Below are 246,986 nucleotides of genomic sequence, written 5' to 3' on the forward strand. Positions count from 1 at the left end.
TCTCCCTCAGCAGAACAGCTGTAAGCACATGACTATCTTTAAAGCTGAGCCAACATCCTTGACAAAGTATTTATATCAAACAGCAGATCAAAAGCGATCCCTCTAGTACGTACATGCCACACTATAAGCGAAGGCCTTATGAAAGTTAGATTAAGTGCACTTGATAATTTTGAAACGCATGCATAGAGTAGTCCTGTTAGTGGCACTTGCACACAATGGAGAGAATATGAAGCTATTATACTCATCAGCAGATTTGCAGAGTTCTCTAGGTTATCAAATAAGATGATTTCTACCAGATTTGGGGTGTCAGAGCTCTTCGCTGAAAGTGATTGATGAGTGCTCAGTAATTGTCCAATGTGAGGAGATGTCAGAAAGAGACGGCGTGTCACCTCGCAGTGAGAGTAAAAGAACCGGCAAATGGAAGTGATTACATCTAATATTCTCCATCTGGGAGTGATTGCCTCAGAAGACGATTTTCAAAGAGGAGCATGGCGGGGGGAGAAAGAAAGAGGCAATAGTAATTTGCACAGGATTTACAAATCTGAATCAAATTTGGGGAATGTTTGTGCACATCTTGTTCTATTCCCTCAAGACTATCACTCATGAAACGCATGCACACATGCATAAACAGCTCCACACAAACATCTCGCGCTGTGTCCTCTCGCACAGATGCATTCACGACTGGGAGATAGCTTGTTACACGAAGTCTAACAATCCCCGAGAATAAAGCTGTAACGCCGACTGCTGCACGTTGGATTTGAAGGCTCGCACATCAGTACTCCATATATCTCGCTGTGTGTCTGTGAGCAATCACAAACCACCCAAGAAATGGTTGCCAGTGTCAGAGCTCAGCTGAAGCCAGGTCAGAAGTGATCAAAGAGTGCTGAGGAGAGAGCAACAGAGAGAGAGAGAGGGGTGGGAAGGGGGGGGTTATCTGGTCCCAATTACATTCAATCATGGGAAATTGGCAAAGTGTAAAGCAAGAGGGAGCTTCATGATCAGAGCAGGAGGCCAGATGAGCCGAGGTGGTCCGCCGACATTTCTGACTTCACAGAGAAGAATTGCGATGAGTTTTTATGTGGAGAATTTCTCAATCTCACTTTATTGTAGGTCGACTTTGCTGTTATTTTATGTTATTTCTAATTTAGACTGTAAATAAATGGCAGGAACTTAAGTAAAACATTGTTTTGACCATGTCAAAGCTGACATTAATTAAACAGATCACATCAACTGCATGTGTGCTATTAAACCAGATGAACAGAAGCTACATAATAACTATAATAATAAAAGTGCACTTGAGGGGATGGCATGATGCATGCTTGGTTTGGTCTCTGTTCTGCTAATGAACTGCTCTGTTACATGACATTAAAACACACGTCTATGAATGTTAATGTGCTTAATGTGGCATCAATGAGCTAAAAAGGGGGATTAAAAGATGTTAAGGATGAAGAAGAAGAAGAAGAAGAATTAACCGCTGATAATGTGTGACTGTGTAATGATAAGCGAGTGAAACCTTAAAAGATGATCAAGTTCAAACAAAAGCCTCCTCTTTGTATACAAAGGGACTGAATAGACCACATTTCCCCACCTAATGCGTGCTGATAAAGCCAGAGGAGATAACCAAACGCACATAACAAAAGGGATTTCTCCCCCCGAAGACTTCACTCTGATTTGGAAAGTAGTTCCTTCTCCCCTCTGATTGGCCGGGAGTGCTCACTAAAGAATGCCAACAAAAAAAGTGACCCTCCAGTGAGCACCTCCCCCCCTCAAAACCCCTCCATCTCCCACCTCACCTCCCCCGCCTCCCATGCCCTGTGTGCCTCACCCATCCCCCCCTTCTCTTCTAGTCCTCTACCATCTCGCTCCCCCCCCCCCCCTCTCTCTCTCTCATTCTCTCCCAGTTGCCTCACGGCTTGCTGTGACCCATCTTGCACCTCCCGAAGCCCACAACAGACGCTTGGTGTGTGAAGAAGGTCAGGAGTTCAGGCTTGGCTGAGGCTCCATCCCTCCCTCTGCACAGAGGAGGCCTGCCCTGCGGGTTTATAATTATCTGCCGTTGGCATTCAGCACAGGTTCAAGCACAGTGCAAGCGCTGGCACCAGCGTGGGGGGATGCGCTTGGCTACACACTTGGTGATTAGTTGTCCCTAATTGTCAGTTCCTTGTTCCTTTTTACCTTTCTCTCCCTCTCTCTCTGTCTCTCCCCCTCAGCCGTTAGAACATCTTTACATAAAACTCCCCTCTTACTTTCTTGTCCCAAAGCTGCACTTGGCTGATGCTTCTTTTTCGGTGTCATTATTCTTTCAATCAGTCTCGCTACACTTAGAAATTCCTCTCACAAGAAACAAAAGTCTCCTTTCTGGCATCCTTGTCACCGACTCATGTATCGAGTAGCTCTCATCCCAGTGTTGTGCTATCGAAGTGATGCGGCCGTGCAGGGCCTGTCGATCAGCGTGCGGCGAAACGCTCTCCCTTTCACTGACAGACACATTTGAATTCAAAGACATGGAAATCTTACATTCTCTGCACAGCACTCTTTACATATGTGAATGAAAAGTGCTGTTTTACATCCCACTGCTTTTTAGGACACATTCAAATGTGTACGTGAATAATTCAAGGTTACTCACATAGCGGGATAGCTGCCTGATGACACACTGGAGAATAGAGCTTTCTAAACTTCACTCATGGCCGAAGCAAGAAGAAGAATGCCATAAAAATCTTTCCCAGATAGGAGCTAAAGTCGTACAGCTCCTCCACAGATGGTCAGCATTGGCCACACTCACTGACATGGGAAAACCAGGTGGCCTTGAAGCTGTCATAGTCTTGTTTAAATGTGTTTATAACCTTTAAAATAAGTATTCTTCAGACTCAAATCATGATTATGTTTGCTTTTGACCTGTCATTTAATCAGCAGTCTTAATTGGTAAATGTTGAAATCACTTCACATCTTCCTCTCCCAAATGTTGTACATGTATACACACTTGATCTTGTGATTCACTGCAGATTTTCTCTTCAGCTTTGTGGAGCATCTGAGTCACTTCCATTCAAAGGTGAATGTGTGCTTTCCATCAGGCATTTCTATTGGCACTGACAGGCAGTGTGATAAATGACGTTGGATAAATCCATTCCTCAATGCCTTCAGAGATGTCTCCGCGCCATTAGTCACTCACACTAGAGATCTCTGCAAGAGTCCATCATTGCTGCTCTGAGAAACACATCTGCAGACCTTGAGACAGACCCTGGAATGGGCTGACAACTGAACCAATACTGTCGGGGGCTGCCGGGGGAAAAGAAAGAGAGGAACAGCAGTCAGGCAGATGTGGGGCCTGGATAGCTGCCAAGCAGCGCCCCGTCATGCTACAGCAAACGCTTCATCTCAATACGAGGGAGAAAAAGAGAGAGAGAGAATCGGGAGGAGAGGAAGAGAGATGTGGAAAACAGCAGGGTGTAGGAGGAGGAAAAGAAGGACATGGATAGATTTTGCACAAAGCCTCCGAAACTATTCCTCCATGTGAGAACATCTTCCAAAACTCTCATTTATACCACAACTGCACACTCACAGGTCAATCAGCGGTGCCAGCTGATGTTAAAGGAGAAAAACAAATTGAATTTGAAATCATTTACTGTGGAAAGACCTTGCTGAATGCAGCACCTTGAGAGGCCTATTATTCTTTGACATTTTAGTGGAAAGTAGAACTAGTCCTTTGAGTCTTCCATAAAAATCTATATTTAACACATGCACAGATGGTTGGAATAAAAACCCACATTTGCCTCTCTTCCCCTCTGTTCTCGGTGCGAGGAAGAGGTTGAGATTTTTGCCAATTTCCAAGAGCGATGTGAGATGAGACATGGACTTTTGACAGGTGTTTGTTTGAATATCAAACAGAGCCGTGGAGGCCTGCAGATGGCAGGCAGATTGCATTCCAGACAGAGGCTTCAGTCTGGGGCTGGAGCAGTGGGGGCAGAGCCTATCTTTGCTCTTCGATGGTTCTCCAGAGGAATAGATGTACAAACCCTCTTGTCTGCATGACTATCATCATCATCATCATCATCATCATGGCCTTCACCACTGGAACAGACATCTGCAGACAGTCTGTCCACTCTGCAACAGCTCAGTACTTTGTTTTTCCATGAGCTGTGTGCACACATGGGCTCAGTGTCATGAACAAAGACTGTTTGGTGTTTGATGTTTGCTGGTGTTTATTTGGCAGTATCTATGACACTGAGGTTTTAACACTAGAATTTCTATTTCTGGAAAAAATGATTGAGAAGAAACGCGCTGTGTTATCATCTAACATCTTTGTTTTAGTTGTTCTGAGAGAGGTTTTGTTTAGGCTTGTTGCAGAGATAAAAATAACTCGGGTGAAATGTTGCACTTCACTGTGATGTGTTACTTAGCCCTAGCGCTGAGCTGTGACATGCGGCTTGAGACAATGCTTAGTGTTTGACTATATAAAGTTTAGGGCACAGCAGTAAGCAGTTTACTGTATTTAAGAGAAAGCACAGGTCCAGAGTAAAATTATAACCCCAGACTGTCGGTTGTAATCATTCAGCACTGTTTACAGACTGACTTCCTGGTTCACCTTTGACCGTCCTTTGCTTTGTATCTACACATTTTAATGTGCAATAACAAATTATTACTGACATTTTGGATGTTATCAATTTCAGTTGTACTGAATAATGTTTTTCATTCAATCTGGCTTGTTTGGATGTGGACACTCGTGAATCCTGCACACAGGTTTTGATAGACTGTTTTCTAACAAGTGAGACTCTGAAGACTGATGTTGCAACTTGAACCTGAAGACACTCTTCTTACTTACCTGTCCGTGACATGACTTAAATATATTAATCTGAGCAGATGGTAAAGGCCTTATATTGACTTTTTCGTAGATGCAACTGTGCAAACAAAACTCTAAGAAAGCAAAGACCAGACTGCATATATACATGTAGGACATAGATACTTTCAAATTAATATAGAAAAGAAAATAGAAAAAGTTGATGTGCTGTGGGGTTAAAGCAGAGACAGTTCAGGTTGTCAGTTATAGCCTCTCTTCTTTGCTTCCTCCTCCACTGAATTACTTTTATGTATTTGAGTGGATGAAAGGCCGCACACAGGCTTCTTCAGACTGGCTTTAAAGGACATGGTCACTGTCAACGGGGACAGTCAACAGAGCTCCTGCCCATGCATCCACTACAGCAACTGTTCGGGGCTCATTACACAGCGTCTTCAGAGAACAACCAGTTGAATGTGTTTGTTCTATTCTACAGACTCATGCAGGCAGTTTCTCTATGTCCAGGAACATCTTAGGACCTGAACCAGCAAGAATAAATCAAGGTGAAGGTCAAAATTCCTGCGTGTTATATTTTTTTCTATTATTATTATTATTTTATTTATTTTATATAATTTATATATTATATTTTTTGTCGAATTGAGAGATTTCTTTAAAAGCAATTCAAGACCATCTGCACTTTAAAGAAAAAACTCACTCACAATGTGTACCAGATGTGCTTTTAAGCTCCACAGCCAAGTCTCCATCAGCAGCCTGCACTCTTCTTCCCCTGAGGGTGGCAGCTCGGCAGCATGCATAATGCCTGAGCTGTTTCATGCAACAGGTAGCCTCAATTTCCACATTCACCCCCATAGCTTTGTAGAAAAAAAAAGCGTTCTGCAGATCCCTCACTGTGAACAAACCCAAAGAGGCGAAGAAGACAGCTCCATTGTGACCATCCCCATGTTGCTTTCTACTGTAATAATGACCTGTGGATGAATGAAAAAGACTCCTGACCCAGCCCCCATCTTCCCCTGACCCCAACCCACACTGAGGTAAAGACGTGGGGTTATTTTCTTAACCCTGATACAAGACAAGAACTCCCAGAGAAAGCATCCGGAGCCAAATTTGTCTTTTAATTCTAAAAACATTGCCAGGGAGGCGGATATGCTGGCTAGAACGGTTAACTCCCTTCTTTTCAGCAAGGGTTGATCATTCAGGGGTCAGCAAAACGGAGGGCTTAGTGACATTTTATAGGGGGGGGGGCTTCACTCTTTGAGTCAGACAACTTCAATCAAGTTTGCTGAGAATTGTTCCTCCAATAAACATGGAAAGTTTTCATTGTACTTTCACTGTGAGAGAAACCACATGACATGGGTAATTGTGAAAAGCCAATAAAAAAGCCCACATGCTAATACTGGCCTGACATTATGACAACTCAATGTGACCACATACCCGAAACGGACTGAAACAAGCGACTCCTGCCTCGATGAGACTACCATTTTAAATAAAAAAACACTCAAGTTTAACATTTTGTGCCAACAAGCAGGCAGCAGTTCAGCCTCACCCTGTCTGTGGTTGGTTACATCTACTAATCTACAAATAAAAAAAAAGTTTAAGGTGAGGAAAACCCCTCAGACGAACACAAACTCTGAACAAAGGAGGGATGGAGGAATCTGTGCTGAAAGAATGTGGCTCCTCTTTCAACTGTTGGTATGCTCGTGGCACCTCCTGTCAAGAGAAGAAAAATCCCAGGAAGAAACAAACTGAAGAAATGCAAAACAATGCTAACCTCCTGCTGCCTGCCGATTGACAGGCTGCGTTTTCTCTTGTTTCCAAATCGCTGGAGGCACCGAAAGAGCAAGTTTAGACCTCTGGGTTCATTCACACCACGACAAAACAATTTAAAACTATGATCCTTAAGATTTTAACAAAATAAATCCCCATGATATTTATAGCTCTTATAGCATTTCGCTCCTTTAATTGACCATACACATATCTCTGTGTGTCCATCATTCCCACAGTGGATTCAAATAGACTTTACTCTTGTGGGGGAGCCACAGGAAACAATACATTTATCTAATCCAGTGTGACTGTATTTAATTTTATCTCGCTGATAACACTCTCTCTGTTTACTGTTCACTCTCTTCCAGCCACATTAAGATGTTCACATTGATCTGTAGCTGTTTCACACTGTAACACAACCCCACCTCCTCGACAGCTTCCATGTGCTCTGCTGTTGCTTGTTGTGTGGAGCCTTTTAAAGCATGTGCAAATCCAGATTTCAATTCATTTTTATTCATCAGACTGATGGGAGTGACTCACAAAAGCCTCCCGTTCGGCTTGTTTGTTCTTCTCCTCTTGTTTTGCTTTCCCCTCCTCAGGCTGCAAGCTTTTAGTTAGAGTTTTGCTTTGACAGGTGAAGATCAACCAGAGTGAGAGTGAGCTATTGGCATCCGTGTGAGAGGGGAGAGGTGGCCATGGGATCAACAGCAGCAGAGTTAATCTATACCTGTGCAATACCACACCCGCTCGGTGCAGAGTTCAGAGCATGTCTTCCTGAAAACACACAGCAGCACTATTTCAGATTTAATTCTAAACAACACAAGAAGAATCACTTATGCACCCGCAGTGTGCTGATTCCTCTCTCCTGTCAATAAGAAATGATGATTGTCATAAAAAGAAATCTCTGTTACGATATAACTTTTCCATTTCAAATGTACCGTTACAACAAAACAACTATCCTGTGTCCTGCATCCTTTTTTTCTGATGAATGGTCAAAGAGGAACACTTGAGCCTTAGCGATTTCCGCTGCAGACACTTAAAACAACGAACCAGCGGTTGGAACGATTAAACAGCAATCACATTTGTAATTATGATAATGTCAATTGAGCTTGTCAAGGATGAATAATTTCAGGGGAGACAGTAAAATATACCTAACAAGGCTTTTCTCAGCGGTAAACACGGGGCTTTTAAAACTGTAATTAGCCCTTTAATGTCTAACACATGGCTTACAAACCATCCATGGGCCCAACTTCCCTTCTCTCAACCACTTTCCCCTTCTCTCTGTAGGACGCACTTTTCACATAGCTGGAAATCTAACCACACAAATAGGAAGCTCTCCCAGTGGGGTGGGGGCGAGGCACAGGCAGACGTAATTCAGCAATTGTGGGACAAATTGTCATCTTCCTGTGCCTGAAATAGACACACGGGAGATGCAAAATAACATTTTGCTAGGCAATCTTTCGGCTGCATGCATTGAATTGAATGCAAAAATGTGTTTTTTTATTTTACTAGCAAAGCATATGTACAATCTGTATGCTCCCTGCATGTCATTTAAAAAGCCCCAAACCAAGAAAAAACAAGTTCCCAAACTAACAAATGCAGCACCGAGCTCCCGAACCACCAGTGCACCCCAGCTCTTTGTCTTTCTCACGGGAGCCCCCTATGCATCCTCTCTTTACACCCACCCAAAGTGTTCAAGAATTCCCCTTTCTAGAGACAGATGCAGATAATTGGTCACAGATTTTTGTTGGCTGGACACAAAGGGACCTCCTATTCACTCCTGTGCATGTGTCTGTTTCCCATTCTCCCATCTCTGCTCCCCTCTAGTTGCATCCCCTCCAACGGTTGTCCAACCAACATCGGTCCAGAGCTAAGTTGCACCCCATCTCCAAAACACAGCCTCTTTTCACTGCCATAGTAAAAATACAGAGACACATGACTCACTCATGACCCTGACCCAAAGCCTGACCCAGCCTACTTACGCCCTGAGGCCTTAGTTACAACTAACAGGCCTTTAAATCTGTAACCAGTTGCTTTAGATAAAAGTTGTTCCACTAATTATTAGGGTGATTAAGGCACCTGTAGTTAGCTGCGTAGGTCAGTGTTTTCATTGTGTCTATACAAGATACCACCCTGTTACATAATGATGCTTCCCTCTTGCTGTCTCAATACTGACACTAAAGGTAAGCAAAATTCAAAACACTTTATTAATCCCAGAAGGAAATTGTTTTGCTCTGTAAAGAGAACCACAACCAGACAGGAGCTACACCAGCACAAATACAGAATAACAACAGCACAGAAACCTCAGTGTGTGTACAGAATATGTAAGATGGATGAAAATAGGTCAATAATTATAGTCCAGGATGGAATGACAACAGATACATGACAAGGAAGCATCATGAGTCAAAAAACATTGAACACGTTGAAGGATCTGAACCTCCTCAGAAAGTACACCCCCTTCTTAGTCTTTTTGAACAGTGCTGCTGAGTCCATCACCAGCCCGTTTTACTGATGGTGAGTTGAAGATTTAAAGATACAGATCTTTTGTTTTGATCAGTTTTTAATGAATAAAGCATTATACATTTAATAACATTTATTATACAGAGGCCAGTGGTGGTTGGAGTCGGTATCTTGTTTTATAAACTGACCATATGATAGGCTGTTATGTGAGAGATTGCCCCAAACCCCTCCACTTTGAGCGGAGGGTAACTTTCGTTTGACTTTAAGATCACAGTCACTACCAAACAACAGAGCAACAATATTACATTTTGGTGCCACAGACAGTAGAAATGTGTGGGCAACAGAAGAAAGTAGAGCGACACGCTTCACCTTCAGCTTCCTGTAAATTTCCCCCTTCTACCTAAAGTAATGGATTGCATCTGCAGAGTTGGTGTTGAGCCAAATACTAGGAAAACTAAAACAGACACGAGGAAAAGGAAAAAGGGTGGCACAAATAAGAAACTATAGCGAAAGAAGGCAAAAAGAGAAAAGAAGACAAAGAAACAGCGAGAGTGGAGGTTGGTGGGGAAAAAGGAGGTGATTACAATTCCAGTCACAACTAACACAGCAGTTTGTGCAGTGATCCTAGATTTCTTGAGCAACCGAGCAAAGCTGTTCCCAAGGGGCTCATGGGAAGGCATAGGTCAACCGCCCCTTTCCTGACTCACCACATGTTAAAGGAATTCAGCGGTGCATTGTGGGATATGACACCGGTAACCCCCCCAGGTTTCTAAATTACTAACACATACATTCTCAAACCTGTCTGCCATTCCAGCCTTGGAAAAATGACACATGTAAAACGAGAATGCGTAGCCTGTCATTAAGATCGAAGACACGTGCAGATTAAAAAACAATATGCTAAGTAAATTTTGCCTTTTCAGTATAAAATAAAACTATCACCTTTATTTATATTCTTTTTATCTTAAACTGTCGGATTAGTCATGATGACCTCGCCTCAGGATCACATTTTAGGTCTTTAACAATTGTTTATCACGGTGCTCTTGTTCTTATCTGTTGACCAAATGGAGACACTGCAACAAAACCCAAAGATAAGGCTGACAAACTCAATTGTTCCTTTGGAGACAAATGTTTGTGATTCAGTTTAACATTCAGTTGCAGGATTAACCCTATTTGTGACATTACTTTCTCTTTCTTTTCTTGTTGTTCTCATGAAACTAATTACAGGTGAATAGTGATCGTATCTGAATTTTATGTGTTTTATTCTGAAATTGAATTAGACAGAAAATTAATAGGAGGCCAGCTACTAGACTTTCCGATCACATGAAATAGTTACGGTAACTAGCTTTGTTAGTCATATCAGCACTATGTGATGTTAAAAGATGGAGCTGATGGACATCTGTCAGCCAGCCGCCACAAAGCAAGCGGAATAAGAAACAAATTGGCAAGACTGGCATAAACAGAGGGAAATGTGGGATTAGAGAAAGAGAATAAACAGTACTCTGATTACTTAGAAGTGAATTTCTTTTGCATTAGACGACAAAAAAAAAAAAAGAAAAACAGTGGATTGTGTGCCTGACCATCTCTGACACTCACAGCCTGAGCCCAAAGGGACTATTTGGAGCCACAACAGGCCTGAGGGAGGACACAGGTGGTGTCCAGCAGCTGCTATGGGTCTTATACACAAACACACGCCATCTACACCAATACACACTCTCTGGACATTCCCGGTCACACACATGCAGCATGCCGACATAAGCGTGTCAAAGGAAAACTCATAGAACCACAGGCATGTAAATGCATGGTGCAGCATGGCCCCAAGTATAAAAGACTTAAACTATAAGATAACAAGACATGTTTGTACATATATACATACAGACAAACACAGGCACACCCAAGCTCCTGCACAAATATAATCCAGTGCTAAGCCCAACGAGGCATACTGTACACACAGCAGGCTATTTGTTCAAATGTTCAACCCACATTTATCCTGCACTTATTTCAAAGTAACACAACAGTATAAACATGCAAACACCACACAACAGTCAGACTGACCACAAGTGCTGCACACACACACTTGAACATAAAAAAGAAAAGAAAGTACAGTACAGTATATGCTCATGCGGACCCATTCTCACACCCACACAGATTCCTGTAAGGAAACTCCAATGCTGCTGTCCATCTTTCAGTTGTAACAGTAGAGACACACCCGGAGGAGGGAAAGCTATTTACTATTTTTTGAGTCTAGAATTGACTCAATTTCTTGGTTATGATAGTCTGCACCACAGCAGCTTAGATTCAGTTCTGAAAAGGTCAAGCCTACATATGGATACGTGCATCATATGCATATACTTATATACGTCTACATTGGTGTAACACCTGTATACCAACAATATATTGCAAATGAAACTTTGTTGAAACATGAAGTGGTTGAGTAGGCATTTCTTTTTTCATAAGCACGAGCCTTATTTCCCTCTGTTATGTAAGCCAGAACAACAAACTCTAATAAAGATGGTAAACACTGACTAACTTTCCAAGCAAGACCACTCATTTTGTAAGTGACACAAACAACAACAGCTATTTATCCTGGGCTCTAGAGCAATGAGGCAACAAATTAAAACAGGCATTAGTGGTGAATTTGAGCTCCCCTGCAGAATAACAAGACCCATGACTGACAGAAACGCCAAAACTAGAAAGAAATCTTCAAAAAAAGCAAAGTTAAATGCAGAAAAACGAATCGGACTACTTCCACCTGATGCTTGGATGCTTTATGCTTCTATGTCAGATCTACACGTATGTACAGTGTAGGCACGGTGGACCAAACCAAATGCCCATATGCAACACCCTAGAGGCAACAGCTTGATGTGCACCTCCACAGAAATGTACCACGCGTCTCAGTGACGCCGACCAAATCAACTGTGTTTGGTCCTGGGGTTTGGGTTTGATGGCATTATCATGGTCATCTAGTGGTCCAGCCTGATGATTGTTATTTAATGTGTACTTGCAACTTTGTGAACATCACCCTCAGTTAGAAATGCAGTGACAAGTTTGATTAGGCCATGTCTCTTACCTCTGCCAGAAAATGACTGCTTACATGCATACTTGCCATGTGAGGGCACAAAAGTCATTTCTCTATACTGTCCAGATGACCTCAAGAGGGGCCAAGACAACAGAGCACGTTCATAAGGTCCTCTTCATAGGTGAGGGCCAGGGAGTGTGTTGTTTGTGCAGGTTGTGTGGATACAGATGGAGGGAGTCGAGGGGAGGGAGATGCAGATGTGTATTTCTTTGTACCAGCATCACTCAACATTAACAGTCGACCAGCCATTCTTTGTTTCCCACTCTTTAGGGCATGTGACGATTTTTACGAGTGCACTACTTGTTTATTATTAAACTCATATAATATTGCTAACAATGGGGAGTGTGAAAAAGTATTTAAAAATGTTGCAGCAGAGTCAGCAAGACAGGTTTTTTTTTTTTTTCTTTGCCATGCATTATCTTTTCAAAATGTTAGGCCTACAATACCCATGATGCAACTCAACCTCCAACATTTCAGTCAAAGATCTGGGTGTGTTGTACTAGCAGCAGCAATTGGGAGCCACACAGAGCAATGAGTGCAGGTTACCTCTGATCTGGTAAGCTCATTTCTTTCCAACTCCATACCCACAGTTTTGTTTTAATTCATTTTCAAACTTGTGGTCTTCAGCCCCAACCAACGCTCCCTCCAATGACATCACCTGACACTCCACACAGCTCCCTCCACAAAATGCTTCATTCAGCCTTTTTCACATAAGCTCTCTGCAAGCAAGGTTTCACTGCAAAATTTGGTGGAGTTCCTCTTAAAGGGCGTGCATATTGAAAATATACATTACATGTGGCAAAGAGGTAAAGTGAGAGAAGTTGGTTCAAACTGTTTTTCTAACCTTGAGAGTGAAACTGTAATTTACGACGTGTCTAGAGAGAGATTAACAACCTTTTCTCTATTCATCTCTACTTTTGCTTTGGTTGTGATGCCCAAAGTGAGTTAGGATGATGGATTTGGGGTGTGTGAATGTTGTCAGGGATTTCGACTCAACAAGCGAAGTGTAAATAAATGCATCACACATTTGGATCAGTAGATTCAGTAATGCTGATGCATGAAAGTTAGGTGGGTGGTTATTTGTCAATACTACAGGCCTTGTCTTGCCCAGTGTGCTCAGACGTTACACTGTATATCTCTCATCACATGACTGTGCTGGAGGCAAAGAGTGGAGCAAGCATTTGTGGGAGCCTGTTTGAAATTCTGCGCGCTCCTCTAATGTTTGTATTTGTCTTTCAGGAGGCATGGGGTGAAGAGGATAAAGGAGGGAGAGGGAGGGAGGAGGGGGGGATGCTAAAATCTGACAAATTGCTGAAAATTGCCTTCACACAGTCATTCCTGTTTGGACACACTTGGCACATCTGGTTGTGATCTGGCAACAAAAGCGCCGTGGCAGAGGGCTCAGCTCTCAGGCTGGTGCCTCACAGTATCCCGTCCCCCTCTCCTGCTCTCTCCTGGTTCAGTCTGCAAACATACTGATGTTCATCCCCCCCCCCACTTCTTCTCTGTATGCCACAAGGAGCTATTGGTGTTGTGTAGTGATGCTTGGCATTTGTCCCACCAGAGCATTCCTGTGCTCCTCTCCAACTTTAAGGAGATCAGCTGGTTCTAATTGACTTGTCTGCAAAGAAGAATGCAGGACGGTGACTCTGCAAGCAACGCATATATTCAAAGGGGAAAGCTGCTCACAATCTGGCAACTTTAGGCACACAGCTAATAAAAACATAGCAGAGGTGCACACACACACACACACACACACACACACACACACGCACATAGTAGTTCAAAAGTTGAGCATCACAATGAGCATTTGTCAGTACGTGACTCTGATCACAGTGTGTGGTGCAGCAGCATCGTGCGTCTTATAAATCCTCCCTGGTTGTTTTACTGTAGTCTTCGCTAATTTCTCTGTTCTGGCCAACATCTGCCGGGACAGCTGGGTGTTTTCCATGTGTACAGCAAGTAGACATACGATGTTTAAGCTGCTCCATCCACATATTGCTTTGAAAGAAAGATGTTGAGCATGGCTTTAAAAGAAAAACAAAGGGCTTTGGGATTTGACTCATTTTTAAGTTTTACATCATGAAGCTACAAAGTTTACGCAGTTTTCCCTCACGTTTAAGAAATACGCTTCGATTAAGAAAGTTATTGTTACATATATTTTTTTAAGTAACACATGTGTGCACTGCATCGTGAAGTAGAGGAGAGGTCACGGCTAAGTATTTGCAGTATTGTCAGTCCTGCAGCTATGTAACTGGGAGAGAGAAACTAAGTGCACAGCTGCAGACTGAGGCCTCAGCTTCTCAAATTGCTTCTGCCTCAGTTTCCTGCCCTCTTTACCGTCCAAGCCAAACCAGGCCCTTATTAGACCCACCCCCACCTTAATAATCCATGATGTCATCTCAACATCACTTTTTTGTTTTTCTTTTCTTTTTTTTTTCCATCTGTACCACTGGTGCCACCCCCATTGTTTGTTAAATATTAACAGGTGTTGGAGCAGAACTGAATTGGTTTGACTAAGGTTCTTCTGTTCCTGTCGTCCTATCTGTCCATCTACTGCCATCAGCATGTCTGCTTCATACATGACCTTCGCTGGTTTGTTTGTCCATATGTATTTGTGTGTCTTTCTTCCCCCTCCCTTTCCTCTACGCCCCCCCTTTCAGTGGAGGGAGTCTGTGAAATGATCAGTCAGTCTTTGATGCCGCTGGCCCCTGCTTTGGCTTTCCGCAGCACATGAGCCCAGGCAATTACAAAAAAGCTTCTAGCTGACTGCTATTACTCTGTAATGCTCCTGTCTGGAGTAGGAGAAAGAGGAGGAGGATGAGGAGAAGAAAGACAGAGAGGAAGAGGAGAAAGAGCTTGAGCAATGTTTGATTTGCTATAGAGCTGAATGCTACAGTAAAGGCCCATGAATATTCAAAATAAGATTATTCCCCCTGGCTCCAACACAGTTACTGGCAACTTTTTCACTCAGCTGCTCGACCCAGGCTGTGAAAAGAAAGAATAATGTCCTCTGTGAACGTATGGTTGCTGCAGCACACATGTGGCAGACAGGAAGTGCTCAGCTATGGGGGAAAGGGGGTTCAGGAAAGATCATGGTCCTTCATCCTCAGCAATCATTAGACGAAACTCAGGAGGAAGTCAGAAATCACCATCCAATAAAGTCTTTACTCCCCCTCTCCCCCAAATGTAGGATGAGTGCTTTTTAAAAATCTTCATTGTGTGTGTGTGTGTAAACGATGAGCCCACAGCTGGTTAAAGCTCGCTATTCAACATACATAATAGTCTGTGTGTGCACCAGCAATTATAAATAAATCATGTGAATCATCTCTTTGGTTAAGACAATTATGCTATGCACTGACAAAGTGATGGCATCTGCCAAAAATAATGCACAAAGAGACAGGAGGAGCACGGGGAAAACAAACTTCACTTTTAAATAGCATTTTGTGTTATGGAAGGTGGAGAGAACCTACTATATATCACTTCTTTAAGGGTGGTTAGGCTGCACATCCAGCTACTTTAGCCAGTTTGATAGATGACGTTTTCCTGCAAACTCAAATAAATTTGGAATCCTTGGTTGGATAATAATCTTGGCACATTTCTCTTAAAGATGTGGAAACTTAAATCTGATGTCAGTCTGCTTTCACAACTCAGAATTAGTTGCAGCTCTACGAGTTGGCAGCACCAAGAATGTTTGTGTGGAGAGCAGGGAAATAGTTGCTTGTTCAGCATTTTACATTGAACCACTGCAGAAGAGAAAAAAAAAGAATAAAAGCTCTGTAGGTACTCGCAATGTTATACAGAATATAAGTTCTGTTTGCCACGTCATTCGTTTTTAATGATATGTTTGTCTTCACAATGACTTTTAATCATTGGATTACAATTACTGCAAGAAAGCTACCTTTCTTATTTAATACAGTACATTTAAGTGATGAGTGTCCACTTACTCAAGTTAAAAATGAAAACACAGCATCTTTCACAGATGGTGAATCTAAATATATTATATTTCACAAATGACGATGTGGCAAATGCCAAAATGCACGGCCAACAGCTTAATCCCATCACATTTTCCAAATCGATTCCAAAAGTGCGCACACATTTGAAACAATAGAAAATCTGTTCTAAAGACTGCAGATCATCCAGAAACACTCCACCCAACCAGGCTCTGTCACACTCCAGCTCACACCTGCTGTGTGCCGTGAGAGGAGGGAACAACTGGAGACATGGACAGTGTGCGTGTGTGTGTGTGAGTGTTGTGTGTGTTTGGAAGAGAGAGGCACATGCAAGCTCTTGAATGGATGCACGTATGTGTTTTCATTTGCACGACTGCATAAGAATGCGCCAGTGCTTGTGGCACAAGGCACGGCCTCCACTCGATGAATGCCAGTGTGACGCCAGTCAGACTTTGTGTGGCCGCATACCTCCACTGAAGAAGATATGGAAAAAATCTGTGGACCAGTAAGTCTTGGAGATTACATGGCTCCTCTCGGCTCTGGCCTCAATAAGGCCTCAAATCCAATTGTGCCATGTCACTGCAATTTGTGGCTTTTGTCTTTAGAAAAAAGTGAATCTCCATACCACTGCATCGTAGTTTGTGATATTACTGATGGGGCATGTCTGTGTGTGTGTGTGTGTGTGTGTGTGTGTGATCTGTTGTTTACATGCATGCGCAAAAAAGAGACGGGAGGCATGAGAGACGGGATTATATGTAGAAATAGCGATGGATCAACTGAAACACACCATTGACTTGATTTTTTAATTGCCTCTCGGCTGCAATGAATGGCCCGACGCAGCTGTCTGCGCGAACAGCTGCTTGCCTAAAAAGATTGGACTGAACAAACTATGGGAGGGAGGAAAGAACAATGTGGGATGAATCATATGCACCCTATGAGGTATTTTTGCCATTTCACAACTCTGAAAAATGCGTGCAGGATTAAGAATCACTTTTATTGGAAATTCACATCTGTTCCAAGGCACATTTCCCAGGGAGCTTGCAAAGATGCATTTTCTATGCTGTCTGGGAAGGGCAGAACCAGTATGGTGTATTATTGCAGAAAGTAAACTAAAGCAGGCAAACATTTTTTTTTTCTTTTAGCTTTGTTAATGTGGAATTTGTGAGTTTACAAGTTGCTGTTTACAACTGGGGAGAACCAGGGGGTCTGAAATATTTGATGGAGCAGTCTGTATGGATTTCCTGCAGAATATTTGTCAGACTTGAATTAAGTACTGTTGTTTTGCTCTCTCCCTCTCCCTCTCCTTCAGCCTGAGGCCTCGTGGCTGACTTCTCCGTGTCTATAAATCACCAGGAACTCATGCTTATATCCCGGAGCGAGCTCACTGAGTCAGTCTGGCAAGGTTAATCACATTCACATCTCCCCGGCCTGTTGGCAGCAACCAGCTGATAACCAAACGCACATTATGGGGCATGATCTCTCTTGTTTGCGAATTCTGCTCATATCATGCTCAGTTGCGATGCCACATGAAAGAGTTGCATGTAGGTAAAATTTGAGGCTTTACAGTGTTTTGGTGACTGTTACCAAGCTTAAAGAGTGGTGTCAACAAAAACAAAGTCAAAACACACGAATAATCACTCCAGAAGGGGAGATACTGCAGGGGTGGGGCTCGGGTAGAGGACGAGGATCAGCGACAACAAACCAGACAGATACAACCTTGTTCTTGCTGCACACATGCACAGCTTACGCTGGGGCCCCTGGTCGGCTGCATTCAGATCCTCCTGTCTTTGTGTGTGACGGACTTTTTAGAGAACATGGGAAGCTGTCCAAGTGTGACACATGGTTGCAATGTGCATGAATACGAGTAGTATAAGTGTAATATAAATGTGGGTGTATGCACAAGTGTGCATGTTTCTGAATACCCATGAATGTGATTGTGCCTCAGTCTTTTTTCCACTCAATGCTTTTGCTTTTTTTTTTCCCCTCTCTCTCTCTTTTCTAAGAAGTGCCCTACCCAGATATGTAGGAATTAGGCCACATCGCTCACTACCATCCCGCTCTAATCAAAGTGCCGATTCTTGAAACAGACAGCTGTTGTCATGTGCCTTGATTCCAATGGCTATCTGTCCCTGTAGCTGCCCAAGTTCTTAGTCGGCCAGCTGAAGTTGCAAGGGGAACGAGGCTTCATTGCATCTGCCCATTCAAAGTCCAGTTAGACTAGTGCTCCAATTCAATATCCAGCATATACCACAAACACCCCGATCCAAGGTAAGGTTTTTATTTTTCTCCTCCCTGGCATAACCCGTACTCACATTCATACCTGCCTGAAGATGCTAATCAAGCTTTTAAAGGACTGGTGTTTTCCTTCTGCAACATATGCCATCACAGTTCTTGTTTAATTCAAAATACATTAAAACTAACATGTAACATCGTGCCAAAAGCAATCAAATGCAAACACAGAAAGTCATTTTCTAATATATTATTGGGGTTTTTAATAGTGTGATAAGAGTGAACCCAGATAACCGTATAAGGAATGGATCTTCTGTGGACTTAAAGTAAATGTGAGAAACATCTGCTGGAAAGGAAAGGGGGGAAAACAGCCCTATCAGTTTTCCAGCAGTTCATGTGAACTTTTCCACACCTAACAGTTCTGTGCTGAAGCAGAAAGTCGCTCAAACTTCAAGGCTAGTATTCACCTTTGTCTTGTTGTTGCACATTTTGCTGCTTTAAACAAGCTCAAGCTGGAGAAAATATCATTTAGATATCTCTATCTAAACATATTGTAGATGAGAGTGGCTAAAATTATACTCTCATGAGTTATTGCCCATCCATCTATTCCTGGTGCAGGGCAGTTGTTTGGTTGATCCAGGCCCGAAACAATACCAACAGTTGCGAACTAACTGAAGGACGCGCTTTATCACAAATGCATCTACAGATTAAGCCTCAAGCCGTCAGGTGTAAAGGGCAAACAGGTGAGAGCGCATGGTGGGCAAAACATGTTTTAAAATACCCCACGAGGTTTTAGAAGCAAAGCCCCACATTATTTCCATTACCAATAATAAAGTTTTTCTGTAAACAGCTGTTCATATCTATGGTACAGTTAATACAGTACAGTTAATACTTTCCCCTGAAATATTAACTGTACAGATGAGATATGAATGTCAGTGAAAAGTGTTTTGGCATGCTATCATGTGTCTCATGATAGCATGAGACACACTGAGCACCCAGAAGTCATTCAGTACTGTGGCTGCAAATATGACCATCATCAAAAACAATAAAACATCCTATTTACAATGTTACAATTAGCATTTAGCAAGGCTTATTTTAATAAACTACAGTTTTCTCTTGCTTTGTCCAGTGCAGTCTGGACACACAGACCTGTGCACGAAACTGAAAGCTAAAGAAATGTTGAATATTAAATATTGATGTGGTGGGTTCAGAGGCGTGCGAGCAATTCACATTCTGGGAGAAAGGAGAGTTGTCGTGGCCATCGCGAAGCAATTTGTTCCCCGTTTCGATAATGCATCACGGCTCGAGTGACTAGAAGTGGGGGAGTGTCGTCATCAAAAGAGAAAGATGAGGCATGGTCAAACAAGGTTACGTATTGGAATAAGCTTCACAGGCTGCTCAGTGAAGCTGTACATTGAGGTGTTTTTTTTTTCTTTTTGATTTATTGGTGCCAAAAAAAAAAAAACTTCGCCAGTGAAGAAAAAAAAAAGTAGAAAAATAATAAAGAATTCAAGAATGAGGAGGTTTAACCCTCAAAACACACACAAACACATAGGCAGGGCTTAGGTCAGAGGTCAAATGGCCCTGAACTCTCTCCCTTTAGGGTTGAAGACATCAGAGGTCTCTGTGTGTGCTGCTCTCCATTTATTTTACCCATCATCCCTCATCAAGCTGGGATGACCCCACGACCCCGGAGCTAGGGTTACCTGTTAGTTGACTGTCTATTCACAAGGATGGGGCTTGACTGGCTGTGTCAACATTTGTTCTGTGCGAAAGGAGGGAGGAGGAGGAGCCCAGCTTGGTTCTGTGCAGTGACGACGAAAAGCATCAAACTGAAAAGTTGCAGCAAGTTAGTCATAAAAAATAACTTTTATATGAACATACAAATATTTTTTTGAATCCTTCCTTTGTTGCGTAGACCTTGGTTAGTGCGGTGTCGTGACTAGCACATTCTCCACTCAGATGACATCCATGTGTGATAATTGCTGTTTACTCCGAGACAAAAGATCCAAAGGAACACAGCAAACAGATGCTCGCATGGTTACCTACTGAGGGGTGCCTTCAAAAACACTCCAGAAGCCCCCCCTCCGTGCGCTGTCAGTTATCAATCAGGGCGCCGTAAGTGGGATCATTGAGTGGAGATGCTATCAGCGCTGCACTGTATACACTCACACCACAGTCTCCCTTATCTCTGCTGAGATAACAGATCCCCTCTAACAGGGAGAGGCTTGAAGCAGACACACTCGCTCTCCGCATCTCTCACTCTCCGTCTCAGCTGTGCTATAGGCCACTTCATTTCAGACAGGGGCCCTCAGAAGAAAAAAAAGAAACAGCCAATTTGCTCTGGTTCCTGTTTAAAATTCAATAAGTGTGTCTCTTATATTGCAACCGTGTGGTGCTGCAGAGGGCGCATGCTACTTCTGATTCCAATCTCTGATGGTATCAACATCTAGCAGAAACACGATCCATGTCTCAGTTGACAAATTTAGATGGGCATGAAATTAAGCAAAAATCAGAAGCGTGAAACATCGACAATTTCCTGCAACTGTACTTTTTATTATTTAGTAAATTTTTTTAGTAAGTTGTTTAAGATTGACAGCGTCCGAGAACAGATAGCTTTTAAGTGGATTCGTAGGTGAAGAAACATACAGACACATCATTTCTGTGAATCGGATTAGATTTCATTACAATTTTCATGTATGTACAAATGTATAATGTGGCAGTGTAATGAGTGCAGTTATTTTTCCTTGGTTTGAGGACAGCGAGTTGAGGTGATGGTCCTGAATCGGTTCTCTTTTCAGGCTTCCACCAGACCACAGCACGTTGGGCCTAATAACAATAACAAGCATCCCAGTGTGGAGCTGGTCCCACAGTGTGAGGACCTTAATGAGGAACATGTGGAGCTGCCCAGACACACAGTCAGAGGAAACCCAATCCCTCACTCCCTCTTTCTCTCCCCTTTCCTCCTCCCTTCCCCCATTTCTCCAATTCTTTCTTTCTCACTCTCTTTCACTTCACTCTAGATTTTCTGTAGTTTGAAGTCTGAAGTTTTTCGAATCTCTCACTGCTGTTCCATGTTTTTCTGGCACAGATTTTTAAAGTTGATCCAAAACCCTTTGCTCTTCTTTGTGACGCTTGCAGAAACAGGCTCTTTATTTGCTTCTTTTGTACGGTAACAAATGACCCAGTGTCAGCCGGAGAAATACACCACAATACATTATTTTACCTGATATACGCCCTAGTCATCCACCCGCTCCTTCATTCTCTCCAGCTTGTTGGTAGTGGATACATATTTGCTGGGTCATGCAATGCAATCCGCTCATAAGGACATGTGGGAAGAAAGAGGTCTTTCTCCACCCATCAAGCCTGACAGGCAGCCTCAGAGTTTCTTTCATGTGCTGAATTCATCCTCACCATCCACCTGGATCAATTAACTGTTTGCTTCACTGGTCATCAGTCCTGCAGTGTGGAACCACAGGTTATGCAGTGGGAAGCAGCTTTATCAACTATGGCTCTGCTTTTCTTTAATGTAACATGCATTATGCAGATTTTCTGTTACTAAAACTAAGCTTTTTCTAATCTCCAGCTGTTTCAAGTGTAATTATGTGTTTTCATCCTCAGGAAATGGTGTCATTTGGTCCTGAAGACAAACACTGTAACAGGTGAGACGTGTCTGGCAGGATTTCATTTCAGTGTGTTTTACAGTACATCCACATCATCAGCCGATCTCCCTCCTACGCTGCGTTCCTGCCCTTTCTCCAAGCTGTCGAAGGAAATACCAAGTGTAACCTGTTTGGCGGGGAATTAAAATGTGACCATAAAGCACAGCCATAAAACAGATCAACCAACCAAGCCTCCAAAATTAGCTGAACAAACAGAGTAAGGTAGAGCCCTCTGGGGGGATAAACCTGGCACACTGGATCCAGTGTGACAGAGGCCCTTCTGGCAGCTCAGAACAATCCGCACGTTCCACTTGGGTTGAGCTGTCTTCGTTTCCCCCTTCACTATATATATCAGCCCCGCATCAACACGGGCCTGTGAAGACCTTTCACAAGACTGACAGGCCACCTGAATCACACAATTGTGTGGCCGGAGGAGCCTGCATGTGTATAGAAAAATCAGTGATCCAATAACTGCCTGGGTTCACTTCTCCCTCATAAAGTCAGGAGGGAGGCGCAGAGGGAGACCCACAGCTACAACCCAAATGTTCCAGCTGCACCTAAACAAAGCTTTAACTTTTAATCCGATTCTAGAAAACACACAAACTTTAACTGTCGATTTTCTCAACATCAATATTTTATTCAGTAATTGGTCGGCGCATTAAAATTCTTTATTTGCATGGCACAGAAACCACAGAGTGTGTGTCGGGCGAAGGCTGAAAGCTGGTGAGCCTGTGTGTGCCTTGCAGATGGTCCGGCCTCACAGCAGCTGTGCAAATGAAAGACAGAGTGTCGTTGACGGAGCGAGAGAGTTGGAAAGTTGGCCACAAAAGGAAAAGAGTAACATACAAGTTGCTAACTGAAAATGTAATGGAAAAATTTATAGCACACAAAGTTTTGCTTGGAGAAAATAATCGAGTCAGAGTATTTTCTCTGCACTTTTGTGACAAAAATAGACAATGGCCAAGTTTTTAGCAGGTAAAAGTCAGCTGGTAAAGACGACTTAAAGGGGATCTGTCAGCTCCGCATACAATTATTCGCCAGAGAAAAACACACATTACATTAATTAGATAGCTCCAATTACTCTTAAGTCTCAGTCCTTGCATATCAGTCATCATAATATCATGATCACGCCAGGTCTAACCTCAAAATAAGACTTCCAAGTTAACATATTCACTAGATAAACAAAGCCAGGCATTATCTGTTCGTTTGCACTGACAATTGTCAATCAAAGCCTGTTATTTTAGCTCTAAGTCTGGAGTGAGAAAACAACAGGTGAGAAAATCCTGCTTAATGCAGAACACACACACACACACACACACACACACACACACACACACACTCAAACATTTGTCCTCAGGAGGAGGAGGAGGAGGAGGAGGAGGAGGAAGGGGGCGTCAAACGGGACAGATGCCCTGAATGCTTTGTAGTGCAAAGAGTTTCAACTTTTCTCCTCCTCTTCTGCATGAGAAAGCTTTTGTTTAGGATGTGTCACTTGTGCATATATTGAATAATGAACAGCTCTACACCATGGGCATGAGTTGTAAACACTCAGATAACACACAGGCTGTGTAACCCTCAGCCCATAACACTGTTATCCTCTTCAGCTACAGTCTATAACTCCTAATCGCCTCACCTTTTTTCATTTATTTTAATTTTATATTGTCCTCGTCCCCAGTAATTGCCACAACATGTAAATATCAAGCGGTTAGTGAATAATTAGTCTTTCATTGGCCAGCAATCACCTCTGGGCCCCGTCTGCGCGTTAGACCCCTCCCTCGTAGAGCCGCCCTGAAGACGCCCCCCCCCCCCCCTTTTTTTTGAATGACAGCGCTTTGGGAAGAAGACGAATATTTGTGTGATTTCCCCGCAGCGTCGATGAGAAGCAGCCGAGGATCTCCCACCTAACTGGATGGATTGGTATGGGGAGAAGCGGACCTCAAATCACGGCTAAGCGGCGGCTCTGGGACTGTGCGACGTTGACCATGGTGCTGCTTTCGCTGCTCTTTCGACCAGGTGAGCGCTGTTTTCCAGCCCCCGTGTGCCGCACACGGGGGATGTTTGGGGGTGGGAGGGTGGACGTGAGAGTAGAAAAGTGAACTTTTCCCTAATGCTGTGTGGCTGAAGTTAAACTATTTCACCTTCACGTCTCCTCGATGACGGTTTCAGGGTGTTTTCGAGTGGTTGTTGTTAAAGTAGTCCGTCCACTGCGGGGACAAAGCGCCGTCCTGGTGCAGCCTGCACTAGCCGAGCAGCACGGCACCGACCTGCTTTTTTTTAATAAAAACACATTTTTTAAACACTTTGCTGGCACAAATAAAGCAACGAAAGCGCAGCCATTACCACCAGGCTCCGGTCGGTCATCCCGTCGTGAGCGGACATGCGTGTTGCTGCCGCTAAGTTTGTACAGAGTGAAGTTACGAGTTAGCATAGCTCGTTAGCTGCTTGCGTCCGGAGCAAAAATAAAAGCACGGAGCTCCTATTTAAGGCAGAAAACCACTCTAACAGGAGCCCGACGTGTTTCTTTTAATGCTCCTTCAATGATTTAAACCTCTAAAGCCAAGTTGAAGAGTTAAAGTGATGGTTGAATGTGCGCGGAGCACGGTCATGCTTCGTTTATTAACTTTGTTAGCTAGCAGGCATGGGGGGGGGTCCAGCTCTCTGGCCTCTGAACGTGTTGGTCGCTCACAAACAAACACGTTTTATTTGGATTATTAAGTTGGATTAATTTCATGTTTTCTTGTTGTCAGTTCCCAAAGGGCTTCTCGGGTTTGCGTTGATGTTAAAGTTGACAAACTTAACCCAGAGTTTGACTGTTTGTAATAAAGAAACAGTGAGGAAGTGGATTATTATGACTGTGTTCATGAATAATGTGCAGATAACTATAGTATAGTGTTATTTTCTGCTGTATTTGTTTATAGTTAACTTTTTATGTTTGCTAAAGTATAGAAAAATCACAAGCGAAAAAAATCCTCAGGTATTTGCAAGTTCAAAAATACAACAATAAAAAAACATATTTTTAATGACACTATAAACACTCATATCTTGATATAATAATTAAATCCTGATTAAATACTCTAACAACACTATACTACTGGATGTATGCCCTGTAATACTGCCAAAGATCCCTGGAGCAGGTTCCTCTTTATTGATTTGGGAGCCTGTGCAAGCTTGTTGTAACCAGGTTTTGATCTTTAAATTATTAAAAGGCAGAGTCAGGACTGGGATATGCAGATATCATATGATATGTAAGCTATAGCTTTAGTAGTTCGCCAAGCCAGACCTGTGCTAAAACCTTTTCTTTGTGGCACTTTGATTTAATTTATGATATCATAATGTAATGAGTATAAATTACCTAAAAGTTTATCAGACACCTGAAGCCATGTACAGATAGTTGTTAGTTGTAGTTGTAGTTTTTATTTGACTTTTTTTGTGCAAATTTTGAAATCAAAGTCCAGTAATTACCAATCTGAACCAGATTTATTAGCTTAAGTAGTCCTAATCATGATAATACTACACAAGACATCTAGAAAGGTCAGTCAAAATATTAAGTATTTAACACTCGTAGAGCTGCATAAAGATTAAGTTGACATGATTAGAAAATCCTGCCTCACACCTACACGTACTAATCCACAACACACTTCTACTACATATTAATACAAAAAAACAGTTTGGTCGGTTTGCTTTTTCTCTTTTCTCTACTGGCTTTTCCTCTTTTTGTGTGTTCCCCTCGTGGTTCTCACACTTGTTGGTAGCCTACTAAGTGCCAGAGCATGAAGACCCTTTAGGGAGATGCATGGTTGTTGATGCCTACGCAGGCAGTGATTGTCAAAAAGTGTCAATCACAGCTGACTTGGGGTGACCCCGCAGTGATACAGGGGAGGCTGTTGGAATTCAGAGGAGGGATGCAGAATGCCTCTAACTTGACCTCTCGCACTCCATCTCGGTTGTTTATCAAGACTCGTATTGAAGTGCAGTGACTGTGAGATGCATTAATCATCTGCCATGGCCCCCTCAGCGCATCAGATGCATGTGAAAAGGGAAGAAATGGTGCAAAATAATTCATGTGCACTTGGTGTGAAATCTCCATGCTTATCTTGTCGCCTGTGTCCAGGCTGTTGGGAGATTAAACTGAGTTTTTTGGAGTAAACAGAAGATTATTCTGTTGCAATACAAGAGCAGTCTGTTGCAACGGATCCCAGGCTTGCAGTAAAAGTGATGTATGTGTTGTGGATTAATGTAGAGCTGCTGTTTGTTGGAAATGTTACTGGAATCTGTCCTAGTCAGCACACAAGCTACCTATCGTGATCAATGTCAACATTTTTGTTACTCACTTAAGTAGCTCTTTATTTTTCCTGAGGATAATAATAACTTAAGTCATAATTGAAACCCTGAATTAAGGTGATACTACACAAATATAACAATGGTTTTAGACATCCTCCTGTTTCTAGTTCGGACCCAGAATTACTGAACAAATGTTTGGGGATCTTCCTCTTGTGATCCCCTCGAAGTTTGTTGCCCCCGTACACCCACCTCTGCCATGCCATGTAGTGCACCTTAATGCACTTCAATTACCTCGGCACAAGCCAAACCACATTCAACACCATGAGGCAAACGAACACAGGTTGGTTTCCTCCTACGGTGAGGCTACACGCTATTTCTGTGAGGGCTAGTTAGGGGAAATAAGTTTTGACTGACTCTGGAGCACAGTGTGGGATCATGGCCTCGTGAGCTCATGCATTTGAGTTTTAATGGCTCTCCTGATTGAGCTAAACCTGATAGTGGAAAAGTTCTGACCGAACTGCCTCGTGCACTGGGCTGAGGTAATGTATCCATAAATGTCAGATGGATTTTAATGGCAGAAGTAAATAGCAGCAGTTTTTGTTCAGTAGATCTACTCAGTATCGTTTCTGCAGGGAGGAAGTAACGGTGACATACTGCAGTTCCAAATGTTGATGCTCACTGTTTTTGTTTTTCAGCTCACTGCCAGCAGTGTCGAATCCAGCGCTGCAATGCAGAGTATGTGGCTTCTACCTCACCCTCCAGCGGTCTGCAGGATGATGTGGCTCCGGATGTGGACTACTGCATAGCACTCCGGGCATATGCCCTGTGCACCCGGCGGCAGGCGCGCAGTTGTAGGGGTGATCTGGTCTACCACTCAGCCGTCTTCCGCATTAAGGAGTTATTCTCTCAGCATAACTGCTCCAGCGATGGGCCAACCTCCTCCGCCAAGGTCCCCAGCACGTCTCGGCCGGCAGTGTCAGAGCTGTGTGACTACGAGAACCGGGTACTTGTATCTGGCTCAGCCGGCCAGCAGAAGAAATACGCCCACTGTGGATTATTCGGAGACCCTCACCTACGGACTTTCCGAGATGAGTTTCAGACCTGCAAGGTGGAAGGGGCGTGGCCTCTTATTGATAATCGCTTCCTGTCGGTGCAGGTGACGAATGTTCCTGTTGTCCTCGGCTCCAGCGCCACAGCAACCAGCAAGGTAGGATGAGTTCACTTTTTGTCCTAACTTCTATATTTTTTAATATTGTTTGGTATGAATGCATTTTGAGTCCTGAATAGGATCAATTACTGAGGACTTTAATTAAAAAAAGCCAAGGATTAAAAACAATTGTGACATAAATAAACAAGAGGCATCACAGACACTAGACTGGAAAACCCCTGGTTTTGTAGGTGTAGTGCAATGACCTTCATATCTAACTTGGTCCAAGTTACTTCCTGCTTATATATTAAGAAAAGAAACATACTACTCTTCTTTTACTAACACCGTGTCCATTTTAGTAATGAACACTCACATTATATAAAGTATAAATGTAATGGCCAACATGGATAGGCTGTTTTTGAGTATTCCCATAAAGTATCAAACATGTGAAGTTAATAGTCGTTCCACGGTGCCTCTCAAGCCTCCAGCATTCCTCTTGTCTTGGAGCTCCTTCAGATCTGTGAGGGGAAAAAAGAGGAGGGGAGTCCTTCACTGGTGTTGAATCACAGACATGCTTGAGCGCTCTACCTTTAACACATGGGTGGTCATATGGTAGTGATTAACGCTCACTCAAACATTTTCCTCCACAGCCACGATGTGGAATGTTTTTTCACCCCTCTGGTCAAATAATTAACTGGGCGCTTTTTGTGTAAATATGGAATAATGTGGAAAAATAAAGAAATAATTATTATAATTGGACAGCAGCATAGGTTGTTTTTGATTCTGTTAATTAAATAGGCTGCCCTTTCATGATCTTAATTTTCTTTATGGTTGAGGCCTTGAAATCTATTAAATCTATATCTTGGCTCTGAAAGATTCAGCTGTATAAAGCACTCACCATGCACACACTGTGCGTGTTAATTAGCTGCTTTCTAATGTTTATTTTATGCTCAAAGAGAAAAGAATTCCTGTTTCCCCACTGTCGAGTAAGTTATCGAGTTTCCCTGTTCGCTGTACCACTACCAAACCCATTTTTTAGTCACCTGTTTGAAAACAAGGTAAAACAATAATCCATTGCACCTATTGCATCAGGGATTTCTGCACCAACATTTAAAAGCCTTTGCAGCGCGTCCTGCCTGTTGAACCTAATGTAAACCTGTAGCGTGGCTACAGCGAGGTGTGTGCCAGCACCTGCATGCCCCAGTCATGCTTTTGGAGTTGCCAGACTTAAGACAGGAAATCATCCATCAAATACAGTATCCCCGTAAGTGTAAACATAACCATAGCCACCGCTTTGTCAAGAATTTTTCAAAGCTCAGCTGGAATACAAATCACAGTCAGTCACTGAGCAAACACTAGCTGTGCCAGCATAGAAGTGATGGAAGATACTTGGAGAACGGAGGCCGTTATGAAACTGTGTTGTTTGAGCCAACAACTAGTGACAACTCGGGGAGTTATTGCCATTATTTTAGTGTTAGTAGTAATTTGTTATGTGTGTGTAAGAAAGGAGAGGGAATAGTTAAGCCCATGGAAGTTTAGGTCCAGCTGTTGTTTATCACTTTGGTTGATTACCAACCAATGGACCAATATCAACAATCTTGTAAATATTAGGAGGTAATTACAAATTAATCTGCATTATAGATTACATCAAGAGATAATCACTGTGAGGGCACAAGATTGAAGGCCCACAAGGACCATGAACATGCTGCATAACTATTTAAATGTGTGATTTCCTGCTGCCACCTTGTGGCTCTAATTGGCGCTGCCGTAATTCAGAATTCACATGGGTCTCTTTTCCAACCTATTGCATTTACAAATACTTCCCTTAGCTCATTTACCAGTTGCTTTATGTATGGACCAATATTGAAACTGTAACATTAAAACATTATTAACCTTTGTCTTTTGACTGTTGCAGATTACAGTGATCTTCAAGTCCTACCATGGCTGTACAGATCAAAAAGTGTACCAAGCCACTACTGAGGATCTGCCATCAGCTTTTCAGGATGGGACTCGCAGCGGCGGCGAGAGCGGCAGCCTGACCATCGTAGAGCGAGGTGGTTCTGGAGTGGGCCGGCAGGTGAAGATACAGGCCCGCTACATCGGCACTTCCATCATCGTCCGGCGTGTGGGCAGCTACCTAACCTTTGCTATCCGCATGCCAGAGGATACCCTGGACTTTTCGGAGGACAATGGTGGCCTGCAGCTCTGTCTGCATGGCTGCCCGCGCAACGAGCTCATCAAAGAGCACACGCTGAGCCGTCAGAGCCAGCAACCCCGCCTGCAGGGCACCAACACAGAGCTGGGTCCTCTCAGGCCCCCTCACCAGGTCTACACAGTGGAGAGGGCCACGGCGAAGTGTAGAGAAACTCTGCAGGTGGAGGATGTGTACTTTCAGTCCTGCGTGTTTGACTTGCTGACCACAGGAGATCCCGAGTTCTCCATGGCAGCCTTCGGCGCTCTGGAGGATTTAAAGGCACTGCCACCCAGTAAACTGAAGCAGAACTCCCCGAGGACTCCTCGCCCTCATAATCGAGGGATGTCACACACATCGGTTGCAGCAACAGCCAGCAACTCTCTACTCTCACTCCTTCTTCTCACTCTGCTGCTTTTGTAGAAATGAACTGAATAAATATAAATGTTTTTTTTTTCAAACAAGAAACATGGAGACAAACAGAACATGGAAGCATCACCAGCTTGAGGAAAGAGTGCTTCAGCTCAGCTACATTTCTATTTGTTTAATTTTTGCTTTTAATCCATGGATGTTGTGAACTTTTTTGCCATTGTCATGTGAAGGATTTCACACAGTGCATTTATTGCAGATTCATCATATTGGGTCAAAAAGAAAACATGCTCAGTATTAACTGGGATACACCAGTCTCTTTCAAATGATCAAACTCAGCTGTAGCTAAACACTCATTTTGTAAATATTTTTTTACCGAAAGGAAGCACAACCCTCAAACACTCCACCACTCATGGAGCTGCACATGTATGTAAGCAGCTCCATCGCACACTAACACACGTTTTAATGCAGAGCCACGTGGCTTCTTGACTCTGTTTAATCCAACAATATCATTAGCACTTACAGGCAGTACCAGCATGTTTTGTGTGTTCAGATGTTTTTTTCTTTGTTTATTGCAACAGGTAACAGAAGTTATTTTTAGAAGTCAAAACGCTAAATACGCAGGATCCAACAACTGTATGTAAAAAAACTACCTACCAGTCAGAAACGGTGTCAGTTGTTCTCATTCTTCTGTGAAACACTCCCTCTTCAAGCTGTTTGGCTTCCAGTTTTAAAGGTAAAAAAAAAAACATAAATCTTTATATAATAATATATTAAAAGAGTGTATATATGTGTTATATTGTGTACATTTGCCTGTGTATAGATGTTTTAACTATAATATGTTTTACAATTGTTGTGTTTAGTTGGTTCTTTTGAGTCATTGTAAGAAAAGTAACCTAATATGTGTTGTGTTGCATTTGTAATTTTCTGTATTAAAGTGTTGGACACTCCACAGTAAGGTCTGTTTTTCTGTCTTCTAAAGGTTTTTAAACATTAGTAGGAAAAGCAGTGAATAAAAAAAACTCAATTCCCAAACCAAGCCTTTTCTAACCATGTGCCTGCATTACCGGTTCTGTCCTCATGGGGTCCTCAGTCCATTAGGTCTGACAGCTCATAATATAAAAGACAGTTTTGACAAGCTGGCTGTGTAGCTGTAGGGATCCACAGTATGTTCTCAGTCCCCTGTGTAAATGTTACCTCTGAGTGCTGAGCTGGCTGCTGGCTTTGCTTTTGTCTGCCACAGCTCTGCATGGCTCCAAATAGGATTTAGTCTGCGGTTAACACCAGGTTAGAGTCAACAACAATAACGCCCGGTGCTGATGTTCGCAGTATATATGAACAACGAGTCCCGTGATTAGAGGAGAAGGCTGCGATTCAGAATTCAGCTTGAGTGACAGCGTGTTTTGTCACATGCGCAGTCATCGTTAATCTGTCCATGTCCCATTCCTTCAAATGAAGACAAGACTTCAGTGAGCTGCCAGCTTTGGGGGACGACTCATGAAACGTGTCGCCATTTTCACCCCTCTACACATTAAGCACATTCCAGATGGCCCGCCTTGAGTAAAGTCATCATTCTTAATATTAGGAGGACAGTAGAGAAGCAGAGAAGGAGGCGGGGGGGCGATAAGAGTCCTGTCATGGGAAGGCAGACAGTGAGGGAAAGTACTATGTGCTACAATTATGATGTATTTTATATGCATCTTTACATTTTATGGTACTTTATACTTTGACTCCACTATGTTTTAGAGGCAAACACAGTTTTTACTCCACTACATAATTCCTCTCAGACGTGGTGGTTCCAGTGGTTCTCCTCCTTCCAGAGGCCTCTGTCATTTTCAAGGCTCAGAAAGACAACATGATCAAATTTCTTCTTGCTTCTTATTATTTTAATGATGTTGTACGTTACGGCATTTTACTAAAGAGCCACTTACAGCGCATTTCACTGTCCTTGTTTTTGCTTCCCTGTGAGTAAAGGATGTGAATAATTGCTCTACCATGGAGCTCATCTTAACATCTTTCATTAAATTCATGAATATTGTTCATCTCCGCAGCTGAGTTGTAAACTGAGATGATGAGATGCGTTCCTCATTTTGCTTTGGGGGTTTTTAAACAAATCTAAAAAAGCTCCGGGCCTCGTCTTGATTCACTTTATCTGTTGAGATGCAGCCATCTGACAGCGCTGTCAGGCACTGCCAGCCTTATATAATAACCCCGTGTGAGAGCGCCCTCTCAGTCTGTTGAAAAGTGGTGAGGCTTTCTGACAACCTCTGAACATTTTAAAATGTGGAAACCCTTCTTAAAAATGGAGACTGGCATTGAAAATCTCTATTAAAAAAAAAAGAAGAAAGATTAGAAATGAAGAACATGTAAAAATAAAAAAGCAGAAGATGCGTATCATGACAGAGGATGCAGCATGGGTGCGCAGGAAATTGCTCACGCCTGTATAGATTGCTCGTCCACCCTCTTTGAGCTATCCTGTCTTGACTTTCCCCCGTAAACAAGGACAATTACCAAGCTAATGAGTTGAGAAAAAAACTGCTTGAGTGATTGATACTCTCAATGGGGAAATTAATTTGATATTAATAGAGCACTTGGCAAGATAAATAGATAGTGGTGTGTGAGTCCTCTCCTTGATTGATAATGGATAGATTGATGGCTGTCTTAATGCAAGATGTTCCTTAGACTTAAGTGAGATGGCCTTGATGAGGAGACACTTTTGTATTACAAGATGATCAACTGTTGAAAGCCGCTTACATTTACTTTAACACTGATACCGTACCTCAAGCTCCACAGGAGATACCACTGATACATATTACATGATGCTAACATTAATAAAAGATCATGTAGATGATTAATATGGTTTCTAGCATGTAGAAGACAAATTAGTTGCATTTTAGCTGTTTAGACAGTTAGTCTCCAGTAACTGATGCTAAATGATGTATAAGATGCTGGTCAGCTGTAGCCACCATCTCAATCAGATGCTTTTATGAGGTCGTGTTTGCTTTTAGTCTCACAAATGTCTCGTGAAATGATCACCTTGCATCATTCGAGCAGCTCCCCCCTCCTCAACCCTCTCTGGTTGAAGTATTTTGCTTAATGATGCACCCAGAGTCCGATTGTTGCACCAAGTAGAAGTTGTCCAACGCGCACATGCGTTGCACCCTGTTGCATGGGTCAGTACTGCAGAACAAGGAGCCAAAAAGTTACTCATTTCTCAGGGAGTTTGCATGTGTGCCGCTTTCAGACGTCTCTGGTGGCAACGATTATTCAGCTTTCTCTTACCTCGGGCTCTCTCATACCTGACCAGCTCAATCTTTCAGTGTCTCCTCAATAATCAGAGTGACAGCGAGCAACTAGACATATCTCACCCACTGGCTCACTGCAGAATGGGTATTGACCTACATATCAAATCATACGCTCCTGGCTCGTGTGATAGAGATGGGGGTAGGTGGAATAAGGCTGTGTGATTGACAGTCCTACTTTAGTAAACATGTTGCATCCCCTGGGTTTGTGGCTTTTCATATGTATTTATAGTTAAACGTACGAGGGGGGAAAAAAAAAAAGTCCTGCTAGCTTGGAGTTTCTGCCATTTCAGCAGTGTTTTTCTCTGCTACTGTAACAGTAGAGAACAGCTGAGAACATCTGGTTGTCTGAGTGTGTATTTTTATTAACGAGCCGGTGTCACCAAACTTTTAACAAATGGCCCCTCGGCACCCTGACGCCCCGAAAAACCCAGCTCGGAAATTAAGCATCTGCATCATAAATCTTGGAAAGTTACAATAATTTGCAATTCACTCCCTCATCAAAGGCAATATTACCCTAATTTATTATCTCCCTGCACGAGGGGTGCGCAAAGGCCGTGGAGATAAGAGTTTATCAGGAGGGGGATTGATTTTCATTAACTGATTGTAATAAAGATGAACTGCCTGCCGTGCACACTGACCAAGAGCCACACTTTATTGTAATTGGGACAATTTATTTCATGAGCCAATGGCTCTACTTTTTTTTGCCCCTACTATTCTCTCTTTTTTCTTCATATCTGTTTCTGCTCTTCAACACGCTGTGTCTCAGCTGCACTGCTCCTGTTGCTACAGCAACTCTTGATGTATGAAGATGGTGATTACAAGGTGGATGTGGAGAGGCAAGTCAGCTGTCAACAGATGCTGCATCAGAGTTAGCTTCCGAGATCAAAGCGACACAATAAGCTTGAGTGATATTCGGTGTCTTCCTTATATCAATTTACAGCTTCCCGCTTGTCAAGATTCTAATGTCTATTTGTTCTCCCGTCTTTTCTCTCGCAGCCTCTTGATGACACTTCCCGACTGAGAATGTCTGAAGTTTACAGGCAGTGGTTTGTTTTTGTATTTTGTTCCCATCTTATATATTATGTCCTGACACATATTTCAGTTGTCTCCCTGCAGCAGAGCAGCATCAGGTGACCTGCTAACAGTAAAGCAACAAGCCTTCAGTTTCCACAATGACAGATAATCTAAATTACCATACACGCTGCGATGCTGAGCCTCCATATGGGGATGAAATGGGCACATTTCAGCTTTCAGCACATTATGATGAAGTCAACTCCTGCCTGCGGTAAGAGCAACAGAAACTCCCATAGTCAGTTGCCAGAAATACAAGAGACAACATTATTTAAAAAGCTGTGGATATGTAGCAGTAACCATGACACCATCATCACAGTTTGATCCCACAACGTGGGTAAGGTGTCAGTAGCAGACTCCGAGGTGGTGAGCCGTCGAAGGTTTCAACCTCGGCATCGCGCAAGTAGTCAAGGTGCTCCGGAAGTGAAGGGGGAGCATCTCCCCCCTTCTCGTGGCTTCATCGTTCAGCGTGCCATTAAATATAACTTTGAGAAACAGAAGCATCCATTTTGAATTTTTATTGTAAAATTGGAAAAAAAGGAGAGAAAGAGAGAAAAGCCCCAATAAGCATTTCTTTTTGATACATATCTTTATCTTACCATAACCATCAAGAAAAATAAATAAATAAAACCAATTAATAAGTCATTAAATAAATAAATAAATAAATAAATCATGAAATAAATAAATAAATAAACATCAAGTTACATACTTGACCCGATAATTAATTATAAAATTATTAGATCATCAATCAATAATATGAAGTAATCTAAGCAGCAAGTATTAAGAAATTTCAACAGGGGAAAAATGTTTGGTTTCTCAGGCTAATACAGAACACGTAGTTTTTTTTTTGTTTTTTTTTTAGTGTTTTTTATATATAAAAAGATACTGCTTTCCCTGTCAGTTAATCCATGCTGTACTGACACCGCCACAAAAAGAGGTGGCGCTCTCCTTTAAAAAAGAAAAACAGAAAGCAACCTAATACAACCTGTAAACAGCCTCCTCTCCTCCAGGTTTAAAGAATAGTACCACGGTTCCTCTTTTTGCGCCCTGCATGTCAGTAAAGTCTACTTCACAGACTCCATACTGCTGTTTTATATGTTTTTGTATGCATTTTGTGCTGAGAAACCAGAAAGTTAACATTTTCATAAAGCGAAAACCCTTCCCCTCCCCTCCCCCCCTCCCTCCCCCATTTCAAACCCTATCCTATATGTACCCAAAGGAAGGTCCTGTGCTGATTTTCAATAATATACAGATTTCATATTTATAATAAGCTACTATCCTTAGCATTCAAACCATAGTTAAAGAATCATATTGTTAATACGAGTAGTACCATAATCATAATCTTTGACCCTCCCAGCCCCCATTGAGCATGCTCAGAAAGCGAACGGGCACCATGGTAGGATGACGTGTACATGGAAATAAAAAAAAAAAATAGAAATGAAAACAATGCAAGTGGGGAAAAAAAACACACAGATAAACTTTAGCTCGACCACATGCAGGTTCCTTCTAACACTACTAGAATGATTCATTCCTCTTTTTGTGTCTTTGCAGCCAGTTGTGCTAATTCAAACGTGTTAAGCAGCTCATTTAATTTCTTCCCCCTTTTTTTCTGAATCACAGAGCAGATATGTATACACGGGCATATGCTCACCATTCACAACTGCAAACTCAATCAGGTTGGGAACTGTCTCCATCCACAAACCTTCACTGTTTTAATTGCATTCAATCAAATTTATTTTTTTTTCCCCTTCTTGGCAGAATGAAATTAACTCATCCAATTTCAGCCACAGCTGGCATCTTTAATTTGCATTACCCAAGCTGTTGTGAAGGCCAAATTTAATTTGATTTTAATAATTTAAAAAACTCTCCTGCAGAAATCCCATAAGAAAAGATTTTTGAGTGGGTTTATAGGGCTCAGTATGGCCTGAGGAAAAGGAGGGTGTAGATCACAGCTTCCTAAAGCTGCTGGGTCCTGACAGGAGAGAGGAAACTAACAGTAACTCACCAGGGGGAGAAAAACTGTCTTCTCTCAAATATATATGAAATCTAACCTTTTCACTACAAAACCACTGTATATCATCACGGCCTGAGCTGACACTCCTCCTACACTGTTACGCTATATCACAAAGTCAAGTATTTCATTCTGCTAATGAACATCTCAAGAAAAGTAGCACGATTAAAACATAGCAACATTTCGAGGAATCTGGCACACTTTTAAAGTCCGACAAGGAGACAGTGGATATGATTGCATAATTTGGCAATTGATTGATTAGAAAAGGCATTAAGAACTTTCTTTTTCAAAGTATTGCCTGCAACGTAATGCAGTGAATAAGGGTAAAATGTGTTAGATCTCCTAATAAATTATACCCTCTTTCTAATAATACTGGTACAGTGAACCAATAATCACACAAGTACAAGGATGTGTCAGCCTAAGCAGAAATAAAAGAAGAGGTACAGTCGCCAGGACCTGGACAGCCAATGTACTAGATTACAGAGGTGTGGTAGTGGTAGTGGTTTCTCTACTTGTGTGGATGGGGCCATAAACTCGACTGAAGCAGCCACGTGTCTAATGTTTAGAGCACTGAAGTCTCAGAGTCCTGTGGGGACGAGCTGCTTCAGAGAGCAAAGCGAGTGCGTGGATGACATGTTGGAAAACCTTTCAAATTAAAAGACAAGTGAGCAATTGTTAAGCGAACAAATGGGAGACTGAAAGGTGACTCAATAAAAAAGCAAAACGATTGGAGAAAGACAGATTTCATCTCCGGTGTCTCTTCGCGGAAGCATCCCAGCAGTTAATTAATCACACGTGATATGGCGTGATGTGTCGTGACCACACTGCACAGGACCCACGCGTGGCCTCCGCTAATGGTACGCTGTCGTCTTGTTGAAGCAGCAGCAGCTGTAGCAGCTACACTTACAGGCCTGCTGCTGTCTAATTGATGGATCATTTTGCTCTTAATTTGACCTCCTAAGGCTGGTAATGCCAGGCTGTTCCTCACTGTGTACAAGCTCTTACTGTGCTATTATACCCTTTGGAGGAAAAAAAAAAAGACACATACTCACAGCTGCTCTTCACTGAAGAACTCATACAATCTACTCTAAAGACTATATACAGATGCTGTCGTAGCCATGTAACCTCTAAACTTTTTTTTTTTTTTGCATTACGTAGATTTGAGTGACTTCAACGTGTCTCACAGGAGACGCTGCCTCTGTCAGATTCAGGGTTCATTTTAAAACTACAGTGACAGAGGGGGAGGATGAAGGACTCTCATCCAGCCACTGACAGAAAAATAAACTCTGTCACTCAGTCAATTCATTGAAAATGCCAATGTCTAATTGATTGTGCATCTCTTGCCCTGCGGCGTCTCTCCCCATCTGATCAATATTATCATTATTCTAATTATGCTGTGGGTTAGCTCTCGGGCCCCCCGTGAACTGATGGTCCCTATTAAGAGAGTGATATGCTGGCACTTGGAGGTGAGAAGGGAGAGCGGGGGGGGGGAGGAGCAAGGAGAGGGGAAGCAGCTCTCACCTGCTGGGAGCAGCTGGGGGGGAGCACGGCAACAGGAGAGGGCACGACCCGACAGAGGGGCCGTTATGACACGGCAATGGATATTTTTACAACTGCCGTCGGGTTCATTTGTATGTTTTATTTAGCAGTTACAGCTGCTGTGCTGTTTTGCTGCTGCGTGTCCAGTCCGGTCAGACCGGCACTTTTACCACAGTGGTTTATGGTCAGATTATCTATAATATCAAGGCTTTAACACTGACGTGGAATGATTCCTGCTTGAGTGACGTAACTGCAATGTGCTGACAAGAACAGCAGACAGCATTACATGGCTTAATAGGCTGTATAGTAGATCTGCAGTGTTTGCTTTAAGTTTAAGGGGTTGTTACTGTGTCACTTTTGGCACTACAGGACTGTTTATTCTTCTTCGGACACAATAACACCGACAGGTCACACCTCTGAGATGAAATACCGTGATGCAAATGAAGCAATGATTTAAAAAAAAAAAACATAGCTGAACATGCCCAAAACATTTTCCAACCCACATATTCTACGCCACTAAAATAGTATAACTTTATTTTTTTAATACATTTTTTTCTGTTTTAATATTCTCAAACCCAGTAGCTATAAATGTAAAAGAAAGAAAAAAACAAACCCCATTATCTCTTTTTTTTTTCAACCTGAAGCTAGTATTTCTTCTTAAGTTTAACTTGTAATATTATTAGTAGTAGTTTGTAGTATTAGTATCATCAATACTATATATTACTGTTCAGAGCAATAAAAATGTTTGGTCCTTTGGTCCCTTAGGGGTGAAAGATTTGCAGTTCTACTGTTGCTAATGGAAACCTCAGTGACCTCCAAGAGTCATAGTTCTGCGCTTGCTGAGAGACGGTGAGAGAGTAAGAGAAAGAGGGGAAAGAGAAAGAAAGTCTGTCAGTGGACGTACAGCTTCTTTTTTTCCACTGTTTTTCTTGATCTTCAAGTTTTAACCCTCATTTGTCCAGTACAGTAAAAGCCACAAGCGCCTCTTTCTTTATATATATGTGTATATAATATGTATATAGAAATCTATTTGTTGTTGCTGCTTTTTTGTTTGTTAGTTTGTTGCTTAATTAACAATTCAAGTCTCAACAAGAATAAAAGTTCTGTTGTTCAGTCTCATCACATCTTTTTTCTTTTTTTTCCAGTTTTTTTTTTCTTCTCGTCGTCTTCTTGCACTGTGCCATCTGTTACTGTTAAGTCCCCCGGTGAAGTGCCCCCTCCTGCTTTTCTCGCGTCTTTTCGTGTTTCTGCCGCAACCTATATCTTCATAAGTAAATGCTGATATGTCTTCAAAACTTCCGTATGTGTTGATTTTTTTAAAAACATATTTTGCTTTCAAAGAAAAAAAGTTAGAACTCCTCCGAGATATCTTCACGTGTCCTCTAAAACCTGGAGAAAAAAAAGAAGAAGAAGAAGAAGAAAAAGGCAATTTCAGATCTCACTGCTCATTAAACTGTCATTTCAAAGATCCATTTCTTTAAACTTTGGATGGTTCAATATGGCTCTATTATATCAGTGTAATGGTGTGGAGAGAGCTAACCCACACTGGCGAACCAATCAATCTTTGTCAATCACGATGATGACATTTCCCGTAATTAATACGCCTACTGCGGTGCATACGAATTCAACTCTTCCACATATCTGCTGATTCTAAAACTCCTGGACAACCTTAAAAGTTTTACATTCACTGAACGTAGTACATTTCATTTGCATCTGTCAAGAAGATAAGAAAAACATAAGCTCCTTAATTCCATCCCGAGAAGTAGCTTGTGCAAAGTGTGGTCATCGATGTGTTAGGGGAAAAAAAAAAAAAGAAAGAAGAACTGACAGTCTTTAAACCAAAGTTAAATCTTCAGCTTCAACAGAAACAATGTTTGGGATCAAGATTTTGAACCGCTGACAGTCCTCTGACATTGAAGGCTCACCTGTGCTGCTGCAATGAATACTGAAGGTAGGCTGTGTCAGTAAGGGCGGCTGGCGTCTTTCGGTCTCTTTAGCTGGACTTTCAACCTCTTCATCCCAATCTGAAAGCCGTTCATGGCTTGTATAGCTGCCTGTGCACTAGCAGGGTTGTCAAAGCTCACAAAACCTGTGAAAGAGAGCAAATTTATTAACATTGCATTACTATTATTTATATTTTATAACACATAGACATGATTTTAAGTCAATATTTGATATATTTATTGCCAGTGACTCAGATGGCTGTGTGGATAAAGGTGATGCTTAATGTTAATATTTCTACTTCCTGAAGGAGTCTAGATGGCGTCGTTGAGGCAGTTACCGCTTTTAAGGTGCTTAACAAATGCTCATTGTCTGATACAGTATGTTATTAAGTTGTTTTCTTAACACAAACAAAAGAACTGATTTCATTTTTTATTCTTATTTAGTCTAATTTTTAATACTTTTCAACTAACGTGTTAGAGCTGAATCGTGACCAGCTGTTTCTTGCCACACAATATCTCACCAAGTAAACACTAAAGTAGAAGCAGTCAAAATAACAACAGACTTTAAATGCAACAAGTGTGGGGGTGTTACTGTCAAAGGTACCATTGTCTATATGTTGTATCCTGTACTGGAAGTGAAATAAAATGTCTTTATATAAAGAAAGCCCAAAATCCAGCAATGGGGACACGTCAATGCAGAAAGTAGTTACAAGAGCAAACAGAGTTCATCTTGAGGAGACAAGTCTGCCACAGACACGAAAAAAAAAAAAAAAACCCTCAGTGAATTTCCTCCAAGATGCGCCCCCTCCTCAGTCCTATGCTGAACATCCTGTTTCCATCATGTGTGAAAATAAAGCCTTGAGAATCCAGTGACCAGAAACTGCAGTGAAATGTGCCTTCACCTGATGCCCTCCCCTGTGTCTGCGTTGTCATTAGGAACAGTCGATGACCCAAGAAAAACAGCAGGAACTTCTCTGCGTCTACAGCCACCAGGGACAGATGTCTGCCTGGACTGCTTGGCTCTGGTTCGGCCCATTAGGGCGAAGGCTGGGCAGCGAGGGGGGCTGGGGGGGGGGGGGGGGGGGGGGGCTGAATGGAAGTCTGACACAGGGAAAGGAGGTGACCTCCTAACCTACCATTGGGTTAACACATTCAGGCTAGGGAGCGGGGACGAGATGGAGAGGGGATGCGAGCTTAAAGCTCTAAGCCCTCTGCTCAATCCTGTCACACATTACAAGCGTGCTCCGTCTCCTTTTGTCTTCTCCCTGTCTTTTTGCACACCATCAGTCTGAGTTTATCCCCTCTTTCTCCGTTCTAGATTAATTACACCTGTGTGCTCCCTCCTTCCCCAGGCCTAACATTATGTTGCAAATGCATAGTGTATAAGTCAATACTGCAAATAGCTCTTCGTTCATGAATTTATATGTTATTAAGTCCCTCCAGGGAGACACGACTGGCAATCAATTTTGACCAGGGAGCTGTGGTTCCCTGAAGTGAAAACAAATCCAGCTGATCCATAATTGTCCTTTGCCTTCCTTCCACCCCAACCATCCCTGCCTGCCCTCCTCAAAGTTCTCATAAGCCCTGGGGCTTGTTTATGTGTGTTGGCTGATGGAGCTAAATGGGACAGGAGGCATGGAGGTGCGTGAATCAGCCTCAGCTGCGAGGGTATCGACAGATATTGGGGTTACGGGACGGTGATGTAGATGCTGATACAGCATTTCAAGGTTTCCAGGTCACACGGCTGCCAAACAGAAACAAGGACATGGACTCTGATCGACTGCATCATGACTAGTTTAGCTGTAATGTGCTCAGCGCTATTTTTTTTTTTTCCCATGATGCTGAAGTCAAAACACAGCAGTCATCAAGATGCAAATTCAGGTCAGTCAGACAGAGGTAAGCGCATTCAACCCTCTGTGCATGTGTGCTATCAAAATGTCAGAGGCATCTATAGTATTTGAGGAAAAAAGAATATTTTTACAGATACAGTGTCTATTGTTTAGTGAACAGTGTGAGAATATAAAAAAACCCTTACATTTTAGCAAAAGCCTTCACTATGAATCTTCACGCCTGAGCTGTGAGTTTTTACACAAACACAACACCCACGAATGTCACAAATATTCTGAAAAAAAAAAAACTATAAGAGAACCCGTTTTGTTTGAACAAAACAGTGTGAAAGCATTAATTATGCATTTACTTTTACTTTTACAGTTTTGGTTTAAATAGGAAATCCTAATTTTACCTCTTAATACCCCTCTGGTTTATTACACATAAAAATCCATACCTGACATAATTTCATCTTTTAAGTAGAATCACACTGTGAGGAAACACAAAACCTTCAAATCTTCTTCTAAGGAGAAGTCAGTAAAAGGAAATGCACATTGTGCTGCGTCCTTGATCGTCTAACTGGGTGAATTAGCCGTGTGCGCGTGACGATGAGCAACTCACCGAAGCACTTGCTCTGGTTGGTTGCCCGGTCCATGAAGACCTTAGAGGAGATGACGGTACCAAAAGGCAGAAACATCTGCATGAGTTCGTTGTCTCCAAACTCCTGTGGCAGGTGGTAGATGAACAGGTTACAACCTTCTGGACCTGCATACAGACACACACAGAGAGAGAGAGAGTTAGAGTGGGGGGGCGTTCGGGGATAAGGGATTGAGAGAGAAACAGTTCTCAGTCTTTTTTTTTTTTTTTTTTTCATCTCCCATCTGACTAAATCAAGATAAGTGGAAATAGATTTCCAGGACGTCTGTGACATTATCAGTGATAAAACATTACTGTTCTTAAACACACAAGAACAGATTAAAACCGCTTCTGCTTTGATTTGCTGATAGTGTATGGATATCGAGAAATTGCTTTTTACATTTAACAAAGTTTTCAGATTAAAACGGAGATAGCGGGAACTAAATCTGGATGATTGCATTCCCTAATGCAAATATTTGCAGTGCGATCCATGTGCTGCAAAAGAAATCAAACTTCTTAAAAAAAAAAAAAAATAAAGTAATTCTCTCCCTGTTCTCCTCCAACTCCAAGGAAATAAGTTTGTGTTTTGCTGGCTGTCATAAAATAATCATTTAAAGACATAACCAATAGATACAATAGATAGTTATATTGTGGTTGATTAGAATATAATACTGATATAATAATAATATCTTCAATTAAACAGGGGCAATTGTCTTGCAACCCATCTTGCATTGGCGCTAGAGCTTATTGTATAAGCTCTAATTATTATTATATATACGTTTTTAATAACCACCATAAACTGTATAATCCAGTTATATAAACATCCTCAGGCTTTATATCTATCTATTACCTGAGATGAGATGTGAACAGCATTCAGTAACATTGTTCTCTCAGCCGTTCCACTTTATTTATCTATTACAGAGAACGAGATGTGTATAGTGTTAAAGTAATATTCCTATCTCGCCCTCGCATTCTTCCTATATGTACGACACAGAATGAGGTGTGTCTACAGTTTAAAAGCAATATTGGCTCCTCACGCTCATCTTCCTTATATATCCATTACACAGGATGAGATGTTTGAAGTGTAAAAGTAATAATGTTCTCTCACCCTCACCTTCTCTCTGCTGCTGCTGCTGGATGACCTGGGGTGGTTGGGGCAGTGTCTGGCCAATGGGAGTCAGCGTGGTGGCTGGGTAGATTGCTGCAGAGAGGCAGGGAGAGAGAGGGAGAGGGGGGTGGATGAAGAGGAGAAATGTGTGGGGATCCCACACAGAATGGTGTCAAGGATGCTTAAGGTCGATCACACAAGTCTAACGCCTAATCAAAGCCTCTCTGATGTTATTTTCTAAAGCACTGTCCTAAATTATCTGAATAAATACATACATAAGTCAGCGTGCAGTCATTATATACTTGTTGTTATGAGTTTAGCATTCAGCTTACTGTAAAACTAAATACAGCATAGTAAACAAAGGAATGTCGGGTCTTACCCGTGTATTGCTGTACCCCAGTGAAGGCTTGCTGGAGGGTATCGGCAGCGGTGGGGCTCTGGGTGGAGTAAGGCGGCAGGCCGTTGGTGTACACCGTCTCCACAGCGGGATGTCCGTTGGGCTGATGAGGAATGCCAGTGAATCCGTTGACGATGGGCGTGACGATGCTGGGGACCGCAGAGGTCGTGATGTTGGCTGGTGGAGAACTGAGGCCTGCTGAGAAAAAGGTTTCACTGTTACTGGATCACGAGGACCCCGCAAATATAGCTTCACATGCTGCTGATCCAAACAAAACAGCTGCAATGTATTAGGACATAAACAAGTGTACACATCCGTTTTTTTTTTTTTTTTCTCCTGTTGTTCACAGAGAGTAAACACTGGCACACACCCTTGTATAAGCAGAGACACACAAACAGAAAAGAAAGTTCATGACCAGAAGCTACACTGCATCTCCTCTCTAATGCAAGGACACGGGTGCGACGTGAGTCTGCCACATATCCGCCATTTGTCGTGACACATCCTGCAGGATAGCTCGGGAGTCAACCTGTGAAAAATGAGCCTGTCTCTAGTGTTTGCGCGATATCCTGCTGGCTCCTACTGCTCAAGATGATGAAACCACTATGCAACTTCTGAGACAGAGAGAGAGAGAGAGAAGAGGAAAAAAAAAAAAAAGGAAAAGATGTGGTCTAGATAGAGGGAGATTGCAGGGGGAGATTTGCTTGAACGAGCAGGTAGTAAAAACACAAAGATGCCTCTTACTTTTATACATCATAAAAAAAGACAAAATAACAACAGTTGGCAGTTTGACAAATGGGTGGGTCATAACATATATGGTGCACGCCTGAAAGGCAGCTGCACGAAGGTTCACGAGCGGAATAGAAATTGGATGCTCCTTGTCCTCTCTCATTCAATGCATTTTAAAAGAACCCTCCTTTGGAAAGTGTTTCCAATTATGCCGGGAACGTCAAAGTACCCATTCTGAGCAGAATCTCACTGTGTGATGGTCTCTCTAAAAGAGCTGCTCCGTGGCAAAGCATCCAAGCTTGTTGAAGTACAGCTCCCCTGAGGACCACCTCTCAATCTGGAAGCCCTCAACCTGATTGGACAGAAAGCCCAGGTTGTCACGGAAACAGTCCCGTATGCCATATCCCCACAATCTGGTGCCTCTGTAAAGAACCCCTAGTGAGAGGTGGTCCGGATAGGGTAAACAATCCAGTGTACAAATGACATGCACTGAGATTTATGCTAATGAATTGGTACATGTGCTTTAAATCACATGCTGAAACCTCCCACCACCGAGTAATATCATCTACATATCCATATGAAATTGCTTATTCCTAATTCTATACCTTCTGTCCTCTCCTCTCCTTTTCCCTTTCCGTCTTCCGCTCCCTGCCTCAGCATTTAAGTCATGAGGAGGCTGACAGTAAGGCAGGCAACTGCGGTGACCAGGGGAATTGCTTGGGTCCGGCGAGAGCTGTTGTGTCTTTTGTGCTGGTTTCCTTTTTTTTTTTTTTTTTTCGAAGCCTCCCCACGATTGCTTGTTTCCTGCGGAGCTGTGATGAATTAGACTGCAGCTTCAGCCCATTCTCCTACCAGGACCCAAGAGACTGCTGCTCCTATTCTGAGGACTAGAGACAGCTAGTCTGCACAGGCCACACGCACTCTACTGTACCACCAGATAATGCACCCTCTCCATCATCAGGCAAATTCATTTTCCAAGGCATAGCAGTGCTGTTGGAGCACGCATCTATGTATGTGTGGCACTTGTAGTGATAGTAGGAGTAGTAGTGCTACGTAGCAGTAGGTGGTTGGGTGGACCCTTTACTTTCAATTCCCTAAGTTTCATGTGTCATAAAGGAGAGCCCATGACACATGTAACAGACTGGGGTCACCACATCCAGCTAGGTTATCATGTTGGAAGTGTCAGAGCAGGAAATGATAATAAAAATCAGAAGTGTAATAAAGATAGCAATGATGTTGTAGTGAGATGACATTTAACACAGTGTAACTAAACTAAACTACAGTAGTTGTGTATGTATAGGGTCATAAAATAGGGCTATAAGAGGTTACAGTAAAGAAAAGGCAATAAGCAACGCCATGTCCAGTAAATCTATGATTACAATGAAGAATACCGTTTGTGTAACACAGTCATCACCTTCATCCTCCCTCACTGTCACAATGTCCCAACATCCAGCATGAGTAAGCCATGAATATGTCCTCTGTTGAAATGGCAAAAATATTTCCTACTACCCTGAACTAGAAAATAACAAGGCATTCTCATTTGATACCTCAGTGGATAACTACTTCATGCATTGTGGGGAATTGTATTCATAGCCTGTTTACAATGCACACAGAGTGCAGCTATACATACGGCTGTCAGTGTGTGTTCTGCGCGTATTGGTCTGTAATAATGACGTGTTGTTCCCTGCATGGGAAATGCTACAGGACTGCAGATTATATTGTATATTCTACACATTGAGCTCTTAACTATCACTTCTCCGCTTTTATTGCTGAAAGAAAGGAGCCTGAACTGATAAACATTATGTATATGTGTATGTCACATATATTTACAGTATATTATGGAAGCAGTTACATTCATATTTTGCAGGCTGCCTCTTAGAGGGGAAAACTGTTGATTTGCACTTTGCGATGATTGCCTCACGAAAGAAGTCTTCACATGCGACAGAAGTATTTATTATGCTAATTATACATTCAAATCAGCGAGGACTGGTATACCCATACTGGAGAGTGCAGTCATTACCAGCACAAGGGCTGTCATTCGCTGAAGCAAGTAATAAGCACTCAAAACAGATGCTTTCATCTAACTGATTTAAAATGTGATGCATTTAGACTCGGAGAAAATGTCTGTCTGGTTCTTAAAGTGTGAATAATAAATCTGAATAAGGGAAGGGCAGCGTTTTCAAAAGCCAGTCGGAGTACAAAGAAAGACCGTGTTACTTTAGATACTATCCCTTAGATACCAATATATATTTGTGAAGCAAATAAAATGTGACATAAACTAAAAGCCGTCCCAGAATAATTTGCATCATTGTTGCTCATTTTAAGACACTTTTTATTTTAGGTACATATTTAAATGCACAACGTATTTTTGTCAATACATTTGTCTGACAGCGTCCAGCTATTTTAGTGTTAAACTCTAAATAATAATAAGATGCGTCATTATACGTAGATTGTTTCTCGTGTGGTTTAATGTAAATGTAAAAAGAAATAAATGTGCACTTTTCCAAGCAGAGATAGAGTTTATGTAGGCAGGGAGGACAATATATACCTGATGCACATCTATAACAAAAGTGAGATGGATATTGTCAGTTTGTGCTCATAGTTAGAAACATCATTAGATTCTGATTAGAGTGAATAAATAATGGAAAATAATTCATTTTTTACCCTTAACCTCCAGTATTTTATAGAGATATATCTAGTAGCTCCTGAAAACAGTGTGTTGCATTAAGTAGGACACATCTGTTATTTCAATATGTCAGATGTACAGTATATTTAATTATACATACAGTAATTAAAGTAGGTAAACAGATTAACACACAGGGAAAAGTAAAAAAAAAATATGGATTTATCTTTAAAATCCAAAGTTAGTCATGTATTTAGTAAAAACATCAACAACAACAAAACAAACTCAAATCTGGAACTGAACTTCCATAATCAGGATTCTGAGATTAATTACCTCAGTTATTAATTATCTAATTATCATCACCACTATTGTAGTTCAGGAAATAGAAGCTTAATGAACACAAAGGAGTCACAGCTTAGAAAGTACAGGTTGCACTGTTTTGGAGTGAGCTCCAGGTCTAGTTCTTACCCTTGTCTTCTAGACAACACTGAAGACAACTCTTAAAAAAGGACGCAGTGGCCCAGGACACTGCTTGTTTTTCCTGCTACTACGGCCTTGACCACTTGCTCGTCCACAAGCAAACTAAATCACACTTTGTGTGTCAACAAGACTCGAACAAAAGCTTCCTCTAAACCTCACCTCAATGCGAATAGGCCTCTGCTTGTAATACACTGGATGATGTCAGTTCAGACAATGAATATGAGTCTATAATATAGTAAATCATTTAATGTGATATTACCAATAATCATGACGATTCTGTGGTTTCCTGTCAGCTGATGTTAATCAATGATGTGAGAACTCCATTAAACCTCTTTGCTAAATATGGCCAGTTTCCACACTGCTAAGCCTTTAGTACTGTCTGCTGCACTCCCGAGGGTGAGGTACATACGACGCACTGACCATACCAATGCGCCTGACTTTTCAGATCCCAGCAGACCAGCTGCTCTGCTGCTCGTGCAGAGCTCGGTGGTGCCCACACACACACACCGAACTTGGTCCATGCGAGGGCTGTGAAAGTCTTTGCACACTCCAGGAATAAGGACAACTATTGCTGTCACAGAACGGCTCATGTTCACTCCTGGGAGTGGGTACCATTCTGATGCAATAGACCTGGTATAAAGTGAAAGTGGGGAAATGTGCATCTAAGGGACAATGGCCTTTGTGTGTCGGATGTCTATGCTGACAAAATGACTGCAAAATGAATCTTGGAGGTAGTAAACAGTCAAAAGCAACTACAGTGAACATATTTTTACATTTGGGGATGGACTACGGGCTAAAGGTGACACCATCGGTTATGACACACATTCTCATTTCCCCAGCTGTTTCATCTGGCTCTGACAAGATGAAACAGATGTCAGGCGTCACTCTCGTGGCCAATCTTCTCCGTCACTCTCAGCAGCTAGGTCACCACCACTTAGCGCTGCTGTGTTGATATTTTCTTTAGGATACAGCGAGGCTAATGGCTGACCTCTGTTAGCTGTAGAATTACCCAACACATACTAAACACCTGTGTAACATGTAGGATGCACCGCTGAAGACAGGTGCACATGTTGAGAAGGATCACTCAGTCAAACAGCTCATTAGTGTCACGGTGTTGTTCTGCATCAAAGGTGGAACCGTTCTCGAATCCGGGCGGGGATGTTGTGGCGCGTCGATCCCGTCTGAGAGTGGGTTTTCTCTGACTGTGGAGCATCTGCAGTATATTTTGTGTGATATGCACTTGTGCATGTACATCTTCAGCGCAGAGCAGCACCATGCAACAGAACATTAGAGTGACTTTGATTACACACTTCTCACATCCTGACAAAGCATCCTTGACACTGCGTGTTCCTTACCACATATACCCAGCGGGATCCTCATCCCTCTCCGCTTCGCTCTCTCTCGTCCCTCACCCACTTTACCGCCTTCCCTCTCTCTCTCACTCTCTCTCTCTCTCTTTTCCTGTTACTCTGGCGCTTCCTCCCTCTCCCTTGTTTTGTTTAACTTTTATTTCTTCTGCAGCGCTGAGGGAGCAGCACCTGGTGAACATTATTTTCAAAAAGCATCATCATGCATCATTGTAAGGATACATGCTCTAATCAGCTGAACCATCTGGCAAACGGCTTATGCACCATCAAGCTTAAATGCTTTGCATCTGTTGATCAAATGGATGTCTCATTGTTTTCAGAGTAACACCCTTAACCTCTGTGCCTCTTTGTGCCTCGGCTGCCTGTCACAAACAAGATTTTTTTTATGCTGCAGAGGTTATAGTGATCGTTTAAATGAAAGATTAACATCACACATTTACCTTGATCTGAAATATTTTTCTCATCTATTAAACTATCTGAGCCTCATGTTAATGCAGAGCAGTATCCACAATTCAAAAGAGTTGTAACTATTAATGGGCATGGAATAGCATTTAGGAGGGGAATGTGACATTAACCTCTTTACCTTTTATGCATTTGTACATTTTTTACAGCTTCCAAAAGTCAGAATACAGAGCTTTCTGTTGAGCTCTAATTTACTTGATTAGACAACTCGATGCATAAATGAAACCTCTGTCGAAGCAGAGCAGCACTCTGCTCCCAGACCCTAAAAACAGATTCTGATATTACAATGAATTATTCCGCTGACTTGTGGTAGACATCCTACAGTCTCTCAGTAGTGTCAGAGTCTCTTGGCCTACTTATACAGACAGCCTTGCCAGTAATGTTATGTATTCCTTCAATGAAGTCTAAATAAGTCATAGCCACAAGTGTGAGAAAGAAGAGAAAATGGCTGTGTATACCAAAGCAGCAAGCTAGACTTTCCACTGCTGCAGCTGCTGGCAGGCACACTTAAAATAATGAATGAAACAAAGGAGAAATACACTCGCCGGCCACTTTATTAGGTATGTCTGTACAATCTAATGCAATACAGCAATGATTCTACTTTCACAAGGCTATATTTTCTCTCTCTCTTCTCTTTTAGAAACGGTCATAAAGGTGATAATGCTACTGGATGCTTATTATTGAGCTCCTAGCGGGTGGTGGAGTGCAGCATACTGAGAGGTGTATTTCAGAGGTCACAATATATTGGTCACACCATTTACATAAACGCGTGCCAAAACATTAGAAACACCACTTAATATGATGCACTTGACTAAAATATATCCTATAGAGTACATGACAGTCCTTGAAAATTCACAAAACCAATGTTTTCAATAGTTAATTCAATAATATACATTGAGTCATAAAAGGTAATGATTCGACTGCAGCTTATTGAGTGGCATGTCCAAAAGGAAATACATAATAGGCAGCACTTCACACACATCAGACTGACAGACTCACACAGACTCTCTTCCCTTCCATTTTCTTTTCATCTGCGAATCACAAGCATAACACGTCTTTTTCTTCGCCGAGACCGTGCTGTTGGCTCCTTTTGTTCCCAATTAATATTAACTTCTGTTACCGTCCTAATACATACATGGTTTTGTTGAGCTTTTCCAGAATATCGCTGCGAACAAAACTCTGCAATATTTTGTTACCGGTACGGAACAGATTTGGGCTTTCCAGGGACTACGGTGAAAAAGACATACGCAAAGAGCAACAAACAATGCGATCAGACTGGAGGATAAAGCGTCCTCATGCAAACACACACATCCTCACTCACACACACACACACACTTGCAATACAGTTGCACTATCTTTCATCAGCACTATTGTGTTGCATGCTGAACACAAAGATCTGAATTGCCATACTGTCAGTGCTTTACCCGTCAAAATAAGAGGCTTCTCAGCAAGACTGAGCTCCACTTTTAATCACTGTCTCTGATTGATTATGCCCGCCCAAAACTGCACACTTTGCACTGAAAACATCACTGTGAATATTTGACAAATGGGCCACCTCTCTAGATATATTGGCTGAAAATAATGTACTGTACACAGAAGCACGTGGGTGCTCGCTGGCATCTTCCATCATCTCATGTTTATGTATGGTACATCCTTTAGGGTGTGACATGCTTGATTAAAAGGTTAATACAGGACCTGTAGCATTTATTCCCTCACCTCGTCTGCTATTTGTCTTGTGCGTTTTCTTTCTACTGACTGATTTGAACCGAGTTAATCAGGAGCAAACAGGTATTGTAGAATGAGACTGTAACTTTCTTCCCCACAGAAGTGAGGCAGAGAGAGATTTGATCCAGCGCAGCAAGTTTGTTGTATGAAGGTGGGTTCACACGGTGGTTAGAAAGAAAATCTAAAAAAGACCTTGTTCCACTGTTGGTGGTACTCTCTCTCTCTCAGAGCGAATGGCTTAAAGTTACCAAAGTCATCACCTTAAAAGCTGAATATTGCAGTGTTGACAAAGCAGGTGAGCAGAGCACAACAAAGACTCGGATGCTGTTTTATTTATTTCGGCTCATGCCTTTGTTGAGTGGAGAATCTTGAAGTTTCCTCTGTCTCAAGGAAAATGAAGCACTGCTGAATAAGCAAATGTTATGCAGTGGGTAGGCATTTCAAAGTCCTTCCCTTTCCTCTGTAATGTATCTGCATAGGAGATGTTTGTTATGGAAAACAAAACCAGCTGCATGCAGATCATGCGCAAGTGCTTCAAAGCACAAGGTCAAAATACTACGGGGAAATTAGCGCCTTATCTGTAAACTTACTTATTGATATTCTCTATTCTGCTCCTACTATGGCCAAACATTTTCTGCATTCACAAACAACATAAACATGCAAATCCCACCAAATGTTTTTTTCTTTTTTTTTTCATCTTGGTGTCTCTTTCTCTCTAGTGGAATAATTTTGGATTACCAGTCAGCAGGCACTCTTTCATTTGGCCTTGCTGCCGCACTATTTCCTTATTCTCACGCTGCGCACACACACACATCCATACACACAAATATTCCTACAAAGCATTATGAAAAACACAAGTTTACCTCCTACAGAAACGTCATTGGCACAAACTACAAATACACACACATAAAACCTGCACACATTAAAACTCTAAGACCAGCATACACAGCAACACTTCGCAAATGCACACATACTCACACGCTCACAAGAGGAAAGGGAATGAAACTGAGTGCTCACCCAGGGTTTGATGAAACTCACCCGACACCGGGGTCATGGGGGTGGGTGGGAGGCTGTTGATGTTGAGTGCCCCCATCTGGTGGATCTGTGTGGCGGGGAAAGCCACGCTAGGCGTGAGGTAACCTCCGTGGCTTGCTGCCATGATGGCTGCCTGCTGCTGCATGAGCTAAAGAAGAGGGACATGGAGAGATGGAGGGAGGAATGGAGGGTTGGATGGGGTGTGAAAGAGCAGGGCGGGAGAACGAGGCGTGAGAGAGGTGAGAAGAGGACAGATGGTAATGAAAAATGTAGTAAGTTGGGAAGGAGTCGCAAAAAAGACGGGAGCGAGACATGAGAGAGAAACATAGCAAGGGTAGAACAGAGGGAGGGATGTATGTTGAGGTTTATGGATGGATAGTGCAGGGGAAGTACAGAGAAAGTAGAGCGGAATAAAAGAAAGGGAAGAAAAAAGAAGCCTGTCAACCTATGTTTAGTGAATCTGTCTATCCTCCCAGCAGGAAGCCTGTCACCAGCTGCAGAAACGATTTAATAATTGTCTGTTGGGCTCATACAAATCAAGGCATTGACATGTGCACATTATCTCTGTACTCAGGGAACAGGCAAAGTTTGCAGAACAGTTGCAAAGCTTTTTTCTTTTCCCCCTCACAAACTTCACAATACTCCTTTTTTGACTGTACAGAGACGCCACAGACATCTCCCACTCTTCTCTTCTGTTGTTCCCCGGATTCATCTCTAATTTTTTACATGCATCTGGAAAGAGACTCTGGGATGGTTTTACTATGATAGAAGTCATTAAACATGAAATAAAAATACGATTTCTCTTTGGTAAACACTACAGCGGTTGGCTGCCTGTTTGGAGAATTCAAATCACGTGTCATTAAAACAACATTTTTAAGGCGAGTGGGTCTCGTATCTCATATTCCAGACCACGTTAGTTATACAAAATGTTAGTCAGAAAATTGCAAAGGCAGTCAATTTTCCCCCACTGGACAACCCCTCAAAGAGATAAAATCAATAGCTTTTCATTCACTCTGCATTTCTACTTAGCATGAAGTGAGAAGTGAGAGCTGAAGCTATTTTTCCATCAAATGCAGCCCACAGAGTGTTTATTCATATGCGCGGGACATGCTCACATGCACCGTTGCCCCTGCGCCGCGCTCACGGACAAACGCACAGACACACAACATGCATGAAGAGCGACGGAGACTATTTGAGTTTCCACACTCAGCTTAAATTCTCCCTGTGCAAACCACATGCTGAATGCCTAATTCAGAAGAAAATCCATCATTGTACAATGGCTTTTTTTTCACAGCTCGTGAACCGGTGGGTTTATCTGGGGAATCAATATTCGTTGCAGGTTGTGTAGCTGTCCTTCAGGCATGCAGACCTGTGCCTGTGTGGTGTAGGAATATAAACACAGCTGGACCGACCTCTTGCACCTATCTCTGCATCTGTTTAATACTGGATAGCTGCTGTGTGTCAGGGGAGCTGCTGATGGCTGTGACCTGAGACTGACTCGTATAAGCAGAAATCAAACTCCTCTGCCACTAACACTAATGCTAATGACGATACTGTGAGACACTGGAGGTATAGAATGCCACTCTGCTTGCATTTGCATGGGGACCCAGCAATGGAAAAGCCAATTATTTTCCCTCAGTGTCCCTGTCAGGTAACCTGAAAGCAGCTGTCCCGATGTAGAATGCCCGGCGCTGGCATCTCATCAATTAGCCACATGCCTTGCCACTGCTATCTATTAACGCCTTTTGTCATTTGCATAATTTTATCAATGTGACAAATGGGGATCATCCATTCGTTTCCAAATAAGATGAATTGAGCCTTTACGGGGGCAGAGCTGCCGAAGACAGCAAGGGAGCAAGAAACTAAACAAAAGCAATGACATAGAAACAAACAAAGAGGTCTAGAGGATCTGGGGCTCCCTTGCTTTGGCAGTGCCGTGACTGCCCCCCTATTAGAATGTGAATAGAGTTGGACAGAATAGGATGAAGGGCCTGACTGGGCTGGTATTAAAAAATAAATACACTGTCACAGCACTCTCTCTCTCTCTTTTCTTGGGCTCAGCGTAGACTGAGGACTTAGGGCTGCTTCTAATAAGCTTGCAGCCTATTCGCTGTGGGCCATGTTGCCTTACACATGCTGCAGGCCTGGATGGAGTAATGATGCACTGGGACTAAGGACTCCAGAATACTAGTGTGTGTCTTAGATAATGTAGTCCTTAACGCCATGCGTCAGATTACCATGGATAACAACTCTGGCATTCGTTGATGCTTTGTTCCAAATTAAAATGCAGCAAATTGGAAACTCAAGCATGTAATTATGTTGGAATGCAGAGTTAAATAAATAAATAATATAAGAAACCGGCTCTGATAAAAAAAAAAAAAAATATAATAAAGTGCAGAAAGCAGAGAGGTTATGTTGACAGAAACACAAAACCATTTTACTTTTCATGGGTATATGTGTTTTTTTCTTCTTCTTCTTCTTTTTCAACATTTCAAAGGCGCTGCAATCAAAAGCTACTCCCTTCTTTATTTCTTTATTTTATTTTTTTATATTTGTACTAATAGCAGATAGCAAATGTCTCTGGTGGAGAATGAGCACAACTGAGTCTTCATCATCACAGACACAACCTTTTCTGCTTCCTTTTGAAAAGAAAGGAAGAGAGAAGAAAAGGCAGTCAGAAACAAGGGAGACAAAAGAACGCATGAGATGAAAGGGAAAAAAGAAAGTTGCCCGGGCTCGAGCAGCATTCATTTAGTGTCAGACATCTGCTTTTTTATTGCAACCTGATGGCATTACTCTCCCCTGGTGCCAGCAGGCAATCACCTCTTTATCACATGGCAATTATCTCTGTAGCGCTGCTCTGTGACTCGCTGACTCTCAGCACTGTCACATGTGACCCCTTATAGCCCAACCAGCCAAGGATGGAGGGAGGGGTGGGAGTCAAAAGGAGGCAAAGAGGGAGAGAGAGAGAGAGAGAGAGAGAGAGGGCGAGAAGGGCTGAAAAAATGAGAGAGAGAGAGGGAGACAGTGGGTCAATGAGGTGAACTCGAAGACTAAAGACAGAAGACTAACGCTCAGGGGCCTCATTTATTACCCCCATGCTAGCAGGGTGTGTTTCCAAGGAAAGATTTTAATAGGTTTTTTCATCTCTTTTTTAATGTGTGTGTTTCTGTGTGTAGACACACGCAGGGCCAGTCAGGAGCTCGTCCGCCCAAGTATAATACAGCTAAACCAGGTCACACACGTGTGTGTGTGAGTGTGTGTGTGTGTGTGTGTGTGTGCAGCACAGCCAAATGATGCAGTAATGTCTTACCATCCTTTCTCAAGTGTGCTGTGTTGCAAACGGCTGTGCGACTGTGAGTCCCTCCAACAGGGGGAGATGTTTCCTAATGTGAGTTTACAGTCATCATCCCTCTCAATCCACCCACCCACACACACACACTGTCACTATTAACAACAAGTTTAACCGTTTTTCCTAAACAATGCTCTTATTTATCCATTTTTTAGGGAGGCAGGAAGGGGGGGGGGCACGGCGCTGGAGGTGCCGCCGAATCAAAAACTTCCTTCTTGTCTTCTGACACAGCGTGTAGTCCTCCATCCAACGGGGCCGCGGGAAGCTAAAATGGCTGTCTTCACACAGTTTTAGAAGACGCGGTAAGAAAAGTGACTGGAATCGAATCTAATCGTGTACAAATAGGATGTTTGTGTCTTGAAGGGGAGATACAAAAGGTAATAAAAGCTGGTTTTATTACTTGCATTCAGTGATTCATGGGACAACTATTATCACTCACCACTAACACTGGAATGAAACATGGAATCTCGCTCGCTTGCTCTGCTCCGGTTTGTGTTTTATAAAATCACCTTTTTGCAAATGGGATGTTTCCTGTCAGAGCTCACCAGTGTCTGTTTCCATCGTGAAAATGGCACATTTCTCATTTTTGGCATATGTTGTCAGTGTTGTTACCCTCCAATTTGTGTTCAGTGCCCCCTCCCTCTCCTGGTTTGACTAAAATCCAATTTACTGGCTGTCAGCTCAACTCTATAATCCTATCCACTGCTGTAGTGCAGGGGTAGCTCTTTGAATTTACCATTTACTGTACTCCCTGGTTATAGCTATATATACCATCTCTCCCTACGTCTGTATTCTATACTGTGCTACCGCCTCCTCTCTTGGCCAGTGTATATGGAGAGTAGGCGAACATGTAGTGTGTCTTTAGAGATAAAGTCCTTTTTCTGTCACTGCAGGTTTTTCGTCTTGGGGGAATATGTGTAGTTTATCTTGCTGTAAAGAAACAACAAACTATCACTTCAGCACACTCCCGGTGGGTAAGGGGCAATCAAGGCTACACACCATGTGCATGCAGCCAGCACCAGTGACCGTAATGTAATCACAACTGCTGCAAAAGCTGGACACCCACCCTAAAGATAACTAATATTTTCCTTTATTCCACATTATTACATACCTAGCAGTCCGAACGAGTATTTAGATTAATTAAATAAGTTGTTAGCAAGATATGAAAACCAGAGCCTTGCTGATAATCCATTACTGGCTCTTGTGTGCTCATTACTTTCTCAAAAGTTGAGGTGAGTTTATCTCCAAGGTTGCCTCTGAGTTTCTCTACCAAGTTGCATTATTTTGCTGAATTCATTATACACCGGTACATGGTATCCACAGTCTCTGTGATCTATAATACTAATACAAGGGGAATTTCACCTTCACTACCATCATTCATGCTGTATAATCTTTGTGTCGACAAACCACAAACGTGCAATTTCTCCTTCAGATTTAATGGTAATTGATTCTCTCTAATGCTGAAGTATCCCCAGTGCCCTTGTTACTTTTGCTTGGAACTCAATTTCCTAGCATCATCCTGTTCTTTGTCATACTATATGTGTGTATGAGAGCGGGAAAGAGAGAGAGAGAGAGAGAGAGAGGGGAAAAAAAGAGCATTTGCTGCACAGTGTATGAGTGTGTACACTCTTGTGTGCGAATGTATGAGTCGACACGGGTCTCTGCCACAGTAAATAAGAGTCATGGCCAACCTGAGCGGGGCACAATGGTCTCCCCACAGACTGCCACTGCCTCCACCAATCCTTAAACATTTGCATTTCTCCACATTTCCTGCGAAAGGGCTGCATTTCATGAATGGAAATGAAGGTGGGAGTTTTACTAGAGAGAGCGCAAGAGATGGCCCCGCAATTACTCTGGGATGGTCAATTTGCACATTTCACTCTGGGTCCCCTAGCCGTGATATGAAAATGAGGGAAATGGATAAGCCCCCAAGACCCCGCTAACGTCAACAATTAATCCTGGCATTCAGAAGCAGCAGAAATATATAACCTTTATATCCAAATGGGTCCTGGGGAAAAAAATGTGCCGTGTTCCTCGTTCTCTGTGAAGGAATGCTCAGTGGATGTTTATGTGTATCTGTGAAGTGCGTTGAGACAGACCTCCAGGTTTTTATCAATGCAGGATGGAAAGCTGTTCTTAAATTCATTTTAGCCTGGTTCAAGTAGGTTGTGCATGTGTGTGTGAGTGTGTGTGTGTCTGAGTTGGTGTGCTGTGCCTCAGCAGGAAAGAAGACAGTTTGTGTGCAGATAAGTTGCCCATGCAATATTCTCAGTCAACTGTGGCCCCTGAAGCATCTCACGGGCCCGGAGGGTGAGACAGAGGAAGGGAGAGGGGTAGGAAAGAGAATCAGTGTGATTGAGGATGGGGGAGGGGGGGGGATGCACATCTGAGAGGGACTGCATAAGCTATCTGAACCCCCCTCAAAAGCCAGGAGTCTGCTGTGTGTGTGCTGCCATGCCCTGAAGGGAGGTCTGGTGGATGTGTGTAGGAGAGCATAGCAGTCGGAAGGTACAAGATAACTAAACGTACGCTGAGGGTGGTGGAAATCTGGATGTGATGGTATAGACGCAGTGTTTAACAAGAGTAGAGGAGCAATGAGTGGCAGCGATTGTAGTTAGCGAGCAGATTTTCACAACTTCACCAAGTAAGCATGAAAACATAGAAGACATGCAAACATGCAGATGTAGCACAGTAGTGGTCCAGCCTCAGTGACACACAGGTAGTTTTCAGGAGAAAGTTAACACACTTCATACTGTAAAAAACACACACACACACACACACACACAAAAAAAAAAAAACTCTCAAATCTCAACCTGTTTGCCAAATCACTGTCTGTTAAAATGTTTTCCATGTTCAAGTTAATCCAAGTTCAGGAGGCATTAAGTTCTGGCCACTGATGAATGAAGCCCAACAGTCACTCTGGTTTGTTTTCCATCAACTCCTAAGGGGACTTTGTGGACATTTGGTTGCTTGTTGCTCCTCCATGTTCACTCGCTAGTTGCCAACTTTGCCACTCTGTCGTCTGGTGATGGGCTTTCTTCCAACAAATGCTACACACTGATGACGTAACAGAAGTGATGCTAAAGAGAAACGTGATGCTGAACCAAAACAGTGAGGCTTTCAGTCATTTAATCCTTTGTTAATATAAAAACTAGAATATGGTTTGAAATGTTATTCCTACTTATGTCTACTGAGTGGTATTTGTTACAGTCATCCAGTAAATATGAACATAAGTAATGTTGGAGTCACATATTTTTCCATTTCAGTTTTTTTTGGCACGTGATACACATGTCTTTTCCAACTCACCGCATGTGCGTAAGAGCTGTAGGTGCTGAAGGGAAGGGCGATGGCTGGGTTGAAGATACCAAACTGCCCAACCATCTGCTGCATACGTCTGATGGTGCGCTCCTTGTCTGTGTCGGCAAACTTGACCACCAAGCTGGAGGAGGCGCCCTGAGGGGGTAGAGGGAACAGAAGCTCAGAGAACAGGGGTCAGGGACAGTTAACCCTGCTTTACTGCAACCACCTTTAACACCAACAGTCACTCAGTCAGTTTGGACATTGTCTTACAGTGAACGCTGTGTATGTCTCAGATGCTTTAAGTTATTTCATGGAGTAAATGTCATAGAAGCGCTTTTGATTTACTACATATTTAAAAACCGTCACTTCTATGAAGTCCAACGCTAGAGCATGAACAATGTAACAGTTTATTATTTCTCATTCCTGGTATGCCATGTTCATTAGCTACAACAGCTCCTGTTAACATCAATACCTAGTGAGCTCCTCTAATTGCACGTCATTGTTTAATTTTTTTGGCATTCTAGATGCAACATCATTGCACATTTGTATTGCTGCAGAGAAGCGTGTGTGACCGGCATACATAAACATGAACCAAGCAGAGGAACGCAAAGGAAACAATATTCTACTTATTGAGCTCTGAAGGCAGATGTGCAGACAGAAAACCTTCATTCTACCAGTGGACATATATTCAGGTGTCAGTTATACTTTGCTAAAACTAATGAAGTCTAATGAAACAGTTCTACCCTTCATGATGTTTGTAACTTTCCGTTTTAGCTGTATGGTTGATTTGTAGGATGTAGTTTGTGCTGTTCAGTTTTTTACAGTTACTGAGCTTACTCTCTTGCTATTTTCAATAAGAATGGAAATAATTATCACTTTTATTAAAGAAGGATTGATTGTTGCATTAAAAGCTTCGGCTACATGTGCCTAATAAACTGCCAACTGGGTGTGTGTACAAAGTCACTCAGGGCAAAGCTGGCTTGCTGTATATGACAGAAATACTTTATATTTTCCCCAAGCTTTCCTCCACCGATACAGTACATATACACTATGTAACCTTGGTGCTCTTTCCCACAGGTAAGGTTAAACGTTCTGCAATGCACAATGATTTGAAATAAGAGCAACGACTGGTATTGGTTCCTATTGACCTTGGTGACTTGGAGTTCTTCAAAGAAAACGTTGCCTTTTAGGGCACTCTTACTCGTGCCGTTCTCTTTCTATTTTAGCCTCTCCCCTCTTCTCTATGCGGCTCTGGCTATCCATCCCTCTATCAACGAGATCACCTCTTTGTACAGGCCAATAATGAAACCAGCAGGTGTGTCTGCCACACACCCTTCATTAAGAATCTTCAAATGATTTAGTGCTACAGTTGACCTTTCGCGTGCTCCGCCTCTCCTCCCCTCTGCACCCCCCAAACTGGCCAATCGATGCACATAAAAGGCCGAAATATTACTCTGATCTGACAGTGCAGAAAGGTTGTTTGTCAGTCACGATAAGAGGCCCTCTGAAATTGATGCACCATTGTCAATAACAGTGGTGACTGGCAAAGTGCCTTGATTGAAGGCAATCAAAGCATTTGGTGGGGTTTTTACAGGGAGAAAGGGTATTTCTCGGTGTTCTCCGATCTGGGTCAAACCTGGCAGGAGCCGGGCTGAACTACAGACAAGCATTTCCAAATGACAGTAATGATTTCTACACCTTATATTATAAGCCTTCTTTCCTCTTCTTTACATTTTGCCCCGTCTGAGACCAAGGATATGGGCCGATAAAGACATCTACAGATAGGTAGAGATGTTCAAAGACATGCACTGAACCTTTCGACTGTAGCTTATAGATTTTCTATTTCTCCCCACTTTTCTCAGTATTCCCCATAGCCGTCTCCTCCTGGCTTTCTCACTGGTTGAATCACGGGTTTGAAGGATTCTCGATAAGTGAATAGTTGGTTAGCTGGTTGAGTGAGCAAATAAGTGATTGTCTAGTTACTGTGGGTGAGCGATTGACTGACTGACAGGCTAGTTGGCTTACTGGCTGACTAATGGGCAGTGGGAAAGACTAATTGTCAGACTATAAAACTAGTTGATAATTGTACTCTAAAGAGACTAATTGTTTTCAACCTGTTCCCAGGAACACTTTTGCATGTACACGTTTTTCTTTCTTTCTTTTTTTTTATTTCTACAGAGAACAGGATAGAAACCAGAGCTAGAGCAACATAAAGTAAAATAATATTTTCACTCTCCTCAGCATCACCTCATATAACAACACAGAGCTCAGCTACTTCAAGGTTAACTTTGGTTTCTCTGTTGTGTCTGTCCAGCTCTTTACTATCTGCATCATTAACTTTATTATGAAGTTTAACTTTGGGAGAGTCCAGCACAGGGCAGTGCATGACCAGAATACGGAGGAGATGTGCTAGTACATACTGAATATTTTAACTCTCGCCGTTGAAAATAGCAATTAGAGGCCTACGCTCTTTGATAATGAGAACACGCATGCTCCTGCTCTGCTTTTCTTATATTTGGAGGAGGACGTTTGTAATCAGAGGATACTGATTTGCAACCTTCAAGTTGACTCATTTTCCAAGTTGACCTAGACAGGAGGGGGTTTGCTTGAATAACAGAAGCATTGTTTACTGTGAATTGATCATGACTTTATATGAGGCGTGTGTCATTCTCTTTCATGGACGTCCCACTTACCACAAAGCTAGTATCAGGAAGGTCTATACACTGAATTTGCCCTCCCACTGGTTCTCCTCAGGGCACCTGAATCTTATGGCTTGTCGGATAAGCATCCATTGTCACACCTGTTTATCTCCCAGCCATTCCCAGTTAGGCCTGTCAGGTTATCAGTGAGCAAAATCGTATTGCTCTAAAGAGAAGAGGATGAAGTGTGAAGTAAAAGTCTCATTAAATTTTTAAGCTGCCAAGTATGAGCCGAATCCCCCTGCTGGGCAGCTCCCAACTGCCTAGAGAGCCACTAAAGGAAGGGGAGTTTAACCGGGAGGATAACAGAGACTCAGATCCACAAGGAAACTCTGCCTCTTTGTACTTCGTTCTCATTGCCAGTGAGGGTTGGTGTGTGTCCAAACTGCACACCCTTGTGTGAATAAAGGAGACGCTTGCCCAGCTATATATAAACCACTTTAAACGTATACAGTACGCTAGCTTGAATTAGTTTAGTGTGAAGCTAGAAGGGAAACTGAACCTGTGTCCTGTATTCGTACAATATATCAAATGTCACGTGCCTAAATGATGCCTCAGTCTCTGATCCTAATAATCAGATTATGAGTCGGTGCATTCAAGTGCTAGTATGAGAACATAAATTAAGCAATACATCCTGTCTTTCCGATAAGCGTGTTTCAATATCCTTACAACAAACATTCTTCGCTTTCTGCAAAATAAAAATGTTCCAGTTTAATGAGAATGCACTGCCACTAAAGCTGCCTGTTTCTCCACTGCATATGGATTAATATGGCAACTATGAAAGAAAAAAAAACTACTTTATATACATTAATTTATTGAAAGTTAATTTGATTTCCAATGCATTCAAGAACATGAGCACATGTGCTGCTCACCTGGACAGCATTTGAGGCTGATTGAAATTTTATATATCTTATTCATAATAAATTACAAAAAAAGTTTAAATTTGTGGCTCCTTAATTACGTCCCCAGTAACACGTACAAGAGTGGTATAAATATGCAACACTTGCACAGTATACAGTATATTGCAGCCCATAATTCATGCATTTTACACCATTATGTGTCATCCTTTTTACTGTATTCTAATAAGCCATTACCACCCATTGCTTAGCCAATGAAATCATAAATAAACATCCTCTTTGAGCTTGGCACGTAAATTAATGGATGACTCTAATCTATTAGGTTATCGCAATGTAAATTGCCTTGGAAGCAAATACTCACGAGAGAAAGATCTTAAACAGTAAATGCTAAATAAAAACATTAGGGTGTATTAGTAAGTAGTAGCAACACAAAGCTCCATCATCCTGGCGAAATAGTGACATTAAGACTCTGCATCTCATTGAATACACAATGAGATCATTACTCTCTTTCAACAGAAACTCACCTTTAAACAGTATCTAATGCTTTTTCGCCTCTGCATATTTTCATTTTTATTATTTAAGGCAGTGACATGCTGATCTGTACATTAAAACAATGTGTCATATCAAATCATGCTTTTTTTTCTGTCTGAAGTAACAGAGGAGATCCAGCGGCTAGGAAATCACATTTGGATGATTTCTCTTACCCTCTCAGTCCCTGTGTTAGCTGAAAAAACCTCACACACTCAGGCTGAGCTTGCGTGGTTATGGAGTTTTAAAAAATCGGAACAACTCTGAGGACCTGACCTGCACCCCCCCTTGTCTCCGTGTAAATCTGTCTCTGGGCCTACTTCCTACATGGCCTTGCTGGATCTCAGCAATTTGCTTTACAGCTGTGACATTTAAATGTTTAATTGAGCCACTCATATACTGATCTATGGAAGTGTGCATGTGTATGTGTGTGTTACACTTGAAGAGGAACAAGGGATGGTCGCAGCTTGTATGTGGAGTGAAGGTATGAATGGTATAATGAGTTAGGATGTTAGTCTTACATATGACCTGCTGACACTCAGACTCTTTTGCTGCTATCGCTCATATGCTGACATTATGCCATAGTTTGCAATTGGCAGCTAATTTTTCATGTGGCGTGTGTCACGATGTACAAAGATGATTACAGCAAGTGATATTTGCATGCAATGACCATCACATGTACACGCGATTCGGGCAGATTTGTTCCCTCGCCCTGACTCACACTTCCAATACATACAAAATGCCCACCCTCCTTCTACACGAATAACACAAATGTATTCAGCTCAAGTCGTCTGAGCTGGAAAATAAGATCAGTCAAGGAGCCTTTGACCCTAGCCCGTGGCTGTACGAGCATGTGACAGTGAAACAGAGGGAGGAGCGGTATAGAAAGTGCGTGTGTGTGTGCTCATGTAAATGCAGAACCCACAAAGTGCTTCTGTTTGTAGATGTTTATGTATGCACACACATGCATTCATGTGAGCGTGTCTGTGCACACTCATAAACTCTAAGAAGGCAGTGTTCGTGCTTTGGGGGATTGGCAGTAGATCTATCAAACCACTGCAGTTAGTTGCAGTGTTGTTATTCAGCACACTTCAACACCTCAGCTAGCAATGCTACTGGCTGGGCTTTATTCATGGTCATCTTCACGAGTATCGTCAGCCGAGGCCTTGATGCAGAAGTTTGGATTAGTTCATCAGCTCCTAGCCTTAGAGAAATAGGAGCAAGGTAATTTCTAATGAGACTTACAGGTTCAGTTGATATATATATTGTATTGTTTTGCCTCTCTTTGTGTTATCATGTTTAACGTGTCCCAAAGTGTAAAAGGTTTGTAGATGGTTCATTTACTCATTCAATTAGCGTACTTTTTTGCAATGGTGATGCAACCTGAACTCGAATGGACGCACAGGAAGTGTGGCCCAGAGATTTTTCAGGATCTTCGCCACATTGACGAACACATTTCTCTGAATAGCACCGCCCTGCTGAGGTGTAATGGTTCACCAGTGGTCTGCTAATCTCAGCGAGGCAGGCACACTGTGCCCTCTCCTCCAGCAGCCACAGGATATGAGATGCTGATCAGATTTCTATAATCAATTTACCAGAGCAGGAGGTATAAATCCTGTCCATTCACTCATTCTCCCTCTGCCTCTTGCTCTGTCTCTCTCCAACTCTTCCTCCCCTCCCATCGGCCCCCTGCTTATAGTTAGATGAATAATTCAGCAGCCAATGTGGTGAAAGGTGGAGTAAACAAGTCTATTGCCTAATATCCCGAGAGGCTGCCAAAGAGAGATGAGCGAGAGCAGAAAGCTAGCAAAGATAGGGGGATGGAGCAACAGAGAAAAAGGGTATCTATGGAGAATGGACATCCAGAGTCTTTCCTCATGACCTGCAGTCATTTGCACTTAGATTGACTCGGAGGTTGCGCCAAAAAGGCACAGCTGGCTTCTACTGCTTCTCTGTCCTTTCCGCTTTTGAGCCACACATTGGCAACCATTAATAATGAAATCATGCAGTGAAACACAACATCTGTGAGATAGGGTGGGCAAGAGTTCAGGGTCCCTGCTTTTGTGAGGCGAGAGTTCCCAAAACAAAAATGAGGATAAAAGCAGAGTATCCTTCAGGCCACTGTATAATACGGGACGTGATTCCCTGTCCACTCGCCGGATGCCACGGAGAATAACTCTATTCAGGCTTGGAGTGCAGACTAAGTAGCTTTCATTTTGACACCATCAGGTATACAGGGACCATGACTAAACATGAGAGACATACAAATGAGCAGTACAGCTTCCGCGCTCATAGTAAATCCAATACAGAGAGAATTCAGAGGACACGGTGTGCTTACATAACGAGCAAATGTAATCTCACACTGGAGTTATATTCACTGATTATGCAAGCAGAACTACTGATTGATGACTCACCCAAAATTCAATTATCATTCTAAACAGTTTTATCTGGAAATTAAAAATGTACCATGTTAATTAAAGAGACACCGAGCTATTTCTGGTCGTAGCTGTTTTCTTTTTTCTTTTTCACTTTGGATATTTATGACAGTGTTTGCACTTTCCATAAGATGATTAAAACCTTGAAGTTTAGGCTCAACGCAGAGTTTACAGTTCTTGATCAAGACAACTAGTGTGTCACGAGTGCTGCATAGTGGGCTGTACTCACTGGCATGGTCTGGCTGCCGTGGAGGGCACTGATTGCAGACTGAGCCTCGGTGTGTGTGGAGAACTTGACGAAGGCGCAACCTGGAAAAGAGAACAAATTCACAAATGCAGGTACACACGCAGTATACATACATAGTAAATGTATTCAATTGAGTGAGTTTTAAAGCCTACAGTATATTAATAAAGGATGTTGAATTATATGTGACACTACTGGAATCGCTGTGCAGTGAGAGGCTCTCATTGCACAGCAGGCTGCCCCACTCCGGGCATCAGACAGGCAGACAAGCAGGCAGAAGCTGCAGGCTTTGATTGCACTGATGAAGCACAAAAGCATGCTATTTAGCACCACATGCCTGTCTATGCATATTAAATACCAGCTAAACTGGATAAACTTCTAATATTTTCAGAACAAAACCACCCCATTTGAGAACTCAATACAGATTATTACAACAGGATGTTCTGATCAATATTTGTGCAGATGAAGTCCAGAGGCAAACAGAAACCACAACCACCAAAACAAACAACAGAACCAAGACGCTTAGCTCTAATGTCCTTGAGGAACATTGTGAAGAGCAGATAAAGTGAAAATAAGTTGAAGCTTTGGCTTTTGTGGGTTCACAAAGTACACGGTGCTGTTCCACATTAATTATTTAACTATTAGGATGAAGTACAGCTCCCTATTCAGAACCCACGATAACGACGATAAAAGAAATTTGACGAAATGCATCTGTTTTGAGTTTGTGTCAAGCCTCTGCATAATTACTCTATTAGTCTGCAGCGGTTGGATCATGTAGCCAATATGTACAGGCTAAAAAAAAAATCTAAAAAACAAATAAACAAAAAATAAAAACACGTTTTGGTACATATCAAGTTTTAGTTCAAACTTGAGTGATTGTTTATAACAAATTTTATAACAAGTTTTTAACAAATTAAAAAGTGCACAATGACCTTGACCTTTGACCTTGGCCAACATAATCTAATCATTTCATTGTGGAGACCAATTGGACAGTTGTAAGAAATCTGAAGAAATTTCCTCAACGTAACTATTAACATGTCGACAACAATTATAATTTAACCAATTGCATAGTCAGCAACATTACTGACTTTAGTTTGTTTTAAACTATTATATCGTCTTTATCCCTCTACTATCTCTATCCAGATGTTTTCACAGATGCACTGAGCGGAAGACAGAGACCACTGATCCACATGAGCAGTTTATTTCATTTTTACAAACATAACAAATGCACACATATTCTCATTGATGCGAGTGGGAAGATCACAGTGCCCAGTCTGCTGCACAGGTGTGTTTCCGGAGTACGTTTATCACACTGTAAGAAGGTGGAGGAAACCAGAACTCACAGAGACATTTACACTCTACACAGAGAGAAAGAGACTGAACCTGGGGTCTGTTGCAGCGAAGTACAATAGTACTATCTACTGAGCTACCATGTCCTTTTATAATTATACCCTATTTCACCTAATTTCATTTCATTTTAAGTTCCTTTTATATTCTTATTTAATCTTGCAGACGTTTTTCTCCTTATCATCTATCCTGGTTGACCCAGGTGCCCTGCCTTTCTTTCCCTTTTAATGGGCTTGCCCCTGTGGACACCAGCCAATCAAGATGCCAATTCAGCTGTCAAACCACTGCCTCCTATTGAGATATGGATAAAAAAGAGCTAGAGCTCACCATGACCTGTACAAGGACTTTGCTGGAGTAGTACAAACTATAGACCTCTATAATTAGGTATTTAACTCCTTATATACCAGTACTTTGCAAATGATGCATTGCCTGGACTTTTTACAGATAAACCAAGCAGGACTTTGAAATTGAAACTATACAATAGCTCTGGAGCAACAATCTTTGTGCTTTTAGTGAACAAAGATGTAATATAATAGTAATGTTTAGAGTCTGGCTTTTTCAGTGTTCTAACCCAGACACCTCTCTTACTGTATATAGAACACAAATATTGCAGAGCCACAAAGAGGAATGCAAGCTCTCTTGGCTGCCCTCATCCTCACGGTGGGGACACTTGAATTGTTTTGACATCTATCTTTCCCTTCTCCTACTCCAAACCACTGCAGAGTCAGAACACTCTGGCTCCAAACCCTCTTAGATATAATTCCACAACAATTTCCATAAGCGCTGGCCGGGGAATAGGACATGAAAAACCACTAGTCTCTTTGCTCTCTGCTGCATGTCAGAGAGAATTGATGTCTCAAAAAGTCTTGCGCTCAAAAAGGCCTGCAAGATATCAACACTATAGTAACCAGCTTGCAGTACCTCCATGGGAATGAATGTTTCAGGTTAACACTGCAAAACAAATGAGGACAGTAAGAGTAAGAGTTTGTGAAGGCAAAGTCAACATTTTAAAATGACATGACTTATTATTGCTGTAGATGATGGGAATACAATTACTGATAACATGGGGTGTCCTGTGTTGCTTGTGGGTAAAACCCTCAGTGTCCTGGTTTTAAACCTTTTTTAAAAAAAACTTTATGTGTTTAATGAAACTTTCATGTTAATATATGACAGTTTAGAGTTTCAATGCCCTCCATTGTTCATATTTCTGACAAACCCACATCGTTTAAAGAGTATTTGATGCGTTAGTCTAAATATTTTGTCACTGCCTGCAGCCGTCTAGCACAGCACACAGTGCAATGTAAAAAATGTAACTACATGAGTGCTACTTGACCCACATCTGATGCATGTGTCACATACATTTTACATACCACATCTGACAGAGACACTCACACACACTGTCACTTCTCTGTCACTGACCTAAATAATCCTGACAAGTGTATCATGGCTCCTACCTTTGCTATTTCCGTCAGGACCTCTTAGGACTGTGCACTCCTCAATGACTCCGTAGGGTTCAAATAGGCGGTAAACATCCTCCTCTGTCTGTTGTTTGTTCAGCATCCCGACAAACAACTTCCTGTCTTCTGGAACGAACAAAGAGACAAAAGGTTAAATGATAACTTTGACCTCAATTATGAAACCAATTTCAGACAATGCACATATACAAACAAACAGATGTTTTCACAAATTAAATGCCCAGCTTATTTAGCACTGGTTGGAATTGAGCCACACTGTGTTATCTTTTTCCAACACCGGTTTAACTGTCTAACACTGGGTTTAGTCACATATAGGCACACATACAATGGCTGCAGGAGGTACGTCGGTGGTCAGCGGTTGGGGGGAATAGAAATGGGAAGGCTAATGAAGAGGTTTCACACGTGCAGGCACACAGACCCAAGACAATGAGCTAGTCTTTGGTCCTTTAACAACACTTGGGGCTCTAGGCAGCTCCACCCTCCTACGCACCACACTGTACTGGCTTAAAACTCCAACTCTCTCTTTTACTCACTGTCTCTCTTGCTCTCGCTCTCTATTCATCCCTGTCCCTTCTCTCTTTTCTGCTTTTCTTTTTCTCTCGCTGATTCTACATTTTTCCCCCCTCATTCTTTTTCAACTGCCTCCCTCCCTTACTCTCTTTATCTCTCTCTTACTCTACTAATTGCTGCTGATCCAGTGTTTTTTGTGTAGCCAGAGAAATATTTCAGTGTGCTCTTCAGTGAACAATGGTGTGTCTCTCCTGTGAGCAACGAAGGCTGGGAGACATGCCATGAATAACGCTGACTTTTCAATAGATAGCCTGTATGCTATTGAGTCCTGTTAAATGCTGTGGGAGCTGATCTTTACCTTGACCTGACACACTGTGTTTACTGATGTACTCCGGCCTTGTATGATTAATGTTACAGTGTGGGGTGCCTCTGCTGGTAGCAAAAGCACTAAAACCTTCCCTTGATACAGAGTGTTTCTCCAACTCTGACCTGTGAAGTCACAGTGGAGAGACTGACGGAGAGACAGCACTAGTGGCCGCTGCTGTGAAGAGGTTGAGAGCAGCATAAATCGCCGGCAGAGGTATTGCACAGTGTCAGGGTGACCTGTGACGACTACTTAGTGTGTCGTGTTGTTGTCGTTTCCTGACCCAGACACAAGCCGATACCCACATTCCTGCAGCGGGCACAGCAGCAAGTGTACATGGACATGGTGTCCAGCTAGGGTTTCAGCACTCAGGATCACCAATGATGCACCTTTAAAATAATCACCCATGTCAGAGTGTTGTCTAGGGAGGGGCGTCCCTGGTGCTGGCTCCTTATTGCAAGTGGCAGGATCAGAGGCTATGTATCAAAATGGAAGTGATGCAATGTGACATCTGTCAGGGTGGATTGGATAGCATTTATCTGTAAAAAAAAGGAAAGCCCTGAACTGGAAAATGAAAGGCCAAGATGGTCCTTCCTTTTGCTTGAGGGAGAATATAAATTCCTAGGTTGGATGGGGGGAATGAGTCGCAGAGAGGGGGATGGGGTGAACTGCACAAATTGCCCTGAATGCCGCCAGACTACATCTCATATACGCTCCTGCATACATAGCACACAGATCCACCCATGCAGCCATAGTTGTCACTTGAAATTGGCTATTTTGGTTGTAATTCCCCTCTTCAAGTAGATGATGGGGATGTGACATGTTCTGAATGAATGCATGACCTTTATCAATTACAGTTTATATGTGACGTGTCTTAAAATATGACACTGCATCCATCGCTCAGCTGAAAGATTGTTAACTGGTACGTCACCTCCAGCTGAAAGGAATAATATTTATAGGACTCCAAGTATAAGACACATTACTGACCATTGGCCATTATATATCACATCCCTGTGTAGCACTGAATCATTAGGAGCTCCACAAAAGCCTTACACACAGGAGGTCTCCAGCGTGTGTAGCTTTTTGTATTATATATGAAAATCAGAACACACAAGCGGGAGTTGACTGTGATGTACGAAAACTGTGACATTATATGAATTTTGTTTTTTACAGCAGTATCATTTAGTAGGAGTCCATCTGCGGCTGAGAGAGCGATGGAGTGCATGTTCTGCAACGGGAGTGAGCTTTGAAAACAAGTTAACAACGCATGAAAACAGATCATCTAGAAGATCTGTTCTACTGTCTAAGATTGGGCTCTGGCTGCTCTCAACTAAAACGCTACCTTGGGAATTCAGGCCTTGTGTTCATCGCCAATAGAAACATTATCTCATTTATCTACAACGCTGCAGCACAGGCAGCGTGAAAACAGACTCAAAAGAATGTAAAACATCTACATGCATTTGCACATATCTGAAGAGGAGCAGAAAAGGAGAAAACGAGGTGGGGGGGGGGATGACATGCACAAAGTAGGAACGCCCAGACACAAAGGATTCTGGATGACAGATCCCCTGCTATGACCACATATATACCACAAGATGTACCAGTTACATAACACACTCTTGGAGCTATAGTGTATTGAGTATTGAGTTCTTCTTCAAGACACTTATATTTTAGATTGATGCTGTCTAACTTTTAAAGCTTTGCAATAGTTCAAGAGCTGCATTTCACTCTCCCAATAGTGTTTCTCTAAGTATTCATATTTATGACTTGCCCGTACAGAACAGTGCATATGACACGCAACTTCATCCATTCGTACAGCAGGTGGAAGTGATCTCTATACGGAGAACTACAGTTGCATATACAACCCTTTATTATTTCCGCAGTTAAGGTAGCGGTACAGTGTTGCCTTGGCTCTAGATGAGCTCTGTTTTCAAAGTGTAATATAAGACGTCGTCATTGAACAGAGATACAACTTTAATCTAGCCACATTAAGCCAAAATGAAGTAGATTTTCTATAATTAATAGTAAATTAAGATAAAGTTTTATGTTTTTACTTCAGTAACTTCAACTCCAAAACCCTGACACAGGGCTGAAAACATGATTAGCAGAAAATGCTTTGTTCAATGCCTCTTTTCTCTTTTGGAGCCTTCAAAAACAGCTGAATCATTATTCTGCTACAGCTCCTCCAGTGTGGTAAATGGCCTCTTATGCATTTATTAATGCTAAATAAGACATTACAATGAGAATAAGAAATTATGAGCTGTTTTTTAGCATTACAACAGAGCCAAGACAACATTAACACCATCCTAAATTACAGTAACTCTCTGCTCTATAGTGTTTACAGTGAAATGCCATCACCTAAGCAATTCGGGGGTCTAATAACCACTAGAAAGTAAACTGTGATAACTGTGCAGCATGCTGGCATTAAGACGCATTTACAGTTCACTGTAGCAGAGTACTGTATGCAACTTCATTGTGACACACCACCACTGCTGTCCTGAAATTCAACCCCATCATGTTTAATATACTCTGAGCTGCTAAACAGATGCTTGTTTGGAATAAATGCATTGGAAATTAAACTCGAGAATAATGAAATAGCAGAGTGATGGCTGGTTATACATACTGAAGATTACAGAGTCCATTTGGACCCTTTCTAATCGATATACGCATTTCAGTATGAGCTCATTGGCCTTGTGTGAAGTCTTGGTGTGCAGTGCAAAAGCAAATTAAATCAGTAATATTTCATATCTCACTCCTTCCTGCTGACCACTACAGCATGTGCATGGCGGACAATGTAATTTCTTCTTAAAGCTTGTGCTCTAAATCTCTGCAAAATACCCTCTTTTCATATATAATATTTATTTCCAGTGGAAGTTTGAAGGCTCTCCCATCCATAAAGCACGCATACACTAGCAACACAGTCCAGTATACTGGAGACTTATGCTCCATGATTACACTGCAGACTGCTGAGGATATTTTGACAGTGAAATGAAACTTACTGAATAGCAATGGGGCAGAGTAGGAGTTTTGGAGCAACAAGGGAAAGAAAGAAAAGGAGAGAGCCAGGGGAAGCAGAGATGTGGAAAAAATGAGAGAGCGAGGAGAGAGGAAGAGAGTGAATGTGTGGGAGAATGAGAACGACGTGCACCTACTGTAAGCAACTATGTGTACGGTCTTGCAGTCCTTGATAAGCCAGGATGGACGAAAAAGGTGTACCATAGGAGTTGGTAAATCATTGTCAGGGGAGGGGAGGATGAGGAAAGGCAAGAGTGTGAGAAGACTGCGGGGGGGAGGGGTGTAGAGGTGAAGGGAAGGAAAGGAAGGAAAGCATACTAACTACCTTAGGTGCTCTCTGGTTTTCAAATTTTCTTTTTCTGCCTGTCTTTTTCGCAATCGTTGCAATAGCAAGGGAGTGGGGATGAAGGAAATGGAAGCAAGATATTGTGACAGAGGGAGAGAGTGTGCTATAGAGAAAAAGCACTTGTCAGAAGGATGGGGAGGTTGCTATGACAACTACTTATACAGCAGGCTGTCAGTCATTTTTCATTGGAGTTTGGAGAGGAGGAGAGGAGTTAGGGAAGGAGGGGTTGGAAAAGGGTCATTTCTCCATCTGTCTGCTGAGCCAGAGAGCAAATTTGACTGTCAGGCTTGGAGATAAGGACAAATTATGAACAATATTAGCTGGCTGATAAAAAGGAAACAATAATGAATGGATAAATATATTAAAACCAAATGAGATAGCATCCAGGCAGAAACAGGGGTCCTGAGAAGCCATCCAGGTTTTCTCATTTGGGGGGGAGAGATAAGCGCTAGAGAGAAACTGTGAGGAGGGGAAGCATCCACTGTATTAGTGCAAGGCATTGTAGCATACTTCCATGTCAAACAAGGAAAAAAAAAAGAAGAGAAAGAAAGCATCGGAATCACTTTGTATCCAGAATACCAAACATTGTGACTTCCTCTCCCTCCTTCACAAGCGTATTATGCTTCTCCAACGAGCAGGATGCCACACAATAACGGTGTCAGCGTGTGTTCAAGCATAAAAAGAGTAGAATGGAATGAAATTAATTAACCTTAAGAGATCACAGTGCTTAGCCAGTGGAATTTAATCCAATTTATTACAAATAGGGATCTAACTAGGGTTGTGTTTGAATTTGTCCGCGTGTGGAAGTCAGTGTGATCGCGCACATATGCTCCACCGGAGTGTACAGTATGCACGTCCTGTTGTGTGTAGGTGAGCTAGGTGGGCTTTACTATCCTGTGTATGGGATCAGCGGTAGGAGTGGCAAGAGTCCAACAAGGGAGAGTGTCTAAGGTTTGGCACAGCCTTAAGGCGAGGAAACCCTGCCAAATTAACTCCTGAATAATGAGCCTTTTATGTGCTGTGTTATCACCAGCGAGAGGATTGCCACGTATTTGTCATAATGCTGGAGCCACTTCAGACACAACCCAGTTAGTAGCTTCCACCAGCACACCTTCAACTGAGAAGGAAATGTGGGTTGATAGGATAGTTTGTTTACCAATTTCTAAAGTAAATTAGCGCTGCAGTGTGTATGTGCTGTATCTGCAGCTGTCTTTTGAAGTTTGCATGCTAACCCACAGAGTTGACAGCACAAACTGTAAGGCCTACCATGCGTCGGCCCTAATGAGGCAGCTTATTAGCGCTGTTTCCCTCACAGCTTTGGAGATGTTGCTTGGAAACAGCACTTGCAAAGAAAACAATACTGCAGCTCTCACCAAAAAAATCCATCAAACCCAGTGCTCCCTGTTGGGCAATTTCAACACCAAAGCAATGGAATATGGACTTCTATTGAAACACATATGACTGAAAAAAAGAATAAATGAGAATCACCGACTCTGAACCTCCACTTAATCATATATGAAGGTTAAACATATTCTACTCGGTTGTGTTGCTTGCCCGTGGTGCTCGTAAAGCTCACAGCCATGTTACTGTATGCATACATGATATTCAGTCTATAATTCAGTTTAGACACGTTCCCTTTAACAACGGCTACGGGGACCTCTTTCTGTTAGTCTAGCAGCGATGACATTGGCTTGATTTCGTGTCATAGTTTCATTATTTTAGAGTCAAGGCAGCTCAGTGGCAGCTATCATTAAAAATGCTATAGAGCGCTGCATGCAAGGCCTTGATAGCCATGCTGCAGAAACAGTGCATCCCTCACGAAGCACTGCTCTGGGATGGATTAGGCTTCACAGGTTCCACACACAGTACACCCACTGTATGTATACATAACCACACAGACAAAATAACCGTACTGTAAAATGACATGCACACACTCATATATCGGCTGTCGCGGAGTTATATAACTTCCCGTAAAGTGAAGTCGATCTATCACCAGACGCTTGTACAAAAACAATATGTAATACGACGCTGGGCTGTGTACATAAAAACACAGGATCAAGAAGCATCTAAAACACCTTGAGCAAACAAACATTGCTGTAGTGAGTGGGAGGTTGTGGTTGGTAACTGGTGCATCACATACCCTGTAGCGTGTTAATCATGTCAAAGAGCTTAAGATCAAACTATAATGTGTTACCGCACAGCAGCCTTTACAAGATAGAGAGCTTCTGCATTCTGACCGTACACATTTCCTCCACGCACACCAACCGAGAGGGGATTTGGAGACCGGTGATCATGAATTCTGTCAGTGCCGCTGACAGAAAGGATGATGGATATTATATATGTCACCTAAAAGACTCTCCCACATACTTGCGTGTGCGCACACGCGTGTTCATACACACATATTAACACACGAAATGCACAGTACGGCCCACACAGGACCTCCTGTATGTCTGTGGATATTCTCCGAAGAGTTTCGCGGATTTTATGCATCAGTGCGATCTAATGGCTGCTCTGTTGTGTGCCTCTGGCTGGGGGATTTCTCCTGCATCCTGACCCTGCTGGAAGCCTTGAACATACAATTACAGGATTCTGACTTGGTTCTCCCTCCCTAAATCCTTGCCCGACATGTGTTTTGAGAGTCCCTTTCTCTGTTTTTCTGTACTGTTACAGTCATCTCGTGGCCCAGTCAACAGCTTTAAAGGAGACTCTCAGAACAGAGCAGCTGAAAAGAGAAGAATAGCAGAAACTGCTTAAAATATTTTATTTCCACCATATACGTCTTAGCAAATTTACGCTCAATATGATAACAAATGTGAAATATTACTCACAGCTTTGTGTTGACTTCAGTGTATTAAGGCTGTGGCCATAAATCCTGAAGCTGCAGTGCAGCGTCTACTACGTAGCTACTGTATATAAACATTTACAATATGGCAGTGTTATTTATATTGTCTCCCTTCATAATGCCTTCTGAAGGGCATTCTGGCATCCGTTATGATATGGATTTTCCCTGCTCCGTTTTCCTATGTCCCATTTGCCGCCATTCTTCTTTTCCATCCAGATTGTGTTTCTATACAACAGAATGGGCCTTTTACCTTTGGCAGTGTTTAACACAGCGCTAGCCTGTTTCTTAATTATTTTCTCATCGCTCCAGTGACACTGATTCATGAGGGTAATGTTGGACACACCCCCTCGGCCAACCCCCTCAACCAACCCCCACCTTCCCTCTCTTCCATGCACAGTTTTTCTCTCTTTCCTTCCACTTCCTTATAGTAGAGTTCTTCTTAGTTCATTTTCACATCACCCCCACTCCATTTTCTCCCTGTGCCTGAGTATCTTCATCTCTCTTCTTTCTCTCATATTACCTTGTGATTGTCTTGGATGGCTAATGAGTAACCTTCATGGTAACTCATTAGCCTTCATGGTTGCTCTCAAGTAATTACCTTTTTCCTCATATGGAAGGACAAAATTGACTAGAGCAAGAGACAACAAACTTCATTATACACTGAGCTAAACTGAGCCCCGTGTGACACCCTACACCTCTTGTCATATTATCTTACATATAGAATACAATACCCATATCCACCTCACCTCCTCAAATCTAGACTTGCAATATTATAAAATTTAAGCTAGAATTCATAGACAAGTCAATAAAAAGATTGACAATTAGACAAAGCAGAAATGAAGAGAAGTGTAACACGATGCCTGCAAATGCTACAGAACAATATTAGGCACTACTGCTCAATAACCGCAAACAGTGAAAGTGAAATACAGCACAGGTGTGGATATACTGTAGCATAAGCAGAGCGAGGAAGAGAAAAGAAATGATAAAATGATATTTAAGAGCACATTGTGTAAAGGGTGCATGAGCTTGAGAGAAAGAAAAATGAAAAGGAGGAGGATTAGGCGATAGAGAGCAAGGGGCTGTGCCCAACTTCAGCTCAAGAGAGAGCGAGGATGTACCAGAATATGGCCTATCTCCCCGTAGCTTTGTCTGCAAAAGCAACTGAGCTGACAGATGACTTTGCTGCACATGGACAAAAGAGGCTTACAGGCCACCCTGCATGTCAGCTTTCCCTGGCCTCGAAGTTTGAGAGCTATATGGCAGTACAGGGTGCACTTGAGCACTCACCTGCTGAGACCTACAGAGACCTTGGCGAGAGTGGAATCAGATTTGCACTACATGCATGACATCAGCCAGCAGTTTAATTTAGCATATATTCTGCTTCTCTGGAGAGCATTTCTTTACTTCGACAAAACTGCAGTGTTGACAGCTGGGAGGAAATGGTGTATGAGGTAAGGCTGCAAATACATAAACAAATACCTAAGCCCTAAAGCATGTCACTGCTGTATTTTTCCTTTTTACCATTTCTATATTATTTCCACCCATTCATGATGGGAGGAAAGATGCTAAACTTAGACCCTTTTCACTTCCTGTTCTACTGTGTGCTTTTTATATGCATGGCCTCTGCCGCTGATGTGACTGCAGGGGGAGATTCTAACCCTGTCACTCATACTGACAGCTAAGCAGCCTTATCTGCTCTCTGTTGGCGATGGTGCACTTTAATTAGGCTACAAGGTCAATCAGCACTTTTTAGAAGATGTGATATTACTGAAAGCATTTCATAATCTGGGACAGACAGTGTTTTGGGGGCTTAAGGCAAGCATGTATATGTACACAGCTCCTGTACCCTCTATTCTACTTGTTCTTTAATCCCTATGTAGAAAATACCACACTGAGCTCTGTGATATGTAATGTAGATGAACTAATGAACCTCTGCAAAGGTTTCCTCAACTTGACTTGTGTATTACGTCTATAAGACACGTGCATCATATGTCATACATGTTTTTTACTGTCATTGACTTCTAGAGCCGCAAGCAGTAATGTTACAGTTCCCACCTCCGACCAGCTGGGGCAGTGTCCCTGGAAGTTGTTTTTGTGGTAGCAGGTGTTTTGTGTTCAGTCCATCATTTCTGTTGACTTGGTGAAAATTTTTATGAAAAGCTCGACTTTCCTTGTATAATTATAATACTTCCTACTTTCCTTATAATACTTCATACAACCTGTTAATGTGTCACCTTTAGTTTAACATCTTACTGAATTGAGGGCAAATGCAAAACTCTGCACAAACACAACAAAAAGAAAGGGAGCACCTTAAACACGCACATTAAAATGATCTATCTAGAGCTGAAGTACTAGTAGTATCAAGTAATGATATCAAAGTTTTAGTCCAATGTATGCCAACTTAACTTGCAGCAGTAGCAGTTTAAATCTTCAATTGTTTGCATAAAAGATGCATGCTCATAAAAACAGATGGAGACATGCATGTGTGTAAAGAATCTCTTTTTGTCTCCCTGCTCTATCCCAATCATCTTGACAGTCGTTTGTTTTCATTTACAGGATATTGTTCTGAATATCTAATGAAATAAATATCTTTGTAATGAATGAATCATCAAAACGGGGGGTGGAACTCTTTATCGGATGTCAGTAACATTTTGGCCGTTCTGTTTCACTTCATGCATCAGATTTATTGGATTTGTTTATTGTCACAGCAAATAATCTAGTGTTCTAGCATGCATAGTAATGTTCTGGAAAACATACTGATGAAACCACTGAACCGTGAGGCTACTTTTCTTTTCAATTATAAGTGTGAAAATGTGAAATGGAATATATATCTTGAAATACGACAGATATGACAAAAAGCGAAGTTTGGACCTGTCAGGCTGATACCTACCACCATTATACTGCAATAGACTGACTTACTTCTCTCACCAACTTAGACTAAGCTGTAAGGCAGATGGCCTTTTCCTCTGGCCCTCTACTGCTTCCTAGCTCACTCTCTGTGACAAGCCTTACAGTAAGCATTTTAATTCTCCCTGACCTTTGCTGATCTCATCCAGGCAGTTTTGTCCATTGCTTAGGGCCAAAACAAAATGAAATTTGAATTTTAACTCAGAATAATTTAAGATCATCCTTTCAATGCAGGAAATCTCAGCTATTTTGTAGTTTATGTGCTGCCAACTGACTAAACAGACTTTTTCGAAGTGCCCTCTCTCTCTCTGCTTCTCTTGCCTATAGGACTGTGGGATCACAAACAGCGAGATGAGAGTGTTTGAGCAATGAAGGCAGGGGAGACAGGGGAGAATGAGCGAGCATAACATCGCCAGTATTCACATGTGTACATGTATGCATGCATGAGCACATGGCTCACACGCACACACAAACAATACACACGGCAACACAAACACGGCCGTGCTCCAACTCCAGTACACTGAGCACCAGAGGGCTTTGTGTGCTGGGTTGAGAAATGCCATGTCAGCGCATACCACATGGAAGTTTAGAGGGGAGGGAAAAGTTAAATAGTATAAAAAAAGAGTGTGTGATGAAAAATGCATGGAAGGGAGAGGGGGACAGTGGCTGTGTACAGAGTTATCCACTAGGTAACTCTTGCATATCCTGCATACCCTCCTTTTTATCCAGTTGCCTCTACTACCGCAAACCTCTAAACAGACAGATACAGATTTGAAATGTTACACATATGGTGTTATGATATCTAAACTCTGCTCCGATGAAACTACAGCTATCATTATTATTTTATATATAAGCGTAGTGTTTACCATTAGGCTGGCATCATTTCTGCTTGTTCCAATCACATTGAGGTTTGCTTAGCTACAGCAGCCTCACCTTCAAATGCTTTTCTTCGCAGCTAACTAGATTAGCACAAAACACAACACTGGATTTTTAGGCAAATGCGCTTTTGAGGATAAAGTTTATCTGAAAAACAATGTGAACTACCTGAAAACAACCAAGCAATCATTTACAATGTGCTCAAATGTTTCTCTCGAAAAACATCCTTAAGTATGCACAAGTAAATACAGAGCGAGGCGTAATAAATATGTTTCAAAGCGACTTGTAACCAATGTTCAAAAAAGCTCCTGAAACGTTTCACTTGATTGAAAAACCTGTAGACTGTCAATTCCCAGTCCAGTGCTAGTTGTAATCAAAGGACTGGTATTCTGCTCCATTCTCCTCGACAACCTTCACAAGACTCCTTAATCATACAGCAGAGGTGATGTAATGATAGAGAAATGCTGGCAATTAGACACCTGCTGAACAACTCTATTAATTTTAAGAACACAAACCTTCTTCTACTGCCCTGTTGTATGTTTCGACCACTCAAAGTGGAAGTAAACAAGAAAACATATGTATTTGTTTGTATGTGCATCCCTCTCCATACTGTAGTTATATACACTGATGGCTGATGTCAGGTCAAGGTCAAGAGTTTCTTCCATCACTATGAAAACAGCATGTTGTCCTTTTCACTCTACAGCTGTCTGACAAAATTAATCTGCAGAGGAGGACTGTGTTGACAGAACACATTATGAAGCTTTAGGGGGGAAAGGTTAGGTATCAACACAGAAACAGAATTTACATTTGTAAATCTTTTATAAGGCGTAAAATTTTGTGAGCAAATGCCCACTAGACTTAACCCTGGCCTTTCAAATTAATCCATTATGGCTGCCGCATATGTGCCTGCTAGCAAATGTGGTCTATGCCTAAGGTGATGTCGCTGTGTACGTGGGTATGATAGGGTATGTCTAACGCAGTCATGTTGAGCTAGAAAAGCGGTTTTAATCTTCCTACTACTCCATCGGCAGTTCCTCAGCTGCACAGCTCTGTAACTGCCTATGCAGTTAAATGACCGTCAGAAGCCTCGAACAAGGGGTGTCTGCGTTTCAAATGCTGTCAGCATGGCTCAGTGTGGCGAAGGATTATCTGAAATTAGTTGACTTAATTCATCATTTTAGAGGGCAGTTGCTTTGCTGCTGATTAGTTATTGTACATACTTGTCAATTATGGGTCCCTGGAGAGTTTGTCCCAAGAGGACCGAAGTCAACATCAAATGCACACACAAATGAAACGAAAGTGATAGAAAAGGATCTGTGGCACAGTAAAGGAAGAACAAGGAACACGATGCAAACAGACCCAACCACAGCACAATGCATTCTTTGTTGTGCAACTTGAAGTAAATGTGTTGTCCATTAGTTTTGAATGTCCTCGAAGTGAATTAAAAATGAAGGCATTAAATATTTTCCTGTTTGTGGGCAGAGGTAGGAGTTGTGTGGTGGAGGTGGTTATAAATGTTGTGAATTAGAAAAATCAATGTGCAAGTCTTTGTACAAAGGGGCCAAGTGGAGGCCATCACATTGACCTCTCCACAGGTTTCTATTCCCGTAGTTACTGTTGCTACGCTACGAGGTTCAGCTCACCATCAGTGACTAAAACTGGATCTTTACAGTATATCACGGGTTTCAAAACAGGGAGCTCTACATTGAAAAGGAACTATAGGTAAACATGATTTTCTTTAATTTATTTATTAACAACAATGCATTTCCTATATTCACAAGAGAATATTACACTTTTTTTACCCAGCAGTTGTTTTTTTAATGTAAATCTGAAGTAAATATCTCAGCCTATAAATGATGAAAATAAAAGAAACATTCATTTTAGTTTATTCAGCACAAAACAAGCATTTCTGTTTTCCACATAATTAATTCATAATGTGCTTTTCTAGTTAATCCAGCAACCCACAGGGAAGTGTGGAGACAATGTGCCAATTTTATTCAAACTTGCATTGTAAACACTCTCTTATTTTACAAAAGAACAGGCTTTTGAAAGTTGCAGGTTTCAAACCTGCACATTTTTGATTCATCTGGCAGGAACTAACATTATGTGAAGCCAGGGCGGAGTTTGAAATGTCAGGTTAATGGACATGAATTTTAATAATGATAAAATAAATCTATTTAAAATGTGGTAACAGTTAGGTTCATTTGTTCTTTGCCACATGTTTTGTCGCTCTTGCTTTACTGTGAATACACATTATAGGTTTTGTTACCTCTGATCTTGTATTCAACATGGGTTCGTAGTCCTGTTCCTGGGGAGTCATAATACTTCCACTTTCCTAATCCTAACAGCTTGTTGAAAACCTTTTATCCTTGGTGCAAACCAGTTCCTGATTAGGTATTTAGAATGAAAACACAACCTACTTAATACCACTGGGGCTGCAGCGCTCCTGCTCCCCATTCACTTCTTTGCTATGTCCCTTTTCAAGAGTAACACTTTACAGGTATGTAAAGTTAACTAATGCATTTACTAATCGTTTCAACGTAATTGTGTTAAATAAGGTTTTAATTAAGGTATATGTTACTTAATGCCTGTAACAACCCTATCAACTTTATTTAATGTAGTATTAATTACACTGATCATTAACAGTTAAGCTGGGTAAAATTAAGTAGCTGTTAAAAATTTTTTTTATTAAAATTTATTAGGGGGGGTTACATGATATTTTACTGTTAATTAATGCATATTACTGCATTAAGTAATGTTAGATTATATGCCCTTTAATTTATTGGGTCGACAATAAAATTGGTTGACAAACCTCTTACATATACTGACTGCTAATAAATGCAGGAACCTTCCTTTGACCCTACAATTAGTAGGCATAAACGCCTTTACACGTCAGCAGCAATGCAAATAAAGGCTACGAAAAAGCAAAAGTTAAAGTTAAACAGACCACAAACAATAACATCCAACGTGATGTAAAAATGCGAGTGCCTTCCATACTGACGAGAAAGACAGGAGATTTTCATTGCTTGGTCCAGGAGTTAAAGTTGTATCATGGTCACTTTTAAAAACCTACTTTTTTTGGCTGTACTGACACTGCACAGGAGGAAAACAACATGTTGTCATAACAAAGCTTATCTACAAATTGTTCTTGACTGGTTTTTATCCTTTTTATTATAAAATGAAGCATTAATTGGAAAAAAAATGCAATCTGATCAAAAAGTTAATTAGTCTGTCCATCATAGATGTGAAATGACTCGAAAAATATTTTTTAAATTCACCTTTGTGTGTAAAGATCTCAACAGTAGACATTTCTTTTCTTATCGTTTCAAGAAAATCACTAGTTTAACTAACAAAATTTATGATCACTATATTCAATTAACAGTGTTGACAGTGATACAGCATGGACAACATCAGGACCCTGCAACAGAAACAGCTAAGTGGAATTCGGCCATCTTGCATTTCATTATTTGCATCATTTCCCCTGAAGACATGACAAAAGGTCTTCAGGGGAAAGTCAGTTCACACACAAACATTATGTGGCAACGTTAACAGCAGACAGATACTTATCTAGGTTTATAACACCTCAAACAAAAGGTGCAATTATAAGGTGAAATTACAACTAGCATGTGCATGGAAAAGCATGTTTGACAAAGACATTGATATCTTGTAGACTTAAACAGGAGCTGAGGGGCTTCAGGCCGGAACATTTTTGTAATGAAGCGATCAAAGACACTCTCCAAGAAGTGAAATTTGCCACTGACACTTTTCACTTCTAATGGAGATCTTCACTTTTATATGTGTATTCCAGTAAAAGAGGGATTGTGTTATGTGGGTTTTCCCAGTCATTTAAGTGCTGACATTGAATTGTCTGGTAAACAACTGTACATACAGTGCAATGAGTGAGGAGAGAGGTTGCCAATGCCGCTAACATGCCTGTTCTCCAGCCTATGGAGTCTAGTTAAAAAGCTTGTGTGAAATGAACTTTGAATATACAGTACTGTGTCATGTCAACCTGGTCGGCCTTTTTCCACTCAGATTCCCCCAAACTACTTTCGCTCACCTTACTATTACTCTAATACCTCAGCCCTTCCCCAGAGGAAATGTGTCCCAGCAAGCAATTCAACAAAAAAAATGACCCAATGTTCTTTGTGTAAAAGCAGAAATAACCCCCTGTGCTCTGAGGGAGGAGCAGACAGCAGGGAAAAGAGAAGGGGCTTTTACAAATGCAAACCAGTGTAGTCTAAAACCACAAGAGTGAACGTAACCTTTTGCATTGGAGGACAGTGTTGTAAGAGAAGTCAAAGTCAGAGTAGTCATTTAACTGGCCTGACAGTAGCTGCTCTACCCATTAGCTTCACTACTAGCTTCTGAAAATACTGGGGGGGCGGAGAAAAAAAATACCAGTAGATAAAATAATAGAGTTTTTCTACAATTTCCAATTCAATTTCCTGTTGCTGACCTGCAGTAACAAGAGAAATCAATACAGCCGGGAGTAAAACATTCAGAATTGAGAGCTGGCAATAGCCTCCTCTTTTTTTTTCAAGCAAAACCAAAATACTGTACCATCTTTGTTTCCTTCAGAGAAAAAATAAATCTCTCAAGACTAAAATACTGCCACTTTTGCTGTCTGCAGGAGTAGGCGAGGACCCACAAACATGCACTTTCCTCTCCTATAGAAATATCATTAGTATGTCAGAGCTTCAAGCCTCTATTTCTGTGTCCAGTCTGTCGCAGATTTCAGATTATTTCTTTCTTTAATAAGTGTGGATCAGGAAAACATATGGACCAAAACAAACAACAAAACAGCCCTAAGTCTTCAGCAGAAGAAGGAAAAAGAAAAGAGGCTACGCACTGATGTCAATAAAGAGATCAGACTGTGATTTGCCTCGGCTGTCTGTCATACCACACAGTTTTAGTTCCCAGAAAAAGGAGCATGGTGAGAGATATCTGCCTTTCCCTCTGTCTAAGGTAAAAGCCATCTATCACTGGGGGTGTCAGCACAACAGTCTGCCTGTTGGATTGTGGTGTGTACACCTTTTCCAGGTCTAAATTAAATCCTTGATCAGAGGTTTTACCTGGGATTAATACAGGCGCCTCCATTGAACACAGCAGGCTTAAACAAGAAATCCAGCCTAGTATTACAGCCACAACTTCTCTCTATAGACATCAAAGAGCAAGGGATAATATGGAAACGAGGGGGGGAGAGAAGAAGTATTGTCTCCATGGCAGCTAGTGATGGAGGACCTGTTAAAGCATCACATTGGATCCCTTGAATGATAGATCAGACTTTCATGACATGATGTCCTAATTTGTGAAGAATGAACAAAATGTTTTACAGAGTCAAAGGAAATATAATAAAATTCAATTATTTACATCAGCATCAGTCAAGTTGAAACATCTGCAATAACTGAGATTGTGACATCGTACACTCAAAGTTTCTGACAGTAGTGGTCTAATGTAGAACGCATTACTACAACTCAGTGGGAGTGAAATGACAGAAGTGGTTGACACAGATTTGCAATAGTTCAAATATGGAACCAGAAAAACGTGGTAAAATTAGTTTCAGGCTGTGCCATACACCTGATCATAGACTGCAGCTGAACTGTTTATGAAAACACGGACAGCACATTATTCTGCAACTTTTATTTATTACCTGTAATTGATTACTTGTTACAGTAGTAAGTAATTTATCAAGTGATAAAGCTAAACAAAGAATAGTTTGGCGAGTCCAAAAAAACCCTTAGGCAAGAAATGAAAGACTATCAGTTGATGAATAAACACTGGCCTGACCGTGAGAATTTACAAAGGACGAGACCACATTTATTTTAATGCCACAGTGCTCTTATCCACTTGTCAAAATATAAATTAAAATTAAAATTAAACTTGCATTCAAGATGCCTTTCAGCCAGCACTTGTCTTCACAACAGAAAAAAAGAGGCCTTTGCCTCAAAAGTGTGTCTGCAAGAAAATGGAGGATGGTGATTCACTGACCACATGAGCAGGAAAAAAGGCCAAACTGTTGAAGCGTGAAAGTCTGAAAATTTTCTTTTCCTTTGCCTCTTGGAGAAAAAGAAAGCATTCAAGGTCCAGAGATTGTGAAATGTTATTTTTCAACTTCCTTTTTTAAGGCACAAGGAAGCCTGAAAAGCCATGGTTACAGCAGTTTAGTAACCATCCTATTTCAAAATTGAGGCCTTTTCAGATGTTGTGTGCCATTCAGACCTCCTGGGATTCTCTGCAGTTTGCTGTATGACTCCTACCATGTCTACGGGCTGGATGAAATTGTGAAAAGCTTTTTTTTTTTTTACAGCACCCCTTCACATTTTTCCCTTCTTTACCAACCATAGCTTAGCCTGGAACCATGCAGAGTGGCTATCTAAGCGCTGCTTGATGTCTTGATCTGTTTTCATGTGAATAAGTCCTCCATCCCACCACTCTTTTTTTTTTTTTTACCCCGCTTTCTCATTTCATCATATTTTTAGATAAATAGCTTAAGCTGTACATTGATATGCAAGATGCTATTCCAACTTCACGTATGACAATTTTATCTTTTGCATGCATTTTTATATCTCTCCTCAACTCTGAAGTATGCCATGTTGCGTAGCTGGTTTAATAATTTAGTAATTTCCAAGCTCATGACGCACGCAATCAGCGCCTGGGCTGCTAGACGCCTTATCTGCTGTGACAAATAATAGTTGAGCAGCAACAACAGCAGATTGCCATGCAGAACAGAGCCTTTAATGCGGCAGCAATACAAAATGAAAAAGATGTGAAGATGCATATGTTATAAACCACTCACTAAATCTGCTCCAGAACTGTTTTCTGCCATCATATTAGAGCTGTTCAACAGGACCAAGTGTTGCACACAATTGTTATGTTTCCCTATATACAATAAAATGCATCTTGTCATCTGAAGACTTCCCAGGACTATCGTCTCACTCATCAGTGGATGAACAATAAAGCTCTAGCGCTCCAGATATCCTTGATAGCCATCTTAAAAAACACCACTGGGATTGTGCCTGTCAGCAGCCGTGTGAAGTGTACACTATGGTAATGTAACATCAGAAAAAAATATTATATTTCATGATTTTTACTTAACCCTCTTCCCCACCTAACCCATCTTCAGCTCCAAGAGACAATTTAGACTCGTCCTTGGCTCAAAGGCAGCACTATCTGAAATGCCTTTAGATTTGGTGCACACACATCAAAGAGACCAAGAGCTTATTTTCAAGTATTTTGCACCCTGAGGCTAGGAGCTACTTCTGAGGTTGCTGTATTCCCTGTAAATAGCTTGGTTTTCTGTTCCACAGATCCTAGCAAAGCACCATCTACCAGAGAGCAGTGAGCATGGGCCTTTCGCACTCTCCCATCACCCTAGGTAACTGGGAAAAATCACTGTGCATAATAGTTCTGCCGATTGCTTTCCTAAGGTGTTGATCTGTAATGCTCACAACAACCGAACTCGATTCAAGTCTGCTAGGGCAAAAGCATCCAGAGCATGTTCTGCTTCTCGCCTCCGAAAGATCAAACTTCTAGTCATAGTGTTTGATGGTGGTGCCCTGTGATGTGCAAGAAGTTTCGAAGTAGTCAAAGTCTCTTCTATCTGGTGTTCATGTTGGAAAAACATAAACAGTAACATACTACATGTACTGTAAGGGATTGTACACAACAAGCAATTTACTAGGTAATGTTTTTACTGTACACGGCTGCCAATAACTAAAACACTGAGTTTTACTAAACAAAGATACAAAGGTTTGTTGAATAATTGCTGGCACAGGTGGTAAGTAACTAAGTCGATTTATTTAAGCTGCTGCTTTTTGCAGGATTAGATTCTTAATAAAATCATTATATATTGATAAAATGCTGATGTATCTTTTAGAAATTAACCTCCTCATCGTATAAGAGTTAAATCAGCTCCAACTTGAGAAGAAGTCTGTTTTAATTCCACAAGTCTGTTGGTAACAACACATTTTAATAATAGTTTTCACCTTTTACTTTTGTACATTTAGAAGTTGTAAGCTGGCAACAGCCTCCTCTTTTTTTTTGGGATAAATTAAAGGGTACTTTCATTTCTAGTAGAGTATTATTCTGGGCAAGTACTTGCACTTTTGCTTGAATATAGTTTGTGTACAACTCTGTTTACTGGAATATTGTTCTCTATCACCGAGTAGCTTTGTAAATGAATATGGATCAGTGACAAAAAATAAAACTAAATAAAAATAATAAAAAAGTTGACAAAGAAAAGGTACCATCTGAAGTGTGATGGTGACTTTAGCTACTCTCTCCTCTGGTTAATAATCCTGGTAAAATTGGTGGGATTCAGCTCAGCAGCCGACTAAGTTGTGTATAATTACTGCATATAATAGCAGAAATAGGCCAAGAACTGAATGCCAGAAACCCTCCTTTCCCTTATCTCTTTCAGCATCAATCATCATTAAAAATAATAGTACCTTCTCTTTGTAGTGAAAATGTGCCTTTGGAGAGAGCTGTTTCAGTCCACTGTGTCTCTTGCTTTGTCTAAGATGCCCTTCTTTTTTTTTGTAATGACTGCTGCCAGCCAGCAAATCTGATGCCTCAGAGTGCAAACCATCATTCATAAAGAGGCTGCTTGCTGTGATTAGTGTGTGCCCTAAACCATATATGAGAATTCATTTTAAATGTTCTTTAAAAACCCATAAAACATCCATATTGACTTGGGGGTGCCAAGCTGTAGGGTGCTGCTAATCAGTTCTCTCTATGGCCCATTTAGCCTCTGTGTCATTAAAGATAATACAAATAAAATAAGTGTTAACATGAAGGCACTTTGAAAAAAAAAAAAATTGCCTCCACCAACTGTCAATAATTTACACAAGAATTTTTTTTTTTTTGTTTCCCACGCTTGCAGTACATTTGTGCTGAACAAATTCCAGTTAATTACAAGGCAAATGGTACAAAATGTGCTCTGTGACCATTACAATCCTGTTTGCTATGCTCAGCAAGGATGCATCACTCATCACTCCCACACAAACACTTGCACACACAGATAAATGAAAACGCATAGACATAAAGACTTCAGTTAGCACATACACACATTACTGTAAACCACACACTGCACACTGTTTTCTATCTCTCCCGATTAGACACGAGCCTCGTTTTAATCTCTCAGCTTTATGCAGATGTAAAATTTCAACACTTTGCTCTACCCTCCCTTGACTTTGACCAATATTGTGAGATAGCAGTATTCCGGCAATGGAACTTTAATGAAAGGTTTTGCAACGAGTCATAGACGCTTGGTTGATCTAATGAGATCCCTAACTGTTTCTGCCATCTGCCAGACCCAAGTCATGACATTAACTATGCAGCCATGCTAAGCTTCAAACCTCTTTTAGATGAAGCGACTCGCATCCTCTTTATGTCAAGTGCTGATGCACAAACAGCATGCATACCTCACAGAAAGCCTTTCTTCAATAACATAATAAGCATGCTACACTGTAGCTACGCAGCACACTGCAGAACATGGTTTAAACTTTATTATATTGTATACTCAATACCCCTGGCCTCTGTCTAATGTGATTCTTTGATTTCACCGAGCATTTTAGCAATATCGACGTGCCCTGCATATAAGGCCTTGCTTTGAGTCAAACTCATCTGCAGTTTTAGAGGGTGCCATTGTTCGCCTGGCCGGGGAGAGGCCACTGCAAGGGAGGAGAATAAATGCAGAGTGATTGACTAGTCTCTGTTGGAGAAATGAGTTCTCCATTCATTCCCAGGCTTCCAGAGGTGAAACGTCCTTCAGCAAAGTAAACACAATCTGACAGGGCCCTACAACAGACGCACAGGCACAGCATGGCACAATCAGTAAGGACGGCGCTTTACTCTGCACTCCCCTCCTACATCCTTCCTTTCCTCATTGCTTCCAATCTGTACAATGACCTGCAACACATCAGGCCTCATTTCTGAATCTGGACACTTACTGTTGGTGTGACTATTTTCTTCACTAGTGTGCAGTATATGAGATGATCACCATCCAGCACACACTTCACACTGAAATTAAAGTGAGATTTATTCATTCTAAGGGATGAGGTGATCATTCATTTGTATATTAGTGCATTTTTCTCTGTAGGCTACCATAGGTCCTAGCAGATTCCAGCTCCCTCCTGGAAAGCAAATTGAAAACCGGAGCGCCCATCAGAGACCAGATTAGGCTGTTTTCCCGACATGCTTAAATTGCAGTAATCTTGAATGCAGATCACATCTGCAGCTAATTGATGGATTTGCCAGAGGATCTGAGAGTGGTTGGGCTCCACTGTGAGCTCCTGTTTATTTTCAGAAGGCAGATGCTTTAACCCTTTCCTAGCTGCTACAAGCAAGGACTCAAGGCTAGTGACTTTTGGAGCCGGTATGCTGTCATAAACTCGGACACAACTGTTCAGAGGCTCAGGCAAATATTCAGCTTCACATACTCGATCTGCTCGGAGAGAAGGATGTTGGTTCTAGGTTTGGTTTTGCATGAACAATTCATATACAGTAGCACATAAGGCTGTTCACGGTAGAAGCTTCAGTGAGTACATGGATGCCTGCCATCCACTCGTTCAAAGATGCTTACAAAGAAAGTGTCCTTAGCCGCTCGTCACAGCATTGTCACAGAGAGTTCTGTTAGCTGCAGCCGTGCAAGTTTAAATCGTGGCTACCTATAGTAGACATCGACTATGTCAGCAGTTAGACCTGTTCTCTCTTTTGTCTAAAGACAGAGACAATTCCCTTTATTCAAAGACAGACACAAAGGAACACAACAATGCTTTTAGGCGTCCAAAACTGCAGAGCTAATTCCAAATCATGATATCATATTATAAGAAATTTCAAATATGTACATGCACATGTATGTATACTGTATTAGCGAGAAAAAAAATTAAGAAATGCTGTAGGCACACTGGCACATGTATAGTTATTTTTTGCATGTTTTGCATGATTGCACAAAAAATGCACAAGCACTGTATGTGTTTGGAGATGTGTTGTGGTTGTGGCAATGATCTATTTCTTCCCCATTACGCCACCGCATACGTGTGGTTCATTTACATTCATGGTTATCCAGATAATGAAGCTTTCAATCCGGGGGATCCTGTGGTGAGAACAATGAACCCAATTACCTCCTGCCGCCTGTGAGATGGGATGGCAGACTCTGAGACAGATGGGAGAGGCTGCACTCGGCCGGCAATCCAATCACATCCATCTCACTTGCTTCCCGTTTCCTCCCCTGTTCATGTGTTCTGCAGCAACTTATCAACAGGCAGGGGCCAACGAATGTGGGATCATTACATCACACACATCAACAACTTTTGCAGCCACATTCCCCGAGGTCCACTTGACCCCACAACCCTCGCTCTTCTGTTCCCCACAGCCGTCATGCACCTCAGGCTACTCTCTTCCTTCACAATGCTCACACAAAGCGCTCACGCCAGCTCGAGGAGGTGTAGGAGGTAAGTAAAGGGTTTTGTGGGTGAGGTAATACCTATCTGAATCTTGAGCTCCTTATCAACTAGTCACATTACTAATAAATTATGCAGGACACTCAGATTTCCTTTTTCTAGCTTAATGTGTCATTTATATGCTCTATGCTCACATGACTGAAATCATTTCGAGTTAGTGACTACATAATCAGTCCTTGCGTGGATGTGCAACATGATGGAAGAAAATGGAAATATTGTTGATCAAGAAAGAAGTTAAACAAGCATGAAAAGCATTGTTTTCCTTCATGTTTGTTGTTCATGTCTCTGATTCAAAGATGGCTATGAATCAGCTTTACACTAACACACTCGGGTCATCTTGAAACTACCAGTAAACAATTTAAAAATAAAAATAAATAACACAAAAAAAAAAAAAAAACTAGTGCAGAATCACATGCTTTCTATACGTCTCCAGGAAGTTTTACAGGGAAGAGAAAAGTATAATGTACTTCCTCATGGAGAGGACTTGACATTCAACAGAAGCCAATGATACTGAGTGTGCCTGGACATAGATGGTGCTTGAGGGAATGTATTCCACTACTAGATAATTAGGCAGTGATTACGTGAGAGTTAATAGTGATTCTGCATAATATTCCAATATTTTCTGCATGTGTCATGCAAAATATACCCTTATTTCATATTCTTCCCCCCTTATGGCTCCTAATTTTGACACTGTGATCAATAGTAATTGACTTAGTGATCGATGTGTCTATTGAAGTTTTCCATCAGTCTCTACTACCATCAGTTGAGTCCACACTATTATAGGGTAGTGTATGGTTTGTTGACGGGGATCTGAATGCTAATACTGAATGCAGCTCCCCTGAGTCAGGAGCTCTCATTGGTCATTCCTGGGTATACACAGGTGTGCAGGTGCACACATTCACATGTGCCTATACACACACGCCATCACATACACACACAGACCAAGACAGCACACCCGCTGAACCTGTGGATGCATTATTGATAAGCTACTAATTATGCTTGTTGCAATTTCAGCTGACCTTTCCCGGGAACATCCCGGATCATTATAAGCTGCGTTCGCTCCTGAAATTGCAAAGGTAATCTACAGTCCACCACCCCTGTTCTCCTTCTACCCCCAATATCACCACTACCCCTCGCTCCCCTTGATTCGCTGCTGGATAAAGATGTGTTCTTACATCCTGAAATAGCAGGAGAAATTAATTGCTTAAGAAAAAGACAGAGGGGGTTAAGATCAAGGAAAAAATACGAACAAGTGAAAAAATAGCAGAACAATGGAGACGCTACATGCTTCACACTTGTTAACTTCGAAAAAAAAGTTACCTGTGTTTTAGGTTAAAAAGTACCTATACTATTTTCCATGTAATTAAGGCACTACAGTAGTGATCTTTCCCAAACCTTCATCTAGACCTTCTGATTATTAGTGGAACCAGTCTGGCGCTATTTGTCCAATATCTGGTGATGCACTGTGGCAGTAGAATGGGTTTGCAAGTTATTGAAGACACTGAACTGTATGAAGGTCATAGTGCTGAACCTCTGCCAGACTCTTCTTTTACTAGTTTACCAGCTTTTATCAATCCTCCTCCACAACCCTCCATTTTCACTGACACACGTATGAATTTTCCACACATTCTTTACTTCTCATGCCAAGAATGGAGACTATATGCCTGAAGAGTTATTCAGCTCTTTCACTGCAATCATATTTTGTTGGTGATGGGAGCCGACTCGGAACCCAAATAAATAGATAGAATGAGAAAAAAGGGTTGGTAACAGCAGCTGTTGTGAGCCATGTGAGTCGGCGTAGGCAGGGACAGAGTCAACAGCCAAAGGATTAATGGCCCCAGGGGGAGGCAAGGTAAGCTACTGCTCCTGCTTGACATCTTTGTACTTGTAAGACCACAGAAATTAGCCAGGCAATGTGGTGAGTAATGGCCAAGGTGCTTCAATCAGTCCCATTTAACAATGCATGCAAAGCCAACGGATCAAAATGAAGGGGGAGAAAAAGTAAATGTTCTCTCCCGGGCATGTGCGCAGAGTTGCGTGAAGCAGTTTATCACACATGGTCTGGTGTTTTCAATACGCCATTGCATTTACATTTATGGCCTCCCTATTAAATCGCATATACATTTATATACATAATAGTGTTTTCCTTGATTTCTTTTTCTTTTATCAGCTGTTAATTCTGGCACAATCTGGTGGCAAAAACAGAAGTTGTATTGCAAAGACAGCTAATGGACTAAAGAAATTCAGACTACATCCTGCATCTTCAGTGTTATCTGGTGATTAGGATAAAGAGGGTTTTTGACATCACTCTAGTGTTTACCACTTTTGAACCCAGTGTAGCAGTGCGTATAGAGACATTATCAGCTTACAGGAACACTACGATGGAACAATGTCTGAACATCAGGGTGCTTCTGGGGCTGCACAAAGGCTGATGTGCAAACATCAGCTTTAATGACTCACAGTGGGAACACAAATATCAAAACGTCCACCTAGAAGCTGCACTCCTACGTCACAGTTGGCTTCTTACTGTAGCACTGCATCTGACATCAAGTCAAGCTGACCTCAGCTGCTATTGTTCGGAGAGCAGCAGGCTACCGTGAGGGCCACGGGACATAAAACACACTACTAACAAAAACAGTGTCTAACTACACTTTGAGCACATCTACCAGAAACCTTGTTTCATAAACTCTTCTCCTTTCTTACATGTGTGGTGAAAGTAGTTCAAACTATTGCCCTTTAGATGTTTTACTTACTTATCACTCATTAATTTAGCACTTTTATAGCTCTGACAATTTGCATGTGACTACTGCCTTTTGAAGAGTGGTTTAGTTATTTTGAATTTAATCTCAATGTTTAAAATTTAATACTCTTGGTACTTTCACCTTTTACAGTATAGTATATCCTGCTATAAACATTGATGGAGGGAACTGTATTATGCATGTATTTCTCAGATATAGAGCTATAATAAAAACCAGGACTGACATGTCACGATGAGTGCCGACAGCAGTTTAGACCTATGTGGTGCCTGGGCTCCTCCAGATGTTCCCACATGGTATTATACAGACCTGGACACGCTCTCTCCACTCAGCAGAGTCTTATGTCTCAGTACACACCACATGTCAGTGACTCATAAGTCAGATGGTATCACAACATGCTGAGAACACAGAGATACACACATACATGGCACTAAGCAGGAAGCAAACATCAGATGATCAATGTTCATTTCTATCATAATTAGAATAAGACACTAAGACATCTTTCAACTTTTCATCCACCCAAGAATAAATCCTTATTTCTACTAATTGTTCCTCTCTCACTAAGAATCCATTGAGCAAAATGCATCAAAAATGCTGTCGTACGACAGTCATTGGTACAAACAGAAAATGAATGGCGGGATCCAAAGATTTGCAATCAGATATTGGCAAAGTACTCTGTTTCTAAAAGTAACTAAATATGTAAACAACAATACAGTTGTACATGTGGACTCATCTTCATCATCATCAAGTCATTGCTGCTGTGAACATTTGCACTTTTCAAATCGTATGTCATTCAAATCCTCCACAGCACGACCAAGACTACAGTGTCCTCTTCCACAGTCCACTACTTTCTCATTTTGTATCATTATTAATTTGAAAGTTTCCCAAAAACAGACTCAATAATCCTTTCGGTGAAAACTACATGCACAGCCCAAAACTGTATTTTCTCTGTCCCTTCACACGTACCAGACACTTGCATTGGAAGCAAGGAGGTTGCAAATGCAGAATCCTTCTTGGCAGGCATGGGAGAATGGATGGACAGAGGAATGAAGGGATGAGGGGTGGTAGCGGTCTCCCAGCTGTCTAAGACTCAGACTCGTCCCAGCACACTGGTTCCCACTAATGACCAGAGGCCCTGAATTCCTCCTGCTCCCCTGGGACAACAGCTGCTGCCATCCCCAGCTTCTTCGTGGGCTTTGAAGGGGACGTGGCAGCAGTTGAGCTGGCTACACTCCTGCCTAGCAGAGCAGCAACTCAGGGATGGGAACAGACAGCTTTGTTGTGCCAGCAGGGTGGCTAAGCTTGCTGAAACCCTATCCAGCCAATTACTCCCTCCGAATGCCAAGCTGGCTCTCTAATGGAGAAACTGGGGACCACACGCTGTTAGGTCCTCACACAGGTTTACAGGTTTTACAGGTAAGCAGTAACACTCCCACTTCAGGTCAGGGCATTTTTTTCTGTCCACTGTGACAGTTAGAACTAAATAGGGAGAAAAGCTCAGTTTGATTCTCTCCAAACCAATTTGTTTAAAATGACAAATTCCTTTTAGAGCTCTTGTTTCTCTCCACCGTCCATCCACTTACACATAGCCTCTGGTTAGGCTTACCCTTTAGACTATTTGCAGACAAACTGCTGTATGGAAAAGTAGTGAAAATGGCCAGGCTAGAGGGGGTGGGTGCTTGTGGTTAGACTACCTAATCATTCTGTCCACGTTCCTACTGTTCAGATAAGCAGCACAGTGCCTCCAGTGAGCCTGCCTCCATAGACGGCATACATATACTTTAACACAGCTAATTTGTGCAAGTCTTGCAGCACTTGCACACCATTTAGAGATACACTTCAGATTTCACTAGAGAACCAGCAGACCGTATGGCGGGATGGAGGTCAGAATAAATAGAGCTGCTGCGACCCAGGAGAAATAAATTTTAAGTATGTATTGTTTCAGCAGCCATTGTTCGCTGTCAAAGATTTTGAAGTAGCTATTACCTGTACTGTTATTGCAGATGTACTGTAGCAGGTGTTTGTAATTTCAATTAATTGCTTTTATTTAATGTTTAAAAAAATACCTCAACTTTCTATGGCGAAAAAAAAAAAATCTGAAAGAAATATAGAATTACTGGCTGAAAAAACTCATTTCCTTACATGTGACAGCTTTTGGACTGTTCTTTTTTTCCTCTGTGTTTACAAAACAATTTGTGAGAGTCCACTGAACCAACTTTCCTCTAACAATGTGTTATCAGACAGAGAAAAACAAGAGGGAATCAATAGGACCTGTGGTCATGTATAATTTGCAGGGCCAGCACCTGGCTGCCAACAAATAAAGATTTTTTTCCTGCACGTTGCATTCAAGGATATTGGACAATTTTGTTGGAGGCAGGCGGCTATTTTCACCAAATCCTGGCTGCAGGTCAGCTGAAATGATTGAATCTCTGTAAGCTCTGTGGGTGCACACAGCGTTCTCCCTATGTAAACAGGAAGCTTGAATGTGTTCTTAACACTTCTTTGTGTTAGGTTTATTTCCATGCTCAGCCGAGACACACTGACAAACTGCTATGACTTGCACAAGCCATAGCCAAACCACACTGGTGGTCAATAATTCTTTTTAATCGCATGAAGAGTAGCATGTGATGTCATTCTTTAATGTACGGTCTTCCTCTAACAATGCACTATATGATCGTGTGTGTGTGTGTGTGTGTGTGTGTGTGTGGATTGGCAGGCTTTGACGCTGCTTGGCTAGTCAGAGAGTTCTTCTCCATGAACCAGCTGGGCCCTCCTGCCTCCTTCCAAAGTAGTCAGTGCAGACCACATGGTCTCACCCCCACTCTGAAAGGTGCCATTCAGTCTCAGCTAGACACACATACTGGCAGAGAGACCCACAGCGAACAACATGCACACAGCGCACCAAAACCTTCAGACAGAAATATTCAAAGGAACGCTTGCTGTTGTCTGCACAGTACACAATCCTATGAAAGTTGATGGTTAGCATATACAGTATATAGCATATTTATAGCATATCCAGCAGAGGAGGAGGAAATGAGAAGAGAGGCACATATCACCAATCTCCAGCCCCCCAAAAATAAATACATTTGCAGTGTTAATAGAATTATTTCTATGTCAATAATGGTTTGTGAAAGAATTTCCCACTATATTCAGAATTTTTGAACTGAACAATCAATAGTTATTGGATAAAATAATGACCGAGTGGACAAGTTAAGAAAATGGATGGGTGGATGGAGTACTTTGACTTTAATTACTTAAGTACATTATTGTGAAAATACTTAGATACTTAAGTACTTGTACTTGAGTAAGAATATGATTACTTACTATAACTTACTATATGACTTAAACTAACCTGTTCAGTTGAGCTACCCATTCAAAGTATAAATGCAGTATAACCCAACGTCATCTGTACTGTAAGTAAATGTCTTAACTTGTGACTCCATAATGTTCTTTGTAAATATTTAATGATATAATAACACTTTGTATGAAATTAGTTGTCTTAATATTTACTTATTATTCTTTCTTATGTACGTAATTAAAATAATATATTGTGTTTCCATATTGCATAACTGTAATTTTTCTACTGCTTTCTGCAGACTTGCATGTCTGTTGCTCTGACTTATTTTGTTCTGCTAAAGGAGATTTATATCTTCTTTCTTGTGCTGTACCCTGTACACATTAAGTGTTCCCCCTGAGACAAAGTTATAATTTTAGCTTATACATACATATTAGGTAACACTACAATCGAGTTTGCTTAAAATATTGTAACAAAAAGTAAATATCTTTCTAGAAAGTTACAGTGTAATTATTATAATGAATAATAATTCTGACATTCAGCATGATTTTATACATAAACCAGCATTTGAAATTAGTTTTAGCTTTTTCTTATTGTGCTTTATAGTTGATTCTGCCTTTTGCCCTCATTCTGCATTACTATAAATGTCAATAGGTAAGAGTCAATTGTAAATGCAGCATTTGGTGCCTTCAGTTGCATAATTCATACATGTTCTGTTCTGTTTATAGAAAAGGGCCATATTGGTACTTTGCAATTGTCAACAGTAATACTCTGCAAAACAGGTGAACTTTTGAACTGAGCCGTGTTTGGCTGAGAAACTGTTCACTTTCAGAGGTTTGTTCTATCAGTCTCCCTGGATGAGGCCACTGGGGCGGATAAAGGAAAATAAATACATTGAGGATAAAAAGGCAAAAAAGGAGGCTGAGAAGAATAAGAGCAAGATGTTGGGAGGCCTAGGTCACATGGTAGGCCCCAGGACCATGTGGTGGAGGTAGCGCACTTCCCCTGAGCTACATTTACCCTTTAGCTGCAGTCAGGCTGAGTGGACAAAGGTAGGTGTGGGGGTGGGGTGGGGGGAGTGTGGGGCACCGAGGGAAACGAAAGAGAAAGCGAGATGAGTGAACTGGAGAGAGAAATATAGCATTGAATCCTAATGTCAGATCTGAGCTCAGCTGAGATCTCTCCTGCCAGCAGCGTACGAACATGCATCTGTATCAAGGGTAAAGTAGTGTGATCTTTGATTATTCCCTCTTTCACCTTTTATTAATGTCATCCAGATAGAAGGCAAGGCAGCTTGGCATGCATGCACGAGCACAGAATGGATTTCATAGACACTCCGGTGAGATAGCGCAGGATTTTGACAGAACCCTTTGTTTCCTCTGTGCTGTTGCTGTACATTACTTCTCTGCAGTTGTAGATCACATTCATTTCACACTGAGATGGAGCTTTTGTGGACTGTTTGGAGCTTTTTATATTCTGTTTGTTGGCTTATGAGATAAGAACGCACATAAACAATTTGCCATCACCGCGTGCAATAAAGACAGAAAGGATATTATTAAGTGTCTTAGTAGCAGCATAGCACCACTGTTCCTCATAAATACACTACAAGGAGAGTAAAAGAAGCCAAAGGAATGGAAAAGAGAAAGGTGAGATGTAAATAGGGCTGCATGATGTGGTTGAACTACTTTTCACATCAATTAGGATCATTTCTAATTCTGTATGTATTCTGTATTGTGTCAAATGTTGCAACGTGTTACTTTTCCCCTTAAGGCTTGTACGAGTGCTGGAAACTATCCCCTCTCCCAGCTGTCAGGGCTGACACATTAGAGACAGACAACAATTCAAACACACACTAACATCGTTGGCAATTTGGAGCCACTAACTAACAACAACTGGATGTCTTCGGACTGTGGGAGAAAGCCGAAGTACCCAGAGTGAACCTGCAAACTGCACAAAGTAATGCAACTGGTCGTCCTTGCTGTGAGGCAACAGTGCCAACCCCTACACCACCGTGTCGCCCTGCACGTATAAAACAAAAGCTAACTGTGTTAGATTTTTATTACAGTGTTCTTACAGTCAAGCTATAATTTGGAACTAGACAAATCTACTAGAGAAATGATGATATTGCATCATTTCACAATTGCAAATGGCGCTGTGGCAAAATTATCACAGCAGGATCTGCACTTTGTTAATTTTAATGGATTCAAATGGTACAAAAAAAAAAATCCTGTTTCACTGTTGTGCAGTGATCTTATTTCTCTGGATAAATAATTCAGATTGTACACACTGGGAGGCCAAGAATAGATCCCTAAAATAACAGGAGGATGGAGGGATAGAGGGAGAGTGGGGGAGATAGTAGGAAACAAGATGACTACTATTCATAGAGTCTGACAGCCAGCAAGCCAGGGATGTCGACATGTCTCAGCATTTCAACCTCTAGTCCCTCCTTGACCTGGGAACGGGAGCATTTCTTGATACCATTGGTGTATCAACTATTGTTACACCCGCCATGCAGCCAAAAGATGCAGTCCCCCTGTCCTTCTCCTGATGCAGCCAGATCTAACATGTTGCTTCTGTTATTGGCTGCTACTCGTCCTGTCAGATTGGTCATGTTAAACTGAGCTGCCATAGATTAAGACACCTGATCAGATTAGGATGCATCGCAAAAGTACACCTCCCTCCAACAGTTGGAGGAAGACGGTCAGAGCAGAGCTTCAAGGTTTCACTTTAACATTCAGGAATCAATCCCTGCTTCCAGTTCAGCATATTAGGTTGATGTGTGCCAGCAGTCCAAGCAGGCAGCTGTCGAGGGCTGTACCTTTCCCTAAAGCACATTGTGCCTGCACTGCTCCCTGATTCCCTGATAACATTAATGCCAGGCAGATTTCCCTGAACTAGTCCAGACATTTTCTTAATATTAGAGCTATAGTGTGGCCTCTTTTCTTTGCCCCAGCCGAATTTCTTTAAAATCTCCAGTGGCTTTTAAGAGCAACACAATATTGACCCACAATATCTTCCACATCAACAACAGCCGAGCCATTCACTTCCCTAATGGTAGGAAAATCAATAGGCAACGGATGGGCTTATTTATATTTCAAGCGATGATGTGTCATGTTTTGGGTTTTGTGACAAGTTTATTGCTGTAGGGGGATACTGAGGATGTGAGGAAGAAGTGAGATATAATAATGAAAGAGAAAATCGGGATCTCTGTCAGTATCTGTTGTTAGTCCACAGAAATAACATCTGCTCCAGATGGGGATCTCTTCCTTATCAAGACACTGCCCCGTCTCTGTCATTAGTCTAAGTCCAACTCCAAGCTAATCTACAATGAAAAGCTAGATCGACCTCTCAGATCTCACCCAATAACACCCTCCACTATCAAAGTGGTCTTTGAAGATCACATTCTATAAAATTGGTTCAAGTGTCAGGTCAGAGTTCCCCCTGCCAAAGCAGTTATTTGAAGCCTCATTCTCCTTTCTACTTATACCCCAGTGTAATCTCTGCAGTCTTTGTATTCTTTAGCAGAGACCGTCTTCATGTTTATTGCAAAGAGGCAATCCGGATGGCCCGTGTTTGGACCTGGCCACGAGCCCCTGGGAACTGAAGTGTCTGGGGACACGCTTCTTAACTCCTTTGCACAGAGACCCATTCGCAGTCATCCTTGACAATGGCAAGTTCACTTGATAGACTCATCAATGAGAGGGGGGCCAGGGGAAAAGTCAACAGAGGGAGCCAAAAGAAGAAAGGAAAGAAAAGGCCAACAAAGCTCGCATTAGGGGATAAGTTAAACCCAGCACTGTACGGAGGATCAAGTAAGAGAAAAAGAATATAGGGTACATGAAAAAAACTAGAAAATACAAACTCACATTACAAGCTACCATGAACCATGGCAAGACCGGTGCAGCCACATCAGTGCTTGTACTGCTGTAATAATTAGTCAGTCAGGAATACACATACACACACACACACACACACAGACACACACAAATACTTTGAATAATTTTAAAACACTCCTCCTTCCTTCATGCACCAAAGCAAAGGTTACCCCAATCATCTTTTCGACTGCTGCAGTTTTACAGCCCCAGAATGACTGCTTCTCTCTCCATTACCTCTGTGCTCGTTTGACTGGCAGATGGGTGGAAAGACAGTGGATGGGGAGTGGGCGGGTGGGTAATCATGGGACTGTGTGTGTCACAGTGCGTGCCTGTTCGCGGCACTATTTGTCGTCTCAGCAAGTGAAATGGTAAAGGCAGGTGAGACGTGGCTGGGCCTAATTTAAAAGCCTCTTTACGGTGCCCACTGAACCAACGTTGGCATTCCCTAATGGTGCATCACACACACGTCATCCCGGTGCTGCTCCTCGCCATCCCTATGTCCTTGTCGGTTCTCATTGCTTTAATAGCTGCCACAGCTTAAGCCACACACTAAAGTATAACAATGCAAAGAAGAATTTTTAACAGATTCTACCTAGTGTACTTTTCTAGCATGCAGGAGCGCTAATCTCTGTTTAATCCACTTCCTCCAAATCTGCGCTTGAGCAGGTGTCCTTTCCAGTCCAGTGGTAGCATGATGCAGTGATTTAAGTGAATGGCGTGGACTGACAGCGAGAGAGACAGAGGGCGATACGAGCGGCTAATGGAGTTAATACGCTGAGATGGAAAGATAGAGGTAAGGAGAGGTTAGATTGGAGGAACAGACATGGAGAGCCAGCTGAATTAAAGATACCAAATATGAATACAGATCTAATTTTACACCTGATAGTTTTCTCCATAACTTAGTTTCTTGTTTCTCTGACTTCCTGCTTCGAAAACTGGTTTATAACTGCAGAGCATAAATACACTCCAAAATAAATTACTGTCATCATCGCATGCACCTAATGTGTAAAAATTTGAAGTTATATTTAAAAAATATTCACATATGTGAGCTGGCATTTTCGCATATCTGCAGGTAGCATATCTTTATTGAATTTCTCCCGTTCCGAAGGGCTCCGCAAACATTTTCATAATAAAACTGTAGTGTGTGGCGTTGTGTAAACAAAAATACAAAGTGACTGCATTGCATTTATTTTGAGTTTAAGATTCATACTGATTTGAAAGGCATTTTCTTTCTGTCCATATCCTGAGGTGGAAAAAGCTTGTGTTTTCTTCTTCCCTGTCTCATTTTTTTGTCATCAGTTATTTTCCCCGCCATTCATTCTCTAGTGTTTGCTCTGTTTCTCATTTTATGTTTGTCACTCATGCTCTTTTCATGTCCTCAGTCATGACAGATCCAAGGTCATTTTCATATAACAGCAACCAGAGAAAAAAATGACAAGAGTCTTGAAAGAACCCATTTCTCCTCATATAAACAAACACACGAAAAACTATACAGCATGGATGTGTAAACACTGTCACACCATATAAATACTGTCATAAGTAAATAGTGTAAAGCTATTAATTAGACATAATCAGCTATTAGCTCTCAACAGCTAACAACTGCAGGCTGCATTATGGCTTGTGCTCACAAGTGCATATCTGATGATGAGAATCTGCATGTGCACTTAGTGTTTGTGTGTGTCCAAATGGGCAAGTGTTTGTGCATGATATCATTTTTGTTTTCCTCTCGTCGGTTTTTGTATACGCCACAGCTCCTAATAGTATTTGGCCTCTTTCAGTGAACAAACAGGACATTTTCTTTCCACATGGGCTGTAGGGAGCAATGGTCTCACAAAATTAGGGCACAGAATTCAGCACTGGGAAGAGGCCAGACAGTGAAGAGGGGAGGGGGGGAAACTTAAGTCTATCTGTGTTGGCCTGAAAAAATGAACCCCCTGAAAAATATCTCTATGAATACTTATTGCTTTCTTGTGTTAACGTTTATTGTCTAAATATGGACTTCAGGAATTCACTACTTCACATCACTACGTGTCGAACCAAAGTGCAGACTTGACAGGCTTGAATTTCAGATGTATGAGTATTATATATGTGCCTGTATGACTATGAGTATGTCTGAGTAGGTATGAGTGTCTGTGTGTGCATTTGGTTGTGTGCATGTGTCTCCCGTCTGCTTTAATCTCCACCCATCTGCTGGTGGACCTCTTCTCCCTGCACTGAGGCCTGCCACGCCCCGCCCGATCTGCCGTGTCTGACCTCAGTGTGCGCGCACGTGTGTGTCTGTGCGTAGGTGTGTGCGGTGGGTTGCTTGATGAGCCTCGGTCCTTATGAAGTGTGTCATTAAAGCAAGGAGAAGGAGCAAACGGGTGATTGCAGTGATTTGGCAGAGGATGCACAGACTCTGCCCTCCAATCAGAACCCTCGCCTGGCCTCCTCCAGCTCCACTGCAATCACAGAGCACGGCATCCACAGAGAGACCACGCACACAGACACACACACATATACACACAGGCACACACACACACACATGCACACTCTAGTTTATCAGCCTGCAGGTATGGGCTTTACCTGCCATTACCTTCTTACACTGTGGGCACATACAATAGGACAACATTTCACATCAGCAGGTCACAATTAACACATTTTAAGATTCATTGAATAGTTGACAATTCAGTAAAAATTTTAATAGTTTTAGGTTGATAGAAATGAAATATACAAATTAAATTAAAGAACCCAACCTAAAGAAACTACAATGACACGATAGACAGGTGCCTATTAAATGGAGAGTTTAAGAAATAACACGCAGTTCAAATTTAATGAACATCATGTCACTGTGTTCGATTTGAGAGTCCTTGTTCTTAATATTCTTAATAATAATCACACTTATGCTGCAACATTTTGTTGTATCTAAAGATAGTTTCATGACTGATATGGAGTTACGTGGTGGTTGAGTCATACACAATCATTTAGCATGTGACACAGTTTCCTGTGTCTTTAATATTATAATTTATACTGTTTTCAGTCACATGATATTAACTAATTATTGTGGCTGAGAAAATAGCAAATCGACACGAAAGTGCAACACTTGCATGGCGCAGATCTTTTTGTCACAACAACTTGGATGACTACACATTATCTACATGCTTTGACATGTTCAAAGGTTGCCAGGAGGAGAGGCCCGGAGAAGCCGAGTAGAAAGAAAGAATAATAAAGTGTGGAGAATTGAGAGCTAAATTGATCTGCAGTCTGTCTGTCCCCAAAGAGGTTGAGGTGCCGTAATGAGAATGGCAGACCAGATGCATATGGGGGCCGTCTCTTCCCAATCGCCACCCTTCTCCGAAAGAAGACAAGTTTGTTTCTCAAGGTGATTGTTGCGGTGATAAGGGAGAGGGTGTTATTAAGGGTGACAGCAGAGGGGCTGAGAGGCAGTGGCTGACTGGATAACCTTGTCCCCATCCCCGCTTCGCTTCCTTCTGCATGAGCATCTCCACCACTGGCCTGCCCTCCCTGCTTGCTCGTCTGAACACAATCTGCTGGCTGGAATTACCTCCCAGCCCCAGGAAAACTAAACATGATTTCTGACCTTTCCTTTCTGTGTTCAACAGTAACCTTTGCTGATCCGCCTACGCTACGAGACTATCACAACGAGTGAGGAACGAAGTGGAAGGGGTGTGTGTGTGTGTGTGTGTGTGTGTGTATGGGAGTCGAGGATGTGTTTAGATGAATTTATGAATGTGTGCATATTCACATGAAGGTACACGGAGCGGGCGTTATAATAGCAACGCGACAGCAACGGTGACGCTCACACTTTCCAAATTCATGTTCTGAGTTTGTGATGCTGTACACGAGGTATTGAAAGGTGTTATTTAGTCCACTCCGTTCAGATGTGGCTGTATGTGCCGAGCGAACCACAAGCGTTTCAACAGCGTATTTGTTCGGGAAGAGTGTGAGGCACAGTGTTTGCAGAAGTCTCGCCTCTCTCAACTAGCTAAACTCATTACATCATCACTCTGCGTTCCCCTTATTCTTTGTCCTGTCAGCAAGTTTTCCATTTGTGTTATCATTAGTAGTTTGTTAGATAAGGCTAATTGATCTCCACCTACCCAGTGTATTAGCGAATTGTTGTGATCTACTTCTCCCACTGACTCTGCATAACTCCTACAACCTCAGCACATTCTGACCCTGAGGAGCAAAAGCACATCCCCAAAGAAATGATTTCATCATTTTTATCTCCCTCTCTCTGTTTGTCTTTTGCTTTCCTACTTTCTCTTCTCTTGTCTGTCATTCATGGGCTTAATTCAGCTCTCACCCCCAACCATAAAAAACAAACAAAAAAAAAAAAGAAAAAACATATTGTGCTGATATCAGAGTAAATTTAGGAGCTTACAGGCACAGTGACCTGAACATCCCGGCCCAGCGGTGGTGGAGTTTGCTGCCTGAACTCTTGTCTCGGAAAGGGCTGTGTATCAGTATTGTTTGTGTAAGAGCACCAGAGAGGATTTGGACAAGAAGTGTGAGCGCTGAATGTGTGACCCGCAGCTGGCCTTACCATTGGATTAGCTTACCCTGATCCCCACAACGTCTGAACATGCTCCCTCCTATTTCAAGATCTCTCCATTTATGCCCAGCCAAGCACACTTTCAACAGTAATCTATAGTTTTCTTCGCTCCAATGGGAGAAGATATACTGTTCAGCGCTTTGTTTTGCCCCCGCCACCCCTCCCAATTCCAGTGTCTCACAACAAATTCCCTTCTTTCACCTCTCTGCTCTCGCCATCCATCTTTGCTCCCCTCGTTCCTCTTTCTCTAACTATCCTTCCCTCCTTCATTCCTCCTCTCTTCTCTAAAGGGGATCAGTGGAGCTAAGAGGCCTTCCTGCTTGGTTCATTACTGAACTGCTCTGACACGGGGAGCTCGTCGTGGTAAGAAAAGGAGAACACCACTGATGTTTAATACATGGGCCACTCTGTTGGCTTTTACACAAGATAAATTCATCATCTAAAACCGAACACAGAACATCGGCTGAGCATGTAACTCTACTCTCTCCATCTACATTTGTAGTCTTTCTATTTTTTTGTCCTTTCTGTTCAACGTGAGCCTTCATCTCTCTCTCTCTCTCTCTCTCTCTCTCTCTCTTCCTCTCTCTCGTATTGTCACATCTCAATGAACTGAAGCAAACCTTTTCATTGTCCTTCAGTAAACACACACTCACACACACACTGCAATGCAAGTGCTTGGACCACAACATAAAACAGTGCATGGAGAGAATATTGACCCATTTCATTCAGCATATGTGTACGCTGTGTGTCGTGCAGAAATATGTAATCTATCCTGGACATGCCCCTGTGTGTGCACATGTTCGTATTATGGATGTATCTAACATCCCACTGTGTGTTTGCATGAGAGAGCAAGGGAGAAAGTGTGTCTGTATGTGTACCGGTGCCGTATGTATGTATGTATGTGCTTGTCTGTTTGTCCTCTATGTGTGGGTGTTTGTGTGTGGGTGGCAGGCCTGTCTTGATAATGCCAGAGCCTGTTTCTAATCCAGGCCTCCTCAGTGGGCTGTAACTCCACTAGCTGTGCCAGGCAGGCTTGCTACAACACCAACTGAGCTGCAGCTGACAGCTAGTCTGCTCTCGCTCTCATTTCTGGACAATGTTTGAGCACAAAACTTTAACAATGGGTTAAGTTGGGAAACAGGAGCCATGCACGAAGACAGAAATATAGCACTTGCACAGAAAAACTATCCAACCAGCACGACACGTCTTTGAAGACGAACTGAAAAATATGTACAAGATATAAAAATCTAATAAAGTGACAGCCCTCCAAAAATGGAACAAGAGGGGACAGAGAGTGGTGGTAAAATGCTAACGGGAGTGCTGCTGGTAAAGGGGTTTAGGATCAAATCAAAGTGGTTAAAGCTGATTTATCCTGTGTAAGGATGCCATGCTCTCTAAGGAGGCAGTGAACAGCCCTTCAAAAATGAAATATCAGCAGCAGACACTGCCAGTCATCAGTGCCATGTGTGATGGAAAATCAATCAATTTCATATCAGAGACCTGTGAAGAGAAAACAAGAGAGACAGGTCCCTGCTGCCTCCGCGCTGCGCCTCTTTGAACATCTCCCCTGCAGAAACATCCCGGCACAGTCTGCGTCATCACTGACGGAGACATTCACGGTGCTGGTGGCTCAATCGGTAACTGCCGCGGTTCTGCTAGATTAGGTAGGTGATTGGCCATTAATATTCATTTCACAGTGTGTCTTTGTTAAGCAGCAGCAGGGGCTGACTGAGTGTTTGGATGGATTTACTCTACCGTATATTTCCCTTTATTTTCTATAGGCAACACAGCTTACTCATATGGCCTCAGTGAAGCAACCCAGTGGATTAATACTTTAATTTTTACTAGTTTGTTCTTAGTGTCTAATAAGGTGAAACTTATAAAAATTGTATTTCTTATATAGATCAGGAAATGGCCCAGTTTTGATCAAATGTCCATGAGTCATCAAATATTTAAAAGAAATTGTTGGAAGAATATGTTATGTATCTTTTTCTTTTTTGATTGTAGGGAAGCAGTTTCCATTGTTCACTGCAACAGTATCTAGAGAGAGTTCAGTCTTCTGCTCTGGGTCTCAAGTCTTAATAACAGCAAAGAGTTGCTCCTGGAGGAGCAGAGGTCCAGCAGGCATAAAACCACAGCAACAGGCATTTCCCTAATGGATGGCCAACCTGGTGCAGGTGATCTGAACCATTCTCCACATAATGAGGTTAAGGGACTAATTAGTATGACTGTGTGCTGCACTGTGACTGTGTGTACTGAGGACTATGTGCCCCTATTGGACTTGCAGAGAGCAGGTCAAACCGGGTCTGTCCCAAGTGTCCCTCTGTGCACTGCACTCAAAGTCTATATATATATGTACAACAGTATATATACATAGATGTATTCTTTGTGTCCGCTCTTCCAGCTCCTGCACACCATGCTGAGTTATTGATCTTAATTCTGGCAACAGCAAGCAAGTAAGAATCAAAATAACACAAAACTGGCGGTTTTGACAGAGCGGAATAAGAACAGTAATAATTACAAGGCCATGAAAATTGAGTAAATTGATTTAATATTTTACAGCAAATAAGAAATAAAGCCAGGTAGAAGTAGGCCACGGATGAGCGTCAACTAACTGTAGTGAGAGCCGCGGAAGATGGAATCAGATATGGAGAGAAACTAAAATTACCTTTGCCAATAATTATTGCATAAAGAATTTAGGACAGCAGATTAGACACAGGAGGAGAAGGATAGGAATTTAAAAAAATGAATACCAGATCCATGTCACACTGCAGGTTCCTATTCTCTCCCTTCCACTTCTACCTACTAACCTGTTCATGTCATGCTAGTGTTTGATTGCCCCTATGGCGCCACTCTGACCTGTTCATTTAAGATGATGTGCAACTCTCAGGTCTGTACCAGCACTCATTTGTTCCCCAGTAGGGTCCCCACAGCTGGCCAATAACAGGACCCAATACTGACCAAAGTGCCCTGGGAGCTCTTAAACCAGCCACTCACAACCAAGTAAAGAGACAGTTGAGTGTCATTGTTAATGTGGACACACAGCACCACAATGGCAAAATCAATGGAGCTATAGGGGACATCAATCTTGCCAGCACCATTCCCTTTCACTTGTCTCACTTCCCTAAAGCTCTCAATGAATGTTTGGATTGAGGAGAAAGAAAGAAAGAAAGAAAGAAAAGAAAGAAAGTAAGAAAGAAAGAAAGAAAGAAAGAAAGAAAGAAGGACGGAGGACTAAAAGTAATCTTTATTGGCTTCTTCCATCCATCTCAGAGGGTTATAGTGTCCTTTGAAGATTGTGTGCATCTGACAGGCAGCCAAGTGACCAGCCATCCTAATTCACCCAAACCAAGCAGAGGTTTTTTAGGTAAAGCCTCAGAAGTGCAGCATGGTGACTGTACAGTAAGCAGTTGGCATAGTCTGTGCATTTTCTCTCCCTGCCTGTTTTTCATTTCCAAATCCCTTTCTCCCACTGTGTTCCTCCTTTAAATGACAAAAAGGCACTTGCTTTGTTATGAGGTGACACTTGAGCTTGAGATGCACAAAAAAAACAAACAAAAAAAAAAAAAAAACAGCAAGGTTCATTGTCTGTGCCACTGACTAGAATGATGCCTCCTCATCTCATTAACATATATGCAGATAGGCAGTGAGTAAATGAAAGCCTCCAAAAATGGAAGAGATCAAAGACGACAGAATTAAGGCCAAGTAATGAGGATCTTGGCAGGAACCCTGCAAATATATTGATTGTTTGGCAAACTGTACGTGCTCCTGTTTCATTTTTTGCCCACCCTCTGTACTATTTACTGTCATGTTTCAAATGCACACAGAACAAGCAGCGTGGGCTTTAATGGGCCTTTAGCATAGATATGGTTCCAATATTGAGCATAATCACTATCTAATTTACAGTGCACAGTACAGTGATAATGTACTTGGCAAGAAAAGTGAGGGTGGCAGCAGGACAGCCCACCACATCCCCACATCCTTTCAGTAACACAGACTCCTTAATCAATTACAACCAGTACAAGGGCAGAAGTGTGAAGAAAGAGAAGCATTGCATAAATCAATAAAACATGAACCAATAACAAAACAAATGCGACGCCCATTATGAGATGATATTATTATTTATAGCTATAGATTTACGCTTACATTAGTTTTTAACTGCCACAAACTGAGGCAGATATCAACTATCTTTAGGTTTGATGTTATGTATTTCATGTACAGACAAGATTTTGCTTGAATTGTTTGTCAGCACTGCTACAACTGTGTAACTGTGGTAGCATAAGCATTTGGCATAAGATAAAAACAGAAATATTACACTGACAGCAACGGGACAGATGAGATCAGAGGGAAATAATGAGAAGAATTAGCCTAGAAAAGGCCGATGAAAATGGGACACGAAGAAACGATGAAGAAAAGAAGACAACTACCTCCACGGCTCTCGCTGTCAGCCGGTTTCACCTGGATGGGGCGAGTCATCTGGAGGAGAGAAAAGACAGAGCAAGGAGGTTAGAGCTAGCTGTCGTTGCTACAACAAGAGGCCACAAACCAGAGGAGTCAAGGCACTCTCTCCCATACTAATAGCTGTTCTGCGATACTGATCAAAGTGCCTGAGCTACAGGGGGAAACCAAAACACCATCATGCAGCTAAGTTGACTTGACACAATAGAGTTTCTGCTACCCATTATTCAGTGTAAACAAAACAACCTCAGCTCTTGTTCACACATAAAGCAGGATGTGTGCGTATACAGTATGTCTCTCTGTCCATTTGTATTTGTGGTTTTTCATGGCAGGAACACGGAGAGGTTGCAGCCCGAGTGTGTGTGTGTGTGTGTGTGTGTGTGTGCCTGAGTGAGACAGGCCAAGGCAGTCCTAATAAAAGTGAATCCAGCCACAGGAGGAAAGAGATCAATGCAGGCCTATTGATCCAGGCCCTTGGGCTGTGGAGAGTGTCTGGCTGGGAAGAATTCTCTGGTTAGGAGGCTCACTCTAATCCACTGGACCCTGATAAGAATGGCATCGCCTGGATTAGATGCCTCTGTCATCACAGCCTTTGTGTCACGCTCCCTTCCAGCCCTAATTTTACCTCCTTCTTTTGTCATGATTGTTGTTCAAGCTGAACAATTTGACCAGACTTGGGCCTGATTTGTTTGGATGGAACTTTGAAAGATGTATCTGTGATTAACACTAAGTTTGTTATAGCTGCAACACCATTTATTTTTATTTTAACATATGCCATGTGACACCTAGATACAGTATTAGCATACCTACTGAATACAGTGCACACCCCCATACACACCACAACTGAGCATAAAGCTTACAGGATCATTTATGTTATGTTTATCAGTTACTGCCCAATTTCAATTCAAATAGATTTAATAATAATAATAATAAAACCCAACACATGCATTATATTTACATTTGGGTCAAAAGTGTTCTAAAAAGCAACATCATGCCACACTTTGCAATTTACACTAAATCTTTTGTATGTGTTACTTTAAACTATTCACCATTACCAGGTGAATCCCAGGCAAGTCACTGAAAACCTTCTAGCACAGTTATTTTTATACCTGCATATATATATTTTGTTGGATCATCCTGCTGTATATCTTCTGTTTTCTGTTTAACTCCAAAGCAGGTCAGAAAAGGTCGGATTTAAAGACAGGGCAGCCCAATAAAAGCATGACATGTTCAAGGAGAAACACTATAATGGGATTTTAAAATGTCTTAATAACATGCTGATATATGGGGGAGAGACCCAAGCCTGATTCATTAAGTGCTAAATGGATCCATTTTCACCTTGAGGAAGAAGTAACCTTCCCTCACTGAAATGATTCCATAAATTTACCCATCGTAAATAGTAACTAGTACAGGCTAAGTCTTTGTGGGAAAACAGGCAGGATGTTTTGCTTGTGAAGGTTAAGACCTGAGCTCCTTGTTTCTGGGCTCGCCCCCCCTCCCCTTCCATCTCCCTCCCCTGTCTACAAGTGCTTTTGTTTTCTTGTACAACATGAGCAAAGTAACCCAACAGTATGCTAATGCCGAGCCACAGGGTGCGCTGCTCCACGATATGTACCGATAGATTACTGAATCAACTGCTACACTATTGCACATGTGTTCAAAGCAGCCTCTGAGACAGAAACACCTATAAATGTGGGGAAAAACATCCTCCAGACAAATCCACAGATAACTTTACAACCTTCTGCTCCTTCACAACAACACAGGGCATCTTTGAATTTGTCTTTGACGTGTCAAACGGACGGAGGATGCTTCTACTCTGCCAGCTGATTTTTGTGTAAATGCACGATGGAGGAGGTCAAATTCATCGTCTACCATGCTATGATCTCAGTCGTCCCTACAGGGTGCCTATGTGTGGGAGGCAGTTCTCTCTAAAGCTAGTTACTGTTCAACCTCCAAAATGCCTTCCTAATGGGCAATTTATTTGCCCAAGAGTGATGCATTATGGTCCTGAACAGTCACTACTGATGGCTCCCTGTTTGTTCCATATGAAAACACAAAGAAAATAATGAAACTTCAGCAGAAATTAAAAGCATGTTGCAGATCTCCTGTACTACACGCATGCTCACACAAGCTCAGACATAGTGACTCAAACCAAATTTATAATGTGCCGCCAAGAATACAGTTCATTAACATCAGCTACTCCAAGGTGTGGTTTTATTGACCTTGGTGGGTGGAAGCTAGTAGCTTCTCAAAGCAGCCGAATGAAACGGACGCTTTATCTTACAAATAACATGTTTAACAACACGTTTTAATTGGGATATTTGTAATTAGGGAAGTGTTTAGGCTGTTGGAAACGATTCGAGGAAAAAGAGAGATATTGTGGAAAATGACAACAAGAAATGGAGAGGGTGGGGGTATAAGAGATACTGTAAATTCAGAGAAAGGTGAGGGAGATAGAGAAAGCTGCCTGCAACTTCTAGATAAGATTGATTCTCTGTTGAGTGACATGTCTTATGCTCTGACTCAACTCGCCTTCCTTTAACTTTACAATACACGCTGAAAAAAGTATTGAGCCTAATCGCTATCTATATTCCCCAACCACCTGCCCCATTACAGACAAAACTACAGGCACTATGTTTTGCGGAAATCAATTATAATTTGGCCAAATAACATAGATCTGTTTTGACTGTGCATGTCATCATATTTTGTTTTTATGCCATGTTTAACTACCTGAGGATGTGTACATGATTGACTTGGTTTGTTCAACAAGGTTATGAAACCAGACATGGTGAACCTGGTGGGAATACAATGAAAATGCATTTGTCAAACTATGAATGCCAGGGATTTTGCAATGTGATAGTCAGTGAAGCACAAATAATTTGTGTTCAACAAATATTTGTTCTTTCTGAATCTATTTTGTATCATTTGCATTTGAAGACCCATGAGGACAACATACTGTAGTTGAAAATCGCTTTCTTAAAGATGGAATTTGTGTTTCACCACAGCAAATCACATATTTTATGCAGTGCATTACTACAATATTTACAAAGTGTAGTAAGTTGTTGAATGTGTCCTCCAGAAAGTCATTGTTTCCATGAGGTTATTTATTCACACATTTTAGGAATCATCTCATCTAATTAAAAAAACATGCAAGCATCAGATACAAGAAACAAATATCAATCCAATCAAAAGAGTCACTTGACAAGTCTGCGTTGTACAATACTATATACTTTATGAGATGTTGATGAAATTCAATACATAATAAAGAGGGCTTCTGATGACAACTGTGATATGTTTATTAATTTGATTTGGTTCTTTTGTAATTAAAAGTTCATTACCGGGTCAAGGTAACAGTCTACTCTGACTCTTCACAACTTGGGGCTACACAACCTTCAAATGAGTTGCTATTCTTTATTTTCCTCCTCTAGTAGAAAACAGAGTTTTTGTTTTTCTGGTCTTTCTCTCATTCCCTCTCCAGAAGCTATGCTGCTCTAAGGGCTTTGACAAATCTATAGTTCCATATGCTTTTATTGAACCGCCTCGTTTGCCCAGTTAAGCCTCCAGTCAGTTGAATTAAAGCTCTTAGCACTTAGTGTGCTGCTGTTTTGTATGGAGAGTGAGATAGAAACCCTAAGGCCTACAGTACATAATGTAGTGTGCAGTATGCCTGGAATATACACACACAGCTTGTTGGTTTCTGTTTTGTTTTTTTGTTTTGTTTTGTTTGGTTCTGTTAGTCTGTCTTAAAGACTGATGTTATTCTTTGAAACTGACTACACATTAATACAGTCTGACTAAAGTGGAACAGTCTTGAAGTACTTTGTATGAACATTACACAGCATTAACTTCACTATATGTCCAGTACCATAATAACGTTTGTCATGGCTGGGGAGAAAATACATTATATTATATATATATACATGTGTGTGTAACACCAAGTGAGTTAAACTGTAGACCCATCAGCTTGTGTCCTTGTCACTACTGGTAAGGATTGGTCATTCGTGCAAGAAGGAGCCCTCCAACAGCCCTACAAAATGACCTCCAGCAGGCTACAGTTGTTGATGTTTCTGACCAAGTTGTCAGAAACAGACTCCATGAGAATTGTATGAAGGACCAGTGTATTCTAGTATAAGATGTGTTCACTGCCCAGCACTGTCCATCTTGATTGTCATTTGCCAGAGGGAACACCAGAATTTGTGGATCTGCCACCCCGTTCTCTTCACAGATGAGAACAGGTTCACACTGACAACACGTGACAGGCATAAAAGAGTCTGTTACATCTCACAACATAACCAGTTTGGTGGTGGGGTAGTGATGATCTGGGGAGGCATATATTGGTACCCTGACTGCTGTGAGGCACTGGGATGAAATCCTCAGAGCCATTGTCCCACCCTCATGTGACCAGAGTGTGCAGGCAGTTCTTGGATAACAAATGTATTGATGCCATTGATTGGCACTTGCAACAGGTGCTCAAATGGATTTAGAACACATAGGACATATGTGTCGGTGCATCTGACACAACCAAGTACTAACACAGAATAGTCCAGTAGCTCAATGACGGCCCTGATCGTATTCTGGGAAGAGGTGCACTGAACACCATCTGCTGACTCATCAGAGGTATGCCCAGATGCTGTCAGGAGTGTAAACCAGCACATGGGGCCAAACACACTTCACATTATGAGTTGCTGTGTCCATACCATTCAGATGAGTCTGTGATTTCAATTTCTCACTAAGATTTTCAGTATATGATTTGAATATTATGTATGAATACATAATGTATTAATGATCTGTTTTTATTGTTACGTAATTTGGTTGAAATCAAGAAATCAAATTCCAAATATCTGGTAAAGATATTCACTTTCAATAATCTGTTCATCAAAATCAAATGTGTGCTATAAGTGTTCCCTATATTTTTTTGAGCAGTGTATTATTACAGTAGCAACAAAAACCACAGGAGGATCTGGGCTTCAGCCACAGAAGACCTTCCACCGCCTGATTTCAAATTACACCAAGCAAGTCAAGCGAGTGCAGTCAGGACTTGGCCTGTTAGTAGATTGGAGGATTTCTGAGCCTTCTCTTGGCACTATCTAACAGTAATGAGTTCATGACTAGTAGAGTTTAGAAAGACTGAGCAGCACAGAGTCCCAGAACCCGCATGGCTGGAACTCCTGAGAAGGCCAGTAACAATATTGCTGCTCAGAAAAGGGTTTTAAGACCTGGTGCAATCCCAAGCCCCAAACTTTACTAGTCTCTAACTTTCATATTATCCAAAAAGATAAACATTCAAGGCAGTAAACAGAAAAACAAGTGTGGCTGATCTTGTTTTGGTTTTGTAGAAGCTCATCTCTCAATAGTAAAAGTCCTTTCACAATTGTTATGCAACAGCACTTACTTACAGTGCTGCAATAAAATAACTTTAATAGCCACACAACATGTTATGTTTTCTGGCTTTCACTAATATTTAATATAGAGTAATGTTTGTCCTGGGATCATTAATACATATTAGTAGGTCATGAAAGCTCATGTTGCTCCGTTGCTCAGTAACAGGAGCATAAACAGCCCCTTTCTGACTGGGTTGTGTCTGCTCATATAATTAATATTTTCAATTATTGATCTGAATGAGTGCTGAGTGGTGACTGTCCGGGGGCCCCGGCTCAAACTAATAAATCTGTACTGTGTACAGTAGGAAAGACACAGGGAGAGAGGAGAGTAAGAGCCAGTAAGACACACAAGAGTCCTTGTGTTACAGTTCACAGTTATGAAATGCTAATTACAGTCTCAGTAATTGTTCATCAACAATACATTTACAAATCAATTTTATCAGGTTCTTTCGAGCCAGTTTATATGTTGGTACTCAAGTTAGGTAAAGGGGAGAATAGTTAGGTCTACTGTTGCATCACTTATACTCCTACATTAAATGTTCTGTTCTGGATGTTCAGTACAGAGAGATTGATTCGGTAAAGATCTGCATGCAGCATTAGTTTTCTAATTGGTGTACAGTATGTGTTAATTAGTCTAAAAACTGTAAGAAAATAGTTAAAGCCCCCATGAGCTGGAGAGCTTTGGTAGCCAAATATGTAGAGTGCATGCCATCTACCTGCAAAATGCCCAATTCAAGTCCTCAACAAAAACTAGTCAAAATATAAACACACGCACACATCAGCCTTTCTCTGTGGAGTTTGCACGTTCTCCCCTCCTTCCGGTTTTCTTTGGGCACTCCCAGGTTTCTTCCCACAGTTCAAAGACATGCAGTTAATTAACTTGGTGTCTTTAAACTGCCCATAGATGTCAATGGGAGTGTGACTGTCTGTCTCTATATTTCAGCCCTGTGATGGAACTGTGACCTGTCCAGGGTATGCCCTGCCTCCTGCTCAATGACAACTGGGATTGACTCCAGCAGCCCTACGACCCTTAACAGGAAAAGCTGTTAAATTTACGGATAGATGGAATGGCACATCAGAAATGCACAGAACCTAAAACTGTCCTTACAGTGGAAATTTTACAATTCAAATCCCCATTTTTTTTCTTTCATGATACTGTATAACTGAGAAATAAAGCAAATCATCACAATCAATTACTTGAATTGTTAGTAATTGAGCTAAATATGCACAACATATTCATAGTGTGTTTGAGTGGGTATGGGAGTGTGCGTTCCTTCATGACTTTCCAATAGAATATTTCCATTGATGCACTCATGCTGTAGTTGCCTTGCCTGCGTGTGGATATAATTAATCTATGGGAGCTTGTTCATATATGTGCTTGAATGCATGTGGGAGAAATGTTTGTGCAACTGATTTGTAATTTACTCATATGTGAAAATGTGCTGGCGGCAGCAGTGTGGTGGTCCTGATAAGAAGCGTCAGTCAGTGCTGAGGAGATGGCAGCCACTATAAGCTTTGGGATTCCTATCTGAACCAACAGGATTTACAGCTTGAGGCACTGACATGGTCTGACAGACACCTGCTGATCACAGCTAGTAGGTATCACACTTGTGCATATGAAAGGTTTAACTCCATAACGCTCCGTCCATTTTTAATTGAAACAACACAAACTTCCTCACGATTATCTTAACATGTAGAGGTTGAATTCTGAAACGGTGAGTGTTGTCATTATTCATTGACACTAAACAAAGATGCAAGCTCTTATTTAGAAAATTTAATTGTGTTAAATTTTCTCAAAAGCTGAATAGCTTCTTTGGAACAAAACTGTTGATATCCATCACTTGCAATAAACGATTCTTGTAAAACACCAATTAGCAATGAGACTACAGCTAACTCACAAACATGCGCAATCTGTAGTGTCATTACTACTAGCACCACCACAACAAGATTAAGACCATTAAACCTTCTGTTGTCTGATGCCATCCAAGTTCCTGTTTGTCTCTAACCCCCAAAACACAAACTGCCTCCCAAAAACAGCCTGAAGTCCAGCTACTAAATGCTTTCCAAAAAGCTTTCCAACCCTCTCTATTATTATTGCTCTGCTATCTGAAGTGGTCGGCCAGCTGTCTTACTGCTACAGCCTTCATTATACAGATAGCAGAACTCAGCTCTCATCAAGATTTCATGAAGGTGAATGTCACACATCAAAACCACCTCATTTGCGGCGCCCCTTGACTCAGCAGACAGAGTTGCATGGCATGAGTATGTGTTGGTTCTCATCAAACTCTTTATTACTACTGTATAGAGTCTGATTATCTCAAGGACCATATACAAATGTCACCATACACCTCTTAGTTGCTTATCACTGCCCAACGCTTCACACAAACACTGTCACTCACTGTCACGCCACCTATGTCTGTCTAGTTGATTATGTCTTCCTGTCTTGTTGAGTAGACGCTCTCTACTAGTATTTATATAAGAGACTCTGACTCCTGCAAGACTTGTTCAGTGGACTAGGGTATGTGTGCGACAGAAACAGTGTGCAATCATGAGGGGGAGTAGATAGGGGGATTGAGCTAATGCCTAAATCCTGTCCTACTGAGCCTGTAGCGGGGCGTCCAAGAGATAAAGAGAAACAGAGGGAGAGAGGAGTAAGAGACTGAGAGATGGAGAAGGGGGGGGGGGGGGGGGGGGGGGGCGATCTTAGAGAAGTGACAAAAAAAGAGAAAATGAAAAGATGCTTTAGAAGATGTAGAGATTGAGAGAGAGGAGTGGGTGGGGATTTATTAATAAGAGAAAAGAGAAACAAAAAGACAAAATAAATCCTTTTTAGCTCTTATCCTGCCCCTCCTTCTCCTACACTTCCTGACTTATGAGCCACACTTTGGTTATCAGGGGAAGGGCATCACTCCCAGACATCTTTGGCACGGCTGCTTTTCAAGCCCAGAGAGCTATTGACATGGCGTGTTACTGTAATGCGTGAAGCAGTGGGAGACTCATTGTAAATCTGTGTCAACAAATGCTGGAGCAGCAGCAAGCTCAATCTCTCTCTCCCTCTCGCTCTCCCCGTGTCTGCCTCTCTCTTGCATTTACCGACCTATCTAATGAATCTTATCTGCACAGCACACTGGAGGCTTAAGCTTTTGGTGGGCTTACATCTCTCCCACACACAGACAGGCACACTCTCTCCCTCTCTCTCTCTCTTTTTCTTATTCTGCATGCTGTTTGATGTGGTTTACACTCCTCGGTTCATTTTGAGGAACTGTCCTTAAAAAGATAAGATTGTGACAACAGACCCAACCCAGTGGCTTCAGAAGGGCGACATCACGCCAATCCCAACATGCACCCCAGTGAGGGTCCGCAGCAAGCGGGAAGTAATGAAATGGCAGATGATATGTTCCGTGACAGAATTACAGATATAAAGTTGTGTGAGGCTTTAATGCTTAAAGGTACCCTTACGCGCTGATGCTGTGTTCACTTTCTCGCTGCAGCCTTGATATTTGCTTTGAAGATTATCTCCTGCCAGACCATGAGAGAGTTACAACTATGGTAATAATGTACAACATGCAACTGTTGCATGACCATAAACCCACACCACAATTAGTTGTAACACTTCTACATGAGCAAAAAATGACATAGGAGTTCTTCTGTTTCTGAAACAAACTGCAAACATTTGTTCTCGCAGCCAGAGACATTTATGACGGTGTTTAGCTTTGCTTTGATCTGTGCTGTGTTGAAGCCAAAGTGCACCCACACAAATGATATGGCATCTTTTTCCCCTGTACCATCTCTTATTCACCCGCACCTTGTCCAACATTTGAGTTGTTTCCTTTATCCAAGTTAAATTGGGCACACATAGTTAATAAAAATCACTTAAAACAGCTTGGTGGAATAATGCCATCTTGGCTGTTGGCAGTTTGGATGAAACCCACAGAAATGACGCAACTACAGCGATTAGCTGTGTGTACGTAGGATTAAATGTGATTCATTTTTTGTGCATTTAAAGGGGTACACTACAATTCACAACTTATCTAACTTGACTTATTGAATAATCCGACATACAAAATTTATTATGTCGGTTGAAGTTAAATTTCCACTTACTGCACAGCTATACGTACATTCAACCATAACCATAAATAGCATGTATTTGGATACACACACACAAATACAAACACACACACACACACACACACACCCTTAGCTGTGTGTTTCCTTTACCCTCTGTGTTGAGCCCAGAATGCTCCCGCTGCTGTCACAGCAACTCCAGGATTGTGACAGATTACGGCCTGCTGCCCAGACCAATAGGAGCCAAGAAGCGTTGCCTGCCCACTGACTCATAATTCTCAGCATACCTATGCCGAGTTGACGTTTCTTTAATGGCCTCTAGACCTCCAGTAGGCATCCTTGTCCTGAACACTATGATTGCCTATTAGCAATTCACCAGCCCTTGCACTTTTCTACCCCCTACACCCGCTATGACACCCCACCTAGGAGGTGAGACCACCAGGAGAAGAGGAGGAAGCCAGAGGGGGATAGACACACTGTAGATGGAAGGAGAGAAAGAGAGAGAGAGGGACACAGCCAAGCATGTTGGCTTGGGATTGGAGAGAGGTCTGAGGGGTGCCAGGAAGACAGAGAGAGAGAGAAAAAATGGAGACAAAATGAAAGAAAAAACAACTTCAGTATAGTCCACCGGAGGATTCAGCCTCATTAACTCATTAACCAACAACATCTACCATAGCATAGCGTTCAATACGACATACATGCTGGTTATTAACGATAGGATGATCAACCATTTCTTATCCTATAGGGTGATTATTGAGATGGTAGAATCGGGACTGTACACAGTTGCATGGTGCGTGTGCATGCTTATATGTGTGTGCCTGTGTCCATCAAAGGAGGATTGTGAGAAGGAGCCAGAGCTCACAGGATCGACACAGGCCAGCCTGCTCTGTCCATCTGCTCCGAGCTTCATTCCCAGCATATCAATACCCCATGTTCGCACACACACACACACACACACACACACACACACAGCATTCTGTCACCTGTGACTTGTGCTGGTTCCATCACTCTCCCACCACTCCAGTCCTTGGCTGTAAAGCCTGCTTATGTTTCATCCTGACACTTAGAGAAAATCCCTGCTTGTCTATAAGCGCATTCAGCACCAAACAAAAGGGACAGGCCTGTCTTCTAGCCCCGTCTCTCGTCTCCTCATTCTCCTCCTCTCAAGTCTGGTGTTGCAACAGACTGAAATTGTTTACTAAATGAACACAAAACCCTTCTCACTGTGCCTGGTTAACCTTGAACTGTACAGAACCTGAGGGCCAGACAAGCAGCACACCTGACCTCTCACCATTTTGCCCAATCTGCAGCAAACACACTCTGACGAAGTGAGAACAAGAAGCACTGGAGTGGAAATCACATTGGAAGTGTCTCTGCCAACCCCCAATCCCCACTGTCTCCCAAGGCCTCTGGTGACTTATTTCACTGGTAGGGTTTAAAGTAGGCGAGTGAATGTGTGCATTTGCATTCTTCATGTTGAAATTTTGTCTGAATTTTCAAAAGAAAATGGAATAAATGCTGTCTTGTGCATTGTATGTGTTTTTAAGGAGAAGAAAATAACTAAAGTTAGAGAAGTTTAAAGATATCGTGCTCCACAGGGCACTTACACTTCAGAGTGATGTATGGTTTGGGGCAGTAGGAGGGATTTGTGTCTTATAGCAATATGTTCTGACTGGATCTGGGCAGGTTCCTGCACAACGGCTCTTCAGTGTCTGTGTCAAGATGCATAAATCAGCTATAGTAATGTAATAGTCATTGCAGGAGAGAAATGGTTTGCTGTTGAAAAAAGATTTTTGAGGCAAGAGGACTGCATAAACTAATTAGCCAAAATGCAACTCAAATATTACATACCTGCCCACTCCATCAATCCCACCACTAAGCTCATACTATATCATCAAACATTTTTACTCCAACAACCTTGACAGCCCATGACCCCATTTGCCTCATGGCTCCCATCATCCAGGGACATTTGTATGCATGCATGTATTCATGAGTGAGTATTAAATGTAATGATACATTTGAACATGCTTTTCCACTCATATACAGCTAATGCAAACCAAGAATAGGGAGAGAGGGAACCAGAGAGAAGGGGAGGAATAAAAAAAACAGGGAGACGCTCTATGCACTCTCTATGAACTCCAGCTAAAATCCCACTCAGAAGCCTCCCACACTTCCATTCCTCCTTGTCTTAGCTTTTATAATGTATTAATTTATTCATTTTAATGACGTTCATCTGAGAACATTCGTCTAACAATTAGGACTTAAAGGTTCAACATCATTGAACTCAATCCTATTGAAATTACATTTGGGATTTGAGGTGTATTGTCTCTTTCTTCTCCCACCCCCTCACCCTTTCAGTCATGAGCTGGATGTTGTGTCTGTCATTCGATGAGGTCAGGATTGTTTTCCTCGATATTTTGGCTCCGGGGGCAGTGACAGTCCCGTTAGCTCTAACGACTTGTTCCCACTCTCTGCTTTGCATTATTTCCAAAAAGCAAACATTGAGGGGCCATATAAGGTTAGGGATATGTGGCATGTAAATTATTTCAGTATGCATAATGAAAAGACAAGAAATTAGTTAGGTTAACATAATAAAAACTACGTGTTCTGTTGTTGAAACATGCTAATGCCACACAATGTATAGAAGAATGAACAAGAGTAACAACTCTGTCTTGTCACCATGCACTACTGTTTATTCTAAAGCAAATAGGACAAAGAAGGCCGGCAAGAATAGCCCAGGGAAAATGGAAAGGGGCATAGAAACTGATTTTGCCTCATAGTTCATCTTCATCTGGATTCCCTGTCCCAAACCCTAGTTCATGAAATAAGTCCTACTGAAAATCAATGGCAGTCCGAGCCGTGTAAAGGTCAGCCATTCACCAGCTGGCCTTCGTGGACCAGTCAAGCCCAGGCTTGTACTGTGAAGCTCAGCTAAGTAGAATTAATGGGGGGATCGATTATTCTGCGCACAACTTAAATTGAACTAAGCAGAGAATGATTTTAAGGCAGGAACTGTACCATGATGTAGAATGAGCTGCATTTGCCACATTACCAATCCTAGAACTCATTTAGCAAGCACAAAGTATAGTGTGAGAATGAGAGAGACTCCTTTTTTTAAATAAAGGATCTCATATTCTCTTTCCACCTACGCTCCACCTCTCCTCCTCTGTTCCCATCTTTTTGAGCCTCTATACAGTAACCTCCTGATAATACCCTGAACCCACCTGGGAACCAACTCATAGATTTGATAGATATTGTAGTACGACTCCACCCCTCACATTCTCTTTCCCCGTTACCCCTTTTTTTATTTCATGTCACCTCTGGCACCTCATTCTTCTTGTATTTTTCCCTTGTTTAAAACAAAATCAATACGGAACCGGAGGAGACAAATCAATGTATAGTGACACTGCAGGGGGAGACCCAGCAGGCTCCCACCTCTCTGGTCATATGTTCATCGCTCGCTCACTCCATGCTATGGGAAAGGAGTGGAACGAGTGAAAGAAGGAAGGGCGGATGAGCAGACGTATGAAGATGTAAGATTTGACTTATGGGGGGATGAAATGATTAGAGACCAAAGGGCTGGAGAGGGATGAAAGGCAGCTGGTGTGGGATGAAACAACGCTCCAATAGGAGGGCATATGGAAGGAGAAAGGAATGGAGAGAGGGAGGTGAGAACGAGAGGAGGAGGAGGGGGCAGCAGTAGGGGTGGCAGTGGTGGTGCGTATCATGGAAAATTCTGCTCCAGTGACTGGAGTGCAGAACGGGAGCCCTCATCTATAATGTATATCATGAATCCGTGAGAGATTTTCATACATATAAAATGGAGCAGCACCAGGAAGTGTCTTGCTGCCACGGTGCAGCCTGGAATCGCCTGTGGTGGCAATTTCAATGTTCTGTTCTGTTTGTACTTGCATACCGTTAATTCACATATAGCCCTGTGTTAGCGTGGCTTCATTCTGTGTAAGTAAAAAAGAAAGGAGAAAAAAATACTACACATATATCCGTTTTATTCCAGATGAATTTCATCTTGAGTACTTAACCCCTTGATTCATTTAAAAGGGTATGTGCTCTATTCCTAACAATCCAATACTAACAACCAACTCAATTTAGATCCCCAAGGTTAAGAAACGTAACGGGCAACAGATGATAACAGCATAGTGTTTATCCATCATAAATCCTCGTCTGTCCCGCTGCTCTTGCATTTCTTTCTTATCAGCTCGGACAGCAAACATGGCATCATGTGGGAATCAGGTAAAAATGAAATAAATAAACATGACAAGTGGCCACTTAGCCACAGCCTCCCTCATTGAAACCTGATGAGGGCCCTGTCTCGGCTAACTTCAACAAACGCTAAGTGACACGCTTAAGTGGGTTCAGGTTTCGCATCCGGGGTAATTCAGTAAAAATACAAATGAGGCTGGCTAGGAAAACAAATCACTATGCACTCATTCAAAACAAAAGCAGAGTGCAAGCCAGGGAGAGAGCGAGAGAAAGACTTTAATTTCTTTTCTTTGTCCTTCAGAGGATTCTCTCTGCTTCACATCGACTGTCTGGTAAACACACACACACACACACACAGTCCTTCCAAAGTATACACAGTACTATATAGACCCGGTGATTTCCCTCATTGAGAATCGATAACAAATAACCTCACTTTTCACTGGCCATTATGGTCTGTGTCGACCATACTTAGTCGTCTTTATCTGCACACTGGTGTCACGACTGACCTTGAGCTCTCCACTCTCTGCTCTTCTCTCTCCCTCTCTCTGCTCCCCAGGTAGATTTCAAGCAGAGGGCTCCGTCCTGGTTTTTGGAAAGGTTCAAATTGAGCCCTATGGGAGTGAGGATCAGGGAGCAGCCATCTCCCATGACAGATCAATGGTAGGTCTCACCACAGGGCAGGGGGCCAGCGACTCGTACAACCTGCTAATAGAATCCCAATGTCATTGCTGACACTACATCACTGGAGCTGCTGAGGTTAGCCTGAGGTAGGACAGTAGGACAGCCAGGGTTTAAAATGCCTTCAAGGCTTTCGTGTTTAACATTCTTCTGCCATGTGCGCACGTGTGTCTGTGTGCAACTGTGTGCAGACGCATGGAAAAGAAAAGAAGATGTTGTGCGTACGTTCTACGGTGAACTGTGTCTACATGCAGGATGTAACCAAAGTTCATGTGTACTGAAGAACGAAAAGCAGTGTCTACAACTTTCTTTAAGTTCCTTTCACTTTCCACTCAAACTCTTTGGTCCCTTGCAGTCCCTGCCCTCGCTCGCTCACTCTCTCTTAAACTAAATTCAGGCTCTAGCCTTCTCTACTTCTGCATTTTTTAAATTCCCCTTTTCTCCCTCTCAGTTCAAAGATACAGTGGCAAATTTTAGACCTTCATTAACATCCCAGACATCCTACCGCAGTGCAGACCAGCGAAACCCATGATTCATAGCACAAATCACTTCATATGTTCCACTTACAGACGGGGTGCAGGGGCTGTTAAGCCACTATAAACACCTATACACACACACCCACCCACACACACACACACAAATGTATGAGTGAGCGATGAGTGCAGGGAAAATCTTGGTCACCAGAGAAAACATGTCTCTGAGAGTCTTAAGAGCTCCTGATGAAGATGAAGAGAGGATTTAGACCTTTGCATATTTTACTCCCACTTTTAGTCTCTCGGTATTCTACTGCGTGTGTCACACACATACCCAGAATATATAGTTACAGGACTTTAGAACCTTTTCTGCTGCTATTCTTTTACTTGATTTCTCTTCTACGCCCACACCTAAGTTTCGCAGCTTGAGACACGAGATTCAGAAAGTTTGCGCTGAGGCTGAAGCTTAGTATCACATCCTCTGTCATGTGTCCTGGCTCATACTGTAACGCCATGCCTACATCAAAAGAACGTCAGCCACATTTTCCAGATGCACGTATCCAACTTATGGTTGCATGCATGTGACATAATGAATACGCTCCTATTTAATCAGTCCAGCTGTCTGCACAGTAGCAGCTGGATGGTGTAGTGGTAAGATCACCGCCTTCCATGTGGTGAGACTGAGGTTTGAATCCAGGATGTGGCCTACCTCCAGTTGGGGTCCTTAGGCAAGACATGTGTACCGTGCCCTACTTATAAGTCAGTTAAATACGTTTAAGTGAATAACCACTGTGATTGTGTTCTGTAGACACACACGCACAAAACCAAACCTAATGCTGTTGCTCTGCTGATCAGCAGACAACAACCAATTCTGATGTATGAATGCATCAACAGTTTGTACTTCTTCTACCATCTTTAATTATCCATTGACCTATCTAAACCTACCCCCGTCTTCTTGTCAGTGTGAGTCATGACATTTACTAGTTGCATAGCATGGCAGCCCCCAGGGGCACTTTAGAGAGTCCCCAGCAAACAGCTACAGTACTGTACATTAATTAATTACCATGAAATTAAAACACCAGCTTTTCAAATGGTTTCTTCCATTACACTTTGCCATCAATTTCTATTCAATCATGTCTTATCTTATTGATTCCAGTAATAGAAAAGACTAATAATAACATGGACACTGGAGCCAAACTAATAAATGAGTTGGACAATATCTGGTTTTGTAAGTATTAATGTACCCCAGCACATATGCTGAAAGACATCACAGTAAAGAAATGCTGAAGTATTATTATTTTTATTATTTAACTGTGTCACTGTCTATACTGTATGTTCAATAAAAACAAGAGCCACAATAAAATGTTCTAGTAATGGTCACACATGCAATATCAAAATTTCAAGGAAATCCTCTACTGTGTGTGTGTGTGTGTGTGTGTGTATGTGTGCATACTGATGACTCCAAACTGAACTAATCACTTACAGATTCATTTCATATGTGTATGTGACTCAACATGGGTGTGTATGGTTGGTTAGTTTTAGTTCCCAATGATGTAAACATGCAAATGTAAACCCACATCAGTACAAACGGAGAGGTGTGCATTCACGAGCCAACACTCTGTTACTTTCTTCCACACCGGGCAAGCAGCGGTGGGTTGTGTGTGCGCCTGCCTGCATTAATTCTGTTAAAGATCACAGAGGTCAGCCTGTCTGTGATCTCTGTCCTACCATTAAACAAATAAAAACAACACTGATTACCAGGCTGTTCAATGGATGCATCAATCTTGAGTAATTAGAGAGTGGTGTTTTGACTCTCTCCTCCTTCCTTTTCCTCTTTTCTTTTCCCTCTTGCTTATACCAAAGTCAGGCAGGCAGCAGCGGCAGACTCCTTTTAATGAACTAATAAGGGTGTGTGCTTGGCTAACCAAGAATGAGACAAGAGAGAGACAAATAAGCACGAAGAGAGGCTGCTTTACCAGCTAAATAAAACTGCTACAAGCACCAGCTCTGCTGCCTTTCTCTACGAGAGTTTATTGCTCTCCTCTTTAGAAAAGAAGAAGATAATACTTTATTTTGTGTGGAAATACCCAGTGTGTGTGTGTGTGTGTGTGTGTGTGTGTGTGTGTGTGTGTGTGTGTGTGTGTGTGTGTGTGTGTGTGTGGTGCCGCCTGGAAAAGGACACATCTGTCACATTAAGATCATGCAGGCCTGTAGCATTAATCTGTCTTGTAAAACCTTGAGACCTAGAGTACTGTGGCACTTAGGGCTATAATGTGTGTGTGCGTGTGTGTGGTTGCACGAGTTAGGGTGGAATGAGATGAAGATGCTAGCGGGGCATATGGCCCGGGATTCAAATCCAGATGCTCGCGTAAACCAGTGGCGTGAGAACGCGCTGCAGTGTGCGATCTTGTTTGCTTATGCTGTGCTGTATCGCGCGACGCTGAGCCGTGTCACCTCTCACGCCGGAATGTGATAAGTTTAATGTAATGTTTCTGTGCTATGCTAATCAGGCGGTGTTGTTTCTATCCTACGCCGTGCAATGCTGCGCTGTGATGAGCTGGCTATGTTGTTTCTTTGCTGTGCTGTCCTGGGTGGTGACGGCCTCAGCCACTGACAGGACCTTTAAATTCACCACTGCCAATTAGAGTCACTCCAGACCTGGTGGTGGGTGCATGGAGGAGGAGGAGGAGGAGGAGGAGGAGGAGAGAAGTGAAAAAAACTGCTGGGACGATGGTTGCAGGCCTGACAGACCTGATGTGGAGATGGAAATGCGGTAATTTGGAGTAATTCGGCAACTCGCTGGCACTTGCCTTGCCTGCCTGTCTGTCTGTCCGCTGAAATAAATGGGGTCAGCAGCGTGTGATCGGCAACTTTCATTTATATGTAAATGACCCCATCGTTGCTGCAGCAGCTGCTGTGGAAGCTGCTGCTAAGTCTGTACACATAGCGAAATGGTGGGCCTGAGAGAAAGCTGGACAGACCAGCCAACTCCTGTCTCTGCTTCTGCCTCCCTTTAGGTTTGTGTCTCCTCCTTTTTGCCTGTTCATATGCAATACAGTCGCAATAATCTACACATACAAGACATCATAACTGTTTTTTTACTACTTCCAGTTCACCCATAATTCAAAGTATGCATACAAATACTCAGAAAAAGTTTTTACTCTGTGAAGTACTTAATACTTTTATAGTTTATGCCAAAATATATGATTTTTATTTTTAATTTTGATCAACGTTAGATTAGATTAGATTAGATTAGATTAGATTAGATTAGATTAGATTAGATAAGATTAGATTAGATATTAAAACTACAGCATATCTGTTTTGAACTGATCACCTAACAAGGATTCCTCTGCTGTTTATGGTTGGCTGCCAGTCCCGAGGTACACTGCAGTAGACAAGTGCAATAAAAAGAAACAGTGAAAACAGTGGAGCAGATCAGATAGTGTATAGTTGGGCCTGGAGGTGTGTTCACTTCATTACCTAGCTAGCCATTGTGCTGATGCAGAACCGGGGTCCTGTAAATTCCTGCCTGCTTGTGACACCATAGATAATTACACTTCCATAAATAATGGAGTGTGCCTTGCCCACACTTCCTATAGAACTCTTCTAATGAGATTAATATACAGGGAGCAGCTGAAAACACTTGGCAGGTAAGTCTTAAATCTTCTTTTTTTTTTTTTTTTTGTTAAAAGGAATAATCTACCTTAAAAAATTAACAATGGTATACAGAGCTGCTAGCAGTGTATTATCTACTCCTGAGGCAATTCCAGTGCAATTTCCTCTACCACAAAGTGGATTATGTGATAATACCACAAAGAGGACAAGCTATCCTCACCTGTTCCTTACATTAAAAGCTTAAACAAGTAAGCAAACTTAGCATTAAGGATAGATTTTGGCTGAAGCTTCAGTCATCTACTGTAAACTAGTTTTATCAGCTAGTCTTTGATCACGTTTCTCTGTTCAAAGATCTTATCGGCATATCTTGAAATTCAAAACACTATTCTTATCCATTTCACGTCACAGTCAAATGAAGGAGAGTCTTTTTTTTTTCTTTTTTTTTTTTTTATTCTTGCGGATAATTGGCCAAATGCTGACAGTGTAACATCATGCTGGGATTTTCTTCAGTGCAGCTACAATGATGTTTAATGGGAGAAAAGTTTTCAGCTCCGAAAAACATCAAAGGGTGTCTGCAGGTTTTGGTGGTAGCGCCTCAGAATAGAGACACAAAGGATTCTTTCCCAAGCTCACTCCTCTGCACTTAGAAATAATATAGAGAGAAGTCGATTCCCAAGGGAAAGACATACCAATTTACTTACCAGCAGTACTGTCTATAGACTGTGATGGAGTGCGCCATGTTTTGAATAGAGTATAACTTTCACTTAATAATGACAAATAATGACAGATATGGCTGGTACCACAGCACTTTTTGTCTACATGCAAGTGTATCTTGACAACCACTCTTAGTGACCCCTACAGCATCAATAATTACTTCTTAGCTCTCTAATGGACAGTCCTGGATACGTTAAAGTGAGCTTTTATGCATACTGCTCCGCTGCTTCTATATTTTGCATCGCCCATGAATCAAGTGTGTTTGTCATAACTAATTCATGAAAGAAATTCATGCCTTTGATGATGCATTGATTTCATTATCAAAATACTTCAGCTATCTTTCATCTACTGTAGAGTGCTTCTTTTATTTATGTGGAGTCCTGAAAGCTAATTTGGTTCTTCGGACTGAACTGTTTTGAATTTAAGTTGTGTAAATAATTCACGCGTTGAAATAGTTCAATCTGCTTCTGCTATACATACAGAGTATGGAAAAGATACAGAGGCGATCTTATATCGCTGTTTTGAAAATGAAATACCTTTTATTGTTTCTCTTGCTCCATGCAAGTAATGATTTTACAGATCTTAAAAAAAAAGTCGCTGCATACACATAGTAGACTTTTGCATATCGCTGCAGTTGATTTCCGTTTGCACTTGTTTTAGCGCATGCAAACCTTTAGAGTGCCGTTCTGCAGCTAGTGAACTGTTTACTTCCAAGAGAGTTATGGACAGACACACAACTGCGCGCACATACACGAGCACTGCATTTCCATTCTCATAGTTTCCTCTCAGTTAGATTCACTCAGCTCTCCAATTCCTTCCTGCCAAGGCAATAAAATCACATCACAATAGAACAGAGGCTAATAAATTTGATTTGTTTAGACACATACACCTACACACACACACACATCTAAACAAGCTGTTTGCATCTAGAAGGTGCAGTTTTGAGGTGCATTTACAGAACAATGCGCGTACGGCTGCGATACATGCGATACAATTGTCACAAGCTAAAATCTCAAAACATGCGTGTGCATTTGTGTGCCTACATGTTAAACACTAAATTATCATGAGGACCAGTTGTTCTTGAACTGGACTGTACATCAGTTGACTCTACTTGAAGGGCATCCAAAAGCAAGATTGATTGCATTAAAGTTTAATTTTCAAGAAATGCTCCTATTGAAAGTAAGTAAATCATCTCAAAATATTGGAGCATTTAAAACCAGAATGAGGAAATGCTTAAAAACACAAGCTTGGCTTAACATGAGCATCCTTCACCGAGAAGCACGTGGGTTAAATTGAAAAGATTCAGTTTTTAAGTCACCTTGTACTCCTCACATCAAGGGCAATAATGTGTGGCGTCTGAAGGTAACTGGAGAGTACAGCATGTCATCAGATAACGTGTGAAACACATGCTCACGTTAATACTCTGCATCACCTCTTATTAGCTTTCACTTTAATATCTGATTATTTCTGTGAACACCTTTGTGTGTGAGCATGCATGTTTTCCAATGCGATACAGTAACACACTGCACACACACACACCTAAAGGACAGCACTCAGCAGAACTATGAACACAACGAGCCATGTGAGCGTCTAAGCGGATAGGGTTTGACTGAGGGGGAGATGGCTGGAAAGAAGGTGTAAAAGGAGGGAGGTGAACTGCCTTTAGATCTAAACCCACAACTCCCCAGTATCCCATCACTGGCTTAGGTAATAGTGAGGGAGAAAATAGGTCCACTGATTGTCTGAATACTCAACCGCAATGTCTGGCTGTAGAGGGGAAATAAAGACAGCCTAATTAAAATTTCAGAGGTACCAACTGGGTGTCTGATCCCCCCCTGCCACCCCCCATCTTCCCAGTGTCCTTGTGTCTGGATAGTGACACACTCACCTTGATTCCTTCATTTATTAACCTTGACAGAAACAAATCTGTATCCCCACTACCAGTGCCACAAAGCGTGAATAATGGGCCGAGTATACAAACATACAGCACATGCCCAGCACGCATGCATACCAATGTACATAAACATCTCCACTTATTCACACAAACATGATCTTGCAAGCATCCACGCACACATACACACACACACTGATGCACCTGCGCGAGCAAACACGTACCCTGTAGGCCCAGACAAGGCCGTTTTTAATGAACAGCTTAATGGGCAAAGAAAGATACAACAAGCCGCCTGGGAGGACTGTTTGTAGTGAGGTGCTCAAACACAGTGAGCAATGATATCTTTAGCATGAATGGTTTAATGATGAGCACGGATGAATATGAAATCAGATTCATTTTCACAAAATTGAAGCATCACTTTGCCACTGGTGTAGCATCCAGTGACAGGCAGATCAGCTGGAAAACTCATTCATCATCATTTATCCATTGTAAAAACCACGGCTGATGAGCTTACGATTTTAGTGTCACTTAGCATTTGGATTTGGTTTTGGAGACTGAGAGATGTGCTTATATGTTTATGAACATGTTGCGTATGGATGCAGCGTTCCCCCAAGAACAGCTAAATTAAGGGCTGCATCTTTATTTGGCCTGCCGGATGGCGACCTTGCCCGTCTGTGTGAGCCGTGCAACTGCCTAATGAAGACTTCAGGGCCAGGCAAAGAAGTTCAAAAAAACTGCTGTGCTGTGACTGAAAAGCAACTATTCTACCACACATATGCACAAATAAAGAAATGCATACACTTTATACACACAGTGCCCACACATAAAAAAAAAAAAAACATCTGTTAAGACGACATAGACAGCTATGCAAATACACAAGTACACACACTCACTGAATATGAAATTGTGCTTTAATTCCCATCAGCTTCAGAGCAAGAGCAGATGTGACGGTGCATCCTGCAAAATGCCTGCTGTTCCAGAGCTGCTTCTCTCTCACAAAGAAAGCTCCTTAAATATAAACATTGCAATCGATATGTGATATCCCAAGTGGAACCTGCAAACCTTTGCTTAATCTTGAGCAACAGAAAGTAGAAGAAATCTTCATAAAGTAAGAAAATAGAGAGACATACATAATAGAGGGTGAGAGAGCAACGGAGTGAGAATGTAAAAGCTGTGTGTAGTGTGGAAGTGTGAAAGCTGAATGCTGGTTTGCGCTTGAATATCTAAGTTTGTTTTCTTGTACACAGTATGTGTGAGTGGGGTGGGGTGGGGTGGTGGTTGTCACAACAGCCATGTCTGACCTTTACCAGTGCTTCGAAGTTAGGTGAAGTTGTCTTTCTTCTTCACTTACATGGGAGTGACATTTAATAATCCCTGCAGTTCAAACCAGGGTATCAAAAGTCAAAAAAAAGTCTTCTTCTGCATAGCACAAGTGAAAATCTCACTGTGTGTGAATGAAACAAACTGATTCTCTGATTTGATTCCTCTGCAATCAAGATGATCGTGATTATTGAATATTGAATATTAATCCCAACTGCTCCGGTGGAGATGATCAATGTGCGCAGGTCAGCTTCCATGTATGAATGTGTGCAGCTGTGTGATCGTCACATTGCTGCAAGAGTTATATAGTCTCTCAGAGAAAGTAGCCTGAATGAATAAAGGTTAAAATGAAAAGTAAAAAATGGAGAGGTGAGATTCAGGAATCGAGCAGAAGAGTAATGGGACAAGTGGTGCCGGGCGCTCCAACAGACAGACCCTGTTGCCACTCGCCATAGTAAAGAGATTCATGTTTCTGGGGTTTTAAATGATACAAATATTTGCCCTTTGCTGTTCCTGTGTAAAGATGTTCCTTCTCTCCTCTCCCGCTTCAACTGTGCATCCCACTCTATCTATGTCCTTAACTGTCTCAGTTTCACAACCTCTTTCATCCATTTACTTAAGCACATTTGCACCTCTGTGGAACACACTGCTTCATTCAAGCTATACACCGGCTAAGAAATTAATTACTTTTACTCTTCATGTATATTTAGTTTACTTTAAGCATGTGTTTCATTGCTAAAGCCTCTTTGATTCGCTTAAGGTTTTAAGAATATATGCAAAAAAATTTTAGGTGCTTATTGATTAGCACCTCTTTCAAACATACCCAGCAAGTTTTAAATGTTCATTAAGTGCAATTTGTACCATGTTGCAGAACAAGGTGACCCCTGTTTTTTTTTTTTTTTTCCTACAGGACATGTAGTCTAATGTATCGATACAGTACAAACACTCTGATGACCTTTCATGTTCACAAAAGCTTAATATAAACTTGGCAGCACAAACTTTAGTCAAAACTCACTAGAGGCAAACAGGAGACTGTAGCAGATTAAGCAAGACCACAGCCTCAAACCTGAAACAGCACACATGGAAAAGAGGGAGATGTATTTGGATATAATTGGCAGTATTTTCTCAGTTCTTGGCAGGCACGATAGTGGACTAGAAACGAGAGAAGAAATCCACTGCATTCAGTTGACAGAGCTCCAGAGAGGTAAGTAGTTCATTCCCCAGAACTAAGCAGAGAAGGTGAACAGATGAGGGGAGGCCAGCAGTGCAGGGGGCAAACAGCAGCACAGCAGCGCAGCAAAACTCCCAAGCCTTAATGACTGACAGACTGAGAGCAGATGAGCTTGCAGTAAATACATTAATTACACAGACCAAGGTCAAGCAGAGCAGAACTGAGCCGAGCTGAGCTGAGCCGGGCCAAGTTTCTCTCTTGCTAAGCTGAGTTAGGCCTCAGTGCAAGGCTAGCAGGGGATGCTCCGTCTCTGCGGAGAACGCTCTGCAATCCCCAGCCCTCTTTAGGGATGCAGAGAGGTTCTGACTCCCATCACCTGTGAGCTCTTTATATCTGGCATAATCTCTTAGTAGATATTTCTTACATCCAATAATGAGCAAGTTATTACTCCATACAACAGAGAGAGGGGAGGAGGGGAGGAAGGAAAGAAATAAAGTGAGGCAAAAATATAGAGAGAGGTAGAAAATCTGCTCGGATTTAAAAGCACCGGCAATAGGGAGGCTTCCCCATTCAGTTAGGTTGTTATGATCAACAGCGTTTACAGCATTATGACCCTGGTAAAATCAAATAACTTGAAGGCCCACCCCATCCCCCATACATGCTGCCTATTTGGGCCTTGGAGGTAGCTGGGGGGGGGGGGGGGACGGAGCACAGAAGGAGAACAGCTCTGCCTAATAAATATATAAATGGGCACATAAACAAACAGAGCATCAGACCTCTGCCTGACACGGCAGAGACAGCACCTGAAGCACTGGAAGACGAGTCATCCTTCTTCTCTTTTTCTCTTTTCTCTGCTGTCTGCATTGATTGATGTGAAGGAGGAGGATCAAAGGCTGCTGAACGATAGTACTCAGGAAGATGGAGAGATAGAGAGGGAGGGGGGGAGGAGAATGGAGGCGAAGGGAGTATGGGGGATGGAACGGGGGAAGGGGAACACATATAAAAAAACATATATATATATGTATGTATATATGTTCAGGGCCCTGCTGTCTGTCAGCCAACTTCCCTGAAATGGCCTCTCTAACTACAGGGCTACATCAGACATTAGGCCTCCAGAGTCAAAGAGGATTCACACATCCTCATTCTCCCTCTTTCTCTCTCACCGCGTTCCTCTTTTCTCGCTCTCTCCTTTATGTTTTCTCCTCTGTGTCCCCTCCTAGAGAGGAGGAGCGGGGCCAAGCACCATTAATCTCCTATCTAATAACACTGGTAATGTTACACATTATTGGAAAGAGATGGGCAAAATGAACCAATAAGTTATCTGATATGGGTCTCTCTTCTCTATGCACGCTCCAATCCCAAGGACATTTAGGCAAAAGAAGAGACACAGATGCAGTGTCTGAAGAAGACACAGGGAGAGGGGTAGAGAGGGAAGGGGAAAGAAGGAAAATTAGTGATGGAAAAAGGGTGGGCAATGTGAAATATTTCCTGGTATCGACCTCTTAGCTAGGGACATGCATAGATTTCTGTATGTGGAAGATAAGTGTCTTTGATAAAGTAGGTTAACATTGATTAATCCATGAAATCTTGAGGCTGTGGACTTGACGTTAATGAGTAAGGTTTTCTATTTTCTCTGCAATCTCTCACAACATATGTTTTCAGCACAGCCCGAGGACCCCTTCGGCCGCACCACACCACCTCCCTTCATTTTAGACGTCTGTTTATTTTTGGGCGAAGGTGGCCAATCAATGAACTTAACATCTGTTACTGTGAAGGATTCACAATGCAATCATGGGATAAGGACTGTAAGGGCCTTACCCCTTGTATATACTAGCTGCATACAAGGGGCATAAAGGTCACGGCTAATCTAAGGGGAGCAGGAGTTATTTATCCATATACACCAGAATAAAAAGAAGATGAGAGACACAATCTATATATACAGCCCCTGGGGGGTTATGGTGGCATTGCACACATAAAGGTACACACACAAACAAAGCATGTTATCTGCTGCAGTGTAATTTCCTCCCAATTTCAACTGGTAATAAACACTGTGCATCAAGTGACCTATCTCGTAGCCCGTAACCGAGGTTTGTAGCAATATTAAAAAGCTCCCAAGGATGAGGAAATCTGAATATGCCATTAAACACTCACCCCTGTCTGAGGTTAGGCTGGAGATAACCCTGCTTGAAAACATCCATCTGCATCATTTGGGCTGTGTTTTTCTGCCACGTTTAATATCATATGACAGCCTTTTTTGCATGCAGCTCTAGTGAAGGAAAGCAAAGCAAACAGCATGTTGGCTGTACACATCAGTCACATTTAGAACAACCTTGAAACAAACAGCACTATGGACGCATCCTCAGGCAGAGAGCTAGGAAAAAGAAATCAAGGGAGACAGACAGGCGGGCATTGCAGGCAGGCAAACAGTCAGCTTTCTCTTTCTTTCTCTCTCTATCTCTTTTACTGACTGTACATCAACACCTCGGTTGCCCACACTCTTTCACATTCTAGTCTCTCCCTCCTCTCGCTCACATTAATCCATCTCTCTCTCTCCGCTGTAAATCATCCCTCTCTTCGTCAACCTCAGCAGCAGCTGTGCGGAGGAGGTAGAGTGGATGTCGAAATATTTGGCAGCCATCTCTAGTGCCGGTGTAGCATTTTAACCTCCGTGGTTATTACACATACACAGGTTTGTCTGACATCCCCCCAGGCATTAGCCTTGAAATCTCTCTCTTTCTCCCACTCCCTCCCTCTCTTCATTCATCACATCATTATCCTTACAGCAAGGATACACTCACCCCACCCTCATTGCTTGGTACTCTGTGAGTGGCTGGAGCTCTATGCCAAGCACAGAATGCCCCTAATCCACCAGAGTAAAAATTGGAATAAGGCAGAGAGTTTACCTTTTCAACTCGCGGTAACTGCTAGAGTGAGGATGGACAAGCGGTGCACATGCACTCAATCTTAAGTCTTGCGTACTCACACGCCACACTCCCGGTCGCACTAAGACACACGTGACTCTCGTGAAACTAATATATTTTTAGCATCTAATTATTGAATGCATTCAGCATCAGCTTGATGTGCGTGTGTGTAAATAGAGTGTTGAAAGGAACTCTCAGCCCTGGGGTCTACCTCCATCATTCACACACACCTTCATGCATGTGCATCCTTTAGTTTTTGTTTCAATCTTTTTTCTTTTTTTTTTCAGATGAGGTGTAGGTTATTCCAGAAAGAGAAGCCACCACCCCACCTTGACAGCCGGCATAAATCAGATGTCATAGAAAGATCTAGTGGTCCTGCATAGTGCTCATATACAGTCTTGTAGTATGCTGGTAGTTCCATTCACTGTGTACGCACAACATGCAATTCTACACAAGCAAAACAAGAATGTCTATGTGACGACATAACATGCAAGTAAAAAATTGCCATGCTCAGCTGTACAATGGCGCACTGACTTAACTGAATGTTTCTTTTTTGCACACAAAGCTATAAACACATATAGTTCATACAGTACAGAATGTGTGAGCAATCTATATTTTCTACATTAGTCCAGCTGAAAAAGTAATTCAAAGAACTCTGTGTGACTTCTCCATTGATGCAGTATAAAAGCTGTAACTGTCGGGAAGGGTAGTGGAATAAAGATTAGTCACCTTTACAGCATCCTTTGATTTTAGAATACAAAAAAATATATATTTCACACTATTTTTTTTACATATTCTTTTATACAAATACAGAAATATACAGCTTTGTTCCACATGTGCGCACACAAAAAGCCAACTCCCATATGTTGTGAAAATTTTTACCATGGATCAAGTAAAGTGCAGTAGCCACTAGTGGCACTGTTGTGATTAAGATACACAAACATATCTCCTCCTTTCTGCCCCATTAAAACCTCCTTCCTCTCCTGTGCCCTATTATTGCTGATCCTCTGTTGTTCAGCTGTGTGCCATCAAAGATATTTCTCTGCAGTGCATAATAGACTAACCATAAAAAAAAAACACTTGTTAGCATACTTCTTACTATACTGTGACACTGCCACAAGACAAATAAAAGGTTGGACTATAAAGCAGCACTGTTTTCAAAGGATTGTTCAGTGGAATATGTTAGAAGGCTAACACAACATTTAGCATTATAGTACTGGACTGCCTCCCTATGCTGTATAGAGGAGTGCATGACGCTACAACATTTTGAAGTAGTTAATGTAATTTGCTCTGAAAAGCTTGTAGACTTTGGTGCTGAGCGAGAGGAGCGGTAATTGAATGCATAATCAATTATTCTGGCAGATTTTAAATGTGAATCAGAATATGCTAAATTTTACATGCACCAAGATCTTATTAGGGTTTGACAGTACAAATATGACTCCGACTGATCTTCAATTCAGCTGCACTGGTTCACACAGAATAAATAAATGAATAGCATATGTAAAAACAGCAGTGTAATAATGACAGACGCCCTTATCAACAATAAAGGTAAAAAGTTAGCAAAGATGTAGGCAGGAACTGTGAGACTTGAGATGTTGGAGCTTGTGGGTTCAGAGGTGCATGGCCGTAGCTGTCCGACTTAAATTTATAATTTCCCCCATCTGCCTGATGCATACTTATGCACATCATGCTTCATTCTGACAAATGATTTGACAGAGGAACCAAGTGCATAACGTGGCGACCGGTTGGCTTCCCACCCTAGGCATAAATATTAATAGGGAAGTCAGGAGAGGTCAAGGAGAGTTAATATAACCTTGTGTAGACCTGAGAACAGCACCCTTGATTCAGAAATCTTGTTCTTACACAACAGTTACCGCTTCTAGCATCACATGTGAGGTACGATACGTAAGAAGAGCGGTAACAGTGAAAGCAAAGTCATGTCAAAAAACTGAGGTGATACTATTGAGGGGAGAGAACGCCACACACCCAGTGAGTGTGGGTGTGTGAGATGAAACGGTTGGGTGAGGGGGTGAGGGAGGATGATAATGAAGTATGAGTACATGGAGTTGGTCTGAGAGACAGAGCTGGATGCAGAAAGCAGCTTACTCACACTGGTGGTGAATCATTGCGCCCTGCCTGATAAGCTCTGACTCACTGAGAGGAGGAGGGAACAGATGAGGGAAAAAAAGCAGAGAGTGTAGGTGGAAAACGTGTGTGTGTGTGTGTGTGTGTGTGTCCATGTGTCCACCACGTGCATTTGAACTACATACATGCATACTCCCATGTGAGTGCATGGCTCTTTATTTGTGTGTGAATGTGGTTGTGTGTTTGTGTGTGTGTCCGTGTGTGTTTGCTGCAGCGGTGACAGTGAAGGTCAGTAGTGTGGGTGTATCTCAGGCCTCCTAGCTGTGGCCCGGGGCTAAGGAGCCATCACTGTCACATCTCTGTCTCGCTGCTGTGTGCTGTTGGCCCTGCAGCCCAGCAGCACACAGCGCTGACTCATACACATACACACTGCCCTGTGGCCCTGAGCACACATACACACAAACACACTCACAGGCACAACACATGAACTGAACCTCGGGATAAATAAGCACATGGAGGCAAATAAATACAAAGTGAGATGTCATATTGTGCATGCTCATTCATAGCAACTTGAGTTTAGTTGCAGCAAGTAACCACACACACACACTCACTCACACACACAATCCAAACAGCCGCTATACATTTCTGAGATGGAAAACATAAAACATGTCACTTCTCTAATATGTAAACCTGATGATTTTGTCCACCCTCATTTAATCACCAGTGGAAAGAGCAAAATGAATCCGGGAGCCTGCTCTGTAGTCTCTGCTGTATCTTCTCAGCCTTGTTCTCTGCTGCATTCAGCAAATATGTGGTAAGCATCTTTTCTTAGTACAAAACTTCTTTTTTGAAGAAGTTCTGTGCCTACAAGCACAAGGTCAAGCAGAGTGAAGGTTTAAAGGTGAACACAACCTGCTTCACTCAACACAGGCATCTTCAGTTCTGTCTCTGTGACATTTATTTCTTCAGAGAATTTAAAAATACTACAATTCAAAATATAAAAGCCGAGACACTTTCAATCTGATTTCACCTACAAATACAGAACACAGGATGCAAACTGTGATTCACTGTACACTATTGACACAGCAGTAAGAGTAAAAGTCATGCAGCAAGTTAAGGTGACTGCCTCTTTCATTAGCCCTTTTAGAGAAATACAACAGGGGGTTGGACCTGTTCCACTCTCATTCAAAAAAGAAATATATGTGACCTCTGGCCATACTATAGCCATGAAATGGGCTGATGCTATAGTACATACCTCAGTGTCCCTCTCTCCCAGCCATCCTCGCACCGGCCTTTTTATGGCCCAATGCATGGCACATAAAAAGGAGAGCACATTGCACAATTACTGCCTAATTAACTGGCCGATATTTTATGTGGTCAGCGAGGCTACAGACAGACTGCAGATCATTTGCCAGGATTTAGAGGATGTGTGTCTTACGGACTGCTCTAAGGCTGATTTACTCACCTCCATACCTAATTTGTGTGTGTCCATGTGTGTGTCTGTTTGTCTACATGTTAAGCTTGCTCAAGTAAAAAGAGGGCGCATAGTGTATGTCTTTGGAAAAAGTAGGCTATTTGTCTGAGCTATGGTTTATAGTCTACACTGCTCCCCAACCTCCTCCCCTTTCCTCCTTTCATCCCCGCCTCCCTCAGCCCTTAACAGCAGCAGGTTTGCATTGGGATTTGAGGTGTAATTAAATTCAATAAATAGGCGAAGGTGAAGAAATAAATCAAGCGGAAACTGATGAACAACAGGAGATTAAATGCCACTGAGCCGTGCAAACAAATATTTCAATAGAATTTTCAACAGAGAGCACTCAGGGTCCCTCTGCAAACCTGGAAAACTTTTCAAACTAAAAGTCGACTCTCCAAAGCTGCCATTGCCATAATTACATGTGACACCACTGTCCTTGTTGACATCGTAATATGGCGCCCAATAAGGAAATAAATTATTATTTGAAGGACATAGATTGTAGGAGATGACAGGTGACGTACTTTGCCCTCTATCGTTCAAACATCTCTTCATCCTTATGCAACGTTGCTTATTGAGAGGCCAACCAACTCTTTATTAATCACTACTGAAGACACAATTAATGCTGCACAATACATGAAGTTGACGTCTCAGTAGGTGCTAAAGAGGATGAGGGAAGGTCTGCTGGTGCATATGAATGCTACCTCTTCACAGAGGGGCTTGGGGTCAGTTAGGGACTAAAAACAAATCTGTTACCCAGCCAGTCCTAAAAGTCAGCCACCTAGCTGGTGAGTAGCAAAGACTAAACAGATTCAGGGAGGCCAAAGTACCATGCTCCTGTTCAGTGTTAAGCAGTGTGAGTCATAGCTGCTTGGTTCACACACTGATTTGCTTGCTCTACTCTATACCGCACCATACTGCCCTCATGGGCATAACAAGCCTAAGTGCTTAAAGTCCCCAGAATGGAAATGAGGTCTTTTTTTTAACAGGCATCGTTCAAGGCCACACCTGGTGCACTGAAAGCACTTGAGTCCACTGCTCTATGAATTAATGAAGGATCCTAGCAGCAGGGAGGTCAATCTCTGACTCCAGCTACACATGCACAGACTTCAGGCCAGATAAGAACAACCCCACCAACATGTCTACCTCTGTCTTGGGGGTTTGCATTTGTTTACTCGCCTCTCATTCCCTGTGAATTGTCTTAATTTAGAGATGCCGTCCAACTTAACATAAGACAAAAATGTCTCCAATCTAGCCTTCCGAAATGATCACCTATGCTCCGTCTCTGACTTCACTTCTGCTCTTTCCCCACTCAATAAATCTTTAATTCCTAAAAATACAGTCTTTACTCTTCCCGCAATCTCTCCCTCTCTCACTTTCTCTGGCCCACACTCTTTTCTCCTCTACTCTTGTCCTCTTTTGAACAGCTGCTCTGCCTTTATTATGTTGCGTTCCCTTTCTCCCTGTCTTGCCTTTCACTCTAATCCTCCAATGGCCTTTCACATGCACAATACTCCCTCCAGAGCCACTATTTCTCTGACAGGCTTTCACATATTAGATTAGGCTTAGTTTATTTATTTATTTATTTTGTCAAGTCTATTGTCTCTGAAACTTTTGCCAACCTAAATCCCCAATCCCCACCCCCCCAAAAAAAGAAAGGAAAAAAAACTGATGATTGTGATTTTCAGCTTGTTTCTCCTTTCGGGCAACAACACTGTTACATATCAATTTGGCTCTTTTGTGCTCTATTGCAGTCGTTCTTTTCCTAGCTTTGGCAGCGAACATGCCGACGCAAACTGTCTAATGAAATTATGCATTTTGAGGTTTCCAGTCTTTCGCTGTTGAAAGAAATACAGCAGTCACCAATTAAGCTGGCCACCAGCACCTCACTCTAATTGTGGTAATGAAGTCTAGGCTGACCCTATAATGAAAGGTCCATGCATGCTGCCATTGTGATGCTTTTATAGACCTGGCCTGAGTTATGGCCCTTAGAAAAAATGATGGAGAGAGGGATGAAAGTAGAGTGGGAGGGGGAACAAAAGTATATGTAACAGCATTGGAGAGCACAAGAGAGAGCAATAGACTGCTAAAAAGTCAAGCAATGACAAGCAGACAGAGGAGGGGGGTTCCAGTAAATCATTATAATGAAATGAGCCATTTACCTAAAGGACAGTGTAGCGCAAAGGGACGGTTATTGAAGAGTTCTATCCTGGACAGGCCCTACCCTTCAGCCTTGCCCCTTTTGGCCATTAGCCCTGGGGCTGGCCTTCCATCTCTCTCCCCATCTCTCTAACCTCTCCAGTGAGCAGGCCCAATCAGGAATCAATAGCCATGTCACAGGGAACCCATGCAACTTTGACACCAGTGGATACGACAAAAAAAAAAAAAAAAAGTCTATTACACGGCAGTTATCTCCATTACTGCTGAGCAACTTGGTCTTGAACAGAATGGAGAACGGCAGGCCCGAGGAAATCAGTGATAGTGGCGGTGGTGACAGGTTGTGAAACTCTAATTCAGAGTAACATGTCTGATTAACCTGCATCTCTCCTTTGGGATCTGGTCTGTGTGCTTGGTAGTGGACAGAATACAGAGACACACATCCACCCAAAACAGATATATGTATGTTCACTCCTTCACAAAGATATACCACCTACCCTAATCTCCCTGTTGAGGTCATGCATATACTGTCCCCTGTTATCTGCTTTTGGATTTTTGCTTTCAATTACAGCCTCCATCCTACTCAATGCAGAAACATGGGAGTCTATTGGATAATGTAGCTATCCCATAGTTTTATTATATGGCCAACGCTCCTAATTATCTCAGCTTGGCATCGCAGATGGCTCTAATACCCATGAGCCTCTACTGCCTTTGCTAAAGAGACTGTGCAAAACAGAAGCGAGAATCAGAGCATTAAAAATTTTGAATGCTTTAATTGTTGTTGTGCACGTAGCAGAGCCGCATAGTAGCTGAATTCAACCAGACTGTTATTCAATACACTGATTCAAGCTGATCCAGATCCTGATGCTTCTCCAGGAGGTTTGTAACACTTGGATATAGAAGCACATAAGATACAGATACAAAAAGATAAAACATAGTTTTAAATATATTTTTTTGGTGGATGCATGAGCATACTGCCGTGCACTGTATCATCATCTTTTAGCAGTATATAGTTGCTTTGCGCAACTATCCATCCACCACAACATCCTCTTAATAGCAGTGCTGTAAACCAACATCATAATACCTATGTTTCACTTTTGCTAATTAGCACAAAAGGGATGTTTTTCAAAGAACAACAAATGGGGTTATTTCTCTTGCTAGTGTCAGAAAGACAACAAATGGTCACTTCAGGAAATTAAGCAAAAGTTGTCTCAGAAGGACCCAATGTTGACATTTCTTGTACACTCCGTATGGAGGGGGTCCAATGGGAGCCATAAAACAATGTGACACTGTTCAATGGGCTTCACCTTGGCCCAGTAACCTTGATCAGTCAGGGAATCAGTCAGTGTTTAATTGCTGGGATGTTATGAGCAGGCCATGGGTGGGTTGGGTTTCCTATTCCCAGAGGGGAACACGCTTTCCTCAGTGGGTTTCTTCTGTGCTGCACCTTTACGCCTATCCAGCCTCTTGCTTGCTTTATGGCACACATTTTCTTGATTAGCTAAACAAACGCTGACTGCTCCCTTACTCACCTGTACAAACACACACACACACACACACACACACACACACAGACCTTTGCTCTCTGTTCACTGCTCGTGTCTACAGCGTGCGTGGACACCGTGCGTGCACGTCAACACTCACGTGCAGCACCTTAAAATGAATGATGTGCATGCTGAAAATTATCAGCTGTAAAAGTGCTCATAAATCATTACAGGGTCTGAATCAGCAAACAGTAGAATTAATCAGGGGCTTTAGCACAGATACTGTACAATTAATGCAATCAATTTATCTTCATTTAATATGTGTGGGCAGACAGCATACTGTACAAACCCTGTGCTTTATAATGCATGATACGTTGAGCCTGAATAAGATTCCAGTAACGTTTTTGTCCAGCACTTTATGTATGCAGCACGCATGTATAAGGCATGCAAATGACCATTTGGATCCTCCTCCATAGAGGAATCACAACATAATAGTTATCTTAGTAAAATACAGCCTTTGATTCACTGAGTTTCGATGGTAATGAAAGCAATAGGTCTCTTTGAGAGGAGATTGCTTTTCCAGAGCTTCATTTTACAGCCTAGCGTTGAATACACTCCTCTCTGGCAGCACCTCTTGAATGTTTCATCACAGGCCAGATTCCAGCGGTTGGTACAACCCCCTCATCCCACATACACATTTACTATGAGAAGCCATACTACCGTGCATGTGGTGCATATGAGAGTCAACTGGATGCCATTTCATTTGCTAGGGGAGGTATTTGATTGCATATTCAATGTGGGAGGATACAAGTAGAACATCAAGATAGGCACCTCTAATAGCTACAGTTGCCCTGGTGTGTCTGAATGGCTTTTGGAGGTGTCAAATTATCTCTTCTTTTATATGATGGAAAGTCTAGCTCTCATGTTGCCATATGCACACGGTCACATTTGAGAAAACATGGTATTATAACAGCAAATTATATACTGTTCTATAGGCTCTGGGTTCACCACCTGAATTTTCCTACTTGACATCAGGTTTTGTGGTATTGGAACAGCTTTAAACAACAAGGAAACCACACAGGGTGAAATATAATAAGTCTGTTTATGTGTTGCCAAATAATCAGTCATACAATCTTAATATAATTATGCCATCTATAAATAATAGCCACTGCCAAGAAGATGCCAGATGGCTTATTGAGGGATTGTGACTGACGCGTCTCTATACAAAAACAGAGTGATTTTCTTCGAGTCAGTAGTTCAACAGAAATATACAGTACATCTGTCTCCTCAAACAGACAGACAAGACAAGAATGAAACAGAGCCAGTGGAGCCTACTCTTTGAAGAACGTCAGGGCCGTGTCTCGATTGAAACCACCTACCTGGGGAAAGCCTGTATGCGTGTGTTTCTGTGTGTGTATCCACATGCATTGGAGCATGTAAATTAGTGTCTATGTGCAAGAATCCCTGTGTAAAAAGTGTGTAGCTGTGCAAAGTCTGTGTAGTGTCAGGTGCACAAATGTATGTTAGTGAGCTAGAAGCGCATGTACACTGCTGCCTCTGAACCAGTCTTCAAAGGCACATTTGGCTGCTGCTTTCATTGAGCTGCACACTGGGCCATGACTGTAACCCAGAGGTGTGCAAATGGCAGTCCTTTACCAATGATAAACACACATACACAGACATAAAGTACACAGGCAGCAAATAAACTAATTGTATGCATGAAAAATCCAAATGAATGCATTCCATTAGAAGCGAATAGTTTGTGAAGGTCCCTTATTATCAGGCTTTGAGGTATGCGCTAAGAAGATCAGTACGACTAGTATAAAGACATAGCGATACATTATATAATCTTTGTGATTAATATTATAGTGATTTGAAAATGCTAAGCTTTTGAATAGCTTCTCTTCATTAGCATATTAGACCTTACAGTGTAAAAACGCACAGTATTCTTCCCACTGTGCTTGGAAAAAGTAAAGAAGTCAAAAGTCAGATGTGAGAAACACAAAATAAACCTACTAATGAATTAAAATATCTGATATACAATTGTTGGATACTGTGAATTGAACCCATTGCTCACAGTGCAATTCACAGCACAGCACTCTGTACTGAAATACTATCTGTACCCTCAGTCGCACTGACATGCAACTTGTATGTTGAAGGAAGGAAAGAAAAGACAGAGAATGGTCTGATGCTTCAAACATAAGAACACAATGAGGGCTAAGGCATTCCGCTTTTAATTAACATTAGCATGCGGTAATCTGAAATTGTCTTTAGGACTTCAGAGAGAAAGAGTGAGGGACTGATTTGAAACCATCACGCTCAGCTGATAAACCAGTCGTACCAGTGGGGTCACTATATCTCGCAAAAACCTATCTCTTTCACTTTGTATTTTGCTTCTCTTTAGAAACACGCGACACTTTCCTTCCTTTCTTCGTGCCCCTTATCCTTTTGATCCGGCCCCCTTTTATTTCCACATTTCTCTTCTTTCAAGCTTCATCTTTTCTTTCCCCACTTTCTTTTTTTTTTTTTTTTTTTTTTGTTCTTTATTTCTTCTTGCTCTCAGCTTTTCCCTTGCTTTTATCTCCACTTCATACAGAATAACTGTGCGGCTTGGTGAGTATAATGAGGCTGTTCCTCTACAACTTCAAACCTTCCCTTCACCCGTTTGCCAGGGTTCTAAAACAAAACCGGAACAAATATTTTGACATTCAGACACAAGGGAAGATGTGTGCAATGATTCCAAGCATTCTGATTCATCCTCCACTAAAAAGTAATATCCTTTAAAAATACTGTAGACTAAATGAGAAAGACTGGGTAAATGCTGAAGTGGGTTCTTTTTCCCTTTTTAACTGTAACTAATATGAGGAACTCCTTGATCCTGATATTAGCTGCCCAGTGTGGAATTAGTAATCATGATACTGGCTTATTTAGAGTGAGAGTAATTAAAGCCAAGAACAGGCTCTATATGTTACACTGTAAATGATTTAGTTGGCCAGCAGTGTACCACATTGTCATGGATCACAGTAAATTGGCCTGGGCAGCTTATTGTACCGATACAGTCACTGTGGTACGTTTATAACAGTAATTGCTATGAATGAAACGCCCATGGTACCACATAGCATGCCACTCCACAATAAACTTGATTATTATGGTAATTATATAAGTATAAAACACTTTAACACGAGGGCCTAAATTTATCATCACAATTGCTGTAAGTGCGTTAACAGAGCTGGGAATTGGGACTCTGGCTATTCAAAGGCCAAACCATTGAGTTGATGGGAGTTTAGTAAAATTATAAATCCATCTGGAGAAAAGGCAACTTTCTTACGATTGTGATCACAATCATTTTTCTTGTTCCACTATTGATTTAGCTATAGATGCTCTGGTCGCTTTCGGCTTATAGGATCGTGAGGGAGGGGAGTGGTTATGGCAGGATGAAAAGATAGAGGGATGGTGGGTTACAAGGGCGGAGGAGGAGGGTCAGTGATGAGTCTTGAGCCGCCCTGAGCAGTAATGAGGAAGCAGTAAAAATGAGACAGCATTGTGTTGTACTTTAAGGTAGTTCATCTTTAAAATGAATAGTCCCTGAAGGGCCAGGTGGTTAATGCCATTTATTAATAGAAAGACAGAGCCAGCAGTCTGGGCTGCGGCCCTCTGAGAACCCTCAGTTAGCATAGAGAGACAGAGAGTGTGAGTGACAAAATGATAAAAAGACAGATTTGGGGGTGGGATGGGGTTGGTGGAAGTGAGAAAATGAAGGACAGAATCCTGTGGACGCATTGTGCTTAGCCGGCCTATTGACTAAAAGAATGAGCTCTGACCGATTTTTAAAAAGTGATGGTATTTATATCAGCTTATCACCAGAGAGACACCTCACAGACATCCTAGACTTTGGGTCCAAGGTCAGAGGTCAGGGGTTAGTTGGAATCATGCTAGACTTTATCATTAGAAGAGCGTTCAAGCATCAGTGGATGATAGAGTAGAATTATATGAAAAATAATTATGTCACCAAGATAACATTGTTCCATCAGCACCTGACCAAGAACCACCGATCAGTGGAAGTCTGGTCCTGAGCCCACTGTGACCTGGCCTACTAATGAACCAACAGGCATTACCTCCCTGTTAGCCTGCTGAGGACCCCACCATTTGTCATAAGCTGCAGGAAGAAGTGACAGGAGGGCTGAGGACTAAGCAAACGCAGCACACAGTGGCAGGGTCAGTACCGCTGCCTGAGTCTAGCACTTGGCTGTTTTCCCCGTGAGCCAGAGCATCTTCGGCAGCACAGCACACAGACAAAGCTCTTGCCAAATAGCTTTCATTACATGGGAAGTATCAGTCTTGATAAAAGATCCAAACAAAGGGTGAGAGGTGGATTTACTGTGCTGCTCCTCCTGAGCTCTGATAATATTGTTGGTGTCTGGAGTAAAATATAACTGTTGCCATTTGCACACATCTAAATCTTGTAGACAGTGTCAGTATGTTGCTAGCTACAGGCCATATTGCTATTGATTGGTGGAATGATGGAACAATTTCTTACCTGATGTTGGAGATGCACCAGAGGCGGAGGCATGGGGAGAGAAATAGAGAGGATTTGATTAGTGGTGTCCTTGTACAGTATACACGACATGCTCAATAGGGAAGTACTAAGGGGACTGAGTACACTCCATTATTATACTATTGCAATCAAAGTCTGCAAACTCCACCCAGAAAATCAATTCAACATTTCCTATGTGGTTTTACCACTTTAGGAGATAAAAAAACACCATAAGTGCGGTCTGACACTTTTATTAGAAAGCAACGCAACAATCTGTGGCAAAACCCAAAAAGGACACTTGCATGTGATTGAAGTATTATATGTGTACTTGTTAAAGTGCTCATATGTGTATCTTAGTGTTACAACTAGGATTTCTTAGCTGAATTACTTTGCTCAATTATATAAGTAATATTTTGACCTAAGTTCTACTTTTACGATTTTACTTTCCACCAGTTCTTCTATTTTTTCATAAAGGAAAATGTGGACACTGTACTCACTTTCACAAAATATATGTATTGTAAATTCATGCTCGAGTCCCAGTCATAAAAATACAAAAACTTTAACCCATAAAGCCTGCTGAATAGGAATTCTCATCCCCCTAAGCCACGTTCCAATGCTCCTTCTGCCCCCTTTACACTCAGAGTCCAAGTCTTCTTCTCATAACCACAGGAGCCTCCCACCACAAATGCACTTTAAACATAAAAATTCATTGGCATCACACATAAACCCTACCCATACGCTAGCAGCCATCTGCATTAACGGGATTCAAGGTGTGAGCTAGGCTACATCCACCAACCATCTTCATACGTATATAACTACATCAGTGGGAGCCTGGGAAAAGCCAAATCCCAGCAGCCAGTTCCGAAGCAACCTACACTTGGCAGGTAAAATGGTGCAAAGTACAACTCCACTACTGGTGGTACAGTAGGACTCCATATATAGCTGTTCCTCATGATCTTAGTTTGGAGTGTTTAGTGGGCGAGTGTTACTTTTATGCTACTTTTTGAAAAGCCTCCACACAGAGCTGCAGTTTGAAGAACAGTATGTTTGATTTTCTTTGTGTACTTCGATGCTTGTTTGTATTATAAAAAACAGAGCCGACAAAAACTTATTATGTATCGCTTTAAATCTGTTTCTGTTTTCTTTCTCCACCTGCTTCGCCTCACACTGCATAAATAGAAGCACTACATAGCAGCAGAAGGCTCCATAACTATTCTCATAATATATGTTGGACTGTAACACACACACACACAGATGATATTTTCAACATGCCCCTATAATAAATGTGTGTAGAAAAACAGAAAAGAATCTGTGGGGAAAAAAATTACAAATACAAATTTTGAAATCTCGTTTTTCAAGTAATACCCAACCACAGAGAAACCTAACCTCTGATCTGCCTAAACTGGATCATCCTCTTTTTTTCAGACCTTATTGTTGAGAGCTCTCTCAGCTGACAGATTCCCTTTAGAGATAAAGCTCGGGGATTGCCAACCAGATATTCTGCCACTAGAAGTTTTCCCGCACAACTTACATCAGGTTTGGTTTGAAACACTCAAACAGGCTCACAGAGACACGTACGAGATGATCCGAGCTTTGACTACCAAGTGCCTGCATTAAGAAGACATACACCACTACACGGGGAAGGGGTTAAATTTCACGCTTTAACTTCCTATGTCATTATTTCTAATGCCTTGTTTTACTGAGTTTAACAGGGACCAGCACAGTGAGGGAGGGTAATTTATAAGCAAGGATGGATGTATAGAGCATTCCAGAGAGAGATCAGGTGCCTGCTGAAAGAAAAGTAGAGCCTTTCAGGATGGCCTTATACATAAGGAGTGTGGTGTGTGGTGCCTCCATGTTCTGATGGTGTGAGACTGCAACAGTCTACAGCCAACAGCTGGCTCCTGGGATCAGCCACAGGGATAAACTAACTCCCTGTGAAATCAGAAATGAACCAATAGCACTACTCTGCATGCAGAGTGTGTGCACACACACACATACATATATGTCGCAGCTATGGGGGCTGCTAATTCTGACGCAACAACCTAAAGCTAGAACGCTCCAATGATGATAAACAAACAACAGTTTGGATGGGGAGGGACGGATAGAGGGCTGGATAGAGAGAAAAAAGGGGGAGGGAGAGTGTGGCAGTGCTGGGCAAATAAGACTCTGGGGCTTTTTTTTTTTTTCTAACATGAGTTTCGGTTCTTTTAAAATGTATGTTTGAAGTTGGGGCTCAGCTGAACACAAGCTGTTTGAAAAAGACTGATGCAAGAGTGGAGCAGGAGATGAGAGAGGGGCCAGAAAGAGGAAAAGGGAAAGGAGGTTGGTCGAAGACAGAAAAGCATCCATGAGAAAAACATGCACAGACTCATAGTGAGCGTAATATATGGAAAGAGGATGAGCTTATATTGGAAGACAAGAAATTATAGGGAGAGAGACAGAAAGGAGGCCTCCAGTGGTGCAAGGTGGGTGTTGCAAGAGAGATTCAATATGTAACTGATATGAAATTTGTGGTAAAATGAATGAAGAAGTCAAGGGCCAAGTGGGAAAAGTAGCAGTGATACTGTACTAACTTTATACTAGTTCCTAAAAAAGGCATAAGCATGACAAAGAAGTTTAATTTCATGTCAATCCAGTGTCACAAAATTTGATTCAGTAGATTGTGCATTGATTCTGTTTCTGTTAAGGAGGACTTTCAAGTGGGAAGGTTAAAGAAGACAAAGTCACTTTTTCTTTTCTACCATCCAAAGCCTTTCTACTGTCCAACACACACATACACACACATACACACACATTTCTGTGACACTTAAATCAGAGCGTGTCATGCTCTCAGTCCAGACAAAGCGCAATCAGGGCGGTGATAATTTGGCCTCTCCTTCAATCAGCAGCACCATAATTGCATCAGTCACAATCTCCATTTCATGTTTCAGCTCTATGTCAGGGTGGCGGACAGGAGACAGAAGGACATTCGAAGGCTCAGACCTATCATTAAAACAGACAACCAGCAAATCCAGGGGAACAGACAAGGAGAACAATACAACAAATTGTCGTCATTTCAGTGAGGCTCACTCCCTGGCATCAAGATTCATGATGAAAAACCTCATCTCGCTCTATTTCCATCTCATCTGTTCTACATACAGTTTGTCAATGCAATGACATCAAATGAAAAAAAAAAATCAAATCACGTGTATATAAAAATACAAAATACAATGTAATAATCACAGGAACACATGTAGACTTTAAATCATTCGTCATCTGTGATTTACTTAACCTATAGCACATCAAAACAAATAAAACAAATGTGGTGTGATTAATAAAAAAAAGTTCTAGGTTTCATGGTCGACAATAGTAAAAATGCTATTTATTTATGCATTTATACATGCATTTATATTTATTAGCAGGGAATACAATAAAGGAAAAAGGACAAGGGTAAGGAAGTGAGTGAGAGAAAGTGAGATTGACAAGTGGAGTGTAAAGAGAAAATCAAGAGAGATAAGTGAAGAAAAACATCTTTGATGTTCTATGACATTCTGCTATTATTTCACAAAATTATTAGTAGTATAATGTATATGTCATGGAAGTGAAATTAGACTGTGAATGATTAATGGCACATTTGCAATGTTCACAGGGAATACATGGCTCTGAGATATAGGAAATCTATTATATGTTAAAAGTCTGTTAAAAGGCAGATCAGCAGATGAAGATCCATGTCTGAGTTTCTAGCCGTTTCCACATCAGCACAGATTCATTGACACAGGATTAGTTTAAAATGCAAATGATTAATTTTAGTAAACATTCCAGCTAAGAGTTGAGACTATCAAGATGTGAACCTAAATTCAAGATTAACTTGAATCGCTCTTCCATCCTTTTGTTTTATCGAGGAAATGAACACAGTGGTGTGATCAAGTAAAGCTGAAATGGTGCACAGATGCATGAAAATGGAACCTGACATTCGTGATCAACTAATACATCCGTGTTAGTCGTCAAGCTACATGCATAACCACAAAAACACAAATACAAACGCTACTATACACATTCTTTCTATACGTAACCAAATACACTCTATCCCACTCCAATCTAATGGATCCTTGCTGGGCAGTGAAGATAAAAGCCGACAGGCGGATCAATTAAGATAATCTATGAAAGTTATTAGTAATGACATTTATGAATATTTTATGGAAGGTAGAGAATGTCATCATAAATTTTTATATAAGGAAATGAAGCAGGAATATAAAACAAACACCATTAAACATTGAACGTGGCCCACATGTCAAAAGGGGTTGTGCTCAGAATAATAGGTGAGTTAGACGAGGGGGTCGAGAGGGGATAGATACGGAAAGGTCAAACCCATGTTCCTAACAATCATTCCAGGGGAAGCCAGAGAGCACAGAGATGGATCAGTGTGTGTGTGTGTGTGTGTGTGTGTGTGTGTTAGGGGGTTTCTCATAAACAACAGCCATCATCATTTATTAATGTATTGATTTGATCTGTCCCCTACAGTTGTACTGTTCCTATTAATGTTTTACATTCAAAATAATAGTCGATAAAGTGTTTAATACGCCTCATCTTGGCATGAACATGTATTTGCAGCAGCTCGATGAAGCAGCCAGAGCTAGAGTGCAGCCAGTCGGGACACAGAGGCTCAAACAGCCAGCAAACACTCAACCACATGGAGACAAGGGACACCTGATCCCCCACTTCAGCGTGCATCACACTGACACACTAACCACACTAAAAATGTCCTGCATAGATACTGGCGGTTTGGAAAAAGGCCTGCTGTTTCCTAAAAAGCCAGTAATAGATTTGGGAAGGCTTGGAGCTTTCCTGATTGTTCATTCCACATTTACGTAAGAGGGACTGGACCGGTATGTATCCTCCTGTGTATTCGTGTCATGTCAGGTGAAGTCTACAGCACAGCTGATCCCTGTCACAGATGGCCAGGCAAAAGCACAAATAGAGATATTGTTCATTTCACTGACATGGCACTAAAGCAAAGTCGGTGAAATGCACTATAAATACAGGGAGAGGAGCTGACATTTTTACTTCAGACCATAGTCAAAGTGCAGTAGCCAAGGCAGCGCACACTGATGTCCTTGCTTCAGTTAGGGTATCAATTTAAAGAGGCTATATTTTGCCATTTAGAGCTGACGTGAGCAGATTTCATAGGGACAGGAGAGGCATGGAACATCTGGATAGCGTTTAGGCTGTTTATAAAGACAGGAAGTCCTCTCTGACCTGGTTTTCCACACTTCATTTAATGCCATGGATTGATGTCAAATCTGTGTGTGTGTGTGTGTGTGTGTGTGTGTGTGTGTGTGTGTGTGAGTGTGTGTGTGTCTGCACTTTCTGTCTATGCAGACTAAGCTCATGTACACACATTACTTTAAGAAGGAAAGGCTGCTACTACAGTGCATACATATTCCCCACCCCCACTTCCACCATCCCTGCCTGGACACACACATGTGCGCGCGCACACACACACACACACACACTCACTCCGCACTATGTATGCTCAACAAAAGCTCTACATTTTAACTACTCTTGACATCCCACAACTCTGGGCAGCCTAATTATTGTCCACACACATGCGGCTCTGAAAGAGTGTGCAGCTTTGGAGTGTCTTTCCTCCTGCCAGTGACAGTTGGTTTGTCAAAGTCCAGGCAGAAGAATAGCATGCGGCCAGGGGGAGGGGATTAGCATTCACATGGCACCTGTTGCCAGCCAGTGTGCCCATGCAGGCTATAGATAATTACAGTGATTTTGTGGAGGAGAGGAGTGCAGGGGTAATTGTAGTCTTGGCAGAGCAAAGGGAGAGGAGGGAAAGAAGGACAGCACTTTCACTATCTCTCGCCACAGAGCTCTTGACGAACACACTCGCTTGTGTGCACACTCACACACACACACACACACGGATATAATGCTGGCCACGGCTGAGGGGCACGTACGAACGTGCACAGGCATACAAACATGCACACATATAAAAACCATAATTAAGCCTTAGTTTCCATAGAAACACCTTGCTGAACGGATGATAGTGTTAGTCTAAAACAGCGCAAACATTTAGAATGGTAATCAGAAGACCTAATGACACTGATGTCCATGGGGCTAATGTAAGTAGACCTGCCAGGACTATCAGCTCTCAGCACCATAGATCTGTTTTAATACAAAACAACCCTCAGCCATAAAACACTTGCCTCTGCTCACTCACTTAGCAAGCCTGTTGTGCCATCACTTCAGCCATTACAAATTATGTTATTTAGTAAACGTCTGCTGCGACACCCGAGGGATGGCAGTGGGGGTGGAAGTAGGGCTGGATGAAGGGAACATATAAAATTACATAAAGCGTTAGCACGGTGTAAAGCTCCAATGATTGGTGTTAAGGTTTTCATTACACAAAATGAGTAATTGCTTGTCATTTGAAGCTGGCATATCCCACAATCATCCTCACTTCTGTGCCATCAATCAAGCGTTTAAGTGCTGATGACTCGGCTCACATTTAAAGCAGGGCAGCCGAGCCACAATGCACTGGGGAAGCTCATTGTTTGCTTCGTTACTCCTCAGAGCTCTGCTACTGTGTGTGTGTGTGTGTGTGTTCCTGTGTTTGTGTGTGTGTTCCTGTGTTTGTATGTGTCTCCCTTGTCTGTGTGTGTAGTTAAGTGCGGAAGAGAAATAAGACTGGGATGTGGTTTTGCTTTCCTAAGTAGCACTTCATTCTTCGGTCCATAATATGTCAGCCAGTGCTGTGAAGTAGCTCACAGAGCATACAGAGGGGCAAAGACAATACACTCTACTGTAAAGTACTGGTGCATCGTTTAGATTTGTCTGTGTGGCTGTGCTTGTGTGGGCTCACACACGTGTGTGTGTGTGTGTGTGTGTGTGTGTGGTCGGTGTGTGAAAGCAGACAAAACCATACTGGGACTAACTTTAAAATTTCATAAGCTCCTCACTGACTGTAAAGTAGGACAATTTCCACGCACACACACACACACACACACACACACACACACAAACAGCAGCACTCACAGACACACTTCATTTAAATGATGCTGCTGGAGTGGGGCCACCAATTTCTTCCATCTGCACCCACACAGCCCAGTGATCTGGGAGCTGTGGCAAGTTATCATTGCTTATACCCCAGCTCATGACCAGCAGGACATGGGCAAAACAGCCGCTCACACACAAACACACACTCTTCTCCTTAATCTGGAGGGGAGTTGGGTTGGAGGGGGCACGCCAGTCAACCAAATGATTTGCTCAGTAAAGTAAAACTCAAGTGGAACAACAGCTAACTTTCCAGTCAAGCCTGAACCATCATCTCTTTCTCTCTCTCTCTCTCCTCACCTCTCGCCTCACCCCCACCCCCCCTCTTGCTCCCGATTCCCACCAAATCTCAAGCTTGGTTTGACAGCAATAAAGTGTGCTGCTCAGGCAGAGAGAGCTAGTAATATACTTTTTTCATACAGATCATTTTGGACTGAGATATAGCCAGAAGGCAGAAGATGAATATAGTGTACAGAATGATGACAACGAATGAGTCAGAAAGAGAGAAAGACAAAAGATAGATAGACAACAAGGAACCTGCACAACAACATTTAAATCCTTAGTACGAGGATATTCGAGTTGTATCAGAATTGCAGCTACCTCCTTCGCAGTAACCAGTTCAGTGTGCAAGCTGCTCCTCTTTATTTATCCACTACGCACCAGCACCACGTTGAGAGATGTCTAAAAAGTCATTCTCGTGTTGTAAATATGGCCAACAGTCAGACAGATAAACAGACAGGATGAAGCTGAGCTAGAGCCCAGGGCCAGGGCAAAGTAAGCAGGTATTCATAGCCAGTACACAGCCAAAGCCGAGGCAGAAAGAGATCAATAGCTTAATGGAATTACCCTGGCTTTGAAACATGACTGCCAATCATGTGTACTGAATGCTGCTCAAGTTAGCTACAGAACCCGATTCAAAATTAAAAAGCTGTGCACAAAAACCGAAGCTGACAACAGGAAGAACAAAATCTTTACCAACACAACAGTGTCTGACTGCAGTTACTTACCTCTGCAGAAATAGCAATGAAATAAAAGGTCGTATTATGTCCAAGGTGGTTTCAGTTGGGTTTCTGTCATCTTCATGTGGTCTCGAGTCTTATTGTTTACATTAAGCTCACAAACCACCCGCATACATCAATTCAATCCATGTGTGAGCGTTACCCCAGAACCATATTACCATATACCACAATATTGTCCTATTTATTATATTGGAGTGAAGTGAAACAATGATAGTACCTTAATCTAGCTCTAAGACTTTCAGGGTCTTCCTCCAGTTAAAATCATGTTTTATTTGTCTTGACATGAACAAAAGGTGCTAACCATGGAATGAGCTCCTATACTGCACCTCCTGAGCCTCTCACTGTGAAACCAGCCTGAAACCAGAGAGTCAACCCCCCTTGCCCCTGACTGAAGGCAGCGGAGAGGTGGCACACCAGGACACCCACACTGCACACAGACATAAATACTTCCCTCTACACACTCGCACACTCACACGTACAGTATATACACAAAAAGCCAAGCTCACCACAGGGATGGCGGGTGCGGCAAGCGATTAAGGGCATCGAACAGATGCCCACCTGCTCCCTCTGAACTGACCATGCCTTGGCTATGCCATGGTGCCCAGGGTTGCTCCTGGGCACCATGGCATAGTCTTAATACACTGTTTCCATCTGTTGCCTGGAAAGTGAAGGGCAGAGCTGTCCAAGTGAATGGGCATTACCCCATCTCTGTTACTCTATTTCGCTCTCGTTCTCTGTCAACCCTTCTTCTCTAAGTCTGCCATCGCTGTTGCATTAGCCCACAAAGCCTCTGTGAGGAGCAAATTGTACATTACTGGTGTAGCACAATGTCTGACTCTTCCCTTCATGCCATCACACTAACTAAACAGAGCCTCTAGCTGTCAGCTGACAGGACCAGTTCTGTACATTTAGCATAATCATGGCACAAAAGCAGGGAGGGAAAAGATGAAGAAAGCTGCCCAGCACGTCTTCTTTGATTTAGCTCAACCTCACCCATTTATCAAAGATACCCTGCATTTGTACACTGAACAAAACAGCATCAAGATGAAGAAAAAGGGCTGCCCACGAGTAGGGTGCAGTGTGTTTACAGCTAGAATAAAACATTGATAACTACACAGAGTGTGGTGAACTGCCTGTCTGTCAAATAATAGTGATTGTGAGGTTTTTTTTTTTCCTCTTTTACTGCAGTTGTAAATGATTATTATCAGCGCAAAGCCTGCCTTTATTCTAATTACCTTGTAAATAAACTTGCTTGTCATTACTTTTCAGACCAATTACAGGCTGCCTAATGGAAGCGCTTAATTAGCAGACACTCTACCGGAAAAAAAAGAAAGAGACAGGGAGAAAGAAAAGGAATGAATAGAAAAAAAAAGGAAAAATGCTGGTGGGGGAGGGACTGGATTCGCTGTGTAATTATACAGTCAGATGTTGTTGTTTTTTTTTTGTAGTTTTTTTTTCCATCTTCTCTGCTGTTTTGCAACGGTGCCACAATAGAGGCTGGACCTCTCCCTCCCCTCTCTATCTGTTAAGCGAGCAGCTGACAATGGAGCACTCTGCAGGCGGTGACCCAGACCGCCTAATAGTGCTGTGGCAGCCGTGGCCCTCACAGCTGGAGGACAGGAAACAGCAGAATACTGCATGTTTGCCAGGCTGCTCGCCCCCACCACTGCCACATGCCTCGTCCAAACTACAACCCCCTATACATCGACAATACACTTCCCTCAACACCCCATCATCACCCCTGTTCACAGTGACTCCTGCCACCAAAGACATCTTCTTCTTCTCCCATCGTCAAAGGCATCTGAACATTACGCCTGTTTTATTTGACTCTTGAAGCACATCAGCCTGCTTTCATTTTACTGTATTAGTGATTAGCAATCTGGTATTGGGATTTTGCTTTGCAAACTTTGCTCTCCAGGAGCCATTGAAAAGCTGCCTGGCGTTGTAAAAGACAAACTAAATAAAACGGATATTGATATTGTCGTGTTTGGAATAATAGCAGGCATTTCTGTTGACTGTCAGGGCTAGTCACCATTATTATAATTAGAGTCCATTTTCCTTGACAGAGAGCTGTGGGAAAGGGGAATGCCCTTCTGTAATTAGCAGAAAATGTTCCAGCCCTAGTAACTGCCTTGTGAAAAGGTCGTGACTAAGTAGCTGAAGGAACAACTGTCTGATATTTCCACAGTCTCTTTTAAGCCTTTTCTAATGAACAAGCACAAGGTAAGGGAATATAAATACAATCTATACAGAAGAAATTGGAATATGGCACAACACTATGCAGTTGGTGGGCTATGAAATGGAAGACTCAAAATCATGCGTGCTGCCGTTAGCTGTGACATGTATTCCCCCATTACAGCCTCAAAGATGCCCAGAGTAAGTGTGAAACGCATTAAGGAAGAAAGAGGAAAACAGCTGTAACTATCTCCAAGCTGACAGGAGTGCTGGCCTATTCCACAGAGGAGGGGAAAAAAAAAAAAAAAAAAAACGTTTCTTCAGCCGAGCTGTTATCAGGCACAGTCCATCTGAGTGGGGAGGGTTGAGGAGGAGAGGGGGGAGGCTGGGGGGCAGAAAAGGGGCGAGGGGTGTGATTACAGCCATGTTAAGACCTGAGAGAGAGATCTGTACCCACAGAGATAAGACACTCATCATTCACAGTAAGGTATGGATGGAAGGATAGAGGGATGAGGGTTGGAGGAATCGCGATGGAGGTGGCAGCAGTGTTGTTCTGGTGTTTGGGGTTTAATATAAGAATTCTGCCAGCATAATTGCATTTCAGCCCTTATCCTCAGCTGCATCAGGCCTCGTTTGGCAACAGTTTCGGGTGCCTTATCTACTGCCATTCTCTCCCTATCCGGACCCAATCAAATTTGCTCCGGCTAGCTAGGGACAGGCAGAGGAGGGTGGAATACAGCAATGATAAGGGGGGAGAAACTTGTATTTTTTTATGTGTGAGGGGATTTTTTTTTTCTAATTTGAAATGAACAGTTTGCTTGGCATGCTTATCTTGCTTTCATTAGTGGGCTGTCATACTGTGAAAGCAGCCACAGAGTAAGGCAGGACTCTACAGACAGGCAGGGGAGAGAGAAAACAGACAGACAGGCTGTAGGTACGGAGTCATGCAGGTAATAAATGAAGACCTGCACAAAGAGGAAGACAGACAGCTATGGAAGAGGGAATGCAGGCATAAACAGAGACACAGAACTATAGACAGAATAATGTCAGGTCTATAACACATACAGAGTTTCTAAACAAGATCTTGATAACAGCAACATGCCCTACAGTGTGTCACCTTGGGAGACAGTTACAGACTTTTAGTGCAGATACATTTTAATTTATCTCCATGCAACGAAGAACAACAGCATTTGAATATAAAGTTTACTTGAGTTTACTTGGCTATTATAGTCATCAAAGATGAACAATATCTGTGAGCTGTGATGGATGGTTACAACAGGTAGTATGGGTTCCCTTGTCTTTCTTGCCCTATACACGTTAGAGTGTTCAATCAGCAATTAACTTGGTGTGAACCACGGCAGTATTACCATTAACACCTAGACTAAATAAAATTAGAATTGCCTTTTAAATTTGCATTGCAATAGTCTGTTTTTGAGGCAGAAGATGAGCTCCACTAAATTGCTGTGTTGCTTGATGTCCATTAGCAGCCATAATATGAAGTATTAGCCACCTACTAGGGGCCTAGAGCAGCACATATCTATGCACCCACGCAACACATGTGCACACATACAGGCCCACACACTTGCTTTACAACTGTGCTCTTGTGTAGGAGGTCTGCGACCTGCCTGTGCCGTTTCCATTTTAAAACGTGTTCTTTCTTGGACCACATAAAATGGTCCAGTCCTTGCTGAAAATATTCCCTGCCATTTTCCTAGCATTAGTCATGGTCCCATGTGAAAGAAAGGGATGGAGAAATCATATAAGCTGCCAATGTAAAAGCTCTGTGCACCGTTTGCCTGTGTGTCAAACATACAAGACATATATATGTATGTATGTACATACTGTACATATTCATGCGCTTGTGAGCCACTTTAGTCAACATGCAGGACAACAAACTCTGTTCTTCAGTTACATAATTTATTTGAAGGGGAAGGAAAAAAGTGCCTTTGAATCAGAAAATTAACTAAACACGAAATTAAACATTCACAAGTTAGGGAGAAACCCGCAGTGTCTAAAGAAGAGTACATGACTAATATTTGCAAAAAGATCACAAAACAACATTACACAGGCCTTAGAAGAACAGCGTGCTCTCAGATGTGAACAAACATACGTGATCATGGTCATCATGATCTTAACTCGGCTCATTGGAAGTGAAACACTGTGGTGTGTGAATGTTTAGATTACAAAGCATTGATTTACATTCATTTCACTCTCCATAAGATTATTACTTTATGCCTTCATTTAACATGAAAGAATAGCATGCAGGTATATCTGCTCATACTACAGCTAGTATAGAAGAGAACTATACCTCTCTCTCTCTCTCTCTCTCTCTCTCTCTCTCTCTATCTATATATATATATATATATATATATATATATATATATATATATATAGATACAGTATATGTTCAACTGCAAATTCTAGATGCTGAAAAAACACTTTTTATTTTCAAGTACGATCTCTATTATTGGTGTTTACTTGTTGTGTCTACATTTTGTGAACAACTTATTAATTTCATAGTTTTCCAAGTGTAACAGTGTGGAAGTTGATGCAATGCAAGACCTGTTCTGCAAATAAAAAGGAGCACATGCATGGCATGTTATCAACAGAGTGTCAGGGGCCAAATGCAGCATAGATTACAGAACGAATTACAATAAGCTGAATGAGCATGAAATACATTTTTGTTCCTAGCCTGAAGTTTGTCTATTTTGGGCATAAGAACATTTAATAATGCAATCACGTTATGCAGTTGCACTTCAAAGTATTTACTGAATCATCGCCTGGGGTTCAGATTTAAATTCTGAATAAATGTGTTTATGGATGAGGCAGGTAGCGGTGGATCTAATCTGACAGATTGGAACAGAAGAGCAGAATGTATGCTCAAACCGGGTGAAGGTTAGCATAGCCCCACAAGGCATCAATCTCCATGACAGAACACGACAGACAGATGGAAAGCAAGCGAAGCTCGGGATGGAGATAGTAACTAAAGAGAATCAGAGAGGGAAAAAGTGAGAGCGAACTGAGTGTGAAGGCAAATGTAAAAGGAGATGAGGGCTGGCTAGATCAATAGAGAAGTGTTGCCATGGCAACAGGTCATTGCGAGCCATCATTGTCATGTTTTTTTTTTTTTCTTTTTCAGCTCCGTCATAAAAAAATAATGTAAAAACAAAAAAATAAATGAGAGGTGTCATTTCAAAAATAAAATGGATGCTGCAATACTGATACAAAGAACGCACACACTTTGAAGTCTGAAGTTAGACGACAGAGCTTTATCTCTAGTGTGTTTGATTGTGGGAGTAGGAGTCATTTCCCTGGGTTTAAAGTGGGATTGCTGTTGGTAAATGAAAAGGTGTATGGATTAGAGTGAACAATGTCCAATCAGACTAAAGAGGCCTCGTCTGCAGATTTAAGGGGAATATTTTGTATGCTGTAATCACACCTCAGACACTGACAGCTGTACTGCACTGTGTAAACACAAATTACTCTCAGTCCCCCACTGCACATTTCAAACCAATTGCATATTCCAAAAAAGCAAAAACCAAAATTGCACATAAAACACCTCCAAGACAATATTTAGAAATGATCACCCCGACTTTTATCGTTGGTGAAGGGTAGAGAATCTGAGCCAATACCTCCTCTGGCTATTAGCTGCTAGAATTCATTTTAAGGGTAGGTTGTGTACAGCTGAAGCTCTAATCGCTGGATCTATGCGAATCATTTTTCAGCTGAAGAGAAGTTGCCGTCTTCCCCGGGCCCAGATGGTGTCATTACTGTGGTAAGGCTGAGTGATTATACACCACTCACACAGGGAAAAACAATGGTTCAGAGTTCTATAGGCATCTTTTCTGACACACACACACACACTCACACACACACACACACACACACACACACTCCTTACTATCATAACCGTTTTCTCACTCTGTTTGGCTTTTGTAGCTTGCATCATCTTTTTTCTTTACTTTACTATCCCTCTACTTCTATGCCCTACCTTTCTCTTGGATAGACAATATATTTGGGAACACATCTACTCATCAAAATATGACCATGCCCACACATGCATGCGCTCTCAAAGCTCTGTCTCAACTCAGTGGTAGGTTGTGATGAGGCCAGCTGACTGGGTGGCATGGTCACAATGCATCAGCCGGAACTTTTGTTGCCAGGCAATCTTGTCAATCCAAGCTGGCAAGGAGAGAGCGGCGAGCAGAGTAATCTCTAAGACAAAGGTCAACAAGTTGAGAGAGTGACGGAGAGAGCCGTGACATACCTGTCACACCTCTGACAGGCCAAGAGTCACGACGGAGGGGGTGAGAGGACAGAGGGAAGAGAGACAAGAGAAGGGAGGAAGGATGCCAAGAGGAGGACAGAAGAGTCAAGAGAGAGAAAGGCAAGGAAAACATTAGCAAGGCTACAATCTCTCCAGAATATATGAAACAAAATAAAAGATAAAGGGAAGCAGTGGTTTGAAACACAAAGGAATGGACTGAAGAGCAGACTACAGCTGCAGTCTGTGATCCACTGGGAATTGGGCAGTGGGGAACGGAGGGGAGAGGTAGGGGAGGGGGTCGGATTTTGTTATTTTTCCCTTTCATGGTCTATTTGGTTTGCCAGACCACGCAGCTTAAATACTCTTCCTCCCTCCTCCCCGTACCACCACTTTGTATAATACAGTAGATACAGTGCCCGGCACGTAAACATACGCAGGTGCATGAACGTATCACCGACTTCAGACACGGGCGTTTGATGCTCCAGAGTATGGCAAGATGTGTAAAATATTAATAAAACAGCAAAGTTACACTGAGCATGTCCTGAGTGGTTTGGAACACGCAGGGTCACACTTAAAACATGAAACATACATACAGCACACATACGTACGCCTCAAAACGATAGCAGTGTGGACACATTCCCAGTTTTCCTTTTAAGACGTTTAATCCTTCATTGACCCGCTAACTTTCTGGGACTTTCTGACTCTCAGTTGCACATATAGTGGCTCGTCTTCTTTTGTCAAATGCATCACTGCTTTTCACTCATCTCTACATTCGCCGGCTCTTTTGCCAGCCACACAAGACCTTCTAGGCTGTCTTTTCAGACCCCGCCAACCCTTCTGTGTTTCTTTGTGCTTCTCTCTGAATTTCTGTCTATTTTTTCGTGTCTCGTCTAGCTCCCCACTGTCTGCCCTCTTTCCTCCTTCCAGTGACAGAGCCTCCCTCGTCTGGAGCACAATCCCACAGTTCCCTAGCAGCAGCATCTGCTTATATAACTCAGTTTGCTTGTGTATTTTAGATGCTGTTTGCACACGGTATCTCTCATTTCTCTCCTTTGTTCGTCTTTTGTCTCATACCTCCCTGTCCCCACCTGTGTTTGCTTTGTACAGTTCCTCGTGTTAATGTCTTTTTCTATTACATTTGTTTCTTTCCCTCCACCTCTCTTTGCTTTGCACTCTCGCTCTCCACCCCCGCCCATTTGCTGTTTGCACTCGTTTCCATTCTCCCTTGTTCATCTGCACTCTTGTGAGCGTCTCCTTTTCCATTTCCTTCCTTTCTTGCCTTTCTCCCCACCTTCTCTCACATGCACTCCTCTCTCACACCTTTTTTCAGCATGTTGAGATGGGAATTGCACAATACCAGTGAGGAGAGGTGGTTGCGAAGTGCCATTTCTACATAGTATTCACACTCAAAGAGCATCGCCGCGCTCGGAAAGAAAACATTTGTGGCAATATTTGACACAGACACACAACTGAAGGTTATTCAGTGCCAATGGTTCACACAGATGTAACTCCAGAATATTCATGAGGATAAATAAAGCTGCATTTGAACGACTGACAAAGCAGCTTGCATCCTGAAATTCAAAGTTTCACTCACTCACGCACACTTTAAGTGCTCCACAAAGCAACAGAAGCCATCATTTCTGTGCCATCCAGAATGCAGTACTGCTGAGAAGACGGCACCTTTGTCTCTACACACAAACATGGCAAAATGCCTAGACTTCGCATGAGGATGTGAGGAACGAGGAGTGGCACAAAGGGGGAGATAGAGGGGAGCGAGAAAGGGGTAGAGAATTGGTAATGCACTCCCCAAGCATATACCAAGCCACATGGAGGAGCTAGATAAGACACCCTGGCCCCTGCTCTGACTGCTGGAGTAAAGCTTCTCCACCAACGCAAGCAATGACTGCAAGGCTTTGGCCAGCGCTTCGCTCTATCCATCTATAGCCCAGTGATGCCTCTATTACAATGGCTGCCCCACAGCTACGTGGGCCCGCGCCAGCTGCACAGGATTATAATTAGAGGAACCATGAAGTGCCCTGGACACTGGCAATTGATCTGACTGACAGTCCAATATTTCCACTAGGGAAATAAACTTGGGTTTGTCACTAAGGCAAACATAGGAATGGAGGTAGGTAGTGGGAGTTTACTGGGTGCAGGGTGAAAGCAGTGTGGAAAGTGTAACAGTGGAAAATTGCAGGAGGGATCTGAAAAAATCTTTCCCTGCTATTGTCCTTGTGTTTTCTACTCTCATTTTAGGTTTCAGAAACAGAAGGTTGATTGAGTGCATATGAGCAAGCCTGTCCACTATAGTGTGTCCGTGTGTGTGGACACACTGTAGTGCTTTATGATTGAGACTGACTCCTATCCCCACTTTAAATTCAAGTAGTGCCTCCTCCTGCCTTTAAAAAGCGAAGTCTCGTTTGTTGTAGCGAGTTACTCTAGCGCTTAATAATGTCTAGCCTTGACAAGGGTATTCCTGCAGATATTCAAGCAGATGCAAGCAGCATCTGAAGAAGGGAACTGCACTTAACAATGTCAAACCCATCTGCTTTTCTATCGCTCATAAAGCAATACGTTGTGTGGTGACAGTTCTCTACGGTGAGACTGAGTGCTGTTTTGAGTAAATCCAGGTCAGCCTGACAAATACACGAGTTTTTGTCGACATTTTGGGGTTGTTCTTATGTTTCTTTCTGTTGTTTCCTCTGAGGCTCTGGGGAGGCCTTGGGCTTGACAGCATCACTACAGTTCCCACAAGTCTGTTGCTGGGTCACGTGCCCAGAGAGAGACAGACAGAGACAGCTGGGGGGGGAGAGAGAAAGCAGCCAGTCAAAACAAGAACGGAGGATGATGGTAACTCACGGCACGTTTGAAAGTTGTGAAATGTTACCAAGACTCATCGTGCTTTTAGTGTACTGAGCCTGCCTACATAGCTCATAAATAGAACCACTCTGGGCACAGCATACCCACATACATAGTGAAATAGTTCACACGTCCAGTCACACACTTAGCTGTTCTGTCATTATGTCAATGCAGCCTGTATAAAGCAGTTGGTAATGTAGGAGGTACAATGCGTTTCAAAATGGAAGCCTCATGGATGTGTGCTACTGAAGTGTTCAGTAGCACACATCCACTATTATCCAATTCAATATTATTAAAACGTACAGACGCCACAATTGCACTTAACTCAGCGTAATAATGAGGAATGATTGAGAAAAGATAAGAAAACTTAAACTGCAACCAACGACCCAAAGTTCAATACTTTCTGACAGGACCTATTTTCTGCGACAAGTTAAACGCACAAACTGATGCAATTCAACAGATAACAGCTGCAAATGTTTCTATCCCAGTTTTTAAAATGTTTAATTCCAATCATTCACAGAGGGTCTTTTTGAAGCTCTTAGTTCGCACACATTTAATTTCCGTCATTTATGCATTTACTTTTATTGTCTGTGTTTATAAAACTGTGCTGCTTTCCATCAGCATCTCAGATTTAAGACGTCTTGACTGCAGCAGAAGCCAGTATTTCTGTACTAATTTGTTTGCTAACTCTCTATAGGGGAGACCGTGGACAAGCACAGAGTCTCTGTATCATCTTTACGGGATATCATAAATAATGTGATTTTCCAGGAGTTGCTTTCTGTTTTGTGTGTTCGGTTGTTTTCTTCTAGTTTTTGTTTTGCTAATTTCTTTCACTTCTCTATATTTTCTTTTCCCTTTCTAAGTGGACATTTAATCAAATCTAATTCCTGCTCTTTTCACCACATCAGCTTCCTCTCTGCCCACATCTTCCTGTGTTTTCCTGTTCTCTTTCCATGCATCTGCTACCTAATAGCATCCAGGCAATTCAAAGCGGGCACCCAGTGAGAGCTTCATGTGTCATCTGCCAGGGTGACAGGGTGCACTATTTCCTTTCATCTTCGAGCAATCCCTGCATTATCAGTGTATAAGATGTATGGCAAGACAATATTAATGGTCTCTTTCTCCTGTGTGAAATGAAAGATGCCTCAGCAAAACAAACAACCTGCTCTTTCTTCTCAAGGCAACTGAGCAGGTATATCAAAGGAGAGTAAAAAATGACCACTGTGTGTGCTGTTTGTCTCTACTGGGTCACGAGAGGAATGGGTTTTCTACTGCAGGAGCACAGCAAGTGAGACTGTTCACCACCTCAGCTTTACTTTGCATGAGCGGGATCCACTGTTGAAGTGTGACGGCGCCGCCGTGAATGAGCACTGACACTATATAAAATGATAAAGCTCAGAGTGATGCTTAGCAAATATCAAAACGCTCGAGTAAAGCAGTGCGCGATGCTGACAATGCAGAATATTAATAAGTTAAGTAATAAAATCAATTGGATCCTAAGATTTTGTGTTACTGTGCATTGAATCATACAGTATACCACCAGTGTCAGCATTATGCATTCCCCTTTCAGTCAGAACACATATTCGTTCAGAGTCCTTAGTGGTATTAGAGAACAAAGAATCTCAACTTAGTGAAGGTAGTGACATTTTGTGACCAGAAAGCTTGTGCATGTAGCATCAACTGGCTGTGAAGAGCTCGGGGTCTATTTATCAGGAACAGGCCACGACTATAAAGGACAGAGCTGTCTCTCTGCATTAAAACAAAATGTACTGTAATAGGGAGCGTTCCACATGAATGAGTGGGCACAAAGTGATTTAATTTCACATGCAATGTGGTGAATTGGAAGAAAAAAAAAAAAGAAGCTGGATTGAAATTAAGGCTAATTATAAAACATAAGTTTAATTGGAAACCGAAACGGTTATTTCATCTTCGTAATCCAGTGAATGCATTTTTATCTTTTTTACCCCATCTGCTCTATTTATAGAGCTCTAGGTTTTAATGAGCTTCGCTTAAAAATTATGCGCAGAGAGCAAGTCAGTCTGATGGAGAATAGGTTAGGAAAAGTGCATTAATAAATTAGATTCCTGTCTGTATTCATTCTTGTCAGGATCTACTTTACCACCGCTGATTCTGTGTCATCATCCCAGCTTGGAATAAGGTCTAAACAAGAAGGTGGAGCAGATTAAATCCCTTTTTATTTCTTAGACATGGACGTTCTAATAATATCACTTTAATGGAAAGCCAATGCTGTATTCAGCTTTTTATACACACTGGTAATGTATAGATGGACCATCTGTGGCTGAGGAGCTATATTAAAGCAAGAGATACCTCCCGAGCAAGTTATTAAAAACACTAAACCATTAGCTGGTGGATCTGGGGCTTACTCCTCCTTCACTCTCCTGATCTCCTCACTGCTCTCTTCTCCCGAGAGCCTAAAATTAGACAGAACATCCCTGACACACACAGAGCTACACACTAGCCTGCACGCACACCCACACACAACTATTTATAGCATATTACAATAACATTGACCTATTTGTTTGGTTTCTCAGCTGTCAGGGCTACACATTTTATACAGTACACACCATGTGCTGAACATTTTAGATTAAATTAGATGCCTTATTATCAAAGGCATGCCATTTAGATGAATTTGACTTAATATCCACAGGTTTAAAAAAAACACAGTGTGGTGTACTGCAGACTGCTACATTAGACCATGCTGGAGATCCTTTGTCTGACACTGATACTGGATGACTGTACTTTATTTAAGCACTAGTAATATAAAGAAGTTCTGTCTGGTCTTAGACAGAGTATTTGTAGGCTACGTTCTGGCTCCAGGGAAGCCTACGGCGCAATAGCACCCATGGTCCCAGGAGGAGTGCCACCACCGCTGATGAGGAGAAAAATGGCTTTAAGACACTGTAATGGAAAGATGTAGAAAAGAGGAAGGCAAAGAGCCGGACACAGAAAGAGAGGGAGAAATAAAAGCCCACAAAGAGTTGGAGTGAAAAAAAGAGAGACAGAGAATGAAGCTAATGAATAGATGCATTCAGACATACCCTCTAAATCTGTCCGAAATATAAAGTCAGCATAAGGTAAGACACACACATAAGTATGTCACATACTCAGGAGCGCAGCAAATTGCATAGTCATCACAGTACTACATTCACTCTCCTAAGAAAACAATGAAAAAAAAAAAAAGCATAGTGTGGACTGAAAATTATCATCTGCTCAGGGAGAGCTGAAAACTGTCATTACAGCCTGGCCCACATGGGTTCAGGTAATTCAAACAAGTTCTGCAGCTTGACAAAAATCAAAGGTATGCATTTTGGTTTACACAAAAGCTGAGCTAAAATTACAGGTCAGAAAAGCAATTACACTTTTCCGAGACTGTCAAAACAAATAAGAAATGTGCTTTAGACAAAAGACAGAAAGTAGTCTACTAGACGGGAGTCAGAACACACTGCATTTTTGCCCTAGAGTTGGAAGAATTGTTTTTCTTTCTAAAAAATGTATTTGTATATATCACCTTTTACTGCAAACAGTCTGGAGCTCACATCACATTTAAAGGTGCGATGTGTTGACTTGTGGACCACTCTGCTGCTACTCGCGTTGTCTCTCTTTTGCTATAACTTCTACTAAAAGCCACACAAAGGAGAAAGGAAATAGTGAAGCATTAATCATGCAGATTTGGAAACCTTCATAATTCAGGCTAACGAGAGATGAGCGAAATCCACAGCTAGAGGAAGTGGAGCTACAAACCATTTCAGCACCATGGACAGCAACACAGGCAGCAGAGTTCAGTACTTGTTAAAATTCATCTTCAGTGTGATGTTATATCGTGTTAAAAACAGATCACGGCCTGAGTCATAGTTTAAGTTTTAAAAATACTACACTTAATTAGCTGTGACATGAAGGCAGACGACCATTAAACATTGTGTCAGATTTTGCGCATATTTGATTATCAGCTTAAACCTATAGCTACATGACAACATAATTGCAATTCCACTAGCGTCTGCACACCCTGTGATTACCCAGCTAGGTAACAACACATAAGCAAACAAACAAACAAGCAAACAAGCAAATTAAAATAGCAGGCTACAAAAGCATATAGCCCTGATTTTGGAAGCAAACACTACAGTTAAAACCTCCATCTGCTGAAATGCATTCCCGAGATGCTCCTAGAAACTGTGAACGCCCACACACAGAAAACTCTGCCAGGAGAACAAAGACAAACATTTCAGAAACCCCGTGCACTTCTCGCACCACAGCGCATGGAGAAGAGAAAAAAAAAAAAAAAAAAAAAAAGCTTTTCCCCCTGCTAAATATATGGGCTTGACGTGGGAGCTTGTGGGATGGTGAAAGCTCAAGATGCAATGCTTTACTTCAACACGACTCTGCAATATTAAGACAGCCATATCTCTTATCATTTCTCCTTACTCTGAACAGTACTCACATTCCCACAACACGTAGCCTAGTTTAGGGGGATGCATTTATCTCCCAATATTTTAAGAGGAGCGATGACAAATATGCTGCCATGAATGATATAATTAATTTTCTAATAGCTTTGTTAAAACATACTACAAAGAGAATTAAGGACACTGAAGCCTGTAATTCGATGTTCTTAAATCTCTTGGTAGTTCCCCTGCTGTCAGTGTTTTCCTCCATTAACATCTCCAAAAAAAGATTTCTATACAATAATACCCACAGCCCCCAGTCCATTCATATTTATAGTCAACATCAAAGGGAAGAGGCAATGCATTAGAGCCTATTTTGGCTCAAGGGGAGAAGCCATTTCCACAGTTTCTCAACAGGAGAGTAAAACTGCCTTCATCCTGTAACCCATGGCAATCTTAAATAACCCGACAACTGTGATCAACAGTCAAACAAAGACATTTCATTTGAGGCAATGATGTTAATTTGATTTAGTCTGACCCAATAATATCAGTCTGAGGGTCAAAGAGCCTTAAGGTTTTACTCGAAGACAGAGGACACACACAGACTGTGCAGCACAGGAGCGCCTTCGCCTTTCAAACAGCTCCACACAGGACGCTTGTAAAAACAGTTTTTATAAACATGAATATAATTTGAGCTCTAGAGCTTTGGTTTCAATATCCAGTGAATATCCAGAGTTTCGATCCAGGAGGTGATGAGTACACATGTGCAGGACAACGTGTTCATTCACAATCACTGCAATTGCTTTTCCAAAACACACATTGCCTTGATGAACTAGAGGAAATAGAGGGATGTCAGGTACTGAAGCTGAAAGAAAACCTATGTATTTATATTTTAATAGCATAACTAAAACTAAAACTGATCTGTTACTGTCTGTTTAGTTAAAAAGAAAAAGATAAATGACCATCTAAGTATCTGAATATGAAATGCCTATCCAGCAAATTAGCCATGTCTGAATATTTGAGTCCAGCCCTAATATACATACAGTAGAGATGCAAAGCCCAAATACACATCGTAAGAGTTTCCTTACTGCTTCAAATACCTGTCACGTCTAATTCTTACTATGAACTAATGTCCAATCAATGACAAACCACTTAAAGAAAGAAGGATGTAAAGAGTTAAACTAAATACAAAAAGTATATATTTAATGTTACAATATGCAACTGTTGGAAATCAAACCTCTGCTGTAAACTCTGACCAGCCCTTTACTAAAAGAAACAAAGTGCGAATGAATGTCATCTGAATGATCTTTGTTTCCAATATGACAGAACAGGAGGCTCCACACACATCTATAAACACACCTTCTATTAGCATCTGTCCACCCGTCACTGGGAACGCAAGCAGCAGAATAACACACACTTAAAAACCACAAGGACATCCATTTGCGTTTGCAATTCACACGGTGACACTAAGAGATCTCATTCACCTCTCTGTCAGAAGAAATCCATTAGTCAAACTAAACACTGACACTTGCAGTGTAAACCACACAGGTAGGCACATAATTTGTTTCCCAACACTGTGATAGCTCCAAATGGAGAATCATTTCTGCCAACTGTAGAAAAATGCAAAATTTGAAATCACCAGAGGGGGGGTATTTAAATGTTTGTGTTGTTTTAAATCTCAGGAACAGTTTATGCCTTTGGTGATGATTACAGTGTACATCATTCACTGCGGGCTTTTGTGAGTAAGACTGCCGCCACAAGACAAGATCTTGTTTTATTCAAAGAGTAATCATTTTTAAAAAATAAAAAGAAAAAATGTTCAGGGACTGTGACTGCTAAAATGTTTTGACAACGTACGCAAAAACCATGAAATCTATAAACGTATTTCTATTTCTATGTTTGAATTGGTGTTTTTGAATGCCCTCGTTTCTGACTCGGTCTCAAAAAAAAAACAAAAAAAACACTGTGTCTCTTCCTGTCTTCCAGGCAACGAGAGAGAGGATGCAGCAGCCTGGGCTTTGTTGTTTGGTCTCCCTAATGTGAGTTAATCTGGACACTGTCACATCAAACACGGGGACATCTTAGGTGCTACATGTAGATAGCGTTAATAGAAACTTAGCCCCCGTTCTGTCCCTGTGGGCCCTTCTCTTGCCTTTTCATTTGGATGAACGCAGAGAGACAGGCCATCCTCAAAGCCCTCTGTGTTTTTCTGTATTGACCAAGTTCCTCTGCAACCTAGAGGCTTCCTATTATATCGTCCTTATTCTCTTACAAAATCTTTGTGCTGCTGGAAAAAAAAATATAGAAGAAGAAAAGAAGAAAAAAAAATTTGCTGTTCTTCAGTAGTCAATTTGCTCCCAGATACGTTTCAGCTCTAGCATTGTAGCAGCTATCTTGCTTACTAATCTCAAAATAACTCATTGCTGATCTGCCTGCATGCTACACCAATATCTGACGTGGTAACGTATCACTGGATCTGACCGACAGACCCACATTCAGCTATCAAATACACACGTCAGAGCATTCACGTGTTAACCCCGGCAATATGCCATTATTCTTGTGTATTGAAAGAGGGAATAGCTTTTTCTGCCTTTTTGGTTTGCAGCAAAAAATAAGCCAGGATTTACAGCTCAGTGATCCCGTGTTTTGATAGAGTATAGCCGGGGTGGGTCGACTTTTTTTTTTTTTTTTTGATATTTGTAATTTCTTATTTTCTTTTAGCTCCATGCTGATCCTTAGATAACCTGCAATCTCTTCTGCTTTTATTACTGTATGTCCTATTTCTGTAAGCTATGGTCAGACCACTATCATGTATCTTCAATAAGGGAGGCGAGTGCGCGAGAGTTGGTGTGAAAGAAAGAGTGAAAGAGGCTGAACAAGGGAGAAGAAAATAAAGAAAGCTTTTTCTCGTCTTTGCCACAACCTGAAACAGACTCAGGCGCTGTAGCTATAGATGCTAGCCCATACCCGCAGGGCTCTCACTATGAACCAACCCTATAATAAATCCCTTATTATCAGATCCTGGTCATTCAGCAGTCATAGCCTAAGTGCTTTTAGATGTGTCAGAGGGCATGACAGACTTTGTGTGGCCCACACATGATGTTGCGTTCACTCAGGGTTAAGTTAGTTTAGTTTTATAGTTCCCTATTGAGCTTTAGATGTTCACCATTATGGGTTTTTTTTTTTTTATAAGCAACATATTCACCAAAACAGATTGTGTATCCTTCAGGCCTAGCAGGCAAACATCTGCGAAGCCTTTTGAGTTTTCTGAAGCCAGCATTATTTTTTGTCCCATCCTCAATTAGACATTACCAATTCCCAACTTTTAGCGACCTCCACAGTCTGCAAGAAAAAAGTATCATGCAATGCTTACACGTTCTGGGATGTGCAACCTTGTGCATATTATGTGATACAAATAACAAACAGACTTCTCATTAGTCTTTCCTTTACAGCAACACTAACGGCAGTGCCTTAAGCTTATCAACTGGCAGAACAAGAGCAGACCAGAACAGAGATATGGGAAAAAAGAGACGGTAGAGTAGATGAAGAGGGTTGGACAACATGCTCTGGCCTTTCCCAGTCATGAAAGAGTGGCACTGGAGAGCAGTCTTTCAGGAATATATTAATAACACTGCAATAAAAGCACACCCATGAGGCGAGTGGGTACAAGCTGAGCTCAACAAATTAATCTGAGATAAATTTGCAAGTCATCATCATAATTTTAAAATGTTTTAGAGACAGAATAAAAAAATCAAAGAATAGAGGGAATGACTGTGATGACAAAGATGTACGATACAAAGAGATGAAAAAAAAAAAAAAAAGACAATGTGAGACGAGGGAGGAGAGAGAGTTTGCAAAGCATGGAGGACATATTTTGATGGACAAAGCAGAGGCCTTGTAAGACCAAATAGGCAGACGCAGAGCAGAACTGGCTGGATATATAAACAGGCAGAAAAGCAGCCAGCCAAACTCTATATGCTGCTGCAGTGTCAGATTGATAGATTCATAAATAATGAATCAATAAAAACAGGTAAAATAAACTCTGTAAATAAATGTGCTGTCTCATCCACTGCCTAATGGATTGTGCCTATGCACATCTTTGCTTCTTGAGTCTATATTTACGTGTGTGTGTGTGTGTGTGTGTGTGTGTGTGTGTGTGTGTGTGTGTGTGTGTGTGTGTGTGTGATTCTGAGCATAGCACTCATTTAACCAGTGCGGCACCCTACGCTGCCATGGTAGTCATCTGCCTGAGCCCCATTGTTGATGCTGGGCGATAATGACAAGAGACAGCTAAACACTTGCAGACACAGACGACATTTGAGTCGTTGAGCATTTTAGATCGTCTACATATTCCAGGTGAGACATCAGTACAGCGTGTTTTCACCCACCTCCACCTGCATTTTGCATAAACGCAGAAGAAAATCAAATATCCGAATATCAGTTATCAAATATCTGAATACTTGGGTCCAGCCCTACTATAGGCCGTGTCAGAGGGTAGCTCTGTCAAGTTAGCTAGTGAAGTTGTTGACAAGCTGTATTCAGTAATAAGCACCAAAGGACAACACACATATGCAACAAAAGACAGTTTACTATACTGTACAGTACCTATTGTCTGCTATTAGTGTATGTTAAAACAGCTACAGCTGCTGTATATCATCACGCACACACAAGCCATATAATCATACATACATATATTTATATCTGTTATACTATGTTATACAAGGAAAACAAATGCCCAAGTTACCACAGTGACACAGTGAATAAATGAATAAATGAATAAATTCAAGGAGCTCACTGGTAGACTAATGGTTCGCGCACGTGCCATGTAACCGCAACGCCACGGGTTCAAGTATGGCTGGGAACCTTTGCTGCGTGTCACACCCATGTCTGCCTGTCAACCATCAAATAAAGGCTAAAAAAAGAAACCCTTCGTGAATTCAGAACACTCACAAAAACAGGCATACAAATAAGTGTGCTGCTCAGGGTGTCTGTGTTTTATCCTGAGAACTGCTGTAAGAGGTTTTATGGGCCCTATCAATATCACATGGTAAGATACCGACAAAACAGCAAACAATGGAAAAAACATGGCTTATCCAGGGGATGTGCAGGGATCAAAGCCGTATCATTACTCTAGTTCCTGTTCATTTTGATTCTCCTGCCTGTTTTTTTTTTTTTTTTTTTTCTTTCTTTCAAACGGTCCATGTGATCCTAACATGAAAATCTCAAAAGGCAGTGCATATTCAGCAAGTGAGCACCAGACAGTTACCCTAATGATTGCTTCTGGGATGCCTCTGGACTTCAGCATTCAATAAAAGAAGGACTACAGCTGTGTGGCTTTCCTTGCTGATTCATACAGTGCAGGTTTCAACCACCAGTCCTGATCAGGCAGCGAGGCCTTCCATCAGTATCTCCCACTTTCCATTTCCCTCTCTCCATTTCACTCTCACTCCCTGCATCACATTTCTTAATCTTCACAACTCAGTGATTCAAATAGCTTTCGCAGTCTCCCTGCCTTTTTTTTTTTGACCCATCCCTTCTTCTGTGTGTGTGTGTGTGTGTGTCTCTCTCTCTCTAATCCACATATCTTCATCTTTTCTTGCCCTCTTTTTCATTTTCTCTTTTCTATTTCACAGAAGTCAGCTAGGAGAAGAGAGAACTCGCAGAAAGCACTTTAAAGAACGCACAGCGGCTAACCCTGCAGAGCATCACGACCCTGAATTGCATCCACTAAAACGTGCCACACATATGCACTGTAGGTGAGCCACAGCTGTGCAGGGAGCCACAAGGCCTGGCCAGAGCGAAAGTGCACACAGTCTCTGCACCTCATGCACGATCACTCACACACACACACACACGCACACATGCACACACATAAATACAAAGCTGTGCACGGTGCCAAAAACCTCCACTGCAAACAACAACAACATAACCCGCTGATGTGTGTGTCCCTACAAGCCCTTCACGGGTATCGGATACAGCCTCACTATGGTTTTGGGCTTGTAGTGGGGGAGAGTGGTAGAGGGGAATTTAGTGTTTCATCTAAATGTGCACTTGCTGCCTGGAAGATATCCAGTATACTGTTTTATTCTGAATTATTAAAAGCTGCCTCTTATTGCAGCTGGGACTGAAATAGTTTAGAGGCCACAGACTAGCTGTTGGCCTCACATCACTATACAATATACAACAAAAGTGAGTACACGTCTGGTCAATATCACTAAAATGTTAAGTACAAACTAATTCTGTCCATTTAATTCAATTTTATTTTTATTTGTTTGTATGTTTAACTCCTAACCCGTGAAGAATGGAGTCAAAGAATGTGAATAACGTGTTCGACAAAAGTTTAATGAAATGAAAAATCAATTTTTATGAACAGTTTATCTTTCACTAGTAGATTTCGTTATTTTATTATTATTGTTTTAATATACATTTTGTGTGTCTACCTTTACTGTTGACAACAGATTTCATCCTTCAGGGCATGGACAATACCAATCTCAAACAAGTCTGTGGAGAAGTGTTCTGCTGTCTTCACAGATGATTTCTTTTCTTTCTTTCTTTTTTTTTTTTTTTAGTTGCTCTTTGCTCGAGGGGCTTTGTTGCTCTACTTCTTTTAAAGTACTCCAAAGGTGTTCTATTGAATTCAACTCAGGGGAGATATCTGGGCAGGTCACAGACCAATCACTTTTTTGCCTTTTAGAAATTCCTGCGTAATTTATGCAGTGTGTTCGAGTGCCAAGGAGCTTGGCAAAAGGGGAAATCTTCTATAAATATCTTCTGCCTTACACCTTTTGCCCTTTTGCATCCCCATGTCAGCATATTCCAGTCACCATATGGTGGTCCAGGTCAGGTCCACACCAAACATTCCCGACCCCATCTGACCAACCAGCGTGCTGCCAATATTCATCAGGCATCTTTTCATAATCTTTGGCAAAGTTTAATCTTGCAATTTCATGAGCAATAGCTTTCTTCTTGAATGCCTCCTTAGAGGTTGCCTTAGTGTGATGTCCTTCACACTGTCTGATCAGTCACTGGAAGACCAGTTCCCATAGATAATCCAGAAATTACCCATCAATTTTTGGATGCAGGGTTGTTTAAAGAGCAAATTGTGCTTATTGTTATTTTCTTTAGGTAATACCTTAAGGCTGCCATGATGGACTAATAGGAATCACTTGATTACAGTGTTAGGTAAACTAACTAACTCTGCCTGCTCCGCTACATCCGGTGCCCTGGTATTCTGCAGGCCAGACAACAGAAGTCTTCACCGTTAGCGATCTCCCTGACACTGGCTCCCTGAGAGAGCTCTACTCTACTGACAGCCCTCCTCTGCAATGCAAATACCCACTTCCACATGAGCAGGCCCATCACTAGCACTCCCCATACACTTGTATTCTGTGTCATTACCCCCAGGGACCCTCGCACTCACTGTTCCCCTGCTCTACCCTATGCCTCATGCTGCTGCCCTTATCTAGGTTGGGAAGGGGATTGGAGCTTAAAACAAATCGGTTGCCTGGCTGATGTATTGCTAGCCATGATGAAGGGCTGCCACAGGCTGTTTCCGTTCATGCCTCCTGTCAGTCACAATCCTCTCCTTGCCCTCCAGCCATGTGTACTGTATTTCATTAGTCCTGATTTTTGCTGACAAATGCTTGCTGTCATTCTGTGCAGCTCCCTCACCCTCTCTGTGGACACTACACCAAAGCACGACTAGATCTGCCTTACAAATGAGCTCCCTCTGGCTCCACCACACATTTCAATCTAGCCTAGATATACAACACATGCTGTGTATGGTTAGTACATGCACAGACAAAGAAATGGATGTCTTAACTCTTGAAGGTATGACTTCAAGATGTCAACGTGACACCGGGTCTCCCTCTCGCTCTTTTCCTCTTTTCTCAGTATTTCAACTGTTTTTTCTCTTTGTCCTCCTCTAATCTCTCATACACCCCTTACTCGTCCCCATCCCTCTTCCAATGGCACAAGGTCCAACCGGCGAGATGTCAGCTCAGATTAGACAAATTGATGATGTGTGTTCTTCCCTACCGAGTAAAGTGACATGTTCTCAGCTATACTCGCCCATACATCTTATCCTGCCATCTATTTGGATATACAGTTAATCTTGTCTTCTCTCTTTTTTAACATGTGCAAGGACACACACGGAGATATATATACACGTACACACATACACACATCTGCTCAGGACCATAGTTTACCATCTACGTGTGAACCTTTCTGCTCACTCACTCCCACTCTTTCTCTTTTGTATCTGCGGGCAGTGGCACACCTGTACAAGCCTGTACAGGGACCCACAGATGGATTGTCATTCAGTATCTGGGCCTTGGCTCTTACACGGGTCTGCACAGCTATGCCCACGGGCCTGGAATAAAACCAGGCTCATCTGGTTCAGCCCCACTGGTACCGGTGATGCTTTACAGTGCCAAAACAAGCATCACACCTAAACTGCACTGCATCAAAATGAACCAAACCAGTGCAGGTTAGTGTGATGTACAGCCACTTAAAACTAACTACTTCATATACAAGCACACACACACAGAGGGAAAGACTTCTCCCCCAATTACACACAAAAACCAACTCCATAACCCAGATCATAGCCATGTCACATGATTGAATTGCATAGACAGGCAGACGAGCAGTCTCCAGCCACAACCAAAAATAGGTTAAACATGCTAAAAATATCCAAAACATTAATAATTCAGATTTTTTGCTAACCTGTACCTCAAAAAAAAAATAGCACACTTCTCTCTGTGAAGTGGCCTAATGGACATTGTGTGAAGTGGATTGTTTTGATATTTTAAGCAACGTCTCCCCTGAAGAGCCTAAAACTAGGTGGGGTATCCTAAGCAATGCAAAAAGAAGCAGCACCGATACACCTACATGTGTTACTGTTAAGTATTTGCTTGAACTTCTGAATATTTTGTTGACGATTTGTTGCACATATGGTTACAATGGCAATAATTATATGCTGCATTGTTTTTTGCTATAACAAAATTATTATTTCAAACAAATGCACAAAATCATTTTTGTTTTGTCAGTTTCTTTTTTTTATTTTCCCCACAAAAATAATTTTTTAAATGCAATAAATATTTGATGTTAGCAGCAGCTCAAGAAAGACAACTGCATGCGTGTGCTGTATGATATAAAATGAACTTTAACGATGAACATGTTCTCTGAGTTTGAGTGGGTGCTGTTTATTCTCCAAAGCCATGTGCAAAGTGCAGATCCTACACCCTTCTCTTACAAATATCTCCGGAAGCCTATTCCCCGTGGAGAAGAAGACTTCTCTAAGTATGTGGTTAATGTGCCACACAGAAAAAAAGAAGAGAGGTGTGTGTGCACATCTGCGTTAAAGGGCTACCAGAGGAAGAACACTGAGAGGATGAGACACAGAGAGGTAGAGAGAAACAGCGTGTGGAAAACAAGCAGCACTGTGGAGGCCCCAGAAGTTGCCCTGTGTGTTTTAGTCTATTTCTAGCCCCTCTGATTTGGATGAGTGCATATTTGTGTGCGTGTACGGGATGTTCAAGAGGTGAAGGGACTCAGATCAGTTAGGAGCACTCTGGTACAGCATCTCTTTACTATGTGTACACTATACCAATATGACATTACAGCAGACGCACATATATGCTGAAGGAACAATAGTCTGTATTGTTTACATGCTGACACTGTATTCCACAGATCACAGTGCAACCTGGAAGTAGTCATCACAGTAAAAATAGATCACTCAAACATGTCCCCAACCTCCAGAATGGACCAACAACAACATCGGAGGCAGACTCTTGTACCCTCTGAGATCAGTTTAGTCTATGATTCTCATTCATTGCATATTTTGCCATTTTCAGCGAATTTTCCCTCATACTCCTCTAACTGTCCCTCAGAGTTTCTACTCTGAAAATCTCACGTGGTTGGTAACAGTCCTCGCTTTCTGAATGAGGATAAAAGAGTCTGGGCTGGGTAATTACAGCTAATTGGCACAAGAAGCTGAGGCCTGAAACTATGAATCCAATTTTTGAAAACTGATTCATCTATGAAGTATTTTTTTACATTTGATGAATAACAAACCATACAAAAAATAAATCATCAGTTATTGTTTGATTAATGGATTAGTGAATTTGTCCCTATAACTTGTCAATAAATAATAACAATAACTGTCTGTCATGTATTAGTGCATTTATCATCTGTTTTAACATGCAATCTATGAATGAAGGAACCATTTCAGAGTTAAAGGTATATTCTGTTACTATACTATGTGCTAGTATAGCTATACTCTGCTATTTTGAATGAACTTTGGGCTCTGACAAAATAAGTACTGATAAAGATACCACTACAATAAGTAGTGTTGCACTTGTATTATTTATTTGCAAAAGTTTCAAACCACAGCTTACAGCCCAGATTTAATGGAAATATTATTATATTACTTATATTGTTCAGTTTTCTAGGTCTCTGTTTAGAGAATCCCAAACTTGTGACAATTTGTTTAGGACAAAGATGCACTTTCAACACACCTTAAATTGAGAGTCACCAAAACTTGGGATGAATGTAAACGCTGTAACACATTGACAAATTGATGTTACTGACATAATCAAATATGTTGACACGTCGTTCTAATCATAAAAGGAGCGCTCTTGTTCAAGCACAGCAGGGAGACTGAGACAGCAGAAAGTATAACACCAGAGTTGTCAAAGCATTTAGACCAACAGAGAGCAGAAAGAGCTGTGTGTCTGCTCAACAGGTCGGTGCCAGTGATGCTGTTTGCCACAGACATTCAGCGAACTTACTAGTTTGCGTGTGTCTGCTGACGTTTTCTCCAGCAGCTTCTCATTTGGCCACTTTACTCTGTGATGTGCTTTTCAACAAGCAAATCATGGACTACACCTTTAAGAGAAAATTCCCGTCACAGATGGTGTTACCTTGTTTTAACAGACATCTGGGTCCCCACATATGTGCCTGTTCATTACAGAGGCAAAAATATCTTACAGGAGTAAAATAAATGAGCTGAATTCATAAATTACATAAAGATCCAAGGTTATTATAAAAAAAAATAACATGGTATAGGTCGGGCAGCAAAGATGAAATTTAGTTTTACTGTAATTCAATTCACACAGAAAACACTGTATAATTCATACAGCAAAAAAATATTTTAAAGAACAAAAGACCTTGATTATTGCAGTTTCAACTACCACTCCACTATGAGACTCTTCCTGAATACACACACACACACACACACACACACAGACACACTGTTACCCAAAGGCTAAATCCTAACGAGTCCCCTCTCCCTGACTACAAGGCCTCCAATCCTGCCAGTACCAATTGGCTTCATGTTGACCGGTCGACTCCGCTCCCACCCCCACCCCTGCCCACTCAACACAGGGACACACAGTACGCACACAATGATACAAGTACACTACACTCACACCCCGCCAACCTTCACAGAGGGTAGCACTGAATTATTCAGCCTTTGCGGCTGCTAGGACGGCATGCAAGATAGCTCGGCTGTAGTGGATAAACAGGTGGGTAGAATGCAGACAAAAGTATGGTTGTATATGTTTAGCTTTTTGTTGTTGTTGAGAGTGTGTGTGGCGGGCGCAAAGGCCGATGGAGGACCGGCTCTGTGGCGTGCCAGCATTATTTTGAAAGCACACAGTTGGCCAAACAAAACTACGCTCTGCTCTTAGCTCAGACATCCAGTTACACACACACACGCACACACACAATTACACATGCTAATGCATGCAAACTCATGCGTGCACATGCAAGAATCCACATGCACTCACAGTAGGCTCAGAGTGCAGGTATGTGTTCAGCAAAGGGCTCCGCACAAGAGTGAGAGCGAGGGAGAGACAGAAATGGAGACAGAGGCAATTGAGAGGGAGGGGATCTACTTAGAGTGTTGACATTGCAGGAGCCCACATGTGTGTGCCAGAGCATAATCTTCTTCCTGCTCTCATTGGGATTTTAATGTGAGTGCTATTTCCATAAACCTGCCTCCTGAATCACTGCCAGCCTCTTACACTCTACCCAGGTCGAGCTGTACTAATACTAGGAGCACATGCATGCAGCAAACAGACATCCACTAATTCCTCTCCAAGACAATCGCTGTTGTACACGGTGCTAGCATGACCGAGGGTGGGGGCGGGCAGCATGTTTTTCTGTGCTACAGTAAATAGAGTTGCACCACTGACTGAGATTATTTCTTGGATCTGCTGGATTTGAGGAGTGGCAGTGAGAGGACAGAGAGTTAGAGTGGAGAGGAGAGGCTGGGGATTGAGGGGAGGGGGATGGGTGGGTGGCTAGTGTGAAGGATGCAGGATTTTGCCATGATGCTGAGCTGGATGGAGTAAATCTCCTGCGGACTTGTGTAGAGAGCTGTGACACTCCCAAGCACGCACACACACACCAAGTGCTGTACACTATGGGCTTTAACTGTAAATCTGTTCCTACTGTGTTTTTTAAGAATAATGTATGTCCTGAAGGGATTATCAGAAAAAACATTTTAGTGTTCAGGTCATCAGTGGATTCTTTAATTTGACTTGGTGAAACAAAGAGCGACACTTGAGTTTAACACACACATGAGTATTAACATACACAAAAGTATTCATATAGTTATGTAATACGCAGTGCATCTCTATCAGCAGCAAGCAAGCACTAAACAGCACACAAATAATATATTCAAACCTCACTGTCGTGGGTGGTGTGTGATAACGGCAAGCTGCCATGTGCACATGTTTTTCTTCCCACCATTATACACCACTATCTGTATCTACATAGCGCTGGCTGCAATGCAAAGTCAGCTTACCACACAGGCACAAACATGCACGGCTAATAAACCCGAGCAACACACACACCTGGTAAACTGTCAGAGCTTCTCCTATTCTGTGGCCAAACTTATGTCAGGCAATTGTGTCCCCAAGGTTCCCATCACAGTTCACAGCAGGAATCTATATTCCAGTCCAGTACACTTCCATTAGGGCATACTGTTCCTTTCAGCAGCTAATGTGTAACAGGGGGACATGGATAATAACATCCAAGAACAGCAGCGCCTCATCCTATAATAAGAGGACACTGGGTCATGTGTGTCTGTGTGTGTAGCAACTAGTGTCATCTGTGTGTGGGAACATACAGTATGTATAAGAGCTGATACTGTACATCTTCAGAGTTATAATTAAATCTATACAATTCCTAAAATTAACTTAAAAATAACTGAAGGTTTTATAGCAAAGACAAATCCTAAGGATTACTTTAATTGCCTCCCTACAGTGGTTTGCATTGTTGTTTTCACAGGATTCAAAGAGCACACACATACATGAGCAAACCGAAGACAACAATCCATGCGTATACTTGAAGTAATGCTGAAGTGAAACGCCAACAACATTCAATCATGAGTTCAGTACAAGGACAACGGATTACACAGCTGACTGTGTTCTTCAGGATATTAAAACATGGATCCTTTCAGCTGGCAGTTTATTTGTTAAGCAGATGCAAAAAATGTCATTTGGAGGCTGTAAGAGCTCTTGCCATTACCCACAGTAACAGGAGATGCTGAACTATCCACGACTGACATTTTAAGACTATTGACTTAAGTCATTTCCTGCTGCCCTCCTAAAATTAAAAGCAAAGCAGAAGTCAGGGAAACAATGCTTTCCCCAAGGACACTGCAGTGGACACAGGGTGTGAACCCAGACCTTCCAGTTGAAGTAATCCAAAAACACTCTTTTGTAATTTCAGTGTGTGTCACTGTGTCTGATAATGACCATGTACATTCTGGCATCTGTGTATATGGTCTTGTTTGTGCTTGGTGTTCAATAAAGGGCTCGGTATGAGACTCGAGGCTTGTTAGGTGGCTCAACTTTTATACATGAGTGTAGCCATTTGTGACAAGTCCGGCATGATTTTCCAGGTATAGCATAAATTCAAATTCAGACATTTAAAATAGCAGACAGTGACAAAAAGCCAAACTGGTCAATGCTCACTCTGAAAGAGCAGCAATGCAGAGGTTAATGACAAAATGCAGGTGTTAATAACTCATAATTCATCACTGGAGAATTCCTACTATACATCAATTAGGCCATAGCCCCTGGTAAATGGCATATCAAGCAATGTTGCAAACGAACTACGGGTACATGTACTTACCATTAAGCAGGAAAGCAACAGGGTTCATTTTGTGAAATATTTATAAAAAAATGGAGGCTGAAATCAAATACACGCAAACATGCACATTTCGTATGCGTTGACTTTCTACACAATGCTTTTAAGGCCTATAGGGTGTTTAGTGATGCTGCCATGCTACATGTTTGTTGCTTATATTGTACCTCCCTGGGTTGCACGGCTGCCTGTGTTTTCTTAGACCGCTGGCATTTGTGTGCGTGTGTGTGTGTGTGTGTGTGTGTGTGTGTGTGTGTGTGTGTGTGTAAGTGAAGTTGAAAGGAAGGGAACAGCAGAGCAGCCTCGTCTGTGAGGCCTGACACCCATCAATGTCTGCCTGTTACATTTCTATGACACGTTCTGTCTCAGGAAGAGCAGCGGCAGCGGAGCACTGGGAGAGAGGGGAGACAGGAGGATGCGGGGTGGACAGGACTGGGTGGAGTTGAGAGGAAGTCAGCAGAAGGACTAAAGCAGGACTGAAAGGTACAAGAAAAGGGTTTTATTTCTCACAAGTGATGGCAACTTTCAGAGTCGCTGAACGTGTCTGTGCATGTGCACAAAAGGAGGAGCGTTTTTGTGCTCTTCATAGAGCTCCACTGCGATGATTGTTAAACCTTACAGAGCCCAGGTGGTTTTGCAGATCTGCTCACAGAACACGCTAAGAAAAGGAGGGGGAGCAAGAGCGTTGCACCTGTCGGCATCGTCTAACATTTATATATTCAGCCACTTCGTCTATCTATTTGATCCTAGCGGTAGGTAAACCCTTACAACCTCTTTAGGGGTGTGGACAAATTCACGACTATGAGGCATGAGGAAGAAACTTACAGGAAAACAATCAAATCCTCCCTCTTCTAACGCATTGCTGGACACAGTTATAACCTCTCGTGAACACAACCTCAGGCATTATGGGAAAGAACAGTTTTCCCTTTCTCTGTGTCTCTTCTGTCTTATTATTCAAATGCGGAGGAAAAAGAGGAGAATAACGCCCTCCAGCCTCACGCTTGGCTAATTTGCAGGATAAACGAAACAACTTGTTTTTCACGAAAATCACCAGAGTGTTCAAAGTTGGTGGTAGCTGTATTTGCATGTTTAATCTTTAACAAGTGCCTTTTGGCTGGGTTTCTCGGGCTCTTTGTTTTCTATCAGAGAGGCTGTTGAGGGTGAGGGGAGGGAGTTGAGCGAATCTTTACTCTTTCTCCCCGGTGTAGGCTTGATCAGACCATGTAAAGTCATGCTGCCTCTGTGGAGAGCCACTTGTACCTACCTCTGCATCCATCTGTCTCTCTCTGTTGTTGTCTTAGTAGGATCTCATACAGATACAGGTGAATGCTACCCCCCCCAAACAAAATGCAAGACAGTGGCTTTCTCTTTATTGCATTAACTTCATTAATCTAAACTCTGCTTGATTTGACATTTGGATTTTCCAAAAATACAGAGCCTTGCCTGCCAAATACTGTCATTTTATGTTATTGCTTTGAATGTATGAGGCAGAGTGGGTCTGATCAATGTTAACAGTATCCCCTAGAGAACAGACACATGGAAAAGTTGAAACTGGGTCTTCAAAAGGCCGAGCCATCGATTGCACCACTTTCCAAAAGTGTTTTTCATCTTTGGGACCATACGAGGAGAATGCCGGCTGGTGTGCAGCCGGGTGCAGATGGTACGCCCGACCACCGCAGAGAGAGAAGAGAGAGTGAGAAGAGTAGGGCAGAGAGACAGGTAGAGAAAGAGACAACCACTTACCCCTGGCAGTGTTTTCTGTTCATGGAGGGCGTTCTGGGCTTTGATGGCCGACTCTCGGGCGCAGTAGGTGAGGAATGCACAACCTGGAGCACAACACATGGCATAAAGACTTAATGAGAATCATATACATTAAAACCTAAACACAATAAATTAATAAAGTAGACTTCTAAGGAGGAATTGCCAAGCCTGTGCAGTCTCCCCATCCCCAGTGCCATGTCCTGTCCAAAGCTCCTATAGCAGCCTGGACATAGTCCCCACCCTGACCGGTTGTGACAACAGCAGAGACAAAAGAAACAGGACAGCTAGGGAGAACTGGGGGGCAGGGGGGCTTGAAAAAGAAAGAAGAAGGGATGGGATCAGTCTAAGGATAAGGAGGGAGACACTGACAGAGAAGAAAGGAAGGCAAGAAAAGAAAAGGTATTAAAACTCTCTGGGGTGAATGCCTAACTGCAAGGCTTCAAGTATGCTGCCATGCGTGCACACACACACACACACACACACACACTCAACAAACATCAAACTACTGTAGAACCAATGTGAAACATGCATGCACACACACACACAACATCTGTGAAATCCACTGCGGAGAGAAGAGAAGAGAAGAGAAGAGAAGAGAAGAGAAGAGAAGAGAAGAGAAGAGAAGAGAAGAGAAGAGAAGAGAAGAGAAGAGAAGAGAAGAGAAGAGAAGGCAGAAAGGACGCAAGATGGAGAGAAAGCAGATGGAGTAGCGAGGCAATCATTTCCCCCTGACTGTCTGAATAAATAGATTTGCTTGTGTTCTATTAATGAGGTTCATATGGGTTACCCTACATCATATTTCTGCCACTCTGAAGATGGTTTATTAGCAGCCACTGCATTTTGGATCTCATTTCAACAGCTAAATGTATTCAGTGGGTGGTGATGGATTAAGTGTCTTAACACTGACAATATCCCAGTCCCTTTTTCTTGTTGCATATGAGATCACTTTAGCCCATCGGAATATTCACCATTCATTTTAGTCATGTGCCTGTGTATGTGTATCTGTTTTTTGCCATTTCATTGATTCTTGTCTTTTCCTCCATTGTTCTACTGTAACCTCTGCAGGACTGCAACAAAAAGAAGGATTAAAATGCCACTTCAGTCACTGATCTATTGATTGACCTGTAAACTGTTTTGCTGTGCTAAAGCGTGTGTGTGTGTGTGTATGTGTGTGTGTATGGTATTTGCCCACTCTAGTTAAATCACATTCAAGTCTTCCTTTTTTATTTCATCATGTTCCTCCCTTTGTTTGGGCCAGTCACTTATCACCCTGTCGTGCTTTTCAGTATAGGAAAGATGCACAATGCTCGAGTCTGCTCAGGGTCGTGACCTTTGAGGTGGCTGACTGAGGCACTGATGTCATGGTTCATCCCTCCCCGTAGCCTCCCTTGTCCCAGCACTCCTAATCTAATGATTTCCGATGGCCACAGAGCACATCCCTCAGTCACTCACACCGCTGTCTGATTCTCTTTCTCTTTTCTCCATCACCTTGTAAAGAAATACCAAGACTGCGGAAACGTCACTGTTGTTTTGGGTTTGTTTGTTTGTTTCTCAAATGGGTGAGGGTAATAGGAGGGAATGGCTCCATTTTGGTGGTTGTTTTTCTCTCTTTTTTTTCTCTCTCTCTCTCTCTCTCCGGGCTTGTAGTTGTTGGTTTACTTGACAAATGCTGGGCCTATCTCCGAATGAGAAACAAGTATTTTGCATTACAATCACAAACTCCATCACAAAATTTATTTGCTAATGTGTAAAGCACAGGGCATTCAGAATAAATTAATAGCAACCACAACACTGGCAAACAAAAGAGAAACATGCACTCCATTTAAATGTGAATCTGTGCTCTTTAATGTATGGCTTAATAAGAATTTGCAGGCCACAGGCGAAAAAGCTTTAACAACTCCATAATTGGAATCCAAACACGTACAAATTGTTGGTGCTGCATTGCATACCAAGCGCAAAAGTGTGAGGGGGGGGGGGGGGGGGTGCATGATGAAATTGTTTGAAACACAACAAAAAGCAACTGTAATCGAAGCCTGCTGACACAGCAATGGGGGAAGCCTTCCCATTGTGAGGAGATGATCCTCTGCATCGTCTGATACAAACCTAAAACAAGCTTATCTCCCACACTGATTTCAGCTCCAAAGAAAAGAAATTCCTCCTCTCCTCTTTGCTCTCAATACCTCTTCTCTCCCTCCACTCCCGTTCCCAACCACCATCCACTTCTTTCTCCTCAACTCTATTTGTCTCCTATTTCTTAATGATATATTTTTAAACATGTGGATGTGTGTGTGTGCACACGCGTGTGTGTGTGTGTACTGGGAAATTGCTCCGCGTCTCTCCATCTCCAACGTGTTAAATTGGTATGTAATTAAGGAGTCTTACATGGAAGAGAGTGAGTGAGTGAACGAGACAGCGGGAGAACAAGAGAAATAGCTGCGGTGACATCAGCCATTTAGATTCACTGATGCTTCGTTGATGCTCTCCAAATCTGTGTGTCTGTTTGAAGCATGTGCCAAGTATATTTACTACTACATAAAAAAAAACATCGTGTATCAGTATCAGTATTCAAAAAGCTGATCAGATTTTGACTGCAAACTGAAATATTTGACTCTATTTTGCTTTTAGTTTCTACTGTGCTGAGCTCACAGATGTGAGAATGACACTGTTAGAAAAAATTATCACCTCAAAGTAAAATAAAATAGCGACATTTATTCATCGACTCTGCTTATAATTGGCCCTACTAGAATATCTGTCTTGGAAACCTGTAAGCAATAGTAAGAGTGTCACGTAAATAAAGTTAAATCAGAAGTGTTGCCCCTACAAGCTTCTTCATCTGGGTGGATTCACCCTGTAGGTTAAATATCCCCCTACTGCTCATTATTGGGTTGTTCAAAATATAAATTCTAATTAAAAAACTATTAATTAGTAACTTTACCAAATAGTTTTCATCTTCTATCTTATAGTGTTAACAAATCAAAGTGTCATTTATTTAATAATGAAAAATTTAATAATTTAATATTTTGCAACATCTGTCCAGGATGGTGGAAATCAGCACGTGATGAAATGTATATAACCTATCAAGATGGCGATGAGATTCATTGGTGCCTGCCACTAATTGACATGGACAAACTGGTAAGTCACCAGCTCAGCATGGATGTCCATATTGTTGGGCTCAAATTGTTTGCCGTAGAATGATCAAATAATTCCTAGGAGACCGAGCTGGGTTAAAGGACAACTACCAGCATTTCACTCTCTCTTTCATACCCTCTTTGCTGCCTTTCCTCCATCTCCTTGCCCCAGAGGAGTCAACCTGCCCCAGTGTAATGAAAAAGTGTGAACTTGCTCTCTATGTGGCATTTCCGTGGACAGAAAATGTGAAGGTAGCAGAAACTGAGCCAGTCCTGGCACCAGCTTCACCTGCTCCCTCACACATCATTTGCACTCTTTGGAAAATGCTATCACCCTGGGTAGATTACTTGCTTACTTCATTTACTGCCATGTGGGGCTCCAGGGGAACTGATAGCCTTTCAGAGGGGTCAGAAGCTGGAATACACATCATCAGCACTGATACAATGTGATTATGACCTGAATCATTGCCAGCCGGGGAAGCAGGAGGCTCAGTGGCGCAGATTGACCGTGTGGGGGGTAATCAGTTTGGTCTCAGAGAAGCTTTTAACTCATATAATCACTCCCTCACCATAGCAAAAAAGATCCTCGATCTGCTCACACACCTAAACAATCACGTCAATGTTCTGGGAGAAGGTGGACAGACTGGGGGAGGACAGACAGAGAGGTATAATAAAAACAGAGGAGCAGGAGCTTGGAGGTAGCAGGAACTTCCCAAACTGCCCTGACTCATTGTTCTGACAACAAAGTTTTCTCTGCCAAAGCCTAATAGGCTTGTAATGAGCGTTGTAATATGGGTAGTAGCCTAGCATAACCTGTAAACCTTAATTAAGTCAGACATCCACCTTAAAGGCAGCCAGCGTCTGTGCTCAGTCACCATCTCCTGATCCTGAAACTGACTACACTCTTTCCTCATTTCTTCATCAATCACTCCACCCCTTCATCTTTGCAGCATCCATCGCCAAATCCTCCTCCTCCATCTCGCCTTTCACTACCCTTCTTCCCATCATCTCTTCACCTTGACCAATGGCTGGGGGAGGATGAATGTCGCAGTCTGGGTGATAAGTATCATGTCCATCACGATGGCAAGAAATAGTCCCCGGCCCCTCCCTGGCATTTTCTGTGATTTCACCCACTGATTTGTTGCTACTTAATCACATACGTAGACTGCACTTGCCTCCAAAGGAACCTGAAAGACTACATGCGTGCATCTGTGAGTGTGTGTTGCCAGCAGTCATGCCTTGGTGTGGAGTACGAAGCCTAATGAACATGAAAAATGCAGTAAATCCTTTCTAGAAGACTCTAGAGACATGTTTCAGGAGCAATACTGGAGCAAAGAATGACAATCACATAGCCACCTTCTATTGTGTGTCTGGTTAAATGGTTCTATCAGGGCTCTAGTGGTGCTTCATATATAACCCAACTGTAGCGTATTTCTATCAAAAACACACTGTGACTACATATTGTAGGGGTGCCGGCTTTAAGATGGGTGGAAACATTGATACAGCTCCTAAGATAATGCTGTTCGATGTCAGGTGCAGTTTTGTGAAGAGATGTGATAGATTGTTGCTGGCTGCCCGTTCCCAAGTTGGCCAGAACTCTTTCAGTGTGTGGCTCTGGATAGGACTTAAAGGATACAGCACTTTGGCATCTTCCACTGCACTGCAGACTTTAAAGTAAGTCTTGGCTTTTGTAGACTATCTGGGTACTTCATCCCTCCACAGCTATTAAAGCCAGAGTCCAATCTATAAATACATCTAGTGGCCTGCATCCCTAATGAGCAGGCTAATTGACACTGTTAATGGATGAAGTTTCACAGAGCTGTAAACAATGTGTATGTTCACACTTACTGCCTCCTGCCATGTTACTTTTGGGAGGGCAACAAGAGTTTACCTGCCAAGTCCCGTCTCTCCAGTCCGTCGCCCCCACCCCAACCCTCCCTCCTCTAGTCAAGTCAGCTCCAGCCGGGGGGATTTACACAGAAATCAATAAAAGTTTCTCTTAGCCACATTCACTGCTGCTCTATAGTACAACACGATGTTTCCACTGATGCAAAGTCTTCATTAAATGAACCTAATTGGCATATTTCTAACAATGCTTGTCCTCTTTCGAAAGGTGAGGCATTTAAACCTTCGAGACAGATCAATTGATCGTAGTCAAGCCACAATCACAGATGACTGGCAGCTGCAAACTGACTGCGGGCAAAGACATGGATCAGGTTTTCAGTCACTTTGATTTTACAAATTGAAAGATACCTTTAAAGACAGCACTTCAAAGGCCCAGAGTTTGCTTAGATGGAATGACTGAGAGAGGAGTGAGGAAGGTAGCAAGGAGAAGAACCACAGCCCAGCCCCCTCAGACACATCATAACGCTATACACTTGCCACCTTGAGATGAGAGGAAACACTAATTGGACATGTCTTTATAAACAAACTTGTGGGGAGCAGTGGCTTCTCATGGTTGTTCTCTTCATTCAATGCGTCCACCGAATGAAACATTACATGTTGTATTCGAAACACATATTTTTCTTTATGTCCTGTATGCCATAAAGTATGTCTTTGTGTCCTTGTCCCTCTCTCTTTCTTTATTTATTTATCCCATGTCACCACTGAGCTGGAGAATAGTAATAATTAACACTAATGATCTGACTAACAAGCAGGCACCAGGGTGTTAATTTAATTGCACTGACATATATTTCCTAGTAACCACATTCAGCCCACAAGATGCCAGAAATAATTTTCTGTTAACGAACAAGATAGATAGATAGATAGATAGATAGATAGATAGATAGATAGATAGATAGATAGATAGATAGATAGATAGATAGATAGATAGATAGATAGATAGATAGATTGATAGATTGATTGATTGATGGATTGATTGATTGATTAATTTGAAATTCTCTTTTAATTAAGTCTAATCTACTATTCATTGAATAGTAAACCACAGATTGTGTGCTATGTTGGAACTCATATAAAGTCCAGATACTCAGCTCATTCAACCAAATTAACATTTGATCATCAAAATAGAAACACAAATTTCATCTTTCATCTGCCTCCTCTGCGCTATTTGGCGTTCAGTTATCTTGTATCAAACAAAAAAGGGGAAAAAAAAAAAAGGGAATATGATACATCTCCAGAACAAAGCCCCGGACCAGTTTGTGTCTCTGGCAATAAAGCACAGACAGTGTTAGCTACAGTGTCGCTCCTTCAGTGGGAAAGATAGATGGAACGAGTGAGGGGAGAGATGGCTGTGTGATGAAAGGACCGGTGTGTGTGTGTGTGTGTTGGGGGGGGGGGTGATTCTGGAAAGGAATGGGACAAGGCCTTACAGTCGCCCACAGATGCTCCCTCTGTCTCTCCCTCATTTTCTCCCTCCTTTTGAGCACAGTATGGGAGCAGTCTTTTGGGGGAGGCTGGCAGGCAATCAGTGATGTCATGCCAGCAGTGCAGTGATGGCAGCTTAACCTATTTTCGGAAATACCACAGAATTTCTATTTATAACCATGCTGAGCAGCATGTATCTTCACACATCCCTCACGGACCTGAGAATTCATAGACATTTCCCAATCTAAAACGCATCTTCGTCAGAAGTTGGGGATTGCTCAGGATTTGTAGGAAGATGTTGTTGGTGCTGTCATAACTGCCTTTAAGGGATGTAATGTAGAGTATTTAATCTGTTATCACAACAACAATAGTGCAAAAACATGCTCAGATACCAAAGGTATAAGTAAAAGACTTGCATTCAAAATATTAATTGAGGAAAAATAGAAAAACTGTGAAGTGAAGTACCATAAAGACGAAAAGTCCTGGTAACCATGGCACTCGTAACCATGCCTTTTCATGGTTGTGTTGAATCTAATAATTATAATTTGACTCATTCACGTTCACTTTGTGGATTTCACATCGGAGATCAATAAAGTTTTAGTAGGAAAAAATGCAAATACTAAGTAAAGTAGAGATACATACACAAAATGGTACTTATGTACAGTATTTAAGTAAATGTACCACAGCTGAATTTCAGTTATTGCTTATATTTGTAGATTCGAAATAATAACAGCAGACGTAGTGTTACTAGATGTATTCTCTTAAGAAAACGTCTTTCCGATGATTATTATATCCATTTGCCAATTTGTGCTTCTGCTCCTCCTCCTCCAGCCTTCACCGCTGCGATCATCACCCCCCCTTGTGCCCAAACAGCTTTCAACCTGTCAGAGAAGTCCTCCAAGTCCCGAGATGAGCTATCACTCTTCTCTCCCACTGCCTTGGGATATAAACAACCATTTGTTTCTGCATCTCTGACAAACACTTTATTTTTTTGCCCTCCATTTGTCCATCTGTCCATACCTCCATTGTTCTCTGCCCATGTGCCTGAGTGTCATTTCCCTTGTGGGCTCTGCTGTATACATGTGCCATCCTCCCAGTCCAATCGCTCTCTGATGGGCTGTGTGACAGCGAGGGATTGAGTGACAGTGCTAAGTCATACCCACACAGCTTTGTGTTTGCGTGCACTCTTAGACGGATACATGTAAGACATTAATGCATTGTTCATTCACACCAGCGTCAAGGGCTCAGCCATTTGGCAATCAAAGAGATGTGACAGCTTGACTAATCTGTGATTGTTTTTTGGCCAAAACATGGGGGTTAGTGAGCCCTCCAAGGGCACAGTACTATAAGGCAAGACAAATAACTATTTTCCAGGCTTGTACAAGGCTTTATCGCATGAGTTCTCCTGAACCATTCCAAAATGGAGAGGGATTATCACAAAACATTGCATTAAAATCTCCTCTCTCCCCTCTCCCTTGTTATTTCATTTTCCCTCTAAAATGAATCTGTGCCCAGCCAGGCTCAAACACAACATTAAAGAGCTCATGCTATTCTAACAGAAACCACCAACCCCCTCCTCCCTTGCTCCCTCTTCTTTCCCTCTGTGTCTTTATAACCCCCCCTTCATAAGAGTACACTCTGCTCTCTAGGCAATGGCACTCTCTGCTAAGCTAGCCATACAAAATAGATAGGCTTCTATCCCTCTATTTAGACTAAGGAAATAGCTGTGACCTTTGTGCATGAACAAGAAGGTGGTACATCTACCTTTAGAAGAAAAATGTTACCTGCAACACAAATATAACTCAACCCTTATTCATTTGAACACTATCCTAATAATTTTACAGTGAATTAAAATTAACCTAATTTCACGTTGTTTAAATTTTTGTAATATTAATTTATACCACAAAGTCTACCATAAAAACTATTCAATTACTGCTAATGCAATAAAATAGGTACATTTTAAATACATTTTGGACAAATGCCACATTTTTAGAAATATTTACAATAGTACCATCAAGACTTTTCAACCCAATAGGATCAAAATCCATGTGGAAAAAACAAGCAAATGTGGCATTGTTAATGAATTTACTTTCTGTTAACCCTTAACATGATGCCTCAACAAAAAAACACTACACTGCTTAATTTAGTCAGTGTAATTTCAGAGTTGGTCCATGTTTTCCCTGAGACCTCACAGAACCTTCCCGTGTCTGCCCCTGCAACAGTTACCCATTAAAAGCAAACATATTCCACAAAGGTCATGAAATAATAGCACTTCCAAAAAACTAAAAGCATAATATACTGCAAGCCATAATGAATGTTGCATCGGTGCAGGAAATCAATCCATCTGAAAGGCTCTCTCGGGCAGGGATGAAGGGGAAAGAAGCGGAGAGAGAATAGAAGACAGTTCGGTTTGTTGTGTGGACGCTAACCTCCAGCAGAGCACGGCCTTGTCGGCATGTGAGATTGGCAATCTCCTTGGAAAACCAACAGAAAACAGGAGAGGAGAGAAGGAGGCAGCGCTCCTCATCCTGAAGTCAAGGCCCATAGCGCCTGTCAGTACCAGTTGAGCTGCTGCATCTTTTATGAGGAAAGCCCTGTTGCTTATTACAATATTTACAGACGTTTAAAGATTGCGAAGCGAGTGTTGTTACTGCATTAGCTTGGCGTGGTGGCCTTTGCACACTGGCCCTGACAGAAGATTTTATTCTGGATTAGATAGACGGCGACCGAGACTAGCTGGGTTTTCTTTTGTTTGTTTCTTTTTCTGGTGGGGTTGAATTTATTTCTTCGTAAAACTATAATAAAATAGTTCTGTATAATTAAAAACCAAAAAATGACATATGCCACACTCATGTTTGTTGAGTTAGAAATAATGTCGCAGCGGGTTGCGTATGTACAATCCATGTCACTTCTACAGCTCTGTTTATGGTGAATTTACAGTATCCCATCTGTTTCCTCAGGGGGCAAGCTGTCCTACAGCAGTGCCGTGATCTTTGACTCTTTCCATAAGGCGTGCACAATATGGAGACAAGCAGATCCACTCGCATTTCCATGATATCAAAGAGGTGAGAGAGAGCCTGTAACACAATTTAATCAACATACTGTCTTTCAGGTATGATTTTACATATTATATTATTGCCATTTCATTTTGGTCTGATTTGTATGTTCTGTTCCAGCTCCTTCAGTTTTGTTCTCTGCTTTTTATTGGGAGGATAACCCACACAGGAACATTATCCCATACACTCATCGAGAGGAAAAAAATACAAACTTGAATAAATATTTCATTAGATTATTCTGTGATTTAATGGGCTTCTGCTTGGCTTGGGTCTATGGCAATATCTCTGGTCCATTTATAAATGCATTAACACAATGATACCCGACACAAGCTTAATATTGATACCTGGGCTGCCTTGGCCAGCAGATTAGAGCAGCACACAGGGATTGTTTAGTCTGTCTGTCTTTTTTTGCCTTGCTGAATCACACCTGCTGGAAAAAAAAAAGTGCTTTTGAGTGCATGTTATTTAACTGCATGACTCAAAATCAGGACAAATAGAGCAATTCGCCAAAAATCTACAATGACACAGGTTCAGCATTCAGCTCCAGTATACTTCGAAGGAGAGCTGTCAATATGGAAAAGAATCAACAGAATAGCAGGTTACACACATTAAGGAGATTTGATTATTGATTGAAGCTTTGGTTCTGAAGATATACATGTATAAAGGCTTTAATATGTGCTCTGCAGGTGCTAATTATAGTCAAGGGAAGAGGTTTTCAGAGTGTGTGATAAAATCAACATCAGGAAATCCTCTACCTATTAATACCAATTGGGCAACAATAATTGGCAGGCCATCGATAGCGTGGGCAGAATTAATCATTTCAAGAGGCAGACTAGACTGAATTTTTAATTGGCAGAGGCAGCCACTGTTTAGGGAAGGAACCAGCTGATCACCCAAGAGACTGCTGCTTCAGACAATGCACATTTGCTAATCCTCTTGAGTCGAGTTATTATGGCCATGCATTATTATCACGCTTTACAAACTAATTCCATGTTTTCCCTCATGGATTACCGAGGGGGAAAAAAAAACAGTTCCTTAAGAAAAGAGGAAATAATAAACACACAAAGCACAATGTGGATGAAATGAAAATCAAAATGACAGAATGTGCCACAGATGCACAACGCTGCGTGTGCGTGTGTTTATCCCTCTGTCCATAAATGCGTTTCTCAGCCTCAATGTGGCTCCTTGAGGGTGCTGCCCCAGTGTTTCCATCAGGATCCATACTCATAATCCGTCTCTGCTTAATAACATGATTAAATATAAAATATCCTCGTCAGAGATCACTGACATATTAGGGTTTGATTATGTGTTGTTAATTGTGTTGGTCAGGATTTATTACTTTCTAAGCCAGTTAATTTGATGGGCTTATCTAAAATAAATGAGTTATTAAGTTAAGGAATAAGTATGTTTAGAATATGTCATTATATTTACTTAGTTAGAGGTCGTCTCACCTGTCAGTGTTTGAATCTTACTTTTTTATTTATTAAATTGGTAATAGAAGTTAACAATACTTAACATACAGTTAATACAAAGTTAACAGTATGTAGCTTTTTTCTATTTCGTGCCCACAAAATGGGGATTTCCCTTTGTTGCAGGTGCTTTTTGAACTTGCGTTTTGCATTTCAAACTGCCAGCAGAACTGAAGAGACGACAATCACCAAATACGAGCACTTACGAATTTCAAACAAAGGTTTATTTTCAGTTGTTTAACTCTATTACAAACGTAGGAGCAAACTATTCATTGATGGTAGAATAATAATGTCAAGAAAATGTAAGAGAGCACTTAATTGAGCAAATGAATCACTATGCTAAACACAGCTATACCACTACAAATATACCACTGACTTTATTCACTAGTTGTAATTGTGTCATATATTACACTTGAATTTTATGCAGATCGATCAGAGCTTTTGTCTTTGTCTCTATTGTCACAGCCTAAATTGTCTTTTCCCTGACACCACAATGAGGTGACAATCACTCAAGAGCTAAATACTGCAGTGATTATGCAACACAGAGCAATTACATTTTGGTATATGTATGCACACACATGCACAAGCAAACACAGGCGGATGAATGCCAATTGAGTGCTATTCTGCAAAGACTGTCTCCCTCTCGACAACCTGACAAGATCAACTGCCCGATCAGGACTGTGGCTTCATGAAGTATATGTGGCTATATGATAGCATAATCGAGTAGCAGTGTAAATGGAATATAAAACCTTTAAAAATAAAAAAACCTAAGCTTTCGTGATCCAAATTCGGCAGATTTGAGAGGATAACATTCAACACACCCAGTTGTTCAATTATTTCACTGATGCTTTCTGTCATAAAAGTGTCCTATTAATCCCGACATGTCAACAAATCAATATATAAAGAGGACAAAACTGAAAAATAAAGGTTTTGAACTGGCCTCAATGCCAGACTTTTGTGACAGCTTTAGACGACATATGGTTGGATGCTAACAAATTTCACATCTTCTGATGGCGACTCTATACAGCGTGTCACAGAAGACATTACATGGTTTGCAGTGTTTCCAAATGACATTTACATTACTGTCACAGATCCTCGTTTGTCTTTTCAAAATGTCACTGCAATAAAATGCTTATCTCCTGTACTAACATCCATGACATATCAACAGTGCAGGAGTGTCCATAGGAGGGGAGATGGAATTAAGAAACCTTTCACCATCCCTGTATGGGTCAGTTGATGAAATCACATTTTAAACCATGAGTGCAAACGCAATAATGTCATAACTACTAGTAACTGCTGTTGGTTTTTCTCCCTTTGAATGACGAAAGTGTTTTAAAGTGTATTGATGTAGCAGCCCAACATGTTCAATTACTAAACAAAAATAAAACTACTAATTATGACAGCTGCTATTGTCGTTATCATCAGTGGAAAACTTGACTAAACGTCGTTAGGATGATTTCAGTGAACACTGATCCCTGTGCGTCTCAGGAGGTTACTGTCCAAACTGGCTGTGCAAGTGCAAAAACAAACGAAATGAGCTCAACAAAACAAAACATAGTCGACAAAGTTAACGCTGGAAGTGTTGATGGATGACGACGATGGTGATGGTGATGGTGATGATGATGATGATGATGACGCTACACTGCGTGGATCACCTGTGATGGGGGCCACATATTGTCAAATGTTTTAATCCCACCCGGGCTGTGACTTGTACACCGTATTTCCCTGATAACCAACTTCATTAGGGAAGGTGGAAGTTGTCACTGCGCACAGGGAGCCGAGTGGCTCTACACCCCGCGGTGACTTCCATTTCAGCGCAGGCAGAGCGCAGCGTCACTGGCCCCCGCGCTCCGCGGCCACGTCCGTCATCTTGTGACAGTTCTTGCGCCCTTTGGAGACGCTGTGGCACTGAACTGATTTCCGTGTATCGGGGTTTGTGCCCCCCCCCCCCCACCCCCCCACCCCTCAGCCTGCTTCACTCACACATGGAGAGATGTTAAAGAAAGCATATGGATGAATAAATGATGCCGCCCCCTGCGCGAAAGATGGAACTGGCAATGGGGTGGGGGGGGGGGGGCTCTTTAAAAATGCATCCTTTCCGAGCGCCTCTGCCCCACTTAGGAGCATGCTTAGACTTTAAAATAAAGATCACAGTGATACTAAAAACACTCCTAATATCTGCACGGCTTCCATTTAGACTGTGTGTGTCACCAAAAAAAAAAAAAAAAAAAAACGCGAAGTGACCAAGATGGAAATATGAGGGTTGTGAAAAATGATCAGAATGAAGATCATGAACCAAACAAATCTCACTAATGCTGGATGGAAATGTCAGCAGCGATGCGCATGAAGATGTTGACGACTGTTTGGGAACAGAAACGCCTGATCAAATCGATTTCTCTCTGCGTTTTCGCGTTCTTATTTCAACACCAATCACTTCAGAGGGTACAGGTGATCATGAGCAATTATTAAGGTAGAAATGGAGCTCGCAGCCATTTGAGGGGCGACACGTTACCTTTGTGCATGCCGGTGTATCGGTCCTTGAGAACTGTCAGTTCGTGGATTTTCCCAAACTGTTCAAACAAGGGTTTCAGGTCTTTTTCTTCCAAGTTCCGCGGTATCTGCCCGATAAACAGCTTAATGGCATCTTGGTCTTTCATGTTGCCGCTCTCCGGATGAATTGAAATGGGTTCTGACCCGTTCATGGGTTTCGGAAATGTGATCTGAGGGTACTGGTGCTGATGTGGGATAAGGAGTAGAGGTTGTTGGGTCGGTGGTACCCCCGGTCCGGTGAAAACCAAGCTGGAGTGAGCGGGCTGGGGCTGCTGTGGATGGTGCTGCCTTCTTGTTTCAGTCTGAGTGAATCTGGCCATTCTGAGCTGGGAGCAGAGTGGATAATAATGACAACACACACACACACACTGTGAGAGAGCAAGCACTCAGCTGGAAACCAGGCTGACTTTCTATCCGACACACAACACACACGCACACACAGCACAAAGCAGAAGGGGGGGGGGGGGGGGGGGGGGCGATGGTGATGGAAGAAAACGCACAGGAGCGACAATAGACACTCTGGAGCGACACCCAGTGTTATTTATGAGGTACTGCTTAAGACAGAGGCCGGCTGAAACTCGCAAGTGTTATTTGAAGTTGGGGCTCTGACCATTTTGGATCATGTTTGTAACACACATGTTTTGTTTAAACAGTGGTGGAAGAGCTATTAGAAAACCCTCAGTAAGCGCTCGAGCACATGTTGGACTTGATATGCTGTAGCAGTAAGGTTGGCAGAAAAAGCACAGCCAACATAACCTAATTTCTTTTTCAGTGCTGGCAGATATTTGGTTATCATTGATTGTGTTATTTACATCTGTGTTTTTGCTGCTATGGCATGTCAAAATGTCTCCATGAACTAGACCTCATTTTAAATGATCACGGATGAATTACCCAACCAGGTAGAATATGGCCTAAAAGAGAAATCTTTGCAACTAGAAACAGATGCAAAATAACCACAAACCTTTGCAAAGGTACCAAGAGAAATAAAAAAGAAACAAGAAAAGGTGACGTTATGGCCTCATTTGTAGTCATTTTGTGTCTCTTTCAGTCTGGGGGTCCTGTGTAGTAGGGTTGGGGGGAGTTCTTTAGGAGCCCATTTCCTCTATAATAAGAAGTGGTAGTAGTTAAATGACTTCATACTAAGGTACAATGCTTCAAATCGCTGATGATTTAATGTTGCAATAGTATTTTATTTTGTATTTAAATTCCTACTTAATGGCTCCGACTATGCAGTTAATGCTTAAATATAGTGAAGTAAATAATTACTTAATTTTAAACATTAGATGATGACTGCAGAAGACTGCACTGTGTAGATCAATTAAGTAAAATATTTCCTTAGTTCCTTCTGAGAAAAGTAGTGGAGAAATGTAAAGTTAAGTCAAACAGAGTTGAAACAGCTTAAAAAGAACCTCAACCCCTTCAGTTTGTTACTTCTTTTGGCTTTTAAGACTAAAATATTTAGTTCTACCAATAATAAATCAGCTCTAATTTGCAATTGATAAAAACCTGGCAAAAAGAATGTAACCTACGAGCCTAATGGTGTGTAAATTATCAGCATACTCAAACGTGTTTTTGAGCTTCTTGTAATTATTCCTCCTGACCACAAAGACCAAATTAGTCATTATTATTAACTAAAATCCAAATTCAGTGTAAAAATTTGACTTTGCTAGCACCAGAATGAGTTGGGTCTCTTCTAAATTAGTTTTAAAGTTGCTTTTAAAAGTTTGTTTGTTTGTTTGCTTTTATAAAATGTATTCTTTGTGTTTCTACCCCTCCACTGCAGCTCAGCAGGAAACGTGGCTCAGTAAAACACAAAGAAGAATCTTCATTTGTTGCTGTCGTTGGCTCTGAATTTCATAATGCATTTTTGCAAACAAGGACAGTGGATCTTATTGTGTAGTGACACAAGAGACCTCACAGACAGTGTAAAGAGTAGGAATGATTTCAGATAAATGGACCAACAAAACAGTTTGACAGGTAGCCGCACATTTAAAATGTTCAAAGAATATCATAATGTGATGTTAAAATGTCCCTTCTTAGGCATAATATTACATTGACAATTATATATTTCATTACCTCACAGACCTGAAAATCACTTTGCCCTTCAAATAATATATACAATATTTATCTCATCATTTGAATTACACAAATAAATAGATTAGATGTGCGTCCGCTTCTTGAAATGTTAGAGATTAAATGACAATTAGTTATCATTTAAAGTAAATAATGCAAGTGCAGTATTTCTAAGACAAGTGGTATTGCAATCTGCAGTCGGTCATTAGATCGAGTCAAGGGACCAACAAACATTAACCACAATTAGGAGACTTACTGTAAGTACTTTTCAAATAGCAAGCAGACTAATCCCCCAAGAGAGGGCTTATTTGCATCATTTGCCGTCTCTTTGCAGACACTGTCAGCAGCACTCAGATCCAAATCCATCATCAAAATATTACACTGAAACGAGAACAGCATTGACAAAATTAATTTATAATGGCCAGTGTAGTTTGACTTAGCCACAAACCACCCTTTAACTAAAACACATTTACTGGACAGATTTCTAATTACAGCCTGTTTAACAGCAGATTGAATAAAGTGATATACTGTCTGTGACAGCAGGCTCAAGGCTGCAAGGTGAATCAATACCGCTGCTGGCTGCTGCTCGCTGTGGAGGAGCAGCACCACAGGGGTCCCCTCCCAGAAGTTTAACTTTCGAAACGGGTGCATCACTGTGTGGGAGAATTGCCCTCAGCTGCCTCTCTCGCTCTGGATTGGGATGCAAGGAAATGCTCGCATCCAAGGCGCCACGGTATGCAGCAGAAACAGACCGGCCAGCAAACTTCAGGACTGAGCTCGGAGAAAGACGTGGGCTACCCGCAGCAGATGGTTGTTTTCACTGAGAGGCAAGTAGGGATAATTTCAGCTCTATTGAACTCTGCTCATAATATTTCTGTCTGCAAAGTTCAATAAGTGAGAGTGTGAAGGGAAATACATGAGCGGGCAGGGGTACACATTGACATTACCAGTCAATAAAACAGTGGGTGGTAGCTACACAGACACGGGGAATTTTGTATTGTAAACTTGTTCTTTTGAAATGTGAATATAATTCTATGAAGCAGAAGGTCCCTGAGTGCCGAGTAAGATACAGTAGCTGAAACTGCTGTTTGTTTTCGATTTGCACGCCCAAGTCACAGTGTTATTTTATGCTCTGTTCATTGTGTTATAAATGTATTGATTAAAAGAGGCAGGGTACTCACTGGATGTGGCTGGCCATCTGAATGGGATTTGGCAGGGACAGGAGTTGAAGTAGATGTGTTTGGCGAATGGCTCAGCATGTTAGCCCACTTACATCTGTAGAGAGGAAACAAACAGGGCCGCGGTGCAGCTCCTATTGAATAAGAGAACGGAGCTGTCATGGCACCGGCCTCTGAGGGAGGTTTAGTGGCTATTTTTAGGGATGTGGTCAGCGCAGGGGGAGGGGTATTGAGAACTTCCACTTCATGGTTTTTTTTTATTGACCAATACCATTAGTGTTTCATCAAGCTGAAGGTAGAGACATAAAATCAATAAAGGTCACACTATTGGTCCAAACTAAAAAGTTACATACAATTTAACTGACTGGAGTTGATTCTGCTGCTTGTTAACCAGTCTGGACCCAGAGAGGAAGGCAGCCTGGCTCGATCTGTTCAGCTTGGGAAGTCTGGAGGGTCCACAGGGAGACGTAGGCAGCTGAGGGAGTTATTCTGCATTCTGTGTGCACTCGAACACATACAGACAAAACAGACAGACAGACAGACACACACACTCCCTAATTATTCATAGCAACATTATTCTCAGGATCAGCGAATCACTTGCGTTTGTGCAAATGCAACAAAAAGGATACACACAGTTTAACTCGCCGTATGTCATGTCGGTTGAAGTCAGCGAGTAAATCAAGAACTCAACACAATGAAATGTGCAACACTTTAGTGTTAAGATAAAGCCTCTTCTCTGCTTGGGCTGCCGTGGTGGAGTTCTGAAAGTGTAGCTGTAGTTTAATAAGCCATAAGAGCTGGAGTTGTCCCCTGGTGCCTAATTCACCATTTCACTCTGGTTATGCATTGCAAAGCATGCTCGTTCAAGTGTAAGGTGTTGTTCAAGAAAATTAGGGTGTGATGCGATGATGTCATATCACACTGGAGACAGTTTTATGGACCAGTGACTTAAAAGGCAGATGAGATGTGATTAGAACAGGCTGAACTGGAGTCTGCAGGTCTTACGTCCCTGCACTAAAAGTAGCGTAGAACTCTTTGGTATCGATCAGAGCTGTTCCACTGAGGGGGGACGATCCAGTGTGTCTTTACTAGTGTTGGTCCTGTTGCAGCCATTAAACAGACACACTCTAAAACTGCACTTTATATATGTATAGAACCTAAAGATGACGGAAATGCTTTCCCATTTCATCACTTTGAATTTGTTCTAAGTCCACATCCTGAGTTGACAAATTGCAGAGAAGCTGCAGCCAGAAATGAGTGAAAGCTCTTAAATTTCTAGATTCCTGTCTGTGGTGTGTAAACAATCAACAGACAGAGATTCATTTCAAAGCAAGCAAACTGTGCAAGCATTTGAGCAACCTAATATCATGCTTTTAATTCCAATTAAGATGCGGCATGAATGTAGTCATTAGTGGAGAGGGGCAGAGGACTGAAATAACTGGCTCTCGCAATTGGGCTTGTTGTAACTATCTGTCTTAATAATTGTCTGCTAAACTGTGATTACACCAACTTTGCTTCACTCACAGTAAAATAACATATTTTTTATGAAAATGTTCGACTTCAATTGCAGCAGAGGAATTTTAAAAGCATTTCTCTCCTAAAATCAGCCTCCAATTTGCCTAGTGGCCATTAAACACTTAAATGCTTAAATGTCTCTAAATTCCCCAGTTACCCCTGGTTACTTTAGACATCATTTAATTCTGGTTGATTTGTGGCAGCTGGCTGAGTAGGCTAAAGCTAGTACAAAGTACAAAGAGTACAAAGAGAGGTGTGAAGCAAACTATCTTCTCTTGCAGCAAATTACTTAATTCTTAATTTTCGCATTTTAAAGATTATTTTTGGCATCTCCAAAATCACCCACTGCATTTTCATTGTATGAGAAGGAAACAGTCAGCCTGGGGAGCAATCTTGTATGTCATGCTAAGCTGAGTCATCTGCTGTAATTTGAGGCACCTAACTGAGTAACTATCTCCATGTCAACATTGTCTGGACTGCTGCTGTTTTAGTGTTCATACAGTTATTTACAAGAAAAAGATCATATCCTACAGACTGATTTGTTTTTCTCAATCTGCGTCTTCCTTTTCTGCATCCCCGGATGAGACTTGCAGAGAAAATATTTGTTTTTCCAACTGAATGTGAGAATAAATATGACAGGAAATAAAACTGTGGTGCAAGTGAGTCACCAGTAAACGCTTAAAACAGAAACAGGAGCTTGAAATTGTACTAACAGGTTGTGACCACCAGATGGAAGCTAAGTCACACTATGTATTTCCCTCCGTTCCTAGAAGTCATATAAGGACACCCGAGCCTAAATAATGACTAACCTCTTTTAAATTATTGCCAGTTTCCCTAAAGCGATGTCTGAAATATCGCATTTGCTGTTAATAATCCATATTGACAAGAATCAAGCTGCCAACCAACTGAGGAGGGTTTAGTAGATTGCTCTGGATATTTGGCCAGCTCAGTTGGTGGGTTACCTCTCTGCCTTGGCACAGCATATGCAGATGAGGCTTTTGCACAACTTTTATACCTCATTAGTAAAATGAACTGTAGTGGGAAACTAAATACTTTCTAGCTCATGTGTAGAAAGGCTCATTTCTTTATGTAACTATCATTGCGTGTTTTTTAAGCACATGTATTTGACAGTGGTGAAGTTTGTTGATTTAAAAAAAATTGACACTAGGCTGTTTCTGGATAACCAAATAGCTGCTATAAGGATTTAGATCAGTGCAACATGGCCCAAACATCTTGTTGGAAATGCACGGCTGTTAATATCTGATAGAATGTTTAAGATATTGATCAAATGTGTGGCTTTTTTAACAACAATAACAAAAAACACATACAGTAATTACAGTGGACAACTACCCAGTGGTTTATAAAATATGCAATGCTGACTCCCACTGCTTTGTGCACAATTTGGTCCATGTGAAGACTTCCAAAAGCTGGCCAAACAGAACAGAGTGGGATAGGGGGAGGTGGGCTCAAACCACCCTTTTTAATCTCTATCCTAGATAAAAAGGCATTGCAACATGTATTTGCACTCTTTTAACTTGAAAATCATATCATTTTGTATCAAAGATGTAATAGTTTGGAAACTTTATGTACTAAAGGGTCGCAAAGTTTAAAAATCATTTACGTTGCAATAGTGCACAAACTGTGGGACCTTTCATGCTGGAAGTATAGATTGCAGCCATCATCACTAAAAGAGTACAAACAAGTAAACGTGAATTGTAACTTCCCTTTACTTAATTCACAGTCTTTTCTGGCTGTTGATGGAATTTTTTTCTCTTTACAATATAAGGTTGTAGTCATCCTGTGTTCCATCCACTACCACATCATAGTTGATATTATAGACACCATGCATTGTTTTATTCAGCTTACATCATGGTCATTAGAAACTAATCTATCTTCAGATTATCCAGATGCAGATGTTTGTTTGTAGGCACCTGAGTTCATCGTACGATTAAACTGTTAGTATAATTGTAAGTGTAAATGATAAGTATTGCTGTAATTCCTCTTGTGAAACTGGGTGTAAGTTGTCAGAGAGGTGGTGAGTCATGTCTAGGATTGATAAGAGGCTGTTTTTATGTTGTTACACCGAGCTGCAATATCAAAATCACATCCAGGATTGTAAAGGAACTCAAGTCATGTGAGAGACATGGGTCATTTAACAAGAATGTGCATCTTCTCCTCACTTTTTTTTTCAGCCACAAATATGGTAAGACAGGTATGAACTGACATCCCATGACCATTATGAACATGAACTTATATAACATAAGATGTTATATGTTATATTATATCAGTGGCATATCAGTTGTTGCTTTGTTGTCACATATGAGTTCCAAAGCTTAAAATCAAATTATTATGATTGTCTGGACATTGTATCAAAACAACTATAAAATATCATATTTTATAAGGAAAAAGCATGAAAGGAGGAAATGTTCATTCATTAATTTTATTGGCACATACACGCTCATTGTGACAAGACAGCAAAGCAACACAGATGTCCTTTTGAGCAGAGTCCCTCAAGCTGTGCCATGGTTGAGATCCAGGGCATTCATATTCAGCTGGGAGATGAAGTCCCTGCAGCACGTTTGTGGGCCAGCCCTGAGCAGAACTCCTGTTTGCATGAGACAGATACCACCTCCTGCAAGATGTAAAATGTTGAAGGTATAGAAAAGTATAATTTCGTTCAAACTTTTCTGGAGCATAGGCATTGTTCAAAGCATCTGAAGATATAAGAAATGTCATATACTGTAGTATAAAAGGACAACAAACCACTTTGAAGAAGGCGCAGACATTGTACACACAAAATGGGCATTCCTTTATATGTCAAGATGACCACGTTATTATGCAAATTACCTCTAGACAGCAGACAAATACACCCGCTCTTGGGTCAGGTTGCTAGGAGACAGTGATTGGGTAACAATGCTATACAGTACGAAGACAAAAGATCCCATACACAGTGTTTGGGATAGAGAAACAAGTTGAACAACCTGGAGGGGCTGAAAACACTGTGAAGCAGTCTCATCACAAAACAACTCAAAAAGTGCCTGAATATCTGAATATTGTGTCTCAGAGATTGAATGCACATGAGAAGTAGAGTGAGTTTTGTGCGATGTGCCCAAAAAATAATTCAACCAAACAACCCAATGAACTGCACAAATAAAAAAAAAATACATACTTTTATTATTATAGTTTGGTGCCAGGACCTCACTAACATAGCCTAATGGCAAAAAGATGAATAAAACTGAGCAAAATGTTGGTTACATGATTTAGATGATAACAAAATGCTGCAGGAATGTGTTCTATTGACTGAATCAAACCCACTGTTCAATTACTATACATCACCTCACCAAAACAACTTACTGTACAAAAAACAGACACACATCAGGAGCACCATGGTGTTGGGTGTCTTAACTATGAACACTTAGCCGATCCAGTCAACAGCTCTCCTAACATCCTCAGCTACCTCTGACTTGCTAACGTGTTAGCAAACAGTCGGCATTAATGAGTGTTAAATCCATTTCTTTCTATTATTTAAGTTTTGTAGCACCAGTCCCATCACTCCCATCATTAATGCCCTCTAACTAATCACATTACCTGAATAAAAAACAGAAAAACATCTGCAATAATTAATATTATTATTTTAAAATTAAAACTGGCCACACAGAACTAACATCACATTCACACTCACACCCGTGGGTTAACGTCTTGTTTCATATTCACTTAAATTGCATCTTGGAGCAACCAGAGGAAATGCATGCACGGATAGAACACACCCCAGGGTGCTGAAACCTTGTTAGAAGTTAGACCACCATATTTTCTTCATTGACCATATTTCTTTAGGGTACATATAAATAATGATAATGATGAGTCCAAGTCTATTTTTCGATTAAAACTATTGTTGCAACCTGACTAAATATAAATATAAAGAATTTCACACTTTTTGTTTTCCTATGCATAAAATTAAATTTGATCACTGAGCCACTTCAAAAAGAAAAAGCTATACATACAAAGCAATTTGAAGGTATGAGAGGATAGGGCGGCTCATTATTTTTAAGCTGATGTGTCATCTTCTGATGCACAGAGTCTTGTGCATTTCAATGGTGAACTCAAACTTGGCTAATCTGCTTTAAACTTTCAACTGTAATAAGGTTTGTAACACACAGAACAAGTGCACAGCATCTAATTGTTATCATATATATTATAATTATTATAATATTATTTGTAAGTAGTCCTAACTTTTCTGTTCTTTATTGTTAACTTTGCTGATACCACTGATGTTGATTGTTCCCGATAATTTTTAGTGTAATGCTACTGGCTTGACACTAACAGGCTCCTAGAAATCTTCCGCCAGACACAATCGTGGTCCAGAACAGATTTTATGGTGATAATAAATCAGTGGTGAGAAAACAGGACCCTTTTGGAAGACAACCCAGCTCATGGTTTAGAATCTGGCTCAACACCAAGGGGCATCCTTAATTTTCTTCTTCATGTTTTAGTGGATGTCTGCTGCTCTGCATACTAGAAGTTTAAAATCTTCTTCGTCGTTAACAAATAAAAAATTAGTCTGACCAGTTTGTTAACATTCATCATCTGCAACTCGTCTGACGGCTGTGTTTTTGTGACTAACTATCCCTGAAAAACACCTGGATCTTTGTGAAAATTAGGCCCATCATATTTGTTCCTCTTGTGCCTTGCAATGCCGTGGACTGACACGTTGATATTATATGAAACAGAGAAAGTTTCAAAAGCTTGAACCAACTAAATGCTTCTATTATAAATAACCTGACCAGTTAAAACATGTCCCAGCTGTCTATGATTAGTAACGTTTTGACCCAATAAGTGAATGTGCATATGGAGTGCAAGTGGAGCTGAACTGAACGTCTTTGAAACATCTTGTTCTGTAATACTTGCAACAGTTTTTTTTTTCTGCTGCATCAAAAAAGAAAGAAAGAAAGAAAGTCAGCTTTCTTCTTCATTTTCTCCTGCATTTAGACTCTCTCCTATAAAAACAAAACATCACACAGATCTCAGATCAGAGTTATTCACGCAGCCTTGATGTCAACCTTAACTCAAGAGAGTTGATGCAAATGAGCCGACTGTCGTACTGGTCTGATATGCTAATAGTTTCTCAGAGTCAGACCTTGAGTTGATACTTTGCATGCTTGGTAGATGGGATATCAGCTGCAGTATATTGTTCAACAGAATTGTTTTTCACCTCCTTTGTTTTGCTACTAAGATGCTAAGATACTAAAATACTCAAGATAATTGAAAGTACAGAAGATAAGAAAGAACATGCAAAAAGCAAAATGCTTCCACTTTAGAATGACCTTCATAATATTATTATTGTAGTGTCGTTATTATGTATGCCCGATCTTACATTATTATTATTTACTGTAATTATGAGCATTGAGTCTATAGTACTGTATGTGTAAATATATCCTGTCATCTCATCCATACTTGATATTTGCACACATTTAACTTTTCTTTCTTGCAGGGCCCTCACTGCAAACAGGCAATTATCCTCATGAAAAATGTTCCTTAGCAACAAAAATGATCTGACATACAGTAATGTAATCAAAAAAGTTGCTGCGGTAACAGTAAGTTCAGACACCTTTACATGAATATTTCACAGTTGTTCCCGACTTCTGGCCTCACAGTGTCTCCTAAAAGCATGTGCACAGCAGAACAGAATGCTCTTGGCATTAATGCATTTTAGTTGTACAAACACTTCTCTGCCAAAAAGGAGAGGCTCACTAGGCCATTAGTGAGGTCACCTGGTATTGCATCATTTTTGTTGGTTGGTCTTTTGTTTGTTTGTTCTTGCTGTGTGTGTTGCCCAGACACATCTGGGTGGAGCCTGAACCTACAAGTTTAGTCTGAGTTAGAAATGAGTACTGAAACTACTTTACTACCTGAAGTGTTTTCTTTTTAATGCATATCTGTACTGTAATATCAAAGTGAGTTACAATAACCTACAAAAAACATTTTGATTGTCTCTATTCTATATTGTCTTCTTGGTTCTTGCAGTCCTTGTTATAGCATGACCTTTTCAAACTCAACATATACAGTTACATTCAATAAGACTAAGAGTAGAGGATGTAGGACTGATGGAAAGGTCATTTTTCCCATTATCTGGTCATATGAATAAAAGTTTTAATGGAAAACCTAACCTCCTTTGGGCACTAAATTAAAGGTCAGAGGATCACAAAATTAATATTGAATCCGGAGGCAGACACATCAATTGTGACAGCAATGTTGAGATATTTCACGCAAACCAGATGGTGGTGCTAGAGAAAAACTCAGGGGTTACCAGAACTACTTGTCCGTCATTTAGGACCTAGGAATATTTGCACAAAATGTCGTGGTGATTCATTTCATAATTAGTGAGACATTTCAAATGGTGACTGGCCGAGCGAACTGAACAGTTACTGCTGCGTTTCAAAAAAAAAGTTCCCAAATCAAAACACCGCACTGAACAAAAGAAGCCCTTAACTAGAAAGTTGAATTTGAAATAAATACCACAATTACATGCATTCTCCTGTATCAATGCAAATGCCACCATTGCATGTCATTAACTTTGTGTCTTCTCTCTCTTTTAGTTGTGTTTCCTCCTCTCTGTCTCCCTCTCTCTGTACTTTTCTGCAGGTATCCTCGGCCTGGAGCTGTACATCTCCAGAATCCAGTTCATCTGCCCAATGTTCTTGATGCTTGTTGTTGTCTTTATTGCCTGCTGTTCTTTTCTCTCTTCTCTTTCCACTCACCCCAACCGGTCGAGGCAGATGGCCGCCCACTGTGAGCCTGGTTCTGCTGGAGGTTTCTTCCTCTAAAGGGAGTTTTTCCTCTCCACTGTTGCCTAAAGCTTGCTCAGATGGGATTGTTGGGTTTTCTCTATAATGTTTTGTATAAATATTTTCTGTAAGGTCTTAAACCTTACACTGTAAAGTGCCTTGAGATAACTTCTGTTGTAAATTGGCGCTATACAAATAAAAATTTTATTACCTTTTAAATGATTCTAAGTCTATTTCAGACTGATGTCTGTGTCAGTGTCAACCAAATAGTAGGGGTAGGAAGACACATAAAACAATCTATAGGATAAAAAGAATCAATCCGCAGTGTTAATAACCAACCACGCTGAGGCCGTGAAAGATGACCTTAACAGCTCCCTGCTGTACATGTGCACACACTTCTTTTGACAGAGCTTTTTTTGTTACGTTTTCAAAAATGTCTTGCAGAGTAATTACAGAGCGTTTACCCTTTGGAACCGGCCTGCATCAGATAACAAAGTAATAATGATTAGGTAATGCTTCTTCTATGAAAACCCAAGACACTGGAACTCCGTGCTGCGTCAGCTGACAGCTAACTTATCATCCCCATCATATCTCAGCATGAAGATTTGGTGGTCTACTTAGACGCCTACACTCTTACTCTGCTACTGCTTCTCATCACAAACTTCCTCCACAGCAGCCTCCACCTGCTCTGCTGAGCCACCTGGTGTGGTTGCGTTGCTAACATGGGAGAACTGTCTGCTGCGCTCCCCTCCGCCTTCTTCACTGTGTCTTTTTGTTGTTGTTGTTGTTGTTTGTTGATGTTGTTTTTGTTATTCTCTACCTCTTCAGCAACACATTCATGCAGCCAGGTTCAATAAACGCATTTCCAGTGGTACACTGACATCAGTAACTATGATAAAAACGATGGTGGCTGACCTTACGCTACCTTTCAACGTGACAGTGAGACAGAGACGGCGCGGGGGTGAAGTTTGGGTGGAACGGAGAGAAGTGCTGGTTCTGGCATATTTGATGCCCCGCAGGTAAGATCAAGAGGATTTTATGCTGAAAAATTGAACTATTACAGCATTTCTCAGAAGACTTCATTTGTGGTGGGTTTCATGCTGGTGAGAAGCTATAAAATAAAAAAAAAACTGTTTAATATTTTCAGAAATATGCCTTAGATGAGCTGGTAGATAGTTAGCTTAGCTTAGCATCAACACCTAAAACAAGGCCTACTAGCACCTCAGACTTTCACCAATGACAGGTCACATTTTATTTGTTTAACACATTCACAGCATATAAAATAATATAACAAATCCCACATGCCATTTGGTTTTCTACAGGGGCTAGTAGGCGAATTTCAATGACACAGGATAAGTGTTAGTTTTTATGCTAAGCTATGCTAATCAGTGTTTACTATTCAGTCAAGAAAACAAGTGCCTTTACTTCCTATAGTACCAAACTACACCTTTATGAGTCATCAGTGAAACAACATTGTATTCACAATATAGCTTTTGAGAGAATACAGTCTTTTCAGTTTGTGTGTGTTTCCACAGAAACATTTAAATCAACTTCCGCAAATACAAAAATCCAGCTGGGGATACATCTGCAGGTGGTTTATGTGAAAGTCTAAATAAGGCGACCAAATCAATGATAAATCAAAACTTTTAAAGTAGCACAACCTACTTCTTTCCTCACTGCACATCCCTTTTTTTCTTTGTCCCCGTTCTTTCAGTCCAGCATGAAAATGTATTATTTGATCCGTCTCTCCATCTGAATATTTCTGTGCTGTTGCTAATTGTGGATGATTATTTGATTTATTTGTGCTCTGCTTGTGATACTGTGTAGGTTTTCCAGCTGAGGTGAAAACAGTAATTAGACCTTCAAACAATGCATGTCAATCCTAAATAGGGGCTGCAGATTGTTTCTGTCTAATTATGTCTACACCTACTTCACAGCACAGGTTTTTAACCCTGGTTTGGACACGTTTTTATCTTATTCCCACTTATTCGTTTCCTCAAGAACTGCCATGACACACTAATATACAAATGTGTAACCATTTATTTATTTACTTAAAAAAAAAGCAACTTATATAATTTGCCCAACTGTGTGACACTTTAATTACATGTTCTGCTACATCTCTCTGTTAAAAGACTCTCCAGGGTATTTTTAAAACCAGCATTGTTGACTTTTGTTTTCTGTATGTTGATTATTTTATGAATATATGCCAAAGGTCAGAGCTGCCCTCATGTCACGTCAATATGTTATCAAAAAAGAAAAAAATAAATAAATAAAAGGAAAGGAGACAACAGACTTTGACCTTTCTGGTGTTTTAGGTCTTAGTGGAGACTCTGTCATCCATCTCCAGATATACCAGCTTCTGAAGTTCCTTAGTCGTCTGCTCCTGGCTACCAATCAGATTTTATCTTCTCATAGCCAATGGGAACGAAGCAAGCTAGCTGGATAGGTGTGTTGTGTTGGAGTTTAAACTTTGGACCCGAGAAGAGGAGCAAAAAGATACTGTGGAGTCTCTTTTAGGAACGAAGACAAAGCTACTCCACAACTAAGTAAATTGGATATTTTGCCTGGATCTTTGTTGTTTGGTGGTTGTCGTCTTTGTTGTGCCACCCGAGCAGAGAAATTATGGAGCATTACACAGATCAGGTAAATAACTAAATGTTGTCTTTATATTGCTTTGTAGTTTGCCACTGTGCAAAGCTCAGATTTAAAAGGGAATTAAAAACTTACATCTAAATGCTAAAGACAAATGTCTATATCTAATGTCACTAAACGTATAATTATTGTAAGTTGTGTTTAGTCTTACTGATAACAGATATCTACACATGTGATAGGAACACACTGTACAATACGGTGCCCTCAGGAACGAATTGAAAGATAATGAATTGGCAATAAAACATCGCCGACAACAGTCAACAGCTGAGACAGTACGCCAAACCTTTACAGTCCTGTTGTCTTTGCTTTCAAAACGCATGAAAGACTTAGTCCTGCATGTTGTCATTGAATGTCACGATCTTGTTTAAGGGCTGTGATGGCATTGAGCTGCTCGACTGGCTGTTTGATCAAAAAGATGGAATTCTCCGTCATGAAGACACAGGACACAGTGGCATCCGTCACCCCTGGCCAATCCAAGATCCAAACGTATGTGATACTGTGGGATTTCTAAAGGTCACTCATTCATGTTTCAGATAATTGCTTGCTTCCTTTCAACTGTAAATGGCTCCTCCTTGAAATTCCCCCTGTAGGTCTTTCACTGTTTTTAAAGCCCCGTCTCATATCTAAAAGTGTTGTCATCTTGCAGAGACAGACTAATGATAGCACTTAGAGTTTTCGCCCAGCAGATGCTGCATCCACCCGAACATGCGGACGATGACTTCCTCAGCGCCCTCCTGAGTGGAAGTGATTCTGTGTCAGGTTCGCCTCTCTGGTCTCCATCTCCCAGCGACAGTGGGATCAGTGAGGACCCTCCCTCAGACCAGATGGACAGTCCGCAACGGTCCGAGAGCCCTGCTGGGGATGCTCAGTACTTTGGTACGAGGCCGCAAACCAAGGCAGCCCTGGAAGCCAACGTCTCCATTGATCTTAGTATGTCACAAATGTTTCCAACATTCACAACAAAATGCATTGCAGCATCTGTAATATTTAATTAAAAATCCAAAAAATTTAATCCTAATAACATGAAAATATATCTTCAAGTAAGATTCTTCTCCAGTGTCATCATGGAGGGTTTGTGACTGTATACTGACTGAAAATGTTCAGGCCTAAACTGAGTAATTCATATCTTAGCAATGTTCAAGCTCCAAATGTCATTCCTCAGTCATTATTGTTTATCACACAGTCCAAACAATGACACTAGCATGTCTTAGTGATGGCCTGTTTGCTTGTGTATTCTCGTGTCTGTGTGTGGGTGCAGATGGCTGGGAGCCCGGCTTCCCAACAGGGAGGACAAGGATTACACAATATTCTTCTGATGCACATAGACTGCAGCTGTCCTCTGGCTTCCCGCTAACTGTCAAAGATCTGCTACTGTCTGGCACACCGGAGCCTGTAAGTGTTTCCTGACTGTGCTGGGGGTTTGACAGTGTTGGTGGGGATGCTACAGTAGCAGTAGGTGGAGAGTGATAGTATCATTGCTAGGACCTGTTGTTTACTATTTGTGAGTTACTGTGGGAGTGTGTGTGTGAACGGTGAAAACAAGCGGGTGAGCACACTCACTGAAATCATGAAGGGCCGAAGTGTTTCGAATTACAAACACAATCTCCATGTTTAAACCTCTCATGTTTTAGTCATTAGCATTTTTCTTAAACTTCCTCATAACCCTATTCAAAGTGTGAGGAGTTTAAGCTCTGCAATATTACCACATAGCATTTTGTAGAGATAACGTCTCTATGCTGCATCATATTAAATATTAATAATAATAATTTAATTCCCAGAGAAAATGACTCTTAAAAGCTGAGGTTATCAAGTAAACACAGAAGATCACCACAAGCAGAATAAAATGTTTGTGCTTCTGAAAGTTTGAGGGTCTGCAGTAGTGTGGATTTCTGCACGCTCGGGGTATCGATCCCATCTTTGCAGCCTAGTTTAATAAGATGAAGGAGAGAGTGGCAGAAAGCATCGTAGGTTCCCACACGGTAATTACTTTGAGGGAGCCATGAAATGAAACTGATGAAGGTGGCCTGATAGTCTGCACTTATTTAAATGCTTCCTGTGAGGCTCTAGGGAACGAGGGGTGGTTAAGCGAGAGGAGAAAGAGACATGAGGGAGAGAGTAAATGTAATCAAACAGCAGTTATGATGTTTTAAATATTAGTATTCATATCTCTCAACTAGCCCCCACAGCCATCCCAACAGTCCATTCAGGAGCTGATTCTCAATGAAGATGAAAAGAAGCTTTTAGCAAAGGAGGGGGTGACTCTACCGAATCAGCTACCTCTCACAAAGGTAAACTGCTATCAATAATTTAACAAAGAAAAACAATTATCAGCTCCCATATTTGATCCCATTGAGGCTCAAATGATCTTCCCTCTGTCAATCAGTATGAAGAAAGAATTCTAAAGAAGATACGGAGGAAGATTCGCAATAAGCAGTCTGCCCAGGAGAGCAGGAAGAAAAAGAAGGAGTATATTGATGGGCTGGAGAGCAGGTAAAAATGGGGATTTTTTTTTTCAAGCATAACAAACAAAGTGATGACAGTTTTGTATATTTTTGTATAATATTATTCATATTCCGAATGGCTCTCATTACTGCTGTCCATTTTACAAAACACACCCTAAACGCCTTCATTGTAATCTATTCATACCCTCAAGGCAGCCCTTAGTCATTTCATTTCAGTATATTATAAAAGCGACCTTGTGGCACCTGGATGGGACAGCCACTCCCAGTTTGATTCTGGGTTTCGCCATTTGTCATCGACCTCTCTTCCCCGTGCTGGGTCTTGTTCTTAGCTGCTGAAGAGAAAAACTGTATTAAATGCTGTTTGTTTAACAGGAGTTTAAAACTGGCTTTAGATGTGTAATCCGTCTTATCGAGAGGGCTGTGCAAAGCTGTCTTTTCATAGCTTGATATGTATCTAGGAGTGGAGGGAGGTCAGAAATTTTGCACTGTACATGTGAGATTTGGGAGCCAGACAGACATATGGTACAGTGTTGAAAAACATATGCACTGCTTATGTGGATGCTAAGTGGATACAGTTTGTAAAAAACGGACTAAGACATGGCTAAGTGAGTTAAATATATTTTTGTCTGAGATGAAGTTGACCTTGTCCTGCTCCTCTTGTCTGTCCCCTGTCTCCTCTAGGATGGCTGCCTGCAATGCACACAACCAGGAGCTGCAGAGGAAAGTGTCCCAGCTGGAGAAGTGCAACATGTGAGTGATTTTAAAATAGAAGCTCTCTCTCCATTTCCACACATCCACCCTTCTGAAATCTCCTGACAGTATTTTTATGCCACTTCAATCAGAAATTGCCTTTAGCATTTTGCCTTTCCCTCTTGTTCTGTCAAATCTTTGTTAATTAGATTATTTATATCTGTCGTTTCCGTTCTGATCTGTTCTTTTTCTTTATCCTTTGTCTTTGTGTTTCCTTTCTTCCCCATATTCTCTGCAGGTCACTAATGGAACAGCTGCGCAGGCTGCAGGCTCTGGTCATGAATACATCTAGCAAGCCAGCGCAGACAGGGACATGTGTACTGGTACGAGGGTTGTCAGAGTGAAGTTTGTGCCAGGCAATTTAACACACTGCTCAGATCCTGGCTATGACTCATCCTTAAAAATCCACCTCCATAGCAAGTCAAATAGCAACAGCAGTTACAGCTGGCGCAGCCACTGTGAAAGTCCTTTCTAGATAGATACACGATGGACAGATCTGCACAAAAGATGAAAAAGCACACAGACAACTCTGAACAGAAGACGTTTACCACCTTTGATCACTGCAGTGTAATAAGGGCGCAAGTCTGGAGGCAACATGAGTGGTGAAGAATTTTTAATCTATGAATATGAATGAGTTTCAGTTCCCAGTCACAGTACGCTTTGCTCCACAAGTGAAACACAGTATGATAACTGTTTCTTCTGAATATTGCAATGTCAAAGCATATTCACACAGGGACTATCCAGGCACTATCCAGGATGAGTCATATTCAAGTGCCAACGTTTTTTTAGTTTTATTTATTTGAGTGCAGTGTGAATTATGTATTTTCATGTATTTTTATGTATTCTTAGGTGCTTCTGCTGTCATTCTCCCTAATCCTGTTCCCAAGCCTCAAGCCCTTCTCTGACACCAAGGTCAGCCAAGGAGACTTCAGTCCAGTTCGAAGTGAGTAACCTTCAACAATAATATATGTGTGTGTGCCCACCTGCCAACTAATCCAGCACCTCTCTGTCACAGCCAATGAGCTTGTTAGAACTGCAGTCTTACCCACAGCTAGAAAGGTTCTCCCCCGCAGAGCCCCACAGCCTGCTCTGCTGTCCAAGGATTTGCCATTGACTTAAAGGGCGACTTCATCGATTTTCAACTTGCTACCTAGGGTTTTATTTTGGGGAGTACATGTGTATGAGGGATATTAAACTTCCCTCTGCCTCAACTGTGATGAAATATATAAAAAGCTGAGTTCAAGAGGAGCAGGTTTTATACTATTTCTGAAACTACACAGAGAACTAAGGCCATGTTTTAACAGATAATATTACTATGTCAACAGATTGTGATTGTATTACTATTATCCAACATTTTAGTCAGACAAACCCCCAAATGCCTTGAAAAAGCAATGTATGCACTTTAATATTTTGTACTAGTTTAGTTTTTAGTAGACTTTGTTGAAGTATTTACAGGTTTAAAATGTTTAAGCTTGAATTTTATGTATTCACAAACAAGTGCACATACAGATTTATGTACTTATGGACAAGTATTTGGAGTGTTTTATTTATATCTCTGTGTCTTATTCTCACACAGTCCAGTCACGGTCGCTGCAGAACCTCCAGGCTTCCCGTGTGCTGCATGCCATTGATCCCCCATTCTCCCCTGAAGATGAATCAGAGCATCTGCACCGGCACTTCCCAGGAGACCGGGGATTGGACGATATCAGTGCACTGATGGGAAAGCTGGGAGTGAACGGAGAGCAGTCCAGTTTGGAGCCCATGTCTTTAAACAGCAGTCAGGAGGAAAGCATGGGTCATTTCCATGTAGATCCAATTACTGGTCACATAGCTGCCGTGACCTTGGATCCCCACCGCTCGGCCAGGCTGCGACCACATGCTGATGACATGTAGCGCAAATGAAGAAATTGTCCCCACATGAATTCCCCAATTCGTCCTCCTCCTAATGGTAGCGCAGGGAATTATCTGGGGCTGCTGTTTACACAGACAGGGAAATTAGGTTTTAATTATTCCTGTTTTACCTTTAATATATATTAAGTCTTTATGCATTTGCCTTATTTGTGATCCTGTTTTATATCAGTATATGGGTTTGGATCTTTCACTGAAATTGCTCATCAAGTAGAAGTGTGAATCTTTTATCTGGCTTTGATAAAATGTCAGTGTAAATTAGTGTGTTACTCTCGAAAACTGGGTAAATAGAGCTGCGATGACGTGTATAGTTTTGATCTCAATGGATGATTTGTTAAATGTTAAAGGATTTTAAAAGCATGTTTTCACTAAAGAACTGATTGGAACTGTTTAGATTTGTTTGTGCATGGAACTGAACTCAAATAAAAGATGTCAAAATTAGATCAGTGGGATCAAGTTTGTTGATGTTGATTTATTTTAGTTTTAGAGCCTTAATATTTCAATTAAAAGCACAAGTTGCAAGATTTCCTTTGGCCGTTCTGCCGGAAAAAGATTTGCTCTGATGACTAAACGAGGCAGCTCTCATAGGTTGAGTACAGTAAGTTTGATGTGGAGACATGTTTTACTGAGAAGCGGAAAACTGGGTCAAAGGTAGGACAGATGACCTCTTATCTCATGACTCAGACCAGTTACCTTTGTTGATATATTTACTCGCTGAAAACAGGCTGTAGCTTGTGTCCACAGCACCGTGCCTTCCTCACAGTGACATGATGATAGTGCTCTTAACTTCTCTGCCACTCATTCCTTAAAGACTTATCTCTGTGACTTTTGTTTGAACAGACATGACATTTAGAATAATCTGTCATTTTAATTGAACCTAAAACGGGGAGGGATTTTTCAAGAAAACATGTTTCTTAATGTATTAGAGAAAGTAACTGCGGCTGTACCTTTTCTTTAGTCGAACTTATTATTCCTTGATCAAGACAACAATAGGCTGCCAGGTACCATTGTGTTCTCTTTTATTAAGTAAATCAGCTGTCGGCTGATAAAAGGCAGACTTTGTGCTGCTGCTTTCAGGCACATAGTAGCCTTTTTGGAACAAGTTTGTTGAAGCTGGTGTGTTAGGGTGCTGAAGAATTTGTTACACGGTCAAACACACCTTGACCATTTCAGCCTGTTGCTGTAATATGTCAGCGTGTCCTTTATATAGGATTTAATCTCTGTAGTGTATATATTTCTAGAGTGATTTCAATTATTCATCTTATATTCAAAGGTTTATGATCTACAGTATCTACATGCAGTAGATACAGTTATTAGAGTCTTGATAGTTTTTGCAGGGGAGTGTATCTTAGTTAAACCTGCTAACATTAGCTATTACTTAAAGTAGTGAAATTTTGAACTGATGGTGCTACAGGGAATGGTTCAAAATGACAAAACATCCTGAAGGGTACATGAATGTTTGAGCCAAAATCCACCTAATACTTGTTGAGATATGTTGTGTGATAAATGAAGAATTATTCTTATTCTTAAAATTGTAATTATTTTTTTCTTTACATTACAATTTTTATTGATTGTCATATTTATTAATGGCCAAGTATTAATTAGTGTTAATATTAGTGATACTTCCCAGGGTGATTAGTTTAACTTCTGGTTTCTCCTTATTTTTACTTGTAGTGTGCAGGGGCAGGGGGAGTTGCCTCCTGCCTTCTGGTGTATGGGACTTTGTATAATTGCTAATTCTAAGAAAATAAACCCTTAAATGTTAATGGCATTAATAACGCCATTTTACATGTACACAATATCCTCTGTGGCAGCATGGACAGGTGATGTGTACACTGGTTGACTTGCCCTAGCCTGTCTACTGCTGTCCTCTTTCTTGTTCCAGCTTTGTCTTTAATCATGGTAAAAGTCTGTTGACCACTGGCATTTCTAATCAGCACCTTCACACATCACTTTGATTAACCAAACCCCTGAGGGGCTGGAAGGCCTCCACACAGAAGCTCCCACTAATTTTGGTTAGCCCCAAGGGCATGGTGGGAAGCCTCAGTGAGTGAATCAAAGAGGGCCCCTCACATTCTAGTTTAATCTACAAATGGACTTTTTCTTTCAAGGTGTGAAGCTGACTCAGACAAACTTAGAGTTCTCCTTGTTTGGTGGACAATTCCTGAGTGCCTCCAAACTTTCTTATTAATAGAATTGTTTTGTTTCAATTTCACAGAGAGAAGGACAGAATTAAAACACCTAACCACGTAGTCAAGCTTGACAGCTCAGCATTGAATCAATATGTTGCACCTTAGAGGAGTGGGAGAGCAACTGAAGTTTTCTGCTTTCTTTCTTTTGTCTTCTTCTCCTTTGTTCTTTTGGTGGTGGTGCTATAATAGTAATGTTGAAAACGGGTTCAGCTAATAATAGAATCTTACCATTTATATATGTAAAAGACATTTTTGTACTCTTATCTTTAATATCAAGCAATTCATGGGATGTATGAAATGTAAAATACCTGCAATTTGATTAACATCTAGTTATATAGAGTTGCTGATCATCTATTTATCTGCAGGCTATTCTTCTTTTTTTATTGTTACTATACACTACTAGCTGTCCAAATGTCAGCTGTGAGCAGCCTCTCTGACTTTCAACCGAAGGCAAACATCAGCACAGGAAATTATCAGTGACATTGCCCTGGCATAGATTAACTGTCTGATAATAAAGGCCTCTTTGAATTTAATTTGCTGGTTATCCTGAAACTATTAGACTAAATGTATTTCACAATTTATTGTAGAAGGTGTTGCTCTAAAACGTTTTGTTTATACATAAACATTTTCTAGCAAGAGCATGTCGATATGAAGGACTAATCTGTGAATCAGAAGGAATGAATAATAGAATAGTTAATAGAATATGCAGACATCAGCCACCGATGCAGTTCAATATGAATAAGGAAATGAGTCATACTAATGCCATTAGTTTGAAGTGATGCCCTAATGTCTTTGCACGTAATAATAGGAAAATTATTAAATGTAAATGCAAATTGTATTTAATGTATGAATTAAATGGTGGGATAAAAGGGGCTATTAGGCCAGTGAGGATATTAAGTTCAAACTGGCATTAACTTATGTTGAATTGATATTTAAGCTCACTGTCTTGTGGTTTTAGATGAAATAAGAAACACCTCAAACACGTGATGTGCGGTGATTAAGCTGTACAACAAGGATCTTCATAGGTGAGCACCTGGATTATGTATAAGAAGAGTGAAAGATTATAGTCCTCCATCTTTTGTGCAATATGCAAGAAAGTGTAATAGCTATGTGCCTATTAAAGCTAATACACAGAATGGGGTTCTTTATTTTTCAGTTAACTATACTACAGATAACATGTATGTTTGTTTATGGAGGGTTATTATACAATCTTGTGAGTGCTCCATGAGTCAGATTTTCACTCACAGCTCAGAAGAGATGTCAGGTGGTTTGCTGTGAAAAGCACACTTTGCACTTCTTGCTTGTTTGTCTGCTAAAATTACTGTGATGCAATTTTGTAAGCTGTGTAAATAGCTTTCAGTAGCAACATGACAAACTGACAAATTAAATTTCAATAAGGACACACTTCCACAGATGAACCAAATATACCGAATGAATAAAATCACCACTGCCTCTGCAGCAACTGTGCCAATATTGTAGTGTTTCTAGAGTCGTCCATAGACACTGACACAGCCATCCATACGCATTTGAAAAAGATAAAACTTCCCCTGGCAGGCATGGATTTAAAAAAATGGATTGTACCCTGAACAAAACAACATTTATATTTAGCTGCCGTAAAAGCTCATACCAGTCTGGATGGAAAAATCTCAATAAATTGTGAGGGCACACACAGTCTAAAGACATCTGGAAGTCATTGCAATTGCTGTACAATACATCACCATGTGGGTAGAGTGAGCATTATAAAATGTTAGCAGAGCAGATGTCTTGCTGGGAGTTGAAAGCATCTTCAATCATCACCTTATTAAAATTAGATTTAATGCATAACTCTTAGATTTACAAGTTAATCTAACAATATTGTCTGACCTGCTGGGAACAGTAATACATATCTTGATATGGAGATCCTTCTAGTTTTACTATTGGAAGCCAGAGCAAAGTTTATCTGCAACTTTAAACTGTTTGCTTCAAAAGTTCCTGTGTGATTCATGCGAGCGGGAGGGGTTGATTTTCTGGTTCTTGGGTTAACTAAAGTATTAATGTTACTTTATGATTCCTAATAAAACAGACTACGCCTCTGTCCTCTCAGCGCGTTCAGATGCAGCGTGATAAAAGTGCATTTGGATGGATGTGTAAGGAGGTGGTGGTGAGAGTGAGTCAACACACAAACACACACACACACACACACACACACACATGTACGGTGTGTGACAACAGAGCAAACAAATGAAGGTTTCATTAACCGGGCACTGTGTCACCACAGAGCTGGTGGTTCTGTGGTGACTCACTAAAAGTGAGCCTTTAAAAAAAGGCTTAGTAAATCCCTGTGCTGCATATTATTTACTTGTATATAACTGTATACAGTTATATTTTGTAAGTGCCTTTAGATGACTTCTGTTGTGATTTGGTGCTATATAAATATAATTGAATTGAATTGAATCCACAGAGAGATGTAATAGCTGCAAAAATATACCAAGTAGTTCTAGTACTGCATGTAATGTGAACTAATTAGTTGTTGTAAATAATTAACTGGAATGATACACATAGGAGAGTAAAAAAGACAAATCCTGCCACTGCATATTCTGTAGGGAAAAACAAAAACAAAGGAGTTACGTTGTGGCTAAGAATTGTGAATAAGCATGCATTTAAATTGTCCTTAACGCGCTTTGCATTGCTGTGGAGGTGTGTGGTAGATTAATGTTTGACAGCAGAATTGCACCCCCAGAGCCTACATCAAATATTAGCCCAAGAGATGAGCATCTGAAATTGTTCTTTTTGCACACTGGAATAGTAATCAGTCACAAGGTTATCCTGACTGTCGGTCCAAGGCCAGCTTTGTGAACTGATATATTCCAACGTGAGATTTTTATGTCATTAAAAATATGTCAGAATTCACTCACTCACTTCGTCTCTGCCCCCGCTGGGACGAGATAGTAAAGCAGACAGTGAGAATTCCTGTCATACGGACATCGAAGCATGTTTAATTGCTAGATTATATTTAAATGATGCTGTCGCACAGGGTGAGCAAACAGTCAAAGGTAGGTGAAGGGGTCAGTTAGACTGGGGTTACTGCAGTACAATCAGTAATGAAACGGAAAAGTCACACCCTTACATTTACAAAGAGAGCACCACAGCAGCCCCCCAACTCCCGACGCTGCCACTGTCCAACAATTGATCCTTATTAGATTGGTTTGATCTGTTTGACTAGAGAAAGTCTCCGTTGATTTGATGGTGGCATCAATGTCTGCACTAACACACAGTCTACACAGAGTCCCTTTGCTGATTTTTTTGCGTTTTTTTTTTTTTTTTTTTCTGTAAGCAGGGGATTTGCAAAATCCCGGAACCTACTACAGTAATTTTTTTCTACTGACTTTTTCTTCCACCCATCTAAACTTCCCCACCCACCACAGCATCATATTTTCTGCATCAGGTTTTTCAGCTTCCTTACAATTATGATTACACTGCAAGCAGCCTTTCCTCAAATTGTTAGCATGGATTGCGTTTGTCTCTGTGCATAATGTTTCTCAGCCCTGCATACAGGTATATCTGTTTTCTGTCACCTTCTTAGCACATCTATGTTAGACTGTTAATTGTTGGTAAGCTGCACAATTTATCTTGCTGGTTGTATTATGTAACCTGGTAGTGCTGCCAGGCCAGGTCTCTTTTCTAAAAGTGGTTCATAACCTCTTTTCCACATGGCTAAATAACATTTCCATAAATAAAGGTCAAATAAAGGTTAAGTTGTTTTTGGTGCAGACAGGCATCTAGAGTCGAACATGCGTCTAACGGAGTTAATAGAGCTAAGGTTGGAATTAAAAAAAAAACTTTATAACATATAAAAAAAAGGAGAAATGATGCACAAATATGCTAAGTAGACTACTTTCCATCCGCCTGAGCAATTACTGATGCCTTTACCTACATTTTGGTCACAGTGTTAATGTGAGGTCTTTCACAGCAGCATAATAACTCTGTGTAAATGAAAAGTCGTTTGGTATGCAACCTGCGAAATGTGAGGTGCTCAGTAATGTGCAGACTTATTCTATGTCAGAGATTTTGAACGCTTAGAACATTAAACCAGGCATACTGTCAGCGCTCGCGCATTTGGAGGTTTAGGGATTGTTAAGATGACAAGAAGTGGGTCGCAATGATGCAGATTATTATTTTTTTTTCACACAAGTCAAGTCGTTTTAATTTCCTTAAAAACCTACAAGGGGGATTACTCACAGTCAAGGGCAGTACTTCCAAAAGAAACTGAAACACCAGTTACATCTGTTGAAGGTTTAATCTGAGGACAACTAGATTTAGATTTAAAACTGTTTCCAACCATATTCCAAAGTCTGCATGGGCTCTGTTGTTGGACAACATGACGGCGGTGGGTGGCACAGCATGTTTCCTCACCTAATGCCAGCTGGCAACCGACAAGTGCTGAAGAAAATAGAATTTCAATTACACAACTGTGGTTTTGCAGTAGGTCATGTGATAGAGGAAACATGAATTTTGGGCAGAGTAGGAACCCCATAATTTTAACAAGCATGATGCAAAATATATTATATTTTAACCAGAGAGTGTTTTAAAATCAGTTTAATCAGTTAATAAGTTTCAATCTGTTATTAACTGCCTTATTTTTCATTTCTAATGCATTTACTTTGTTGATTTATGTGAACATCTAAATTCACTGATACATAAAATACCTAGATTATGTCGGAGTAATATTATTATACCTCAGAATTCCTCGGGAGAGACATAAGACGCTGTTTTGATAAAGCACAGTATCAATACAGTTATTGATATAAATATAAAACCATCTTATAATATAAGAAGATGACATGTTTTATTCATGCGTTTCTTTATTTTTCGCTCTCTCCTGACCCCATTTTGCTTTCTCCTTCAAAAAGTTGCAGCATCCAGGGGATTTGGAAACGCGCACACTATAAAAGGAGCAGCGGAGGGGAAAAGACAGCTTCATCCTGCTGACATTTTCAGTCAGCGCGCAGCGTGCTCTTTTAAAACACCTCCACTAAGGTTCACCGTAGCGCTTTTCACCTTTACCTGCACCTGTGTGCTCTCAGCACACGCGTCCTCTCCACGCTCCTGCGCATTTCGCGGGCGCATTTGTTTCCTCCTCTCCGAACGAGGTGTCGGTGTCGTGTTAAAGTACATTAAGCTTCACCTCTGATGGACACGCGGGGAGACTTTGATGTGGCTGCGGTTATCAGAGCGGATTTCACTCTGGTCCAATCACCCGGCTGGTGGCGAGAGGAGCGTCAACCGCGCGACTGAGCCATGCGCGTTCACGTAGAACCTATAAACGCGTGTGGCGCGCAGAGCTGCGAGTTGCTGTGGAGCGAGGAGAAGAGGATAATGGCAGAGGATAACATCTGTAGCGCTATGGGAGATGAGCTGACACACATACAGCAGGGATGCTCAAAATGAAACCGGCACCAACTTTTTCCTCTTCGTCTGGCAACGCGTCCCTGTCCAACTTTTGCTGTCCGAGGTGAGCAACAGTGAGTCCAGTCATGCAGCTGAACGACACTGGAGTTCAAACACTGGCTCCAGATGCTTGTGAGCAGCAAATGCTACAGGAGGACAACCCTGGGAACTCTGGTGGAGGATCCACAAGCAACATGTCGCTGCACTGCTGGCTGCAGCTCCTCACCAAGGAATCTGTCATGGAGTTTCAAGGAGACAGCTCCAGTCTGGTGGTGCGTGTGATGATAGCTTGTGTCTACTCTATAGTCTGTGCGCTTGGGCTGGTGGGAAACTCGCTGGCTCTGTATCTGCTGCACTCCCGTTACCGGCAGAAGCAATCGTCCATCAACTGCTTCGTGATGGGACTGGCTATCACAGACCTACAGTTTGTTCTGACTTTACCTTTCTGGGCAGTGGACACAGCCCTGGATTTCCGCTGGCCATTTGGCCGCGTGATGTGCAAAATCATCAACTCTGTCACCACCATGAATATGTATGCCAGCGTGTTCTTTCTCACAGCCATGAGTGTGGCACGCTATTACTCTATCTCATCTGCATTGAAAATGCACAGCCGGCGTGCAGCAGCCGCCAGGGCCAAGTGGACAAGCTGGGGCATCTGGGCTGTCTCTCTGTTGGCCACTCTGCCTCATGCCATCTACTCCACCAGCGCCCAGGTGTCAGACGAGGAGCTTTGCCTGGTGCGCTTCCCAGACACAGGCACCTGGGATCCACAGCTTCTTTTGGGTCTATACCAGCTGCAAAAGGTCCTACTGGGCTTCTTTATTCCTCTGATCATAATCACTGTCTGCTATCTGCTCCTGCTGCGCCTGGTCCTCAGTCGACGTATCACAGGTGCAGCAAGCACAGAGCAGGGCCGGCAAACCCGTCGTTCCAAAGTGACCAAGTCCATTGCCATTGTGGTTCTGTCCTTCTTTCTGTGCTGGCTGCCCAACCAGGCGCTAACTCTGTGGGGAGTGCTCATAAAGTTTGACCTTGTGCCCTTCAGCAAGGCTTTCTACAACGCACAGGCCTACGCCTTCCCCCTGACTGTGTGTTTGGCACACACAAACAGCTGCCTCAACCCTGTGCTCTACTGCCTGATTCGTCGGGAATTTCGGGCAGGTCTGAAGGACCTTCTCCTTCATGCCACTCCATCCTTCAGGAGCCTGTCTCATCTAGTGCGTCGGAAGACCAAAGTAGCTGAGGCTCCAGCTGTTGTGGTGCTGGTTCAAATGGATGTCTGACTACTACTGCAACAGAGCAACTGAAGGAGTAAATGACTGACTCAATAAGTAAAGGCGGCATGTAGTATGCTTGATCTGAGTGCATTCATCTTAGCACTGTAAACAGAAAATCTAATATCGCTTCGGATTGTGAAAATAACATAATCATAATGGAAAACACAATGAGATAGACGCATCAAGAATCACTCTGCAGGTGTTTTTACTTGCTGCACAGTGACACCGGCTGTTTATCTCTCGCTCTGTGCCTCTGGCAGGCAATACTTTGGGAGGTTTCCCAGTGTTGTGCACAGTTACAGTTACAGTTAGTTTGCGTTTGTACTATGGTGTAATTGTGTATATTGTATTTTACAGTAAAAGCTAAATAGAAGATATGAAACTATATATAAATTATATATATGTATACATATATAATTTAAAATGGAAAACTGGAGTAGAACAGTTTGCTGTATCTTACAAACAATAAATGCTGCAAAACAATGGAGCAGTTTATTTTTCTAGGACAACAGCAGTTTGTTCATTGTTCATGTGTGACATTGTAAAAAAAAAAAAAAAAGGTTAAAGAAATCAATATAAGGGTGCAAGTACTTAAATCAATGTCTTGTCCTTTTTCAAGGTAGGACTATATGATACAATACTTCAAAGATTCAGTAAAACATGCGGTGATTCAATTGAGATTTACACTCCTGTGCTACAAATCTTAAATGCAGACTGAGCACATAGGCTGTATTGTAAATACACCTAAATAGAAAAAATGGTGTTCACTATTCCTGTCTCTCTTGCACTTGTACTGACTGTACACACGCAGAAACCCACACACACACACATTCCCAGATGCAGTACGATCGTAGCTGCTGACACTTGCGGCTATGATTGTATTGCTTTCATTCCTTAAAGCGAACACCTGATGGATGCTTCTTTCCCTGTTAAATTAAACAGCTACATGTGTTGCAGGGGCACCGACTTAACTAAGTGAAACTGATGTGATAATGTGACCTCCCAGGAAAGTGACGACTGGAACCATGCTCATGATCTTTTATCTATGACATTAGTTGATTTGATGTTTCAATGGAAAATCATCTAGACTCACATTGTGTACACCAAATGAAGATGAAATTGAACGCCCTCAACTTGAACTATCTGCAATAACTGGGACACATCAAGTTAGAATTCAGAGCACATATACGGGGAGATGAATTAGGCATAGTTGAGCTGCAGAGAGTTTGAAAAATCAAGCGGTGCTAATGCTGATGTAAAGCAAACCTACACTGACAGAAGGGCATCTGACAACAGAAAAACTCACTCCTCTGTTCTTTTATTTATGGGATTTCATTTTCTTGCTCTGTGTTTGCACAGCACCTCTTCAATCACTAACAACATCAGCACTGTGCTGCACAAATAATCCTTGACCAAAAGTGCTGACAGGCGTACTGTTAACAGGAATTGCTGTCAGACAAAGAGAAAAGCTTTCCTTAATCATCTCCCATGAGCTCGGATGAAAGGCGAATTTGATTTTCACATTTGAGAAAAGCTCCTGCCACCTGAGTGAGCATACTGCAAACGGGGGGACATCTATTTGGTTCCAAATGTTTTCCATATTTTTGTGCAAAACTATGTTATCCTTTGGTTTGAACTGAGCTAACCTGGACAAAGTAAGCACCTTCCCGACAAAGACCTCAGTCTGTGTTTGATTTGTGGTAATTTAATTAACTGCTATTTTGTAAATACGCCCCAACCAAAGCATTAAATGCATATTAAAAGTCCTGTATTGTGAATTAATCCAGACGCTGTGTCTTCTGTGGTGCCCTGTGTCAAAACACATATCAAGACCTTTATCATTTTAATTTATTATGTGTTTATATCATAAATAATTTGGCAAATTTCCATGAACTAAATGACATGCAGCATGTTCCAGCTAAGCAGTTGCTATTGCTTGCTTCCGGGGATTCTGGGCATAATTCGATTAAAGTGCCATGGGTAGTCTGCAATGTGCGCTGTACATGAAAGCAAACTAATACCTACACAATGCACAAAGAGTGTGTGAAGGGGGGTCAACAGAAGCCCACAGATCATCTTTGCCCCAGGGCCCCCTAGTAGGTAAATCCAGCCATGCTGCGAACAGAATTATTTTCAGCAAGAAACAGAACAAGTGACAATACTTAACCTTCAGTCAGCACAGCTACCCGAAAAAGTTGACTGTTTAGTCTCCAGAACGTCATAATAGAAGACTTAATGTCATGACACTAGTCCTTCTTAGTCATTAATGTAACATAGAAACATGGATTTTAAAGTAGCTGTGTTTACAGGCAATGTTTTCATTAAAAATAACTATTGTACACAGATTTTTATAATGCTGCAACTTACTAATGCCAAGAGGTTGTTGTATAAAAAGGCAACTAGTTAGTTATATTTCATTGAGTCACTGTCAATCAGTTCCTGCTTGACATTGGTGACACTATGAAAAATCCTGCTGTTAAACCAGGGGCTTGTGTTTATATACTCAGTCCATTGTTTTTATTCTTAGCTTGGCAGGACAATCTTTATAATTACCTACAGTATAGCTGTATGACTAATATTTGTAGTCTCGGCTCAAGGAATCTTGTAAACCCTTGTGGGCAATCCATAGAAAACAGTTCAGAGTCAGCCTTGTTCCTATAGCGGGCATGTCTGCTGGCTCACAGCCAAATGGCCTGCAATGAAAAAGCAGCACGCCGAGCTTATAAAATGATAATGAACCAGTGCCACATAGAGAGAAATTGTTTGGTATTAATGTTTTCAGTCTACTATCCCCAGACAGCAGCCCAGAACAGAAAGGAGCTTTTTTTTTTACAACACATGACCTATGTTTCACCACAGCTCATTATTTTTGTTTTTGTGTGGATATCCACGTACGCAAAAATAGTTTTCACGTAGTGCTTTCTGCTCTGAGAAGCTCAGTTTACCCACAATGCCAGAGAACAACTTCCCTCAGTTTATCTTTCATTCATAAACTTTCCCTGCATGTAGTGCCTATGGATAGAGTGAGCAGCTTTAGGTTGATGTAAATATTACAAGGCGTGCAACAGGTCTGGAGTAACAAAACAGTAACTTTTGTGTTAAAGTCAACACCTGAGAATAAATGGAGCAGAGACCTCTAAACAATAAAGTGGGAGAGATACTTGTGGAAGAGGACATGGAGGACTGGCTGAGTCACAGGGAAACCAAGGCAGCAGGCAGACTTTGAGCTCGCTTTTTATTACAGTCCCGCCACACTTATCTTTTATATCACTGTATGCTTTGGCTGTAAATCTCCAAAACCGAAATGTGCTTCTAGCAGTCTCTAAAAAATGCACTCATATTCATAGTGTGTCAAAAAGTGTGGTACAGAATACCAAAAGCCTGTTTGTCTGCACATCCAGCAACACATAGAACTACTCTAAACAGACTTATTAACACACACCGTTCATACAGACTGTTTCAACGCTGTTTCATCTATGCTCATCCAAGTTCCCCCTGAGACAGGAAGTGGTAGTAGAAGGTTGCACCCTTGGCGCTGACCTTTCACTGAGGCCTAATGATAGCCTCACCACACTCGACTCTCCAGAATATTTAATTGTTCCTCATTAGTGATATACAGACACACTTAGAAGCAGGTGACACACATAGTGTGTCGCATATGATTCCATCAAAAGCTCCTGAGGTGAAAGAGACCCCATGCAGCTAAATAAATATTATCTATACATCCCTGCACACTGTGCCGCTCATCAAATATCTGAGAGGATGGGGAATCATTTACAGTACCTAAAAGCATATTCTTTCTCCTTGGAAGTTTTCACCTTTAGGTTTTTAACAATAGCATAGGCAGGATGGACAGAACAGACAGGGGATCACAGTCACCTTGACCTACGACCTTTGACTACCAAAATCTAATCAGATGGTTTAGAAACTGTGTAAATGATCTGGAGTGGTTAAGTTACAGCCAAGACCTCAATCCAATTGTGAATTTGTTGCAGAACTCAAAAAGGCCTGTTCACTCATGGTCGTCATACAGTATGACAGAGGTTGAGCAGTTTTGCAAAGCAGAATGGAGAAAAATTGCAGTGACCAGATGTGCAATGCTGGTTGAAACCTGTCCTATTCTAATTTCTAATGTCTGTTTTAGATTTTTAATTCATTTCTGTTAGTTTGTAGAGATCAATGAGTTTTCTATTGATCAGTGTAAAAAAAAAAAAAAAAGCCTAATTAATTAGACCATGATTCAGTTTACACATTATGAGAGATCATAACTAAAGAGTTATTCAGAATCAGACACTAACTCACCCACAGCTTCCTGCTTGCTAATGACTCACTCCTTACTTGTTAGATTTTCTAATTTACATGCTGTCACATCTTTTGTCAGTGTGCATGATGCCTGGCTGTCATCTGAGTGTGAAAGGACACTTATACCATTTTCATCTTGCGAAACTTTGATTTGCTCACTTCGCAGCTGCCGATAAAGAGTTTGAAACTAAAGTCTAATTTAAAAAAAGAAAATCATGAAGTCAGGGAATAAACTAATGCATTTTAACATGTCTCTTATCGGAGCAGAAACACACATTCCAGATAGAAAACAACACATGAAACATTCATTAATCCTGCTGATGTTCAATAAAAGCTTCACTTGCCTCTTCACTTGTCTGACTCTTAGCTCGTTTGAGTCACTCAAGTGTCTTGGCAGCTTTGTGCCCTGGTATGATGCCCATGCACTGCAGACACCACGGAGAGATAAAATTCAAGAACCCTGATTTCTTTTATTGCCCCTCAGGGTATACATGTCAGTGTCAATCAACTCCTCTATGAACCTGAAATCCCTGCACATTATAAAGGGACATGCCTTACGGTGTCCCGAAAATAGATCAGAGAATTCCACAGGTAACTTGGAGGTTACATACAGAGGAAGTCTTACGTTCAGCATGAAAGCCAGTATGGCAGCCATAATGATGTGAATCACACATGCACTTTAAAAATAGTGGAGTAACATTATTTGTATTCAATGCAAATACACAGGGAATGATGGTTATGGAGAAACACAGGATAAAGTTTAGATTTGTGGTGTATGTTGAAACCAGAATAAAAGTCTACAACAATGCTATTAGCTCTGACAGCTAAATGCTAACATCCACTTCAAAATTGCATATACAATATGCGCACAACAAGCCATTTACGAGCCGCCGTCCCATTGTATTCTCTGAATAGAGAACAGTGCAAAACTGAGTAGTGTTCACTGAATGAGTAATAATACATCGTGTATCTTTTTGTTTAATTTGTATCTTTCTATGTTTCTTTTGTTATTTTATATCCACTACTGAAGCTCATTCCTGTTCATTCCCTGTAGCTGTGCCTCTGATTCAGAACTACTAAACTACTCTTTGGAGTCCGATGCTTTAACTTTTCTTTTCATGTTTTGCTGTGTGTGCACATGCCACACATCTTGAATCTATCTAATCTAAAATATATTTCAAGTAGGACTTTTTTCAACAACATATTTAAGAAAAAACTGATAAGAAAGCTAAATATTTGAAACATTACATTTTTTTACTCTATAATGTTGCTAGAAGAAATATGTAATAAGGATAAATGGTGACATGAATGCATTAATGTACATAACAACCATTTCAGCTACTTTCAACTACTACAAAATGTCAAACTATTTGTGGAACCAAAAGAAATGTCGGGGATTTGTGAAAGAAATTGGGATTCATCTTCTGGGGAGAATGAATGCATCTACCAAATTTTTTACAGCTAACTTCTTTTTAACTCTGGAGTCGGAAATTCTGACAGCAGAGAGCATGTGAGGGAATATAAGGATTAAGGAGATCAAACAGGTATGAAGGGGCATGTCTGAATCAAAGCGGTGGACTGACCAAACCAGCTAACAGGCAGGCATGGGGGAAAATGGCTTGGAGCTTCCTAATTAATGCCGTTCAGGCCTGTTTATTCCAGTGACCTGCATTCATTATTCAAAAAGCCGTTGGTTACTTGAAGCTGCCCTAAGGATGAACTCAGCCTCCATCATAGCCGCAGTCTTTCTGACCTTTCCCTGCTGCTGATGATCTCACTCAGCCGTGAGGAACAATAGGGTAGTTAAAATACCAGCCAGCATTTAAAACTTTATCTGTTCTCTCTTGTCATGTTATGAAGCCCAGGTCAAGATAAAGGAAGCTTCAGATACACCAACCAGAACAGGACAGATCCTGTCAGATGTGCCTGGGGCAATTACATATTATCACACACATTTTAAGCCTGGCTAAAGCTTGGAAGGCAGGTGAAGTGAGCCTAGACCAACCTCATCAACTGGAGGTGTATGACGAATAACACGAATGTTCATTTGTCATTTTGTGGATTTTGGTGGATTATAATTAACAGAGGTTAAAATTGAAGGTAATTAGATTTAATATATATATTTTTATTCATGCTAGTCGAATTGACCCTGTGGATCCCCTTGATGAACAATCTGTCATTGAATATCTCAGCTATTGAATAGATTACTATGAAATATTAAGCTTATATTTATTTTGCTCCCTAATAGATGACTGCTAGTAAGTTTGGTGATCCCCTGACTTCTCCTGCAGTGCGCCTCTGAGGTTGACATTTCTACAAAAACATTTGCATAATGAGAGTACAATGATTATCAGTATTACACGATAGTATTTTCGGATGTCTTCAAAATAGAGATAATGAATAATCACAATTACCAGGACATTGCTGTGACTGTAGCTGCTGCTGTTACTGATGAAACGATGATGGCTACCTTTGCTGTTATTATCATTATCATCATGCACCGGGGCCCATTGCTACCAGTCAGAGGCATGGTGATTAAAAAGCACTTCACTAAGCTGAAATATTCTGTAGGCCACATTACAACAAACCTAAACCAGCATCAGTTAGACACAATTTTTATTAGGTGTAGCTGGATATGGTAGGATTGTTATATTATGTCCCTCAAATCTACATTTTTATAGCTGAGTTTGTAGCTGTGCTTCTCAAATGAAGCGTTATAACGTGCTTTACAAAAACAAGCCAATACTGAATCTAATGAACGAGCCGTCAAGGTTCAAGGCCTGAAGGAAACACTTTTACACAGTGAGGTGCTTCGACTTTCTCTATACCATGTTTAGTGAAACTGAAAGCCCGAACATTTGAAGGTTATTTTGAGTCCCTCTGAAAAGCATGTGTGACACGTTGCAAAGATACTGACCTACTTACAGTGTTTGTGCATTCAGATTTTCAAAACCGGAGATGCAACGCTGACAGAACATTACAGGTAAATGTATAGTATTTTCATTTGGTCTAAATATTATATAATAATAACCACACTACAGACATACCCTCTATAAATGATCTAGGTGTAATGTACAGTGATGTATAAATTCTGACCGTGAAAAAATGCAATAACAAACCTGAGAGTCATGAATATCAATAACTAATTTTATCTACACAGCTTCTCGCTTGTTATTGCCAACAATAGGATTGATGCAGTTGTTCAATTTATACGAATGCAGACAAGATTGAACTTCTTAACCTTCACCTTAACACCAGTTTCTAGCATTTCAAAAAAGGACAGGAGGTTCTCCATAAAGATAATGATTCATAACACAGAATGCTCCCGAGACTGAAAACCTTGCAATGTAGGTCAGCCGTTTTCATGCTGTGAATCAGATTGCAGCTATCCTCAAGGGACTCAGCAATACAAATCTATCTATCTATCTATCTATCTATCTATCTATCTATCTATCTATCTATCTATCTATCTATCTATCTATCTATCTATCTATCTATCTATCTATCTATCTATTTAACAGATCTATTATTATTATTATAGCTTATTATATTATTTAATGTGTTCGTACTGCAGCTCCATTTTTGGATCCATTTTCGGCACTGGGTGTATTTGTCAGGTGTATTTGTCACTGATGCCAACATTGGTAAGCAGGTAGAAGACAGATGAGAGCTCATACGCACGTACAAGCACGCACTCACAGTGAAACACGTGTGGGGGGTTAACATTAGAGCTTGGCAGCTTTCAGTGGGCACACACACAAGTCAACTCGGTTTGCCGTTGTTGTGGGTTTGTTTATTATCTCCTAAGAGAGACTTCACAGAACACGGAGATGGTGCCTGGAGAGTGCTCTGTTTTATCTTCAGTCACTGAGAGAAACCAAATCAACTAACTATGCAGTACCCTGTGTTAACTGGGGAGATCCCAAGCTCACTTGCTAGAGAGATGTAACAAGGTCACCTCGAAAGGGAAAATGACTTTGAAGATTAAAGATGGGAGTGATGATCTTTTATAGAAATGCTCTCAGTTAACTATACTTTAACAACTCAGCACTAGCAATTGGGTTTTGTTTGTTTTTTTTGCTATTGATTAATCAATATATTTCATTTATTTTCCCCTTGATTCCCTGAAAGTCAATGTAAATGCCCCCAAAATAACTCAAACGTGTCCAACTAAGAACTGAAATAAAGCTAAAATTTAATATCATAAAGACCAAACCAGCAAATGTTTAGCAACGTGGAGATTTTTGCCATTTAGCTTAAAGATTGTAATAATTGATCATCACAACAGTTGCTGATCGACTCTCCGTCGGCCGACTAATTGATTGATCGACCACTTTTATCAGCTTTACTGTTTACCTTGTCTATTTGTACATTAAAAGTGCGATTGATTGATTGATTGATTGATTGATTGATTGATTGATTGATTAATTGATTGATTGATTGATTGATTGATTGATTGATTGATTGATTGATTGATTTGTCAGCTGTAGAATATCCCACTTCATATGAACCCTGGTCAGAATGAAGATTCATTGTTTATGTTCTGTTTTTATGTTTTAAAGTATCAGCTGTCATCGTAGACCAGATTTAATAGTGCCATCTATTGTGTTGAAATGCATAGCTACATCGATCAAGACAAAGTTGTATGAGCTGATTTTCATTGCTGATTAATACAAACAAAAAAGGCCTCAGACATTTTAATGAGAAACTGATTAACATTCATTGCAGCAAGGGAGCTCTCCAGCGGGAGCTCTCATCCTTGCTGTCTCTCTCTAGATGACAATATTCTTTGAATGAAACTACTTAATAAGTTTAAGAGTGCAAACATTCAAAATGTCAACACAGTTCTTGAGAAGCACAGCCATCTCCTCAAGATGGCAATCAATGTTCTATAAAACACAAAGGAGACCTTTCCTCTGACCTGGACTGTATTAAAATGTGGGAAATGATGCAAATGCAAATGAGATACCCGAAGATTAAAGCTTACAAAGTTGTGTGAAGGAAACAAAAGATGCAGCAGGCGGGTGGCATGACTGGTCAAGGAAATCATTAAAATTTAGACACTGAACAAACAAAAAACGATTTTGTTCGGTGCACATAAGGTTAATAAAGACCAGATTCAATTGTGCCATCTATTGTGTTTGGTTGTGTTAAACATTTGAAATCCATGATGTTAGTTGGCAAAGCTGAATTACCCTTCAGCAAAATGAAAAGCATAGAAATTGTTTACCTTTCTTTCTCATTATATTTATCTTAGGCAGGATTACGTGCGTTAATCTGACTCAGCAGCATTGTTTGTGTAAAGCCAGTGCAATTTCAGCTGCAAGGCGAGATACTTAACACGCAAATGGATTAGTACTCAATAAAAAAACAATCCTTAAAGGATCATTGTGACATTTCATAAAACAAGATAATATGGATATTCTAATAGTACTTTTACACCTCCCTCTCACTGTCACTTGAAGTAAAATTGGTTGTCTATTGAATTGAAGTGGAAAATCAGTTAAGCTGAAGGTTCTACTTGAGTAGAAAGTGTCTTCTTAGTCTTTTGTCAGTGTAATTCAATCCATTAAACAGTGTATTGTGCTTTATTATACTCTGTATGACAAATATTACATTTGGAATGAGCCATTAAAAAAGTATGTTAGAAAAAGACGAGCCACATCTCAGTTTCACTGTTGGGTAAATGTGGAAATAAAACAAAGAGTTTAGTATTTAAAAATTAATTTGTAATCCTTGTTTTATCACGTTAAACCACTAACAACAATTTTAGGTTGCTAGGTTGTGAAAAAAGCTTTTATCAACCTGGCAAAAGTCTTTTATAAATACTTGTGGTTTCTGTGTTCTGCAGCTGGAAATAAAGTTTTGTAAATATACATATTCACACAACCTGGCACCCTAAAGGTTGCTTTACTTACACAATGAGTATAGCATGTATCCCAGAGATGTGAGAAAAAGGGCCACTAGAAGAAAAAAGAAATAGGAGTTTGTGGTGACAATATTAAGATGGTTTTTAAAGAACTATCTACATTTTTGCATATAGGCCTATTTTTAGCAGTTGTCAGTCGTCTGCATTGATTTCCGTAGGTACCAGCAGCCAGAAAGAAAGAGCTTTCATTAGACACCCGTCAGTCTATTGTTGTCCTTTGAAAGGAAGGCTACTCAATGCTAGAAAGTGTGAGGAAACTTAAAATGTAGTTTGTTTGAAATCTTCAGATCAAACAGAAGAAATGAAAAGATGCGAGGACAGTGCTTAAAACCTTTAGTCAAGCATGGTGGAGGCAGTGTGATATATATACAGTATATAGATAGATATATATATATAAATTTGTATACAAAGAACAGAGGAAGACTTTTTATTTTTTAACACCACTTGGAGCTCCAACTCCCCACCGTTACCTGTTAACTGTGATGGCCCTCAGATGCACCACTTTAACCTTTTCCCATGTGAGCTGCAGACTTTGTGACGCTTACTGCAATGCCGAGAGGGGGTGTTAATTAAAACCTGCTCAAAACGATGATGTCAGAATGCTGCCATGTTTCACCGATGCCCTGTTAGCAGGGACACTTAATCACCGGCTGTCATGGTATCCAGGGATCAAAAACATTACCATTTATCAACAGCAGCACTGTACAGTTCTAGTGATTCGAACTCTAGCCAGCACAAAATTTCTCACTTCCTGCACTTTAAGCATGACAATTTAGTTTACATGCAATGTGTATTTTATGAATAACAATATTAACTCCATAATGTATCCTACTGTTAGGTTCTATTATGTGAACAAAAACACTGGTAATAAAGATGCATGTCAATGGGTGTCTAGTGCTTTCATTTCCCTGACTGCCTGGCACAGAAATATTTTAATTTCTATGCATGCAGAGCCTTGTATTGGATGTTATTTGCTATTCACTGAAATCTACATCCTTGGTAAATCTTTTACTGAAACTGTATTTAGCTTGCCAGGGATGTACTAGCACAGGTTTCTGCTGAATCCCTCGGTGGGTGAAAATTGAACCTATTGGCTATGATAATATTTGAGACTTGGTACCCTCTGCCCTCATATCCTCACCCTCATAAATACGAAAGGTGTTTCCCAAATACACGTTGCCCAAGAAGAATATGTTTCTAACTACACATGAGAGGAAATAAAAAAAGACAAGGTAAAGTGGAAAAGATAGTTTTGTTGCAGCCCTGTGACAACAAAGTTAATGATGCTCGATGTGTAATGAGTGTTTTCATCCCATTTTGGCAATAAATAAATAAATAAACATATGGACACAAATAAATACAAATCACAAGATGCAAGACAACTACTCAAAATGGAAAGATGGTTTACAAAATAACACTTTCAATCCCCCCAGGGGGGAAATGTCTTCATTATTTACTGCACAAAATTAATAAGTTATACCGGAGATGGAATGCAACTGATTCTCTTCATCTATATCAGCAGAAATAAAAATGATATGATATGAAAAATTAGATAGCGGGGACTGTGGAACACTTTCTTAACCCCCTGCTGTTTGTTTACTGAGCATCCCTGAGCTAAGAGGTGAAACAGGGACACTGCCATAGCTCAGGTCAGTCTCCTCTCTGCTTTAGGTGTTCTTCCGCATTTAATATGATTTACCTTCACTTCTGGCATATAAACAGCTGACTCATTTTAAGGTGTGATATCAGTATTGATGGGATTTTCGATCTTATACCAGCAAAAGTCTGAAAAAATGAATTCTCATCTGAGTTGTTGTCCTCTTCTGCTCGCCTCACGTATAATCGTGTCAATTCTCTTTTCTCATAATATAAAAGATTAGTTAGTGGAGGGCATGTAGTGTATAAGCTGTATGGAAGACCAGGACTTTGTCAAATGGAATAACAAGGCCACTGCTTCATCTCCTTACATGCACGCCATGCCTTTCACTGCATGGTTGGATAACCAGTCCATCAGAAAAACAAAATGAGCAATTCAACACAGGCACCGGTATCACAAGCCATCCATCCAAATGTGGTCAATAAAGTCACTGGAGTAGTGAAATCATCCACGCAGGAGCAAACCTCTCAAAGACTCACTCACGTTAGATGGAGTCAAATCAAATTAGGATGAATGAGTCTTTTGTTGCAGAGCCTACTGCGTGAAAACTCAGCTATAAAAGAGTGCATTTAAACATCGGTTGCAAGAAGTACAGTTCATTACATAATGTTTAAAGTTATTGTTATTAGACATTATGTGGAAACATATGGAACAATTGTCAATAAAGAAGTTTCTGTTTAGTTTTGTGCACAGTGGATAGTTGCAATATATTAACATGGTTGCACACAGTTTCAGCCATACTTTTCAACAACAGGAATACAAGCAACGCACCACCGAACAACAAAACAGGCCCAATGTCGTGACCTGCTGTGCTCACAGCACGGCTTTCTCATCCCTCAAAGTTGCTCGCACGCGAGTCCCCGCTTCATGTAGGAGGAACAACAACAATCTCTTTAGCAATTCAAATAAACCTTTGACACATTCCACAATACACCAGAATAGAAATTAGGAAAAACATGATGTGTGGCAATGCCTTATTTGCAAATAAATTACCACCTTTCTGAAAATCTGTGAAGTTAAGTATCAGATGTCTACACAACAACTCAAGATTTATTAGGCTATATTCCAGCTGCTGCCACCGTATCAAAATCAGGGGGCGTAATCACATCAATCCAGAACTTTTTACAACTTGCTACAATACTTACATTTTTTACTTTATTTATTTATTGCGTTGTATTACATTTTTGTTCACACTCTTTGAACAGCGATAGCACATAAACCCTAATGTGTGGACAAAACATTTGCTCAAGGGGAAGAGTAAATGGTACAGAAATGTCTGGGGTGAGCACAATGAAGTTGATTTTCAAAACGTACGAAGTTCTTTTACTATTACTAGACGGACTAAGCGAAAAGAATAAACAATTAATTTTGCTCCTACCACTAACAATAATAGCACTAATTTCAGCAATTGTTAATATTAGGCATCTGTTAGTTTACATAATTATTTCATCATCTTCACAGTGTTGTCTGTGAAAGTGTTACAGCTGACTGATTACATGATTAGGCCTGTGCCAGACGTCTGCTTCAAACTGCGTGCTTTCCTTCATTGAAATATTGGGGAACTTGTTGCAACTCGCACCAGGCATTGAAGGTAAGGCTCTTTGTCCTGCATAAATCAATAACAATACTGAGATCAATTTGCTTGTGAAAGTAAAAATCAAAGATCAGGCCAAACAAAGCATTGGTGTGTGTGTGTGTGTGTGAGTGTGTGTGTTAGATGGGTTGAATTAGGTTAACATTAGAGAAAAGGTCTTCATGTTCTACATTCATATTGGCACATAATCAGTAGATGATAATTAGTCTTTCCTTTTATCATCCATACATTTTACTATAGTGGTCAAAAAGAAAAGAGAGAACATTTCTCAGACTACGTTGTGCCACTTTGTTCAGATAGTTGTCTCACTGATAAATCCGTTTACTCTATAGCAGCAGACAGTGATAAAATTGCTATCTGCTTTGTGATTATTCTGTCTACTTCTTCCTCGGAATCTATTCACTTTTAATCAGTGTTTCGAATAATGTCTTATTATGGGTAATAGCTCATAAAAGTCAAGTGCAATTTCACTTAAATTTGATGTTTTCAACAAGATGACAGTGTAGCACAAAATGATCCCCAGGTGAATCTGAGAACCTTTCATATCCTTGGGTTTAGATAACAAATTGGACTTGGACTGTAATTCTGCAACACCCTTCAGTTTTTTTTATACTCATTCAGATGAAGGCACAGATGTTCTTTCTTCTATTTTCTGGTATACTCATCTTAGTACTAGCTTCTAACGATCATCCTTAATAAACAACACTTCATTTCCCAAATTACACCAGAAATCCAACTATAATCCGACTTTTCATTGGTGCAGTCTTTTCAGTACAGTTGCAGACTTTTCTTTAATCCACTGAAGATAAATGAATCATCTTGCTAATAGAGGACACTTTGCCTTCATGGTTGGGAGCCTAGGAAGTTTTTAAATGAAACTATGTCATAGTAATCTTATATTCTCCCGATATATTTTAACAGAGCATGTTTCCTCAAATTTAAGTATTTTTGGAAAGTGAAACTCTCCTATTCAGGAAAATATAATATCAGGCATTTAACTAGATATTTGCCTTTGCAGTTTCACTTGGCAGTCCAATAGTATTCCTAAGCACAGTCCTGGTAGAGGCAATAAAGCATGACAGCATGGACCAGCTGAATAATACAGTAAATAACATGCAGGAAGCGTTGTAAACAATCCTCAACAGTAATTAACTTGGAGATGGTAGATCCCCTGCAGTGTGCATACAAAACAGGTCAAATATGGCATGTGAACAGCACAAGCTTATACACGCAGTATTAGTGTAAAGAGTGAGTACAAGCATGAAGACCTGTAAAACCCAGGTCAGTGACATATGGTGTGTGGCAGATTTACTGTCAGCTTGCACAGCATAACATCACATCAAAGCCCCTTTCATCAACAACAAAAACTGGCCTAAAGTCAGCATGTTAGCACCTTTCAGTTCTGTGTGAATAGTTGACCCCATCACGCCACTCAGCCATTCTGGCCATAAAGTTGAGTCCACATTGACTTTTGGATGTGAAGCCTTGCTGGCATTGTTCTCATTGCGATGACACAAACACAATAAAATCAACATCCTCCTCCTTAATCAGATTTTCTTATGATGTAATGTATGACTAACCTGCCCTATAAAACTAAACATAAGACTCACTGATGTGAGTGCCACAGCTATTTAATGCAATACCTCCACCTGGCTGCTATCAGAGGCTGTGTAGCTCCCACTCACGACAAACTTACACAGACAAACTCACCCTTCACGGTTGAGCAGCGTAACCATCCACTTTAATATATCAACAGCAATAACAAAATGGATGTGGAGGTCCATGAGTTCAGACTGACATTTTACTAAAGTAAGAGTGAATTTGCTTGTAGATAACTGTAGCTGTATAAAAGAGCTCAGAAACTACCAGTCCTGCCATGATTGGGTGTAGCTCATTTGGATTTTTTGATGTAGTTTTCAAACTGTTGTCGCCCTTTTACGCATGTTCGCATTCAGTCACATAATACCCACAGACAAAAAAAAACAGGTGACAGGAGAGAAACGGCAACCTGTCGACTGCTGACACCTGCTGACACCTATAGACTCAGTCGTCCCTCACTCCACGCACTGGTAGCAGCTGCACAACTTACCAGCTTTGTAACTGCTCTTATATTCTCCAACCTCTCCCCCGCTGTCTTTTCTCCTGCTTTTTCTGTCATCCTCTCTCTTTATCTTTTGTGCTCCCTCTCATCTCTGATCCACTCGCTCTTTTTGAACACGTATTCTCCCCATTTCCACACCGAGTGATTCTTCCTTTAAAAAGCCTGCTGCCAAGCGATGGATTTTCCTTCAACCCTTATGACAGGATTTCCTCTGATTTGTCTTGGTATCATCTGCATTCTTACAGAGAAAATACTTCAAAACACTTACTAGTCACAAGATTGAAAAAATGAAAACATGATTTAGTTTGTTAATTGACCACAAAGGACAAAGCAGAAAAACTCTTTGCACTACCGAAAATTTTGGTTTGTTTATTTTTGGGCTGGGCAGAGTGCTGATTAGTACAAATAAAAATGAAAGTCAATCTTTCAAGGTGAAGAAATGAGATAAAACATTTTGAGTTCAGACTCTGGTATGACAATAAATGACCTTCAAGTCAAGATATAAAAACTGTCTTGCAAAGTGGAGCTGCCTTATGAAAATAACCACCATCTTGTGCAGTTTGTCCCTCCGATAATATTTGCATTAATTCTAAATTCAAGCAAATCCAAATCAACTTACATTCTAGCTGTGCTGCACGCATTATCATGCTCAGCAGATGTAGTTGGCCTTAGAGTTGTGCAGTGGATGTATAAATTTTAATTTCTGTCACCACATGTTAGCTCTGGACCTTGGGAATTGTATTCGTGTTTACACATATATTAATAAGGGTAGTTTTAGACACGTTCTGTGACCTAAATAAATCCCATGAGTACCCCTGACTTAAAGGTTGAAAACAGTCTTAAACTAATAAACGATATAACATGTTCTTTCATGAAATGAGACAAAGTAGACACAGCCAAAGAAAGCGTTATAAGTAATATTATGAAGTGTATCCAGACAATGGGACACAGAGAAAATAGAGAGCTATTAGTCCTCACAGGTGCCCTCTCCATTACTGGTTCAATGCTGGTGCATGTCAGGTTACTTCATTCAGATGAAAGTTACCAGTCTCTCAAAGGAAATCTTCTATCTGCGGCTGAAGGCTGTACAGTGACTAAATTTAGATTTATGGTTCTAATTTCAAAATTATGAGCACATCTGACTGAATACCTAAGCTGTTAATATGAAAGAACAGTTCATCAAATAGATGAGCTTAACTAAATGCCCACAATGAAGATGCTGATCAAAATGAAGCTTGTAAAAATATTTCTGGTGTTTCAGGCTGACTGAGGGCCAAGACTAAACTACAGGGTAGAGAAAAACTACTTTACTGCACCCATGCTGGTGGCCAAACACATGGATGCGAGAGTGTATGATAATTGCTTCTCTGGCAGCTAAATACCCCATGAGACACACTGAGACTCACCAAAACACTTAAACCACTAGAATCCTGCAGTCAACAAAAAAACTGTTAAAACATAACATTACATACCTAAATAAAATCAACATCTTATTTTTCTTTCAGTGGCGTCGATTTTTCTATTCCATCCTCCACAAATACAGGTTTGTTGTTATTACTGATATATTACTGATGTTCTAATATTTGTATATGCACCCCTGAATGTTAAGTAAAGGGGGTTTAAGATAATTTGTTATTGATCATTAAGGCACAAGACTGATATTAGATTGACAATTTACAATCAATTATCTGAAGAGAAAGATGTAGTAAAAATATATTTTCAGACTGAATACGATCAAATATTTTGCAGTGAGTTTGAGTTATTTCAGTGCATGTTATGGGCCTTTGAATGCATTATTTAACACAACGGTCACAATATTAGCTATTGGCTGCACTTAAAGCTCATGGATGTTAAATTTGGTACTCAGTACTCAGTACTCAGTACGTCAGCAGCCAGAAGGAACTGCTGTGCTCCACACTGACAACACTGCATAGGCCACCAATCAATGTAATTTCAGAGTGATTTCAGTGGAGTATTCAGGGACTTCAACAGTGACATTAAATGACGTTTACATGTATCCTCTAAGTGTTTAATGACCCTGACCTACTTAAAGGAGTCTAACTCAAGGTGGATGGATTTATACAGATGTGTACAGAGTCTCCTTCCAAAGCTCAATGTGGGTTTCTTTCAGTTATCGTTCCCTGACATTGACCATGTAGTTTTGTCTTCGTCCACGGTTGAAGTCCTTGTGAGGACTGTAATGGACATTTTAAAGAAAAAAAAGGGGTGTTAAGATATGAATGTATTTTATTTACATCTACCTTACACTGATTATAACCGCAGTGACAGCAATAATAAGAGTACAGTAGTTACAGCAGTGACAGTAGTTAACTGATAAATAATTTATTTGTCGATTGTCTAGACATGTTTGTCCTTTGCAGGTAAAAAGCTGAAGTTTATTCCAGCTGACAGGGGTCGACTGGTAGAACTATCTAGATTGAGATGACTTGGATGGCGTTGCTTGCCCAGCGCAAGAATGTGGATTACATGCTTGACAGAGCAGCACCTGAAGGACACAGGGATTACCAGAGCTGTCCTTTAGCTGACTTCAAGCTACTTTTAAAAGCTACAGTACATGCAAACAGCTGTCATGGCCCGAATTCAAAAGAATATTCCGGTCCCTGTACAGCCTTGTCCTTCTTCACAGTTCTAGGTCATGTACAGTGTTTGTTTCTCCAGGCTGTGGCAAATAGTTTACATATCTTATTCTCTCTATTCTCTATTCTTTTCACAATGCTTGAACTCTTTAAATTACATAGACTTTGGGAGACTCATAATTGTGATCTGGAAGACCTGTGGTTAAGTATTGACTTTAACATTGAACTGCACTTTGTGTGATCTACATATTCATGTATGCATTGTTATTTGTATGTAAGCTGTTTTTATCTGTACGTGTACTTCTACTACTACTACTTTTTTTACTGGTGTTATATGTTATTGCATTAAGGCGTGGTGAACTCAAATTCCTCGTACAGAATACATGAACACATGTCAATTTTCTTACTTTCTATGAAAGTAAGTCGCACATTGAATTTATTCAACAACAGTGATGGAAAAAAAATGTTTTATTTATTTGCGTATTCTTACAGTTTATCATAATGATACCTTGGAGGTGGAGAGGCCCCAGCCTTACGAATGTGTTTGAAGGCTGTAAAACACATCCTTCCTACAAATAATACATGTTTTCTGTGATGAATAGGCTTTCAGGCCAGTTTTGACCTAAAAAAATAAATAAATATATTATTTATTTTCCTCAAAGCACTTCATTTCAATGATAGATGATGTCTGTGTGTGATGGCTGGGCTCTCACATGAAGAGTAAATGAGGGCAAGGATCAAGCCAAGAGAGAGAGAGAGAGAGAGAGAGAGAGAGAGAGACTCTGGATAAATCACAGATGTTGAATACTTCCAGGCATGCATGAATTTTTGAGGATCAGACTAAAGCAAATATGTGGATACGCTATGTCAGACTTCTGTCTCTTTGTGTCACACAAAGTAGCAGCAGTAAAACGGACTGTTCTTAAAGTAAGCAAAACAACTCAGAATTTTAACAAGGTTGCTGCTGTGAGAGAAATGATACCCCTCCAAAATGTTGGTGTCATTTCAATCCACAGTCAATTACTCAGGCTGAGCTGCCTGCCATTTGTCCCTGCCAGTCATCCCGCGTGAGTGTTTTCAGACATGACAGCACGCTGAGAGCTACAGCACAGCAACAGAGCAGCAACACTTGACAAGAAGATCAGGTGCAAAGGTGCTAAATGACAACATTTTGCAAGCTTTAAAAACTTTAAACTTAAAAGTTCATCCTAATCACACTTGAATTTATTTTCAGTTTTACTCTGTTTGTCTGCGTCCATTGTATGCTAATTTGATTATTGGTCATCCATCACTCTACCCTCAGTGTCCTCCCAGAATATGAATCATGGAATAATTTCACGCTTTTTAAAGAGCACTTCAGTGTTACCAGTGTGCCCATGCAATTTGTCACATAATGGTCAATCCTTCATGTGAATCTGCTAAACCATTTGTGTGCGTGTATTGCTCGTCATTGCCTTTGCAGCAAGCAGAGAAAAAACATTTCATCATAAAGTGGGGAATGAGATGAAAACTGTTTATGCCTTTAC

The 246,986-nt window shown here is 41.4% G+C and overlaps 4 protein-coding genes and 1 long non-coding RNA gene across 7 annotated transcripts; 3 read left to right on the top strand and 2 right to left on the bottom strand.

Annotated features, from left to right (window-relative positions):
* Positions 1-22,571: 22,571 nt before the first annotated feature.
* LOC113152919 lies at positions 22,572-24,549 on the bottom strand. Its single transcript, XR_003297935.1, has 3 exons — positions 24,274-24,549; positions 24,072-24,200; positions 22,572-22,699 (listed from the first exon to the last, which is right to left on the bottom strand). It is a non-coding gene; the product is annotated as an uncharacterized LOC113152919 (long non-coding RNA).
* rgmd (RGM domain family, member D) lies at positions 23,706-30,866 on the top strand. The gene is made up of 3 exons (XM_026346444.1): positions 23,706-23,946; positions 26,910-27,421; positions 29,277-30,866. Exons 1-3 carry the CDS (start codon positions 23,853-23,855, stop codon positions 29,973-29,975), a joined length of 1,305 nt encoding a protein of 434 aa, XP_026202229.1. The 5' UTR covers positions 23,706-23,852; the 3' UTR covers positions 29,976-30,866.
* An 8,114-nt stretch (positions 30,867-38,980) lies between these two features.
* celf5a (cugbp, Elav-like family member 5a) lies at positions 38,981-199,384 on the bottom strand. Of its 3 annotated transcripts, none has more exons than XM_026345681.1 (12): positions 199,027-199,384; positions 185,520-185,602; positions 109,647-109,695; positions 68,393-68,521; positions 65,577-65,656; positions 58,835-58,981; positions 52,159-52,315; positions 43,741-43,953; positions 43,368-43,454; positions 42,239-42,382; positions 39,773-39,936; positions 38,981-39,236 (listed from the first exon to the last, which is right to left on the bottom strand). In XM_026345681.1, exons 1-11 carry the CDS (start codon positions 199,382-199,384, stop codon positions 39,809-39,811), a joined length of 1,575 nt encoding a protein of 524 aa, XP_026201466.1. In that variant the 3' UTR covers positions 38,981-39,236; positions 39,773-39,808. The 3 variants fall into 3 exon arrangements, with proteins under 3 accessions (XP_026201466.1, XP_026201465.1, XP_026201463.1); XM_026345680.1 differs by having other exon boundaries at positions 43,362-43,454; XM_026345678.1 differs by having other exon boundaries at positions 52,180-52,324.
* A 13,715-nt stretch (positions 199,385-213,099) lies between these two features.
* Positions 213,100-218,840, top strand: creb3l3a (cAMP responsive element binding protein 3-like 3a). Its single transcript, XM_026344545.2, has 10 exons — positions 213,100-213,255; positions 213,634-213,750; positions 213,951-214,194; positions 214,523-214,656; positions 215,442-215,552; positions 215,648-215,754; positions 216,408-216,476; positions 216,715-216,799; positions 217,326-217,419; positions 218,053-218,840. Exons 1-10 carry the CDS (start codon positions 213,235-213,237, stop codon positions 218,367-218,369), a joined length of 1,299 nt encoding a protein of 432 aa, XP_026200330.1. The 5' UTR covers positions 213,100-213,234; the 3' UTR covers positions 218,370-218,840.
* Positions 218,841-225,876: 7,036 nt separating this feature from the next.
* On the top strand, positions 225,877-227,581 carry rxfp3.2b (relaxin family peptide receptor 3.2b). The gene has a single exon (XM_026345994.1). It carries the CDS (start codon positions 226,090-226,092, stop codon positions 227,284-227,286), a length of 1,197 nt encoding a protein of 398 aa, XP_026201779.1. The 5' UTR covers positions 225,877-226,089; the 3' UTR covers positions 227,287-227,581.
* The last annotated feature ends 19,405 nt before the right edge of the window (positions 227,582-246,986 follow it).

The sequence above is a fragment of the Anabas testudineus genome, chromosome 4 (assembly GCF_900324465.2).
Source record: "Anabas testudineus chromosome 4, fAnaTes1.2, whole genome shotgun sequence".
Taxonomy (NCBI): Eukaryota; Metazoa; Chordata; class Actinopteri; order Anabantiformes; family Anabantidae; genus Anabas; species Anabas testudineus.

Excerpts from the sequence above, each read along its gene's own strand:
- rxfp3.2b (XM_026345994.1), top strand. The coding sequence starts at position 226,090 with ATGCAGCTGAACGACACTGGAGTTCAAACACTGGCTCCAGATGCTTGT.
- celf5a (XM_026345680.1), bottom strand. The coding sequence starts at position 199,384 with ATGGCCAGATTCACTCAGACTGAAACAAGAAGGCAGCACCATCCACAG. Across the intron at positions 185,603-199,026 it reads ATACACCGGCATGCACAAAG|GTTGTGCATTCCTCACCTAC; the intron begins GTAACGTGTCGC and ends GTTGTGCTCCAG. Across the intron at positions 43,954-52,158 it reads TGAGTTTCATCAAACCCTGG|GCCTCAGTTCTCCACCAGCC; the intron begins GTGAGCACTCAG and ends TTTTCTCAGCAG.
- rgmd (XM_026346444.1), top strand. The coding sequence starts at position 23,853 with ATGGGGAGAAGCGGACCTCAAATCACGGCTAAGCGGCGGCTCTGGGAC. Across the intron at positions 23,947-26,909 it reads TTCGCTGCTCTTTCGACCAG|CTCACTGCCAGCAGTGTCGA; the intron begins GTGAGCGCTGTT and ends TTTGTTTTTCAG. Across the intron at positions 27,422-29,276 it reads GCGCCACAGCAACCAGCAAG|ATTACAGTGATCTTCAAGTC; the intron begins GTAGGATGAGTT and ends TGACTGTTGCAG.
- creb3l3a (XM_026344545.2), top strand. The coding sequence starts at position 213,235 with ATGGAGCATTACACAGATCAG. Across the intron at positions 214,657-215,441 it reads TGTCTGGCACACCGGAGCCT|CCCCCACAGCCATCCCAACA; the intron begins GTAAGTGTTTCC and ends TCTCTCAACTAG. Across the intron at positions 216,800-217,325 it reads AGACAGGGACATGTGTACTG|GTGCTTCTGCTGTCATTCTC; the intron begins GTACGAGGGTTG and ends ATGTATTCTTAG.